The sequence below is a fragment of the Mauremys mutica genome, chromosome 6 (assembly GCF_020497125.1).
Source record: "Mauremys mutica isolate MM-2020 ecotype Southern chromosome 6, ASM2049712v1, whole genome shotgun sequence".
NCBI classification, from domain to species: Eukaryota; Metazoa; Chordata; order Testudines; family Geoemydidae; genus Mauremys; species Mauremys mutica.
In genome coordinates this window covers 114,243,514-114,531,871 of record NC_059077.1, presented here as the reverse complement: position 1 = coordinate 114,531,871, position 288,358 = coordinate 114,243,514, and the positions used below count along the sequence as shown (strand labels likewise).

The 288,358-nt window shown below is 44.7% G+C and overlaps 2 protein-coding genes and 2 long non-coding RNA genes across 5 annotated transcripts in view; all 4 read right to left on the bottom strand.

Moving 5' to 3' along the window:
• Window positions 1-18,172, bottom strand: part of LOC123372578 (thioredoxin-like) — a 22,800-nt gene extending 4,628 nt beyond the window's left edge. The window contains exons 1-3 of one of the 2 annotated variants that reach the window (XM_045020775.1): window positions 18,050-18,172; window positions 6,636-6,740; window positions 1,704-1,763 (exon numbers count right to left, since the gene is read on the bottom strand). In XM_045020775.1, coding sequence (XP_044876710.1) covers window positions 1,704-1,763; window positions 6,636-6,740; window positions 18,050-18,073 — 189 coding nt within the window. In that variant the 5' untranslated portion in view covers window positions 18,074-18,172. Of the gene's footprint in view, window positions 1-1,703; window positions 1,764-6,635; window positions 6,783-18,049 lie in introns of those variants that run through there. The other variant, XM_045020774.1, reaches the window with a different exon arrangement.
• Window positions 18,173-43,925: 25,753 nt separating this feature from the next.
• LOC123372580 lies at window positions 43,926-46,747 on the bottom strand. Its single transcript, XR_006580354.1, has 3 exons — window positions 46,186-46,747; window positions 45,862-45,939; window positions 43,926-44,335 (listed from the first exon to the last, which is right to left on the bottom strand). It is a non-coding gene; the product is annotated as an uncharacterized LOC123372580 (long non-coding RNA).
• A 2,840-nt stretch (window positions 46,748-49,587) lies between these two features.
• Window positions 49,588-232,010, bottom strand: SVEP1 (sushi, von Willebrand factor type A, EGF and pentraxin domain containing 1). Its single transcript, XM_045020777.1, has 50 exons — window positions 231,591-232,010; window positions 215,473-215,731; window positions 212,938-213,114; window positions 182,013-182,171; window positions 181,555-181,734; window positions 176,154-176,333; window positions 168,793-168,990; window positions 162,090-162,208; window positions 159,420-159,549; window positions 157,000-157,107; window positions 156,664-156,795; window positions 154,431-154,625; window positions 152,284-152,405; window positions 148,378-148,486; window positions 146,967-147,158; window positions 146,389-146,622; window positions 145,444-145,605; window positions 144,252-144,413; window positions 143,288-143,449; window positions 141,039-141,130; window positions 139,091-139,187; window positions 138,249-138,362; window positions 137,180-137,293; window positions 135,911-136,112; window positions 134,982-135,139; window positions 133,568-133,769; window positions 132,684-132,859; window positions 131,094-131,218; window positions 125,193-125,316; window positions 124,484-124,654; window positions 122,678-122,851; window positions 121,610-121,729; window positions 119,996-120,172; window positions 115,307-115,391; window positions 113,626-113,817; window positions 111,085-111,252; window positions 108,122-108,794; window positions 103,240-106,025; window positions 101,705-101,930; window positions 100,495-100,650; window positions 96,705-96,768; window positions 95,090-95,263; window positions 93,996-94,169; window positions 92,476-92,649; window positions 84,958-85,134; window positions 84,197-84,367; window positions 73,498-73,593; window positions 67,017-67,112; window positions 54,449-54,542; window positions 49,588-52,802 (listed from the first exon to the last, which is right to left on the bottom strand). Exons 2-50 carry the CDS (start codon window positions 215,558-215,560, stop codon window positions 52,772-52,774), a joined length of 10,392 nt encoding a protein of 3,463 aa, XP_044876712.1. The 5' UTR covers window positions 215,561-215,731; window positions 231,591-232,010; the 3' UTR covers window positions 49,588-52,771.
• Window positions 232,011-249,848: 17,838 nt separating this feature from the next.
• LOC123373357 lies at window positions 249,849-288,079 on the bottom strand. The gene is made up of 3 exons (XR_006580683.1): window positions 287,968-288,079; window positions 277,011-277,145; window positions 249,849-249,904 (listed from the first exon to the last, which is right to left on the bottom strand). It is a non-coding gene; the product is annotated as an uncharacterized LOC123373357 (long non-coding RNA).
• Window positions 288,080-288,358: the final 279 nt, after the last annotated feature.

The following is a 288,358-nucleotide window of genomic DNA, read 5'->3' as shown; positions in this document are numbered from 1 at the left end:
TGCTTTCAGGCAAATAGCTATAATAATAATAAAGAGAATGAGTCAAGAGAAATACAGGAAATTTACCTGTAAGATAAAAAAACTCAGAAAAGCTGCTTGCACAGTACCGTTGAGCTAGTATGTGACAAGATAACACACAGTACACAGAATTATTACTCATGAGAATGCCTTACAAAGCATTCAGCAAGGTGCCTTTGGTGCTTGTCATTCATGCTGAAGACAACTGAGTCAGCGAGAGCTTTTGCACTACTGTGCTGCTTGTACAACTCCTTCATTATTCATAGTTTTACCTTGCCGCTCGATATATACACAATAGCTTGAAGGGGCTGTTGAGATTTTTCTAGCTCTTTGATATGCTGATGTGAAAATGTCCATATTGCACAGCTGTAGACGAAGGCAGAAATTGCTTGCAAGGGTTCTCAAAGTGGGGGTCGGGACCCCTCAGGGGGTCACGAGGTTATTACATGGGGGTCGTGAGCTGTCAGCCTCCAACCCAAACCTCACTTTGCCTCCAGCATTTATAATGGTGTTAAATATATAAAAAAGTGATTTTAATTTATAAGTGGGGGAGTGGGTCACACTCAGAGGCTTGCTGTGTGAAACGGGTCACCAGTACAAATGTTTGAGAACCACTGTGCTACAGCATGGTAAATAAAATGTCAGCTCTTTAAAAAGCGGCAATGGAATGTCCAGCTAATCCTTTATGGCTACTTGGTGTCTCTGCTATTAGCTGGAGATCCTACACTATTTTTAGTAAAATGATATGGATTTTGTTTGCTTTGGCTGTTAGGGTGACCAGCGGTCCCGATTTTGTAGGGATAGTCCCGATATTTGGGGCTTTGTCTTATATAGGCATCAATTCCTCCCTTTGCCCACCTCCCCACCCGATTTTTCACACTTGCTATCTGGTCACCCGATTGGCTTTGCAGATCTGCAGCCGGTGCAAACCGGCATAGCGCCGTTAAATTCAGTGGAACTGTGCTGAACAACAGCAGCTGAGGATATGGCACTGCACACTCCAGAGCACATAAAGGGGGATGCTCTAAATTTAAGCACAACTGAGAATTAAAAATCCCAGGACAAAGATTGGTGAAAATTCAAAAAGCCGGCAGCTTGTTATCTCTTTACTATCTATATCCGTATTGGTGACTCACAGTATCTGTATCGGGGTCTTGGCCCTGATCTAAATGACACCTGTGTAAATCAGGAGCAATTGCATTGAAGTCAATGCCTGGTACGTCCTTCCAAATTCAGTACCTCTCTGTACGGCCACGTTTGACCAAGCTTTGTTTGGCGCTGGCTTTGCAAAACACAATCAGTCAGGTTTTTGATTTGGCAATGATCAACATTTGAAGAGTAGGCAGCCATTTCACACAGGTGTTCTGTTTTGGCCCATTTCTAATCTATATTAAATCACTAGCTACTAATGTCCTCTGTGGGAATGGGATTGTATTTTGATATCTGATTTTCTTGAAAAAAGGGACATGGAAGGTAAGACCTTGCAATCTCTTGCAGTCAGTGGGACTGACTTCTTAGGTGAGTAGGGGCTACTTATTGAATGCACAGATCAAGGTCTAACATTAAAGACAGTGACGTGTTTTGAGAGCTACTGATGATAAAAGCCAAGTATTTATTAATTATTATTATCCCCTGAACATGATTTCAACATCATGATTTCAACTAGCATGGTTTCAATAGCTTACCTCTGCCAGATCGATATCCACACTACAGAACATCACATTGTCATACCGAACAGCCAGGTCCTTTAGGAATAAATGGAATAAATATACTCGTTTGCTGAAGTACTATTAATAAGCATAGCAATATGTCAGCAATACATCTCCAGTACAGAAGCTACACTATTAAAAATAGCTGGAGTTGTGTATTAAATCACAGATCTAGTAATGGCCAGAGAAGGGCTGTGGGCTTCTCTCCAGAAATGGTGCGTTCTGATGGAATGAGCATTCCACTAAGATTACCCACTGGATGCCCCTAATTGGTTTTATTTTCTGCTTTGGGCTGGGAACTGAACTCTGCTTGCACTCCTAGATCCCTCCAGATGTGATGCCTCCGGGTCATTGCTGAAGCAAATTGGCAGGGCAGTGTTGGGAAGTTTCCTTAGCTGCTGCCGGTGCTGTACTTGTTACAGGGGTAGGGAAGTTCAGGAGTCCAGCGCTGGCTTCTCTCACAAGCACTAGATTCAAGTCAGCAGCCCACCGTTTACCCAGAAAATATTGGAAGAGATTGGAGGGGAGCCAGAACCAAACCTCCAGCCTTCGGGGATTTGCTCCCAGACCTAAATGTCACATTTGGCCACTAATTTTATACAAGCGGCCAGATCCAGACACCCCCAGATGTGCTGGTGTTCGGAAGCCACTGCCTGGCTCCCAGTAAGAGCCCATCTGTAGACGAGATGTACACTGTCCCAGAGATAGGATTGGGGCAAGTCCTGGCCCAGCAGCGCACAGCCAGCACTGTGCGTCGTGGAGGGCTGTGGACTTTTCTCCTGGCGCTGGAGCCACTCTTCAGCCACTAGTGCGTTATTAGGGTTGCAGTCGCTTCCACTGTGCCCCTCTCCCCCACTTCCATCTGTCGGACTGTCCAGTATGGCCAGGAAGTCACAGAGCCATTGGTCACATCCCCATCCCTTTCCTGGCTCAGCCCCCTCTCACTCTAAACCCAACCCCTGCACTGGGAACACAGGGATCCTCTGGGGAGCAATCCACTGCATCGATTTCTGGGCTCCTGCCTCTCACCTGTGCAGAGGAACCAGAACAGTGGCATGAAGTCCAGGCACAGTGGGATGAAGGACAGTGTTTGTGCTTTACATCTCCTGAGCACCGTCCAATCAATGGACTCACCCTCCTCTTCTGCCTTTTTAGACCTCTGACAGGAGTGAGAGGCTCTAGCTTCGCTCCATTGGCAGCAACAATGTGACACCAGCGTAAAGCTGGAGTAAGGCAATGCTGAATCATGCCCTCCATTTCCCAGGAAATACTAGAAGGTTCCAGGGAAATGGAGTCTCTTTAGGGGCTCTCTCATGTTATTAGCTACTCATTCTATGCTAATAGCTGGTGGGTCAAGCCTCTCATTAGAATCTGCCTCATTAACACAGTTGCTGAGCAACAAATGAGCATGGCTGCAACACAGCACCTATCCACAGGGAGCCAATTAGAACAACAGTTGTGTGTGTGTGTCTGTGGGGGGAGGAGGGGAATGCTTAATTCTCCATCATGTGACATTAGCCTGCTGTCTTCCTAGCAGGCATCACCAGATTCATCCTTCTTCAATCCTCCTTCCACGGGCAGTGATCCTGCCTGACAGGTCACAGAGAGCAGCTTTCAAGGCAGCGTCCTGATGTTTTTCACTGGAAAGACACTGAGTCATCGTAACAAGTCCCGACACTGATTTTAACCTAAGCCTACATCACTTGCTTGCTGGGTTGTTTATAATGCTGTGACGATGTCTCTTTTGCTTTCCCTTGTATGGAAATCAGGAGCAACATCATTTTCTGTGTGAAAGCGAAAGATGGCAAGAAAATCCCCAACGTTTCAAAATACATTCTGCAGCTCCCCATGTCAGTTCTAGAGAAGCTGGAAATCCCTGATCCTGCATGGGAAGGGGAGTCAGGGATCTTAATTAATACAAGGTCAGTGAGCTGTGTAAACTAGATTTACACTTCTTTGCATCACTGAAGTGGTGCAAAGCAGCCAGAGCACATGGGTGATTCTGATCCCACCTGTTTGCAACTCGTTTTGGGCCAGACTCTGATACACCAGGTCATGTTGAGTAGCCCCTCCCATCACAAGCAGGCCCAGTGAAGCCAATGGGACTATTTGTAGAGTGAGACTAAGGATCAGAATAGACCCACTGGCCAACCAGAATCCATCAGCATTTTAATTCCCAAGGGATGACATGAGATAAAGCATTCTCCAAAGAATTCCCTGTTGAAATCCCCAGAGAACATTGTTTTCATCATCCCTGCACTAGCAGCGCGGGTGAGTCCATTTTCTTCGGTATTCACTGAACAGTCAAATCCTGTCCTCAGGCTTGTGCATACTGAATAAGTGGAACCCAAAACAAATATCCTGGCCTTCTCTGGGCAGACCTCAGTGCTGGCTATCCTAGACAATTGCTGACAGTCCCAACAGCGAGTCTCTCAGCAGCAGCCCTGGCATGGACACTTAGCCGGAAAAAGGCATGTTTTGTTCCTGACCTCTGTGCAGTGGAGTACAGGAAATAGACCAGACAGGCAGCCTAATCAGTAACTAGTGCACAGTGGGATAGTAGTGGAAAGACTCTCATCACCCCCTTTTATCTACAGAACAAATACAGCTGGGGCAGTGGCAGTGAAAGCTTCTGTACTCTGACTCACCGATGGCCCTCAGCCCTGAGCCTGAGAGATCACTTCTGGGGTTGGAGGGCAGAGCACAGAAACAGAGAGGAGGGAGAAGCCCTATTAGATTATCCTGTCCATTTCCCTGGCAATGCAGGACTCAAGGCCCCTTTTCATGCACTGGCACAGTGATGTTTCCATGCTTCCCAGTTGCGATACTCCTGACACACAGCAGAAACGCCGCCGGATCCGCCGCCCCTGGTTGGAGGCTCCTTTGTCTGCCCGCTGAGCCCCAACTAATATCACAGCTGCATGCTCATCTGGGAGGGTTCCCACCTGCTCATTGGGAACTGGACTGAGACTCTCAGCTCCTTTCATGTAGGGCACCAGCAGATGGGAATAAATATCAGTGACTGATCCCTTGGCTGAGATTTGAACTGGTGACCGGAGAGTGAGCATTCCTCTGTTTGTTTTCATCTCTCACAGGCAGGCAAGGTGCAAAAGAGTGAAGGGTTTTCTTTTGGAAGAGTTTATGCTTCTCAGTCCTCAGTCTCAGAACTGTTTACATCATTTCTTTTTAAACATCACCACAGCTTGCAGCAAAACCACCAGTGGGGCCCGATTTTGATTCATTAAGATGTTTCCATGCCAGGGTGTCACTTTAAGAGCTTTGCTAAAAGCCTGTTGTCTCTAATGGATGGAAACATTCTCCATCTAACTGTGTTGCTGATTTCCGGTATTAGACATTTTCACTGTAGGTTATTATGAGCCCTTGGGTTCCTGGAGTCCTTAATGCACTTTCCAGTTGTTCTAAGTGATAAGAGTGCTGCACAGCTAAAACCAAGAGATCGATACAAGTGAGGGCCAAGTTCTTGCAATCAAATCTGTGTGAGAGGACCTCTGAACCAGTCTGTTGACTTCAGTGGGACTCTGCACAGGCACAGGAGTCTGCCTCTGCAGATCCTTTTGCAGAATCAGGGCATAGGATCAGAACAATTATATAGCACTGAAATGTAAATGTCACTAGAATAATATTACTAGCTAGGACTTCATTTTCTGGGTTCTTGGTAAGCTCTGGTTAATGAATCCTCACAGCACCTCAGAGAGACAGGTAAGTATGATTGTCTCTGTTTGCCAGAGAGAGGGGGGGTCCATGTCTCAGCTGGAAGTAGAACTCAGGAGTTCATAGATTTTAAGGCCAGAAGGCACCATAATGATTATCTAGTCTGACTTCCTGCATAACACATGCCATACATCAGGTCCACAACGTACACCTTGCATCAGGTCCACAACATTCTGTCTTCCAGGTCTGAGCCTCATTCTCTCTCTCTCTCTCTCTCTCTCTCTCTCATTCAGGGCTATGAGCTACAGCGTGCAGAAGGGTGTGTGAAAGGTGCCCAGCTCCTGAAGGCATTGTGTCTGCAGGAGGTGTAGTACCTCTCCTCGGGGGGGTGCACACAGCAGTGGCAGCTGCTGCTACACTCTTTTACCTTCTCACGCCATTCCAGCTCCACTGGTCCGGACAGCAGGTGAGAGGTTCTACCTTTGTCCCACAATTCCTTATGGGATTTCTAGCACTGCAGTAGGCCCTCCATTCCCCTAGTCCTTGCTTGCACCGTGCGAACACAAGGCCTGAGACTGTGCTTTGCTCCCATGCAGGGGCACAAGGGAAGTCAGGTTCATTATTCTGCACTCTTTCCCTGTGTGTCACCTATGCAGAACTAGGCACAATCTAGCCCTAAGTGTTCACAGGAAGAGAACTCCCCATGAATTCAGGTGGGAGACAGGTAACACTGGTTCAAATTCAGAAATGGAGGCGACCCGGGAAGAGGGTGAGGAGTGAGCATAGCAGCAGGTCTACCCACACTGCCCAAGTGTGACGGGGCATATTTTGAAGGAGCTCCAATCTTTTTACTTCCAGAAATCAAGGCTGTGCCTTTTCTCCCGGTAAAATTACTTGAAGGCTCAGAGCATGTGTATTATGTCCAAAGGACAATATAGGTGTCCCCTCCCATGGATGTAGATCATATATCCAGGATGCAATGGAGTGGCGAATGCCTTCCTTTCTAATTCAACACTGGCCCTTTCTGCAAAGAAAAGTAAAAGGGACACTCTATGGACTAGAGTTTCAGCTACACAGGTGTAAATCTTGAGTAACTCCATTGACCTCAATAGAGTTGTTCTGGATTTACATCATTGTAACAACGATCAGACTCTGACCTTGTGGGTTTTTTCCCATGAAATGTCAATTCCCGCACCCCATTCTGGGAGTGGCATGGGATGGCAATATTGTACTTACATGAATGACAGGATCGATTGCTTTGCAAGGTCCGCACCATTTTGCCGAAAAGTCAACAACGACGAGTTTGGAGCCTGCGGCCTTCAAAAAATCATCAAATTCACTCTGAAATGAACACATTTGCGTGAAAAGGAAGAATTGCTGCATAGGCAGTGGATAAAGTTTGAACAATCTGAAGATTGTTGGCAAATGCATGACAAACAAAATATTTGCTCTACTGGAATCTTCTAATGTTTAACGAGAGAACTACACTTCAGCCCTGATTAACTTTCATTTGTGTTAAATTAAACGGCACAAATATATAAATAAGGGAAGCGTCACAACAACACACTACATAATATGGTCATGGTGATCATCATAGAAACTCCTTTGTTTTCAGAGACCCCATGGTGCAATGATAGAAGCTATGCTAATATCGATTGCAAACCATTATAAAAATTGGATGTTAAAAAGTCCCACTCATAGCAATGGCATCACTGTTCCCATAGTAACTAGTACACTCCAAAGAGGAAAAAGCAGAGGGAGATTGCAAAAGAGGAAAAAGATGAATGAAATAAGGCACATACAGCATGAAAATAAAAAGACATGATGGTCTGGGGTATTGCCAAGCTTTCATTGCCACATGTCTGGGAAAATCTGTGTAACTCATTCACAGCTCTTCCCTGTACACATAATGTCACGGCAATAAAGGTTTTATAGGTTTCCATAACCTCAACCAAGGAAAGAACCATATTCTCTGCTAGGGCAGACTGGTGCAATTCCAAAGATTCCAACACAGGTGTGCCAATTTACATTGGCAGAGAACTTGACTCCAACTCAGTACTAATAACGACGCATTACATTTTGCATTTCCGAAGCACTATAGGAACATTAACTGATTCAGTCCCACAACACTCGCACAGTAAGATGAATCAAGCATTTTTATTCCCTGGAAATTTGGACAGAACATTTAAGTGCTTTGATGAAGGTCAAGCAACACATCAGTGGCAGAAATAGGATGAGAACTAGAAGAGCCTTGTCCCGTGCCTCAAGCTGTTGGACCTTACTGCCTCCCAATTACCAGTGGTCACAAAAAGATAATTTATTAAAGGGCTGGGTCAGACGCCCATTTAAGTTGATGTTATTTTGCCATGCAAACTACAAATGGACAAACAAAATGGTACTGAACAGCAATATGCAAGTAAAGGTTGTTTTGGGGAACTATCTGAATAAAAAACGGTTACTCACCTCTTGGAACCGTTGTTCTTTGAGATGTGTTGCTCATGTCCATTCCAATTAGGTGTGCGCGTGCCATGGGCACGGTCGTCAGAAAGTTTTTCCCCTAGCAGCACTCCCCATGGTTGGCTGTGGAGCCCCCTGGAGTGGCGCCTTCATGGCACTCCATATATGACCTTGCCGGCCCGGCGCCTCCTCAGTTCCTCCTCGCCGGTTACTCCGACAGGGGGGAAGGCAGGTGGGTTTGGAATGGATATGAGCAACACATCTCGAAGAACAACAGTTATGGGAGGTGAATAACCATTTTTTCTTCTTCGTGTGATTGTTCATATCAATTCCAATTAGGTGACTTCCAAGCCTTACCTAGGTGGTGGGGTCGGAGTTATGGAATTGCTGATTGGAGCACTGCTCGGCCGAAAGCTGCGTCGTCTCGGGCGTGCCAGACGATGGCGTAATGCGAGGTGAAGGTATGCACCGAGGACCAAGTTGCTGCCCTGCAGATTTCTTGGATCGGGACCTGGGCCAAGAACACTGCTGACGAGGCCTGGGCCCTCGTGGACTGTGCCGTCAGAGCCGGGGCTGGTACTTTGGCCAGCTCATAGCACATGTGGATGCATGAAGTGATCTAGGAGGATATTCTTTGAGATGAGACCGGGAGGCCTTTCATCCAGTCTGCCACCGCTATGAACAACTGGTTCGATTTTCTGAACGGCTCAGTGAGCTCAGTGTAGAAAGCTAGTGCTCACCGAACATCGAGGGAGTGCAGCCTCTGCTCCCAGTTACTGGCATGAGGCTCAGGGTAAAAGACGGGCAGGAAAATGTCCTGGCTGGTGTGGAAGTGTGACACCACCTTGGGGAGAAAGGTCTGGGTGCAGCTTGAGTTGCACCTTATCCTTGTGGAAAACCGTGTAAGCTGAGTCAGAGGTGAGGGCCTTTAGCTCAGACACCCTCCTTGCAGAAGTAATGGTGACCAGAAAAGCTACCTCAATGGGGACCCCATGAGCTTGGAGAGGACCAGGTTAAGGTCCCACTCAGGGACAGGCTGCCGGATCTGGGGATGTAGGCAGTCCAGACCTTTGAGGAAGTGACCAACCATAGGGTTGGTGAAGACGGATCAACCAGATGCTCCTGGGTGGAAGGCCAAGATAGCAACGAGGTGAACCCTCATGGAGGATGCCACCAGGCCTTGCTGTTTCAGGTGCAGGAGCTACTCCAAGGTGAGGGGTATAGGTGCCTGGAGGGAGCGTATACAATGCTGGTCACACCAGCACGAGAATCACTTCCACTTTGCCAGATACATGGCTCTAGTAGAGGGCTTCCAGCGGCCGAGAAGGACCTCCCTTACTTGTTCCGAGCACAGAACTTCCATGGGGTTCAGCCATGAAGCTTCCAAGCTATGAGGTGGAGGGACTGCAGGTCGGGGTGATGGAGGCGACCATGGTCCTGAGTGAGTAAGTCGGGGAAGAGGGGTAGCATGACCAGTGCATCCATTAACAGCTCCAGTAGTGTAGTGTACCAGTGCTGTCGAGGCCATGCTGGAGCTATCAGAATTACCTTTGCCCCCTCCCTGCAGACCTTGATCAGGACCTTGTGCATGAGAGGGAATAGGGAGAAGGCGTAGAGCAGGCGACCTCTCCAGGGTAGCAGGAATGCGTCTGTGAGCGAGCCAGGGCTGTGACCCTGGAAGGAGCAGAACGTTGGGCATTTCCTGTTGTGTCGGGTGGCAGCTAGGTCAACCTGGGGAAACCCCCACCTTTGGAAAACAAGATGTATGACATCTGGCCGGATGGACCACTCGTGATTATGGAAGGACCTGCTGAGGTGGTCCGCCAGCGTGTTCTGAACTCCTGGTAGATAGGATGCTTCCAGGTGAATGGAGAGGGCTGTGCAGAACTCCTACAGTCGGAGGGCTTCCCGACATAGGGGAGAGGAACGGGCTCCACCCTGCTTTTTGATGTAAAACATGGCGGTGGTGTTGTCCATTAGAACTGCTACGCACTGGCCTTGTCATTGGGCCTGGAAAGCCTGGCAGGCTAGGCACACTGCCCTCAGCTCCTTGATGTTGATATGTAGGGAGATCTCTTCCTACAACCACAAGCCAGTGTCTGGAGGTCCCCCAGATGCGTGCCCCATTCCAGAGCTGATGCATCCGTAACCAGAGACAAGGAAGGTTGAGGGTTATGTAGGGGACTTGTAGACGTGTGGACTTACCCCTGCGGCGCCTCCTGCTGGTCTGTTCCGGGAATTAGCTTGTTCCAGCTCTGGAGTGCCCTCTGCAGGCCAGTGATCCACCTATCCTCTGGCCCCTGTGTACCTCCCTGCACCCCAGTGCCTCTTTAACTGGGGTGCTGCCCCCTGGCAGTACCCCTCCGATCTGGGTCTCCCCTCCCTGGGGAACCCCCAATCCTCTATCCCCACCTTGCCTCAGTATATGGCTACTGCCAGTCATTGTCTAGCCCCTGTGCCCTGGGGCAGACTGCAGTATCAGCCTATTCATCACTGGCAAGGAGGGTTTGGACCTGCTGCCTTGGCCTACCCCTGGGCTGCCCTCTGCAACCCCCAGTACCTGTTGGCCCTGTGCTAGGCCGCAGCCTGGGGCTTTCCAGGTGGGAACTCCCCAGCTCCTCTGCCTTTCCCCAGCCCTGCTCCACTCAGGTTCCCTGTGTCTAGCTCCCTGCAGCCAGGCCCTTCTCCCTCTACAGGCAGAGAGAGACTGCTGAGCTTCAGGCTCACAGCCTCTTTATACAGGCCAGCTGTGGCCTGATTGGGGCATGGCCCAGCTGCAGCCACTTCCCAATCAGCCCAGCTTAGCAGCTCCCAGCCACAACCTTCCCCCAGGGCTGTTTTAAGCCCTTCAGGGCAGGAGCAGGGTAACCACCCTGCTACAGGACTCCTTCGCACACTGCTTGAGGGTTGAGCACCAGTGGAGGGATGTGAGGACTTGCCTTGGCACTGTGACCACTGAATTCAAGTTGTTGCGCCCCGGGCAGTAGGCCGAGACGAGCCATGCCTGCAAAGGTCTGAGCCGGAGTATGGCGTCCCGGGTCATGTAAGTGCAAGCAGCCATGTGGCCGAGGAGACTCAGGCACCCCTTGCTGTTGTGATTGGGAATTGCTGGAGGCTTTGAATTATGTCTGTGATGGCTCGGAATCGGGTCTCTCACGCCTGAACCGAGTCTAACACTGCCTCATTGAATTCTATTCCTTGGGTCAGTTCCAAGGCTGACTTCCCCATGTTGAGGAGGAGACCCAGTCGCTCGAACATGCACCTGACCAAACAGATTTGGGACTACACCTGCCCCCTGGTGCGGTCCCTGAGCAGCCAGTCGTTGAGGTAGAGTTATACTTGCACTTGCTGTCAGCGGAGGAAAGGAGCCACTACTGACATGCACTTGGTGAACACTTGGGGGGCTGTTGAGAGGCTGAATGGTAGGACAGTGAATTGGTAATGCTTGTGGTTGACCATGAAGTGTAGGAAGTGCCAGTGTACAGGATGAATCGATATAAGGAAGTACGCATCCTTCATGTTGAGGATGGCATACCAGCCTCCTGGATCCAGGGAGAGGATAATGGTGACCAAGGAGACCATGTGGAACTTCAACTTTACCATGAATTTGTTGAGTCTGCGCAGATCTAAAATGGGTCTGAGACCCCCCTTGGCCTTGGGGATTAGGAAGTATTGGGAGTAGAATCCCTTGCCCTTTAGCTCCTGAGGAACTTCCCTCCACTGCTCCCATGGCGAGCAGCGCCTGCAACTCCTGGATAAGGAGTTGCTCATGAGAGAGGTCCCTGAAGAGGGAAGGGGGGTGGGAAGATAGGTGCAGAACTCGAGAGAATATCCCACTTCCACCGTGTGGAGGACCCAGCGGTCTGAAGTTATTTGGGACCAAGCACGGTAGAAGTGGGACAGACAATTCAAAAAAGATGGGGAAGGATCCAGAATCAAAGCTGGTGCACCGCCCTTGAGTGCCCCTTCAGAAGGCCTGCTTGGAACCCAATGATGGTTTAGTCAGGCCCTGCCCCTGCCCAGAAGGGGGATTGGAAGGCTTCCTTCTGCCGTTCCTGCCCCTTCTCCTGTAGAAGTCCTGCCTTGGCTGAGGAGGGTAGGCGTGCTGCTGCTGTTGTTGGAGCTTGAAATGCTTACGTTGGGTTGCTGGGGTGTGCATACTCAATGTTTTCATAGTAGCCCTTGAGTCTTTTAGGCTATGTAGCCAAGAGTCAGTCTGCTTGGCGAACAGGCCTGCCCCATTAAAAGGCAGCTCCTGCATCATCTGTTGAACCTCGGGCGAAAGGCCCAAGGCCTGCAGCCATGAGCTACACCTCATGGCGATAGCAGAGGACAAGGTGCGCGCCGCCAAGTCTGCAGCGTCCAGTGAGGCCCGTAAAGAGGTCTGTGCCACCACCTTGCCCTCGTCCACTATCGCTCCAACTCCTCCCTGGAGTCTGTTGGAACCAGCTCCTTGAATCTGAGCATTGAGTTCCAGGAATTGAAGCTATACTGGCTCAGAATAGCTGCTGACTGGCACTCCTGAGTTGTAGCCTCTCCGTCGAGTACACCTTATGCCCAAACAAGTCCAGGCACTTGGCGTCCTTGGACTTAGGTGCTGGGGCTTGCTGCCCCTGCCTCTCCTTCTCATTCACTGCTGCAACCACCAATGAACAAGGCTGTGGGTGTGTGAAGAGGTATTCATACCCCTTTGATGGGATGAAGTATTTCCTCTCAACACCCTTGGCGGAGGGAGGGATGAGGCTAGGGTCTGCCAGATGGTCTTGGCATTGGCCTGTATGGTCTTAATGAGGGGCAGAGCCACCCTCGAAGGACCTTCCGGGGCCAAGATGTCGACCATTGGGTCCTCCGACTCCACCACCTCCTTGGCCTGCAGACTCATGTTGCATGCCACCCTGTGAAGGAGATCCTGGTGGGTGTGGCTGTCTATGGGGAGTCCAGAGACAGAAGTGCCCACAACAGCCTTGTCTGGAGAGGAGGGCGAGGAGGCTAATGGGGGAACAGGGTCCTCCTGTCCCTCCTGCTTGTCAGGGACCTCCTGTCCTGTCTCGTTGGCTGGACCAGGTGTACCAGGGTCCTGCTCAGGAACTGGAGTTGGAGTTGATTCTGGGGGGAGAGGTGGGTGGGCACGGGCACTGCACCACCTTGGCACCCCGAGGGGTGGTGTGACTGGCAGAAGCCTCTGGCACCTGTGGTTCAGAGGTGGCCAATCAGGAGTCTTTAGATTGAGTACCTGTGCTTGGTGGTACACCCATGGGGTCCAAAATGGCCACTGCACAGGCCCCAGCCCTGCCCCCATCTCAGAGTGTCCATGGTCTGACCGGTGCCGACCCCGCTCTGAGTATCTAGATCTCGCCTCTGAGTCCGAAGACTGGGATCGGTACAGCAAAGGCCAGGGCGGTGCTGAGCGGAGCTGATCCTGTGAGCAGTGCCGCACTGGGGAGCAGTGCCATGAGGCTGGAGAGTGGTGCCATGACTTGGAGCTGCATGGGTTCTCAGAGAGGCACCAGAACCGGTGCTGGGAGAGGGACCTGCCACGCGACGGGGATCGATGCGTGGATCGGCATCGTGAGTGGGAGTGCTGGCGCGACCTGGAGCCGTGCTGTGAGTACGACTAGTGCCACGATTGCGAGTGGTGCCGGGACTCCAAGCGGTGTCACGATTCTATCAGCAGTGCTGAGGGACAGAGCATTGCCCGTTTCCCTTGAGACAGTGACACGCGATGTGATACCGGAGGCTTGGCACGAAGGGTGGGTGACCTCGGCGCTGTCATGGTGATGAGGTCCCTCGTGGCTTCAAAGGTGTCTGGGGTGGATGGCAGTTCCACCTCCTCGATGACCTGGGCTGGGGAGTCCAATGGCACCGGACTCGATGGTCCCCTTTGCGGGGCCGAAGTCGACGGTGCCATCTCCGCAGATTTCGGTGCTGGGTGCTGCTCACGAGGACGTGCCCCATTGGCTGGCTCCAGAGGAGCGGGCCTCTGGGATGGAGAGTTGCTTCTCCCTTGCTTCCGGTGCTGCTTCTGCACTGGGGAGAGGGAGCAGTGCCAGGTCGATCCAGCCATTTTTGGCGCCGGGGAGCGACGGTGCCATGGGTCTCTGCCAGAATCCTTCCACCATTGTCGCCAGGTGCTACACACCAGTGAACTTGGCACCGGGTCTTGCCGTGCCAGCGGAGGCTGAGGTCTAAGTGCCACCTCCATAAGGAACTGCTTGAGGCGAAAATCTGGCTCCTTTTTGGTTCTGGGGCGAAATCCCTTACAAATCTTGCACTGATCGGCTTGGTGAGCCTCCCCCAGACACTTCAGACAAGCATCGTGGGGGTCGCCCGTTGGCATGGGCTTGCTGCAGGACTTGCAGAGCTTGAACCTTGGGACTTGGGCATAAAAGCCCTCCCAAGAAAAAGCGGTCGGGATGGAGCCCAACTGCTAACTACTAACTAATAAGTACAGAGAATGCAAACAAACAAAACTAGAGAAATGTGGTAAAACTTGCAGAACAAGATGCCACAGTTCCAATGACCATCACTGGCAGTAAGAAGGAACTGAGGAGGCGCCGGGTCAGCAGGGTCATATATTGAGTGCCATGAAGGCGCCACTCCAGGGGGCTCCACATCTGACCTAATGGGTGCTGCTAAGGGAAAAACTTTCCAAAGACTCTGCACATGGTGCGCGCACAACTAATTGGAATCAATGAGAGCAATCACTCGAAGAAGAATCTGTAATTCTTCTAGGGCTGAAAGAAATTGTGACCTCTATTGGAAGTCCATTTAGTTTTGTTTAGAAAAAACATGTGGTGTTAAGCTGTTTCTTTCCATTTCACCTCTTTGGAATGTACTAATAAACTTGCAAGCCATTGGTTAATCCTCTATGAGCTCACAAAGGACCCTATAGGCAACTACTGGCCTGATCCAGCTACCATTAAAATGAATGGGAGTCTTTCCAGTGCCTTAAATGGGAGTTGGCTCGAGTCATTAAGACACTGCTTCTTATTTAAGGGCTCGCTTCAGCTCCCACTGAAGTCCCATGAGGACTTCTACTCTCTCCATGAACCAGGTGCAGCCATACAGGTTAGATGTCGAATAAGCAACCTATCAGACTAGCTGTAGATATTGTATTTTATTATGGAGCTGTGTAAAGGTACATGATGTTTGGGCCAAATTATGCTTTCATTTACTCTGGAGTTACACAAGTATAACCCTATTGGCATTACTCTGGATTTACATCAGTGAAACAAAGCAGAATATGTTTCATGTTCCCAATTTGCTAGAAACAGAGATGAAACAACAGCCTAGCAATTCAAACACAAATTGATTAGGGGACATCGTTGGTGTGGAGATCAAACTGAGAAGGGATCAGACAAGAAATGGGTTTTGCAAGTGGTATCTTCCCATAATTCCAGCAATGCTCTCCCACCAGTCCAGAGATTTGCAGTATAATCACCCAACACTATGACCAGAAAATCAGGCTGACCTGTTGCCCTGAGGAGAAAGGTTTTGCCTGCTGAAAGCCATGGCTGAGTAGTGATTAGGGTGACCAGATGTCCTGATTTTATTGGGACAGTCCTGATTTTGGGGGCTTTTTCTTATATAGGCATCTATTACCCCCTCATCCCAATTTTTTACACTTGCTATCTGGTCACCCTAGTAGTAATATTTCTTTATTTGTTATGGGGTTTTTTTTAGCTCTAATGAAAGCTCTGTAGAATTTTGACCTTGAGACCACCACTAGACCCCTCACTTGTCCCTCAAGGATCAAGGCTCTCTACTCCTATTCAACATTTAGACACAGCCCCTAGATCGGGGTGGGCAAATTACAGCCCGCGGGCCGGATCTGCCCTGCAAGCCATTTTAAGCCAGCCAGTGAGCTCCCACTGGGGAGTGGGGTCTGGAGCTTGCCCTGCTCCGGTGCTCCAGCCAGGGCGCAGGGTCGGGGGCTGCACCACGCGGCTCCAAGAAGCCGCGGCATGGTCCTGCTCCAGTTCCTACGTGCTCCAATGGGAGCTGCAGGGGTGGTGCCTGTGGATGGGGCAGTGTGCAGACCTGCCTGGCTGCGCCTCCGCATAGGCGCCAGAGAAGGGACATGCCACTGCTTCCAGGAGCCGCTTGAGGTAAGCACTGCTCGAAGCCTGCACCCCTGAGCCTCTCCCCACACCCCAATCCCCTGCCCCAGCCCTGATCCCCCTCCCACCCTCCAAACCCCTTGATCCCAGTCTGGAGCACCCTTCTGCACCCCAAACCTCTCACCCCCAGCCCAACCTCAGAGCCCACACCCCCCAGCTGGAGCCTGCACCCCTTCCCACACCCCAACCCTCTGCCCAGCCCAGAGCCCCCTCCCACACCCTGAACTCCTCATTTCTGGCCCCACCTCAGAGTCCACACCCACAACCAGAGCCCTCACCCCCTCCTGCACCCCAACCCCAATTTTGTGAGCATCTATGGCCCGTCATACAATTTCTATTCCCAGATGTGGCTCTTGGGCCAAAAAGTTTGCCCAGCCCTGCCCTAGATGAACTGGTCAGATGACATAGACTCAAGTAGAAGCAGCAAAGAATCCTGTGGCACATTATAGACTAACAGACGTTTTGCAGCATGAGCTTTTGTGGGTGAATACTTGCATCCGAAGAAGTGGGTATTCACCCACGAAAGCTCATGCTGCAAAACGTCTGTTAGTCTATAAGGTGCCACAGGATTCTTTGCTGCTTCTACAGAACCAGACTAACACGGCTACCCCTCTGATAATAGACTCAAGTGCCAGCAATGTGCAGAGGACATATAGCTCTACTTATTCTTCACCATGTATGGTCACACCACTACCACCAAGATGGCCCAGTGCTTGGAGTAGATCAGCCCATGCATGAAGAACAGTGGGCTGAAGCAGAACACTGGTGGGCAGGGGAAAGCATTTTGAAGAGTTCACAGCTGCAATTCAGTCTCCTCTGGTTGAAGGCATACATTGAAAATTGGTCAAGTCAGTGTAGCTTTCCACTGCACTGGATTCCACGCTGATGCTAAGCTCTAACATAGTAGCATTCACTAGTAATGCCTTCTACTATCCCCGTTTGGCTAGGAGACTCCGTAACATCATGGCACATGATGAGCTGACCTCCATTATTCATGCCTTTGTCACCTTTCAGCAGGACTATAGCAATGCAATACACCTGGGCACGAAGCCTTCAGTAGCTTAGGAAATTCCGACTAGTTCAGAACTGCAGTGCTTCTCCTCAGCAACACAGTCTACCATGAGTACATCAAACCTGTCCTCTGCTTGCTACACCGGCTCCCCATAGGAGACAGAATCAAGTTCAAATTCTCAGTCCTTATCTTCAAGGCACTCAATGGCTGGGGCCCAGTGTATCTAAACAATTAACTAAAGCTCCAGGGTGAAGACCGTAGTCAACAACTCTGTTCTTCTGGCACAATGGAACTCACAACAATAAGAATAAAGTTCATCCATGCAGGAGTTTGAGCTTTCTTAGGGGCTGGTCCGAGATTGTGGAACAAACTCCCCCAGGAACTATGGGCCATCACAAACCTCACCACCTTCTGCTCCAAGTGCAAGGAGCACTTCTTCGACGTGCCCTCTCTAACATGAACACAGAGCAACATGTATATATATATAACCAGAAAACCAAAAAACCCTATGAAAACAAAACACTCTACTGCACATACAATTCTTCCCCTGGGGACAGGATGAGACAACAGACCACACACGTGAGAACTGTTAGTCACAGTCTGGGAAGCACTCAGTTACTACAGAGCATGGTATAAGAACCTATATAGAACAGAATAGAATAGAATAGAATAACCGTGCTTTCAGAGAACAGGCAGTACTTGTCCTTTATGCTACTTCAGCTATGTGCCTTGACCCAGAGGTGGAACCCTTCCTTCCAGGACTGAAGGGTTATTTCTACTCTTCTCCTCTCTTGAGATTATCCACCAAATGGTGGTTTGTGTGGGGTGGACACTTGTCCACTAGGAACTGAACTTAACCCACCCAAGGTAGTGCTATTCCAGGGAAAAATAAACGGGCAGGCCAACGGCTGGTGGAAACTGGCATAGCTTCATAGAAGCAAATGGCGCAACACTGATTCACATCAGCTGAGGATCCGGCCCAAATTGTTTTGAAAAGAAGTGCTGCTGGCTGTAGCTTTCCACAGCACTTTGCCTTCCTCTTTCAGCCCTTAGGTACTTGCCTGATTTTGTATCGTCTGCAGCATAACGCATGGAAGTGCCCGGGAACCACCACGGAAAACACGCTTCAGGTTCCTGCTAGCATCTTCTGCCCTCCCTGCCCCACACAAGGTTGTGCAGCTCTGGCCATGATGCTAGGGAGGCTTTGTGACATAGTGAAATGAGTCATCTTGCTTCATCAGGGAGTGTTGTTTGCCTTCTGCCATGTTGATTGTTGTGTTGGGAACAGCTTTCCTGTTCCCCAAGGCCCGTCCCTCTGTTTCCTTCAGATTCTCTTTAAAGCATTCTTCTGCCGGAAACTCTTCATTCTTTCCTTATTCTCCTCACTCTGCTTTCCTGTTGACCCACATTGTTGTCTTGTCTACACTAGAAGGCCTTTGGAGCGGAGAACATGTCTTTCTTATAGGGTTTGATTCTGATCTCACATGGGCTGGAGTGAAGCTAGAGTAACCCTACTGATCTCAAGGCGATCACACTGGTATAAAATTGGTCAGAGATCAGAACTGGAGTCATAGAGCTCCAATCCTGCAAGCTACTCCACACAGGCAGCTCCCTGGGCGCGTCTGGGTCTCTGGTAAAGTCAATGCTGGATTATATTGGCAAAAGATTGAGGGATAGATTTTGATCTCAGAACAGTTTTACTTTAGGGTAACTTCTTTGACTTCAGTGCAGCGACTCCTCCTTTACAACTGTGAGATCAGAATCAGGCCCTGAAAAAACGTAGAGGGAGATTTTATGTGTGTGTGCGTGCGCATTTGTGAGATTAAGAAATAATATGTAACAAATAGCATATGCAGAACATTTTCCATCGCTTTATAGTCTATGGAAATATTGTGTCACAGAAGGTTTCATCCAATTGTTTCAAAGAGAGATTCAAGATCTGTGATTATCAGAAGGCTTAAAGGCAGTTGAATCTGTTGGTGTCACTAGGCCTAAGTAAACCAAAGTTGTGACTTTGGGCCTGAAGTGAACCAAAGTTCTTACATGCTGTGAACTTTAACCAGCCTAAGATGCTAACAGACTGCAAGCAAAATATGTAACTATCAGCTGTCTCAGCTTGCAAATGTAGGAGTTTAAAACAGCAGAAGCGGCGGGGAGGAGGGGGAGAGGGGGGAGGAAAATCTGTATGCGTTTGTGCTGTGAAGGCCAGAGATAAACATGCGGATGAGAACTTTTCTAACATGCTGAAATGTAATGCCTAATGTAACTGCTGTTGGGAAGGGAGGGGTGAGGGGGAAAACCGAACAAAAGGCTTACACAAGCAAGGGGGGTATAAATGCTGGGACCCCGCCTGCGCGCGGGTGTGCAGGATTTGAGATTGCTATGTCTCCCTGGCACCTTATTTGGGCTCAAATAAACATGGTTTTTGCTTCTCCACCCCGGTGTGTCAATTAGTGCTACGCACACTGGGCAACGAACCCTGCTGTTGCTCCGCCTCAGGCTCTTTGAGCCGGCAACAAATCCTTTCACATACTGTTTTGCAGCAACTCAGTAAACGTACCCAGGAGCAAGTTCACACTAACTGCATTTTCCACAAAAAGTATTTTTGTCTTTGTGTTTTTATGAGAACCTTGGGAGTCAAATCCTGCAGCCCTTACGTAGGCAAACGGCCACTGAAGAGAAGGCAGCGTGGCTAATTAAGGAGTGAGTAAAAGCAGAGTAGAATCTGATAGCAGGATTTAGCCCAGTGAATGGAAACACTGTGATCTCTTACTTTCAGCACAGGTGAGATTTTTCATGACCAAAGGCTCCCAGATCCTCTTGTTCCAATAGCCAGGGGTGAAAGTAACTTAAAGGACTTACCGATACACGCCGGAGTCCTGAGCAGGGGGGCTGGGCCTCAACCGGAAGAGGTGGGGCCTTTACATCCCCAGACCCTTTCAATCAAGATTTAAAGGGCCCGGGGCACCAGCTGCAGTAGCGGCAGTTGGAGCCCTGGGACCTTTAAATCACCGCTGGAGCCCCCTGGTAGCAGTAGCTGCAATGGTGGCCAGGAGCCCTGGGGCTCGGGCGGTGATTTAAAGGGATTAGGACTCTGGCCACTGCTGGGAGCCCTGGGCCCTTTAAATCGCTGCCTGAGCCCTGGGGCTCCCAGGCGCCACCACTATCCCAGGGCTCTGGCAGCAGGGCTCTAGCAGAGATTTAAAGGGCCTGGGGCTCTGGCCACCACTACTGCAGCGGAGCCCCGGGCCCTTTAAATCGCTGGCCTGGGGAAGCTGCCCCTGCCGGTATGGTTGGCTGTGTACCAGTTCTTGCCGGCACGCCAGACCGGACTGGCTTACTTTCACCTCTGGTGAATGCGCAGATCTCTCTCTCCTTGTGTGTGCAGCACAAATATTTGGTAAGTACCAAGATAAAAAGAAAACATTAGACTCACATGGGGGTGGAGAGAAGGGGAGAGAGAGCGAGAACAAGCCTTGTGTGTGGCCTTTACTGAGCATACTATAATCATGGCTCAAACGTGGCATCCCTGGGCCTCTTCCAAAGGCCACGGAGTCAATGGAAAAACTTCTATTTACTTTACTGGAATTTGGATCAGGCTCTTGGGGTGCATAAAACTCCTATTGCCTTGCGTGCTAGTTACATGTGTGAGGCAAGACCAGGCCCTGAGCTTGTTTTTGATGCTACAGATGCCTTTTTCTAAGCATTTCAATAGAACCAGAAAGGGACCTGAGTCAGTGCCAGAGATCATTTCTAATCAGTAGTGATACAATCTTCTAAAAGATCAGCTATCTGGATAACAGCCTATGCACTGCTTGCTTCTAGGCGTCTCCTTTTCCCTGACTGGACAAACTTTATTTTCATTTAAATCTTTTCTCATGCTCCACCCAAACAATAGATAATTATCAATAGATGAAAAATGATGCTAGCTGATAAAAATGAGCCTGTCTTAGTCACAGGGACAGAACTGAACTGCAGAGATGTGGGCCAGATCTTGCCCTCACTCACATCAGTTTTACATGGTTGGAACTCCTCGGACCTCAATGGAGTCATTTCTGACTTACTGAGAGCAAAGTCAACTCCATGTACATAGATAATAAGAGAGAATGCCATGTGTTTGTTTTCAAAGCTAGAACGTCTTGGATTCTCAGGGCTATGATGAATGTAAAGAAAGTAGAGCGAGGGACTCTTACATAGAAAACTCCTGGGCTAATTCTTCTCTTCACGCATTCTCAACAAATTCAATGATAGCTACCCACAAACAGCCATGGGAAGAATTTGACCCTTAGAATTTACACTGGGCAATTCAGCTTGCTCCACAAAGGTTCCTCACCCCTGACTCACATCCACAATAAGCCAAATAACCACTTCTCTAACTTCAGCTAATCTAAAATGGAAAGACACAGTCTCTCTCTGCAGGAAGCTTTGATTAGTACCAGATGTATTCGGGATCTAGTCAACTTAATCACCAACTAATTAAACTGTCTCAGATGGATCAATGCAGAATTCCTGGAACTTTGATTTCTGCCAGCAGGGACAGCCCGGGCCTACCAGGGTTTTGGTAACAGTCTTTCTTGGTCACATTTATTAGTTCACACAGTGAAATATACTGGAGATAAGCCTAGTCAAAGATGTGGAAATGAGTTTTCTCAAAGCTTGGGGCTGTTCAGATCTGCAGGCTCAGTTCAGATTTAATCTAATTATACCTATGATCATGAATATAAGAATAATATATAAGAGCTGGGTCTATGCTGCCCCTCCACCTCAAAGTTTCCACAAATATTCACTTGAATTTAAAAATGAATTGGTTTCATGCCCCTTTTGTATTTAATTTATCTAAATATTGAGGCAACGGAGTTCTACTCGGACAAACAGAAGAGGCCAACAGGAGTGTCTGAGGAAGTGAAGGAGCTAGTCCCTAGATACAGATCTACTTACCCAGCTGTGATGGGCAGTGATAGGCCAGTTATTGCAACCGACAAGGGATGTGTCATGATCTATTTCCTGCCCAACAATATAGACTTCCTGTGAATGAGGTGCAAATCGATGGCTGTGTTGGAGAAAAGGTTTTAGACCTTGCAGGGCCGCTATCGGTCCCACATAGCATCAGAGAGACTGAAGAGTACTTGGACAGCCAGATTTGGGCAGCACCACCACAGATCCAGCCAGAGAAGGAACTGATTTCAAGGGAACAAAAGAGAATAGAAATCAGAGAAGGATTGGCAGTCTGTGACAGAGCAAAGAAAGAGAAGCAGGAGACATTCAAAACACCAAAAGCAGAGGACGTGGGACAGTCTGTGATCACCAGAGGAAGGGGGACCAGGAGAAATTCAATGCATGCAGAAGTACCTAGTTGCTTTCAGGGACTCAGTGCAGTACCTGCAGAGGAAGTCTTGGGAGATTCAACTGGAAGGAAGGAATAGTGATCTCCACAAGACATACCTGGGGATGGATGATCAGCCCAAACCTGAAAAATGTCAATCATGTCTAAAAGGAGGCAACAGACCAGCCAGAGAAAACAGAGAATCTTCATCAGGTACTTGCTATTAAGAAGAATGGACAAAACCATTCTGCAGTGGACAAAAGGATAGCAACATTGTGTTCTGTCCTCCAGGAGTGAAGACAACACACATCACTGAAAAAGACGGGATGGAATTCCAAAGACTGCAGGGAGAGGTCCATTGCTAGCAATAAATATTGGCACAAATGACACTGCCTCTGAAGAGACTGCACAGCTCATCCAATGTTTCAGGGATCTTGGAAAGGAGCTGAAGGAGAGGAAAGTTGGGGTGACCTTCTCAAAGATCTTTCCTGTCCTATGAGTCAGAGAAGATAGACAGAGAAGATACTGGAGGTAAACCAGAGAGTGATGTAGAGTGTTTTGGTGTCAGTGAATTCTGGGCCACCTTATATAGGGAAAGGAGGGTGTATGAATTCAACCCCATCCATCTCAGTTGTAGAGGAACCAATCTTCTGAGTGATAGACTTGCTAGAGAAGTCAGGAGGGCTTTAAACTTTTAAACTAGCATCTAAAGGAGACATTGCTAATAGGGCAAATGCATACATACGCCTAAACATAAAACTCAGACGGAAGGTAGCTTGAATATAAAGAATTAAGGCAAGGTATGTAAGGAGAAAAAATTCTTCAGTTGTCTTTATACCAATTCATGAAGCCTGGGAAGTAAACAAAAGGAATTAGAAATGCATTTATGAAAATAAATTTGATAAAACTGGTATTACTGAAAACCTTCTAGGATGATTCACATGATTGGAACGTTAAAATCACAGAATATGCCCTATTTAGGAAAGACAGAGTGTGCAGAAGGGGAGAGGGTAGCACTGTACATCTAAGGTACCATTACTTGTCTTAGAATTACTGACACTTCAGAAGGACAAGACCTGGAATGCTTACAGCTCAATGTGCTAACTGATAAATCACAAGATGGAGTACTGCTGGGACTCAGCTACAGCCCACCAAATCGGACAAAAGACCAGGATGAGCAGCTCCTTATGCATCTAGCTTTAATGGGTAAAAAGTGAAATTGCATTACCCTGGGCATTTCAATCTGGGGATGTATGCTGGAGATGTCATGCTGCCACTGGTGGAATTTCTAAAACGTAGAGGCGATAACTTCCTAACAGAAAAATTGCAATGAACTCAGGGTAATTCTATAACAAACTTCCTTCTGATGGACAAGGATGAATTGATCATTGACCTAAAATATGATGATTACCCAAGAGCAAGTGATCATAACCTGATTTCATTTGTTATGTGCAAACAGTTTATCAGCCTGACCAATAATACAAATATTTGGTACTTTAAACAGGCCAGTTTCCTCATGCTGAAAAGAAAGTCATGAACAAAACTGAGTGAGTGGAAAAATGTAGACATAAAAAGTTGATGCTAATTGGGAATTGTTCAAAATGCTTTATTAGTTTCTACCCCTCCCGCCCCCAATCTCGCAGTCACATAAGAAGGGATCTTTATTTTAAAAAGCCATCCTGGTTAAGAGGGGAAGTGAAAGTAGCAATTAAAAATAACATATAAGAAATGGAAACATGGGGACATTGATAAGAAGTGCAAACAACTGATAAGGGAAACTAAATACATTAATAAAAAAATCTATAGCTAATAGGCATAAGGACCATAAGAAAGAATTATTTAAATATGCCAGGGGCAAATTAATTCCTAACAGTGGTATGGGTCTGATTCTATTTAAGGATGGTAAAATTGCCAATTGTGATTTAGAAATGACAGAAGTATTCACTACATATTTCTGTTCTCTATTTAGAAAGAAGCTGGATGATGTATTCATATCTTAGAGAGATAAGGAAATATTTTCTATTCCAGCAGTAACATGGGAAGTTGTGAAACAGCAACTACAAAAGTTAATCAGGGATATAACAAGTCAGAAGACTGAGGTGGTATTACCTCTGTCTACAGCATCAGTGTGACGTTCCCTTCTGGTGTTATCTGGACCGGTGATCTGCTAGGTCACTCCAATCCTTGACTCTGGGAGCCAGCCTTACCCTGCTCTGCTGTGAGAACCCCCAGTCCTGGGCTGTTCACGCACAGCCTCTGGCATGTAAGCTGCTCCTTGGATTGTGCAATCGAATGACACTAGCCAATGTCTCCAGTCCCAGACACAACCCTAGGAACCTTCCTCTTGCAGTGTCCAGTTATGCCTGCTGGATGCTGCAAGCTTGTATGAGTTTGTCAATTTAACAAAGCAATTGATATGTACCAGGATTGTTATCCAAGGGGAATCTCTGACACGCTTCAAACCAAACGCACTGCTTCAGGTAGAATAAACAAACAGATGTATTAACTAAATTTTAAGTGATTATACGTCAAAGCATAGCATGTCAGATTTGGTCAAATGAAATAAAAGCAAAACACATTCTAAGCTGATCTTAACACTTTCAGTGCCCTTAGAAACTGAGATGCTTCTCACCACAGGCTGGCTGGTTGCCCTTCACCAGGCTCTCCCCTTTGATCAGCGATTCAGTCGCTTGGTGTGGTGGCTGTAGATGTAGGTGGAAGAGAGACAGAGCTTGGCAAATGTCTCTCCCTTTTATCATGTCCTTTCATCCCTCTTGGCTTTGCCCCACCCCCCACCTTCAGAGTCAGGTGAGCATTACCTCATCGCAGTTCCAAACTGACCACAGGAAGGGCCGTGACTCCCTGGAGAGTCCAACAGATTCTTTTGTTGCTGTCTAGGCCAGCATCCTTTGTTCCTGTGAGGCTGGGCTGGGTTTGTCCCATACATGCCCCGATGAGGTGTGAACCGCCTCTCAGCTCTTGGAGAGTTTTTGCCTGGGCTTATTTTAAGCTATGAAGACACATTTTCAGCCTCATAACTACATACATGAAATTATAACCTATAACCTTACTACAACATTACTGTAACAACAATGCTCAGTGCATCATGAGTCTTCCGAAGACACCCGACATGACAAACTTTGCAATGGATACCACACAATCATTTTACAAGGAGGAACATGAGGGTGCTGGGTGTTCCCCTGAGGTACAGAGCGTCACAATCAGTAAGTCCGTTACTGGAATGCTGAGTCCAATTTTGGTGTCCACACATCAAAAGCGATGTTCATAAAAGAGCTACAAGAATGACTTGAGGTCTGGAAAACATGACTGACTTATGTAGGATGATTTGAGGTTTGGAAAACATGAAAAAGTGGGAGACTTAAGAAACTCAATCCATTTAGTTTAACCAAGAGACAGTTAAGAGGAGACTAGATCTTGTTCTACAAGTACCTACTTGGGAAAGAGAATTTTAATCTAGATAGCAGAAAAAGACACAATGAAATCCAATGGTTGGAAACTGAAGCTAGACAAATTCAGATTAGAAATAAGGTGCAATTTTTTAACAACGAGGGTAGTTAACCATTGGAACGACTTACCTAGAGACATGCTAAATTCTCCTTCACTTGGAGTCTTTAAATGAAGACTGGATATCTTCTGAAAGATCTGCTGTAGCTCACATAGAAGTTACAGAAAATTAGTGTAGTGAAACCTATTATGACATTGCACTCTACATGCTTTATGAAAATATGCTTGGAATGTGAATATAATGTAACTGGAATATGCTTTATGCATAAAAAGCATATAATCTACTGAGTGTGTTCATCCTATTTGTATGTATGTATCATTCTTGTATCTAACACTAGAAATATGACGTCAAGTATCAGAGGGGTAACCGTGTTAGTCTGGATCTGTAAAAGCAGCAAAGAATCCTGTGGCACCTTATAGACTAACAGACGTTTGGGAGCATGAGCTTTTGTGGGTGAATACCCACTTCGTCGGATGCAAGACGAAGTGGGTATTCACCCACGAAAGCTCATGCTCCCAAATGTCTGTTAGTCTATAATGTGCCACAGGATTCTTTGCTGCTTTTATAGAAATATGACGTTAACTCTGAGGTCCTATTGTAATTATGTAAAGTGTGGGACACTAATGGTGGTTTAGAATCTTGATGGCACCCCCATTGACTAGGATAATTGGCTGTATATGGTTTATTTACCTGTAAGCCTTCTTGTGGACGTGGGGGCCAGCCTGTGGGTAATGAAAAATGAGGTCTTACAGTGACATGTGACCATATCACCTAACACTGGAATCCATCTTAAACCTGGTGCTTTTCCATTTAGAAGGAGAGGTGGGGACCCAGAGAGAGACAAAGGATTCCCACCTTGTTCCAAAGTCATGAAAGGGGGTGGAACAGAACAAAGAGGGCTGCCAGTCATGAGAAATCCCCTTTGTTACCATCTGAGCTGCAACTAACAAGAACTGTGCTGGGGAAAGGATTGGGCCCAGACTAGGAAGCCGTCTAGTCTGTGAAAGAAGCTTATTGGAACATCTCTGAGGGTGAGATTTACCTGTATTCAGTTTCTTACTGTATTAGGATTAGACTTGCGTGTTTTTGCTTTATTTTACTTGGTGACTGTAGTGAGGCGGCCTGGCTTCCAGGCACACCTGAGAGGGACAAGCCAGACCAGCTGCCTCAGTGGGCGGAGCCACCGCCGCCTGTCCCCGCCCCCCGGAAGTCAAGGGGCGGGACAGGAAGTATAAAAGCCTGGGCCCAGCGCTCAGTTGGAGCCCGGCCGCGGGAGAGGACAGACGCTGGTGCCCGCGCTCCTGCCGAACCAAGCCTGCCCCGAGCCCGGTACCCAGAGGAGGACTGGCCGAACCTGCCCCGAGCCCGGTACCCAGAGGAGGACTGGCCGAACCTGCCCCGAGCCTGGTACCCAGAGGAGGACTGGCTGAGCCTGCTCCGAGCCCGGTACCCAGAAGAGGACTGGCCGAACCTGCCCCAAGCTCGGTACCCCGAGGAGGAGTCGAGCCCACCTGTGCACCCGTCTCCTGAGGAGCCCATGCTGGTGGACCCCCCTGCTGAAGCCACGAGGACACAGGTACTGCTGGAGGGGGAGATTGGAAGTGGCCCGGGGATAGCCGACCCCAGTCTGGCTGCCACCGACCCTGAGCCTATGTCAGTGTGTTGTGGCCAGGATCCTCACTGACTGCAGCGGATCCACGCCGCTGCTAGGGCCCCGGGCTGGGACACAGTGGAGTGGGTGGGCCTATGTCCCCCCTGCCACCCCACTCATGGGTGGCAGTCTCCCCCACCTCACACCAGCACCCCGACCCAAAGGTCTGGACTTACCGGTTGTTTGCTCAGCCCTGCCTGAGGGTCTGAGCCCTGTACTTGTTGCTACCCCGCCCTGAGCTAGGGCCTGGGCTTTGTAAACTGAACTGCTGCTCAGCCCTGCCTGAGGGTCTGAGCCCTGTATCTTGTTGTTACCCCGCCCTGAGCTAGGGCCTGGGCTTTGTAAACTGAACTGCTGCTCAGCCCTGCCTGAGGGTCTGAGCCCTGTATCTTGTTGCTGCCCCGCCCTGAGCTAGGGCTTGGGCTTTGTAAACTGAACTGCTGCTCAGCCCTGCCTGAGGGTCTGAGCCCTGTATCTTGTTGTTACCTCGCCCTGAGCTAGGACTGTGTGACTGAACTGCTACTCAAGCCTCCTGTAGTGAGGCGGCCTGGCTCCCAGGCACCCGAAGGAAGAGCGACCCCTCACCTGATAAGGGGACCCGCACCCGGACCCTTACAGTGACTTACTTTGTTCTGTCTGTTATTACTTGAAACCACTTCAATCCTACTTTTTATATTTAATAAAATCACTTTTGTTTATTATTAAACCCAGAGTAAGTGATTAATACCTGGGGGAGCAAACAGCTGTGCATCTCTCTCTATCAATGCTATAGAGGGTGAACAATTTATGAGTTTACCCTGCATAAGCATTATACAGAGTAAAACGGATTTATTTGGGGTTTGGATCCCTTTGGGAGCTGGGTGTCTGGGTGCTGCAGATAGGAGTACTTGCTGAGTAGTTTTCAGTTAAAGCCTGCAGCTTTGGGAACGTGTTTCAGACCCTGGGTCTGTGCTGGAGCAGAGTAGCGTGTTCGACTCAACAAGACAGGGTTCTGGAGTCCCAAGCTGGCAGGGAAAACAGGCTCAGAGGTCGTTTCAGCACATCAGATGGCAGTCCCAAGGGGGGTCTCTGTGACCGAACCCGTCACACCTATGTCATGCAGCAGGTCAACTAGACGATTCTGGGCTGCAAACTTTTTAATCTATGGACCTACTCATGGAAAGGAAATGTTAAACTCGTACACGTGAGATAGTACATTTTACGTGGGCTGAGACGCACTGTATTATTATAGAGAGACACCTGGTGAACAAACCCTCTAAGCAGAGCCCTGGCACAGGGACAATTCAGTGAAGCAGGCCAGGAACTGATCATACCTTTCACAGCCAGGTCTGCACATGCTCATGCAATTGCTGCATCAGTGGGTGTGGTGACAGGAATTAAATTACAGAGCAGGAAATACAATTGATGTATATAGGATAAGACACCGCTTATTAAAAGAGATGGAGGGCGGGGTCCCTGAAGCCTCACCATTAGAACCCTGACCCAAAAGGGAAGAGATTTATCCCCCAAGTTGGTCGCCCCAGCAAGGCTGCTCCATTGATCTGCAGAAATGGAAGACTGGGACAGGATCCTAAGAAGTCATCATCAGGTCAGCATATGGAGAGTTAATCTGTGGGCACTTCCCACCTCTGTCAGTAGCCAGTCTCCTCAAGTCTGACCACCCTCAGGATTAAGTTGGGCTGGCATGGAATCCCCCCCAAAGGAGTGAATGGCTAACGTCTTGCTTGCTTCTGCATTCAAGAAGGAAACAATACGCCCTGTGGCAAGATGATGTCCCTTGCGTTTCTAAAGCAGAGAGTAAAATCATATGACAGTTGTACAAATACTCTTTTAATTACCTAACTGCTTTTATCATGACTTCAGCAATTACATTCATTACATTAAAAAGGTCTGCTGCATTGTACGCACTTGACTGAAATATTTATAACTGCACCCACGGATGGTGTAAAAGGCAAGGCTACATTTCGCAGAGGTGTCAAAGGGAACAAAAATACCCTGCTTGGAAACTGGGACTTTTCCAGCTGACAATAGCAAGCTCCTTGCTGCAAGGACTAGAGCAGATGAAGGCATTGTAATCAGGAGGAATCAGGTCTGTATTCTCAATTACAGTCGTCACCCACTGGCTACCTTGCGGCTGGCCCTGCCCTACCCTGAACACTCACTGCACAACTGCAGAATCTAGGCTTTAATTAAAAAGCCAAACTACAGTTCCAAACCTCATGAATGTGGTGAAAGGTGAACTGATGCAGTGACTTTCCCCCGAGTCTGCAAACGAAATAGCTGAGAGACCTGCCCTGCTGGTTGTAAGTCTAAAGCCTAATGAAGATGCTTTAAAAGGCAACTTTATTTCACCGCTGATCATGTTAGCAGGTGCGATGGGGAAGGGGATGGGAGTGAAGCCCACAGGAGGGAACTGAGAGTTTCTACAGGAATGGAAATATAGAGGGGAGAAAAGGAGGAAACTCACAAAGACAGAAAGGAGGAAGAAACAGAGAAAGCAGGATAATAAAGGAAGAAAAGCAAAGGGCAGTGATGGGCCTAAAGGGGAGAGGGCTTTCCCACTGGCTGACAGTGGGTGAGACAATGGCAAATGACAGCATAGGGCCTAAATGGATTTGGAGAAGCTGAGCACCTGCAGCTCCTGAGGACTTTGGGTAGAGTTGTGGTCCTCGGCATCACAAAATCAGACCCTTATAAGTTAAATTATTACACAAGTCTGTGCAAATCTCCCATTGGAGATCTGCTCTGGGCTGAGAGGAGTATGTAGATCTGAAAGTACATTTCAGCCCACAGTTCACAGTTGAGCAGAATTTAGCCCCTTCCACAGAATGAGTTTGACACCCCTGTCTGATACAATCTGTGTATTCCCAGCATAAAGCCCTCCTGAGGAGGCTGATGCACATGGCTACTGCAACATCCTCCCTAGGGAAGCTATAGGCTTATGCTGGCAGGCTGCAAGGACTAACATTGTTTTATGAATGGCAATAGAATGGTTAATTTTAAGTATAATTTGGCAGGGTGGGAAGGTGAATGGAATTTTGGACTTCAGTCAGTTCTGGGCACTAAGGAAGTAGGTGGCGTCATAAATTGTTCCAGATAAAGCTCCAAGTCTCAGGGGCAAGTAATTATTTTGACAGGAGAATAAAACCTCATTAGTCTGGAATTATCATCAGCATCGTGGTGAAGAGCGGGCGAGTTATTTCTGGGGTCAATTTCCATGAACGTTTTTCCACGACTGTGCTAAAATTGCATTGGATTGCATATGTCTCAACCCAACCCCCCGGCCTATTTTCCCAGGAAAAGCCGCCTGTGCTTTGTTCTGTAATAACAATGAGGCTGTGGTGATCCAGGAGCTCTGATCAGTCCTATCAGACTTAGCACATTTAGCACACAAGCTACCCAAGTGGAGAACGAGGCCCCTGGTTGAACCTATATCATGTGTTTCCTCTTCCTAGTTCCCTTTGGCAGATATTTAGACTTATGCACATTTTTATACTTAAGAAAAGTACTTGGTGCATATCTAATAGCACCTTTCATCCCTGGATCTCAAACTGCTTCGCGTTGCCTCCATTTAAACAGGCACAGAAAGGTGAAGCATCCTCTCTTATTATTACTCATCCTTTGTATGACTGGAGTGCCTGGGAGCCCCAGTTGTGGACTATGACCCCATGGTGCCAGGTGCGGTACAAACCCAGAACAAATCTGTCAGTGATATGGTTGAAACTAGAGTTGGGTGAATACTGCAAAAGCATTCTGTGAATTTCTGATTTTTTTTAAATGAATTTGTTTTGAGGCAGGCGCATGCCTCCTTTTATGGTCACTTCTGAACAATCCATTTTTATTGCCATGAAGGTTTGCAGAAATTGAACCTTGGAGTCCTATGAATGAGTAGCCAGAGGAAATCAAACTGGAAATGCATATTGTGCCAGAATTGCTTGCTCACTCATCCAGTCAGAGCGGATAAACAATGCCATGTGCTCTGTGTGATCCATCACAAGGAAACAACACAGCTTGCCTAGTGGATACTTGCAGATAATCAATCTGCAGGGCCATACCAAAATTCACAGAATAATGTTGACCAACAAATAAATCTCAGGAAACCCCAGTCTGCTCCTGGATATTCTGAGCGCAGCAAGAGAAGCTAAATTCATTGAAAAAAATGATTTGTTAGAAATTACTCACTCAGCTGCACCAGAAACTGTCATAGCAACAACTATATTCAAACATGATTGTTGCTGGTAGGTTTCTCCCTGGTCAGTTTATGTTTGGCCCAAACATTGAACTTTCTCTTTTCCTTGTATATTAAGAGAACAGGGCTGAGATTTTCAACTCACCTAGAGGATTCAGACTAACAATTCCCATGTAAATGATTGGGTTTTGGTATTGTGACAGACCCAGACCAGTGGGGTACAGGAGTCTGGTAGACGGCAAAGATACTGGTCACTGGAGGAGTAGTTTTCTGTTCCCTGAGTGACCAGAGCAGGGGCTGCACGAGAGTAATCAGGAACCTGCTAGAATCAATTCAGGCAGACAGGCTGATTAGAACACCTGCCGCCAATCAAGGCAGGCTAATCAGGGCACCTGGGTTTAAAAAGGAGCTCACTTCAGTTTGTGGTGTGCGTGTGAGGAGCTGGGAGCAAGAGGCGCAAGGAGCTGAGAGGGAGAGGGAGAGGGAGAGGGTGTGCTGCTGGAGGACTGAGGAGTACAAGCGTTATCAGACACCAGGAGGAAGGTCCTGTGGTGAGGATAAAGAAGGTGTTGGGAGGAGGCCGTGGGGAAGTAGCCCAGGGAGTTGTAGCTGTCATGCAGCTGTTACAGGAGGCACTATAGACAGCTGCAATCCACAGGGCCCTGGGCTGGAACCCGGAGTGGAGGGTGGGCCCGGGTTCCCCCCAAACCTCCCAACTCCTGATCAGACACAGCAGGAGTTGACCCAGACTGTGGGTTCCACCAGAGGGGAAGATCACTGAGGTGAGCAAATCTGCCAATAAGCGCAGGACCCACCAAGGTAGAGGAGGAACTTTGTCACAGTATCTAATGCTCCTAGCTGGCTTTGAAAATCTCAGCACATTTCTTTGTCTCTTCTGCAGGGGCAAATTTCTTCCCATTGTCACTGCTGCAGTCCTGGGGGCTTTGATTTCTTCCACGTGAGGACCAAAAAGTGCTTCACAGGCATTCACAAATCAAATCAGACAGCATCCTTGTCAGACAGGGATAGACAATCCCCACTTACCCTGAGGAACTGGGCACAGTGATTCACACACTGGTTGCCTTCCAGCTGGGTGAGTGTAGTTCTCTGTATCTGAAACTGAATGCGAACACACTACACAGGCTTTGGTGTCCTCCCTTCACCCCCACCAGGGTTTAGGTCTCTGTGAGCACATCAAGCTTGTGCCCCCACTTCTCCACTGGCTCCCAGTCAGCTTCCGCTACCAGTTTACAGCCTTAGTGTTAATCTTCAAAGCAATTCATGGATCTACATGAAAGACAGAGAGTCAATCTATGGACCACTGACAATGCTTCTCTGCAACAATGCAGGTCACAAAGCTGAAGATGAAACATGATTTTAGCTTGGAAATAAGTTATGGACTATTGCTTGGAAAAGAGCAAAGCGAAAAGGGTGAATGCAATGGGTCTGGCGCAGTGCGCTCATGGATGAATCGTCTCCATTGCTGAGAAAAGTAAGACGGAAGAGAACACAGCACTCTATCAGCCATTCCATAGCTATTCTGAGCAATCACATATTAGTGTTGCTACACCCACAGTCTGGAATATTCCTCCCATTCCCTGCCACTTGGGGTCCAGATCCCCATCTTACTCCTGATTCCTCTCTCTTCCTCCCCTTTTATCTTACTACCCACAATGCCCATGTTCCCATTTCCTGTGTTCCTCTCCACCTCTGCTCTCTCCTTATAGGAGGGCTCAGTAGCTGTAGATAGTCACATCAGTTCTCACCACCTCTCACTTTCTGCTGGTATTTCCCCCACCTCCAGCCTAACCTCTGGAGGTTTCCCAGCTCCCCAGCCTGGATTCCTGGCTAGAGGCAGGAGTCATAAAAAGCAATCAGAAGTGACTCTTTAAATACATTAGCAGCAAGAGAAAACCCAAGGAAAGCATAGGTCCTCTACCCAGCGGGAAAGGAGAGCTGGTATCTGATGACCTCAAGAAGGTGTGAGGTGTTTAATGCCTATTTTGCTTCAGTCTTCGCTAAAAAGGTTGATAATGATGACCAGATACTCACCACAATATTAACAAGGGGGAACACTAGCCAGGATAGCGAAAGAACAGGTTAAAGAATTTAGATAAATTAGATGTATTCAAGTTGGCAGGGCCTGATGAAATTCATCCTAGAGTATTTAAGGACCTAGCTGAAGCAATTTCAGACCCATTAGTGATTCTCTTTGGGAACTCATGGAGGAAAGGAGCAGGGGCGGCTCTAGGAATATCGCCGCCCCAAGCAGGGCGGCACGCCGTGGGGGGCGCTCTCGTGGTCGCCAGTCCCGCAGCTCTGGTGGACCTCCTGCAGACGTGCCTGCGGAGGGTCCGCTGGTCCCGTGGCTCCAGTGGAGCATCCGCAGGCATGCCTGCGGGAGGTCCACCCGAGCCACGGGACCAGCGGACCCTCCGCAGGCATGCCTGCGGCAGGTCCACCGGAGCCGCCGGATGACCAGACCCTCCGCAGGCATGCCTGCGGGAGGTCCACCGGAGCCGCCGGATGACCGGACCCTCCGCAGGCATGCCTGCGGGAGGTCCACCGGAGCTGCCTGCCGCCCTCCCGGCGGCATGTCGCCCCAAGCGCGCACTTTGCGCGCTGGGGTCTAGAGCCGGCCCTGGAAAGGAGAGGTCCCAGAAGACTGGAGAAGGGCAAATATAGTACCCATCTTTAAAATGGGGAACAAAGAGGACCCAGGGAAGTATAGACCAATCAGCTTAACTTTGATACCTGGAAAGATACTGGAACAAATGATCAAACAATCAATTTGTGAGCATCTAGAGGACAATAGTGTTATGAGCGAATTGCCAGCATGGAGTTGTCAAAAACAAATTATGCCAAACCAACCTAATTTCCTTCTTTGACAGGGTTACTGGCCTGGGGGATGGGGGGCGGGGGAGAAGAAGCAGTAGATGGGATATATCTGGATTTTAATAAGGCTTTTGACATAATTCCACATGACATTCTCATAACCAAATTAGGGACATGTGGTCTAGAGTAAATTACTATAAGGTGGGTGCAAACTGGTCGAAAGGTTGTACTCAAAGAGTATCCATCAATGGTTCACTGTCAAACAAGGAAGGGTGTAGCGACTGGGGTCCCACAGAGGTCAGTCTGCTAGTCAATATTTTCATTAATGACTTGGATAAAGCAGTGGAAAGTACGTTTATAAAATGTGTGGATGACACCGCGCTGGGAGGGGCGGCAAGCATTTTGGAGGCCGGGATTAGAATGCCCTTGACGAACTGGAGAATTGGTCTGAAACCAACGAGATGAAATTTTAAAAAGGGCAAGTGGTTCATTTAGGAAGGAAAAATCAAATGCATAACTATAAAATGGGGAATAACTGGCTAGGTGGTAATACTGCTGAAAAGGGTCTGGGGGCTATAGCAGGTCACAAATTGAATACAAGTCAACATTGTGACGTAGATGTGAAAAAAGCTAATATGATCCTGGGAGCATTAACATGAGAGACAGGAGGTAATTGTTCCACTCTACTCGGCACTGGTGAGACGTCAGCTGGAGAACTGTGTCCACAATTTAGGAAAGATGTAGACAAATTGGAGAGAGTCCAGATGAGAGCAACAAAAATGATAAAAGCCTTAGAAAACCTGACCTATGAGGAAAGGCTGAAAGAATTGGGCATGTTTAGTCTAGAGACAAGATGGCTGAGGGGGAACATGACAACATCTTCAAATATGTAAAAGGCATTATAAAGATGGAGACCAATTGTTTGCTATGTCCATCGGTGGTAGGACAAAATGTAACTGGGTTAGTTAGCAGCAAGGGAGATTTGTGTTGGTTATTAGGAAAAACTTTCCAACTATCTGGCTAGTGAAGCACTGGATAGGTTACCGAGGGAGGTTGTGGAATCCCCGTCATCGGAGGTTTTTAAGAACAGGTTAGACAACATCTGTTAGGGATGGTCTAGATGTCCCTGCCTCAGGGTAGGCGGCTGGACTAGATTTCCTTTTGATGTCCCTTCCAGCCCGACATTTCTATGAAACTGGACCATTATACAATCGCATTTGATTTCACAAACCTTTCTTGAGCCTTGTGCAACCAAAGTCTATATTTAAGGAGTAAGAAAGGGAAGGCAGCATGTTCTGGGAGTGATTAGCTATAGAATGCCTCAGGCCTGGTGCACGTTCTCTTTCGTCCTTCCCATTTTATTTAGGGGTCAGCTGTATGCGAAGGAGAGATCCACTTTTGGTGTGAGTCATTCAAAAGAAATAGTTTCCCTGAACTGTCAGGATGTCACTTGCGCTATTGCTATAGACAGCACTAAATTCATCCACTGGCATTTCAATGGGAACTCTTATGTCCAAGAAACACACAGAAGACTCATTAGATGACTAATGAGCAATTAAGAAACCATATTGATAGGGGGAAAAAACCTTTTTAAAATAAAGTTTCTTGCTTTTTCATGCAAATAAGTAAATAAATAAATGCCCCTCTCCCTCCAGAGCTGGTTCCAATTGTGCTCCCATTGAAACCACTTGCAAACTTCCCTCCCCTCATTGATTCCAACAGGAGGATTGGAGCCATCTGTCATCATCTTACTTGCCACCCCTGGTGATCAAGGCTCAGGCAACAATGGCGCATCAATAAAATAAAACTGCTGGTGAACAATATAGTGAAGCAGCCTGGGGAGATGGGGGAGTCTGGAGCCCTCTCTCTTCTCCCAGAGACCACCGCCGGGGGGAGCTGTCTGGGGACCTGCTTCTCTTGGTGGCCTTGGAGATGACCCCAGCGAATGGAACATGCTGGTCTCCCCCTGCTCACAAAGATGAACAGGGCTCATCAGAGTCTATGCTCATCCATGTAAAAAATTCCGCAGACCGGTGCTCATTTATCTCTGAACATTTCTCTCCTCTGCCAGTTTGTGAGCTGTTCCAGGAGCAGATGGGCTTCTATTAATATGGCCTTAACAGACAGCGTGGGAGCAGTTTGTTGCCTATTGATGTAAATTGCTCTTTATTTTCTCGGGCAAAACGAGTAAAAACAAAGAAAGGTCAGGTTTGAGAATGTCCTCTCCCCTCGCTGGCATTGTCCTAGGATGTAGGGAGGAAGAGGGAAAAAAACTGAAGTAGAATAAGGAGAAGGGAAAATATCGCATGGGACTTTTAAAGCGACATGTGAGAATGTGATGGTGACAAAGCTTCTCTAGAAAAAAGCTAGGAGACACACAATGGGGGAGCATTTTAAAGGCAGGCAAATCAGTGTCACTGCCTGGAGGGGAGGGAGAAGGCAGCACATGGAACCACAGTGAAAATGCTACTTGTACCCAGCAGCAAGAACCAGCAGAGGAGCATACACTGTCTCAACCCGCCCGCCCCGCCTATTTTCCCAGGAAAAAACGCCTGTGCTTTGTGCTGTAATAACAATTAGGCTGTGGTGAGCCACGCGCTCTGATCAGTGCTATCAAACTTAGCATGTTTAGGCTATAGGGAAATGATTGAGCATGGTTCTCGGAAGAGTCAAAAGTCACTAGACAGTCTGATGAGGAAGGACGTTGGTTGGCTAAAGCCCTGGGACCCAGGCAAGCTAGTTGTATCACCTGGCTCTGCCACAGATGCCCTGAGACTTCAGGCTTCAGGCTCATTTTGTTTCCTCGTCTGTAAAATGGGGATATTAATTGTGACGGGTTCGGTCACAGAGATCCCCTTGGGACTGTCACCTGATGTGCTGAGATTACCTTTGAGCATGTTTTCCATGCCAGCGTGGGACTCCAGAACTCTGCCTTGTTGAGCCAGACACGCTCTGCTGCTGCAACACAGACCCAGGTCTGGTCCACGCCCCTAAAGCTGCAGACTTAACTGAAAAGAGCTTAAGAAGTGCTTCTGTATCCAGTACCCAGACACCTAGGTCCCATTGGGATCCAAACCCCAAATGAATCCGTTTTACTCTGTATAAAGCTTATACGGGGTAAACTCATAAATTGTTCACCCTCTATAACACTGATAGAGAGACATGCACAGCTGTTTGCTCCCCCAGGTATTAATCACTTACCCTGAGTTAATGAATAAACAAAAGTGATTTTATTAAGTATAAAAAGTAGAATTTAAGTGGTTCCAAATAACAACAAACAAAAGAAAGTAAGTCATCAAGTAAAATAAAGCAAAAACACGCAAGTCTAATCCTAATACAGTAAGAAACTGATTACAGGTAAATCTCACCCTCAGAGATGTTCCAATAAGCTTCTTTCACAGACTAGACACCTTCCTAGTCTGGGCCCAATCCTTTCCCCTGGTACAGTCCTTGTTCCAGCTCAGATGGTAACAAAGGGGATTTCTCATGATTGCAGCCCCCTTTATTCTGTTCCACCCCCTTTTATAGCTTTGGCACAAGGCGGGAATCCTTTGTCTCCCTCTGGGTTCCCCCCCTTCCTTCTAAATGGAAAAGCCCCAGGTTAAAGATGGATTCCAGTTCAGGTGACATGATCACATGTCCTGTGAGACTTCATTACCCACTCGCTGGCACACAGGTACACAGGAAGTCTTACAAGTAAACAGAGCCATTTACAACCAATTGTCCTCTTTAATGGGAGCCATCAAGATACCAAACCACCATTAATGGCCCACACTTTGCATAATTACAATAGTACCTCAGAGTTATATTTCATATTCCTAGTTTCAGATACAAGAATGATACATTCATACAAATAGGATGACCACACTCAGTAGATTATAAGCTTTGTAATGATACCTTACAAGAGACCTTTTGCATAAAGCATATTCCAGTTACATCATATCCACACTTATACACATATTTTTATAAAAATATTGAGTGCAACATCACATTAATATTTCCCCATCCCCCAGGTTGTGCGGCTAAACTCAGGGATGCTGAGACCCTCTGAGGGAAGGCGTTCTTGGGGGTTGAGGAATTGCTGTGATCACTAGTTTCCCTTCCTCTTAATAGAATGGTGCGTCTGTGCTCACAATGTCACACTGACACCATACTGACGTGGGTAGGCAGTGAATTCTGGGAAGTGGGGGCAGCTATTCCGTAGGGTCTTGGCAGGAGACAGTGTGTCCGGAGGACATGCACATGGGGCAGCGCTCAGAGCACATGAAGCAATGCAGTCTGGGATGTCTACCTGAATGGCTCTACTACAAAGTTGTAGCACTGGCTGGGACACAGGACCAGCTCGATGCTGGTATGTGGATTACAGTCTAAATTCTGGTTTGTCCAGCTACGAGGCCAGCTGTCCCGGAATTCCCTTGTTTTATCACAGTATACGAACCCCACCGTTTTGCTGTGAAAAGCAAGAGGCTTTTCGCTCCTTCCTCACAATGGAAGTTTTGCAGGCAGGGTCCTGGGGGAGACAGGAATTGGGCAATGGGCTTTTGGGCCTGGATCCTGCTCCCACTGAAGTCAGAGGCAAAACTCCCACGGAGTTCAACAGGAGCAGGGCCTCTAAGGACCGTTTGGCACAGGACAGCAAGAAGGCAATTTGAAATCTCACCTCTTTGCTGCAGAGAGAGCTACGCTCGACCGGCTTGGCAGGCTCCTGTGTGCTTCGTCTGTCGCCGCAGGCATCCTGGGGGAGCTGGGTGTTTGAGACAGCTGCCATGGAGATTCAGGCTTCCCAGGTGCTGAGGAATTAAACAGAAGGTGATTGACTTAGACCTAGGGTTTGATGCAAGCGACTGTAACTCCAGCTGAGCATCTCAGAGGGGACTTGGTTAAAATAGCAACAACCAAATAAATAATAATAATAATAATAATCACTGTAAAATGAGAACAAGGATCCCAGCAGGGATCTTCCCTGGGCCAGCCCCCAAAGCCCTGCGTCCAGCTAACATGAGCCCCTGTAGCACCAAACCGCCTCAAAGCCAAGTACCCATCTCTGCACAAGCACAGTGCTGGTTCAGCCAGAGATGAGGCCACATGCAAAGCCATTCGACTGGGCCCCGGCTGCAAGGCCCCTGGGATTCAGCGGACGATCTTCTCTCCTTGCCCCAAGCGGTCCTCCATGCTAGATGGGGAAGGTCTGTCTAACAGCAGGCGGATGGGCCATAACAGGGAGTGTATGATGTGCCCCTGCCAGGGCGGTGATAAATGGGAAGATAGCTAGAGTCTCTTTGCGGGGCTCAGCCACCGTGGAGCAACCTGTCCTCCAAAGCACGTGGGAGAGGCACATGAGCAGGCCACTTCACAGTGGCCCTTCAGCCCGTGCTGGCGCCCTATGGATTTGGGGGAAACGTGCCGCTGCACGGTTGGTGTATTGGCTCCATCAGCCCTGCACCAGGACAAACGAGCTGCACCCACCGTGTGAGCTTGACTGTAACCTTGCACCAGAATCACGCTATTGACATCAGCGGGATTAGTCCGGATCTATAAACTGACTTCAGTGAGCTCACATTTGGGCCTGTGTTGGTTGGAAGCCAGTGGAGCAGCAGCCAGTTTAATGGCACAACTCATGCTGTGCACCTGGCAGTCTCCCCCCTGCTGTCACATGGGACTGCAGCATTATAGCTAGAGATGAGTGGAGAAAGACAGGTTTGGATTGGGATCCCGAGTAGGATTAGGTTTGGGGTCAGTGTTAGGGGCCAGACTCCAGGGCCCCGAAATCTCATAAATTTGTCTCCGGCGATTTCATCCCCAAATGGTGGGAATCCTGCAGGATCAGCTGTTCTCAGGAGATTTCCACCAGCCGTATATTAGAGAAAGCCTACGGTGCCCAGTGTAATTACCTAGCCACTATAGGTGTGTTGTGTGACTAGGGCTTGTGCCACAGGGGATGCAGAGCAGCACTGCCCCAGCGAAGGCTCCAAAAGTCATCATGCTACAGAGGCACTATTTCTCTCTGAACTCCCTGGTGCGTGGGATAGCAGAGTACTTGGCGCATGCTCTTTGGATGGCCAGCTCCATAGACTTGTGCAGAGAGAGTAGGGCGATGGTCTCATACTTTCCTTCCACTTGGGTGAGTGTGAGGACTATAGATGTGACTGGCATCCTTGGGGATGCACACGAAAACTCCTGGTGTCCTTCCCTGTTTGTGCACTGGTCACTTACAACCTGGTCCACATTTTAGTAGGACATTTGCTAAGTGGGGAAAACCAGGGGGCATCTAATGAAGCTTGAGGCCGGGGGAGGGAGAATGCGACCAGCTTCTTCTAACATGGGTGCCTAAAGTTAGGCCGCTCACTCCATATTTTGGACACCTAAATAAATGACAATGGTCAGAGGTGCTGAGCTTTAGGGAATCAGGTGTACAAATTTTGCCCCATGTCACCTGTATTTTGGATACTTAATGTGTGTTCTGTGGCTCAGGGGATTAGTAAGAGGAAAAAAGGGCCTTTCACCTCCAGTCACAGCTTTGACAGTGGCACAGTTTGGTTGTGAATGAATGTTGTTACCATCTGAGTCTTCATGTGGCTAGGTGGGAGGAAGTGGGTTTGGTCTGACAAGAACATCTTCTCTGAAGAGGAGGACACAAACAAGGCATCTGACATAGGGTCTGTGTTGTCTGGAATGACCTATCAAAACAAACCTAGAAAGACAGCTGAGTTTAAAGACTGGCTTCTCAAGCAGGTGTCTTCTCTAGCAGTGGTTACCAAGTTTCCTTGATTATGATACTTCCCCTCAGGTTGCAGTAACATCACAAAACCAGCACACAGTGTGGCCAACTCAGCGTGTCAAGGGAATGCTGAAGTGCGTAACATTTGGGCGTTGGCAGCGCTTTATGTTGTTCCAACCAGTTTTCCGAGCAGGTTATTGCGTGTTTTGATCTTAGTTGCTGTCTTTGTACGATGGTCTTGATAAGTGAGAGTTCTATCCAATGTGATGCCTAGATAGACCAGGTGTGAATCATGCTTTATTCACTGACCATTGCGAACTAAGTTCATGTAAGTGGAAGACACTTGATGAAATGGTCTTACTTCCGCTTGCTATCGGACATCACCGATGACAATAATCGGCCATAGCCGCCATATCTGCATTCAGAACACTCTCAAGTGTATCAAAGGAGTGTGACTGGGTGCCGAGGCATATGTCATCTGCATAAACAAACTTGTGAGACCCAGTATATGGTAGGTCATTCGAATATAAATTGAATAACTTTGGCGATAATAGTGATCCTTGCGGGAGGCCGTTCTTCTGGTGCCTTCAAACATTTGTTCTATCACCAATATGTACATGGAAATGTCAATTTCTCAAAAACAGAGCCATTGCACATACTAACCAACTTGGCATAGTTCTAGATAATTTCACCAAAAGGCCCGTGTGCCAAACCATATCGTATGCCGCGGTCGGGTCGAGGAAAACTGGACTAGTCTTCAAATTATATTGCAATCCATTTTCGATGGAAGTTGTAAGTGCAAGTACTTGATCAGAGGCAGCGAAAGCCAGCTTGCTGGTGCCAGCATGCCTTCCACAGATAGTGAAATTCTTTGTGAAATCAGACGCTCAAGCACCTTAAAGCAGATGCTTAGAAGTGAAATTGGTCTGTAGCTTGAAGGCAAGTGTGGGTCTTTCCCAGGTTTCAGCAGGCAATGACCTTTGCTTGTAGACAGATTCTAGGCAATCTGGATTCCTGCAGAACTCCGTTGAAAAACGGAATGAGCCATTCCCGAGCACGAGGACCCAGATGTTTCATGAATTCTGGTGAAATTCTATCATATCCGGGAGCTGTACCCATTTTTAAATCATTCAGCAGTTCATCCAATTCCAGATTAGTGAATGGCTCCATTTGACTATCGGTTGGATTACTGCTCAGGGAACGCTGCCACTCCCCATGTACCTGTTGTTTGACAACGGCAGCAGGAGCTTTGGCAATCTTCAACAGATGACGGGGCAATCTGATTTGGAGTAACTGCACATGGACGTTGAACCACACCTAGCTGACTAACTAAGGAAGCATTTGGGAGGAGAGGATTGAAAACGCCCACCTTTGGCTGCAGCCTTTGAAGCTTTGCCCTGAGGGGGGGACCCTTTGTCTGGCTGTTTACCTGTTCCCGGAGTGACTCACATCATCATGAGTATGCTTGCTCTATGGAATTGTGACCACAGGAAAACCCCTGGCTGGGGTTTGAAGGACTGTTCACTAGCCAGATCTCTGGTAAGCTTAGTCAGGTGTGTGTCGGTTCTTTCATTGTTTTCTCTGTAATGGTTTTACCGTAAGACTTGCTTAGAAAAGCCGTGTGTTAATCTAAAAGCACGGGCAGTCCCAACGGTGTGTAACCGCTGAAGAGAAAGCAAAGGGATGCTGGCCGGTTTAGGCAGTCTGTCTCGCTAGGGAATAATACAGTGTGGGCAGGGAACTGTTCAGCCTGGAAGAACCCCTGTCAGGAGGGAGCGAGATGTGGGTCTCCCCCCAAGAGAGGGGCGGAGCCAAGAGCCTAGGGTGGATGCCCTTGCTAGACCACGGAGGGGGAATACAGGTGCAGTTGCTCTGAACTGTGACAAATGGAGTTTTTTCCTTCCTGTCCAATTATAGGGAACCTTGTTTATGTTCTCTACGCCCTGGGGATATAATGGTTGTGCAAGTGCCAATAAAGGAAATCAATCAAACCCATCAGCCGGAATGGATAACCAAGCACAGGTGGGACTGAGGCCAACTCCCTTAGAGGATGTCTGAACAGCAAAGAAAACTCTGTGGTGGGCCCGGGCCAGCTGACTCGGGCTTGTGGGGCTTGGGTTGCGAGGTGTTTTCATTGCTGTGTAGACTTCTGGGCTGGCGCTGGAATCTGGGCTCTGAGACCTCCCACCCTGCAGGGTCCTGGAGCCCAGGCTAAGCAGCCAGCACCAGGCTGACAGAAGAATTACCTGGATTATCTACTCTGATGGCAGAGTCCCTGCTGTCAATTATCTACACTGAAGCGCTACAGCAACACTGCAGCAGTAGTGCTGCTGTAACATTTTAAGTGCAGGTAAGGCCCAAAACTTCAAGGAAATCACAAAGGTCTAAGCCAAAATGTCAGCTCTGAATGCCCACAGATTCTGGAACAGTTTGGACCCGGTTCTGGGTCTGAATGGACTCATCAGAACCGTCCTAATGACAGGCCCAAAGCAAAACACCTGCCTTTAAAAAGATGGCGCTGCCCCGAGTGACACCAACGGAGCTAGTCAAAATTCGGACTTTCCATTTTGTGGGAAATGTCGACGTTTCATAATTTGTTCTTGTGCCGATTCAGAATGAAAACAGATTTTCAACAGTTCCTATGAAATGGAACATCCAACAAAAAACGGTTACTCGCCTTCTCGTAACTTGTCCTTTGAGGTGTGTTGTTCACGCCCATTCCAATCAGGTGCGTAGCATGTACCTCGACTCCTGACAGGTCGTAATATGATGTAATCTAATAGTTGAAAAATAGTCCATTATTTTTAGGTTTATTTTAATTTTTAAAACCATTAAGGGCAGCTGCTACTTTGTCCTGTTTGAAATGTCTTAGCTCCCTTTTCAGATCAAACTCTCCTGTTCGTGGTGCACTGGCCTGTTTTACAGGTTTAGCAACGGCTGCTGGTAAGCCCGTTCCCCTCTGGGCCTCTGGAGGAAATCCTCTGATGCTACCCTCTGCAGCGAGAACAGCTCCCCTTCTCTGCTGCTTGGGCTGTGGATGTCCCACTTCACCTCCACTTCCTATAGGGACAAGCGAACCCAGCTGGCTTAGTGGCATCTCCTCCCCTGCAGAAGAAAAACCATCATCAGCACAGATGAAGCACAGGAAGGGTGCAGTGAATTCACCCTTAATTCATTTGAAATCCTGCTTTTCTGGCTCAGTGCTGAAAGGCCTCTTGGCCCAGCCTCCCTCGGGCATAGCACGGGCGCACGCCCACAATTATTGCACACGAATGGCAGGCACTGGTGCCTCTTTAGGAATCAGTCAGGCCTGCGTGTGACTGGTACTGCACGCACTTGCCCAAGGTGCTCTAGGAAGGCAGGGTTATACTAGCACGGCTCTGTTATCATGGCGGCTGTCATCCCGAGAGGCAGCAAGTGCAGAAAGATGCTGCCGTACAAGTACATTTCGAGGGCAGCCATCGCAGCAGAATTCAGACCTGTTCCCACTGCTCATTTAGGAAGCTGCTGAAAAACCCACCTGCCTGGGCAGACATTCTAACTACAGTCATGCTTTGCCTGCAGTGCATGTTTGTCTAGTTTCTTTACTGTGCTTTTCACTGGGGATCCCCTTGGGGCAAGGTTTGTGTACCGTGTTTGGTACTTTGCACAGCACTTTCCAGCTGCTCCTGTACCTACCATACCAGAAAAATGATCGCTAGAGCACTAATCACCATTGAAACTGACACTAAACTAGCATTTGAAACTCACTTGCATTCGTTCACCAGAGAAACCTAACTTACACTGTGCAGAGAAACTGCAGTTGCTGACAGGACGGTCTCAATGCAATATGCAAGCCTGGGGCTAGATTCTCAGCTAGGGTGAATCAGTGGAGCTGCACTAAAGTTGCTGGAGCTGTGCTGATTTACACGCACTGAGCATCTGGCCCACAGTATGTATTGATCAAGCACAGGCTCCATGCTTGGTGCCGTATGAGTCAGAAAAAAAAAGTCCTTCTTCTGTGCAATGTACATTCAGCAGAACCCTCATTGTGTAAAGATCCCAGGGGAACCTTTGTAAAATCTGGGGTTTGGGCAATTGGGGATCCCTCATTACAGAGCCACTCAGCAGAAATGAATCACCAGCAAACTGCAGTTCTGAGAACAGCTGGGGAGTCAAAGCTGAGCTCGGCAGGTCTCAGCCCTGTATACTGGAGTGCGTGCGTAACTATGGTTGCGTAAATACTCAGATTGAACTGCCTCTCCCATTCTAACCTCGCCCCTCACCCCCCTCCTTTTAACGGCTTGCAACCTTCTCGGATTCATTTCTGGGGCCAACTCTTTCCACTGGTGGTTTCAGCCCAAAGGTGAATTGATCCGGAAAGTCGGAGCCCAGTCAGTTCAGCCATTTTTGACCTACTTTAAAGAAAAGGGAAGAACATTTCCCCCCACCCTTTACAATCAGAAATGGTGGCAAACCCAAGATCAGCCGACGCCGCCGTACTGTAAAAGTAGAGGGTTAGCAGTAAAGCTAAGAGCAGCCGTGTCCTGGAGTAAGGGGGTTTGCAGACACCAGATGTGTGGCCACAAAGGTAGTGAGGCAGCATAAACTAACAGGTCAGCGTTTGGGAGACAGCACCAGCTCTACATCACCTTCGCTCCAGGTCCATCTCCCTGCGAGTCGAGTGCCGTGGTCAGATCAGCACGTGGTTGAAGAGCAGCTGGCTGAAACTGAACCCAGGACAGTGTGAGTTGATGCTGGCGGGGAGGAAGGAGCCGGTTGAAGACCTCCCCACTTGCATGGCATTGCCCTGCCCTAAGGGCGTAAAGCTGCCATCACAGCGAACAGCCACCACCACACAAAAGGCCCTTTCCCATCGACGGCTGTGCCTGACATGATCAGATCTGGCCACGCCCATCCCTGCCCCTCCAGGTGGGTTATGGTAACACTCTGCACTTCGGATTTGGACAGCTAACCTTCAACAAGCTCCCACTGGTCCCGACAGCCGCTCACTCATTCAGCTGCACAGATTGTGTCACCATGCGCTGCACTTTCACTGCTAGGTCGCTGTTAGATATAGGGGCAGATCTGAGTCTTCAGCTCTTATCTTCACAGCCTGCCCACGAATGGCCCAGGTTACCTGAGGGACGCCCCCGCCTGTGTCACTGTGACCTACCACAGTAGCTGTGTTCCACTTTCAGCGGGAGACTCAAGGGAAGAAAAGGCAGAGCTTCCTTGGCTACTGGTGCACAAACTGGGGAGCTGGTGTCTGGAGGGGACACAAAAGCCAGCTCCTTCTGAATGGGCGCGAAACCGACTGCTGTAAGCCAGCCACTCCTCAAACCCAGATATTTAGAAACCAGCCCCCCCCCATAAACCTCTCTATAGAAGCGGGGAGGAGAGAAGCAGCGCCGAAGAGATGACTAGAGATCGTCTCGCTCTCGTGTTCACTTTAATGAACAGGTCAGGTGCTCAGAAACCACATGGATGGGTGCAGAGTGAGAACCTAGACAGGAAGTGCCACTAACAGAGTAACATTCATCTCAGTTATTCTGCTCTGTAAAGCAGAGATTACAATGCGGAGGTCAGATAGGTGGCTACTGCCCACCAGTTCTTGCGGCTGCTGTGACACAGCACGGGAGGCAGTATGACCTCAGAAGGCCTGGGTTCTATTCTCAGCTTGGCTGCAGGTGACTTTGGGCAAGTCATTTCCCAGCTCCCTTGCCTCAGTTTGCCCACCTGTAAAACAAGGACACATGATACTGGTCTTTGTAAAGTGTTTTGAGATCCCCGGATGGAAAGTGCTATATAAGACCTGCTATGTTCTTGCAACCACGAGTTACAGACACTTCGACCTATGCAGCAGCCCTGTAAAATCCGAAGTAAAAATACAGGCAGTATGCAGGAGCTCACACAATCTGCATGATCCTTTCTGCACATAAGGTGATATAAAATTCCAGGGCTGCTGATTTAGCAGCTCATACCAGTGCTACATTCTCTAAACTCTAAATGGAAAAAACCCTATAGGAAACAGCACCGGATTAAGGCACAAATGCTGTAAAGCCAAACCTGAGGAATGAGCTGCTGGAGTCATGTGATTACATCCGCATCTCAGCTTTCATTTAAAAACAAGTAGGTGTTTATCCCTTGTGTTCGCATGAGGCAAATTAATCCATGGTTCTATCTAAGTCTGCAGACAAGCTGAAACTCTGGCCCTGGGAGGGGTGACCTGCATCCCAGGCACCTCTCGGAGTGCTAACTCCTCCTCTAGGGCCACCAGCAACACTACCTACCTCAGGACTCTGTCAGGAGGAGAGTGCTGCAAGCCCAGCCCCTGCACAGATACACCCCAGCTGCTGGGGTAAGTATGGGGGGTTCCCCTTGCTGCTACCCCTGCCATTCCAGGGGGGAGGGGAGCTTGCTGCTGCTCCCGGTAGAGTTGGAGGAGATGGCCCCATGCTGCTTCCTCTGCCATCCATCTGCCTGATGGGACATAACATTATACATGGATTATATGAAAAGCACTACGGGATCCTCCTTCAGGGGCCCTGCTCCTGTTACTTTCAATGGAAGCAGGATCAGGCCCTCCCCTGTAGTAGCCCTCCTCACCCCACACCGTAAGAACACAAATAAGCAGACACTAGAGTTCAAAAAGGGAACAGATTCAAAGAACAGTGCAGGGACTGGGAGGAGAGAATTGCAGTTGCTTTTGACACCCTGCTGTAAAAATTCAAAGGGCAGAAGGGTGAATCTAGGCAGGGCTGGGAACAGAAGGGTTAGTGCAGACGGCTCCTATTGCAGAAGAAAGGAGTAGCCAGATGGGAATGGCAATGTTGTGTGTGTGCGTAAAGGTATGAAAGGGTTAATCGTCATCAAGGACACAGTCCTCGAGGCGAAATGGTGACCTTTCACTTTCAGTGTAGAAATGGTCTCTCTCTGGAGGCTTTGGCCAATCCTCCCATTTAGTAAAAATACTTCACTCGTACACTCATCTGCAGAGCTCCAAACACTTCACCGAAGGAGGTTCAGCTCATTATCCTGGTTTCACAGAGGGGGTTGCAAAGAGGTGAAGGAACTTGCCCCAGTCACCCAGCCCTAGAATTCCAGGCTCTGCCTCCTTTAGATAAAAAAGCGAGAAAGCGAAAAAGATGCTGTGAAAGTGACCAGACGTGGGAAGTTTAACAGCAAGGGGTTGCCATAAAACCTGCCGCAAACAAGTGCGATTGGTCTAAACACCTGCGGAAAAGGCAAGAACTTGTGGGGAAAGGGTTTGTATTGGTGTGTCATGCCACAGGGCAGAGTTTGTGTCATAAGGCCATGCTGCTGGGTGGAGTTTGAGAAAAAACCAGCATAGGGCATAATCCCCTCCCCCCCCTAAAAAGCAGACTCCAGAGACAAGCAGGAAAAAACCCAACACAGGCCACAGCTTCATGAAAACAGCTGCCCAACGCCACCAAACAAGCCCACAGTCCCCATAATAAGTTGGCTTTCATCAAATCCAGTGCAATTCTCATGTGACCTGCAACCAGCCCTGTGGTTTGCAAAAAATCGTTTGGCTGACCTGTTCTATACTTTCCTTCCATGGAACAGTGGTAACATCGGTTGTAGGGAATATCTTCCAGTATAGCGTGTCTTCCACAATCTACTGGGATTTTCAAGAGAGTCTAAGGCCTGGTCTACACTGGGGGGAGGGGTGGTGTGTTGGGTCAATGTAAGATACGCAACTTCAGCTACGGGAATAGCGTAACTGAAGTCGACATATCTTATTTCAATTTACCTCCCGTCCTCAGAGCGCGGGATCGACGGCTGCGGCTCCCCCATCGACTCCGCTACCACCACTTGCTCTGGTGGAGTTCCAGAGTTGATGGGAAGCATGTTCGGGGATCAATATATCGTGTCTAGATGAGACACGATATATCAATCCGGCGGGTAGTCTGCACGTACCCTAAGGGAGTTTGGCTTCCAGCTCCCCTTCAGTAGGGACCTGGATATCTTTGAAAATCCCCTTAAGCGTCTCTGAAAACCTTACTCTCAGTGCACAATGCCAGGAGCCCAGCAGAGCAATCTGAGCCAAATCCAGCTCGGTCACTGGTAGCAAAGAGCAGATGTCGACTTGAATAGAGTTATACTTGTTTACACCAGGCCTGAGTTTGGCTCATTCACTTTTAATACATCTCCAACCAGAGGAGAGGATTTTAAAGGAGAGGATGACGTTTGGATGTCCTGGATTAGTCTTTCAGAATGATTATTAATGATTTAATCATTGCACTTGAGTGGAGATCCACTTCTCCTAACAACCTGAACTCCTACATCAGGCCACGGAGAGCTGGGAGGAGACACAGGAAGCTGTTGTTAGGCACTGATGAAAGAGCGCAAAGTTGTATTTACAGGTACTAAATAGGGTGCAACTTTATTTACAGTGTAAAGTGCATCACACAGAAGTCATTTAATACACACAACAAGCAGTGACATAAATGACAATACAGTATTTGCAAAAAGATTGTTCCTCTGAGACTATATTATTGTAAAGAGCAAAATATCATTAACTAGAACAGCCTTTGTGCCTTGCCAGCAGCTCTGCTAATGACATGGTTTTCCCGGACTGGTCTTTGAGTCCTGTCTAACCGTTCGTCCATGTGAACTCACAGTGCTAGAGGCAGGCCATGCGGCTCCTCTGAAGCAGTCTCCTACCAACACGAAGTGCCTCCATACACAACACTGTTCTACTCCAAAGAGAGCATCAGGGCAAGACAGAATCAGGGCATCACAAGGAGAGAAAGGGCACACACTATACAGATACAGTAGAAAAGATACGGTTTGGTTTGTGTAAAGAGACAAGAACTATATATATATATATAAAAATGTGTGTGTATATAAAAAGACAGCTCAGTCTTCTCCATCTACCCACTCCATTTCCTGTAGTTTCTGGGCGGGGCACTGCAAACAGGTTATATGGAACAAAAGGCCTCCAGTAACACTCTCTGTGGGACAGGTAAGACCCTTGGTTTTCAGTTTTATGTGATTTTTACTGAAAGATTCTTGGGTTTTAAAAAAGCAATTATTCCGTTTTTACTGATTGTCACCCAAATTTTGGACTCAAGATTGTGTTAAGCAAACCCAATACATGACATTAGGTAGATGTGTTTATGTTAATAATATGTCTGTCTAAGTGTAAATGTTAGGCTGCCTGTTAAAATAAGGTAACGTAGTGGAAGATACACTCGCGTGCAGATGTGTACTTATTAATGTACAGTTCATGAAATTAACCACAGCATTAAACTTCTTTTACTTTTCTCTATTTGTTGCTTGTTTTCTATCCTCCCATCCCTCAATATTTACCCACACAATTGTGAAATTAATTTGTTGCACTGATTTTTATCAGTTTTTAAAGGTTTGTAATAAACACTGCTAAATTCCCAGGACATTTTAAACAAAATAAAAACTGAAAAGGAAGAGTTTCCGTGACAGCACAGAGAAAGGCAAATGAAATGCGTATTGTTCCATGGTGGTGATTCATTCCCAAGGACAGTATTTATTGAGAGCATGAGTGCAACTGTGTGGTGCAAACCTCTCCCAGACCTAAGCTGCTGTATGATTATTTCTTTGGGGGAAACTATAGTTTAGCACAATGTTATCATATTCTGATATTTTAGCAGTTATGATTAAATCAAAATTGTAAAGAAAATCCACTGTAGTGGAGTTGGGTGCCCCAGTATAGTTGCCCGGCAATATTTGATAGGAAGAGAAGCTCCTTAACTCTTCTAATGGCTTTTGTTCAACTATAGAATGCTACAATCTGAATGGAAATCTCTATCAATTGGTTGCAGGTTGAAGGCTGGAATTTAATTTGCATTAGAACTGAGATAGGAGAAGAATCCATTTTACAAAATTCCCTCCTTTTCTTCTCCAATCCACTTTTTTTTTTAAATTGGCAGTTGCTACCATTACAGGATCCACTTGTCATTTTCCTCTGCCTCTATAGTTGGCACCACAATAATCAGGTGTTTTCCTTTCACTGGTGCCCACAGCAGTTGCACATACATAATTAACTCCTCTTTGTTTTTTACTACATTTCCCTGGACGCGTTCCTAAGGGATACCCTAACTATAAAAGGGAAGGGTGGGGAACCAGAGCGTGCACACAGAGTGGTTTACGAGTAAATAAAGCTCCATGCGATAAATTATTTCCTTCCTCTTCTTTCCTAATGTTGATACTAATTTTGCTTTATTACATGAGCATTTTGAACCTAGCGAGCGGAGTGTTTGTAGAAAGGCGTGTCAGATAAGGTTTCTAAGCCAAATGCTTGTACAGTAACTCCTTTCATACCTCAGATGGTCGCCCTCTAATGCTAATACCAAAAACACTCCACTCCCCATACATTCCTTTCACCCCCTGCTTTTACCTAGCAACAGGTAAGCATCAGTGTGGGGCATTTTTAACAAGAGCACTCAGGGGCCCGTTTCTTATGATGCTAATATGTTCAGCAATAGGGGTGTCAGAGAATGCGTGACAGACTTTACGTATGACTTGGAATAGCTCACTCCTATGTGGATTGTGCACTTTGTAGTTCTTAGTTGGCAAGGGGTGTGTGTGTGTGTGTGTATGTGTGAGAGAGAGACTATTTTTCTAGTTCACTGATGGTTCTGCACACTACAAATATCACCTGTCAATTTCACCTGTTTCCATGGATATGGCTACTGGAGTTGTCTGTCTACTTCATTCTGAGCTACACAACATTTTCCCACCTAGTCTAAACTAGGGTGACCAGATGTCCCGATTTTATAGGGACAGTCCCGATTTTTGGGTCTTTTTCTTATACAGGCTCCTATTACCCCCCATCCCCATCCCAATTTTTCACATTTGCTGTCTGGGCACCCTAGTCTAAACTTTTGACTATTTCACCAGTCAGTCTATGGTAAACTTAACACAAACACCCTCCCATTAAAACATTTTCAAGGAAAATTAATTCCTTATGGCAAAAATTATAGGGCTTGATTCTCCTCTTTCACCAGCCTGACACTGGTATAACTCCATTTCAGCAGAGTGCCAGCAGGTTGAGATTGACTTCAATCAAATTACTCCTAATTCTCATAGGTGTAAGTGAGATCAGGTTCAAAGTATCGTGGAATGTTTCACAGCTCAGTTTAGCCTACAGTAACTATTGTCTACAGTCTAACTGCTGAATTACAGTAAGGCTTTGGCAACTAGTACCCAGAATTGCAACATCCTGTTTACTCTTGGTTGGCAGTAAAATGTATTTGAATTAACCAGTTGTATTCAAGGAATGGCAAGGACCAAAATGTACACAAGCTATTTCCTCGCTGGACAGCAGAATTTGTACATTTGTGTGTGTGTAGCAGCATATATTTGTTATATTTTTGTATATGAAAAAACACATTTGGTTTCTTTAAAAATGGAAAAGTATAGGAAAAATATATCACAAAGCAAAAACATTTTCAAGGGGGAAAAAAGCACTGGATTTGATTTACAACGCATTAGGTTTCAAGCCCCAGTGGCTATGCTGAAGAAATATTTTCTTAGTATAAAACAGTTCCTCTGCTGTTAAAAGGGATAGAATCCAGCCTTCCTTTTCCTGCATTAACAAACAAACAAAACAACATTAGTGTTCTAGAATATACAGAATGAATCAGCAGAGTGAAGTATATCAAAATGAAAGCAGAAGTGATTAGAACCAGCAGGACCGTCCGTAGACATTGTGGTGCCCTACACAGTGCAGGGGGCTGGCCCCAGGCCTTTTGGGGCGGGGGCGAGGGGGCATCCCCAGGTGTCTGCGGGGGGTAGGGGCGGCTGTGTGCCCAAGGTCTGTGGGGGGCAGGGCAGGAACAGGGATGGCGGGGGGCGGGAAGTGGAGTGACCTGGCCCCAGCCTGCTCCGCTCTATTCCCCTGGCTCCCAGCCTTGGGACTTGGGGGGCAGGGGGGAACCGCACTCACCAGCGGCCTGAGCCCTGCTGCAGTCCCCCGGACTGTAGCTCAGGGGAAGGGGTGGAGTGGGGGCGGGGTGGGGGCTGAGCTGGCTGGGAGATCGGGCTGGCCGCTGGAGCAGCATGAAGCTGCGAAGGGCACCAGGAAATCTGGGGCAATTTGCGTTACGCAGCTGCGTAGTTTGCGTATGGGTAAGGACGGCCCTGAGAGCCAGGTGGCTCCAGGGAGCATATAAAGGATTGACACCTGGCACCATATTGGAAACAATGAAGGAAATCTAATCCTGGATCCTGATATAAACCTCCAGTCATTCAAATCTCCCCTTAAAAGTCATTTCTTCCAGCTAGCCAACCACTACTAGCCTTCTTTTCAGTGTTATCTACTTTGGCTTGTATGCATCACTGTATCCTTTTAAAATTTAAACCAAGGTCCTGATCCTGCGGTGAATGGAGCTCACTGCAAGGCTGAGGCCAAAGTCTGAAGCTAACAAGATATGAAACAAACAAAACAAATCTCATTATTCTTTTTTTTGCACCTCCTTTGTCCAGGGTCATCAGTTGTGTTATGTCTAATTAAGCATCAACCCTTTAAGCTATCTGCATGCAGAACCCCCACTGGAGATGATGGAAGTTCCCTGTACTGAGGTCTGGACCCTTAGACTGTAAGCTCACTGGGCCAGCGACCTGTGTTCTTCTGGGTATATAAAGTGCTGCACATATTTATAATCTTTGGTTAATAATAAAAACAGTTCAAACCGGTGACAGGAGAACCTCAAAAGGTTCGAAGTTCTGGTTCGGCTCAGAAAAACTCCAAAAGGTTTGGTTGCTAAATCAAAGCTTATCAAACCTCTTGGAATCTGCAAAAATCAAGCTGGGAATCTTATGAGAACTGGCTTTGTCACTGGAGTTCTGGCTTTCCTGCTTCATGTCCTAGATGGGAATGTCACAGGAACAACCTCTCTTGAGGTTCTGAAAGACAGAACAAGAAGATGGTTCCAGTCCCAGGAAGCTTACAGTCTAGATGAAATAGGCATTAGAGCCAGCCCCATAAAACAAGAGGAGAAAATCCAAACGGCAGCCTTTGCCAAATCCGGTGCAGTGAACAAACAATAGACTGTGAGTGGTGGTCTACAAATACCTTGCAGAGGTAGAGGGCATGCTGCTTACATGCCTCAACTGACCTGCACCAAAAGATTTTCCTGGTGGGCTCCGCTTTTTATTTAACTTGACCTTCCATGTAATTAGCTCATTAGAGTCAGACACAAACCTGATGTGAAAGACTTTGCCAGCACTTACCTCGTGCAGTCATGTCCAGTCCATGATGAGGGGCAATGGCACCGATCTGGTCGTATACATTTCCCACCATTTAAGCAGGGAGACTGGCACACAGCTGCATTCAAATACACACATGTATACATATTGTGAAAGTAGAATGAATTATATTGTAAAAATAAGAATGGATTAAAGAAATGTTGTATGTACCTTTAAGCAGAAATAAGAAATGCTGAAATACAGGTGCCAGGAAAAGAAACACTAGGCATAACCAATGGTGCTAATGGCGAAACATTAACAGAAGATCGGTAATAGTTAGTAAGGAAATAAGATATGCATGCCTAGCCCAGGTAAACTTATCTGATTCTGCTTCCTTTGTTATCTTGTTAAGTTCTCGCCCTTTTATTTGTATAAATAAGATAGTTTGTGTCTTGCATGGTGCTCACATTGTCTGGGTGTTATTAGCAGAGCGCTGTGCTAATAAAACAGAGTGGTCTGACAAACTGTGAGTCCTGAGTCTAACTTTGACAATATGTACTCCAGTAGGATTAGAATAGTTTTCATCTGGGAGATTAAGTTTTGAAAATCCATTTAGCTCTGTATGTATCATTCCGTTAGTCAGAGAATGAGCCCAGTAAACCCCACCCAGCTGTACTGAACCCAATAACCTACTCCAGCGCTCAGGAGACTAAATTCTTGTGTGCCACAGGCAGAGAACAGGAGGGACCAAGGTGTTCTCAAAACCATAACATTTAAAAAAAAAAACCCCAATCCTGAAAATGTGTTTGGATATGGCCATTTGCTCTGGAAAGAATAAGCTCAGAAGTGGGTCTTTGCTAATTTTGAATCAACCCTCTTTGCTATTTTTGCTAGGTGCTGTGATATGCGTAGCAGCATGAAACATTCAATGAAATATTTTATGTTGGCTTTAAAACACGCGTTACTACTGCTCAAGCCCAGGCAAGCAAAGTGGAATGCAAATATAAGCAGTAGGAGGAGTTAATGTAGCACATCAAAGAGATCAATAGGAAAGAAGGCCTCATTTTCAGAGATGAAACATGGATGTTTGCTCGGAATGGGAGACATAAACAATATCCAGAACTGCATGCAGAAAAGCAGAAACTCAACATGGTCAGAAGGGGGAAAATATACCAGATGAAAAGGAGAACGTGATGACAAAGGAGCCATTTAAAAACTAACTTCTGAGAAGGAGTAATTCTCGATAAAGAAACAGCTGAACATGGAAATAGAGGAGAAGCAGAGAATGACAACAGCTTCCTGAAAGAAATGTCACAGCCATGAGACGTGGGTAAGTGAACTCCACAGGGCTCTTCAAGTAGTGAAGAAACACCAGGCCTATTTGGCAGAGTAGTGTTGGGACAGCATGAAGCAGCTGCAGTTACTCTGCTATCAGCCAAATGGACATCAGGCAAACAGAGAGAAAAAGACAAAGCCCCAAGTCTTCCTGTCAACCCTGAGACCAAGTGCGATATGATTACTAGGATAGACTAGAAGACACATTTAATGAGCTTCATCTAATGGAAGATGTTATAGCACAGGACAGTTGAAAAATGTGAAGTCGCTTAAGCAGATGATACAGTCTTGGTGAGGAAAAGCAAAACATGGTGAGTAAGACAGCAGCTGTTGACAATACTTAGGCACTGGGAATGCACCACTGTCCAGAAACTGATTAAAAAATGGAGCCACAGAAGACAGAAAGGGGAGCGCTGGGCAGGAATCAGCAAAAGCAGCTGGTGTTACACGATCCCGATCCATTTAAAGGGAGGGATGGGGGTCAAAACAGCACCAAAATTATGTCAGGTGATTACAGAAACGGACCATTCTCTGCACATTAAATATAATGAATTACGTCACGCTGAAAACTACTTTAGATTCTTTAAAAAAAATCCATGTAACTGTATTTAATTCTCTCTTTATTCAGAGCACAGGTACGGTCAGGGCAGCAGTGGTACAAACCTCCCCACACCTGACCTCACGTCACCAATGTGCCTCAAAACTCCAAGCTTCACAGACTCACTGAAAAGTGAGAGGCAAGTTCCGTTTCTCCATCACTAATCTCATGTTGGCCTTTCTGCTGAAAATGCCAATGAGGATGCCAGCTCTGATGATGGATTTTGTGATGGGTAGAGCTGTCCACTAGAAATGACATATGGGTTGCGGAACAACCATTAGGTGATAACAATTCTGGGTTATTTCTAATCTGGCATGGTTTCAAATGGCTGAAGAGAAATGCTGTGTATCCGGTGTCCAATCTCCTGAGTCATCCAGATATAACAGCAATAATTCCTACAGTGCTTTGTAAAGTATCAGAGGGAACGTTACTGCATACTGCGGTACACAAATATCCCTTCAGAAAATATTACTTTTTTTTAATACTCTTAGATTTGTGTAAAAATTTTTACTTTCGCATCTTGATTTTCAGAAGAATGCTTAGGCCTGCGGCATATCACATGGCATCTCCCTCATATTTGCTGACCTGCTATATTTATTAATTAATGGCAAAACACTGACTCTGACTTACACCAGCGTAAATCAGAGTAATGCTACTGAAGTCAGTCCAATTAACTGGTGTAAAGAGCTATATGGGGGCAGAATCAGGCCCTATACTCTGCTAAACTGTGCCACACTTAAGATTCCATTTAAAACAGTTTATAAAGGGTTAATTCATGATTAATGCATCTTTTATTAAAGGGCCAGCTGAGTGTTATCAAGTCCAACTGGTTACTTATAACCACCTATAAGACCTTTAGCTGATGATATTATAAACATCTACAACACATTCTGCTCATATCTGCAATGTGTTCATGACAGCTCTCATTTATTAAGCTTGGATAAATCATTTGTAAATAGAACCTTAATATAAAGTGTGATCAACATGGCTATAGAAACAGGGCCTGATTCTCCTTTCACTTACACCACTGGGTAACTCCACTGAAGTCTATAATTCTATCTAATTTACACCAGTGGGAGGGGATCATCAGACCCGCAATTCTTTAAAGTATTTCAAAAGTAGCAGTGCAGCTCAGTGAGTCCAAGGAATAGATTCCGCCCCCCCCCCCCGATCTATTTGGAGGTTTAAAAATAGGGCCACTACTCTGTCCTTCGGACTATGTAAACTAGATACTATGGCTGGGATTCTGGCTAGCTCTGCATGGGCACAAGCGAGGAGGGAAGGTGCAGGTAATGGTTCCCTCCTCTCAGGGCCAGATTTAGCAAGTGCGGGGCCCGATTTGAACAGTTTCAACAGGGCCCCAGGAAGGGATGACTGAAAAAAAACAAAAAAGCACATACATAAAAAAACACGTGGGGCTTGTACTCACCGGGCGGCGCTCCTAGTCTTTGGAGGTGGGTCCTTCACTCACTCCGGGACTTGGATGGCACAGAAGGACCTGCCGCTGAAGTGCTGCCGAAGACCTGGAGCAAGTGAAAGACCCGCTGCCGAAGTGCTGCCGAAGACCCGGAGCGCCGCTGGGTGAGTAAAAATTAAAAAGGAGCCTCTAGCCAGGGAAGGGATTCTCGGACACTTGCCCCCCTGGCGGCCATGCCACTGGGCGCGGTGCCCTCTTAGGTGTGGGGCCAGATTTGGGAGAAGTGGTGGAATTGGCCTAAAGTCGGCCATAACCCTAACCCTAGCTCCAAGAGACCTACCCATAGGGACCCTAACCCTAGATCCAAGTGCCCTACCATTAGGAACCCTAACCCAAGGGCGGGAAGCCCTACCCATAGGAACCGTAATCCTAGCTCCAAGTGCCCTACCCATAGGAACCCTAACTATAAGGCGGGGTGCCCTACCCATAGGAACCCTAACCCTACCTCCAAGTACCCTAACCATAGGAACCCTGACCCTAGTCCCAAGTGCCCTACCCTTAGGAACCCTAACCCTAGGGCAGGAAGGCCTACCCATAGGAACCCAAACCGTAGCTGTAAGTGCCCTACCCATAGGAACGCTAACCCTAGCTCCAAGTGCCCTACCCATAGGAACCCTAACCTTAGGACGGGAATCCCTACCCATAGTAATCCTAACCATAGCTCCAAGTGCCCTACCCATAGGAACCCTAACCCTAGCTCCAAGTGCCCTACCCACAGGAACCCTAACCCTAGGGCGGGAAGACCTACCCATAGGAACCCTAACTCTACCTCCAAATGCTCTACCCTTAGGAACTCTAACCCTAAGGTGGGAAGCCCTACCCATAGGAACCCTAACCCTAGCTCCAGGGTTCCTATGAGTAGGGCACTTAACGCTAGCTCCAAGTGCCCTAGCCTTAGGAACCCTAACCCTAGGGTGGGAAGCCCTACCCATAGGAACCCTAACCCAAGCTCCAAGTGCCCTACAAGAGGTACCCTAACCCTAGGTTGGGAAGCCCTACCTATAGGAACCATAGGAACCCTACCCCTAGGGCGGAACGCCCAATCCATAGGAACGCTAACCCTAGCTACAAATGCCGTATACTTAGGAACCTTAACCGTAGGGCGGGAAGCCCTACCCATAGGAACACTAACTGAAGCTCCAAGTGCCCTACCCATAGGAACCCGAACCCTAGAGCGGGAAGCCCTACCCACAGGAACACTAACTCTAGATCCAAGTACCCTACCCATAAGAACCCTAACCCTAGGACGGGAAGCGCTACCCTTAGAAACCCTAACCCTAGCTCCAAATGCCCTACCCATAGGAACTCGAACCCTAGGGTGGGGCGCCCTACCCATAGGAACCCTAACCCTAGATCCAAGTGCCCTACCCTTAAGAACCCTACCCCTAGGGTGGTAAGCCCTACCCATAGGAACCCTAACCCTAGCTCAAAGTGCCTTACCAATAGAAACCCTAACCCTAGGTCGGGAAGCCCTACCTATAGGAGACCCTAATCCTAGCTCCAAGTGCCCTACCCATAGGAACCCTAACGCTAGGGAGGCGCCCCATCCATAGGAACCCTAACCCTAACTCCAAGTGCCCTACCCTTAGGAACCCTAACCATAGGGCGGGAAGCCCAACCATAGGAACTCTAACCCTAGCTCCAAGTGCCCTACCCATAGGAACTCTAACCCTAGCTCCAAGTGCCCTAACCATAGGAACCCTAACCCTAGGGCTGGAAGCCTAACCATAGGAACATTAACCCTAGCTCGAAGTGCCGTACCCATAGGAACCCTAACATTAGGGCGGGAAGTCCTACCCATAGAAACACTAATCCTAGCTCTAAATACCCTACCCATAGGAACCCTAACCTTAGGACGGTGCGCCCTACCTATAGGAACCATAACCCTAGCTCCAAGTGCCCATCCTTTTGAACCCTAACCCTAGGGTGGGAAGCCGTACACATAGGAAGCCTAACCCTAGCTCCAAGTGCCCTACCCATAGGAACCCTAACCCTAGCTCCAAGTGCCCTATCCAAAGGAACCGTAACCCTAGCTCCAATTGCCCTACCCATAGGAATCTTAACGCTAGAACGGGAAGCCGTACTCATAGGAACCCTAACCCTAGCTCCAAGTGCCCTACTCATAGGAAACCTAACCTTAGGGCAGGAAGCTCTACCCATAGGAACCCTAGCCCTAGCTCCAAATGCCCTAACCATAGGAACCCTAGCCCTAGCTCCAAGTGCCCTACTCATAGGAGCCCTAAACCTAGGGCGGGAAGCCCTACCCATAGGAACCCTAACCCTAGGGCGGGAAGCCCTACCCATAGGAATCTTAACCCTAGGGCGGGAAGCCCTAGCGATAGGAACCCTAACGCTAGATCGAAGTGCCCTACCCATAGGAACCCTAACGCTAGCTCCAAATGCCATACCCATAGGAACCCGAACGCTAGCTCCAAGTGCCCTACCCATAGGTACCCTAAACCTAGGGTGGGAAGCCCTACACATAGGAACCCTAACCGTAGCTCCAAGTGCCCAACCCATAGGAACCCTAACCCTAGCTCCAAGTGCCCTAGCATGGGAACCTTAACCCTAGCTCCAAGTGCTCTACCCATAGGAACCCTCACCCTGGATCCAAGTGCCCTACCGATAGAAACCCTAACCCTAGCTCCAGGTGCCCTATCCATAGGAACCCTAAAGCTATGGCGGGAAGCCCTACCCATAGGAAACCTAACCGTAGGGCAGGAAGCCCTAGCGATAGGAACTCTAACACTAGCTCGAAGTGCCCTACGCAGATGAACCCTAACCCTAGGGAGGGAAGCCCTACCCATAGTAACCCTAAACTTAGCTCCAAGTGCCCTACCCATAGGAACCCAAACCTTAGGGCAGGAAGCCCTAGCCATAGGAACCCTAACCCTAGCTCCAAGTGCCCTACGCAGATGAACCCTAACCCTAGGGAGGGAAGCCCTACCATAGGAACCGTAACCCTAGCTCCAAGTGCCCTACCGATAGGAAGCCAAACCTTAGGGCTGGAAGCCCTAACCATAGGAACCCTAGCCCAAGCTCCAGGTGCCCTACCCATAGGAACCCTAACCCTAGGGCAGGAAGCCCTAGCCATAGGAACCCTAACCCTAGCTCCAAGTGCCCAACGCAGAGGAACCCTAACCCTAGGGAGGGAAGCCCTACCATAGGAACCGTAACCCTAGCTCCAAGTGCCCTACCGATAGGAACCCTAACCCTAGGGCGGGAAGCCCTAGCCATAGGAACCCTAACCCTAGCTCCAAGTGCCCTACGCAGAGGAACCCTAACCCTAGGGCGGGAAGCCCTATTCATAGGAACCCTAACCCTAGCTCCAAGTGCCCTACCCATAGGAAGCCAAACCTTAGTGCGGGAAGCCCTACCCATAGGAATCCTAGCCCTAACTCCAAGTGCCCTACCCATAGGAACCCTAACCGTAGGGCAGAAAGCCCTACCAATAGGAACCCTAACCCTAGCTCCAAGTGCCCTATCCATAGGAACCCTAACTCTATGGCAGGAAGCCCTAGCCATAGGAACCCTAACCCTAGGGCAGGAAGCCCTACCGATAAAACCCTAACCTTAGCTCCAGATGCCCTATCCATATGAATCCTAACCCTAGGGAGGGAAATCCTACCCATAGGAACCCTAACCGTAGCTCCAACTGCCGTACCCATAGGAACCCGAACCCTAGGGCGGGAAGCCCTACCCATAGGAACTCTAACCCAAGGGAGGGAAGCCCTACCCATAGTAACCCTAACCCTAGCTCCAAGTGCCCTATCCATAGGAACCCTAACCCTATGGCAGGAAGCCCTACCGATAGGAACCCTAACCCTACCTCCAAGTGCCCTATGCATAGGAATCCTAACCCTAGGGCAGGAAGCACTACCCATAGGGACCCTAACCCTAGCTCCAAGTGCCCTCCCATAGGAACCCTAACCCTAGCTCCTAGTGCCCTACCCTTAGGAACCCTAACACTAGGGTGGGAAGGACTACTCATAGGAACTCTAACCCAAGCTCAAAGTGCCCTACCCATAGGAAACCTTACCCTAGTTCCAGGTGCCGTACCCATAGGGACCCTAACCCTAGCTCCAAGTGCCCTACCCATAGGAACCCTAACCCTAGGGCGGGAAGCACTACCCATAGGAACTCTAACCCAAGCTCCAAGTGCCCTACCCATAGGAAACCTTACCCTAGTTCCAGGTGCCGTACCCATAGGGACCCTAACCCTAGCTCCATGTGCCGTACCCATAGGAACCCTAACCCTAGCTCCAGGTGCCCTATCCAAGTGCCCTAGCCTTAGGAACCCTAACCCTAGGGTGGGAAGCCCTACCCATAGGAACCCTAACCCAAGCTCCAAGTGCCCTACCAAGAGGTACCCTAACCCTAGGTTGGGAAGCCCTACCTATAGGAACCATAGGAACCCTACCCCTAGGGCGGAACGCCCAATCCATAGGAACGCTAACCCTAGCTACAAATGCCGTATACTTAGGAACCTTAACCGTAGGGCGGGAAGCCCTACCCATAGGAACACTAACTGAAGCTCCAAGTGCCCTACCCATAGGAACCCGAACCCTAGAGCGGGAAGCCCTACCCACAGGAACACTAACTCTAGATCCAAGTACCCTACCCATAAGAACCCTAACCCTAGGACGGGAAGCGCTACCCTTAGAAACCCTAACCCTAGCTCCAAATGCCCTACCCATAGGAACTCGAACCCTAGGGTGGGGCGCCCTACCCATAGGAACCCTAACCCTAGATCCAAGTGCCCTACCCTTAAGAACCCTACCCCTAGGGTGGTAAGCCCTACCCATAGGAACCCTAACCCTAGCTCAAAGTGCCTTACCAATAGAAACCCTAACCCTAGGTCGGGAAGCCCTACCTATAGGAGACCCTAATCCTAGCTCCAAGTGCCCTACCCATAGGAACCCTAACGCTAGGGAGGCGCCCCATCCATAGGAACCCTAACCCTAACTCCAAGTGCCCTACCCTTAGGAACCCTAACCATAGGGTGGGAAGCCCAACCATAGGAACTCTAACCCTAGCTCCAAGTGCCCTAACCATAGGAACCCTAACCCTAGGGCTGGAAGCCTAACCATAGGAACATTAACCCTAGCTCGAAGTGCCGTACCCATAGGAACCCTAACATTAGGGCGGGAAGTCCTACCCATAGAAACACTAATCCTAGCTCTAAATACCCTACCCATAGGAACCCTAACCTTAGGACGGTGCGCCCTACCTATAGGAACCATAACCCTAGCTCCAAGTGCCCATCCTTTTGAACCCTAACCCTAGGGTGGGAAGCCGTACACATAGGAAGCCTAACCCTAGCTCCAAGTGCCCTACCCATAGGAACCCTAACCCTAGCTCCAAGTGCCCTATCCAAAGGAACCGTAACCCTAGCTCCAATTGCCCTACCCATAGGAATCTTAACGCTAGAACGGGAAGCCGTACTCATAGGAACCCTAACCCTAGCTCCAAGTGCCCTACTCATAGGAAACCTAACCTTAGGGCAGGAAGCTCTACCCATAGGAACCCTAGCCCTAGCTCCAAATGCCCTAACCATAGGAACCCTAGCCCTAGCTCCAAGTGCCCTACTCATAGGAGCCCTAAACCTAGGGCGGGAAGCCCTACCCATAGGAACCCTAACCCTAGGGCGGGAAGCCCTACCCATAGGAATCTTAACCCTAGGGCGGGAAGCCCTAGCGATAGGAACCCTAACGCTAGATCGAAGTGCCCTACCCATAGGAACCCTAACGCTAGCTCCAAATGCCATACCCATAGGAACCCGAACGCTAGCTCCAAGTGCCCTACCCATAGAAACCCTATCCCTAGGGCAGGAAGCACTACCCATAGGGACCCTAACCCTAGCTCCAAGTGCCCTACCCATAGAAACCCTATCCCTAGGGCGGGAAGCTGTACTCATAGGTACCCTAACCCTAGCTCCATGTGCTCTACCCTTAGGAACCGTAACCCTAGGGCGGGAAGCCCTACCCATAGGAACCCTAACCCTAGCTCCAAGTGCCCTACCTTTAGGAAACCTAACCCTAGGGTGGGAAGCCCTACACATAGGAACCTAACCATACCTCCAAGTGCCCTATGCATAGGAATCCTAACCCTAGGGCAGGAAGCACTACCCATAGGGACCCTAACCCTAGCTCCAAGTGCCCTCCCATAGGAACCCTAACCCTAGCTCCTAGTGCCCTACCCTTAGGAACCCTAACACTAGGGTGGGAAGGACTACTCATAGGAACTCTAACCCAAGCTCAAAGTGCCCTACCCATAGGAAACCTTACCCTAGTTCCAGGTGCCGTACCCATAGGGACCCTAACCCTAGCTCCAAGTGCCCTACCCATAGGAACCCTAACCCTAGGGCGGGAAGCACTACCCATAGGAACTCTAACCCAAGCTCCAAGTGCCCTACCCATAGGAAACCTTACCCTAGTTCCAGGTGCCGTACCCATAGGGACCCTAACCCTAGCTCCATGTGCCGTACCCATAGGAACCCTAACCCTAGCTCCAGGTGCCCTATCCATAGGAACCCTAACCCTAGGGTGGCAAGCACTACCCACAGGAACTGTAACCCAAGTTCCAAGTGCCGGACCAATAGGATCCCTAACCCTTGGGCGGCAAACCCTACCCATAGGAACCCTAACCCTAGCTCAAAGTGCCTTACCCTTAGGAACTCTAACCCTAGGGTGGGAAGCCCTACCCATAGGAACCCCAACCCTAGCTCCAAGTGCTCTACCCATAGGAACCCTAACCCTAGCTCGAAGTGCCCTACCCATAGGATCTCTAACCCTAGGGCACGGTACCCTATCCATAAGAATCTTAACCCTACCTCCAAATGCCCTACCCTTAGGAACCCTAACCCTAGCTCCAAGTGCCCTACCCATAGAAACCCTATCCCTAGGGCGGGAAGCTGTACTCATAGGTACCCTAACCCTAGCTCCATGTGCTCTACCCTTAGGAACCGTAACCCTAGGGCGGGAAGCCCTACCCATAGGAACCCTAACCCTAGCTCCAAGTGCCCTACCTTTAGGAAACCTAACCCTAGGGTGGGAAGCCCTACCCACAGGAACCTTGAGCCTTGCTCCAAGTGCCCTACCCATAGGAACCCTAACGCTAGGGTGGGGCGCCCCATTCATAAGAACCCTAGCCCTAGCTCCAAGTGCCCTACTGTTACGAACCCTAACATTAGGGCGGGAAGTCCTACCCATAGGAACCCTAACTCGAGCTCCAAATGCTCTACGCATAGGAATCCTAACCTTAGGGCGGTGCGCCCTACCTATACGAACCCTAATCCTAGCTCCAAGTGCCTTATCCTTAGGAACCCGAAGTCTAGGGCGGGGCGCCCTACCATAGGAACCTTAACTCTAGCTCCAAGTGCCCCATCCATAGGAACCCTAACCCTAGCTCTAAGTGCCCTACCCTTAGGAACCCTAACCCTAGGGCGGGAAGCTCTACCTATAGGAATCGTAACCCTAGCTCCAAGTGCCCTACCCTGAGGAAGCCTAACATTAGGGTAGGAAGCGCTACCCATAGGAACCCGAACCCTAGCTCCAAATGCCCTACCCATAGGAATCCTAACCTTAGGGCGGTGCGCCGTACCTATAGGAACCCTAATCCTAGCTGCAAGTGCCCTACCCTTAGGAACCCGAACTCGAGGGCGGGGCGCCCTACCCATAGGAACCCTAAGCCTAGCTCCAAGTGTCCTACCCATAGGAACCATAACACTAGCTCCTAGTGTCCTAACCATAGGAACCCTAACCCTACCTCCAAGTGCCCTACCCTTAGGAACCCTAACCGTAGGGCGGGAAGCCCTACCCATAGGAACCCGAACCCTAGCTCCAAGTGCCCTACCCATAGGAACCCTAACCCTAGCTCCAAGTGCCCTACCCTTAGGAACCCTAACCCTATCTCCAAGTGCCCTACCCATAGGAATCCTAACCCTAGGGCGGGGCACCCTACCCATAGGAATCCTAAGTTACACGTACAGGGCAGCCACAATGGCAGCATGTGCTGCTCCATGTATGACAGCGCAGTGTCAAGTGAGCAAGACCTGAGCTTCTGCAGTCTAGAAGCACTCCAGAAGGCAAAGCTGGGGATATGGCCTGGTCCCAATACCATCCAAGCACCTCAGTAGTGGTATGAGCTGAGGGGAGCTCATGCTACAGGATTTTAAAGAGTGCAGTTCTAGAGGCTTGTGAATACTGCTCCTCTTAGAAGGACTCTGACCTAAGCACCTAGCACACTGTTTGCATAATAATTCTGTCTGCCTCTCTCCTCTGCCTTCCGAAGACAGAATGCCCCTGGCAACTGCTGTGTGGGTGCTGTGCCTCTGTAGAGCACCGCTCACTGCTAACCATACTTTGTCCTACCTACAGAACATGTAGTTAACACGGCTTACACTAAGAGCTAGGGATGGATGCTCAAGTATTCCAAAGGAATAAATAAACAACGAGCAATAGGTATTGAAGGTCTGAGCTCTCTACTAATGTGCTGTACAGAAGGCACAAACTGCATCCCTTGAGTTTAGACTGTCTAACATACTAGGATGCCCATCTCTTTCCCCCCTGCCTCTTCTCCATGCTGTCAGCAGTCACCCACAAGTGACTACTGAAAACTAAGTAACATGAAGGTCTTTAAAGGACAGGTTCAAATTCTGCTCGTAATTATTGGGCTCGGTACAGTTTTCCTCACAAATTAACATTGGACAGTGGGATAAATCGAGTGACAAACACAAATGCAAAGGTTGGTGTTCATACAAATGTCTCAGAGAAAAGGGATGTGGAACACCTGCAGGCCCACTGAAGTCAGTGTGAACTGCGGATGCTCAGCAACTCTTACGCTCAGGCAATAATTCAGACGCATGCTTTCTGCTCAGTCCTTGGTCGGGTGATACGGTAATATTACTTTCCTTGGAAATGGGCAGTGGGAATCCTCTCTTCTATCTGCAGGTCCTTAGCAGAAAGCTCCCTTGATAATGGTCTCAAGGGAGCAGGCTGCTTTGCAGACTAATCAAGAACAAGATTATTCTGAAAATGGCCTGTAGCAGTGATCAAACCCTTCAGGAATATTAAGTTTTTTTTTTCTCTGAGCCAGTCAGTGGTTACCATAGACCTCTGTGCAATGCCTCTATATTGCCTTGCTTGGTGCTGACAACAACAAACGCTAGAAAAGGAAACATAGGTGAGTAAAAGTAGTTTTACCCGTATGACAGCGGGATCCAGTCCACCCAGCTGGGCAATCACATTGGTAGGGGGCCACACAGCGACCTCCGTTCAGACAAGGCAGGATGCATATTGCTAAGAAAAAATAAAGGGAGAGGAAGGACAAAGAAGAAAAACATTAGCACAAGGGAAGGAGAGAGGGAAGTTGAGAAGAGCCGAACAAAACCTTTGTTCCACCAAAAGTTCAGCTCATCAATTGTTTTGTATCCACTATCAGGAGTGTTGCGTGTGGTCTGTTTACAAGGAGAATAAAACTCATCCATTGGCAGCAAATCTGCATTTGGCCTAACAATGGGGAGTAAATAATGTCAGCTTCAAATACATCAGACCTATACTGGACCTTTCTTATCCCGTCCCTGCTACAGCTTGCATTTGTGCACTGGGCACGAGAGGCCGAACATAGAGTCAAAGAAATGTAGGTCACCCATCCAGTCCCCTGCGCTGAGGCAGGACTAAGTGTTATCTAGACCATCACTGACAGGTGTTTGTCTAACCCAGGGGTGGGCAAACTTTTTGGCTTGAGCGCCACATCTCAGTCTGGAAATTGTATGGAGTGCTGGCTGGAGCAGGGGATTGGGGTGCATGGGGGGGAAAGGGCTCTGGCTGGGGGTGCAGACTCTGGGGTGGGGCTGGGGATGAGGAGTTTGGGGTGCAGGAGGGTGATCCAGGCCGGGATCCGGGCCAATGGGAGCTGCAGAGCTGGCGCTTGGAGTGGGGGCAGTGTGCAGAGCCCCCTGGCTGTCCCTGCTTCCAGGAGCCGTGCGGAGACCCCGCTCCCTGGCTAGAGCACCGGAGCAGAGAAAACTCCCAACCTGGCTCCCCGGTGGGAATTTGAGGGCTGGATTAAAGGTCTGATTGGCTGGATGTGGCCCGTTGGTTGTAGGTTGCCCACCCCTTGTCTAACCTGTTCTTAAAAACCTCCAGTGATGGGGATTCCACAACCTCCATAGGCAATTTATTCCAGGGCTTAACTGCCATTACTGTTAGGAAGTTTTCCCTAATGCCTATGGTGACCAGATGTCCTGATTTTAAAGGGACAGTCCTGATTCTGAGGTCTTTTTCTCACATAGGCAACTATTACCCCCGACCTCCTGTCCTGATTTTTGACACTTGCTGTCTGGTCAGCCTAGTAATCTAAGCTAACCTAAGATAAATCTCCCTTGTTGTAATTTAAGTCCATTGTTTCTTGTTCTGTCCATAGTGGATAAGCTGAACAATTTATCACACTTCTCTTTATCTACCTTTTACATACTTGAAGACTGTTATGCACAAGGGGAAGTGGGGAGAAGATGAGAGTGAAGGAGGAAGAGAAAAGGAGAAGGAAAAAAACGGAAGTAACAGTGGATAGATGAGAACAACAGATAGAGAGTGCTTTATGGAAAAACCCTTTGGCGATCAAGAGACACCGTATCTGCACCTAGATACCATGGTGATAAGAAATAGATGATCTATCTATCATTATATCTATATACATATATCTACATCTATATGCAAGGGAAATTGTGGAAAACAATATGTACTTGTAACTACATACACATTAATAAAATATCCACAATATAAACTCCAAACCATAAAACAACAAAGTAACCTGACCCCATTTGGTTCAAGGGGAGTATGCTCTGACAGCTGTCTGTGTGGTTTAAATCTCAGTTTGCTTACTAATATCACAAGAGTAATATGAATGTTAGCAGAAGCAATTCAGGATGATGACTTTTAGGCAAAACCTGTTTAAAATGTTTGTTGCAGTTGTCCAAATAAGACACAGCAGTGAGATGTATTTTGAAGACAAATAGTCTGAATCCTTGGAGTGTGCATTAAAAACCGGACTGGATTCCCTGCACCACTACTGTAAGCAAGTCTGCTGTTGTTGTGCCAACTTTTTACTCACACCACCAAGCACTTACTCACATAAGTAATCCCATTACAATCCTCACGCGAGTGCTCACCAAGAGGGATAAAGACAATAATCAGGCCCCAAAATAAAGTCCTGCTTTGCAGACCCCTGGAGTAGGAGAGCTCTGCAAAATGACCCTAACAATGGGAATTTCTGTGTCTTAACTGGGTAAAGATTGGAACTCGGCAAACGCTGATCAGAGATTTTATGAAAAGAAAGATATAAGGCACCTTCTAAGAGGTTCACAGGCGATGCATGTTTATGGGCACTGGAGGGGAAAGCTGATGGCAGAAGGACACGAGGCAGCAAAAGATCTTGGATGGACAATGGGGATCAAAAGGACTAGTCAACCACAAAGAGATTAGCAGAAGATTGTAGAGAATGGACTATCATGCTTGCAAACCTCCACTAATGGAGATGCCACAAGAGAAGAAGAACTGGGTGAAACCCACTGGGCTTGGCTGCTTCTCAGTTGGTTCGGATGACAAACCCAGTGAAACTCTGTGGTGGGCACTTAATCATAACACATTAAAATTAATAGGTCAAATTCAGCTATTCTTCAGTTTCGGTGGCATTCTCAACTGGGTTTCATCCCTGAAGAGGGAGCCACATGCCCTATCTGGGGACTGAGAAGTCTGATCCCATGTCCTTTACTGCACAGCAGAGGCAAAGCACGAGAAGGAATGGGACTTCCATGCTGCCACTGGATTACTCTTTTGTTTATACCATTAAATTAGGGTCGCTCCACATTTCTCAGGGCAGCAGAGCTAGTCTCAGGAGGCAGAGCCAGTCATGGTATAAGCTTCCCCTCCTCCTCATGCCCCACTCCTTGAGTCAAATGCACCATGAAATATTCGGTGACTGAATCCTGTCAGAGTTTTGTAACCTCAGCTGAAGCCTGACCATGAGAGGTTGCTCAGCACTGGCATCTGCTGCTGAAGCGGAGGGGAGGTGCAGGTACTCAGCACCAATCAAGATTAGGTCTTTATGTATTACTTACTGACTCTCTTTATATGGGAAACAATGCCACAAAATGAAGTAAGCCCGTTTAAAACCCATTGTATGTGACGCTCCATTCAGTTACTGTTTTTGCATAAACAAGAGAGACGGCGCATGTACGTGTAGGAACTCTAATGTAACTCGTCAGCTGTCTGTTCCTTTGTGTATACAGGGAGACTGGCTGTGAATTGGGATGGCAGGTCAAAATGACCAGGAGCCTAACATTAGTCTTCCAAAGCTGAGGACTAGGCTAAGCATCATTGTTACCAGGGAGGTAAGGAAATCAGTCATCGATTTTGCAAGGTGCTGGGCACACTCACTTCACCCTGAACCTCTGGAGTAGGGGAAGTGTGTGTGTGTGTGTGTATGTGTGTGTGAAGGAAGGGACACAGAGATTGCAAAAGAGAGACTATGTTACATATGAAGGCACTATTCAGCTGGAGTTTGTAACACCGAATGCAAAACCATTTGTTTGCCAAATTTCTTCTCCTCACTTTCATGGAGCCAATTCGGTGTGGCACAGCACAGGCACAGACTTAGCAGCAGCAGGAAGTCAGTGGATTTAATAGACTGTTTTTAAACATGGTGTACAGGCCATGGCAAACAATATTAATTCTTTAATCAAATTCACCTTTGTTAACTGTAAAGGGATCTGCCATTCTTTTCCATGGGTCTCTACTTACCTGCAACACTCCTAAGTACAGTGGCAATCTAATAACTAGAGATGGTCCCAAGCAGCATGACTCAGATTGGGATTTCAAAACCCTGATGTCTGAGGGTGTTTTCCCTGGTTCAGGCTCATCTCTGAGTACTACCTATAGAAGGAAATATTTGCCGTTCTATCTATCCAGATATCTCTATATTCATGGGCTCCAGAACTGCAGTATTACCCACATTAATGTGTTTATCCTCACAACACCTCTGTGAGGTCGGGCCATGCTATTATCCCCATTTTACAGATGGGGCACTGAGGCACAGAGAGACTAAGGCCCAGATCCACAAAGGTATTAGACTTCTAACTTCTACTGATTTTAATGGACGTTAGGAGCCTAAATACCTTTGTGGATGTGGGCCTAAATGACTTTCCCAAGGTCACATAGGGCATGTGTGGCAGATCCAAGATTCGAACCCAGCCCCAGTCCAGCCCCCTACTCACAAAACGATCCTGTGTACCTAGAGGGGAAATCCAGCACCAGCTCCCATAGGCACAGGCATGACAGGCTGCAGAAAGTCAGGAGGGGATGTGGGTGGGGAAGGTGCCAGGGGGGTCATCACTGTATTATCTGACCACTAACATCTAGCTATGCAAACTTCTCGATACATTTTGTAAGTATATTAGTAAATAAAGATGTGCGCACAACCCATAGCATATATCTCAGTCTTTTACTGTTGTAACTCTAGCTCTTCCCACAACACACCCACTACTCCTGGGGTTTACTGCTCTCCCATACTGAGTCATGTTGAAATGAGCCTGTAAACCTCCTGGGGCAGTGGTCTGTCTGTTTTATGTGTCTGTATAGCACCATGCACCCTCTATGACCCTGTATAAATAATAATTATGGGCAAAGTCCTAAAATCCCTATGTAGCTTTTATTCAGTATTGTATTTGGGCAAAACTCTCATAGAGTGGCTAGGAATTATGCCTCATTGAGGGCTCAGTAACATAGGCACCAAATCCGTGGGTGCTCTGGGGCTGGAGCACCCACAGGGAAAAAATTGTGGGTGCTGAGCACCCACTGGCAGCCCCCTATCAGCCTCTCCCGCCTGCTGGCGGCCCTGCCCATCAGCGCCTCCCCCTCCCTCCCTGTGCCTCCTGCCTGCTGCGATCAGCTGTTTTGTGGCATGCACGAGGCTCTGGGGGAGGCGAAATGGGGTGGGGATGGGGGCTTGTGGGAATGGGTAGAGTGGGGGGAAGGGCCTGGGGCAGAGCCGGGGGTCGGACTGGAAAGTCAGCGTCTGTGCTGAGCAATGTGGCCTTGTAAGAGTCTCCATGGCCATTCGATATTTACTTAGTCTCTCTGCTGAGACTGCCAACAAACACGACAATTAATGGTGCGGTTCCCGGTTACATCTAATCACAAACAGGGATTTCAGCTATTTCCAACCAATACTAGAATCGAACCAGAGTTCAAGAGGTGAAAGCCTGTTCAGAAGCCCCAAGCTGTTTAGTTTGCAGCATGATGTGCAATTAAATTCCTAGGAACCGAAAAGTGTTTTTCTTAAAACAGGTCCAACTTTTAAGTCCAAAGCCAAACTTTCCCTCACAGGATGTGGACAAAACTGAGTGCGTTACAGATTTTTATCTACTTCACCTCTGCCAGGCACAGCATCTATGAATGACTGACTAAAGGAGACACTTGCCCAGCTTTCTGACAGAAGGGAATGTGTTACACTGCACTTGCTAGGTAAGGGAGAGATTGGGGAATAACAACATTTGTGAGAATGAAGGTATAGAAAACCCCACATGTTTGCTAGCCTCAGCAGTGTGGCCAGGATGTCCTGCTCAAGAGGAGTTGAGCAAAGAGAGGAGAGGTGATTGTCTTCTTTCTTTCAACCAGTGCTATCTTTCCATTGCCTACTGCAGATATAAATAAAGGAGGCAGATCTCCACTGCTTTGTGTAGCCATTTATACCTAGATAAAATCAGAGCAAACTGGGTTTTTGCTGCAACCAAATCAGAATGGCAGAATTTTAAACCTATTTTTCACAGGTGTATATGACTACACCAGCTGCAAGATACTGAAGAATTAGGTCCAAAATTTCCTCCAATGGCAAGATGAACTTTCATGACCTAGGGGCTGATCTGGACAGGTGCGGGGCCCTCACAACTTCAAAGGAGTCAGTTAGAGTTGTGGTTGCTTAGTAACAGTCAGTATATTAGGGCTTGTTTGCATGCAGACTTGCGCTGGTTTAATGTCAGGAGTGATTTTAAACCAATGTAGTTAAACTGGTGCAAAAGGTTATGTGGACATACTTATTTTGGTTTGGACCAGGCATATTTCCTTTTACTAGGAAGGTTTACATTAAACTGAAACAAGAGCTTCTGAAACCAAAACGAGAGACTGGGCACATAAGGCTTTCCATTGGTTCAACTAAACCAGTGCACATTTGTGTGTAGATTTGTCCCCCGGATCTACATTAGCACTAAGCTGTTTTCTGTTCAGAACACTTTTATTCCACACGACTGAACAAGATCATTTGGATATTAAGCACTATTTCACAGTGGTGAAGCACTGGAATGGGTTACCTAGGGAGGTGGTGGAATCTCCATCCTTAGAGGTTTTTAAGGCCCGGCTTGACAAAGCCCTGACTGGGATGATTTAGTTGGGGTTGGTCCTGCTTTGAGCAGGGGGTTGGACTATATGACCTCCTGAGGCCTCTTCCAACCCTAATCGCCTATGATTCTATGTCCTCTGTTGCAGTCCATATCTAATTTGCCAAACAGAATAGGTTATGGCCTTTGCCATTTTGAAACTTTAAGTCAATAATTATCCCAGCACATCCATTGTGACATCCTGTAAATCCACATCTCTTATCTACTACTACATTGTGAGATGATGTACATACGCTCTTCGCAGAGACGGCCCATCCAGCCCTCTGGACAGGAGCAGGCGTTTGGTCGTTCACAGACTCCGCCGTTCTGACACGGGAATCGACAAATGGCTGGAAAATAATAACACAATCCAGTCAAGACATCGGTCAGTTAATATTCAGAAACTGTTCTGCCCAGAGCTCTGCATCGTACCCAGTCCTTGTTATTAAGACAAATGAATTCAGCAAAACTCAAAGACAAGCTTTGCCTTGATTGCAAGGAGTATGTAGTGTGCTCGTGTGTGTATAATACTGCCCTCTAATGGATGACTTGCTCAAGTTATTAATGACTGCAATTTTAAATTATTATATTTATACTGAGGTGTTCAACGAACCAGCCTTGCAAAATTTTACTTGCTCAATTGTCTGGGTCAAATATGAGTTTTGAAAGGTGAACAAAATATTTTTTTCTACTGTCATTATCATGGTAAGAATGGGCAAGTCATTTTTTTGCCGAAGCTGGTAATTTTTTTGGACAATTTTGCAAGATGTCTCTCACCTGAATTTTCCTTCTTGTTTCATAAAACAAAAACCAAATAGCGCCCCATCCCCTCACTCCTGTAAAAAAAAAATTAAGTCCAAGACATGGGGAAAGATAAAATCAAGTTTCCTTTCCTCGGTCTTGGCATGAAAAAAAGGCAAAGCTGTCATTAAATGACCTTCTGTCATTAAAATAAGATAAAACAGAATAGCAGCATAAATGATTTATTGCATTAATACCACAAAAGACTGACGAGTACTTTGTGATCATCTGTGGTAACACTGTACCATGTATCTGTTTATTGACAAACACCGTGGTTTGCAAAACTGTGTGAATATAAGTCACTTAGACTGTAAATTCTTCGGGGCAGAGACTGTTTTTTTCACGTGTGTGAGCAGTGCCTACCATAGTGGAGCCCCAATCTGAGATCAAGACCTCTGGGTATTACTACAATACAAATACAGAATCACAAGACATTTTAATTAGTGGCAATTATAAATACACAATGAATTGTAAATGTCTCTCTTATTTAACAGTGATTAAGGCAAGTGAAAAGTAGGTTTAGGGTTGAGAGAGCCCCAGATCTGGTTCATTATTAGTCTAAATATGACGAACCATTAAAATACTTATGAGTTGGGTGTTTGAACCAATCCAAAACTACCACGGAAATAGCCAAGTTTAACTAGGTTTTGCTGCAACTTTTACAGTTTCAATGCGAAACCATAGTTTGGTGCTGGAACTAGGGGTGCTGCCGCACCTCCTGGCTTGAAGTGGTTTCCATCACATCCAGGGTTTACAGTTTGGTTCAATGGCTCTCAGCATCCCCACTACACAAATTGTTCCAGCTCCCCTGTTTGGATTCCCCTGAAACTGGGCCAAATGTTGTAAAGCTTTTGAGTCAAAGCCTGAACTGCCGGTTGTGTTTCTGAAGAAACCTGAATCAGAGTTTTGCCCAGTCTGAGATCTTGTAAAAAAAAGTTTCACACAGCTGTAGTTCTAAGAAAGTTAACAACAACCCAGTGATTCACCACTACGTGTATATTACTGTGAAATAATAGGCAACCTCATCTTTCTGAATACTAGTTAAGTCACAGTACTATTACGAGGAAGCTTAAACAAAAGCCATTTAAACGCGGAGGCAAAAATTGTTAAGGATTGTAACTTAAGTGTAAAGCTTTGAAACTGCCTGTGATCCACACTTCACCTTGTGATGTCCCAGGTGCATATCCTATGAGTAGGTAAATAAAATAGGCTGACATAAACAAGGCTGCCTTTATGCTACCAGGAGTCCCAAACTACCAGTAAGAGTTGGCTGTGAGATGTATCCCCGCTCTGCCACCGGAAAAGGAGATAAAGTTGATCTGTGAAATACAGAGCTTGTTTGGCATGCATTGCCCCAGGTAAGCGCTGCAATTCAGGGCCACAAGGAGAGGTTTGCTTTTCTTGTTCCTGTGGCCAGCCCTAGTTGTGAAATTGTATATGAAGAATAAGACAGTATTATTCCTATGTGCACCTGTTATATATAGCCCCAGGGAATGAGAGACCGTGTGCCTATGGCCGTGGAGATCATTGAACAGTAGAGCAGACATGAGAAGAGAAAGGCAGTCTTGAGCTTCAGAGATGGGCCTGGATGTTAGAAGACCTACAGCTTTATTCTCCTCTCACACTAGTGTAAATGAGGATTAACTCCACTGCAGTCAAAGGAGTTATACTGGTGTAAAGCTAATGTAAACAAGAGGAGAACTGGGTTTCTGGCTTCTTTTCTCAGCTCTGCCACAGACTGTCCATGTGACCTTGAGCAAGCCACTTACCCTCCGTATGCCTCAGATTTGACACCACGTAATGTTTTTGTTAGCTGGCTGGGAACAAGCTGTTTGGCAGTAGCACTGCACCCTGGGATGAGCCCAGTCCACAAGTCTTGTGCAGAGGGGGCCAAATTCACTGCACAGCTTTTTAAAAAGAAACACAACATTTCTCAATGCTACAACTACGTATACAGTCAGTGAAGCAGAATTAGTACAATTATCTGTAACAGTGTTATCTGGTGACTCCCAGTAATGTTGTGATCTGTGAAACGGGGATAATGCATTGCAAAACCTGAGTTTTAAAAAGTGCACTGAAATCCTCTGATACAGTAAGTATTACTACTATTGCTAGGGTGACAATTTTGTCACAGAGGTCACGGAATCTGTGACTTCCAGAGACCTCTGTGACTTGAGCCCGCAGCACATGGGAGCTGCAGGGTTCACCCATCACCTGTGGTAGCTGAGAACTGCGGGGCCGCAAGCTACTAGCCACCACAGGCAGGGGAGGGAGTACCCTGGGCGCCCCGGGTGCTCGGACCTGCCGCAGGCCGCTCCCAGCCGCCGTGGATGGCAGAGCGCCCACGACCTCACAGCTGCCACGGGCAGGTGGGCGGGGCACCTGGGAGCTTGGAGCCGACGCAGGCAGCTGGGGTGCCTGGGAGCTGCCGCGGGTGCCTGGGGCACCCCACAACTCCCAGCCTGGAATCTAGGGGTGGCGTGGGGATCCCTGCAGCTCCCCATTTTGTCATGCATATTTTTAGAAAAAGTCATGGATAGGTCACGGGCGTCTGTGAATTTTTCTTTGATGCCTGTGCCCTGTCCGTGAATTTTACTAAAAGTATGTGTAACAAAATCTTAGCTTTAACTATTGCTAATCAAAAGTGATATGTAAGTGCGAAATTTTATTAGGCTACAGAAAGTAAGAGATACTACAGTGACGAGCATGGTACAAGACCCAGAATAGAATGGAACAGACTACAACTATAGCTCTCAACTACCTTTTCGAAAGAAGTCCCTTGTTTTAGAGCCAAAGGAAGCTCTAAACCACACATTTTTGGTGTTCTCATTTTTTTTCCTTGCAAATTAGTTACATGGGAAATGCTGGAGAGAAAAAAGATACATATCACTGTTTTTTGCTCAGGAAATTCAGCCCATGTCCTTTAAAACAACGTGCAGTGCCCTGTGGTTCTTCTTTTGGCTCTCATGCTGGCTCTTTGTCCTACGTTTGGTGGTGGGCAGATCGTAAGCTCCATGCATACTGTTACTGGCTTCCCAACTGGGAGCTTGAATATGATCTCATTCACATCAGCTTATGCTAGTGTAACTCCACTGAGTTCCATGAGTTACTCCAGATTTACACCAATGCCACAGAGATCAGAATCAGGCATGTGGATCTTTAACTGGATACAGTTCAGACAAGCGCAGCTGTGCACTCCCAATTACTACACAGTCTGTATTTTTTAATTATAATATTCACATTAATTACTTTGTTTAGTCGGGTTAGACATTTCTTGCAGGCTTGGGACATTAATAACTAACCACTGGTGTCAAAAGCTACGTGACTCATTATGCTGCTCATTTCATGTTGCTTCTGATGTAGCTCACAAAGCCTTAGATACTGTGTAGCCTTTTGTTAGGAAAATATTCAGCCTTGTTTATAAAGCAGTTCTAAAAGATCACTTTCACATATATCAGGGAAACACAGGCCTTTTCTCTCATGAATATCTTTGGTCCTTTTTATTCTCGTTTTCGGGGAAGGAGGCGGGAAATTATTAGCATACTGCATTAATAGCTAGAGTTGCCAGGTCTGGGACAGCGCTTTGTTCGTTAGCACATTAACCCCTTCATCTCCAAGGCCACCTCAAGTCACTGGTATTTGGAGAAGGGAGGGAAGGAAAGCAGGGGATTGCTAAACAGCAAGCAACAGAGATCCATGTTCTTCTGGAGCAGGACTTCTAGGCTTTAATTTTTTAAAATGTCAGAATGTACATGTATCAGAGGGGTAGCCGTGTTAGTCTGGATCTGTAAAAGTAGCAAAGAGTCCTGTGAAACTGTCATAGGTTTCTCCCCCACTTGGAGCTTTTGGGTTCACAAGATGGGGACCTGCATGGACTCCTCTAAACTAAAATCCTAGTTTAGATCTACTATGCTGCCACCAGCTAGGTTTTTAAGTGTCTAGCACACTCCCTGTTCCCCTGAACTTTCCCTGGGGAACACAGATCCAACCACCTTGAATCTCAGAACATAGGGAAGCAGCCCACTTCCCCCCTCCCTCTCTCCTAGCCACTCTGGAGAGATACACACCGATTCAACTCTGTGAATCAACCTCAGGAGGAACTCACTCTTCCCCCCTCCCCTTCCCTTGAATCTCCACAAGAGAAGGAATTAACCAAGTCCAAAGAAAAGAAAAGAGTTTATTAAAAGAACAAAAAGAAAGTACACTATCTCTGTCATACCAGGATGGAACAATACACAGAGTCTAAATTATAAACCTGGAGAGAACTCCCCCTCCCCCTTTCTTTCTCAGTAAAAGCAAAGTACAGCAATAGAAATAAAGAGATTCCTTTAGCAAAACACACAATTGCCAATACAGAAATAAAAGTAAAAAAATACTAGTTCGCCTTTCTAATACTCACTAGACTGAATAGATGAAAAATACTGCAGAAACCTGGGAGGACTTGATTAAGATGTCTGGACTCCCTTAACTCCCAAGAGAGACTCTCTCAAAAACAAAGAACACAGAAAAAAAAACTTCCCTCCACAGAGATTTGAAATTATCTTGTCCCTGATTGGTCCTCTGGTCAGGTGGTCATCAGGTACTGCTTGTTAACCCAGTACAGGTAAAAGAGACCTTAACCCTTAACTACCCGTATTTTTCCGTGTATAAGACTATACTTTTTCCTAAAATCCTTAGCCTAAAAATTGAGGGTAGTCTTATACACGGAAGTAAGCCCCCTGTTCCCTGCCCTCTGACCCCCCCAACCCCTATCCACCCCCCCACCCCGGAACTCCCCTGCCCTCGCTCCAACACCCCCTCCCTGCCCCCTTACCGCGCTGCCTGCACGTGGCTGGTGGCGCTACTGTCCATCCGTGGCTGGAGCTGGGAGCGCGGGGCCGGGCAGTGTCCGGGGCCGGGCATCCGGGTAGGTGGGGTCGCGGCCGCCGCAGTGCCCGGACCGCACTACCAGAGCCGGGCAGCTGGGGACACGGGGAGCCGGGTGGCTGGGGAGCCAGGGAGCCAGGCGGCCGGGGACGCGGGGAGCCGGGTGGCTGGGGAGCCAGGGAGCCAGGCGGCCGGGGACGCGGGGAGCCGGGCGGCTGGGGAGCCGGGCGGCTCCCCAGCCGCCCGCTCCCCGGCTCCCCAGCCGCCCGGCGACGGGAGTGCGGTCCGGGCACTACGGCGGCTGTGGACACGGGGAGCCGGGCGGCTGGGAACTGGGGGAGCCGGGCGGCTGGGGAGCCAGGTGGCTCCCCGCCTCCCCAGCCGCCCGGCTCCCCGCCTCCCCGGCTCCGGTAGTGCGGTCCGGGCACTGCGGCGGCTGTGGACGCGGGGAGCCAGGCGGCTGTGGATGCGGGGAGCTGGGCGGCCGGGGAGCCGGGGACACGGGGAGCCGGGGACACGGGGGAGCCAGGGAGCCGGGGGAGCCGGGGACACGGGGAGCCGGGGGAGCCGGGGACACGGGGAGCCGGGCGGCTCCCCGGCTCCCCAGCCGCCCGGCTCCTCGCCTCCCCGGCTGCCCGGCTCCGGTAGTGCGGTCCGGGCACTGCGGCGACTGTGGACGCGGGGACCGGGGGAGCCGGGCGGCTGGGGACCGGGGGAGCCGGGCGGCAGGAGTTGAGCAGGGCCGCGGCAGGAGCCGGGCAGGGCCGCCGCCGGAGACCAGCCGGGCGCACGGCCCTCCTCCTTCCCTCTACCCCTACCTCCGCGTCCTCTTCCTGGGCCTGAGCAGCAAAGTCAGGGGGGGACAGCTGCAGTGCGGCTGGAGGGCAAAGAAAACAAAACAAAAAAAACTTGTGGCATGGTTGGAACGGCAAAGCAGGAGGGAAAAAACCCAATCAAACAAAAAAACCTGCAGCGCAGCCGGAGCAGCGGGGAGGAGGGACCTGCAGCGTGGCCGGAGGGGCTAAGCAGGGGAGAAAAAAAACCAAAAACCTGAATTTGGGGTTAGAAAAGTGGGGGCGTCTTATATATGGGGGCGTCTTATACACGGAAAAATACGGTAACTGTTTATGACAGGCACCTTATAGACTAACAGATGTATTGGAGCATGAGCTTTCGTGGGTGAATACCCACTTCGTCGGATGCATTCACCCACGAAAGCTCATGCTCCAATACGTCTGTTAGTCTATAAGGTGCCTCAGGACTCTTTGCTACTTTTACAGAATGTATATGGTTTACATTATATTAGAACCTTTAACATTTATAAAAATAAGGCAAAAAGAAAGTAGAATCATGAAACTAACAAACTGCGTGTCCGCCAGAATTGTTTAATAGCTGTTTTTGTTATTACATCCCTTTCCTCATCTTTTGGCTTTCAATGAGACCGAGTCCGTGTCTACACCACACAGCCATGGTGGTGGAGCTGTGCCACTGTAGAACAGTAGGGTAGATGCTTTGTACATCCATGGAAGGGGATTTTCCGTTGTTGTAGTTAGTTCACCTCTCCGAGAGGCTGTAGCTAGGTCAACAGAAGACCTAGCTGCATCTACAGTAGGGATTAGGTTGACCTAACTACATTGCACAGGGTGAAAATTTTCACATCCCTGAGTGATGACGTAGCTAGATTGATCGAATTTTACAGGGTAGACGAGGTCTCTGGCTCCTAAGGCCAATGATGCTTTTGAAAATGCACTGTAGACTTCTAAGGCGCTGAGGCCTTTTTGAACATTTTCCCCATAGTGCTTATGATTATGAATATAGTCCCAGCAACTTCAGTGAGACTAATTCTGTTAGTAAGTACCATGAGCCCCATCCGAAGCCTATTCAAGCCAATGCAAAGTGTCCTGCTGACTTGCAGGGGCCTCTGGATCAGGCTGCACATTAGTATGGTAGCAGAATGCAGAACCAGACCCTTGGGCTGTAAGCTCTTTTGTGGTAAGGACCTGCCTTATCAGACATCACTAAAGCCTTAACACTCTTCAGGGCTGTGTTTAAATAGCAAATGTTAAAGAAGAATGAAGAGTAATAACAACTTGCAGCGCGACACTATAATCAGGCTAGAACCTGAAACTTTTATGACAGATCAGCAGTCAGATGTTAACACCAAAAACTTACCCAAAACCTCTTTGCTAGTCGATGTCTAACTAATTCCAGAAACCGCACACAGAGATCACTTCTACAGCCTCACGTCCACAATGAGTGTTAAAGTGATAGTGGGAAAAATTCTCGAAAAAAGTGCCTCAGTGACTTAGGAGTCTGTCTTTTAATAGGACTTGGGCTCCTAAGTCACGTAAAGCACCTTGGAAAAGTCACCCATCATCTTCACTTTGCTGCTGGGCCCTCTACTCTAGCAACTGTGATGGTGCTCCATTGCTATCACAAGGCAGTACTGTGATATACATGGAAGCCCAGGAGTGGCTTGTTAAATCCGGGAAGTCACAAACCTTTTAGATTTGGACCTTGTCAAAGTGCTCTATCTAGGGTGACCACGGCAAACCATTACTGGAGAGCAGGGCAACATGACTTTTCAAAGGCCTTTACTCATAAGATTCACCATCACTGACAATGGTTTTTGTATTATATTAGTGACTAGAGGTCACAGCAGAAGTTGAGGCCCTATTGCGTTAGGCCCTGTACAGAATCTCTGCCCCAAAGTGCTTGCAGTCGAAACAGAAAAGGGTGGGGAGGAAGATTTTACAGATGAGGAATTGAGTTACTTAAGGTCTCATTGGAAGAGCTAGAACTGAACTCATGTCTCTGGTGTCCCAAACCAGTACATTAGCAACAAAACCGTTCTTCCCTCTGATGCAGGAGCACTTGTGTAACCCACACACCTCCTGGGTGTAGTGTTCTGTCCCATCTAGTGGCACTGAAACCACTTACAGAGAGAGATTAAAATGAGTCTGCTCTACTGCCTTAGCTAACAGCCAGTTGGCTTTTAGCTCATGCAGTAGAGGCTCATGCACTAAGCTCCAGAGGTTCAATCCCGCTCGCCAATGACCAGGGTCTGTCAGCGTTACAAGTGGGGGCTCATCCGGGATTACAATTGACAAGTCTCCAAAGCTCAGGACGCACTTCCTCAGCTAAAGGATGTATGTAACCCCCATAGCTCAGTGGTTTGAGCACTAGCCTACTAAACCCAGGGTTGTAAGTTCAATCTTTGAGGGGGCCATTTAGGGATCTGAGTCAAAAATCTGTCAGGGACAGTACTTGGTCCTGCTGTGAAGGCAGGGGACTTGGACTCAATGACCTTCAAGGTCCCTTCCAGTCCTATGATTCTATATCATACTGTAATAGTTTATGTATACTTAGTGCTAGACATAAATACATACCCACACAAGCACAGTGATTGCCAATGAAGTATCAACATTTGCTAATAGCTACAATGCAGTTATTGCCTATTCTAAATAAAGGGAAGAACCGTGCCATCTCACATACCACTTTGTAGTAATTGCTGGTAAAAGCTAGTTTTTTAATGGTGACATACTTCTTAATGTATGTATGTTTTTATTGTATACACATATATATCTAACACACACACACACACACACACGAATTCCCACTGATAGCTCTGTGACCCTGAATGGACTGTCCTGTTTTTATCTTCAAGATCACTTCTCCACCATTTAGGGACAAGTTTAAAAACAGAGAGGGAGCAAGAAACAGACACACACAGACTCTAGGTCTACATGCAAAATATGTGAGTTTGGGCACCCATGTATGTATGATTAATCACTACAACTGTTGTGCAAAAGGGTGCATAGGTGTTTAAATACTAACTTTCATATGTGCTACAGTTAGGGTAAATTTGCATGCAAATACAGCTATGCAAATACATGCCCGTTTGTCAATCAAATCTTGGGGATTTTAGAAAAATATCCATCTAGTCCTTACAGTTCTGTGCTTAAACTGGCCAACACAGATGTTGTGAGGCTTCCTCCATGCTCAGTGTGCATTATTTCAGCACAGCTGTATCAGTTTATTTCTGCACATCTTACTGCAGATAGTTGTTTTCAGCAACACGCAGAAGCTAAACAACGACAGAATAAGCACCAGTTGTATCAGCCACCTTCCTTTCCGGCAGTGCTCTGCCTTAACAGTGAAAAGCAAAATTTCTTTAAGTATACGAATGTAACAGGCTGGTAGTATTTGTTTAGCACGTGTTGTTCCACCTGGGAAAGGATTAAGTGTATTCTGGAGATTCACAGTGGTAGGAAACTTGTTCCCTCTGCCGATTATAACTGATGTGTGAATGACCCTCTGGAGAGAAGGGATCTAGGGCAGGGGGTCTCACAACACATTTTTTGGTGGTCTCAGGGTGCGGCTACCAACTCTTGCTGGTGGCCGCGCTGACAATTTTTCCTAAAATACGTAATTAATTTTAGGAAAAACAAATAAATACGCACATATACATGTCCAAATCATTGTAATTTATGTGTGTAGGATTTTTTCAGACTCGGTAATAAAAATAACGCACAGCGGTCTCTATTTTTTAGTGGACCTAAACAGAATAGAAACATAAATAAGGTGCTTTGCATGTTTTTGTCTTTTTGTTGTTGTTTCTTTTGCTTTTTTTGGTTGCTTTTTAGAAAAAAAACTTGCTAGCTAGTAAGTCTGCGGCTGTGAAAAGTGAGGTTTGTTAATATCACTTTTCACAGCAGACTTACTTCCTCAGTCCCGGCAAGTCCTGGGACAAATTCAGCCCTGGATGGGGAGGGAGGCAGTGGGGCCCAGAGATGATGGTGGGGGTGATGAGCCTGGGGCCAGAGCTTGGAACCAGAGCCTGCTACCGCGGGGATGGAATCTGAAGCCCCGCGGTCACCAAAGCCTGCTGCCCCAGCCATCGGGAAAGTGTGGAATTCACCAGCTGCCTACACCTCCAGCATTCGTATCTCTGGAGGGGCCACAGCTTCCCCCCTATCACAGCCCAAGAGGCTGTGGCCGCAAGAAAAGCCCCTGGTGGCTGCATTTGAGAAACGCTGATCTAGGGTATGAGATATGCAGTCCTTGAAAGAGGAACCCTAGAAGCAGCCAAGGTTAGGGAGAAGGTTTAAGCTAGTCTATTTATTTGTTTGTTTTATTTTAAAGCAGGAAGGGTGTGAGTTTGTGCTTTATGCGCTATGGGTTAAATTGTGGCTACATTGTGAAGTCATATGGGAATTTCTCCTTGTGTGTTTGTACAGCAGGTTAGGAAAAGCACCAGCACACAGTTAAAAAAATGACTCTTACCTTTGCAGGCAGGCGGTTTTGTCCAAGTTCCATTTTCTAAACACACACTTCTCAGGGACCCCTCCAGCATGTACCCGCTGTAGCATGAGTAGGTGATCATGTCTCCATACTGATAAAATGTACCACGGGCCAAGGCATTTTCAATGTGAGCAGGGGGCCCACAAGAAATCTCTAAAGAAAAATAAGAAGGAGCCACAATGGGCTGATGAGCTGCAGCATCTGGGAACTCGTTGACAATACAGTACATAATACCCCTGTCTGTTTAGGGTGCGAGCCTGCAGGATGCTGAGCACTGCTAAGAGGCGTGTGGGGAGGAAAGCTCTGCAGAGAGAGGCTTCTGCATGGTGCAGAGAAATGCACACAGTGTCCAGTAATGAAAAGAGACCTCTGCACTAGCACCAAACTTAGCACTGGGGAGAAGGGGGAAACTGGGCATGGTGGGGACACAGAAAGGGGGTGACCAGGAGATAGGGCTTCATTGTAGCAGACACAACGTTGTTCATAGCAAATCAAACAACGCATGTGTATAATGTGCCTGGCAGCCATTTTCAAGACATTCCCCCTACTCCCCTCCAACTGCCAGCCAGGAGCAATGGCTTACGTATTGGTGCTTAAAAGTTGCAAGTAGAAGAGAGTGACATTAGGCCTTCTTGTTAGGACTGCTCCCCAACAAAGAAATATGCCGGAGGGGTATAAGAACACGGGGCATTTCCCAGCCAGCTTCTCACAACATCTGCCGTGATTTCAGTCTGTGCACTTACTTTCACATTTAGCTCTTGCTGGTGTCCAAGTCTCGTCAGGGTTACAGGTCATTGCAGCTTGTCCTTTAAGTTGATAGCCCTCCCTGCACTTGATCGATACTTTCTGGCCGACATAAAATTCTGTCTCAGACAGGCGGGCATTCTCCGGGATTATGAAAGGCACAGGACAAGGATTTGCTGTTCAAGTGGGGTGGGGGGGAAAGAAAAAAATATTTGTAAAGCATGTCTGCAAACTCGCTCCCTCTTTTCATCATCAAATTGCCAAACCAGCAGAATGAATGAATGGATTGATTGCTCCCAAGTTTCGTCTTTAAACAGTTGTGAGGCTGGCGGTCACGAAATGAAGATAACAGGCCTGATTCTCATTTACACGAATGTTACCTTACACCATGTTCTGGAGATGAAAACCTGGCTCTGCTGAAACCAATGGCAAAAGAGACAGTTACCTGTTCCATAACTGCCGTTCTTCAAGAGGCGTTGCTCATGTCTATTCCATAGTAGGTGTGTGTGCTCGCCATGTGCACCGGTGCTGGAAGTTTTTCCCCTAGTGGTACCCATAGGGGATGAGTGCCCCCCACACCCCTGGAGTGGCGCCTGCCTGACGTGGTATAAGGGGAGCTGCGCGCTTCCCCGACCCTTGGTTCCTTCTTGCCAGACAACTCCGGCAGAGGGGAAGGAGGGTGGGATGTGGAATAGACATGAGCAACCCACCTTGAAGAACACCAGTTACGAAAAGGTAACTAACTTTTCTTCTTCGAGTGATTGCTCATGTGTATTTCCCAATAGGTGATTCCAAGCTATACCTTCTAGAGGTGGGTAGGAGTTCACAAGTTCTCGGGACGGAGTACCGCCCTACCGAACCCGGCATCATCCCTGGTTTGGGAGATTATCGCATAGTGCGAGGTAAACGTGTGAACCGAAGACCATGTGGTGGCCCTACAAATGTCCTGTAATGGGACGTGGGCCACAAAGGCAGCCGACGAGGCCTGTGCCCGAGTCGAGTGCACCCTCACAATGGGCGGCGGGGGGACACCTGCCAGCTCAAAACAGGAGCATGAAGTGATCCAGCTGGACAGCCACTGAGTGGAAATCGGCTTGCATCTTGCGCGCTCAGCCGAGGCAACAAACAGTTGCGAGGACTTTCTGAACGGCTTGGTCTGCTTGAGGTAGAAAGCCAGAGTCCGCCTCACATCGAGCGTGTGGAGACAGCGCTCCTCACTAGTCATGTGAGGCTTGAGGCAGAGGACTGGTAGAAAAATGTCTTGACCCATGTGGTATGCGGAGACCACCTTTGGGAGGAATGCGGGGTGTGGGCGGAGCTGGACCTTGTCCTTATGAAAGATCGGATATGGCAGCTCGGACGTCAGGGCCCTGAGCTCCGAGACCCGCCTGGCCGATGTGATAGCAACCAGGAAGGCCACCTTCTACGAGAGGTGAGACCAGGAACACGTGGCTAACGGTTCAAACGGGAGCCCCGTAAGATGAGCCAGCACCAGATTCAGGTCCCATTGTGGGACCAGGGGCTTAGAATATGGGTAAAGCCGGTCCAAACCCTTAAGGAATCGGCCGGTCATAGCATGGGAGAACACAGTGTGTCCTTGCACCAGGGGACAGAAGGCCGATATGGCCGCCAGGTGCACCCTGATGAGGGTGCCAGGCCCTGGGCCCTCAGGTGAAGGAGGTAATCAAGGATAAGCTGGATCGGGGTGGCCGTTGGGGACATACCTTGGTTCGCCGCCCACCTAGAAAACTGAGACCACATTGCCATGTAGGAGTGGCAAGTGGAGGGCCGTCTACTTTCGAGGAGGATGCGCTGAACCTGTTCTGAGCATGTCCTCTCCTTGCCACCTAGCCATTGAGCAGCCATTCTGTGAGGTGACGAGCTGCCATGTTGGGGTGGAGGAGGTGGTCCTGGTCCTGAGAGAGCACGTCTGGGCAGAGTGGCAATGGCCACGGCAGAGCCACCGCCAGGCCCGAGAGGGTCCCGTACCAGTGCTGCCTGGGCCACGCCGGGGCAATGAGGAGGACCCTGGCTTTGTCTGTCTTTATTTTATCCAGGACCCTGCTGATCAGAGGGAATGGGGGAAAGGCATACAGAAGCTGGCCTGACTAAGATAAAGGCATTGGAGATAGAGCCCTTCTCTAGGCCCCTCCTGGAGCAGAACTGGGGGCATCGTCGGTTCTCCCGGGTCGCCAATAGGTCCACCTGGGGAGTTCCCCACCTTTGGAAGAGCTGGTGGGCCACTTCTGGGTGTAAAGACCACTCGTGCTGAGAGGAAAAGTCTCTGCTCAAGCGATCCGCCTTCACGTTCCGGGCGCCTGGCAGATGAAAGGCTTTTAGGTGGATGCCGTGGGCTATACAGAAGTCCCACAGGTTGAGGGCTTCGTGGCAGAGGGCAGAGGATCAGGCCCCGCCTTGTCTGTTGATATAGAGCATTGAGGCCATGTTGTCCGTGAGGACCCTAACTACCTTGCCCTTCAGGTGCGAGCGGAAGGCCATACACGCCAGTCGCCCTGAGTTCCTTGACGTTTATGTGAAGGGTCAGGACTTGCAGAGACTACAGGCCTTGGGTCTGAAAATTCCCCACATGGGCCCCCCAGCTCAGGTCATGCATTAGACACCAGCTCCAATGACAGGGCCCTGTCCCTGAACGGGACGCCTTGGAGCATGTTGCTTGGGGCGGACCACCACCACAGGGAGGTGATCGCCGAGTTCGGCACGGTGAGGACCTTGTCCATTCTGTCTGTGGCCTGGGAGAACTGCGAGGCCAACCAGAGCTGGAGGGGCCTCATCCTGAGTCTGGTGTGGCGGACCACATACGTGCACATCGACATGTGACCTAGCAGCTGCAGGCAAGCCCTGGCTGTTGTCACCGGGAACCTTGCGATCGAGTCGATGAGCCCTGTCAGGGTCTCAAACCCGTCTGGGGGGAGAGAGGCCCTGGCCGACGTTGCGTCCAGGAGTGCCCCGATAAACTCTATGCGTTGGACCAGGACTAATGTGGAATTGGCGTTGTTTACCAACAGGCCCAGGGCATTGCAGGTGGACAGGAGGAGAGCCACATGGTCCCTCACCTGTGACCGAGAGGTGCCCTTGAGCAGCCATTCGTCCAGATAGGGGAATATCTGGACCCCCCCGCGCCTGAGGTAGGCTACTACCACCGACATGCACTTTGTGAAGACCCTGGGGGCAGTGGACAGGCCAAACGGGAGGACCATGAATTGGTAGTGATTCTGTCCCACCACAAAACGGAGGAAGCGCCTGTGCCCCTCGAATATGTGGATGTGGAAGTACACGTCCTGTAGATCGAGGGCTGTGTTCCTGTCCCTGGGATCCAGGGAGGGGATGATGGAGGCCAGGGAAACCATGCGGAACTTGAGTTTCACCATGTACTGGTTCAGGCCTCGCAGGTCCATGATGGGCCTGAGCCCCCCTTTGGCCTTTGGGATAAGGAAATACTGGGAGTAATACCCCTTGCCCAGGAACTCCTTGGGCACCGCCTCTATCACTCCCAGTTCCAGGAGCTGCCCGACCTCCTGCTCGAGCAGAGCCTCGTGCGATGGGTCCCTCAAGAGGGATGGGGGCAGGGGGTGGTTGGGCAGGGAAGAGGTAAACTGAAGGGTGTAACCCCGGGATATGGTGTTGAGGACCCAACGGTCCAAGGTGAGCCGTGACCATTCTGGGAGGAAAGCACATAACCGATTGGGAAAAGGAGCTTTATTGGGGGTGGGTCCCTGCTGAGAACTGGCGGGGTACCCCCAAGCATCCTGTCAAAAATGCTTTTTACCCGCCTGCTTGCCTTTAGAGGACCCAGGCTGGGAGGCAGGTCGAGACTGCCTCTGTGAGCGTTTTCTATAGTCCCATTGATTCTTCTGGGCGGCCTCATACTTCAGGAGGGCGGCCTGGGCAGGAGCCTGCTGTGGCTTGAACTTGGGTTTTGCCGGAGCAGGGACATAGAGGCCCAAGGTCTGGAGGGTCATTCGGGAGTCTTTCATGCCATGCAGTCTTATGTCTGTTTCCTCAGCAAACAGCGCCTTCCTGTTGAAAGGGAGATCCTGCATTGACAATTGTGCTTCGCTGGGTAGCCCAGAGAGCAGGAGCCATGACGCCCGTCTCATGGACACCGCCGAGGCCATGGACCATGCGACTGTGTCCGCTGCATCCAAAGTGGCCTGCAGGGATGCCCTTGCGGCCGCTGCCCCTTCCTCCACGAGCGCCTTAAACTCCTTTTTATATCGTGTTCCCGGAGGGAGTCCTTGAACTTGGGGAGGGATCCCCAGAGATTAAACTCGTAGCGACCCAGGAGAGCCTGATGGTTTGCTACTCTTAGCTGGAAGCTTGACGACGAATCAACTTTTCTCCCGAAAGTATCCAGCCTCTGAGAGTTTTTGTTCTTAGGGGTCAGGGCTGGCTGCCCCATCACTCCCTGTGGTTGACCGACTCGACCACCAAGGAGCTGGGCGCCGGGTGGGTATACAAATATTCCTGCCCCTTAGTGGGTACAAAGTACTTGCGTTCCGCCTTCTTAGAGATGGGAGCCAACGAGGCTGGTGTTTGCCACAGGGCATTTGAAAGTCTTGCCACCCCTTCATGGAGCAGCAAGGCCACCCTGCCTGGCGCCGAGGGGGACAGCACATTGAACAGGGAGTCTGAGGGCTCCTCCATCTCCTCTGCCTGGCGGTGGAGGCTCGCTGCCACCCTTTTTAAGAGGTCTTGGTGGGCCTGGTAGTCCTCCTGGAGGACAGAGGGGGGCGGGGCTGCAATCAGCTCCTCCGGACGGGCCGGTGCAGTGCTTTGGGTGCCACCCAGCACCGGAGGATCCACCACCTGGTTGGACTCCAGGCACGGTGCTGAGGACACGGATCCCACTGACTCCTTTCTTGGCGGTCTAGGGATGGAGGCCAACGATGCTTCCAACGCCCCGGCCACCGAGCGAGTCCCCACCGGGGGCTGTGCTGGAGGCCACGGTACCCACTGGTACCACTGGGCTGGCCACGATGCTCAGTGCCACTGCATTTGCTGAGGCACAGAGGGGCCGGCTGTTCAGGCTGGCTAGCCTGGCCTGTAGACGGGCGGCTGGGCTGGCGTACGACCCACTGCTGCCCCTGGCGGTGACGGAATCTGCATCGGCCATGGGACCGTGATCTCGAGGTGGAGGAACGGCACTGACGGTAGTAGCTGCTCCGCAAAGGGCCTTGATGGGCAGACCCGCGACAGCAAGACGCTGGCGATCGACGCCCGGGGCTACGGTGCCTTGGCGGAGACTTGGAGTGTGAGTCCAAGCGGGAACGGCATTGACGGTTGTGCCGTGACCGACAGCAGTACCTCCTTCAAGATGAGGACTGTTGGCGACGTACGCCACGGTCCCATCGATATTCGCTCCGTGAAGACGAGAGGTGCCGGGAGTCCCGGCCGGACGGCACCCATCCAGTCTGGCCGGCATTGGGGGTGATCCACATGGACTGAGCCCTGAATGGTCGCTGAGCGGTGTCGGGAATGTTCCCTCGACCAAGACCGGTATCAGGCTTGCCCCTGGAGCGTGGGGCCGACATCGGCAGAGCTCCGGGCACTGGCGTGGTCATGACGTCCCTGGCCGCCTGGAGGGCTTTGGGCATAGATGGCATCTGGACATCTGGAGCGGCCTGCTCCGAAGGGGCCGGGCTACTCCACTCAATGTGAGTCGGAGGCCTAGGGCCCGGTGGGGATTGTGGGCTGCCTTACATGGGCCTGGCCTCTGTCCCAGACTTCCCTCGGTGCTGTTGCAAAGAGGGAGTCATTCTGGTCCTCTTGGTGTGCCCCGTGGAAGGGGTGCAGTGCTGACTGGTCGATGGTACTGGAGGGTCTCCGTGTACTGATGCCGGGTACTGGTTCAGAGCGGTGTGCCGGGGTCGGGGCCAGTGCCGACTCCATCAGGATGGCCTGGAGCCTAATGTCCCTTTCTTTTTTGGTCCGGGGCTTGAACGACTTGCAGATCTTGCACCTTTCGCTGATGTGGGTTTTGCCCAAGGAGCGCAGACAGTCCGCGTGTGGGTCACTCCTGGGCATAGAATGCCTACAAGAGCTGCACGACTTAAATCTAACTAACTTAACTAACTAAACTAACTGAAATAGCTAAAGCAGCAAAGAATCCTGTGGCACCATGCATCCGACGAAGTGGGTATTCACCCACAAAAGCTTATGCTCCAATACGTCTGTTAGTCTATAAGGTGCCACAGGACTCTTTGCTGCTTTTACAGATCCAGACTAACACGGCTACCCTTCTGATACTTGAAATAGCTAACTGGCTACAGGTACTAATGAACGAACGAACAGTTCTGGGGACAAGCTGCAGCAAAGATGGAGCTGAGCAGTTCCGACGCACCTTCACTGGCGGCAAGAAGGAACTGAGGGTGGGGGGAGCGCGCAGCTCCCCTTATACTGTGCCAGGCAGGTGCCACTCCAGGGGTCATGGGGGGTGCTCCCCCCTACGGGTACTGCTAGGGGAAAAACTTCCAGCACCGGTGCACGTGATGAGCACACACACCTACTGTGGAGTACACATGAGCAGCCACTCAAAGAAGAACTCCCATCGATTTCAGTGGGCTCAGGATTTCACCCTGGCAGTAGAAGCGGGCATTGAAGAGGACGTCAATGTAATTTACATTGCTTTAAGATTCCCCTGCACTGCTAGAGCAATGTAAAGGGGTTTTAGTGTAAACGAGAAGCAGATCCTTTGGGTTCAGTTGGATTTACAGCAGCTTAGCGGCATCGGAACAGTGTAAAGAAGTGGCAGAGTGCCAGGAAATCTGTCCCTAAGGGTTCACACGGTGAAGAGTATTAACATTCAACAGAGTTTACAGGTCACCTATTGTTCCTGCGCACTGTAATTTTGGGCTAAACCCTCCCGGCCTTCCTCATGAGAGCATTTCCATTGATTTCAATAGGACGAGTTGCATGACAAATGTGACAAGGATTCAGTACAACAGCAGAGGGGATGCTTCTTCTATGAAGCTAGAGACACATTGGTCTCTTGTTTAAAAAAATGAGATGATCCAGCTAGTGCAACGCAAGACGGATCTAAGATCAGTTACAGACAAATAAGGTTATATGGGGGGCAGAGTGGCAGATTTAAATCCATTTAAAGCTCTTTCCCAAATCAAGTCACCTGCTGCTGAACAGTTTACTCTCTCAATTTCACAAACATTTGTAGGCGGATGTTATTTTTAATGTGCCTCAGTACTATTCAGTTCATTACCATGCACACAGGTGTCTCCCAAAACCGCAGAACAGCGGAAGATTAAATTTCGCTATGTAAGGAAAGTTTCACTTAAGTTACAGAACTTCACTAAGTGAGGAAAAACTGGGATAGGCAAATATATTTGATTTTGAATTTGACCAATTCTGCTCAGTCACACAGTATAAAGCTGGGTTAGCCCTACTGAAGCCAATTGATTTACTCTCAATTAACAATGGTTTAAACAAAGAGCAGAACTTGTCCTTTAATGCTTAGAAATCTTCCTTAGTGAGCAAACACTCACGTTGGCAGAGCGGTATCGGGTGACTCCAGCTTCCAGTTTCTGTGCACTCTGCTATGGGCTCCCCTTCCAAGCTGTATCCTCTTTCGCAGTAATATGCTGCTCTGCTGCCAACTGTATTATTTTCATAGAGTGCCTTCCCATTCGCCAAGGAAACCAGAGCTTCGCATCTGGTCTCTGCAAGGAAGTAAATTCATTAATTTAAACTATATTAGGCCCACACTTTATTCTCTGATTATAGGGATGCAGTGTTTATAATAGCAACCGGAGAACAATAAAACATAGTAAGTGTTAACAGAAAAATCAGTAGTGCCGGAAAGAAGATATAGTTGGGTTGGTGGCTGAACTCCTCCTAGCGATGGAGAAAGGGCAAATATCCAGGCATGTTTTTAACAAGATCACAGAGAGTTTAACAAGGTTGGCCATGAGGCTTTGGACACCGGTTAGTTGAAGGGGATTGAGCTTCAGTGGTTCCTTTCTTTCCACTTAGAGAGATCCCAGAGAGTAACGTTCTGCCTCTGCAGCAGCTGGTACTCGCCACTATCAGACCAGATACTGGACTAGAGGTATCACTGGTCTGATGGGGTGTGACAATTTCAAATTGCACAAAGCCAGAGGGAGAAGCAGTCAGATGATCTGGTCTGTGCTGCCATCACTACTCAAATGACAGGCAGCCCTATGTTTTGTCTTCCACTTGAGGAAAAGAGGAGCATGGAAAGGGGAAAGTTTATATTTAATGTTTAATGCACATTATAAAGTTTATAATATACTTTTGTTTAATCTATATCCATGTATGTTGATTTTGGCCAGTGTCATCTGAAGGGAAAAAACTGGATGTCCATACAGATTTGGGATCTTGTCAATTACTTGTTCTGCTCTTTTGTTGACAGCTCTGCCTCCTGGTTATAAACACAAACAATTCATGCTTATAATTTATTCTGGTTTGGGGCAGGAATAACAGGACATATTTAAGCACCCTTTGAGTTGAGTAATTTGCAGGAAGGGGTGTGTGTGTGTGTGTGCGCTAAATTTGTTGTGACAATTATTTTGAAGTTCTTACCATGAGGTGCCAACCTGGCTAAAACAATAAAAAATAAATAATAATTAAAAATGGCTCTTCACATGGATTTTCTGAGCCACTTGGAGAAAAGTCATTTGTTCTCATTGTCCATTGTCTTTGATAAATGGTGAGTGCCCTTAGCTCTCATTGATGTTTATAAAGCTATTATGGTACTTTGCAGATTCAGGCTCTAAAGGAATATCCTTTCTGTCTGATAAGCCTTCTGGTCTTAATAATAACTCTCCCCGCTAGGAACCATTTCCTGTAATACTTTTAGCTGATTGGGTGCCAGTTAATAGTAATATAAAAAGAACTACTGCACTTCACTGCTCCATGGAAGAACATTCCCAGAGAGAGGTTTGATCCTCTGGCTGTAGGATATACATATTGGTATGCCAGCAAGAACGATAAGGATTGCTTTTCCTAGATCAATATGTACTGGGGCATAAAACTTAACAGTTACCTTCACATGATGGGAGGGGTTTACTCCAGGTCCCATTGGCAAGACATGTGATATTCTGGGGCCCAACAAGATGGTATCCAAACTTGCACACATAGGTAACGTTACTTCTGTAAGCACTTCCTGAGGCCACGGACACTGCATTTTCTATAGAGGGATGTGGCTCGCAAGTTATCCCTAGAAGAGAAGTCTCTGAGTTTATCATCTTTACAGTATTTATACAAAGCCGTTTGTTTGTATTTCTTCTCTTTTGTACGCTGTATCATGCCCTACTTCACAAAACGAGTTAAAGGAGGATGAAGGGGAAGAAATGGAGGCTGGAAAAGCAAGATATAAAGAAATGTGACTCATTGTCTCAGAGGGACAGAATCACAGATAGAGGGGGCAGGATTAGAGCCAGGCTCTGACTCCTCATTTTGTACAGAGGTGAAGTGGAAAGGGGACCTAGAGATGAGCACACATTGCAGCAGCACAATGTGGAGGTAGAGGAGCAAAAAGTGAGAGAGGAAGGCTGGACAGAATTCCTTGCAAAAGGCTATAATGCCCCTAGAATCCATTTATGAAATGCACAAAGCAATTATATCTACTTTGTGCCACACCCGAAAATAAGTCACACCTCACTGGTCTGACAGCAAAACAATCAGACTGCAGTGATTTGAGTTGCTCACACCAAAACAACGCAGCTGGGTCAGCACTGGCACCCTTATGACAAATCACTGCAGTGTGATAATTCAAGACCCATATTCCATGAGACAAAAAAATCCAGACATTACAGGCCAAGCTTTCGCATCATTTCCCCCAGTGCAACCCCAAGTCATGCCATATCAATATGCAACTGGGTGGAGAATGTGCTGCAGCATCTTGCAGACCAAAGCCTCCATCAGAGTCAAAGAGGAAATGCAAACTCTAACTGCTCACGTAGGCTTCGTCTGCACTGGCACGTTTCCTGATATTTCCCACCAATGCACTACTGCTGGTGCAGATCCATTTGTGGTAGCACTGGGGGAGCGCTTGTGTAAACCACCAATGGCTTTTTACCCCTAGGTGGTTCACCGCTGCTCTAGAATGGCACTCATCTCGCTCTGAGCTGTACTTACGCACGCACGAAGGGGCTGAGGGACTCCACCGCCTGTTAACATGACAGATTCTTCGGCTGGGTCCCTGTAGTTCAAAGCCTCGATTACAGCTGTAGAGAACTTCATCCCCAAACAGGAACTCCTCCCCGTGAACAGATCCATTCTCTATCAATTCTGGTGGGCCACAGGAGATCCCTAAACCACAGAAAATATGTTGATGTAATCAGATGCCTTTACCAACTGCCTGTCTCAGTCACAACCCCTTCTCAATCTTCTCTTGGGAGTCCGGAAGAGCAGTTAGAATGGAGGAAACGTAATCTTCACATATGCAGTATGTATGCAAATATTCCCAGGTTAGTCCATTCACTAGCAAAGCCATCCTATAACAGCTAGCCCAGAATGCTGTCTGGGGCTTGCCAGGTACCCCTAAAACCAGATCTGATGTAGGCTGGCTTTAGCTGAAGGCATTAGAAAATATCTTTACAGCCACATTAATGATGTTAAACTTGCAAAGGAAAACAAAAAGCAAAATCATGATTCAGGGTAAGTGTCTCAGGGTTGGTTTACACTTAAAAGTTATGTCAGCATAGCTACATCAGTCAGGGATGTGAAAAAAAACACACCTTTGACTAATATAGATATGCCAATAAAACCCCCAGTGTTGACACAGCTATGCTGATGGCAGAGTTGATGTAGCGAACACTGTTGGGAGGTGGTGTTCCTCCACTACCAGACAAACTCCTTCTGTTGGTGCATGCTGTGTCTACATGTAGAAAAACATCCACAAATATTTATAATAAATGTAAACTGGTACTTCGTTATTGTTTAACAGTGTGATTAAAACTGCCATTAATCGCAACTAATTTTTTAATCTAGTTAATTTGTTTTCCGTTAATCGTTTTGAGTTAACTGCGACTAATTGATAGCCCCACAGCTATACTACAGTAGGTACAATAGCTATGCCGACACAGGTTCAGTAATGTAGACAGAACCTCTGTAAATGAAAGACATTAAGTACCTAATTTTCAGACTGCTGAGCACCCACAATTCCCACTGACTTCATGCGGCTCAGAGGTCAGCAACATGTTGCCCTAAATGGTAAAAATGTTTACATTTGGGGCGTACCTTTAAAACCAAAGAGTTTCTGGTTACGTTAACCCAAGCTTTATCCAAGTTTCCTTGGCCTTCCTATCTGTGATTGGATATCTTTTTCTTGGAGTTTTAGAAAGGGCCCTAGCCTGGTCGCATAGTTAAATAATAATTACCCAAAGCTTCACTCAGTTAAACAGCAGAGAGGAGGTGTCAAAATATAACAACCAGGTCCCATCACCCAAACAAACCCTTGAAGGTGTCTCAAGTTGGGAACCCAAAAATTAAGGCACCAAAAATCACCCTTTGAAAAGCTTTGTCCAGAAGTGCTGTTTTCTTGGAGGAAAAAAAAAAGTCTATGTTGCGGTTTAATAACAACATTATCTTCAGATGATAGCAATTTTGCAAGATGTGTCATAATATTCACATTAAAGTTTTAGGTACAGTTTAAGTAATAGACAAAGCAAACTGAACATTAATATTTATCTGCCATATAAAAATACTCCCAAGCCACACTAGACATACAACAAATTAATTTAGAACTCACTTCTGCACACTGGTGCTGCTCCACTCCATAGTTTATTTCCTTGGCAGATACGTTCTGCATCACCCTATTAGACAAAAGGAAAAGGATCATGAAATAGCATAAAATCGTTAGGATCATTTACTGCACTGCAGGAGAAGAGAATCAAAGCTGCCTCATTTTTCATGACCAATTGTGACTCCTTTATTCTGCTATCCCCCTGTACACGTTCCCTCCTATAGAAATCCATGTACCGAGGGAGAGCAGAATGTTGGAACCAAGATCCACCAGCTGAACCTCAGAGCAGAATTCTGTCCTAAAACTTGCATAACATCTGCAACAGATTTTCTGAGTTCGAAAAGGACAGATGGAGAGAAGGGTTGCTTTAAAATCTTGTGCCTTGCTGCGACCCCTTGAATGCTCTACACTTGTGCTAGTTTGTCGTTGTGCTCAATGGGAAAAAACCCATGACATTCTCAGTGCTGGAGAGAGGAAGTTAGAAGATCAGCTGATGTTGCATCAATAGCACCACCAACCACGAACTGGGTAAGAATGCAGGATTTAGGGTGGAATTAAATATAGTTCCCACAGAAAGAAGCAGGTGAAATCCAGTGAGAGGTGCATCCTGTGCACGTTCCGGGGTTCAAACCTTGGTAGATGAGAAGGGGCAGCATGCACTTAGATTCCCGGGTTTCTTACTGTCACATCTAATGATTACAAAATACTACTTAGTAAAGCACTTTTCATCTTCAAAGCACTTTACAAATGTTCACTAATTAACTCTCATAAGACCCCCTAGAGCCAGGTCAGAATCTCCATTGTATGGCTGGAGGAAACAGAGGCAGAGGATAAGTGTCTTTCTGAAATCTGCAGAGTGAGTCAATGTCAAAGCCAGGATCAGGATTTAGTGTCTGACCTCTCGCAGTCACGTGCTCAGAGCAGTGGATCGTGTCCTGCTCTGTAGAAACAAAACAGGAGAGTAAAATTGCCAAGTTGGTGGGCCTGAGTCTCTGCTCACATACACCTCATTTTACATCTGTGCTACTCTGTCGACTCCACTGGACTTTCTCCTGGTTTACATCAGTGAAGTTGTGATGAGAATCTGTCCCACAGTGTAGTCATTAAACCTGCTTCTCTCCCATTTTCACTCATGTTTGTGTAAATCAGGAGTAACTCCATTGAAGTTGATGGAACCACACTGGTGTAAAACCAGAGTATGTGAGGGGAAAATCAGACCCTGTGAGTTCAGTCAGTCACTAGGAACTTGGGACATACTTCTACCAGCGTAAATTGGGAGTGACTCCAGTGGAATTAATGGAATTAATCCAGATTTGCACTTGTAACTGAGAGCAGACTTTGGCCCACACAGCTCTGGTTAGGGTCTTTGATAAAAAAGCACTGACCGAGATTGTATCTGTAATTGTTTATAAGCATTCCAACGGTGTTTATTGCTGTAGCAGCATCCCACAAACACTGGCACAGTTAGCCAGCCAGCACCCCTGTGAAGCAGGGAAATGGTGTCCCCATTTTGCAGCTGAAGAAACTGAAGAACAGAGAGGTCAAATGACTTGCCCACGGCTACCCAGGAAGTCAGTGGGAGAGCTAAAGTGAGAATCTGTATCTCTTGATTCCCAATCCTGTGGTCTTTGCGCTCTAAACACAGGGTTGGGAATCTAAGACCATTCTGCATTCTCCTTGTCAGCAGAGTCTCACCTGTTTCCAAGAAGGTTCAGATGGGTCCTCACTCCAATACTCATTTTATAGTTCAGGAAAAATGGCCTAACTTACTCCTTTCAAAAGCAGCTGGGCAGAAGTGAGCTCTCAGTTAAATAATACTGTATTTCTATCCCATCCCACTCACATGTTCTAGGCGATGTCACTCATCTTCTTGCCTACGTATTGTAGTACACGCTAATAGTTACGAGCACTTCTTCAGGACATGGCAATTAAACTGTCTCTTTGGTCACAGGACATTAAGTCTAACTTCTAAGTTTGGGTTTCATTTCTTTCACTAGTTATGTCCATATGAAGCGCACCTATTACCAAGGGCAGGTGTTTACTTTAAAGTATGCTTGGACTTAGGGCATCATGCCGCGGCAGAGCATTTCAGAGGAGTGTAGGGGGCTTCTGTTTTAACAGCAGGGAGACAAGACTCCACTAGGGGGCGTAGGTGGAATAATTTCGAGGAGCAGTACTATTATTCATTTGGAAGAATTTTACAGTGGGTTTCTTTTGTCTCTGACAGAGAGGTAGCCTTTGTCCTAAAATCAGTCCAGCAGTTTGATCCAGCTACCACCATGAAATATGCCTTCAATATAAACACGTTATTGCAGGGTTCCTTTTTTTGGCTAGCTTCACAATATCTTGAACAGATACACAAGATTCAGAGGGGGTAGCCGTGTTAGTCTGTATCAGCAAAAAGAACGAGGCGTCCTTGTGGCACCTTAGAGACTAACAAATGTATTTGAGCATAAGCTTTCGTGGGCTAAAACTCACTTCATCGGATGCATGCAGTAGAAAATACAGTAGGAAGATATATATACACAGAGATCATGAAAAAATGAATGTTGCCATAGCAACTGTAACGAGAGTAATTAATTAAAGTGAGCTTGTCTATCTTCTCCAGATCAACGAGACTATTTGCATCCTTAAAGTAAAGCGTGTGCGTAAATATTTGCCTGGGGCAGGAGCAGAATGTTCAGCACCTTGTGGGATTGAGCCCTAGCAGGCTGACTTAAACACTGGATTATTTTCATTATTCTTATTTGCACTGCAGTAAAGCCTAGGACCAGGACCTCTCTGTGCTAGGCGCTGTACAAACACAGAGCGACGAAAAGGTCACTGCCTCACAAAGTTCACAATCTAAGTATTCTCTGTTTCAGAACTGTTCCCTGCCTCACCATCCCTGCTCCTCACAATACCATAACAACACCTCCCGGGCTCAGTGCAGGATCTGACAAGGTCAAAAGGCCACTTTTCATAACTCATGGAAAAATCAGAAAGATGTAAGTTTTCTAACTTGTGATAGGTTATGACTTGCTATTATTTACCCACTAAGTGTTACTTTGTTAAGACAGTCTTGGCTAATGATAAAAGCATAGGACAGAGCCAGAAGCACTGGACTCTGCTCCCTGCCCTGCCCCGAAGTAAATCTGAGCAAGCTGCTGCAACCTCTTTGTCTCAGTTTCCTTATCTGTAAAAGTGAGATACTATTTATCCACGTCCCAGGAATATCTGAGGCTGAGCTCACTAATGTTTGTGAAGTGCTTTGCGATAGTCAGGTGGAAGGTGCACTACGGGAGCTGTGGAGTCACGGCAGGCGCGCTGAACTGAGCTGGGGTGGAGGAATCTGGGAAATAAGTCTACGCTTACATTCAGTAGATCAGTAACTCTCTGTTCTGGTTTCTCTTTGCAACACTTTAATAGAATCCACTGATTAAAAAAAAGAGCTGCATTTGCTAAGGGCTAAAATCACCTTCTCTTCTTACAAATCCCTTCCCTTCCTCCACCCACTTCTTGCATATGAATTGCTGACCTGTGTTTTATATTTATCTGAATTGTAACCTGGTCAAGAAAGGGTAGTGGTCTTTTGAAGTGTTTTGTACAGCTCCATCTATATGTGCATCATTCTATAGGCAACAGCAACAGCAAGAAAAAGGCATAAACGTTCGGCAGAAATTAAGAAAATAATCAGTAAGGACCAGTCGTAATACACTCTACTAAACAAAGAGGATAAGCAAGAACAATAAAGATGATAATACAAGGGTGAATCTTAGTAGTATTGGTACATATACTGGGGATTCAGTTGACTTACTTGTAATTCATAGCCAGCATTGCACTGATAAAGAACCACATCCTTATAGCTGTAACTAGCACCAAGCACAGTTCCATGTTCTGGGGTTTCTGGTTTCCCACAAGACACAGGAACACAGATCTCATCAGAAAATGATGGCACCCAGCTGCCATTGTGCTAAAAAGTAAGAGAAATAACTATTAAAGGAGAAAATCAGAAAACATGTGGGAGAGAGCTCTACCAGTACAGAGGTGGGCAATAATTCTCATTTATTATTTGCACTAATGTAATGTTCAGAGGCCTGAACCTAGACTGGGGACCCATTGTGCAAGGCCTTGCACACTCGCATAGAGGCGCTTACAGAGAAAGGGCAAAAGGGGAAATTGCTCAAAGTCACAAAGCAGGTCAGTGACCGAACCAGGAATAGAACCCAGCTCTGTAGACTCCTAATCCAATGCTCTAACCCCTAGACAACAATGTTGCCTCTCCAGTGTACCAGTCAACAGCTTCAGCTATGCAGCTGAATACCCAAAGAACTGTTCAGCAAACAGAGGGGAGTAGTTTACATTTTTATGTTCAGTTTTTGTCTGTTGTGGGATGGAAAGCAAGAGCGAACGGACCCCTGTAAACTCATTTAACAGAAATACAAAAAATAGCACAAGCAGGGAGAGTTTATAAATTCTTCCAGTTTTAACTCTGGAAGGCCCTGATCTTACACACGCACATACCCATGCTGAACTTGAGGCATGTGAGCAGTCTCCCTGACTCTAATGGGACTACTCCCAAGCCCAAAGTTAAACAGATGGGTAGATACTTGCAGGATCGAGGCCTGAGGTATTATTGGCAACATAGCTGAAGAGGTTTGTTTTTTACAGATACAAGGCCTGAGGTTTTTAAAGGTGTCAAGGGATTAAGATGCATGATCCCCATTAATTTCAGTGGGAGCTGAAACAGAATTAAGAGTTAAAACAGAATAAAGTGAGTGAAAAAGAACGTTTAGTCACAGTACAGTATTATGGTTAAATAGTAAGAGGAGAGGACTGTTTCCCAAATCTGGAAGCCTGTGTCTTTTTCTTAAGGGAGGAGCAGGACCTGCTGTATATTTTACAGTGCATTACACCTGTATTGTGTACAATCAGGAAGCAAGGGCACATTCTACCCACAGATGAGTGCACGCCTCCAAGGACAGTGATCTGCACCTTTAAGAAAAGAAAAGGCCAACGCTCTTTACCTGGCATGTAGATGTGCTTGCTCCTGACAAAGTATAGCCTTCTGAGCATGATAAAGTGATGCTCTTATTCACAGTAAACTCATCACCAGAAATAATTACATTGGTTATATTTGTGGGCACGGGACATTTTCTGAGGCAACAGGAAATGCTCTTAGGAGACCAGTGTCCGTCTTCCTGACAAGTGCATATATCCATTTCTGTTTCCATCACGTAGCCCTCCAGACATCTGCAATGTATCAGAATCATTGGATGGCTATGGTACACACGCGTACAATGTTTTAATCCTCAAGGTACAAAACCTACCATGTGGCTCAATTGTCAATATTTGTTTCTCATGAGCAGCACCTCTAGACTTCTGTATCAGTTCGGGGCAAACTGCTGTGAGAGGGTTGAGGCATTTTTGTTGTGTGTTTATAAATCTGGTGGCAGGAGTTTGAACACTCTGGCAAGATCCTGAGTCCATCCCTGGCTGCGTCACCCTGCTCCAGCAGCACAAAGTAAACAGGGTGGATTCATCACCCTTATGATTCCTTGTGCCTAGGAGAATCACCATGTGATGTAAAGCCACAGTAGCAGCTCCTGCGGTTTGGGCAGAGAGGGTATGGCTGGGTGAAAGGGGTATGGTCACAGTGTTATGTTCTGGGGATTGCCGGCTGCTGGATCTGCCCCTGGGGGCCACTGGCAACCTGAGGGCTGCTCTTGCTTGCACCAGGGATTGGCCAAATCCCAGGCAGACCCCAAGACTGGGAGAAAGCAAAGGTAACTTAAAGACATATTTGCTTTACCCCACACAGTCCTGCACTGAGTGCAATTCAACTGGACTGGAGAATTTGGCCCTCCATGAGGTTTGTTTGTATGTACACATGCACACAAACATACGCACACCAGTTAAGTGTGCTTAAGTGAAAATCCATCCACCCAAACTCTTACAAGCAGGGAAGTCACCTATTCAGGTACCTTCATTTACATGCTGACCCTCCCTCATTTTAACCACTCATGGACAGAATCCTCACTTAATAATAATAGGAGATATACCAATCTCCTAGAGCTGGAAGGGACCTTGAAAGGTCATTGAGTCCAGCCCCCTGCCTTCACTAGCAGGACCAATTTTTGCCCTGATCCCTAAGTGGCCTCCTCAAGGATTGAACTCACAACCCTGGGTTTAGTGGGCCAATGCTCAAACCACTGAGCTATCCCTCCCCCCAGGTTCATGGAAACACAGACACACACATACCTGGAAACTGTGACACAAATTCTTTACCACAACCTCAATAATATTAATGTATACTGTGTACTCCCCATGGCTGAAATGCATGACATGCTGTGTGTTTGTGAATAAAGTATGAGGCTGGAGTGAGGTGTTACATGTCAGTGGGAGCCCCAACAATGTGTGTCAACCTTCCCGGGAGATCTGCTCCACAGCTTTTCTATGTATTTTATAGCCTCTCACGAATTGAACGTATTCATTTGCTTTAAAGGTCCTATGTTCATTCCTTTGACACTTCAGGGAGATGAATTTACAGCAGCCTTCTTACCTGTACTGGACTCTGCTTCCATAGGTGTGGGTCTCTCCGACAGCCACTGCATTAGGAATGGAAGGTGGGGGTCCACAGGACATCAGCTCGCAGCGTGGGTACGGCTCACTCCAAACGCCCGTATCTGTACAAGTCAGCTCTGGCTTCCCTTGTATGACAAAGCCAGTTATGCAGTTATATATTACAGTGTTCTCCTCCACAGAGCTGCTTCCACTTATAAAGGCATTGGGGATTGTTGGTGGGGAACCACATGAAATCTGCCTGCAGTGTGGAAAAGCAGAACTCCATTTGCCGGCTGCCTCACAGGTGACTTCAGAAGGCCCTAGCAGTTTAAAGCCCTCCAGGCACTGAAATTGTGCACTTTTCCCACAGTGGAAATCTTGCCCGATAACAACCCCATTCTGAATCAGTGGTGTGGGGCATTCACAGGGGAGGCAAGAGGGGAGGCTTCCCCCCCATGAGCCGTTGGACAAACACGGCCGCAGTGGATTTCCACGTAACTCATAACCGGGAAAGCACACATAGTGTGTGTATTCCCCATAACTGAAGCCTGAACTATTCAGGAAGCCATGAGAGATGTCTTCTGGGGGTCCGCAATTGACTGGCTCACAGTACGGAGCCTCTGTATCCCAGGTGCCATCAGCTTGACAGGTAAGTATGGATGCTCCATGCAATATGTAGCCTTCACTGCACCGATACTGAATTTCCTTCCCAACACCATATTCTGATCCAATAATTTCTCCATTGAGAAGAGGTAGTGGTACTGCACACCTGATGGATTTACAAACTGGAGTGATTCCACTCCAGCTTCCATTTGCAAGGCAGACTCTACTCCTGTCCCCATGCAGCTGGAAACCTTCATTACAGCTGTACTCCATGTGTTTTTGGAATGTGTATTCATCTCCAGTCACGTGGCCATTTTCTAAAACTGGTGGTTGGCCACAAGAAACGGGGATGCAAATAGGCTCATTCCCATCCCATTTTTGGTTATCCTGGCATGTCCTCTTCTCTGAGCCATTTAACTGGTACCCAGGATCACATTCATAATGGACCACACTCCTGTAAGTGTAGTTTTCTCCCTTTATATTTCCATTCATGAGTTTGTTAGGTGTGGTACACGATACCACCTCGCAGTATGGAGCAGCATTACTCCACTGTCGGTTAGGCAAACACAGCCTTGTGTCGGAACCAATTAGCTTATACCCTGGTTTACAGGCATATTGCACTACGCTACCAAGTGTATTCTCAGTAAAATGTAAAAAGCCATTCTCTAGGGGTGAGAGTAAGTCACACTCTATTGATATGCAGACAGGGGCACTGCCATTCCATGCCCCATCCTCTTGGCAAGCTAGTATGGGGTTTCCTAATAGCTCATAACCAGAGTAGCACGTGTACATAACTATGGTTCCATATAAAAAGTTTGTCAACTGTACTGCGTTAGTTTCCTTCAAAGGACTTTTTATATCTCTCCAGTTACTAGCAACTAATGTGTCAGAAAGGGGAGGGCTCTCAGTAAGATGCATTCTTTCTTGGTCAAAATGTCCTTCTTCACTTCTAACCTGCACATATTCCCCGAAGTCAATATGGGGAGGCAGGCCACAGTCTGTCGGTAGGCATGCCGGCGTAAAACTAGACCATCCCAACTCTTCACAAGTCTGCATGGCAAGACCAGCTAGCTGGAAACCTGGAAAGCAGCTATAGATGATCATAGCCCCATAGCTGTAATCTGCACCTTCCACAAAACCATTCTCAATGGGCCGAGGGGGATCACAGTTTATGGCTTTGCAAGACGGAACATCTGCGTCCCACTCTCCCGTCTCTAAGCAGCTCAGTACATTCAGCCCTTTGAGCTGGAATCCTCTGTCACACGAATATGTAACAGTCTGTCCATAATGAAAGTTTGTGTATGAATATTTGCCATTCTGAATCTCCTTAGGTTTTGGGCATTCCACAGGCTTGCAAGATGGCTTTCCACCGAGCCAATGACCATCTTCTCCACAGAGAATAGTCGTGTTCCCCAGTAATTCAAAGCCCGGTTTACACGTGTACAGTGCTGTGCTGAGGTAAGTAAGACCCTGCACATCTACAATGCCATTCTGAATTTCTTCAGGCTGAGGGCATTCTACTGGAATACATTCTGGCAATGGAAAGCTCCAGGAGCCATCAGCTTGGCATCCAATTGTAGGTTCTCCCTTCAGTAAAAACCCATCCATGCAGGTGTACGTCACGGTGCTACCAAAATGAAGAGATGATGCCACAGGGTCACCAAAGGGAATGTATGGAGGCCCATGGCACAGTACAACCTTGCAGACTGGAAAGGAATCATTCCACTGTTGTGATGGCAAACATTTCAGCACCGAGGAACCATGCAAGACATAGCCCTCTTTGCAGGAAAACTGGACAACACCTACTTGGTGAACCATCTCTTTCAAGACGAGCTGATTTTCAATCAGTGGTGGTTCTGGGCACTTTGTTGGCACACACTTTTGGCTTTGCTTTTTGCTCCACTTCCCAGATTTCTGGCATGTCCAAGAGGCATCTCCCATCAGCTCATAGCCCTCATCACAGAAAAACTCAACCTTGGATCCCACATCAAAGCTTTCTCCCTTTGCATATCCGTGCTGGATAGGAGGTGGTTTGCCACAACTGAGAGGAACACAAGAAGGTGGCAATTCACTATGCCACTGACGATTTGCTTGGCAGACTGATACTGAACTTCCAACTAGCTGGTAGCCAGCATTACATTGGTAGTACACTTTATTCTCAAAGAAGCGTCCAGTCGTGCTCTGTAAAATGGGTGAGACAAATGGTAAGTAGAAGGTAAAAACTCTTGACCCTGGCAGATGAATTTTGATTTTATTAGTCTTTCTGTATCTAATTGCTAACCAGACACAAGGATTGATTGCAAAGAAATAAATGTCTGCACTAGAAATATAGGGGGCAAATTCTGCCTTGACTTGCACCTGCTGAGGTCAATAGAGTTGCACTGAATGAAACATTAAAATTTTTTAAAGCTTAATGTTCAAAATTTAAAGCTAGAAAATGTTTTCCTGGACATACACTGCTACCCCGCTATAACACGACCGATGTAACACGGGCTCATGTATAGCGCGGTAGCAGCAGGGCTCCAGTGGCGCTTTAAAGGGTCCAGGGCTCCGGCTGCTGCAGGGAGCCCAGGGCCCTTTAAATCACCACTGGAGCCCTGTCACTGCTACCCCAGGGCTGCAGCAGCGGGGCTCCGGCAGCGCTTTAAAAGGTCCAGGGCTCCCCCGGGGCTGTGGCAGCGGGGCTCGGCTGTGGCTGGCGCTCCCCGCGGCCAGAACCCCGGGCTCTTTAAATCACCGCTGCTACCCCGATATAACGGCGCTTCACTTATAATGCGGTAGGGATTTTTGGCTCCCTACAACAGCGTTATATCGGGGTAGCGGTGTACATGCAAAAAAATCTGTACACGAAAAGGGAGAAGAGCAACAGAAGGCTGGAAGCAGCCAGAGGAGACCTGTGCAAATGACATGGCTCTTTAATTTAAAGCTTTATCCAGTGTAGAGAAGTGGTTCTCAAACCTTTTTTTCCGCAAACCGCTTGAAAATTGCTGAGGGTCTCGGCGGACCTCTTAATGATCTTTCCAAATGTTGTTTGTACCGTTAGCTAACTATTGTAAAGCACTTTGAATAAAATAATAACAATAATAAACAACACGGTTTGAGAACCTCTGCAGTATTGTACTTGCAATCTCAGGTGTTCTATCTCTACAGCAAAGAAAACGTTATAGGAACAATGCATACTTATCACGGTAGAAAAACAGTATTCATAATACATAATAAGAATTGAGCAAACTGAAATAAGAATGCACTAGTGAGGGAGTTTCCTTTTTTCAGGTGATTTAGCCACTCTCTACAACTGGCCTTCATAAGAGAAAGTAATTATAATAAGAAGAGTTTGTTCCCTTAAGGAAGCAGTTAAAATGGTTCTAGGTACATTACGCGCTCTCAGCGTCTCCTAGTGGAACTGTCATCAACCTAATTACATGGGGGCCACTGTGTTACAATCATAGTTCAGTGGTAAAAGGCAGTTTCATGTTTGGTTTCACTCTTGGAATCTTGATTTCGGAGATGCATCCTTCCCACTCTTTCTATGACTTGTTACTGCAGCCTCACCCCTCGAGAGAGGATGTTTGTTCCCCCTCCGGCCTCAATTCTAATTGAAGCTAGATCTTTAAAATAAAAAATAAATGTGATCTTGCCTCTCCCCCCATATCCCATGAAGTGTAACATGAAAACATTTCTTTGTACGTCAGAGTAGAACACGGGTCCAGCAATAAGAGAAAAGCTGCATTCATTACACCTTTTAGCTCTGATGAGGTTATTGACTTCTAGCTTTTATTTATTTCAATTTAATTTGACAGTTCGGTCAAATTCTACCCTCAGTGGGAGCTGTGTGCGCATCCAAAAGGAAGGATTCATCCCAGAGTTATCTTTTTATTTCAAATCAGTTGTTTCTGGTAGTAAGCACAATCAGAGCAAGGTTTGTGAGCTAGCTGTAGCACCTGGATAGATCTCTAGGGAGCAGTGGGAATTGGCCCACAGCCTGGAGAGGACAAATATGTCGCGAGACATTAGGAAAACCAATTGGTAGAGGTTTTTTTTGAACGTCATAGGAACTCTGCGTCTCCTACATCAAATTCTTGCTCATAACAGGAAATTCTGTTAATGGGCTTGTGTTTTTGAGAAGCCTAATTCTGATACAAGGCCATCCCCCTCATTCCTTTGCTTATCAGTTATGCTTGCATCCTACTTCAACTTTAGTGGGCTAGCCAGTGGGAATCTTTAAGACACTTCAACTTTGCCAGCGCAGCAAGCAGCTTGGAAAACCCTTATCATACCTCAATGACTCCGTTTTCAAGCTTGGGTGGTTCTCCACAAGACACCGGATGGCAGGTAGGGAGGTTACCGCTCCAGTCTCCTGTGGCCTCACATGTCCTTTTCTTTTCTCCTTTGATATAGAACCCTTTGTTGCAGCTGTAAGCCACCACTGCTCCAAAACTGTAGTTGGCTCCACTCGCATAGCCATTTCTAATACTCGGCGGTTCCCCACAGCGAACCGGGATGCACTGGATAGTCAAAGGAGAAGGAGTCCACTGGCCACCTCTGTTGCACTCAATCTTAGCAGACGTGTTCAGGACAAAACCTTCCATACACTTGAAGCTCACGGCTGAACCAGCAGGAAACTTTACTTTATTAACTGATTCCAGGATGGTGTAGGACACTGTGGGCGGCCTCTCACAAAAATCAGCGATGCAGTGGGGCATCTTCATGCCAGCAGGAGGCACCCACTTCCCTTGAGCATTGCAAAACAGCTTGGAATTGTCCTCCAAGCTGTAGCCATCTGAGCAGTAGTAATAAGCTATATCGCCAAACAACCGATGGGCGCTCTCTGGGGACGCATGTTCCACATGGGGAGGTTCATCACAGGAAACCGCCAGGCACTGCTGGTGACTCATGCTCCACTCACCACTGGCTAAGCATTCTACGGTGTCAGGGCCAATTAATGTGTAGCTGTGCATCAGGAAAAGACCAAAAACATACGGAGTTAGATTGATAACTGAAGGGTAAAGCCACCCCACATGCCCTGGAAAACTCTACAAGCAGAGCTTCCTAGAGCTGAGATGGGTCCACTTTAGACAACAGTCGCAACTCTAGTGTGAGTGTTTACTGCTTAGATACTACACCCAGGGCTGCTATAGGAAAACCTATTATCTGTGGAGAAATAGGTAGCCTGGCTAGCCGGACACACAGCAAGACTTTACCTTTTGGGAAAGCTTTTCCACCACAATCAGAACAACATTTACAATAACAATAAACCTTCCCCACCAAATGGAAACAAACCAAAAACTTCTACCAAAAGCAGAGCGTCTTATAACTAGAGAAGGAAGAAGAGTTGAAGACTCTATGAAATCCAGTGGGGTTCTTGCTATGCCAGTCTAATTGAACTATGAAGCACTCAGCTATTATGGAAATAGGTATCAGTACAAAACCCTAAGCTAGTTAGCTAAAAATATTGTTGTTGTTAATGGGTCTATGTTGTCATTTGGTAATGACTCCTCCATAAGAAACCACCAACATATATAAAAAGAAATACTTTCAAAATTCAGTATGACGTGTAATTTGTTTCTAATCCTTCACAAATACTGCAATTTTAACATGTAGTCAGTGGATAATATTATATTTAGCTAATCAGCCTTTGGGATTTGATCATAAGCAGCACTTCATGCTGCCAATTGTCTCACTTAAACTGCAGCTGTTTAAACACAAAATGTGTTGTCTGTGAGTTTATTTAAAGTCTTACATTTTCTGTGGTGTGTTCAAACAAAAAGGGGATGAACAACAACCCACTGTGAAAGTCTCTGATGCATCTTTGTAGCTGAGGGTTGGAAACTGACTGTTTAGATTTTGTTGGCCACATCTGTAAAAGTACTTTGACTTGTCTGCAGTATTTATTTTCAGACACTGTTGGCTGGGGTTCCAGGAAAAAAAAGCACATACAAGTGCCAGTTTTTAATATGACCCATCATTATATTCATTGCCATAGAGGTGACAGGGTTTTTTTTCCAAATACTTTTAAGCTGACCTGTTTAAAACACTTGTACCATAAATAACAAAGCATTTTGAGTCTTAGCACAATTAAGAAAAAGAAAACGAAGAATGTAATGTAATTATATCAGACATAATGTTGAAGATTTCAGCTTGGAAGGAGAATGATTATACATCTATTTTGTTCCTTTCATCAAGAAGGAGAACAAAATGGTCTATGAACTTAGACCCTGACTTTGCAAAGACTTAACGTGTGTGCTTAACTTTATGCACTGAGTAGCTCTAATGACTTCAACGGGACTACTCACAGTGTGTAAAATTAAGCACGTGCGAGAAAGTCTTTGCAGGACTTTGCAACCTCCTCTGGGATGAACTATGGCATATATTTTAAAATGCACAGAAGTTCTACATAGACAGAAAATGAAGGACACTGCATAGCTGAAACTGCAGAGAGATGTTCATGAAGGTGGAATGTAATTCACCCAAATTAGAATCTGGCCTTTACACCAGGATTAATATCCCTGCTCGCCAGTGGGAGGAAGGCTGTCCAGTGGTTAGGGCACAGCCAAGGATGTGGGAGACATAAGTACCATTCCCTGCTCCACCATGGACTTCCTGTGTGACTTTGGGCAAGTCACTTAGCATCTCTGAGCCTCAGTTCCCCATCTGTAAAATGGGGATAATAGCACCGCCCTGACTCCCAGGGGTGTTGTGAGGATAAACACATTCAAAGATTGTGAAGTGCTTTGAGATCTACTGATGAAATAGTCACTATTTATTTTATTATTACTCTGGTGAAAAGAGACATGGGATCCTTGATTTTACCATATGTCTCCTCTCAAATATGGCACTGCCAGCATCACACCATGCTGGGGCACTGTTCCAACAGGGACTAGGGAAAGGGGCTGTAATTGAATTACCAGTATTGCTGCCTTCAGCAACGGGATTTCCCTGTCGTGCTCCCATTCAAGTCCGTCTCCCATCTAACTCTAGCCGGCTTCTGAAACCTGACAAATGGACTGAGGAAATGGGCTCGTTTTGACACATACAAACTTTCCACTTCACAAAAACTGTCAATCACCTTTCAACCGAACCAATAATTAATTAATGAGCATTAATAAAACAGCCATGTTCTTAAGAGCATGCAACCTCAAAGAATAGCATTAGGACACAGCCTTACAACGAGTGAGCTGCTGTGTGGCTTGACAATTTTTACTCATTATGGGGTTTATTCTAATAGTGCTAATGTACATACCCTTCCTTACACGTATAAGTGACTGTGTTGCCAAAAGTAAAGTTATTCCCACTGATCACAGCATCTTTGATGGCAGGAGGGGATCCACAAGAGACAATTTTGCAGACTGGTGGTATGCTGTTCCAGTTAGCTGAAGCTTCACACACAAGTACTGGGGGACCCTGTAGGCTAATAGAATTAAAGGTTATTATTAATCTGTAACTTCAGTTTGTATGGGAGTGGGAACAGAAGCCGGGAGCTCCTTGCAAATACCTTCTAGCTGCAATCCTAGCCCCAGTGAAGTCATGGGGAAGTTTGCCATTAACTTAATTGGGGCCAGGATTTTACCCTCTGTTCACAAAATATACGGCTAACCTTGTCAGAACAAAAACAACGAGGCGTACTTGTGGCACCTTAGAGACTAACAAATTTATTGGGGCATAAGCTTTCCTGGGCTAAAACCCACTTCATCAGATGCATGGAATGGAAAATACAGTAGAAAGATATATATACATAGTAGGTGAAAAGATGGGAGTTGCCTTACCAATTCTAACGAGACAATTCAATTAAAGTGGGCTATCATCAACAGGAAGAAAAAATCACTTTCGTAGTGGTAATCAGGATGGCCCACTTCAAACAGTTGACAAGAAGGTGTGAGTAACAGTAGGGGAAAATTAGCATGGGAAATTAGTTCAGTTCTTGTAGTCTTTATTCAGGCCTAATTTGATGGTGTCCAGTTTGCAAATTAATTCCAGTTCTATGTATGTATATCTTCCTACTGTATTTTCCATTCCATGCATCTGATGAAGTGGGTTTTAGCCCACGAAAGCTTATGCCCAAATAAATTTGTTAGTCTCTAAGGTGCCACAAGGACTCCTCGTTGTTTTTGCTGATACAGAGTAACACGGCTACAACTCTGAAATTTGTCAGAACAGCAGGTGATCAGAACTACTAGAGGAGAAAATTTTCAAAAAGCCATTCATTCCCTGTAGGATGTTAAAGGTTTTTGCTGGCTGAGGAAAGGCCTAAGATATTAAACTTAGCTGATCTTTTGGTTTCTTTAACTATAGTAACACCAAGGGATAGGCACAAAATGGCACAGTGTTATTCAGGCACAGTATAATTCACCGGTAAAAGGCCATCTCCAGTGCTGAGCTGCGGCACATAAGGTGTGTGGCACTGCCAAACAGGTGGGCTCTGCACGAGCTTGGAATATGCCGGTGTGAAAAAGAGCATTTGGGGTGGACGACAGAAGGGACTGTATCTGTGCTTGTACAGATGCCACGACACCCGGCATAGGGGTGTGGTGTGGAGGGTCATTGCCTGAAGTGGTGACTACAAAAGGGAATGGTGGAGTTCATCTCCCAAACATCCAGGCAGGATGGCCACAAAAAGCTCAATTATTTAGGCTTTATGCAGGAATTAAAAAAATAAATCACCCATTCTATACAAAAGAGCCTTCAAAATACACTGATGGAACTGGTATTTGTGAAACAACACTATACATTAACTGTAATTTTCATGTAATAGATTTAATCTGTAAAAGAAGCCATGATCTATATGATATGTATTGTCTGGTTGGCCTAATTCTGCAGTTGTAGAGAAAGCTTCCATTTACGTTAGTAGGAATTATGCCCAAGTTAGGAGTGCAGGATTAAGCCCGTACTGTAGCTATAGGTCCCGATTCTACCCTGCTTTGTAGTTTAAGTAGTCATTTACATCAATTGAAAGTGAGCACAAAGTATGTGTAAAAACACTACTAAATCAGAACCCTCCCTTCACTTACACCAGTGTTATCATTTCACACCTGTTTGTGCTCATTTGGACAGATGTGAATAATTGCACAAGATGAACGGCAGAGGAGAATTAAGCCCAGAGTATGTAACTATGTCAGTATAGGTGTGTGTTTGCAACAGATATAGATAATATTAAGGATTTTTTAATTTGCACAGCAGGTAACACGATTGAAGCTATTTATTTTAATATAGTGGGGTTTATTCATTTTTAATTGTCTGCTAAAAGTCTGTTTACACCAGACTCAATCCACAAATGTAAAATGAAAACCCAAGCTTAAAATAAATCACTATTTTACTGATTTTATTCATTCATTAGAATGGCTAGAATGGTCACTTTAATTTACAGAAGACCATTTTTAGCTGGCATTTTAAGATCACTGCAAAATAGTAATAAAAATAATTTTGCATAAACATGAAAAGCTAATTAAGTGTACTGCAGCCTTTCAGGTGTAAAGAAGAACTTTTAAATATGGTTCTGATATTGGGTTAATTTCCATATGTTTGAAATGTGCTTTACATCTTGGTGATAAAGAGAATGAATTAAACATTAATAAGATGACTGATGCTAAATGAGCTTCCCACAAGTGTTGGTATTTTGTGTGAAACACAGAAAGTACCTCAAAGATGAAAAAAAATTCTTAAATCTATTGTGTTCCTCTGACACGCTCTACAGCAGACATGAATTAGCCATTCCAGCAAGTCTTTATGTTTCATCAGCATCTTCACAGCACTTAGAGTGCCTGTGACTCGACTCTACAGCTTTTACCTGTATCCACTGTTACACGTATATGATGCAGTAGAAAGATATGTCCTGCCACTCAGTGTGTATTTTCCATTGTTTATGTCCTGTGGGCTCGGACATGTTACTATTTCACAGGCAGGAGGAGCATGATTCCAAGCACCGCTAGCAAGGCATGATGTTTCCTTTTCACCCATCAGATTGTATCCTTTGTTACATCTGCATTAAAAGAAGAAAATCACTATAAAATACATACATCTTGTTTTTATTGGATTCTCCCCAAGCATCCCTTTCCTCCCTCCCACCCATATATATTACTAAGTGCACAGGATTAGCTAAGGAAATGCTCCCTCATCCCAGTAAAAATCGATGTGATTCCTAGGGATCAAATTTTCAAAAGCACCTAAGTGATTTATGAGCCCAAGTCCCATTTACAAAAGTGACTGAGACTCCAATGAGACTCAAGCTCTAAAGTGCTCAGTTCATTTTTCAAAATAGGACTTAGACTCCCAAGTTGCCTAGCCTCTTTTGAAAAATTGATCCTAGGTCTGTTAGGTCTTGTAGGCTTATGCCTGAATAGAATGCAAAGGACAAAAACAAAGAGGGACATTGTGGCTTCAGTCTTTAACTAGCCCCTATGTTGTGGATGTGTCCTCAAGTCCCTTCACCATCCTTCTGGCCAGTGGGTGGAAGGATGGAGTTATACTCCATGTCCCAGGAGACAGTATGGATGGGAACAGTATTTGAGCTAATGCTGAATATTTTATTCAGAATGTGTAGAAATGCCAAAGAGATTTCACTAAAAAAAGCTGTTTCTTGGAGAAAATAGGAAAAATTTACTTGGGACCAATTTGCCAAATTTTCACAAAAAATGTAGGTTTTGTACCCAGATTTGCAAAGCAAAAGGGACTATTCCCCAGGCTTGGTTAGTATTTATGTGTCTTTTACAGCGTGCACAGTGGACACCATTAAAAACACAACATTTCCTACTCTGAAGTGACTTCTGTGATATCCTGGCCATTCAAAGACCCTCTTAAAACTCTTCCTTGACATGATGCCTACAAAATACTTGGCAATCATTAGGCACCAGTGTGCTGAGACCACAGCCTACCATGCTGGCTAGTATTGTCTCACTGTTCCCTCTTGCTCTCCCATCTGTTTGTCTGTATCCACCTGTTGATTTTCCTCTTATACTTAGACAATAGGCACTTTGAGGCAGGGCCCTATTTTTGGTCTGTGTTTGTACTGCGCCTAGAGCAATGAGGGCTCACAGGTGCTACCTCAATACATATAAAAATAATAATACAGGATGATACTGGGGCACCTGGGTTTCTGGGGTGATGAATGAGGAGAAATTAACAGGCCCACTGTACAGTACTAGCATTATTTCAAGGGCTTTGTTAATACACAGCCCATTATGTGGAATAAGTAAAACATTATATACTAACTATAGAATGGTTGTTGTCCAGATACAGTACTCCGCAATATTCATTTTCTACTCTGCATATTAAAATAAATGCAACCTAGTATTGTATAATTTGTGAACTCCAGGAAAGGATTCATGGGTGAGTTTTGGGGTGGATTCTGTTCCATTACTTTCCCCCGCACTTTGTGCAGGTCAATTACTCTCTTATTAAATCCAGTTGTTTTTCTCATTTGCTTCCAGACTCTGACTACGGTACTGCTCCAAACACAATGACTCTCCTACCTGTACAGCACCTTCTTGCCATAAGTAAAATTTGAGCCCTCAATGGCACCGTTTTCTGGAATAACTGGACTACCACAGGATACAGCTTTAACGAGAGAACATCAAAAATAATTGTTTAGACAGCACAGGTCCAAGATGGACACAAGAAAATTCCATTTTCGGTGGAAATGCCTACTAGGGCTGACTCCCGTTGGCCTTACTCACACAAGTCCGTGCAATGAGGACAGAGCAGGGAGTTGCCTGAGTCAGGGAAGCAGGATTTGCTCTTCCAGGAGTAATTGATTTTGCTCTATTAGTTAATATTGGATATTGCTTTATTAGTTAATTATTGGAATCATCTTGGTTGCTTTCATGTCATGCTTTTCTCCTAATTCATGAACAAGAAGCTGGGAGGACCTTTGTCATCCTAGGAAAATATATCATCTAGGCAAACAGATGCTTCATTGCCTAAAATAGAACCTTGCTACGTGCTACTGTCCAGAGCGTCTGCTTTTGCACACTAGTGCTTTGTGAAAGCAGAGCCCTTTTACAAAACAACATTTCAGAAAAAGTAGCCAGCTGTCAGGGATTTGGAAGCATAGGAGGAATGGTACACGGATGCTTCACATAGCTCAAGAGATCCCTTGAATAAAGGTGAAGACCTGATGAGCTTCTTTGTGCTGGTTGGCCACTGCGCTACAGGACCTCCAGGAGTATAGTGTGGGGGTGGGGGGGAAATGCAAGGGAAAAAATGGTCAGAAAAGCAGGCATCTTGGGAGGAAAAACTGATTATTAAACAAACATTCCCAATTTACCTACCTTACTGCACAAAACAACAACAATGATGGTATATAACATCTGGCTTGATGTAAGTTATAACTTTCATATGGATCCTAGGGGGTACACTTTAAATCAGAGTTTCTCAAATAGGGGTCACCGCTTCTGTAGGGAAAGCCCCTGGCAGGCCGGGCTGGTGTGTTTACCTACCCTGTCCACAGGTCCGGCCGATCGCAGCTCCCACTGGCTGCGGATCGCTGCTCTGGGCCAATGGGAGCTGCTAGAAGCAGCGCAGGCTGAGGAACGTACTGGCCACCGCTTCCAGCAACTCCCATTGGCCCGGAGCAGCGATCCATGGCCAGTGGGAGCCGCGATCGGCCAGACCTGCAGACGGGCCAGGTAAACACACCGGCCTGGCCTGCCAGGGGCTTTCCCTACAGAAGCGGCAACCCGTTTGAGAAACCCTACTTTAAACAGAAGAGCTGTAGAGCAAAGGATCACCTCATTTCCCTCAACGGTTTGAAGACAGTTGTAGCCTCTGGAAATACTGGATTCTGTGTAAGCGTGTGGCTAGGGCCGGCTCCAGGCACCAGCCGAGCAAGCTCGCGCTTGGGGTGGCAGATTTTAAGGGGAGGCATTCCGTCCAATCCTAGGGTGGCTTGGCCGCCTCCCCCCTTTTTTTTTGTTTCGCCGCTCCGGCCGCCCTGTGTCCTGGTGTTTTTGTTTGTTTGTTTGTTTTTCTTTTGTTTCACCGATGACTTTCAGTGCACCACTGTAGGGGGCGGAGGCGCAGAGGAGGGAAGCGCCCTGCTGGGAGCAGGCTGCACGCTCCGTCTGCCCCAGCTGGTGCCAGGTCTGCACCAAGGCCGGCAGCCCACATCCTTCCCTCCCTGCCGACTGATGACTTTCAATTCACCTGCAGGCGGGAGCGGCGTGGAGCCCTCCTGGCAGGCAGCATGGCGGGGGGAAGCCCTGGACAGCCCCTTCTCTCTCTCCTCCCCACTCCCTCCCCCCTGCTAGCTGAGGTGCTCACAGATGCTATTTTCACCCAGAGATGGATTATTGAGAACACAAGGCAGTCTTGCCATCCATTTTGTGGACTTTCAAAAGGCATTCGATAGCATAGACAGAGAAACAATGTGGAAAATTGTGGCACAATATGGAATTTCAACAAAATTAATCAACGTTATGGAGGCATTCTACGCCAACTCAAAATGCTGCATTAAAATGGAAAATGGACTGAGTAAGCCATTCAGCGTCAAGACAGGTGTAAGGCAGGGGCGCGTCCTGTCTCCTTTTTTGTTTATGCTAGTCATCAACTATGGATTAAAATGGTGATACATATGGCCTAAAATGGAACAATTCCAGGCTATTTGATCTAGACTTTGCTGACGACATCACTCTTATCAATGAAGATGCCAACGAACTATAAAAATGCACAAACCAAGTAAAAAGTAATGGAGAAGATAGGTTTGAGATACAATGCAAAGAAATGTAAAGTCATGTTAATGGGGACTAGAAGGACAGAAATCAAAATTGAAGAGAAGGTGGACAAATTTACGTATCTTGGAAATACCATCAGTGAAGATGGCATCAATTCCGAGGAAATAAGAAGAATCAGGAAGGCAAACGCTGCATTTGGAAGACTCAAAAACATCTGGTGACTCAAAAACAGCTCCCTCAAGACAAAACGGAACATGTACAAAGCAATTGTTATCGCCATCACAACATATAGCAGTGAGATATGGCAACTTACCAAGAAAAATATGCAAAAGCTGGATACATTTAATCACAAATGTCTGGGAATAACATATAGAGATAGGAAGATGAATGAAGAAGTCAGAAAAATTACTGGACAAGGCACCCTCTCATAAATAATCTACAAAAGAAGACATCAGTGGCTGGGACACGTGCTGAGAATGGGAAAAGAACGCTTACCAAAAAATGCCCTTGTATGGAAGCCAGAAAATGCAAGAGGAAAGAGAGGAAGATGGCGAATAATATGGAAACAAACAGTTCTGAATTACATCAAGCACCTCAACATGAAATGGGAAGATTTGGAGAGAAGGGCAGTTGACAGACAAGGATGGCAAATGTGGGTAGCCCAATGTGCAGCAAAGCACAGGATGGACTAAGGTAAGGCACTTAACCATCCTGAAGCGACTTCATGCCCAGATCTGGATGTGTTAGTCGTAACATGCGGGTGTGTTAGTAGTACATGCAAACCCTGACCCTGAAACCTGGGTAGATGTATCTACTATGGAAGAGGTCCACTCTGCCATAAAGAAACTGGGAAGTGGGCATGCTGCTGGACCGGATGGCATAACACCACAGAGCCCATAAGTGTAGCATTATACCAATCTTTTGTCTGGGCTTTGACTAATGGGAAGATACCAGCAGAGTGGATGGAAAGAATCATCCCCCCACTGGGGCAAGGCCCGTGCACTGAGTGCTGTCACTACTGGCCAATAAACTCTGCTTTCTGTTCCCAGAAAAGTTTTTACACTTGTCCTTCTTGCCCAGTCCCAGCCTCTTCTTGTGAAATGCCGCTGCCCCAAGCAATTGGGTTTCACTGCTGGACGATCTACAATGGACGCTACACTTGCTCTTCATCTTTTATCTGAGATCCATCGCAAATACAATTGTCCTTTGACAGCAGCATATGTAGACCTAAAAGCAGCCTTCGATTCTGTTGATAGAGCTGCCCGGTGGAAGTCCCTAGGGGCATTCCTGACATCCTTCTGAAGTTAACTTAAGACCTACATAATGACTATAGGGCATGGATGTGATGGGAGACCCATAGGTCCGACAGGTTTCACACTAGATCTGGGATGAAGCAAGGCTGTGTCCTCACCCCAGGCCTATTCTGCCACGCAGCAGGTTGGCTCCTTGAAAATGTCTCCGCAAATACCAGTGTAATTGCCAGTTCAACTTCTTTTACCGACTTGGACTATGCAGATGATGTCATCATCTTCGACCAGGATGCAGATGACCTTAAAGATGCACTAGAGAGCTTCTAGCTCAGGGCAGCTGCCCTTGGACTAAGGATTTCTTGGGTAAAAACAAAAATTCAGAGTATCGGTGCAAAAGTTGTGATACAAGACATCTGTACTGCCAGACACACAGTGTAAGTAGTGGATGATTTCATCTATTGAGGCAGTAAAATTGTCACGGATTGATGGACATGCTAAGAAGAATCAGTTTAGTAGCCTCAGCCATGAAGGACCTGCATAGCGTCTGAAGCTATCAAACCTCCATACTTCTGATCCTCTTATATGGATCTGGAACATGGATATTGCTTAAAGAAGACATCTGGAAGATGGAGGCATTTCATATGCATTGCCAGTGGCAACTACTGAGCATAAGATGGTTTTAGTTTATCAGTAATGGGGATGTATCATTGAGAACTGGCCTTGAGAGGACTGAAGTCATCATCAATCACTGCCGGCTGGCACTTTTTGGACATATAGCCCACCGTGGAGATAAAGTGTCTGCTTGAGGTCAGCTGGGGACATTAGCCAGCCACAGACTAGTAGCAGCCACAGTCTTCTGCAATGATCCTGGCTGCACTGGATCAGTAATAACCCCAGGGAGCTTTCAGAAGCCTGGAATAAAACCATACCAATGTGGCCGTGAATATTCACTGCTATGGACCTTTGCTGTATAAGTGTATTGTTGTCGTTGTTAAGCAGAAAGTGACACATTGCTTCTGGGGAACACCACCCGCCTTCAGTTCACCAAAAGTTTGATGAACTGGAGGTGAATAATTGGAACTGTGACCTATAGATAAGCCTGATGAGAAGTGTTTTTTCTGGTGATCCATCCATCTCTACATACAAAGCCATCCCAATTCCTTCTTTTCCTTCACTATGCTGTAACACGAACTGTTGAATTTCCTTTTAGTAAACACACAGGAGCCCCCCAAGACAATACCTTCACAATATGGTATCAGGTGGCTCCATCCTCCAGACTGCAAACACGTGACTCTAGTCGCTCCTATCAACTGGAAACCCTCTTCGCAGGAGAAAGTAATTTCACTACCAACAGTGTAATTGTCACCATAAGAATGACCATGTTCTGGATTTCCCGGATTCTTGCATTTTACTGGTTCTGTGAAAGCAGACATACCATGAAGAGCGCGTACTAATAACAGGCACTGCAGCATCACTAAACAAGACTGCTTACAAACAAGATGAGTGACATTTGTCTGGGCATTTTGTGAAAATCAGACATAAAAGAATGGGGAAAAATATCTACCGTATATACTTGATCATAAGCCGGTTTATTTATAAGCCGACCTCCCCAAGATGGATAAGTAAAAATCGAAAATTTTTATGACCTGTTCATAAGCCGACCCTATAATTCAGGGGTCAGCAAACGTTGGCTCCCGGGCCATCAGGATAAGCCGCTGGTGGGCCAAGATGGTTTGTTTACCTCACACGGAGGCACGGAGGTAAACCTAAGTAAACAAAAGTGTCCCAGCGCGCCAGCTGCTTACCCTGATGGGCCGGGACAGCAACTGGTGGGGAAATTTTTTTGGTGGGGAGAGGCTGGGGGTCAGAGGAGTGACCCCACCCCTAGCCCGTGACCCCCCCACTCTCCCAATCCCATCCCTTCCCACCTTATCTGGGGAGGGCCAGGGGAGGATGTCTCTGGCCTGGCTGGAGCTGCTCCGGCAAGCCAGACCGCGCGGCGCGGCCGCAGCCTGCTCCTGCGGCGCGGCCACAGCCTGCTCTGGCGGGTGGGGCCGAGCGGCACGGCTGCAGCCTCCCAGTCCCGGAGCTGCAGCTGCTTTGGAGGCTGGGGGGAGAGCAGCATGGCCAGAGGTGGAGAGACTCTGGCCCCGCCTCTTCCCTTCTGGCTTTGCTGCCTCTGTTGGGGGGAGGGGCTGTGTCCCACCTCTCCCTCTCTATACCCGTTCATAAGCCGACCCCCTTCTCTGGTGCTTCCCTTTTTTACTAAAAATATTCGGCTTATGAACGTGTATAGTATATATTTTTTTAAGAATCTCCTCAGCTTTTCTCTGTTCCTGATGTAAGCTGGGTCCACTATAAGATTGGGCAACTGAATTAATTTCAGTGCAGTTGAGCCTTCTTGCATTAACCAGCTCCAAACTCATTTTTTCCCTCCACGGGAGACAGTGTGGTCCAGGCATACAGGGCACTGGACTGTGAGTCACGTGACATTTCCAAATCTACCACTGCACTGGCATTTGACCGTAGCAAGTTACTTAGATCAAAAATTTCAAACTTCAGTGCCTAACGTTAGGCACCTCGATCCATATTTAGGCACCTACATTTTATGTATTTCTTTGTGCATTTGAAAGTGCAGGTCTACTTTGAAGCATGATGCTATAAAAATGACAATGTGGGAATGCAAGTTTATTGTCTCGTGATTTCTAAAGTAAATGTGCTCAGGTTACAAGAAATGTTTGTTATTTTTTTTTTTTTACCCGCTATCCCTTTACCACAAAGAGGCACTTAATCTACAAAGCGAGAGTAGGCCTCCTTTCCCATCCCCAGGTAGTTGAAAATTTGATCTCATTACCTGCACATTTTTTGCCATCGCCTGTATGAGGAGGGATGCAAGTACATACGTAGGACCCATTTGTATTAAGGCAAGAAGCATGCTCATCGCAATATGATCCAACAGCACATTCATCGACATCTGCAAAAATAAATGTCCTGAGGGTAGTATTTGTAATGAACATCATTTTCAATTTACATCACTCAAAATGTCTGGCAGAATCATTTTAAAAACCCACCATTAACTGAATCACTTCTCTGATGCATTGTAACAGTGGAAATAAAACCAGAATAATACAATGGAATATTTATACAAACAGTTAATTTAGCATAAAATAAAAGATTGCCAACATGAGGGGAAACTGGAAACAGTCTGTTACTCCACACTCAGGGAATACTCCCACTGAGTCCAGGAAATGTCCTATTATGCCAATTATTTTGTTTCCAGGAAGGCAAATGAATAGGTGTTTTAGTTCATACTTAGAGAGGTGTGTACCCTAATGGTTTGGGCAAAAGGATAGGACTGAGGACTCTCGCACTCTAAAATCTACTCTAATCCTTCTTTGTGTCTCAGCTTTCTCATCTGTAAAATGGGAGACATGATTGCTTAGCTCACAAGGTAAGCACTTTGACCATAAAACAGAAACAGTCTTTTCTGTGCTGAATAGACTGTTACTACATTAGAAGCCTGCTAAGATGTTTGGGAGTTGTCTGATATCGGAAAGGTTAAAATGAGGTAGAAATCTATAATTACTATTATTAATTATGTGAATTATGGTGGGGGAGAGATAGCTCAGTGATTTGAGCATTGGCCTGCTAAACCCAAGCTTGTGAGCTCAATCCTTGAGGGGGCCATTTAGGGAACTGAAGTAAAAATCTGTATGGGGATTTATCCTGCTTTGAGCAGTGGGTTGGACTAGATGACCTCCTGAAATCAACACAATTCAAATGCAAACCACATGGGGCCCTATCTTGCAAGTCTTACTAATATCAAACTCCCAGTGGAGTCAAAGGGAGTTTTGGGAGAGGAAGAGGAGCAGGGGTTAGCCTGTAACATCAATAATACACACACATAAGTGACATATCTCACCAAGGCAAGATGGCGAGATGCCATTCCAGCTTCCATTGTCAGTGCAGAACATCCTTGAATCCCCCAACAAATAATAGCCATTATTGCACCGATAGGTAACCGTGCTACCCGCAAAGAAGTCCTCAGCAGAATAAAATCCATTTTCTAAAGGTGGAGGCACTCCACAGCTGATTCCTACACACCATAGACAAGAAGAGTAAAAACGTGTTAGCCGATCAGACACATTCCATGAACTACCTCTTGGCACCAGTGTATTTAGCACAAGACTGAACTCCTGAAGAAGTCAAATACATGCCTGGTGAGCTCCAGTGAAGTCAAAGAAGCTATATCGGGGATGATTTTGGCCCTTAAAGTTTAGCTTTTACAGCTAGGATTTTCTAGTAACAGGCTGTGAAGAAGAAATGCACAGCGAAGGCTGCAGTGAAAGAGCCTCTGAGGATTAATACACTTTCTCTGCATATGAAAACATGTGTAGGTGAATAGAATGTTCATAAAGGTGAAGGCCTGACAGCCCTAGAGACTGAACTCCTCTGTTTGTCCACAGAAAAGGGTCAGCACTGCCAGCAAAAAAGCAAGTTTCTCCACACATCCCTAGTCAATGTCTCAACTCAGGTGCACAAGGGACATGTCTGAAAGCGAGAGGGAATCTCCGGCTCTATGCCTGAGGGTGCCAACAAGGCTGCTAATCAGTTTCAGGTATGGGGATGTTTTTCAATTCAATTCCCTACTTTGCCATAGACTGTGTAACGTTGGACAAGTCACTTAGGACCAGAGTGCAATGGGAGCTAAGTGCCTATAAATACCTTTAAAAATCTGGTCCATAAGTCTCTCTGTGGCTCAGTTCCCCGCCTGTAAAATGGGTATAACAGCACTTCCCTACCTCACAGGGATATTGTGAGGATAAAAACACCACAGATTGCGAGATGCTTGATATCCTGATAACGGAGGCCATGTAACTACCACAGTTAGATAGAACTGCTGTCAATGTCATGAATGATAATACCAAAGGATGAATGTCAGGGGAAGAGGACACAAGTCTTTGACAGCAGTAAGGAAGGAAAGACTCCCAGTGGATCAAGCTAATAGTAATAACCCAGCCCTCATAGAGCCTGATTCAAAGCTCACTGAAGTCAGTGGAAAAATCCTTATGGACTCCTATAAGGCTTTGATTTGGGCCTATATTGCACTTTTCATCCACATATCTCTAAGTATTTTACAAAGAAAGAAAGTATAATTATCCCCATTTTACAGATGGGGAAATCAAGGTCACACAATAAGTCAATGACAGGGCTGGCAATCAAACCCACACTACTGAGTACCAGCCCAATGCCCTATCTACTGCAGGGCTGCCCAGAGGATTCAGGGGGCCGGGGAAAGCAATTTCGGGGGCACCTTCCATAAAAAAAAGGTTGCAAAAATATAGAATATTATATTCTTGTGAGGGCTCCCCTCCCCCCCCGGGCGGCCCTGATCTACTGCACCACACCACCTCCCCAAATACTATGAAATGAGATGTAGCAGGAGCAGAATTTTATCACATGGCTGCCTCAATCTCACCATTGCTGGAAAAAAAAAGTCAGATAAAATTGTTTTTTTAAGCTTTTTTCCAAATTTGCTTATGATCTAAGGGGCAAGACTTGGCAGCTGTGAGATGCTGGATAAATCATCAGGTCTGTGTTACATTCTCAGGAGTCCTTGTTTTAATTGCATCCAAACAGAAGCTAAAATTTCCTAAGCATGGCTTGTGACTGATATAGCAGCCTGCAGATGCAGATGCAGACTGCTATGCTAACACAATCTACTCACTTTCACAGCGGGGAAGAGGTCGAGTCCATTGTCCCAAATTTAGACAGTGCTGGACAGAGTTCCCCACTATTTGGAAGCCTGGATCACAGGAAAGGCTCACTTTTGACCCTGGCTTTAAATCAGTTGATGAGGCCCGCAGATGAGGTATGGATCCTTCTAAGGATTGGCAATCTGAAGACAAAACGCGCACACACAACAGAGTTAGCCTTGAATAAAAACAAATGAATTTGTTATTTAAATATCTGTGATGCTGCGCGCGTTTATCTAGGAATGATATTAATGGAAAGTGTTATACTATAAAATGTATATATTCTTTCCAGCTTCAAAGAGCTTAACTACATCAACATATTTGAACTAAAAGATATTTCCCAGCAAAAGGAGGAAACAAAAAGGTACCATAATATATTCAAACTATTGTGAGCGTGAATGAGTGTAAGAATCCTCCATTTGATCCAATATCATCAATCATCACTCTTTCAACATCTCAATACAGGAAGGCATAAATCTCTGTTTCAGATTCCAATGAACTTTTGTTATAAAACACTGGAATTTTAGGAATGAAGACTGAATGTTCCAACCATTAAATTATCAAAATAATTTATTCAAGGCTAGTAGGACAGGGGTCACAATATAGCACATTTAACCTTATAAAAAGTATTACTGTGTTATTACTCGGAACAAAAACACTTCTAGGAGATAAAGTTCTAACCAGCACAAAATATGCTCCTGTAATCTATCTTCACTCTTCCAACAACCCCAGGCAGGAAATCCGGCCAAGCCAATACATTTCCTTTTTGCAGTTCTTCTGGACAGGAAGTAGCCAGGGATTTTACCTAAGGTTCAAAACACATGGTTAGATAGAATTTGCTAACTAACAGACAGCTTTGAAAGAAAAGAACATCTCTCACATCTGCAGTACTGAACCTAGAATCTGATTCAAAGTCCATTGAGTCAGTCAGAGTCTTTCCATGACTTTAGTTGGCTTTTTGGGAAAGCTCATAGGTATTCTGCTCTTCTTATTTGTCTGGATCACCTATTGTCACCAGTGCAATGGTGGAACACTGTAGCAATTTACTATGGGGTGGATCTGACAGAAGAGTATTGTCCTACAGCTGATGTAGGAAACGTGTCAGTTTAAACACCTCTATGTATGTCTATTTGGCAGGACAGTGTATTTACCCCACAGGTTAAAAAGAAGATGAAGAAAGGAATCTGAGCAGATTCTCAAGTATTTGTAAAGGGAAACTTTTACCATTAGAAACAACAGAATATGAATTTTGATGAGTGATGGTCCTGAAATAGTTTTATTTCTTGATACCTAATTTTCAGGACAGAAAACACAACACGAAGCTTCAAAAAAAGACAATTCCTTGTTTCCAGGATTGTTTCTGAATTCCTTAAATAAACCAGGCTGTGACTTTGCAAAACATGACAGGTCAGATTTTACACAGGCCACAGTTAATGGGAATTAACTAGAAGCAGGATTGGGCTTATAAGTGAGCACTGGATGTGAAATTGGGATGCATGAGGACAGGATAAAGGAACTGCTACGTTGTTAGATTAATGGATGGCTAGATAGCCTGAGTTGGATGAAAATTTTTTGATGGTATAGTTTTCCATACAAAAATGCAGTTTAGTCAAAATGGCAACATTTTGTGGGAACATGTAGATTTTGACAAAATTTTCAATGGAAAAATGTCAAATCATTTTGACTTTCTCATTTAATTTTGACAAGACTAAAAACATTTAGATTTTTCTCCTTTTGAAATATTTTGTTTAGACTTTCAGATTCTATTAACATAGTGATCTTATTATATGTATTATTACATTTTATATTACATTATGTTCACTATATTTCATATTTTACAATATATTATGTTCTGACAGTATTAACACTTAACATTTTGAGAGTTCTGAATCAAAATTATGGGAAACTGAAGTATTTCTTTCTGATGTGGAATGAAAACTAATTTTGAAATGTCAGACTTTCCCATGGAAATATCAGATTTTCCAGTTCCAAGCATTTGTGCCTGAGGGCAGCAAAGTCATGTACCATAACTCAATCACACAATGAGACAATAACTAAATCATAACCAGAATGTATATCCAATAGATTAAACTTTATTAATGAGAATCAGGCATTGTTTCCCTGAGTAGGATGTAGCCATGACAGTATTTTGAGCCATTTACTATAGTTATGACCATCAGGAAATATGGAACAGAGATATATAGAAAGAATGCACAGATTGTACACCTCAGCATTCCCATCATCACTCAGCAACGGGAGCATGTGGTTCATGGCGTTAAGTTAAACAGCATAAAAAGGCTAATAGTGGTCTGCTTTTGATGGGAAGATTTATGGAACAGCAATGGAATGCAAAAGACCTTTACTCCTCACCATGTTAGAATTGCCACAACTGCAGTGGTGCATTGCAAACCTGAGCAAACTGCCTTTCTGCAGGAGGCGGCAAGGTGGCTCCATTTGATAGCGTGATATCAGATTTTGACTGAATGGATATATTGAAGACCTAGCGACTGCAACTGGGTGATACAAGGGGAAAATCACAACGCTTTCCTGTGCACAGTGAAATGGAGGTCATCTGATTTGTGTCGAAAACTCTTTATGCAAGTTTTGTTCTCTTCATTGATGGATTTCTGTTAATAACACACTAATACTATATGTTTATTTTCTCCCCGCAGTTCAGTAGCCAAGTAGAAACGTACGGCCCTGTGTCCAGGACCTGAGCCATGCATCCTTGTACAGTGTGGGAGAAGGATATATGTTGGTTTAATGGGGGTTTTCCTCAAGAGACATGGACACTCAAAAAAGTTAATACTTGCTGTTGTGGCCTGTACATGCCTGGTAAATGCTGGACAGAGGACTGATTTATTTTCTGTGTCCTTTCCTTTCCATAAAACTGTAAATACAGGGCGTTAGTCACCCAGCAGAAGTGATCTGGGGCAAAAGCCCAGGTTGCACAGTATGCAGTCCCTGAGCTTAAGTGTTCAGTAGAAAAAAATGTAGATAGGTTTGTGACCATGGGATGCCATGTTAGACATTCAGCAGTGACCCCAAATATGGTCCTAGTGTGCCGAGTGCATCATCTTGCAGGAGAGGCTAAGGTTCTGTTGGACACACAGAAAGATTTTTAACTCTTTTATTTTTTTTAAAAGCTCTTATGGGCTTTTAAAAAAAATACGTAAAACCTGGGATGATCAGACAGTTGAGTGAAGAAAGTGGAAAGTAAGGTCTTGGAATCAGCCTTCACCAATTTCACTGTGGTTCGCAGGAAAAGAAATTAAAATAGTTCCTGGAATAGAGTCTAAAAGCCCTTATGTAAGCTGTAATGCCATAACCTCCCTGCAAAGGCCCCATTCAGCATATTACAGCTCTCCCTAGCTGGCCTAAGACAGAAGCATTGCTCTCAGCCAAGAAGCTGCTGAAAGTGATAAATGCCCTACAGAAGACAAATGTGCAGTAAAAGAAGATTAAGGGCTTCCATCCCTCTACTAGGAAGGGCAGAAGTACCCCTCCGAAGGAAAATGGTTGTTTAATTAAGAAAACATGTTGATGACTGAACTAGTGCATTCCATGGCTGTGCTGAAGAGCAACCCTAGTAATTCCCTGGTGCAAAAAGGAATGTTTTCTATGGCCACATGCAAAGTTGGATTAAAAATTGCGAAGAATAAGGAAGAGCAGCCCAAGGAGGAAAGTGTTAGTGTGGTTTAACCCCCTCTCTCATTACACACAGTGATGGACAGGAAGGGGATTGGCCTGGTTAGGAGAACAGACATGCAAATCTGTGCGGAAGCTGTGGAATATTTCATGCTGGATGGAAAAAAAAAAGTCAGTGGCCTGCACAAAATGGGTGGTTAGTCTCTGTCCTGTTTCTGATGGATAAGTGTCCACATCACAAACACGTCACAGTTAGCATCTTGTTGGCAGCCTCAGTGAGGAGGGCAGGTATTTAATGATTATGGCAACCAAACTACTCTCACCTCCCTCCTCCCCGCTTGGCCTGATCTACACTGAAGTATAAAAGATTGTACAACTGGATGGAGCTGGTGCATGGACCAGGCACCAGCAGCCTGACCTATTTTTACTGAAGCATCTTCAAAAAACTCCTTCCTGAGCATGGGCTGCTGAAAAATGGTCCAGGCTAGGGCACCCAACTGTTTTTGAACCATTTGGAATTTTGGGGGGAGATCTCCCTAGTGCAGACGCGAAGTAAGAGGATATTAGATGGGGAAGGAGAAGGGACCTTCCCACTGACTGATGTACAAAGAACTTCATTTTCCACTGCTGTCAGGTCAGCATCTTTTATGAGTGTTAACCTCACTCACAAACCAAACCAAAACAAAAAAAACCCAACCCAGACTACAGCAAAAATGAAAGATCACTGGGTTTGATCTGAAGAAGATGAACATGTCGATGGACAGCTAAGAGTATACCTAAAAATGTCTTAAAGAATTTATTTAGCATCTCTTTTATTTGACTGACAACTGTGGCAGAGCACCGGCTTTGCCTCGGGGGGGAGAGGGCATGTCCTGTGCTTCTAGACGGTTAGGGTTTGCCTCAGAGGTTTGCTGTGACCCTCAATGTAGCCTCTCTCCCTTCCTAGAGGCAAGGGTTACAGCTTACTCAGTCACCTTTACCATTCGCCAGTCAAAGGGTTTGGTGTCAGAACCCTCTGTAGTCCCTGTCTCCCTTCTCAGGGAGTGATTCTGTAGAGGTGTAGAGGGGAGGTCAGGGGGAACCCAGGCCCGCCCTCTTCTCTGCGTTCCAACCCAGGGACCCTAATTGGCAGCAGCAACAGGTAGTTTTCCTATACTAACGGTGCTATAGCCCTTCCCTGGGGTACTTCCCCAAACGGCCCCTCCTAGCACCCTCCTTGGTACCTGACCACGCTTGTTCTCCCGGGTCTTTTACTGCCCACCTTCTTTCTCCCAGTCTTCCCACAACACCTTCTTACTCCCAGCTCCTACCAGCCGGACTCTCTGAAGGGGCTTCCTTTTAAACTAGTCCCAGCTGGTTCTAAATGGGCTTCAGGTGATCTGATTAGCCTGTTTCCCTTGATTGCGTCTAATCCGTTCTTAATTGGTTCCAGGTGTCTTATGGAGTCTGCCTGACTTAATTGCTTCTAGCACCTTCCTGACTGCTCTGGGGTAGCCCCTGCCCTGGTCACTCAGGAAACAGAAAACTATTCATCCACTGTCCAGTGTGTTTTCCTTCTACCAGACTCCTGCACCCAACCGGTCTGGGTCTGTCACACAGCGCGTTCTCTGTGCACCATTATTCCGTTCCGTTTCATGGAGGCTTGTAGGAAGAAAAGGCTTACCAAATAATCTCAGTGGGCTAAGGCTCTACCGTATAAAATAACTTTGAAATAAACACAGACAATGAAGATGATTTACTATTTCAAGCTCCAATAACAAAAGAGGTAAAAAGTTTATGGGAAATGTAGTTGGCTAGTTTTCCTGTTGTGGTCTCACATCTGTTTTTTAGCATTAAGACCATGGATTATGGGACATACCATAATTGAAGGGTAGGATTTTCAAAAGCACTTTTCATTGGCCTAACTCTGCTCCTGTTGAAGTCAGTGAGGGGGAGTTCTGCATTCCTGTCAATGGGACTGGAGTTAGGCCAGGGCTGAGAGGCTTTTGGAAATCCCACTTGAATGGCATAGCAGTGAAGACTTCAAGCACAGGAAATGAGCACTTCTTCAAACTCACATCCACATTATCGTGATGCACCAAAATCCCTCTGATTCAAGATGAGAATATAACCCCAGGCAACACACAAAGTGCAGAAAAGGTAAAGCAGACATGAACACACTATCAGAACAGGGGCAGTCAGACATTGCATGGAAAGATTAATTTTCTTATCTCTTGCACCTTTAAATTTTATTACTGCTTTTTAAAAAACAAAATGGAGAAAATTAAAAAAAGTAAAATCAGATGAAGAGTGGGTACTTGTTTTTTTCTGAGGGGAAAGACAGCCAGAGATCTGTTCCTGTGAGCCCCAGCTCATGCTGAACACTGATCCTTAGACTTTACCTTCCAACAGCAGGAGCTACATTTCTGAACCTCAGGGCTTAAAGTCAGGCACCTAAATCCATATTTTTGGTACCTAAATAAAAGTGGCCTGATTGTCAGAGGTACTGAGCATTCACAGCTTCCATTCTATCTACGTACCTTGGGGTTTTCCACTGAAGCTAATGGGAGTTTTGTCAATGACTTCAGTAGAAGCAAGATCAAGCTCTTAGTGCTTCCCATGTAAATGAGACCTGCAGAACAAGTTCTCTAGTAGATTTCATGGACTTTCCTCCCTTCTCTGCTAGAGAGGGCTCTACTATGGTTACAATATATTTTGTGTATGCTTTTTCCTTCCCTTTCGCTCTCCCCCATTGAGTTGGTTATTGAGGAATGGCTCTGCCAAAATCTTCAATTTTAATCTTACTCCATATATGTTGACATACAGCTATGCCCAATGAGATTCCCATTAATTTCAGTGGCAGTTCGATCATGCCCGTTAGGCAAAAATGCATTAAAAACTAGTTTAAGTTTTCATTCATTTGCTCAGATTCCAAACTATTAAGTAAATATTCACCTCCTGTGGGGATAGGACATGGTCCCAGATGTTGAGCTGGCTAAGAGAGCCCACAAAAGATTCTGCTGGATTGAATCCTTCTCCTCTCTGGTCTTGCTCTTGTCCAAGTATTAGCGCGCCGCCACCTAAACACAAAGTAAAATGAAGATGTTACTGCTCTGTACAGGGGTTGATGATGGTAAATACTTTATAGCAAAAACTGTCAAATACCCAGAGAATCCACAAAAACTGGTGACCTAGTAGCAGTGATCTTTAAAGATTAAATTAACCTCTACTGGAAACTGGGGAAACTTTTAAGCAGTTGTTTAAGAAAGGCCTTTTCTTCTTAGTGGTTACCCTTAAACTAGGTTTTACCGTGAATCATATTACAACACAATTAATAATGTAATTATGAATTATTAACTGGCATAGGATATGTCGCAGTAACAATTGGTTAACTGTTGCTTTAAATTATCCCTTCTCAATGTTTCAAAACTATACAAAGAGTTAAAATACCATGTAGAAAAAAGGAGCATTTGATTCCAAACAACTGAACCACATGTAAGACTTGATGGTAAACGCTGTAACGCCCCACACAAGTAAATTCTGTTTTATCTCATCTAATATTAGCACTAACATTGGAGACCAGTTTGTGGGTGGCATCACACAGGCATGTGAGTGAGGACAGAGGTGCCAGATGCCTTCCTGCCTTGTGCCCAGGTTTTGGAGAGAGCCAGAGTGTGGTTGGGAATGGAGGGAGGGAGCAGAGAACCTTGCAGGAGCTTCACCATTAAAAATAGAAACCATGCTATGTTTCTGAGAAGACTGTTCTCTGGAAGGTCTCTGGAAAGCATGCACCTTCCACTGCTCTTCGGCTCTCCCATGCAATAACATATTGCATGTTCTTTTAACGCTACAATGCAACAGTTGCTCCGAATGGAAAACACTCCAAATACTGTATGTCATGCAACCTGTTAAGTGTCTCTCATTTTCAAGCAGGTAGTTAAGGGCTTGATCATCCTCCAGTTGCAGTCATGGGGGATTCTGTCACTGATTTCAGCGGGGAAAGGGTTAAGTTCTAACAATAAAGAAATCCTAATTTCTTCCTCATATCAAAGGAAATAATGAAAGAAGTGGACATAAAACAGTTCTGTCATTCATATTCTAGCAAATGTAAAAACACGTCATATACTGTGAGGAAGAAGTATTACTGAAACTAAACTCCCAAAATAGGCCTGAAAATTATGAGAAAAAAACCTCTAAGTACAGGCTTCCAAACCAAAATCACTCCTGAGTTTAACACAGGCATCCAGTTGTGAGATCCATTCTCACTAAAACATTCTCTAGTCAATTTAGTCAATGCATTTCTTCTATGGGCAGGATTCTCCCATCTTTACACAGCCGGTATGAGACCTTACTCCATGAAGATTCCCATTGGTTGCAATTAGACACTACTCATGGGCTAAGGTACTACCCAGCCTGAAGAAGGATGAAAGAATTCAGTTCTACATAAATGCTGAACACAGAAATAAACAAAACCTTCCAAGCCTTGCAAGCCCTACAAAAACAAGAGAAAAGAAACAGAGCCAAACAAACATTAACAAGATATACCAGGGATTTTTGATCCTACAGATAGACCTCTGCCTCCATCAGACAACTTCCCGTCAATATACACATTCCAGGCTCCATTCATGCATGTCCAGGTGACTGCAATGTGATGCCAGTTGCCGTCATTCACAGAGGGACAATCTGTGATCCTCTCTTTCCCATTCACATAAAGAACCCAGCTGCATAAAAAGCAGATACCAAGGCACATTCAATAACATGCAGAGGTTTAATAAATATAACATTCTCTTTCAAGAAAATAAAGTTTTCTTCCTGCTTGCTACTCCCTACACAGGAAAAGTCATTTAATGAAGGAGGTTAAGTTTCCCCAGCTCACACAGGAAATCCCTGCTGCCGTATTTGTTCCCAAAGAGAAGCCTTGGGAGTCATCACGATCATACTCACAGACAGTGAAATAAGGGGCAATTTCCACATGTTTAGCTCTGTAAATACTATCAAAAAAAGGAGTTTCAGTCATGTTTTTCAGTAGATTCCTAAACTTCAGTTCTTCTTGGTGTCTCACAGCCCATGGCCAGAGGGTCACAGCAATCAATATGCCTGCTGATAAGCTCCTTTTTTATGTAAATATTACATTAAATACATCTTTTGTATTCTGTGTAAAAAAAGACAGGGAGAAATAGTCTGCCTTCTGAGCATTGCTACTTTGTTGCCACCACCAGTGCCCAAAAAAGTGGTTTCGGAATTAATCACAGGGAAAAAACAGTAAGAAAGGGCAACTCTGGCGACACAGTTTTGATTCAGATTCAGCTATGAACTTCCTCAAAGACATGTATCGTTGGAATTTGGCGTTTTAGTTCAGACTCCTCTCTATCAATTAAAACGCAGTTCTAATCTAGGCAGAAAGATAATAATCCTATTGATTGATTTACCCATTGTAATCTGTTAGCAGAAATGCATTGTCACTTCCATTCTCCACTGCATAAGAAATTGGAGTCCCATAATTAGTAGTGTCAGCTGATCTCATCCAGAATGCACAGGTGATGTCACCAAGTGATGGGAGAATATTGTCAAGCATGACATAGCTATAGATACCAGACACTTCAAAATCCAGGTTAAAACCAGAGGACTGTTCTGCAACAAACAAGAACAATTTTCAGATCTACATTCGTGCAAATGTATCAACAAATTAAATGAAGCTTAATCAAATGCAATAAAACTAACCACAACCAGGCTAAAAGTATTTGCTTTCAACTGGACTGAACTAGAAATATTTTATTTCTAGCCTACAATGTGTTCACATGGAGCCTTCAATACCTAGAAAAGACGCAGGGTTTAAGAAGCACAATAAAAAAAATTCTTGTAATTTTCTGGTAGATAATGAACATGAACCTTTCACAACATTTGGATGTGCCTTTCAGCCCTCTGTCATACAACTAACATGTCCATCTGGCCATCCTAAATCCATAAGTGACTGATTGGACCTGTGGATGGGACCAAACAGAGGCATGGTTCTTTATGGAATTAAAAAGCATATTGTGCAGTTATGGAATAGAATTTGTGTCTTTTATGTTCAAGGTATTGCAAGGTGCTTTACAAAGAAGTAAAATGCATGTTCTGTGCAAATGCAGCATGCATTATGCATTCAGTAGTAGTTCTCATAAAGCCCTGGACATTAGAAACTGTTCTACTGAGAGAGGGGATGATGCATAGATGACCAGCATGTCTCCTGCCCCTTCCTAAAAATTGCCAGTGGATCTTTAACTTCCATCTGAAGATCCACATATGAGTAAAAGGTATCACAGGTTAATGTCTTGTCTAAAACAGAAATGTTATAGAGCCAAGTTTGTCTCTGCTGTAACCTTGCTGAAGTCAAAGGAATCTCACCAGGTTGGAATTTGACCAGTTATCTTTAAGACTGTATAGTGGAAACCTTATATCCTTTGTTACCCCAATATCTGTGACTTTCTGATGCAAAGCATCATGAGTAGTATGTGCAGTACAAAGAGCTTAATAACTAGGAGACGTGAAAGAAGCTGAAATTGAACTTCACAGGCCTATAGTGCACGACAGAAAGGGTACTGTGCTTTTAAGCAAAGAAAAACATTATCAAAATATTGTTTGCTAGCATGCATGACCTTACTTTGTATTTACAGGCTACATTTGAAATTAATTTATTATTATTATTATTTGTACTGCTGTAGCTTGCAACGGCTTTGCTCAGGATTGAGACCCAACCCTGCTAGCCGCTGTATAGAGAAGCCATATGGTATTAACTCAGCTAGCATAATTCTTGCCCAGAAGCTTTGTTAAGCCACCTTTTGCTGACACTGTGGTCCTGTGTACCTGTTTCACACCTGCTGCCTGTAAAGCCAGGGGGACATTTACAAATGTACGAGTTCAAGGCATCCACACAGGTAGCTTGGTTTAAACAGGGATTGGATTCACACTCATTGATGTTCACTTCACAGTGCAGTCCTGTGTACCCCGTCACACATTGACACCTGAGGATGAAAACAAAAAACACTCTTCTATTGTGGCTGCTTTTAAAGCTCACACATCTGTAGACTAGAGGCATTCTTTGGTTCTGCTAGAGATCCAGTTACATTACAAAAAGCCAGAACATTACAGAGGCACTGAATATTATGGAACCTTGAAATTCACAACGGGTCCTTTTCTGTAAAATGGACCAGAGCAGAACACCCCATAAACATCAGAGAAGTTCTGATCTGGATCCAGAAACAAACTTTTTGGTCCAGGTTCATCTTGATGAAACATAAAAATAGAAGACAGGAAGGGCTGAGGTCCATCAATGCCCATATCTTCCCCCGGCCCAACAATCACAGGAAACTTGATCATGTGGGATACACAAATCGATGATCATTGTTCAATGCTATAACAGAAGGTTAAAAAATGCCACAGGTTCCCCACCCCACTTCCCCATGCCAATACAGCCTGGGGGGAAACTGATTCAGGAAAATAGTACCTTGTAAGTTTCCTCGCTCTGTAAGGGTGGCTGCCCTACAGCACTCTCACTTTCTACCCCTCCCCCGCCACATTCTCCTCACTATCTATCACACCTTTAACAAAAGCTAAAATAACACCATCGCATTTTTTTTTCTTTTTAAATGTCCACCTTTCTCCTACACTGGGGTGCATGTTGAGACCACCCGACAGAGTAGCCCTATAGCCTTTGCTAAAATCTTTCGGGAAACCCAGACACTGCAGCACATCTGGCTTTGCGTATTACAGGAAGCCCGTCAGCAGTTTTTCACCTGAAGTTGTTGATACCATCTTTGCATGTGGCCCCATTCTTACAGGGTCTGCTGAGACAATCATCAATGTTTTTTTCACACAAGACGCCAGTAAACCCAGGAAGGCACTTGCAGTGGAAACTCCTGATCCGGTCCTCACAAATGCCCTTGTTTTGACATGGGTTTGAAAGGCATTCATTCACCTCCGTTTCACAGCGAGTGCCTGGGAAGAGAGAGATCAAAGCAAAGCTTTACATTCAATTTAAAAAGATTTAAAATCTGTTAGGAACAATCAGGAACCAATTTCCTGACAAATCCAGAAGACAATTAAAATTATTCAGAATTCTTTGGGGAACGGCAAACAACAGATTAGCTGAGTGGCTGGCTTTTTTCCTCAGCATAAAATATATTGCATTGATTGGATGCAACTGTAGAGGAGATGCAGGAATCAGCTTCACAGTTATAGAAACAAAACCCTCATTACACATTTGTCAACATTTTAAAAAGCAAACTTTTTCTGGGAATGTTCAGAAATGAGTGCTACCAACTTTGTTAGTAAGTTGGGCTCTTCAAATAAGAAGTATGTCTCATCTGTCAGTTTGTAAGTGGTAAAGTAACGATGCTCAGGTGTCAATATGGGTTAAGGGCTGGATCTTTCATCACCAAAATTCCCATGAACCCATACATTCCCAGGATGTTGTGTGTGTGAAGGGTGCAGGATGGGCCCCTGAGCATATATTAAAAGCACACACACAATCAGAAGCTGAGACATCATTCTGAGTAAATGATGAGAGATACAGAGAAGAGAATGTATTGCTGAAATGGAAATGAGGTTGGAACCTTTTAATTTTTTAAGAAAACCATCCAGGAGTTTAGTTGTGCATCAAGTTCCAAGTTGTGAGATATGCAAAGTTGCAGAACTTCTAATAGAGATGGGGAGGTTTGGCCCATGGATATGCTGCTATATAATAATAAATAAATAAATAATAATAGTATTTAACACTTGTACATCAACTCAGAAGTATTTCGTCAAGATGAATATTGCTATTCTTTGCTCAAGCTCATACAAAGTTGGGAATAGAAACCAGATCTCCTGACTCCCAGTCATGTGTTTGAAGCCACCAGACCACGACCTTCTCACCTAAATATTTCACATGCCTATATCAATGCACACCTATAGCAAATCTATGAAGATAATTTTGAATTACACTGTACTTCTTAGTGAGCATGAGGTAAAATTTTTCTGGTTAAAATAAATAAAAACTAAATCAATCAAAAAATACAGCTTACCTGTAAATCCTTCTGCACATGTGCAGTGATAAGCATTGATGTCATCAACACAAAGTGCTCCATTCACACACGGGTTGGACCTGCATTCATTTATATCCTCCTCACACAGTAAACCTTCAAGCAATAACAGTTACAAGACATGATATATACACAGTATTTGAATACATACATGGTATGTAGCCTGTAGTGATCGGTTTTGAAAGCCACAATGGCAAAATATTTCTCATAAAAGGTTATTGAGAGCAGGAGATAAAATCTTTCAAGGATGCAATTCAATGTGAACAGTTGCCCATCCGTACACATAGTTATTGAGACTTTGGAGGCAGTGGAGCTCGACGTTTAAAAAGCATTCAGCAGCACATGTATAATTTTAATTCATATTGATTATAAAAAGTGTTTATAGGATAATGTGATATAGGGTAGGGACTGCTTAGGTGGAAAATCCTAGGTCTTTTTATAGCTGTGCATAGGAGTAGGAGGATACCTATTTGATAATCAGCAATTTAATGATAAAATAAATTAACACTCGATTCAGCAAGGTACAAAAGCAGGTGCCAGACTTCAAGCATGTGAAAAGTGCTGTTGAGAGACAGAAAGTGTCTGTGTGTGTGTGTGTCTGTGTGTGTGTCTGTGTGTGTGTGTGTGTGCGTTTTCATTAATGTTCCTGTTCGAAGAGAAAAGATGAAAAAGTATCAATTAGGCATCCATAGGATTACTCACATGCTTGCACAAGTCTCTTGCTGAATCAAGGCCTTACAATATTAGGTTTCATTAGCCTTTTTTCACAAAAGTGCCTCGTTAATATTTCTTCACTGTTATTCCCTTTTTTAGAACAGAAGTGTTACTACACACACACACACCTTGAATATTAATCCTTTTACTTCACAAAATATTCCACTACACCAAAGGTTTTCTCTGTCTAATAATAGGCCAGATTCACCCCTGTTATAATTCCATAGAAGTCACTGAAGAAATAAGCATAACCCTAATAGGTCCATTTTATCTATGCAATATGTAATTGACACCCTTACAAAGAGGAGTTATAAAGCAATTAAATCACTTCTGTCACCTGTATAGCCTGGTTGGCACTGGCAAATGAACACCCCAGTGCCATCTTTGCAAACTCCATTGTTGAGGCAAGGGGTTGACTTGCACTCATCAATCTCCTTTTCACACTTTAAGCCTAAATTGAAAAACAAAGCAGGATCACAACTGAGAACACAGAAAGAAAGTGTAATTAAATCACTCAGAAACACGGAGGGCATTACAGACCATTATCTTTGCTTTAAAACACAGCAATTTACCAGAGACCTGTGACAATTGCTATCACAAAGGTACAGTGCAGATCAGGCAGTAATAAAATACAAGCTGATCTGCTCCAGATCTTCAAACGTAGCACATTTCTACCCTTTAAAAAAAAAAATCATTGGGGACTATAACGTACCCAGTTGCTTTGGAGCAACAGCAGAGCTCACAATGGATACGTGCAAAGGTGGATCTAATGAGATTAATGGACTGAAGTGAGAGTTTCTCGGTCCTTGCTGATCACAGTTGTGGTCAAGGGGTGGGATTTTCAAATATATTCAGTCTTGGTCTGATGCTGCTCACATTAAAGTAAATGGGGATGTTACCATTAACGCCAATAGAAGACAGTATATAGGCCAACATGAGCCTTTTGAAAATCTCTCTTAGAGAACAAGCACTGAGATAAACCATACAACAAAAAAGGGAACAGTTCTTCATGTTTTTTTTAAATGTGAAGAATAATGAATAACCTGTGTCAGCAATAGTGACTTCCATTAATTATATTATCTGCTTTTTCTGCCGGGAGTGTCATGTTCTTTTATAATTTCTCCTCAGAACAGAACTTTCTAACTACCACAATGTCCCCCTTACGTACACACACTTTACCTGTGTATCCAGGTGGGCACATGCAAATGTACCCACTTCCAAGTTGTTTGCATGTGCCATTATTATGGCATGGTTCCAGGAAACACTCATGAAAAACCTGTCACAGATGGGAACAGTAATCAAAGAGGTGGAGATACAACCATGTGTATTACATAGACAAATATCTAATCCAAATCTAAACTGCAAACTATTTCACTGTATCTGGCAAACCGCTAACTCATGGTCACAACCTTTTAGCGCTCCATATGTCTGTGACACTAATTCTGTCTTTATTCATTGACTTCTTCATTACTCTTATGGTTTCACCTTCTTTATAGAGTACGTGTATCTTTTGTCTGTAACTGCGTAAAACAATCTCAACTCACAGTTTATAGAATAAAATCTAAGTGATGTGCTGAACTGTGAGACTATGAATTAGCAGCAATTTTTCCAGCAATCTTCTACAGCAAGTGCCTTCTCTGAGGTCAATTTCCCCCTTAATCATTCTTTGCTCCATGGAGGAAGCATCTAGACAGCTGAAGTTAATACTTGTAATGGGAGTTTTGGGGGCTCTATTTAACAGTTACTAGATGTTTGCAGCTCTTTCTCTACAGAACCTAATAATGACTGACATGTAACAGCATTTAAAAAAAAAAGTCTTTATGCCACAGTTCTCTAATATTTCTTTTTCACTCCGTTCCTCTCCACAGAGGTTGGTAATGTATCCTTGGCATTAGCCATCTGTAGTTACTGGGAAAGGTGAGTCAGGGACTGCTTTAGGCCTACAGGCTGTATTTTAGCCACCCCTAATCTAAAGAATAGAGAAATAAATAGCTGAAGCTAGTGGCATGAAAGGGACTTTTTCAGATGTTAGCATTCTAGTTATTGTTATTTATTTGTATTTTGGTAGCAGGCCTCCCTTCAGCAAATCACTGAAGCATGTGCTTAACTAAGTACATGAATGATCCTATTGACTTAAATGGGAAAACTCCCATGCTTGCTGTATTGGGGCCAAGTTTGTGGACTGCACGTATTATAAGCTAATAGTTCAGGTCTAATTTATCACTTACCAAATTTATTCATGTAATGTAGCTTCTCACAACCTGATTCTGAGACAGAGTGGTCTTTTCTGAGTTACAGTAATGGGGGCCTTTCATGCAAACCCACAGTCCTGGGAATAGTCTCCACTCATGTGAGTGGTCCCATGTATTTTGAGAGGACTAATCACAGGAGAAAGGATTTGCGGAATTGGGTCATACCCGACTTATCTGACCTCTCTTCTTAAATTTATATAAATCAAAACAAATAAATGAAAATAAATACTTCGGAACCAGAACCTGGAAGCCAGAAGTAATCTCCTGGAAGACCAAAATGAAAAAGAGACCAAATAAAAGAGACACTGATCACCAGCAGAGGAGCTACTGATCAGATGAGGGGCAGACCTGCCAACTGCAAGGAGTTGGGGGTTTTATGTTTTTTTTTTTAAATAAAAGTTTAGTGACATTTTTTATGTCTGGCTAATGTTATCATGCTTCTAAATCTAAAGACTGCCTTTGACTGGATCAAATCTCCTTCTCCCAAATACTACTGTTCTATTATTGTAGTAGAATTTTAAAATACAATATTTTAGTGAATCACTATTAAATTACCATTGAGTGGAAGAGATTATTAGAAAAATGTGAATACAGTTTTTTTATTTCTGCTGCGTAAGGCCGTTAATTAAGGACTTATATATATATATCTCTATATGGCTTATATATAAGCCAGTTATGGAGTTATAGGGCACAATGTTTGTTCACTTTAATCAAATAAAGGTAGCCCCCATGGTAATTATAGCTGCCTAGTTTGGAAAGTAAACTCAGTATCACAATTATATTCTGGAAGGCATTAGCCATTTAGTATTGGCATCAGATACTCTGGTTCTTCCATTAGAGCTAGCATCATTAAAAAAAAAAAATCTTGTCCTTGCCTGACTGCTGACTTTGTATTGCTTGCTGATATTTTCTGGAGAGACTGGTACCATTACACTCTCCTCGGCCGCTGTGAAAGTAGAGCCAAAACCTAAACAGGATTATTATGAAAGCAGCTGTTAATGCAGCTTGACAAGACCCTAATTGCATTGCACTGATGCATTTAAAAAATGCTCTGAGGGAAGTGGATTTGTGGGAACAAATACCAAAACTTACAGTAAAAACACATTCAATTCCAAAACATGAACATCTATAATAAATGAAGAAAGGGGAGGGGGGCTGTCATAAATAAACAGATCAGGGTTAAGGTCTCTTTTCCCTGGAAAGGGTTAACATGTAGTACCTGGTGACCACCTGACCAGAGGACCAATCAGAGATAATATTTTTTTTTCAAATCTCTGTGGAGGGAAGCCTTTGTCTGTGTGAGAACTGTTTTTGGATCTAACAGAGTACAGTCATGTCTCCAAGTTCTCCTGGAGTAGTTTCTACTAATTAATAGTGAGTATTAATTAGAAAGGCGAATTAGTCTTATGATTTGATTTCTATATTGGCAATTGTGTGTTTGCTAAAGGAAATGCTTTATTCCTGTTTGCTGATATTGCTTTTACTGAGAAAAGGGGGAGAGGGGATTCTCTCCAGAGATTGATAAGGTTATACCCTATGAGTGCCCAGCTTGGATTCATAGAGATTCTGTACTTTCTTTCTCTTAATAAATTCTTTTCTTTTCTTCCCTGTGTGTAGAGATTCAAGGCAATTCCAGTTTGTTGGTAGTTCCAACTAAGTGACAAGCTCTTAAGCTTGTGACATCCCAGTGGGCATTCTGGGGTCAACAAAGCAAAAACAGGTTAAAAACATTCCTTCCACTGGGAGGGGATGGGCAAGGACAATGCCAAGTATGTCCGCTCAAATGCATACAAAGTGTTCTTCAATGTCAAATATCTTGTTGTTACATACTTAGTAGTATATGTAATAGTGCATGTGTTTTGTTAATCTGTTTACTTTAAAGTTCTAGAAGGAAATCACCGCCAGTGTGGTTCCCCCACTGTCTGCGATTTGGGGGGCGTGTCATAAATAAACAGATCAGGGTTAAGGTCTCTTTTCCCTGGAAAGGGTTAACATGTAGTACCTGGTGACCACCTGACCAGAGGACCAATCAGAGATAATATTTTTTTTTCAAATCTCTGTGGAGGGAAGCCTTTGTCTGTGTGAGAACTGTTTTTGGATCTAACAGAGTACAGTCATGTCTCCAAGTTCTCCTGGAGTAGTTTCTACTAATTAATAGTGAGTATTAATTAGAAAGGCGAATTAGTCTTATGATTTGATTTCTATATTGGCAATTGTGTGTTTGCTAAAGGAAATGCTTTATTCCTGTTTGCTGATATTGCTTTTACTGAGAAAAGGGGGAGAGGGGATTCTCTCCAGAGATTGATAAGGTTATACCCTATGAGTGCCCAGCTTGGATTCATAGAGATTCTGTACTTTCTTTTTGTTCTCTTAATAAATTCTTTTCTTTTCTTTGGACTTGGTTAATTCCTTCCCTTGGGGAAATTCAGGGGAAGGGGAGGGGGAAGTGGGCTGCTTCCCTGTGTGTAGAGATTCAAGGCGTTTGAATCCAGGCAACTCTGTCTCCAGAGCAGGCTGGAGAGAGGGAAGAGGGGGGGGGAGGTTCCTCCTCTGTGAATTGATCTGTGCTCCCAAGGGGGGAAACAGGGGTGTCCCGGCCCACGGAATTGACCGGGTGGTGGCAGCCGAAGGGGAGACCTACCCTAGGATTTTGGGGTGGGGGGAAGACATGCGGGTCCTCACTTTGAAACCGCCCAGTTTCAAGTGAGGGTAGACTCCTGACAGGGGCACTGTGGTGAATTCACTCGTTAGACTTATTCCTCTCCAGTCCTGACTTAGAGCTTAGATGGTCACATAAATCACGTTAGTCTGTCTACCTCAAGGTAGTTTTTATAGGCCGAAGGCAAAACTCTCATTGTTTCCAATGGGGTTACACTCTAGGCTCTGTTAGGGAACCTTAATCCATATCATACAATCATACACAACTGTGTGTGACTGGCAGCTTCTGATAACTCAGAGATAACCCAGGAACGGAATAGCACAGGTGCTGCATTGGTAGAAATGTGTGACGAACATTGTGGAAGGAGAATGGTCTATTCTTCCTTTGAATGGAGCCAATTTTCACTAAGGGCCAGATCCTGCCCCCCCCTCAGTCACATTCTCTGGAGAAAATTAATCAACTTACTTGAACAGTCTGTGATGGATCTGGCGCCAATGATTGTAGTTGTCCCATAAAAAGGACAAGATAAGCAGTAGGACTTTCCTGGGTCTGGTTGATAGTAGTCCCGGGGGCAGGGGTAGCAAGGCATTAAACCAGAGCGAGAGAATTCCCCTGCTGGACAAGGTACTGCAAAGTGCAAAACAAACTCTAATGACTGCTGGCTCCTACTGTATGATCTTTTCCTCACCATCATAAGGCAGTTTTTGCCTCAGTCCTACAAGACTAGGCCAATAATCATGAGAATTTCGCAACCAAAATGTGTGCTTATGGCCCCAAATAAGCTCTTTATACAACCAGAGAAATGTTGCCATGTAATCTTTGTTCCTACGTAGACAGTTCTCAAATTCAACCAAACACCCCACACTGCAGTCCTTGCAAGGCACAAACATATTTTCAACAAGGTCAACACCTGGAGACAGATTCTCTTCCCTGTCCCACTCTCACTGTGGCCTGTTTTCCTCATGAGCCCTTGGGGTGCAACTGCCCCAGAGGAGCCTAGGCCAACACAGAACCCATTGACGGTAGTTTACTTTTGAAAGCAGACTCAGTAAAAACTGAGTAAGGACCTCAGGATTTTGACTCACAAAATGACTGGCTATTGCCCGCATGATTGTTACAAAACATCTAGTAGTGTTTTCTACAAATAAAAAAGAAAACATTTTATTATCACATAGCCATCTGAATATCTGACACGGGGCTTACACTAGAATTGTGTGTGCATACAGCACAACCCCATCTCTCAAATCTTTCAGAAAAACAGGTGTTTGATATGCAGCAAAAAATTATGTACACTGCTGCTGGGTGACATAACTGCACTGCAGTCAGCCAGGAGCTGCAGGTAACCTGAGGTCAGATAAATGGGGCGATCGTGGATGGTATTTAGCAACATTTTGTTTTCAGGAATTTCACTGGCCTAGTCTTCACAAACCTCCACATGCTGAGATATCCACAGCTCCTCTTTTCACTGTCGACATGTTTTCTGGACAGGCGATGCAGTTCTTAGATCCAAATACAGGTTGATATGTGCCAAGAGGACATGACTCACAGGTTTCAAGACCATTAGGTGAGTATGTTCCCTGCTTGCACTGAGCTAAAAGGCAAAATAATACATAAAGATTAGGCATAAGGCTAAGCAATATCTAACATAAAATATGTCTCCTGTCCCCTAAAAATAAAGGTAACACTTTATAATATATAGACAGGCAACCCTTGAAAGAAAGAGCTACCTGGACATTTGTAAACCAGAAGACAGTGCTCTGTGCAGTGTTAAGCAAAGTACAGACAGCACATAGCATCAATCCCCTCTCTAAATGCATTTTATTTATTCTGAGGTTGTTCATTTCACTATAGTTTCATGGACACATCTAAACCACAGGCTGTACAATGAAATGTGCAATGCATAGAATAAAGAAAATGCAATTCTGTGATGGCTGGTGGGCTGCAAATTACTGATAGTGTATTTCCAAGATATAAACTCGCTATAGTGTATTATATTCCAATCTACTGCAGATTGTTTATCGTTAGCAATTCATATTTTAACTAACAAAGCCAATTAAACAACAGCAATTAGAAAATACCAGTCGCTATTTCGTATACAAGCTGCAAAGTGAGAGCTCTCTTCTGGCTTCGAGGCAGAACGGTGCAAGGTGGGACACAGAAGTGACAGTGCCAAGAGGTATTATTCCTTGGGAGATGTAGAGGATGTTGGCAGGGAGACGTGTACTAAGATGTGGCACTATGTGTACACTTCCCTTTCAGTGTTGCAACATGCACTCTCTCAGCCTGTGATTATTAACTGGGGAAAAGAGGTCCCTGGCTCTCAACCTGTCGAGCTACACCACCTTTCAGGTGTCAAGCACTGCTGGTCCTAACAGCCTGCTCCACTGACACTTAAGAGGTACAAGCAATGGCATTCTAGATATCTTCTCAATACCTTGGTATTCTCCCCTCCCCACATGTACCCACACAGGGGCAGCCAGGATCTCGGCAAAAGCCATAAAGTAACACAACAATCCATTTAGTTTTCTATGGTGTTATTCTAGTTACATTTTGCAATGCTCGGTAGTTTCAAGCACTAGAAGTAACCTTTAAAAGCGATTTTCTGAATGCTGAGCTCGCACCTTTACATTCAGAGATACTCCTGGAGTGGAGGTATTCGGTATAGCTACCGGATGGGCAACTTTTGCATTCCAGCTGCCCTTCCTCATCTTGATAGGATCCAGTCCAGCAGCTTTCACAAGTGCGATGCTCCAGAGAATAGTAGGTACCCAAAGGGCAGTTAACTGGGATTTCAGAGAAGCAAAAAATAAAACACAGGTTAACCATGGAATACCTGACAATAAGCAGATGCTCTTCTTGGTATTTCAGGGCAACTCCATTTAGCCTAACTCGCTTTATCTCAATCTTGGCTTCGTGGATTCAGTCACATCTGTGCAACTTCACTGACATGACTGGGTTTGCATAGGGGGAACTGACTGGAACTTTGTAAACATTTGTATTCATGATGCCTAGGAAGGAATGGACTGTCTCTCCCTGCCTGAGGGGAGAGCGGGCGATTCCCTGACTCCATCTCCATCCTTAGAGGTTTTTAAGGCCTGGCTTGACAAAGCCCTGGCTGGGATGATTGAGTTAGGGTTGGTCCTGCTTTGAGCAGGGGGTTGGACTAGCTGACTTCCTGAGGTCTCTTCCAACCTTAATCTTCTATGATCTATGAATAGGATCCAGCTCACTCTCTCAGCTATGCTGGAATGGCAGAGCTCACCGTAGTACAGGCTGTGAGTAATCATTTTCATCAGCAGTGTGAATCAATGTGATCAAGTTCATATAGGGAGCAGAACTGTTAGGCAAGGCGTATATTTTACACTGCCATTTTTTGGAGCAGCGCACCCTTCAGAAAGCAGACTGCACAAAGCATTAGATAATAAATTGCTTTGGCAGGTCTCAGCTACTGCAACCCCGTGACGCCTGTGCCAATACCCCACTCCAAACAACTATCTCCCCCAAACTTTTTTTTTTTTTTTTAAATCACATATACAGGATATAAGGCCCAGGAGCTTTTGGCTTACCACACATTCGCCCTCTCAGAACGGAACCAGGTCTGCAGAACAGAAAGGCTTTCTCAGTTTCCAGTGAGTTGCTGTCAGCTACGACCAGTTCTGATGCAAACTGAAAAGAATACATGGGTTCCTTGTTGAGTGTCCTTTTCAGCCTGTTTGTGATAGTCTCTAGAGTTTTAAGAAGTCGCTGCTGGTTTTCTGATTCCACACTATCATTCCTTTCATTGGGCAACGGCACGCTAGCTGGAATATAAAAAGAAAACACATGCATACACAGTGTGTTACAGATTTTATTGCTATTCAGGCTGCAGGAGTGTATACGAGTGGACCAAAAAAGCAGCGATCATTGTTACTATGGTCAACGGGAACTGACCACACAAACCCACATTGTACCAAAATGTAAAGTATAGTCTATATAGTGCTGACCACACAAATATGCGACCCAAGAAGTGAGCTAGTGGCTATAAACTCAGTGAGAAGCCTGTAGGCTGCACTTCCTGCTGGCTTCATGAACTGCAGACAATGCAATATTTTGTTAAGAATAAATTATAAAAAGGAGGAGCAGGAAAGGGAAGTTTTTTCCTTACCAGTGATATTAAATATTAACTTAATTTTGTGATCTGTCATTGGAATGTTGAGTTTTTTGTGTCTCTTGACCCGGGACGGTGCTGTTTTCCCAGAGCCAGAGAGAGGCGTTTGTAGCTGTCCTTCCTGCACTATGTCAAGGAAGTCATCGTAGGAATAATCCAGACGGTTTGCTGCGCCCCAGCCTCCGGGTCCTGCAACAAGAAGCAAAAGTGGTCAGAAGGGAGTTCTGTCCCCATGCTCATTCAGGCCTTTGGTTCATTCCCAAGAGTGCCAACAAGTGCCACCGCATAGTGGTTTCTGAGATATGGGTATCTCTCCAGGAGGAACTAGACCCTGACACTCAGTTCATGTAGGAGACTGAACAGCTGTGAGATTAACACATGTGGTCACTGTTGAACTGGGTCTCACTCATATAAATCCTCTAGTGGCAAAAGGCTCCACCTCCAATCCCCTCAGGTATCCAGTCCATATTAAGCATATTGGGTCAAATTTATACCTGGTGTTACATCCCTAAAGTTATAAATTGTACCATATATTCGTTTGGCCTGGACTGTTTAAATAAGTGGTTCTGTATGTAACGTGTCTTTTTATAATGATTGGAATTGAAGAACTTTTGCCTGTGCCACTAGGCATCTCTTTTTAGAAAAAAACGGAAGTATAAATAATCTTTGCATATAACTGAGCATCGTTATTTAGATTATAAGTAACTAATGGCAAATTAACCCCAGAACCTTGGAATTACGTTCTGTGATTATTTTATAACTAATCTTTTAAACTATCGTCTCTGAAGAACCTGAGCCAAATTCTGATCTCAGCTACACAGATGTAAATTTGGAGAAATTCCAGAGACATCAGTGGAGATTTCATCATTGTTTCCTCCTAACTACCGTCAGTCACCAACCAAGGCCCCAATCCTGCAGTCTTAAGCACACAGTTATCCTTACTCACTGCTAGTATGTAAACTTGTGCACATATGTCAGGTTCAATTTAAATCAGTGACAAAAATGAAAGACTCCCTCGGTTACATTAACAATTCCCAGAGTCACCCAGTCTCCTTCTTCAATATTTTGGTTTCAAAATGTCTGATTTTTGAAAAGCCCTTTTCTTTCAAGACTAGCCAAACAGTTTCATAGTTTTATTGTTCTTGTATACTATGAGGCACTTCAGTCATCTTTTCCCCAACATGTGCAGTGTATGAAACAGACAGGCTAGTGTAATTTTTTCTCAGATCTACTGTTTAACTGTTTAGTGTCTCAAGTGCTCTGTAATTACTATCTTTAAATCTTCCACACAGCATGCTTAAATCTACCAGAGCTAAATGTACCCACCACATTATGGCTTAGCAGAGCTAAATGTATTTAAACCACATTAAACTTATATAGCTAGCAAGCCACACAATAATTAAATTACCAATTGCAAATCCATTTTCATAGTCATAATTATATTCTAGGCAATGTTTCTGTGGCAAATCCTCCAATCTGCAGTCAATGTCATCGACATCATTACAGAACGATGGGACCTGTAAATAGAAATAGACAAGCTATTAAGCAAACAAATAAATATATAATCTAATCTCAGGACAAAGCACCCAGTCTCGCCTGCTCTCTGATATTAGATTTCATCCTGCATAGCTATTACAATCAAACCGTTTAAAACTTGTGCATTTAAGATTTCCTCCCACTTTTGTGTAGTGTCAGAATTCTTGCAACGATATATGCACAGTAAGGAAAATCATTTGAGAGGAAGGATAGTTTTGTATTAAAGCACAAAATGGAATCTCAGTGTCCAAGTCCCAGCTCTAGCTCTGTGTGTCTTTGAATAATTCATTTAACTTCGCTGGGCCTCTATTTTACAAAATAGGGATAACAGTACTTCCCAATGCCACCATGGTGTAGGTGCTTAACTCATTAATGTCTGTAAAGCTTTATAAGATTCTCAGATGGAAGGTGCTATAAAAGTGCAGAATTATTTGCTTTTAGGCTGGGCGATTTATTGTTCAGAAGCTTCATTTCCCCACTGGAGTATGCTTTAAAGTACAATTCACTGTTTCACTTAAGTGGGTTTATAATATTATAGACAGAGATCTTACTGAAATCCTGCTGAACATAGTACGTTGCAGATGAAGAAAGCTTTCCTGTGAAACCAATGGAAATTTACAGTAATTTGATCCTATTGGGAGATTTTATTATTCCTAAACAAAACTGGAAGTCTATCCTCAATAAAACCTTACAATAAAAGACGGTGTTACAGTGAGAGTAGATTGTAACATGCTATACCATCACACTGTACAAAAGAAAACAGGCTATACAATTAAAGAGGAAAATATTTTCTGTGCTACAGTGAATTCACTATATCCATCTGGTATAATTTCATAGCAGGGTAATGGATGGGAGAAAAAGAATGGAGATGATGTGATGTATCTCCATAGTTGGCATGCAATTTGAAGCCTGAATATTTGGACTGAATGTGGGTTGAGCATGGAGGGGATGCAGAGGTAAAATCCACCTGCATTGTGAGGCCAGGTATGAAGCTTTTCCAGTTGCTTTAGCAGCCATAGCCTCTTCATGTGAGTTGCATGGATATTGTACAGGTCTAGGGCCAACAGAAAGACAGAAAAGAGCCAAAGGCATCATTGCATAGCTGTTCCACCTGCATTCCTCTTGTGCAACTCCTACCTGGTGCTTAAGCAGTGCAGAGAACTTCAAACAGAACTTCCATGGCTAAGGGAGAATTGAACCCTCAATGAAGGGAGTGGTGCTGAATGCAGGGGCAGCTGAGCTTTCTTTGATTTAACCCAGTCTGTTGCTGTTCAGGATATCCTTCCTGCAGGATGTGTTCTGGGGAGTGGCTTTTGTTAGCATTTACTTTCTCCCCCTCGCCTCTCTCTTGGAGCTTATCCCCGTGGCTTGTGTGTTTGGAAGCTGGTGATTTCTTTTTTTTTCCCCATTGGATCACTGCTGGGATTCCAAGAGTCTTTGGAAATGGATTGGACATATTTAAATGGACTTTTGGATTTGCTTTCTCCAGCTTATTGCACTCTAATATAAATGCTTGGGCAGATCTTCAAGTGTTTTCCACCAGTAAACTTAAGTTCTTATGTTCAGTATTCCATGCTTGTCATTTTAGCTCATGTTTTCACTCTGCACTTTGGGCTCACGCACAGTTGATAATATGCTATCAAAGAGGAGGAATGAAAGGAAAACCAGCCAGGATTTTCCACAGAAAGAAAATAAAGCTGAGCCAATAGGCGGGAAAGACACAGATGTCTTCAATCTCCCTGGTCACTTGATTAAAGACCTAAAAGTTGCAATATTACAATAAAAAAACTTCAAAAACAGACTCCAACGAGAGACTGCAGAATTGGAATTAATTTGCAAATTGGACACCATTAAATTAGGTTTGAATAAAGACTGGGAGTGGATGGGCCATTACACAAAGTAAAACTATTTCCCCATGTTTATTCCCCCCCACACACTGTTCCTCACACCTTCTTGTCAACTGCTGCAGATGGACCATTTTGATTACCACTACAAAAAGTTTTGTTCTCTCCTGCTGGTAATAGCTCAGCTTAACTGAACACTCTCCTTATAGTGTATATGGTAACACCCATTGTTTCATGTTCTCTGTGTGTAGACATATATCTTCCTATTGTATTTTCCATTGCATGCATTCGATGAAGTGGGCTGTAGCCCACAAAAGCTTATGCTGAAATAAATTTGTTAGTCTCTAAGGTGCCACAAGTACTCCTGTTCTTTTTTCAATCAGAGAACGACTCTGAAGTCTTGTGTCTGTCCTGCACCATTCAGAGAGTGGCATAAGGTGACTGCAGTGACTCAGAAGTCTTTGGGGTTTGTGATCCAAATAAAATTATATGACAATGAGGGCTGCTGGGCTGGGGGGTTGATGATGCTTCTGTGGGGAGAAGATGCTTTTGTTGGTAGTGCTTTTCTCTTCTCTTCTCCCCTCTGTGTTGTCCTCTACCCGCACAGCCCTCAGTTCTGGGGCAGCACTGCTTCAATAGGTAGGGAAGCTGATTCCAAAGCCCCTCGAGGTACTGCTGCTTCTGCTTGGGAGCCATGCAATGGACAAGTGTGGGGAAGAAAGGGGCTGAGGATCTGCTCTGGGATGATGGGCAGGAATGTATAGAGCATACCTGGGTCCTAGTGAGTTCGCTGCTTTCTCAGGTGGTACAGTGCAACTTACTTGCAACCCTCTCATAACCCACTTCAAGATTGTGTCCCACAGGTTGTGAACTACTGGCCTGAGCACAGATCAGGACCCAGCAGGGCACCAGGTCTGACAACAGTGTGCTCTGTGGCTTGAGCAGGTCACCCAGGCATTCAGCATACAAGTTCAAAGAAAGTTCAGCAGATAAATCTGTGGCCAGGTTTTCAAAGGTGTTGAGTACTGGGAGCTCTTATTGATTATAATATCAGTGATCAGGATGCCACAACTCGGAAGAGAAGGCTAATAATTTAGGTACCGACTTCTGGATTTAGGTACCTAAATTTAGGCCCGAGATTTGAATTTTTTGCCATCGTCCCCAAATGTCAAGAAAAGTGCTATATTGGGGGTGCAGGTGCAAAAGCATCAAAGGGCGCATCGACACAGCCCATGAAAGCGAAACTCCCAAACTGGGTCAACAGACATGGGTTAGCGGGGCTGGCGCCCTAAAAACAGCTGTGCAGACGGCCCTTTGAAGTTGTGGCTAAGGCTGGAGTTTGGCTCTCAAGACCTCCCCCCTCCCTACCCTTCAGCGCCGAAGTGGCAATTTTAAAGCGTTATCTACCCAGCTGTTTTCAGAGCCCCGCTGGCTTGCTCCTGCCTGCTGTGTAGACATCCTAAATGACTTAGGAGCCCATAACCCATTGGATTTGGGCTCCTCAGGGCTCGTCTATACAAACACTTAGTATGCAGCAATCTGGGGGTGTAAACAGGAGTAGATCAAAGCGCACAGTAGATCAAAGTGGAGCCTTTATAATGCAGCAGCAGGGTCCACACGGACACTTAGTGCGGGGTAGATATATACTCAGGGTTCAAATAGACAAGCCCTAAGTCACAAGGTACTTTTGAAAATCCTACCACAACTCCAAGACAAAGACTGTGGTTAACTCCTCAATTTCTGGATGCAAACAACGGTACAAGGGTTTGCACAGCAGTGAACTTTGCCTATAATGGAGACATTTTCTATTTTGAAATGGAACAGACTTCCCTTTCAAGTTTCTAAGGTATACAGTAAAAGAACAGGTAGGGAAAAAATGACAACATGTTGGTAAAAAAAGGTTTATGAAAAATGAAAGAGTATTACTAACCTACCATTTTACCAAGCGCACTCTGAAAAGCCTCAGCAAAGTTTTTTAGAAGGTTGCTGTCATCACATCGCGTTGCTCTGTACTGCATCTCAAAAGACTTGAACCCATGATTTGCAAAACGATTTACTGAAAAGAGTTGGGGAAAGACACTTTTATTGTTTGTGATTTTAGAGTAACAGTTTCAAAAGAATACTATGGACAGGATTATACTAAATATTCATATTATCTGAACTCAGTAGCTTTCTTTAAATATAGGTCACAACAGAGGAATATAAGGACAGAAGAAAAAGCTAGTAAACTTGACTGTTACAATAAAATATAACCAACTACTTTCATCAGATAGAGCACAATGTGGTAACAACTGAAATCCATGGATAGTAATTACATTTCCAGTACACACACTGTATTGAACAATTCAGTGTAGAAGTTCCTAGCTATTAAATATCCATTGTTGACGTAATTCAGCATTTTCTTAATGGAAAAGAATCTGTTAGTTTTATGGAATTTTTTTTTAAATCATCAAACCTTTTAGCATGTATTTTTGAATACACCTGAGAGGGAGAAATTAATGCTTATTACTAATATAGCTTGGCTCCAAATGCAAAATTCTGATTCAGATTTCAAGCAACCCAAAACTCTGGGGTATTCAGATAAAGGATTTTGGGTTGACCCATAATTAGAACATCCTGACTTGTGTTGATGTCCATGGGGGCTACTTGTGTGAGAAAGGGAGTGTACAATCCATCACAAACATCGGCTTCATTTGAAATATGTGGATCTATATTCAGATTTGGATTTCATATGACAACAGAGTTTGGGGCGGTCCAAGCTGGGGTTTTGATTGGACACGTCTCAAATTAGAAACTTCTAATAAATGCTGGTTGGATCACAATTGGTTAAGATCAAAGGACTATATTTTGTGAAGTTATTTTTAATGCATTTTAATTTGCACAATTGCACTGGAATTTTGGCTGGGTTGAGAGAGTCTGGCTTGCCAAAGATCAAAAACAGCTCACTAAAGCTTCGTTATCCATTCCTCCAGTTGTAATAACACTGGTAGTCTAGACCAGGGGTTCTCAAATTGTGGGTCGGGACCCCAAAGTGCGTCACAACCCCCTTTTAATGGGGTCGCCATGGCTGGTGTTAGACTTGTTAGGGACCAGGGCTGAAGCCCAAGCCTGGGGCCAAAGCCATAGGCACTGACTCCATGAATGCTCCGGGACTGGAGCACCCACAAGGAAAAAATGGTGGGTGCTTAGCACCCACTGGCAGCTCCGCGGGTCAGCACCTCCCCCTCCCTGCAGTGCCTCCTGGCCACCAGCGGGCCCCACCAATCAGCACCTCCCCTTCCCTCTCCATGCCTCCTGCCTGCTGTGAACAGCTGTTTAGCGGCGTGCAGGAAGCTGGGAGGGAGGGATGGAGGAGCAAGGATGTGGCGTGCTAGGTTGAGGGGGCGTAACTGGGTGGGAAGAGGTGGGGTGGGAGTGCAGTAGGGGAAGAAGAGGTGGGGTGGGGGTGGGGCCTTGGGGGAAGGGGTGGAGTAGGGGCCGGGCCTGGGGCAGAGCCAGGGGTTGAGCACCCCTCTGCACTTTGAAAAATCGGCGCTTGCGGCCGAAGCTGAAACCCAAGGGTTTCAGCCCTGGGCAGCGGAGCTCAGGTTACAGGCCCCCCCGCCTGGGGCTGAAGCCCTTGGGCTTGCCCCCACTTTCCCCCCAAGGCGGTGTGGCTTGGCGGGGGGGCTCAGGCTTTGGTGCCCCATCCTGGGGTCCTGTAGTAATTTTTGTTGTCAGAAGAGGGTCACGGTGCAATGAAGTTTGAGAACCGCTGGTCTAGACAAATTATTTCAACCTGTTGGGGTTTTTAACCAACATGCTGTGCAGATTTTGGTTCCATTGCTATCTTGTAAACCCCAAAGACTCAAATTTATTATTATATTTTATCCAGTTTATGAAACAATATATAGTAATCCTAAAACCCTTTTTGTCCAAGGCTCTTAACAGTTCAGGGGAAGGGACAATAGAAAATTTATCATGTAAAACAGTTATAATTTCTAGTTATTGAATCACGTTTCAAACTATAAATATTGTTGGAGACATTACAAGCTCAGTTTACAGCAGAAAAACAAAGGTTAATAATCAAAGTAAAACTCACAAGAGCAGTCAGGCCATTCAGTAGAATATGGTGGTTTCCAGATACCATCCTCATAGGCACAATAGTAGTTTTCAGTTGACGCTGCTGTAAAGTTATAACCATCCATGCAGCGTAATGTGCAGTTAACACCTGCTTCGTCTTCTAGGCATATAAAATCCCCATGCACTGGGGTAAAGGAAATTTCACAGGGAGAACCTGTGAAATAATATATTCAGTTCACATAAGGATAGCTTTTAGAGTAATAGAAACAAGTACACAGGAAACCCTGAGGGATAGGATTTTCAAAGCACTTGGTGTAATTCTGCTTCCCCTGAAATCAACAGGAGTATTCCTATTGACTTCAATGGAAGGAAAATTAGGCGAATGTTAAGCACTTTTGAAAATCCCATCGTGGGAGTTTAAAATCCAGAAATGCAAAGGTTGAAAAAAAATCAAGCACCAAAAGTGTGGAAATGGAAAACTGAAAGCCCTGTATGCTTTTGCTTAAAACTGGGGTCTCTCTTTAGAGTATGCTAAATTATTCATCTATTAACATAATACATAATATTAACTAGAGAACTTTTTACACAACCTTACACACAGTAAATTACAGTACATTACATACAGTATCTGATTCTGATGTCAATCAGCTTTACACTGGTGGAATTCTATTGACTTTAGTGGAGTTACTCCTGATTTATGCTAGTGTATAAGTGATCAAAATCAGACCTATACTCTTCAGATTTGGACAGATTTTTAAAGCCTCAGTAAAATATAATTAACAAACCAAGTGTGAAGAAAATGAGTTCATAGTAGTTTTAAAATTGTTAGTGTTTAACATTCAGTGGCCAAGAGTTTGAGATGATACTGAGTTTGAAATATTCAAGAGTTTGAAATAAAGCCAAATCAGAGAACAAGCGAAGTGAGCCTAATGTTCTAAACCCCAATATCTTTGAATCAATTAAAAAAATTGAATTAAGTTTCACTTTGAAGTCTCTCAATATTCATAATTTTGAAACAACCAAATTTGTATTATTCAAACTTGGCTTGTCCTGTAGATCTCACTGAGACTTAAAAATCATGCCAAATCTGAAGACTGTATATCAGGGATAGGCAACCTATGGCATGTGCGCTGAAGGCGGCACGCGAACTGATTTTCAGTGGCACTCACACTGCCGGGTCCTGGCCACCAGTCCAGGGGGCTCTGCATTTTAATTTAATTTTAAAAGAAGCTTCTTAAACATTTTAAAAACCTTATTTACTTTACATACCACAATACTTTAGTTTAGTTATATATTATAGACTTATAGAAAGAGACCTTCTAAAAACATTAAAATGTATTACTGGCACGCGAAACCTTAAATTAGAGTGAATAAATAAAGATTTGGCACACCACTTCTGAAAGGTTGCCGACCCCTGCTGCATATACTCCTGTAACTTACTGTTTCTAGGGATATACACAAAATTCCAGTGTATACAATATTAAATATTGTATTAATTAAATAATTTACCATGATGTAAAAGCGAGACCCAGTTTTAAGGCGTAAGCAGTAGGGGGCTGAGTTAAAGTTGAAATTTCAACCATAAATCTGCATTTGCTAACTTCTGAGTGATTGATTTTCCTAACTGATTGTTAGCCTGCTGGTTGGGGCTTTCTTTCTCTCCCCCCTCCTGCTTCCCCCCCCCCATATAATACATACCCCCATACTTATGCACAAATATACGTGTGTAAACTCAATTATAAGGCTAGAAAGTGTTCCATTTCTTGTTAGAATATTAGCAGTTTATTGAAAAAAAAATCTGTCCAAAGAAATCTTCCATTCTGATGAACAGAAAGTAGACCACATTTTGGGCTATGCTTCTTGTTGACAAATAAGTGGACAATTGCCTGAAGTTTTATAGGACTACTGAGTAAAACCTTTAGTGGCTTTTATACCTATTTTGAATGTATGGAGTACACTAGTCTGTTACTCCAAAGTTTTGCCATATAACTCAATTGATTTTATTGATGGACCTGATTTCACTGGAGTTACACTGGTGTAAAACAGTGAGACAAATGCAGAAGCACATTGGTGCTGTATACATATGCACATTTATAACAAGTATTATATTACACACACACTTGTTACTTATCAGTGAATTATTCATAGCACTGAACATTAAACTGGCTGATGGGGATTGATATGTACAACTGCATTTTTACTAGTACTAAATCATTTTGTGTCAATGGCCAGAAGACGATCAAATAACAAACCTTTGATGACAATGTGGATCTCACATGTCCTGTTATTTCCTGAGGGGTCTGTGGCAGTGTATTGAACTGTTGTCTCCCCTTTGAGGAAGAGATCTCCAGGTGAATGACTTTTAGTGATAGTCAGGGCAGCTCCTAGAGTAGTTTAAAAAAAAATCAATGACAAGGTTTTCCTGGGCTAGTATATTAATTTTCTCAGTAACAGATGTGCTCAACCACGGTAAGCAAAATGGTATGTTGCTAAAAAATGATCTCCTAATCCCAGGGGTGCATGTAGGAACTGTATGGACCTAACCACTCTTTGGCTGTTTCGTATATACCTGAGCTGCATTATCTCACCTGAGTTGTCAGAGAACTGAGGCTCCTCCCACGTTGCTCTGTACTCGTTCTCCAATATCTGAACTGGAGGTGGAGATCTGCATCTATCGATTACAGGGGATTCTACATCTAGAGAAGTTGAAGAGACAGCATTAAATTTGATCACAGAACAATAGACAAGTCGTGGGTCATAATCAGAGGTGATGTGAAGGGTGTTTGAAGTTCCACATCTGTAAAACTGTGTAAGTGGGTGTGTGTTTGAGAGTAAGCTGCTGTAATATATATGCCAAAAGAATGGAAGTGCAGGGTTAGGGCAGGAAAAGCATCAGAACATAAATTAGGGAGAGTGGCTTTATTTGGTTGTCTTTCGTGCACAGTCCCACTCTTGGGCCGCCTTGTTGAGCAATGTAAACTATCTTACGCCCACTAAATAGTGTATAATTTACTCCACTGTTTGTTGTGCCTCTGAGGTTGGTCCATTGTCAGAAAAATTGACCAATGGTCTCCAATTGACCAACAAGACTTTGGCTCAAGCTACATAAACAGCCACACAAGTTTCTTAAAGCTGTGGTTTTCAGCCTGTGGATCATAGACTGAATCACGTGGATCATGGTCCGCAGACCCCCTGTCTAAAATTTCCATATGGGTCCATACCTCCATTTAAAATTTTTTAGGGGTTCACCAATGAAAAAAGGTTGAAAACCCACTGTCCTAAAACAACTGAGCTATCCTTGATAGAACACAGATAGCCACCAATTCATAACACCTAATTCACTGAATGTATCTGAGCACTGGCTCTGACTGAGTTTAGTGATTAAAAATAACAGCAGACACCAAGGTATCAAGCCAAATGCACACCAGAATGAGCAGATGCCATTCCAACAGAATGCTGGGCGAAATTCAGGAAGTGACATAAATATAATTTAAATTAGACATCAGGTATGTGTCCCAGAGAATGGGTGTAAGTGGGAAAGCAGTGTAATTTATGCTGATTTGGCACAGAGCAAATATATGAAGCAAGTGTAACTCATATGTAGAAGCGGCAGGAGAGAGTGGGGTATCAGAAAAAGCAATGAACAGGAGGGTGTTATATAAACAGCCACCCTTTTACTGTAGCTTATATTGAAGTATCCCTATCACAATGAAGACTAAATTCAGTCCACGTCTAACCGGAACAATACCCACTAAAGTCAATGGGAAAGGAGTTACATACACTTCTGGAAGTCTGAATCTGGTCCCCAGAATAATAAACTGGTATAGGTAACACTTGCTCTGCATACAACTAAATGTCAAATTGGTACAAGCTGCACACATTTGCTAACCAACATGCACCGGATGTGTAACTTAAACTATCACCTACATTATCATGCTAAATATATCCCACCAAGTTTGAATTGCCTCTGTATACTACTACCAAAGGGAACAAGAAATACATGAGCCAGACGGCTTGTTAAATGCATAATTACAAATACAAGGGCCAGACTCTGCAGTCACAGGCTGTTGTGGATTTCAAGTGTAACTGTTTGAAATTGGTGGAAAACTGGTGTGAGAGAAGAATTAGGCTCAACAGAGAACAACATTGCAGGTGCCATCACAACATGCCTCACCTCATATTTATCCATCAAAACCATCTCATGTTATGTACTTATTCAACAATTTATTTAAAGTCATCAGCCAAGCCAAACTGCAGAAGGCAGAAAGTTGCCTTTCCCTTCATAAAGCTAAGCTAGTGTGTCCCGCCACTGATAAACTCCCAGCTAACTTGACAGAGAAATATACCTTCTCGCCGCTATGCAGCAGCATCACTAGAACTAAGTGGATACTGCAAAAAAGGATTCAAGAACATTTGTTCAAAGACAAAAATTGCACATTGGTGTCAACTGTATTTACCATCCATTTTATTTGCATTCTGTAAACTTTTCAAAGAGTGAATTTTTGTTCATAAGACAGTTCACTGAAAGAGAGAGCATGTCTCAAATACTTGGGCAAACAAATACTTGCATGATTTATCTCATTGGAAATATGTGGTCATCTTGAAAGCTCTTTGTGGTTTTGGGAGACATTCAGTCAGGAATTAAAAACAATGGTCTGTGAGTAAACACAACACGCATGCCACATAACTAACCCTAATGCCTGCTTATGTTTTGACAGATTGATGCACTTTATTTATGAAATGTGGGGAAGCCCCAAATTAAGAACAAATGCTTTAGCTGCAGCCAATCCAAATAGGCAATCCAGCATTTGACAGCAATTACTATATTATGCAAATAATGGCCTCCATTGAGCCAGGCACTTATGCATGTGAACTCAACAGGACTATTCACCTGCTTAAAATTAGGTGTGTGCTTAAATGCCATGGTGAATCAGAGCCTCCTTCTGCACAAATTAAACAGTTTTATCTTTGTCAGAATCCTTCCCAGGTACTTCTGAATAGCACTTACCAATAACCTTGACACTGAATGTGCAGCTTGCCTGATTGTCGGACTTGTCCACTGCCGTGTAAGTGATCACAACTTCTCCAATGGGGAAAAGAGAAGGTGGTACAAAAGCTGGAGTAACGTGAATTGAGACCTTTTAGAGGAACAGACGTTTGTTATTTAAATGCAAGCATGGTTCAGTAATCACATATTTGTATTTTACAAAATGTGCATGTAATATAATCCTTTGAAATTAAACCTCTGCGTGTTTTGGATGCATGTAGATTTGATTCTCATTTACACTAAGAATGCTTTATACCCTTTAGCTGTTTAGAAGAGCCATAAATTGTGCATACATTACACTTACACCCTCTTACAGGCTTCTTTATCTGGCCAAAGTAATGGAAGGGACCTTAATATAAATGAGAATCAGGCCCACACGAATGTAAGCAGCTCAACTGGGAATCAAAGTTTTCATTGGCCAGAGTTGTAACTCAGAGAACATTACTCTTTACAAATCAGTTTGGGGGAAACTTCTGCCATTGGATACACACATAGACCTTCCATTGTTGTAATCATTGGGCTACAAATTTAGCCCAATTGTGAGCTCAACTGTAAAAAGCTCATGAAAGTTCATAAGTTGTTACAATAACCCCTAATAACAAATGTTGATAGGAAAAGGTATGAAAGGGAGACAAAAAGACTGAATTAGTCCCAACAAAAAGGCCAGGGCCGGCTTTATGAACTGCGGGGCCCGATTCGAATACCCAGCGGGGTCCGGGGCTTTGGAGGCACTTCAGTGGCGGGGGCGTCCGCTCCAGGTCTTCCACAGCAGCGAAGGAATCCCTGCCACCGACATGCCACTGAAGACCCGGAGCGGACCACCCCTCCCACCACCGCCGAAGACCCGGAGCGGACTGGGTGAGTAAAAAAAAAAATTAAAAAATTAAAAAGGTGCTTTAGGCGCGGGGCCCAATTCCGGGGAATCTGGGGAATCGGCCTAAAGCTGTCCCTGAAAAAGGCCTACTGATAGAACTCAAGGACTATGCTAAGATCATGCCTGGTAAACAAGAAAAGCATGGAAACAGAAATCAGTGAACCAAAACTGGTGTGTCTGAAAGTAGGCTTAATTGGTGGACAAAATAATGAGGGGATGATCTATCCCTCCCACCATTCCCTTGTGGGGTCCTTAAAGAAAGAGACGTGGGGAGAAAAATTGGCTACTAGAGTGAGCTTCACCCTCATGGCAGCCACCTCCACCATCTCCATGAAGACCCCAGGCCTTTGTCATCCTGATCCTGACCAGACTGGGCCAGAGAGAGGGACCCAGATGACATTGCCACCTCCCCTGGCTCCAGCTGAATTCCACCTGGGATAAAACGGGATTAGACTTTAAGAACAGCTCCAGCCCAACCCAAATAACTTCTTCTCTTGTCCCCAAAAGGACAGTTATTACCGTCTTTGATATCATCTAAGACAGTGATTCTCAATCAGGGGTATGGGTATCCATGGGGTTACGCAGAGGTCCTCCAGCAGGTACATCAACTCATCTAGATATCGGCCTAGTCTTACAACAGGCTACATAAAAAGCACTAGTGAAGTCAGTACAAACTAAAATTTCATATACAGAATGACTTGTTTATATTGCTCTATAAGTACAATATTTATATTTCAATTGATTTATTTGATAATTATATGGTAAAAATGAGAAAGTCAGCAATTTTTCAGTAATAGTGGGCTGTGACGCTTTTGTATTTTTGTGTCTGTTTTTGTAAATAAGTACGGTAGTTTTCAAGTGCAGTGAAAATTGGGGGTATGCAAGACAAACCGGACTCCTGAAAGGAGTTCAGCAGTCTGGAAAGGTTGAGAGCCACTGAATAAGAGACTGTCAGACTAAGGGGTTTTTCCTTCTAAAAACTTTCTCCAGCAAAAGTGAACAAGGGATGTTGTTAAAATGAAAGCCTTACTTAATACTTTACATTTCAAACGTTTTAACTTTTTTTCTTCTTTTCTTTACCTTTAATAAAAAAGTCAAAAGGATTTTAATGGTGTGTTTGCCATGTTACTAAGCAGGCTGAAATCTCTGTTTACCAGTCTTGGGCCTTGTTTAACTCTGTTTGACATCGGACTGTGATTCGATTATGTTAGCACCTTTGGCCCAGACATTCCATCTACATTAATACACCACTGCCTACTTCAGTGGAAGTTGCTGGCCTGTATATGAAGCTTGATCATGGTAAAGAAATGGGATCGTATTTCTCGTATGGTGCTGTGGTGAGTTTTCACTTATCACAGTGGGCTCTTTTTAGCCTTTGAGTGTTATGAGTTGGTTTACTTCCTCGAGGAAGGACCAGATCTTATGGAAAGCAGAGTACTAAACTCCTTCATATTCGGAGAGCTCCTTTTTAAAGTCCCATTCTGTATTTAATAAACAAGGACCCATTCTTTCTTTTGACTGCATAAATTAACTGTACAGAACTGTATGCATATAAAACACCATACAGGGTATTCAGTAACCACATAAATCTAACAGAGAAAATGCTGAATTCTGAAGATACTAGTTTACAACAGATCTCTCTACTTCTTCGCACCAAGAAACAAGACATTCTAATGGCTTAGCGACATTTCAGAGCTCTAAAACAGCTACCTGAAAAGGGATTGTATCAAAATAAAATGTATACGTTTTAGTTCTACCTCATCTCCAGAGTTATCCTTTGCTATTGGAACCTGCCAGCTAATATTAGCAGAGTTATGATGTTCCAGAGTCCTTGCCTCAATATTGTCTGGACAGCTGATTTGAGGAGCTTCAAAATCTAATCGAGAGAGAGAGAAAAAAATCAATAATGGTTACTCAGCTGGCTTGCTGTGTGCACTGTTTATCAAGGTGACTAGTATCATCTCATTATTTCATTTTGCACCTGTTTGCTTTCTCCACCTCTTACCTATATTCTTACACTTAGATTGCAACCTCTTCAGGGTGGGCACTGTCTCTTCATTATATTTTTGTACAGGGCCCACCACAGTGGGTCCTTGGATTCTAGGAGTTATCATACTACAAATACTACTAACAGAATGAGGGTTTGTTTTAACACTACAGTTGCCTTTTCTTAAAACACCACATCTATTCATCCATGAGGAATGGCTACTTTATTCCCCTGTTTCTTGACAACAAGTTATGAACTCATATCAAAAGTTATTGAGCATTAATTACCCTAAAAATACACCGTTTTTAATGTCATGGCACAAACATTTGTTTTATGGGGATTCTGATGGGAAGGTGGGAGAATCAAAATGACACCTACAGTTTTGCTTATAATCGTTTGCAAAGTCTGTGTAATTCTTTGCATGTTTTTTGTTTATAAAGACTTCATTTTCTCAAACAAAAGCACATTCAGTCCTAGAAGACAAGCGTTCCCAAGAAGGACTATCGAAACCCAGCAGTTTGTTGTATTCACACAGCTTTGGGGAACTCAGATTAGCAGCTTCATCAGAACAAATCTTCAGCAGGTCTAAATTGCCATAACTCCATTGAAGGCAAATGAGTCACATTGCTTCACACCTGCTAAGGATCTGGCCCCAGGGGTCCGCAACCTTCGGCACGTGGCCCATCAGGGTAATCCGCTGGTGGGCTGCAAGACATTTTGTTTACGTTGACCATCCGCAGGCCCGCCCCCCCCCCCCACAGCTCCCAGTGGCCGCGGTTCGCCGTTCCCGGCCAATGGGAGCTGCAGGAAGCGGCGGCCAGCACGTCCCTGCGGCCCGCACCGCTTCCTGCAGCCCCCATTGGCTGGGAATGGCGAACCACGGCCACTGGGAACTGCAGGGGGCTGTGCCTGTGGATGGTAAACGTAAACAACATGTCTCGTGGCCCTGCTACTGGATTACCCTGATGGGCTGCCTGCCGAAGGTTGCTGACCCCTGATCTGGCCTATTGTCATCAAGAGTTCTTTCACGTGAACCCGAAAAATCAAGTGAAACTCCAGTAAATCCTGTTGAAACTTGACCATTTCATCACTAAATCAGTGACTCATCCCAGCTACTCCCCACTCAAAAATCTCCTATTCCCACCACAGGCCCCACCTTTTATTCCAATAGCTCTCAGGAGTTCCCTATTAGTGAGGAGCATTCTGGAGCGTCTCAGTCTAAGAATGAGGAAAACTACTTAAAACGGCAGCATTGAGACCAGAATATTCTCCATCCTGCTGCTGTGGAATGCAAGGGGTGGGTTTTCTGCATCATCATGGAAGACATTTCATATGGATGCAGAAGTGGGTGGAAAACTAGCTCAGGGACTGCCTCCACAATCTGAACCACCAAAAAAAAAGTGGATGAGGAAATCGGTCAGCAGGCCATCCCTGAAGACATGCGAAGGGAAGGAGCAGTGCAGGTGTAACACCGACAGATTCCTGTTATCAGCAGGTGGGATCAAACCTGGGATCTCTGGAGCTTAGTGCATGAGCCTCTACTGCATGAGCTAAAAGCCACATGGCCCTTAGCTAAGGCTGTAGAGCAGACTCATTAATCTCTCTCTAAGTGGTCTCGGTGCCACTGTATGGGACAGGGCACCAAACCCAGTAGGTGTGGGGGTTACACAGGGTCTCCTGTGAGCTAATGTTCCAGGATATGTTATAGAGAATGTGCGCGTGTGGATATGCATGTGTTTGTGAGTGAATGTGCATGCATGAGGGAGATGGTGGGATTGCTACTGGAGGGAAATAATTCAGACCAGAGTAAGTCTTCTCTGAGGTTTGCCAAACCTTGGCATGTTTCACAGTATGAATTAATATGCCCCATAATCCGGTCCCCTCTAAAGAGAAGGTAGCCAGAGAAAAGGGGAAAGAACTGGAGGCACATTGGGAATGGGCTCATGGAGATGAGAGTGAGAGGTGCATAGAAATAATTTGGTATTCCAACTATTTATTATAATAACTTTTCATCTGAAAAACTCGCGCATCTTTATAAAAATGGCTTCCAATCCCTGTTCCCACTGAAGTCAATGACTAAACTCCAATGAAGTCCTGTGTGACAAGGATGGAGTCTATTAACTAGTTAAGCTCACAACCTCCCTGAGAGATAGCTCACTTAACCTACCACCCTCTTGGCCAGAACTTGAAAAGTTGTTTAGTATTATTAACAGTACACAACAACATTATTTTAGGATAGGAGCATAGAAGAACATTATGCCTAACTGAAACTGCATGAGGCAACTTAAGCAGACAGAATGTAATTACCAAAGTAAAAATTTGATTAATGTAAAAGATTAACACCTCTCCTCTTACCACAAGCAGGGGCGGCTCTAGCTTTTTTGCCGCCCCAAGCACGGCTGGCAGGCTGCCTTCGGCGGCTTGCCTGCGGGAGGTCCCCGATCCCGCGGATTCGGTGGCTTGCCTGCAGGAGGGTCTGCCGGTCCCGTGGCTTTGGCATACCTGCCGCCGAATTGCCACCGAATCCGCGGGACCGGTGGACCTCCTGCAGGCAAGCCGCTGAAGGCGGCCTGACTGCCGCCCTCGCAGGGACTGGCAGGGCGCCCCCTGCAGCTTGCCGCCCCAGGCACGCGCTTGGAGCGCTGGTGCCTGGAGCCGCCGCTGACAACAAGTGCCATGGGAGCTTTTATGTCCACAGATGTGTGAGACCTCAGCTTTACATCTAATCAGAGCAAGAGAACAGTGCTTTTTAGCACCATGCAGGGGCATGGTCTAGAACTGACTCCAAGGGAAGTGCTCTGACAGAATGGCTGCTCTGACTAATTTCTGCTGCTAAACAAAGGTTCCACATGTGACAAATGGCCTCCTCCCGTTTCAGTGAGTTTCTGTTTCACTAGCACTGGGTACAATCTGTGCTGCGCGGCCAACAACAGTGAAGTCCCCATTTACTCTGACAAAACCCAAAGCACTTTGTTATCCTGGCATGGAGCCTCTCCAAACACTGCAGCGGGATTATTTCATTATGGGAGTGCTCTTTGATACATGGTCTCCAGTCTCACTAGGCAACGACAACAACGTTCACCTCTGAACCCTTTATGCCCAAGAGGCCTTAAACCAGCTAAAGAACTGACACCACTTTCTACTTTGCTAGAGATATAGACATTTCAAACTATAACTCCGGTAATTAAAATTCCATGGCGAAGACTGCATGAGCAATAAATACAAGCCACTTCGCCTTACTCTGAAGAAATTTTTCATGGCAAGCACGCTCTTTAAAACAACTTCCAATTGTGTTTCACACTCCCAGGACCATGGACTTTCAGCTGTAGCAAGTTCCAGTTAAAAGTGAAGTTCTGAAGAAAGGCTAATAATAGGCAGTGAGCAAACAGATTATTTTGGATAAGTGAAGTATTTTGGCTGCATGATACATATAAACAACAAAGAGAACTAAGCAGGGACGTGTTTTCTTTGTATAAAATTCAACAGATTGCAACTGCCCTCATCTTCACTAGAGACATTTAGCCTTCAGAGACTACCGATATCTCTTATTCTAGGGTTTTACACTGTTGCCCATCACAGTAGACCCTGGGTGCCTGGTCTCAATACACACGGCTTCATCTTGATCCAAACAGCCTTGTCACCTTGTGGTGTGATCCCATCAGATATTATAAGTAGGGCTGTCAAGCAATTAAAAAAATTAAGCACGCGATTTAATTGCATTGTTAAACAACAATAGAATACCATTTATTTACATATTTTTGGACGTTTTCTACATTTTCAAATATATTGATTTCAATTACAACACAGAATACAAGTATTTGCACTGAAAAAAACCAAAAGAAATAGTATTTTTCAGTTCACCTAATACAAGTACTGTAGTGCAATCTCGTTATCATGAAAGTTGAACTTACAAATGTAGAATTATGTACAAAAAAACCTGCATTCAAAAATAAAACAATGGAAAATTTTAGAGCCGGCAGGTCCACTCAGTCCTACTTCCTGGTCAGCCAATCGCTCAGACAAAAAAGTTTGTTTACATTTGCAGAGGATAATGCTGCCCACTTCTTGTTTACGTCACCTGAAAGTGAGAACAGGCGTTCTCATGGCACTGTTGTAGCCAGCATTGCAAGATATTTATGTGCCAGATGTGCTAAAGATTCATATATCCCTTCATGCTTCAGCCACCATGCCAGGGGACATGCATCCATGCTGATGACGGGTTCTGCTCTATAACAATCCAAAGCAGAGCAGACTGATGCACGTTCATTTTCATGATCTGAGTCAGATGCCACCAGCAGAAGGTTGATTTTATTTTTTGGTGGTTTGGGTTCTGTAGTTTCCGCATCGGAGTGTTCCTCTTTTAAGACTTCTAAAAGTATGCTCCACACCTCATCCCTGTCAGATTTTGGACGGCACTTCAGATTCTTAAACATTGAGTCAAGTGATGTAGCTATCTTTAGAAATCTCACATTGGTACCTTCTTTGCATTTTATGAAATCTGCAGTGAAAGTGTTCTTAAAATGAACAACATGTGCTGAGTCATCATGCGAGACTGGTATAACATGAAATATATGGCAGAATGTGGGTAAAACAGAGCAGAGGATGTACAGTTCTGCCCCAAGGAGTTCAGTCACAGATTTAATTAATGAATTCTTTTTTTAACGAGTGTCATCAGCATGGAAGCATGTCCTCTGGAATAGTGGCCGAAGCATGAAGGGGCATGCAAATGTTTAGCATATCTGGCACATAAATACCTTGCAATGCCAGCTACAAAAATGCCATGTGAACACCTGTTCTTACTTTCTGGTGACACTGTAAATAAGAAGAGGGCAGCATTATCTCCTGTAAATGTAAACAAACTTGTTTGTCTTAGTGATTGGCTGAACAAGAAGTAGGACTGAGTGGACTTGTAGGCTCTGAAATTTTACACAGTTTTGTTTTTGAGTGCAGTTATGTAACAACAACAACAACAACAAATACTACTTATGGCCTACTACTTATTTGTAAGTTGCTCCTTCACGACAAAGAGATTACACTACAGTACCTGTATGAGGTGAATTTAAAAATATTATTTATTTTGTTTATCATTTTTACAGTGCAAATATTTGTAATAAAAATATTCACTTTGATTTCAATTACAACACAGAATACAAAATATATGAAAATGTAGAAAAACATCAAAAATATTGAATAAATTTCAATTAGTATTCTATTGTTTAACAGTGTGATTAAAACTGCGATTAGTCATGATTAATTTTTTAAATCACGATTAATTTTTTTGAGTTAATCGTGTGAGGAAAATGCGATTAATTGACAGCCCTAGTTATAAGTTATGCCTAGTCCATATTTGCATGGAAGAACTTCCAGGAGCATGGAGGCTACTGCTGATTCAGCAGGTGGGACTCTACCCTCCAAGTCAATACTGAAATAATGCACTTGGGATCATTATGCTGCTGGAGGTGCTGTGTTTAGGATAAGTAGTAATATCAAAGTTCCTACTACTTATGGCCATTAAACAACAGAAATCCTGTGGCACTTTCTGTAGTGATGTGCTAAATAACTGTTATAATTCTGTTTTTTGTAATGTGCCTTTACATTTCTAAAAAGTCTACCTGCCTCTCTGCTGTTAGGCCCTCCATTCTGTTTCAGGTGCAGAATGTCACAGAGAAACATGCCCTATGCTTTCTCAACGAGACTTTACTTTTGTTCTTTCTTGGGGTTTTCCCTTAATCTAGAGTTAAAGGCATTCAAACTGAAAGTATATTTGTGTATGAAAAAAAAATCTAATATTTTCTGAAAGAGCTGGGTGTTCATGCCAGAGCCCTGGCCAAATTCATACTAATGTAATTACGTTTTTCCCATCTACACTTCCTGCGCAGCTTCAGTTAATTACAGCATTTTTTGCTGTGTGCCCTAAAGTTTTGAGTAGTAAGCTGTTAAAAAGCGCTAGTGCCTCACTCCGGAGGGTGCTCTGATATACTGGGATAAAACACCTTAATATATCTCGCATATTAGTATAAGTTTCCATAGCACTTAAGGAACCTTGAGATAAAAGGAACTATAACACATGATATTCCATTGACATTATTACTGTTATTATATTGTTTGGTTTCACTTCGGCCACCTCTAAAGCCAAGGTTTTTCTCATCTTCATTCTTCAATTTATAATTTAACTTTTTCTCCCAGGCCTTAAAGTCACACAGTACCACAAACCCCGACAAAACACTACACCTGGGAAAGGTCTCCAGAGGGCTGACTGGTGGTGAGGTGCATCATAAACGTACCTGAACAATCTTGCTGAACTAATAAATATTAAATTCTACTGTCAGGAAATAGTAGAAGCAGTACATTTTGAAGATCACTTTAATCAGACTTTGCCTCAGGTTCAAACACATCTTTATCTGTCTCGCTGCAATCCCCTTCCCCCTGAACCCACATCTACTTGCAGTGGAAATTATTGTTCAGGTCTGTACCTTTACATAGAGCCTTTTGGACATTTTCACTCCATCTCCCAGAAGGAGTGCATCTCAGTTCTTCTCTAACCCCAGACAAGGTGAATCCCCGGGGGCAGCTCAACTGGCACACTGTTCCAGATTTTGATGGTCCCTCTCCACAACTTGACGGATGTACTGTCACACTCTCAGGTTTCTGGAAGATGGGGCAATGCACCTCTACAGGAAGTAAACACACAAATGTCAGCAGACACAGAAAATATACACATCCAAAGTTACCAGCAATTAAGAACCCCATAATAGGATGTAGAAAATAATCTGAAACTTGTTCTAAAATTCACTGCAACTCAGCCCCACTGATGATCTCTACTAATAAGGTATTTTTCACTCAGCCTTTATGAAGGATAAAATGTTTCAGATAGCCTGGAAAATTCTGTTATATTTATTATCGTCCTTGTATTGAATGAGTTACATTGTGCTTTGAAGGCCAAACATTAATTTTACTACTGAGATTTCCCACTGTGACAAAAGTAGGTAAAACTCAGATTGTATTTTTATGGACATTTGAAATGGGTGCTGGAATTCAGGTGAGTTCTTATGGTTGCAGGAGTTCTCTTTCAGTAAATTACAACCATTGGCAATATTCTCATGAGACAAATCAGGTTTGGCTCCACCCCCTTGTATCAGGTCTGCTCTTTTTTCTTCAATTCACCATTTACCTTTCTCCCCCACCCCCCGCTGGAATCACACCACAGCTTTGTACAAGAATCTATTAATTTCACCTGTTCCTATTTTGTTGTCTCATGGTCACAATACAGATGTTGGAGTATCATTATAGCAGTTTGCTGCACACTAACTACAAAGAACCATTTCTACAATGCCATGAAATGAGAACTAAGAGGTACAACAATGTTACTAAAACAAAAAAGTCATTAAAATTTATTTATTTCAGGTTTCATACATGCCCAATCACCTTGTGTTTGTGAAATGGCTCGTAAGTGACCCTACATCCATTTTCAAATTATTACAGGCCGATATTTGATTTTGTTCAAACCTAAAATATGAACCGGAACTCAGGGACCTATACATGGCAACCAAAGAACAATTTGCTGGTTTCCATGTAAAAGTAAACTTCCAAGTTTAGCTAATGTTGACTATGGATTTGCAGGGACCAAAAATGTACCTTCATGTTATGAAATGTTTTGTGACTAGGGCAGGTCAAATATTTTCAAATTGTGAAGAAAAAATTTAATCAAAATTTGAAATTTCCAAAAATAAAATGGGGTGGGAGGAAGGAGGGAGGGAAATGACTACATTTTCACCAATACTTTATCCTGTTTTTCAACCAGCCATATTTATTATTTCAGGCAGTTAATGCAGTTTTTACTGGTGTCATGTAGAGCTGGGCAAATACGGTAACAGGTGGATACCAGATTTGTACAATAAATCTATTTTCAATAAATGTGCCTTGAAATATTAATATGCCTTCCAAAGCAAATGCCTCAGGAATATGCTAAGTATTAAATGGAATGAATGTATAGCACCAAGATTCATCACAGAGTTCAGCAACTTCTTATCTCCAAAGCTATCCAAAAAAGAAAATGGAAATATCTGGGACATGTGTTAAGACATGTATGAAGCAAGAGTTTGCCATGGCAGGCGTGTCATTAGGTAGTTGGTCAAACACGTCAAAGGAGCTGACTGAAAGAACCCCTCTGTTGAACACTACTCAGAGAGGGAAAACCTATGACATAGAGGATATGCAAAAAGCTTCCCAGGACAGATAAGGATGGTGGAGCCTTGTTCATTCCTTAGATGATGTTTGATGGTGTAGAAAGGATTCAGATTCAGAACAGTTAATATCTAGACAAATTTTTTTTTTTGTCAAGTCCTTTAAAAGCTGGCAGTTCTACAAAACTTATTTTAAAGACAGAATCTGAGTATTATAAACATTTCCTGCCCTTGAAACTCTTGCTTTTGAAAAATTAAGATTAAAGTTTAACCTATTAATAATACTTCATATCTTGTCATTTTGACAGTCTGCAGACGCCTTGAGTGTATACACATTCATTTTAGACAGAATAATTGTCTTAAAACGTAAAAACTATTTCTATTAGTAAAAATGGTGTTCATTTCTGGGCACCTCTTTATGGGACAGCTATTGACAAATTGGAGAGAGAGCAGCACCAAAATGGGAGAGCAGCACCAAAAATGATCAGGAAATCAAAATTAAAAGAGCTAAATTATGAGCTGTTTGGATAAGTGACAATGTAGGGGCAGGAACATAACGATGTAATGACAGGCACAAACACAAAGAGAAGAGGAACTATGTTGGGTGGTACAAAGGGATATATAACTAGGAGTGAAGAGAAGAAATTGAGAAAGGGAAAATTTAGGTTGAATACAAGGAAAAGTGTAATAGTCTTCTGGGGAAGTGATGATAGTCCCAGCACTTAGGACATATATTACCGAACCGGACAAAACACTAGACTGTATAAGGAGCAATCCTGTATTATTAGAGAAGGTAACAGATTTTTTAGACAAAGGAAACGCAGTGGATCTAATTTACCTCGATTTCAGTAAGGCGTTTGACACGGTTCCACATGGGGAATTATTAGTTAAATTGGAAAAGATGGGGATCAGTATGAAAATTAAAAGGTGGATAAGGAACTGGTTAAAGGGGAGACTACAACGGGTCGTACTGAAAGGTGAACTGTCAGGCTGGAGAGAGGTCACTAGTGGAGTTCCTCAGGGATCAGTTTTGGGGCCAATCTTATTTAACTTTTTTATTACTGACCTTGGCACAAAAAGCAGGAATGTGCTAATAAAGTTTGCGGATGACACAAAGCTGAGAGGTATTGCTAACACAGAGAAGGACCAGGATATCATACAGGAAGGTCTGGATGACCTTGTAAACTGGAGTAATAGTAATAGGATGAAATTTAATAGTGAAAAGTGCAAGATCATGCATTTAGGGATTAATAACAAGAATTTTAGTTACAATTGGGGACACATCAGTTGGAAGTAACAGAGGAGGAGAAGGACCTCGGAGTATTGGTTGATCACAGGATGACTATGAGCCGCCAATGTGATATGGCCGTTAAAAAAGCTAATGCAGTTTTAGGATGCATCAGGCGAGGTATTTCCAGCAAAGATAAGGAGGTGTTAGTACTGTTATACAAGGCACAGGTGAGACCTCATCTGGAGTACTGTGTGCAGTTCTGGTCTCCCATGTTTAAGAAGGATGAATTCAAACTGGAAGAAGTTCAGAGACGGGCTACTAGGATGATTCGAGGAATGGAAAACCTGTCTTATGAAAGGAGACTCAAAGAGCTTGGCTTGTTTAGCCTAACCAAAAGAAGGTTGAGGGGGGATATGATTGCTCTTTATAAATATATCAGAGGGATTAATATTAGGGAGAGAGAGGAATTATTTAAGCTTAGTACCAATGTGGACACAAGAACAAATGGATATAAACTGGACACTAGGAAGTTTAGACTTGAAATTAGACGAAGGTTTCTAACCATTGGAGGAGTGATGGTTAGAATGGAACAGCCTTCCAAGGGGAGTAGTGAAGGCAAAAGACATATCTGGCTTTAAGACTAAGCTTGATAAATTTATGGAGGGGATGGTATGATGGGATAACCTAATTTTGGCAATTAATTTGGCAATTGATCTTTGATTATCAGCAGGTAAGTATGCCCAGTGGTCTGTGATGGGATGTTAGATGGGATGGGATCTGAGTTACTACAGAGAATTCTTTCCTGGGTGCTGGCTGGTGAGTCTTGCCCACATGCTCAGGGTTTAACCGATCACCGTATTTGGGGTCGGGAAGGAATTTTCCTCCAGGGCAGATTGGCAGAGGACCTGGAGGTTTTTCGCCTTCCTCTGCAGCATGGGGCACGGGTCACTTGCTGGAGGATTCTCTGCATCTTGAGGTCTTCAAACCACAATTTGAGGACTTTGATAACTCAGACATAGGTTAGGGGTGTGTTACAGGAGTGGGTGGGTGAGATTCTGTGGCCTGCATTGTGCAGGAGGTCAGACTAGATGATCATATTGGTCCCTTCTGACCTTAAAGTCTATGAGCCTATGAGTAAAAGGTCAGGATGGCCTAACAGATCTTTTTCATCTCTGACTCCTACAATTCTACAGGTCCTCTGCTCTCAGTGGGCCAGAACCGTAGCTCGTATAAAAAGTCTTGGCTCCATTGACTTCAGCTGAGCTACAGTGATTTACACAGGTTTAGGATCTGACCCAATAAGTCTGGATTTAAAAGGGTGTACATAGGAGCAGAATTTGGTCCCATCAATCTATGATTCTGTAAATGAATACAAATATAAAATAATTTAACATTGGATGGGTCAGAATTTGATCTCAGTTACTAATGCCGATGGAAATACAGGGTGAAAATCCAGCATATGAGAAAGCAAAATCTGTCCCATGTCTGTAAAACAGTGCATCACATGAAGCTGACTGAAACCAAATGAGTATAGTACACAGTTAATAAACTAACAAGTGAATTTTGATCGAATTGACAAAATGAATACTGAACAGCAGGGCACTAATTGACCTCTCTCTCCTCTTCCTTTTATACATAAACCTTGAGGATGAAGACTGGCCAAAACACATTTAAAAAGTGGGCACACTAATTCTTTCAACACTAGATGGCATCAGTGCCCTTGGCATTAATGCCAATGAATTGTGTAATCCTGCAGTAATCATGGGCATTGTACAGAGCATTATAATATGAGGAGACTAACATTTCCTGATGTACACTAAATCTAAGATGTTGGCTATAAACCATTCTTCAGTGGCAGGGCCGGCTCCAGGGGTTTTGCTGCCCCAAGCAGCCAAAAAAAAAAAAAAAGACGCGATCGCGATTGCAATCTGCGGCAATTCAGCGGGAGGTCCTTCGCTCCGAGCGGGAGTGAGGGACCCTCCGCCGAATTGCTGCCGAATACCTGAACCTGGTGTCCTGTTCTGGAGTGGCCGCCCCAAGCACCTGCTTGCTAAGCTGGTGCCCGGAGCCAGCCCTGTTCTGTGGAATACAAGAGGGAAAGAGTTAAAAGAGTTTAGTGGTGGGGAAATATTAACTTTTTTTTTGCAAGTTAGAAAAAAAGAAAGAAAGTTTTCATGCCTATCAAATATTTTAATTTTAGACAACAGAATATAATGTAACATAATAATCCAAAACAATTTATTACAATAATATCTTCAATAAAAAGTTCCTTGAATTAAAAATACACGTAACACACACATACCCTTGTAGGAAAAAAACCTGCAGTATTTGGCAGGTAAAACTAATTGGGCCCTAACAACCCAGAACAACTGTTATAACATAGCATTAGTGAGGCCATTACTGCAATGCTCTGTCCAGTTCTGGAGACCATACTTCCAAAAAGGATGTTGAAAAATGTGAAAGGATTCAGAAAAGAGCTGTGAGTATGACATGACATGTGGAAAACATGTTTTCTAGCAAGAGACTCAGGAGCAAAATCTTTTTAATTTACCAAGAGAATGTTAACAGATGACCTGATCTCAGCCTACAAGCACCTATGCTGGGAAGTATTTCCAATAGTTAAGGCTACAATTTAGTCACAGGTATTTTTAGTAAAAGTCACAGACAGGTCACGGGCAATAAACTAAAATTCACGGCCCGTGACCTGTCCATGACTTATACTAAAAATACCTGTGATTAAATCTTGTGGGGGAGAAGGGGTGCTGGGGAGAGCAGGGGGGTGCTGGGCGAGAGGCACCAGGGCCGCCGGAGCAGTGGTTGGTGTGGCTGTCCCCGGAGCCAGCTGCTTTGGGTGGCCCCTGGGCCTGCCGCACCATCCCCTGAAGAAGTTGCAGAGGTCGTGGAATCCATGACTTCCGCGATCTCCGTGACAGACACGGAGCCCTACCGATAGTACATGCTTTTTTATCTAGCAGAAAAAAGCATAATGAGACCTAATGGTTGCAAGCTGCAGCTGGTCAAATTCAGACTAGAAGTGAGGGGCACATTTTTAACAGCGAGAGTAATAATTTAGAACATCAGTAAGGAGAAGAATTTTTTAAAATGTGCTATCAGGGCTCTGGTTAGCATTTTCATGATCCTGCAGTCATTCCACGAGTGGAATTTCACATCTGCTTTCCTTGCGGGGGGGATTTATACAAGTTATCGTCATGTGCAGCCATGGCAGGAGTGAGCCCAGATTTTTCAGCTAATGCTTTTTGCAATGGGACAATCAAAGGAAACTGGGTTTTTGGGACCAACAAGAACAAAGCCTTGCCATGGGTGACTCAGAAATCCAGCAAAAACTCTCATATAACCTGCTCGATTATGCAAAAGAGTCTAATAATATCAAACAGCATGAGACAGCCTTTGGATATATAATGGAACTGAATTATAATCATTAAAAATTAAGAAATGACAGAATAAAGTAAGTCCTCAAATAATAATCCTCCGATGGCATTTCAGGGGCCAGGCTTGCTCTTTTGAAGTTAAATAAAATGTTCCCATTGATCTGGGAGCAAGATCGGGCTCTTAATGTACTTAGTGTAAATAATCAAAAATTTATGAATTTATCTTCATGATGTTTTTAAAGCATGTATCTACACCGAGGGCTCAGTGTTCAACCTTGCCCTCACAGGGTCCCCAGTTTTGTCCGCGTAGGTTTTGAATTACAAATAATTATGGGCATAATGTAGGTCATTTGAACACGTAGGTACAAAATTTACCGATGACGTTAACTGCACCCACAATTTTCAGGAGCACCAAACAAGCCCAGCTTCTGAAAAGTCAGTCCCTATGTTCATAATTTCTGTATTTTCACTGGGTTTTAAAAATTATTATTATTAATATTTTCCAGTGAAGTCAGCACTCATGAAAAGTGCTGGACTGGTAATCCTGGAGTCTAAAGTCCTCTGCTTATTCACAGGTTCCCAGCACTGCTCCACCCATGTGCTTCAAATGTGACCGGCAAGTTTCTCCCGAAGGGGTAAAAGGCTGCTCAGCATCCTCAGCCCTTTCAACCCTTGGCCTCTGTGCTGGGAATTCCCACAAAGGAGGCAGCGGTAGCTTAAGCTTCCTCCATGCTGCCAACATGCCTCAATCTTTAGCTGGAGGGAGCATCTCTAGCTTTGAGAGGGTAACTGAGTCTCCCCAAAGATTCACCCTTGCCCTCTTCTGCATGAGAGCCATGTCTACCAGGAACTGGACTGTGGTCACTAATTCATTTCATACAGGTTATCAAACAGCCACAGGAGAGGAGCGACTTTTAGATATCGGGGCTGGATTTCAACCAGCAATCTAGAAGTCATTTTCTTATCCCATTACCAATCCCTCCTTAAGATATGGTTCTATGTGAACAGACACGCAATGACCAAAAACATACCCACACATGTTGGCTCCTTTCCATCCCACTGAGAGTTTCCTTGACAGGTGAGTTGGGAGTTTCCTTCCAGTTCATAGCCCACATCACAGGTCACAAAACACACTGTCTTGTATGAGGTATCACCTGACGAACAATTAATTCGTCCATTTTCAGGTGCGTGGAGTTTTGGACACGTTCGAACTGCAAATGGTAAAACAAGCATGTTACGTTTTCACCATAAACCAGAGGAACAACAGACAGTTTAAAGGTCACTTCTAAAACCCTTTGTCATTTAAATGGATACAGTGAAAATAACATTTTGGTAATCTGGGTTTAGGAGTGGAGCCAATATTTTCAAAAGTGACCAGTGATTTTGGGTGCTTATGTTAAGACACCTTACAGGGGCCTGATTTTCACAAGGTGGGTGCTTACCCCTTTCTGAAAACCAGGCCTCTTTAAGATGTCACACTGGGAAATCTGGGTCCATATCTAGTCAATGAAGTTGAAGGAGGTGAAACTAAGATTTGTTTAGTTAGCTCTGGGAGCAGTTGCTGAACGATGCTGAATGAGAAGACAGTGTTAGTTTGGCTGAGTGTGCAGTTTGGTTTTTTTAAATGTCTGAATTGCTAATACTACATCTTGACACCAATTTATTACATAACTAAAAGCAACGCCAGAAGAACATGGAATTAAATGTAAGCTTGTGTATCAGTCTTGTCTAACACATTAAGCAGTAGCACAACTGAACAGTAAAAAAAAAGAGTGGGGGAGCTCCAGTTCTACAATCTACTGTTGTTTTTTTAAGAGCTAGATCCTGCTTCCATGACTTCCATCAACTTGGATGGAGGAGGGTCAAGGCCTGAATGAGTCATGACTTCGGTGGCCTGGGTAACTTCTATATTGTGGTTAAGAATGTTGATTTTACCAAGTGACCCCTGCCAATGTAGGAGTCAAACTACTAGCTTTCTTTCCAAATAAGTTCAAAGTTAAGCAAACTTGGCAGCTTTCTTTCCTTTTTCCAGTAGTTTATTGCACATATTGATGAGAAAACATGTGTGTATAATTGTACATATTGACCCAACAGACTACAGGTCTTCCTAAAGATAGTAAGAGAACAAAGTTAATCAGTTATCAATCAAATGAAATCCAGTTGTACCAACTGCCAGGATTACAAGTATCAAGCAATTAAAAAAAATTAGTTTCTTTCAGAGAGAGTTTGATATCAACACATGAGGAAAAAAACTGCATGATTTGTAGCAACTATTGACCAGAAAATAAGGAGTGGAAACCCAGTTAGATGCGTAACATCTAGGCATTATGACTGCCTCATGTTCATTCAGGTCCAGAACAATGCCCCTCCTCCCCCCATCCCATGTGTATGTACAGGCTTTTCTAGAATGAAAGAGATCAGGAAACTTACTCTAGACTAGAGTCACTAGGCTCTTAATGAATTAAATAAAGTATTGCTCTTCAGACTAGTTTTCTATTATTCTTTACCTTAATTGCACTAAGTAAACATATTACAACTCTAATGCAAATCTGTCATGCAAAGAGAATAGGCTTCTAGGGTATTATGTTTTCTACTGTGGCCTTTAATGCCATAGCTGTGGTAGTGTGTGTAGTGGGCATTGCAAACTATCAGGTCCTAGAGGCACCAGGTGACCACGGCTACATACTTTCACAGGTGGTAGCATGTGCCTCCTTGCACCTGTTATCAGGTCCTGCTCACCTGCTGGCGTGGAAGGAATGCACGGCCATTGTTCTGTTCCTTTCAGGGTGACGTAGCTATGACTCGCCATCAGCAACACTACTAACCTTGTGTTCCAGTGTGGAAGGCCTGGAACTGTGGCTACCCCTCCCACCGGTGTCCTGGGCAGGAGGGAGGGAGCTCCCTTTGAAACTTCATCCCGGGGAGCAGCAAAGCACGGGGATTTGCCACTGTTGAACTTCTACCCCTCACCCCTCTAAAGGGGCACACTTGGGAAGTGGAGACCTCTGTTTCCATTCCAGTGAGTACGAGCACGAGCATACGAGATCTATTGGTCTCCTGGGCAATAGCCCACCTGCCATTTGGACTTACTGCTCATACATATGGCAAAACCTGAACAAAATACTGTCAGCCCCCACCCTCCCACCTGAACACTAAGCTTTTGAATTAAATGAGATCCAGACAAAACCCCAAACTAAAACCCAGCCAACAAGATCTGACAAAACTTAAATAAACTTTCCCCCATCTCTTGTCTCTCTCTCTCTCTCTCTCTCATACACACACAGAATGCTTAAAGGTCCAGAGCCCTGATCCCACATTTCTTGAGCATCCCAAACTTCCACTGAAGTCAGAGGGAGTACTGGGTGTGTAGGCCGTGCAGGATCTAGACTTCTCAAAGGCTAATGGATTACTCTTCACAACACCCCTGTGAAGTAGGGAAATATTATTAGCTCCATCGGCAGATGGGGAACTGAGGCACGGGCAAGTAACTTAGCCTCTGTAAGTTTACAGCAGGAATGTGTAGAAGAACCAGAAATAGAATCCAGATCTTCCAAACTGCAGCCTAGTGCCTAGTGCCAACCATCCTCTTGACCTGAGGACTATCAATCTGGCACTTTCCACAATCACCAAAAATTCCCATAAATGTACATTAAAATATATTCTGTTGGCCTTTAGAATTTTGTTATAGTACACTTTTCTGGATTAAATGGGTGTTTTGCAGTTGGACAGTATTTAGTTTAATTTTATATTAGCTGCTGCTAATTACAGAAGGTGTGCTGATGGGTCTAAGCTTCACTTATCACAGCCATGACACATTTCAGCTAAGTAGCGCAAAATGCCAAAACGTTGAATGTTTAATGTCAAAACCGAAAGCACTGTGAAGGGATTAAAATCCTTTGGTGTCCTTTCATAATTGATGTGACAAAATACTGTTGGGATTAATGAGACAGCCCATAAACTGTGCCTTTGATCTTGCTCCCTTCTACAGCATGGTTTCTTGTATGAATGGAGAAGAGCAGACACAGCATATGCTAAGGATGGATTAAAAGGAAAACTGTGAAACCTTGCAGAAAAAAGAAACCACCCCTCACCCAAAAAAACCAGAAGACAGAATAGCTTCTCCCCTAAAGTGTCTGTGTGTGGGGGACTCTAAACTATACATGCTTAAGATTGTTCCACTTCTCTGTGTGGAGACTATAATCCTGTAGATGATTAGAGTGAAAACTGATCAGTCCTTTCTTTATGCTCCAGTGCAGGGGCTCTCCAGCCTTTTCATTCTGAGGACTCCTTTGTACGAGAGATAGTTTCATGGAGACCTGCTCTCCCAATAGTCCAATCAGCCTACAGTTGGATTTTCAAACTATTTCACTCTGTAACCTGCCTTGTGGAATGACATTGCCAAATCCCACGGATCTTGCTTCACTGTCCCAAAGTACTAGCAACATTTTTTTAACATTGCAAGCTCTCACCCCTTCCAGGGTCACTGGAAGTTGCAGGAGGACAGTAAGTTCAGCAACATTCAGCATTAGACTATGCAGCAATTTGTTATGCAAATTCAGGTGGATTGCCATGTGAGCATGTCTCAAACAGTGACTGTTCTCTGGCTCTGTCCATTCCCCTGGTCTCCACCACACATCCTTTCCCTAAGTGTAACCTGACCTGCACACCAGCCAGTGCATGGCTACAAGCTTCCTTTCTCCAAACGGGCTGTGAAAGGCGGAAGAGCAGCCTCAGACTATAAGTGCCTGTAGGAGGTCAGAAAGGAATCCCACATCCTTTGTGGAATTGCACAACTGGTTAAGGTGTCCTGCATGTGCATTGGTGGAACTGGAAGGTGGATACTTTCCTCTGAAACATCATGTATTAGGCCACAGCCAGAGGCAAGATGGAATTGTGATCAGATCCACTGAGGCAGGGGTTGGCAACCTATGATTTTTGATGGCACGCGGGGCGGGCTGAGCCACTCAGCCCGCCTCCGCTCTGGGGTTCCCGCTGCTGGCTCCTTGCCAGTCGGGGTCCCACCGCCCATCCCACTCAGTGCCCACTGCTGGCCTGGGGGAAGGAACCCCAGGCTGGCAGCGGGCTGAGACCCCAGCTGGCAGGAGCCAGTGGCCAAAACCCCAGAGTGGCAGCGGGCTGAGCCGCTCAGTCGCTGCTCGGGGGTTCTGGCTGCTGGCCCCTTGCCAGCCGGGTTCCCCGCCGCAGCCCCACTCACCTTGTTCCAGCTGGAGTTCCAGCGCAGGCCCCCTGCCAGACAGGGTCCAGGCCTCCGGCCCTGCTCAGCCCTACCAGCCGCCAGCTCCACTCACCTCAGCTGCCGATCTGGGGTTTCAGCCGCTGACCTCCTGCCAGCCGGTTATCAACTGTTCACTCAGAAGCCTGTGTGCAGCTTAAAGTATCCAAATATGTGCCAGACATTGGAAAACTCAGCAAGGAAAAGCCAGGGCAAGAATCACACTAAACTAATAAGATCTGCATTTTAATTTAATTTTAAATAAAGGTTCTGAAACATTTTGAAAACCTTGTTTACTTTACATATAACAGTAGTTTGGTTATATAATATATAGACTTATAGAGAGACCTTCTAAAAAACATTAAAATGTATTACTGGCACACGAAGCCTTAAATTAGAGTGTATAAATGAAGACTCTGCACACCACTTCTGAAAGGTTGCCGACCCCTGCACTAATACAACGTTCAAATGTAGTTATGAGCACTCCAGGAGGCCCTCTTTGGATAAATACTTTTTTTCAGCCTCTCTCCCTATTCCCAGTCATGTCATTTTCAATCACTCCTTCTGATTACCTCCTTTCCAGTTAATATATCCTCACATTCAACCTCCAGGAAATAGACATTGTCCAATGGAACCACATTCAAACTCTTCCGAGATTATCCATGTGGCCTGGAACTTTCCTTTTTTTTTCATTCACATGATAAACCCAAGGATCATAAATCAGAAATTTGGAAGCAATATTCTTCGTTGAAGTTTATGCCACCGGGTTCCAGTGCCAACATGCATCTAATCCACCAGATGGATCCCTCATGGGTATTCTGAAACCCCCATCCTGCAAATCCTTATTTACTAACCAAAACTTTATTTACAACCCTAATTTTATTCTGGTAGTTCCACTGGTGTCACATGAGGAAATTTAGTAACAGACAGGATAGGTGTGTACAAGAGGACAATGTGGAATGTTTACCAGGATTTCAATCTCTAGCAGATGGTACCACTCTGCATTTCTTATTGAAGGTTTTCTTCCTCCATTTTAGTAAACCAGAAGATAAAATACTCATCATGGGGTTTTCCTTTTGAATATTCCTTCATTTGGGGTTTACTCTCAGCCAGCAAACCAACAAAACCAACAAACCTCAAACCATTAACAACAAAACAACTTGTGTAATAAGTTTTTTCCAAAGAAATGGCTTTCATACCTCTGCACGTGGTCTCTGAACCAGACCAGAGGCCATTTGGCTGACACAGCCGGATGCTGCTTCCCACTAGGTCAAATCCTGCTTTACATCGGATTCCACAGGCAGCGTTGAAGTAGTTGTTGCAGACGTTCTGGATAAAGTAACCATTTTCAGGGGGCTGCAGCTCAGGGCAGTGGACAACTAATTAATCATACAAAAACAGGGTTAGAGATTCCAGAAGCATTATTTTCATTTCATTTCCCACTCGGTTAGTTTACATCTTTAATTTGGCTGGTTTGATTTGTTAATTTATAGTATCTATGCTTTGGGGGCATGCATATGAAACACTATAATAAATCCCACAGATGCTTGACCATCTCATTTAAGCGAAACAGTCCAAGAAGGGCTAAGATTACACTGTCTATGCATCCTAATGTGCCTTTCCTCTCTATTCATGTTCTCTGATTGGAAAGACTTACGTTCACAGGCCTGTCCTGCAGTACGATACCCATCCTTGCAAACACAGTCCTCGACGGAGGTACTTCCAGGGGGAGAGGTGTGGTTGTCATCAGGACAAGAGATGCAAGTGCTGATTCCACCAGGTGAACCTTCAGGCTTATATGTTCCTGATGGGCAAGCTATCAAACAAAAAAAGAAGATTTTTAGAAGAAGAAGAAAAGGTGAGACTCCATCCTTTCTGAACGTTCACTGGACTACCAATTTTTGTAAGGATTTTTTAATGCACACTAGCTTTTTAGGGTATCTTGAGGTGTGGGGATGACCAAATTGCGTGTTTAATAGCTATGCTTTCGTTGCTCCCCTTCCTCCTCTATTTAACACCATTAATTCAAATTCAAAGCAGGACCCATGTATGTCTATAAAGTTATTAGTGCATATAGGGTCTGAACCAAAGCCCACTGAACTCCGCGGAGGTCTTTCCATTGACTTCAGTGGGTTTTGGATCAATGCCATAATTTACTTTCTACATAAGAAGCTTCACTCTGGTTTTACATTTGTGTAACTCCATTGACACTATGGAGCTATTCATGGATTATACTTGTATAAATGAGATCAGAATCAAGCCCAAGGTTTCCAAAACATGCCAAAATTAGGATCAGGCTCAATAAATAAAAATTCTCAGCATACTGAACTAACAGAATTCGGCATCTGACTTCACGATTTAGATGCTATGCTATATGTAGGTGTGAATCATCGCACAGAGAGCAATTAATCAAAACAATTACTCCCCAAAGCCTTTACAGTAATTTACACTCTACTCTAGAATTTTAACTCTGTGTGCACACAAATGTGCTGGAGGAATATTTAAGAGATGTTGTCAAGAGACAGAGAACAGACAGAAAAGTATGGGCTACCTGCAACAGAGGAGAGGTAGGATAGTCCAATTATTAGGGCACTAGTCTGGGATTTAGGAGACCAAGGTTTAATTCCTTAGTCCATCATAGACTACCTGTGTGACATTGGAAAAGTCACTTTGTCTTTCTCTTTCTCTCTCGGTCTCAATTCCCCAATCTGTAAAATGGGATAACAGCACTGCCCTACCTCACAAGGGTGTTATGAGGATGAATACACTAATGATTGTGAGGCACCCACACGCTATGGTAATTGGGGGCCATAAGTACCTTAGACTGCATTCTCTCTAAGATGCTGATGCCTAAGAAATTACTTCCTGAGCTATGAGACTCATGAAATGTTGCAACAAGCCTAAAGAAAGCTGAAGTTCAGACAGAGTCTATTAGTTTAAATCAGGGGTAGGCAACCTATGGCATGTGTGCCAAAGGCGGCACATGAGCTGATTTTCAGTGGCACTCACACTGCCCGGGTCCTGGCCACTGGTCTGGGGGGCTCTGCATTTTAATTTAATTTTAAATGAAGTTTCTTAAACATTTTAAAAACCTTATTTACTTTACATACAACAATAGTTTAGTTATATATTACAGACTTCTAGAAAGAGACCTTCTAAAATGCATTACTGGCACGCGAAACCTTAAATTAGAGTGAATAAATGAAGACTTGGCACACCACTTCTGAAAGGTTGCTGACCCCTGGTTTAAATGCTTACCACTTAGTATTCTGTTTAAACTTCTCTTACAGACTGTGGGCCAGATTCTCCATTGTCCTGCATTATGTGAAGTCATTACATCAGTGCAAAGTGGATGCAAAACATACCAGTCTGATTTAGTAGTGTTTTACAGCCCCTTTGTACTGATGTAAACCGCTGCATAAGGTACAGGACAATGGCGAATCCGGCTCTGTAGCTTCCAGAGAACTGGGTCCAGAAATATGTGTCCAATCTTAAATTCTTTAAAATGTCTTTTGTCTCCAGCACCAAATATTTCCTAGCTTTTTCAAGTATCAGAGGTCTAATTCCTGAAGGTCTCAGATTGTGCCTATATCTTTTTTATTGTGACAGAATTGGACCAATTCTATACTTTGAGTGAGTTTAAAAGTTAATACTTTGACATTTGTCTTATTAAGTGTGTTGCAAGCTGTCTGGCTGGGTCTACGTTGTAGAACGGCTCTTTAAAATTGCAAATGAAAGCTCCTAAATAAGAAAGGAAGTAATTAAAGATCAAAACATTTTAGAAGGTCAATTTGCGTCTTGCTAAGGGAAGACCAGAAGGCAAATTTACTCACAACTACAGCAGGAATTCTTTTTTAAGTGACTTTAAAAAAAAAACATTTGCAAAAATGCCATTTAATTACATCATATTTTTGCCATCAGCCGCTTCTAGTTCCCCTGTGACTTCATTAAAAGAAACACACTCTTTTATGAGACCATAAAAATGAGCAAGAAAGTGCCATCCACTCTATATTCAGGATCTTTATTGATATTGCATAGAAATAGTTTTAATAAACATTAAACTGGGTTTTCTCCTTAATGACAAACGATATCTACCCAGATTAAGCTTTTTAGAAAAATGAAATCTTTACCACTGAAAATGAACAACTGTGTAGTACAATTACCCACCACCGCTAAAGACACTTCAATGAAAGTGCCTTTACTGCAGTATTCATGGCATTGTCAACCTATTGTAATGGAAATGGCACTACTTTGTGCAATAACAGCAGCAACACAACGATTCCCTTAATAGGCTTCCTGGCAGGTGCAAGTGAATTGCCCAATATCCAGATGATTTTCGTACTTTGGAGTTTTAACAGACCCAAACTTTTAACAGTGAGAGAAGTTAACCATTGGAACAGATCACGGAGGGATGTGGTGGCTTCTCCATAAGTGAGATTCTCTAAATCAAGATTGGAGGACTTTCTAAAAGATATGTTCTAGTCTAGTTCCGCCACATCCTTGACTGGACTCCATGCAGGATTCACTTGGTGAGGTTCTCTGGCCTGTATTCTACAGGAGGTCAGACCTGATGCTCATAATGGTCCTTTCTGGCCTTGAATCTATAAATAACATTCCAATCTGAATGTCTTTAAAAGGATCCTCCTCTTACAATCTCTGGGCAACCCCCTTTTATACTTTGGGAGGGAGGAAGGGGGGTTGTTCCAGTGACTGTTTTAGTCTTCTCTAATGTCTTCAGAAGGCAGACATCTGCTCCTGAGCAGGGGATGGCTTGTTAGCTGGCTCTCCCATCCAGTTGTTTGAATTATATCTCTCTGGACAGTGACCTCCAAGTTGGTGACCTGTCCTTCCCCTTAATCTTAGAGTAGCACACCCTCAAATACTTCTCCTGGGCCCCTTACTGATTCTTTCCATCCCCATTAATCTGGAGATAAGATGTGAGAGCACCAGACCATTGGGAAACCTATTCTCCCATGATTCAGATGACGGTTTCCAGTCAAGCTAAGTACCGCTACTGTTGCTTCACCTCTGGGTTCAAATTGAATTGTGTTTTGTAGCTGGTCATTTCAGTTCAGTCCTTTGTGAAACTTCAAGTGCATCATCACGCAAACCAACACACAGTTCCTGCTCAGGTGAGTCACAAAAGGCGTAAAAGAAAAAAGCATGGTAGCCAAGTATTTTGGGGTGCCTTAGCAGAGCTGAGTGGAAGAGCTTGCCTAGTGTCTGCTGGGAGCAAGTCTTGTGCCAGAGCTACCAGCGTTAGGTTTTCAGAGCCTGTAAAAAAGGCATCTTAACAAAAACAGTTCATTTGCAAAAAAATTCTGACTTTTCCTTCTAAAGGAAATTTGAAGGTTCAACCATCTTGTGTGAAGAGCTAGTAACTTATATTTTAAAAAGAACCATTTCCTCAAAGCTAGGGTGAGTCAAAGCCATATGCAAATAATGTTATTTGTTTGTAAAAAACAGCCACGCACATGGCAAGTCTGGCTATTTTTAGCTGAGGTTTCAAAATAGAAATTGATTTTTGCCAGCACATTTGCAAGAGACTACTGACATTGTTAAGGGAGTTTCTTCCCATTGGAAAAGCTAATATCACCAAGTGTCCTTATGTCTTCGTTATAATTGAAACATCTGCTATGGTGACAGGGCCTATCCCACTCATCTCTTGTTCCAGATGCATTAGTCTCACTACTATCCACAACGTCAGGATACAAGCCTTGATCTTTACAAGTCTCACCTACGAAACCACACACTGATCACAAACTTCTCTTGGTCTTAAACAGCCACCAGTCTCTAGATGAAATAACTCCATCAGTAGAATCAATTTATAGAATCATAGAATAATCAAACTGCAACAGACTACACAGGAGCTTTTTTGGCAGCTGGGGATGGCCAGACTGTTGTGGAGTTATGCTCGACCCATGATGCTGGCTCCATCACCCACTCGTTAAATTTTCAAACAAGCACCTCCCTGCTTTCTCCCGTGCTGTCCCTCATGCTTGGGAGAAGCTCCATGTAAACATTCACAAAGCTTGTGGTCATTATAGTGCTTCAAAGCCCTCCTTAAAACTCCCCTCTGCCATGAGGCCTACAAAAAACCTGCCATGGAACCAGGGAAGTGTGTACTAGGGAAGTGTGTGGGAGGGTCCTCTCTTCCCTCTTCTTCCCATGACTGGGAGGAAGGAGATGCCTGTCAAGTGTCAGAAAAGCTTTAGATGTATTCAGGCAATCAGAGTTAGGAGTACTGAACAGTGTTCCTCTAGCTCTGCAACTATCTAAGGATTCTGTTAATTCTGCAGCTGTCACCAACAGCAACTAGCATAGGTGAAATGATTAATATCTGCCAATTTGTGTGTGTGTGTGTGTGTTTGTGTGCGTTTTGTGTGTTACTGCTGTTACATGGAACACTTAAGTGTATGCTCTATGCCTCCACTCCACTCCTCTCAGCCTCCATCATAGAGTTTGTTGCCGGCAGAGCTGAGGGAAAGGGTATATGATTGAAACACTTACTGTTATTTATATTATTGTAGCCCTAGGAGCCCCAGTCCTGGCCCAGGACCCCATCATGCTAGGTGCTGTGCAAACACAGAACAAAAAGACAGTCCCTGCCCCGGAGACCTTACAATCTAACCATAACAAAAGAGACAGCATGTGGATACAAACAGACGGAGGAGTACAAGGAAACAATGAGACAATATTGGTCAGCACGATACGCTGTGTGTGTACAGGTGCATACATAGGCGCCGACTCCAGCCCCAGAGCACCCACGGAAAAAAATTGGTGGGCGCTCAGCACCCACTAGCAGCTCCCCGCCCTGCCCCGCCCACCTCCGCTCCGCCTCCTCTGCGAGCACGCTGTTGCATCCTGCATCTCCCCCCAGCTGTTTCGTGGGGCAGAGATGGAGGGGGGTGGAGGGGGAACGTGGCACGCTGGGGGAAGAGGAGGGGCTGGGGTGGGGATTTGGGGAAAGGATTGAATAGGGGCTGGGGGGGGAGACTTTGGGGAAGGGGTTGGAATGGGGCGAGGCCAGGGCGGGGAAAGGGTGTGTGGGGGGGAGGGGGCACGAGCACCCACCGGTGCCGGAGAAAGTCGATGCCTATGTGTGCGTGCATGTATGTATGTATTTAAACCCATCCTTGGGAATAACCTATTATTACAATAGCCATAGCACCATTACTGGGGAAAGAGTTATGGAAAAACATCAGCCAGACTTGTCTCTGCATTCTCCCCCTCACATACTCTTTCCTTGGATAAACAACTCCCACAAAGAAAGTCCCATATGCCTCTTATGTTCGTGAATCCCCTACATCTTGCTGATGATATTCAAGTTCATAAATGGACTGCCTACTTTTATTCCACATCCATCTGTGGGTTTTTTTCCTAATAAAGAAATTTCTAGAAAGCAAATTTGACATACGATTGCTAGAAAGATGCATATAGCAGACACTACAACACTTAAGTAAGCAGAAGTATAGGCTAAAACACTGCCTGAACCTGAACTAGAGAGACAGAAACCTAGTAAGGTCTGCAAAAATCAAAGAGAAGACTTTAATATCAATTATTCTGCTCTGGCTGCATGCAGAGATCTGCTATAATTACTAACTTAATATTTTAAATCATCCATCTGGAACAATTTAACACGGTCAAGTGCAAATAGAAAACCACACAGATTTCATCGAATAAAAGGGTGCAGTATTGAGTCACTTTTTTACCTATGAAAAATAAAAAAAAGTGACAAATTAAAGCCAATTTGTAAAAGGCAACATTCCAGCAAATACTTCATGCACAGGATAGTATGGGGATTTTAATTCACAAGACTATAGGGGAAAATATATCTTCTCTATATATTAGCATCAAAGTTTTTCATTTGCATATATGAATAAAAATTGTGGATGAGTAGTTTTGCTTTAAAAATTCAAATCTACTAAACTCCTGAGAGAGACAGGGCCATATTCCTTCTCAGTAATACCAGTGTAATTCAGCAATTTCAGTGAGTTAGTCCCGATTTACTCCAGTGTAAGAGAGGAGAATCAGACTCAGTGATTAAAAGATTAATTTAATAGATTTAACACGGTTTAAAATGCATAATTTCTTCAGTTAACTAAATTACATTTCGTAAGTAATCCATATAACTAACTGAACTTTCCACATTTGATGCTAATAATGGATCAGATTAAAGGCTTATCTATTAGTGGGTTTGACAGCAATCTGCTTTGCACTATCCTATAGGAATTTACCATACTAATATACACTCATCTGTCAAGAATGAACCTGAGCCATTTAGACACTGAAATGAGACGGCTCTGCATACATGACATAGCTCCAACAACCTTTTAGTTCTCAGTTCCACTGGGGTGAGCTGAGAATCAGCAGGCAATGTAAAAACTCGCTTTTGCCCAAAGGGATGAAATCATTTTGATCATCGCGGGTCCAAATCTGCAACCTTAATGCATGCAGATTTGGACCCGCGATGATCAAAATGCAATTAATTCCACTACCTTGAGTTACTCCTGATTTACACCAATATAAATGAGAGCAGAGTCAGGCCTGTTGAGTACTACCGTTCTGTCACAAGTAGTAGCATAAAACCAATGGGACTAAGAATTACTAATATTAATTTGTGACAGAAAAGAAGCATAAGAATTGCACCATCCAGCCTTATGTGAGTAGTTAGTTTGCAGCCTCACCCCAAAATTCTCCTTGTGCCTTGGCAGCAGCAAATTAAAGGCAAAAACTTCTAGAACAATAAATTTCACTGTCATGCCATCTGGAGTGGTTCATGATCATGAGTGCCAACCTCAGGGCAGACTGTCAAAAAGCAAGGCAGACACCCCAAACAAGTGGTATGTTCTAGAATTAGATGTCACCAACCCAGTAAGAAATGTGAACTCCTGAAGCACTATAACAGTCTTACCAGGTGTTGAGATGAGTTCCTGTCTGCATCCTGTAAAACTTGCCCATACCGGTATTGCCCTGGCCTCTTCTTTTGTCATTCAGTGTTGAACGCATTCTAAAACAATATGCATTTCCTCACCTTTTGGGGGCGAAACCAGACTTTAAGGCACCTGCTCCCCTACTTGGTGTAAACTTTGCTTGTGCCAATCAGAAACGAACACAAACAGGTTTTGGGCCCCGTCCCCTAGGACACTTCTATGATGTCATAGTTGGTACTTTATAGGCCTGCCTGCCATGTGCAGGCAGGGAGAGGAGAAATAAAAATGAATCCTGTGTATCCTGTGTACACCCGTAACCGAGCCTGATCACCTCGAAGCCTCTCTCTCAGCTCACGTGTTTCAAACAGAGCTTCTACGTTTGCCGGTCGTTATGCGTTGGTTTGTATTTGTAAGTATCGGTTATTACTAAATGCTGCATCTTTGTTTATAAATATTGTTAGTAGATATTTTAGTCATTGTGTGTTTTAAGTTTCATTAACTCTATTAGCTAATCATACGCTGCTCCCTTACCTCTTGTAATTATCCCCAATAAAACTTTAAATTGATTAATTTTAGTCGTGTGTGTGTCTGCAGTTTGCATCGTGACCCATACTCTCCTTGCATCCCTTACCAATATAGTCTATTGCCACGTGCAGCCTGGTAAATAACAGGCCTGCATTTTCTTTCGCCCCTGCGTGTACATGGCAGTTTACACCAGGGAGTCACAGTTCAGTCCCCTTGGGCTCTTCAGTCTATCTTGTCACCCAGGCAAGCTGGACTTAGTGATAGTTGGTTGCCATACACCAAAGATCATAAAAGATTTGGGTTGTTCCCAGTCTCAAGAGACCAGTCACTTACCCCAGGTCAATTTGTACCTCAGATCTCACACCAAAGACAATACTTGTAGCCAAACCTATAGTAAAACTAACTAAACCGTTTGGTAAAAAGAAATGAGAGTTATTTAGAGGTTCAAGCAGGTAACATATACACACAAATGAGTGACAGTCTATGGTTTCACAAGGTGACAGGGTTGTAGCAATCTGTCAGCAACGAACGCCTTTTGGGGCTAACCCAGGTTGACCCTTCTGATCTCTGCTTCTGTTTCCTAGCTCCAGCTCTGTGAGAGTCAAAACAGCAAAAGAAAGAGAAAATTTGCGTGTCCCTATTTTATCCCTCTTCTTCCAGCATTCAAGCTCATGGGATACATGTGCTTTCTTGCACATAGCACCTTCATGGGTGTGAGAGGGCCATTAACCAAGTCTTTGTATCATAATGTTCCACAAAGGCCCATTTAATTTTGATAGTTGTTCTTGATGGGAAGCGGACCATTCCCTTCCTGACAGCGTTCACAGGTTCAGAGCAGGCATTTTTGCAGTTATAAAGCAAAACTTATTTATCACCTTATTGCATGGGATACAGGCATTCCAAGTAAGATTAATGCACGCAGCAACTTACAAGCATTCCACAGAGTCTAAACACCAAAACACATTCTTACAAGTCTAACATCGATGTTGAACAATACTAGCATACCAGGTGAGCTGGGCTGGATTCAAGCTATTAATTTGTTAGTGCTCAGCTGACAGTTACAGTTTTGGCAAGAGCTGGCACCTGGTCTGCCAGCATCACACTCATTATGCCTTCCACTGCTAGTAAAAGATGGCAAATATTGGCAGGCGTAGTCTTTTTAACTGCTCTGTTTTAAAGTCATTCACACTTTAAATGGTATTTGGACATTATGGTAGACTTGACTTCCCACTTTAAGGTGAGAGATTGTACTATGTGGAAGGCAAAACCTTCATGAGAAAGAGAATATTAATAAATTACAGTATATTATGATTTGCTAGCATTTCCATATTTACATTTGTATTGTACAGTCTGGCTTTAGAATTTTATAAGCCAAATTCAGGCCCTCAGTAAGCTTAACACAGACAAGAACAAAAGCAATACAAATACGGGGCCTTACGCATACCAGCAATGGTCCCGTACACTATATTTTGCCTGCCACACAAAATACACTTGTCGGGGATATGAATCATTTGACCAGATGCAGAGCACCCACGACAGTGGGCATGTGTGTTAAACCACATGTACCAAACTCCCTGACCCCAAGCCTTCCCCATGACTTCTGGTGAGGACATGGCTTTCAAGCGGCATAGCTTTTGTATTTCAGCTGTGTGCCCAGGGCGCAGCCTGAGTGCATGAAAATTCGAGGAAATCCCTAATGTGAAGGCCTATCCCACAGGTCCTTGATGAATGAATGAATGAATGAATAAATATATATATAAATAAATAATCTGTAAGCCACTGCAGCCTGGCTCCCTAAAGGTGTAATGGATTAGCAAAGTCAGTGAAACTGACAGGAGATTGGCTGTGCATGTGTGCCTGGCTTCTCACACTTTGTCCCTCCGCTCTCCCTGCCCTTCCATTAGTCCTCGTTTTTATATTTGCATTCATGGCTTCTGTTTTTTGTCTCCTAGAAGGCCGTTTGTAGGACTGGCATTATGTTTCATTAAGATCTGAAATATTATAATGCAAGAAAAAATATCACATTTTGTAACCTACCTTTCTGCACTATGGAAAATATACAGTACTGTAAAGAAATACCAGATAGGCGCATATTAGGATTACAAGAAATATGCAAGAAAGTGGATTTAGTTAAAGATTTGATATATAGGAGTTACAGAAAGATTGCAAAGGAAAACATCTAGCATGTCTATAAGTGCAAGAATCAAAAGAGGATTTATGTTAAGTTCCAGCATGTGGTGTAACTCTTCAATATTTCCCGTTATACCCAGCATGTGTTCTGCATTAATTTCAGACAGAAATGAATTTGCTCATTAGTCAGTCTTTTATCATTTTTTCTTGAAAGAACTCCTCATTCAGCATTATTATTAGTTACTTAAAAAGCCAGATGTATGTTAAAGTCTTATTTATTATATTTACACATTACTTCCCAATAAGAGGCATGGGCTAAACTGAAACAGAAGTTTAGATAATTCCATACATAGAAGCACCTATCAACCCTTCCATGATACACAGACACCATACCAACTATCAACCTCTAACAAGTGAACTGCAGCACTTTGAATAACCCCTCCACAGATCAAACTGGCTGTAATTTTTCTCAGTGCGGTTGAAATAGTAATAATCAACTTTCAACATATTTAAATTGTTCATTAAAATATGGGTCAAGATACCCTCCCCACCACTCCCATGGTAAAAAGGGGCTGGAGTGCGGCAGAATCCCCATCTGGTTCAGAGGCAGATAGGACAGCTATAGCCCACCAAGTCCTGGTGTCCGTGGAGCTCCTTGCTCTCCAGTGATTGTGGACCGGCAGAATGGGCCCAGAGAACATTATTGCTGGTATAAATTAGAGCAACCTTAGGGTTGCTCTAACCTATACTAGGGATTGAACTAGCTTTTGGCTGCCCCTGGATTGAGGAGGTGGCATTAAGTCATATTTGGGCTGAGTGTAATTTGACTAGCATGAGGATCTGGCCCATGTATTTAGTTACAGTTAGTATTATTAAAAAGAAATAATCTTGCTGAAAAGTGACATCATTATTAATATTAACAATACAGGGAATCCAGCCAAACCCATTTATATTCTGTATTACTACTAATTTAAAAATCAGAAGAGTGTTAATGTTTAAAAATGCAATGCATGACTTAAAAGTATAAATACTTTAAAAATAAAAATACTTTGTGGCGAAGTAGAACCTCTAATCAGGATGTAAAAGGGTTTTACAAACATTAAGACTCACAATCCCCCCTGGGTGAGGAAAATAAATATTATTATAGCCATGTTATAGGTAGGTATACTGAGGCACAGAGATGGTAAGTGACTGCCCACTACACAGTCAGAAATGGAAAACAGAAATCCTGATTCCTGTTGTCGCTCCTAGTCAGCATAATATTAAACAAAAAATTTATCATTCAAAATGATCCTATATGTCACTTTATTGTTGTGAAGAACAGTCCTAAATACAAGTTGATACCAGCAAATATGTACATTTTACTTTGCACAATATTCCACTTGAATACTTTAGTTGCTCACAAAAACAAAGGTGTATTCCAGCTATTTTTTTTGGAAATATACAGTAGGGAGTGGCAAAGAAAGTATCAGAGATTGTTAGAAATATCCATATTTTGATATAATACAGTATTTGTACACTTATGTTCAGTAATACAAGGATGTAGCTACCACTTTGGCACACATTTAAAATAAAAATGAGTAAAGTGTGGCACTGAAGAAAAATTAGCCCTTATTTAAGGCCTAAACTAATAAATGGGGGCAAAATCCGGACCACAATGAAAATATTGACAAAACTCCCATTGACTTCAGTGGAGCCAGAATGTCGCCTCTGGACTTCATGGAGGTCTAACGTGGGGATTAATATAAAGCACATCAGATCAGATTCTCAGCTGGTGGATACTGGGAGAGCCTCATTGTCTTTTATGCAGCAAAATCAATTTACACTAGCTGAGGATCAGGAATATGCCTTTTTCCCTATTTATACAGTAGTTTGATTTCAATAGCTTCTCTTTGTGTCCTAATTTCATGGTTTCCCACACATTCTTATGCCATGGAAATTGTGCATAGCAAATTCTGAGCTTACCAAATGGTCACACTAGGAAATTACATTATTTTGGTGTGTAAAGTCATTGTTTTAGGTAAGTTTGGCTGTTCTGCCATGTAAAAAGCCTTTTCAAAAACAGACATTTGTGTTCAAATCCTTGCTTACTGTTCGATCTTTACTCAACAGCGGTGAACTGAAGCAATGCTGCATTTGCTTCAGATGTGTAGCTGTTTGAGACGGTTTTTTTGGACATGAGTCTTTACATAATTACACACTTAAGTTTCTTAGTAAATCTTGCATCATCCATGGTATGACAGCACTTGGCACTAAGCACTGTAAATAATCCTGTTTTAAGTGCACTAGATATGTGGGCTGCTTCCTGGAATTTAAATATATAAACATGCAAAAGGAACATCTCTACGTCCCCTATGTGCACTCAGTTCCTACTTTACTATTCCTGTAGTAAAATAAAACATTTGCTCTGTTATCCTGTCTGTTGTTTTATATTTTTGTACCTTAAACAGATTCAATAAATACAAAGCTTCCCACGTATTAACACTTACAAAAGGATAAATTGAGACAAGAAACCCAGTTCTTTTCAGGACTGGGCTAACAGCTGTACAGTGCATCAACCAACTCTACTTTTCTTTTTTCTTTAAGGAAAGGGCCGTGGGTTGGGAGTGGACAGGTAGGAAGGAGAGAGGGGCAGCTGTAAAGGAGATGCAGATCAGAAACAGAGCAAACTCACAGAGTACCACTCATCACCAGCAACATGTGGCTTTTCCAGCTGTTCATCAAGAAATCTATCAATAAGTACGCTAACAAGGCAGCCTGAAAAATAACTACAAACCTACCACTGGACAAATTCATCCCTGGAGTAACTCCACTGACTTTCAGTGAGTTAAACCAGAGATAAATTTGGCCAAAAATTCCTAATTGGGGATCAAGCTTTACCTCTGGATGGATGACAAACATCTCCCATTAACTTGCATGATCTTAGTGAAAGCCACATGAATACATATGAAGGCAGAATGTGGCCCTTTATTACATGCAACCAACCCCCTCTTCCCTCCCTCTCCCCCCCCCAAAAAAAAACTTCTAACAAACCTGTGCTGACGCTCAGGAAGGGGCAATGAAACACTGGCTCCATAAGCAACCCCGATCAGCTGTTAGTGGGATGCAGCAGAGAATCTGTCCCATAGTCTATAACCCTCTCTGCGAACAGCATGGTCACCACCATATAACTCAGACCCCCTGCAAAGGCACCCCATCCACCTGCTCAGCAGAACCCGGATAATCTTTGGTGTTAATTTTTAAATGTTGGGGACAAAAGTTTTACTTCAAGAGGGCAAGGCAAGGTATCATCTCCTGTGGGGTTTCCTACAATGCTACTGTTCTAGGATTAGATTTGGTTTCCAAAGTGTCCATCTGCCCCCATGCTGCCCCTTCCTTATTCTAGAATGCATTCTGAGAAACTTCTTTCAAGCCTTGAAATTTAGGGTTCAAAGCATGTACTACAAACTCTCCCGTTAACCCAAATGAGGAAATTGGCATTGATGGCCACTTCACCAATGGCACAGAAGATCCACAATAGCTTAAGGGATTCCTGATTTGGGGGTTTCCTGCTCCTTCCTTGGGCAAACGTTCCACTGATGTCAATGAGAATTTTGCATGAATAATGAATTGCAGCCCACCATTATTCCATTCCTTTGGGATATTTCTCCTTTCTGCATTCTCTGTAAATCCCATGGACGATAACAGAAGTTATGCACCAAAAAAAGGAAAAAAACCCAGACCCTCTTAGTTTGCAGAGCAGAGAAGCTCCAGCTGCTGAATCACCATTTGGGAATGTAACAACTTAAACTATTAGCAGAACAGTTAAGTCATTTCTGCCAGACCCTCAACAAACTACCACTCCAAATTAGCACCAAACTTGGCCTCCCCGCAATGTCCATTATTTTTGTTTTATCACTTAGATATACTTTTCAACAATAATGTTTATAACCCTATGAAGCAATATCTCCAAGCACTAGAGACCTAGCACATGACTATGCAGATTGAGAACATATGCCATTATTTCCATGTTTATTTACTAAGGGCTTGGCTACACTTACAAATTTGCAGCGCTGCAGCAGGGTGTGAAAACACACCCTCTCCAGCGCTGCAAATTGCGGCGCTGCAAAGCGCCAGTGTGGTCAAAGCCCCAGCGCTGGGAGCCACGCTCCCAGCGCTGTCCGTTATTCCCCACAGGGAGGTGGAGTACGGACAGCGCTGGGAGAGCTTTCTCCCAGCGCTGGCGCTTTGACTACACTTAGCGCTTCAAAGCGCTGCCGCGACAGCGCTTTGAAGTGTAAGTGTAGCCAAAGCCTAAGAAGCCGAGGACAGGAGTCAAGACAGTTTTTGGTTAACTCCAGAGCGCTGAGGCACATGCAGCAGGGTTAGGCCAGTAATTATAAAATAGAAGTGGTGCCTTTGCCAATTGTTTTGCACAATACTGTGAAAGTGTTCTGTTTCAAGTTTTTCTCTGCGTTTAGTTCAATAAACTTCTGTAATCCTGATTTTATAGCCTCCTCTAGATTTTCTGAATCTTTGCCATCCCCTGTTGATTATGGTGACTATATAACATGCTCGCCCTTGTCTGCTAGCTATGAAAAAATTCTGTGGAACCTAGTAGCGCTGGGAGTTCTTTTTAAATTATCTGAATAATGCAGCTGCAAAAGAAATTGAGGATTTTGTTTCATAAAGGGGTCTGGAGGGAGCAGTGAGACCCACCACCCTCTGAAGTATCAGTGGGTTTGTTAGAAAATATCTGTGAGAGGCCACCACCTTCTTAGCACAACGATTGACTGGGATTTGAACTCACTTTGCCTAGCCTTGTGACATTCTACTAGCCTACATTACCTTCACCACAACAAGGCTTAATTAATTCAGACAAGTTTTAGACAGAACAATGAGGGCTTGATACTCGGCCTGGCCAATCTATGCAGAAAGTGTGCGCGCGCACACACATGCACACACACGCACACACACACACGCACACCATGACCTTAGCACTCCCACAGCCCCAAGGACAATATTGACCTCATGGGGTTGATTCACTAGTTAGAGATCATCAGGATATAGCAACACTCCAGTAACCCAGCCTCCCTAGCCACACCTTTGAGACTCCTCCCTATGCTAGTTCTAGTCTAAACCATGTTAAAATTCCCCCATAAGGTCGGAATTCTCACCTGGGTCATTAAAGGATTTAAGACTCTGAAGCGCTGCCAGAGCCTAGGCACTAAAGATATCCCAATGCAATTTGTAATGTCCCGATTATTAAAACCCCCAACACAGATTTTAAAACGGAAATGAATAGACTGATGCCTCAAAAAGCCAAGCAGAGGACAGTGAAGATTTTACAAGACTTTTTGATGCTCGCTATCTCCTGCTGTACATGGTGAAACGATACGCTGTCTCCCTTAACCCCAAACCTACCCTTTGGCTTCAAGGGTTTTTTTGCCTATTTAAAGACTCCAGGATCAGCCACTCAGCAGGTCCGCTTTTCAAATGAGAGCTGTACATTTCTGGAGGCAGAAGGCTCATCACAGTTCTGTCTGCATCTGCCTGTCTGAATGACTGCCTCTTTATGTGGTCTTTCCCACAAATGAACCCATCGATGTCTACAGAGATAATAAGGGTATGTCTACATCGCACACTCCTTAGAGCGGTGTGGAGAGTACACACATCACATGTCCCCCTAGTTTGGGTATAAATACCAGTGTAGGCACTGCTTAGGAGAATAAAGACACGCCTGAACCCTGTGGGTATGTCCCCTACATGGCTCTCTACATGCCCAAGCAGTGTCTTCCCTGTCTACTCTTCTTTTGTTAGTGGTGTAGCTTCCTGCTGTTGGAGCCTGGTCCCTTTCCACTGACACATGTAGCTACACCACACAGGGTGGACACAGTCTGCCTTTCACTGCAGCGTGTCGCTATACATACACACTGGTGCAAGTGGTGTGCAGTGTAGACCTACGCTAAAGAGTGAGAACATTCTTGCATGGCCCGTAGTATACACTCTCTGAGCATCAGTCATGATTAAATGTTAATTTAATGCCTTTACCAGTGCTTATAGTTATTCAGTCTTTGATTCTGAGCCAAAATGTCTGTTACTAAGAAACGCTTTCTTCCAATTAGTTAGGTTCATGAGGTAATTAATTAATGCTGTCCCAAAATTCCTTGTGTGCTGGAAGTGTGCCACTGTTATTTCTGAGCAGGGTCCAAATATTTCTGCACTAAGTTTCTGCAGTACTCTGGACCATATATTAGTAAAGGATGCAAGCAAAAGTTTGCTAAACTGCCTCAGAGACCTACAGGCAGATGAAGTGCCGTGTGTTGTGTCTCATTATATGACAGTAGACTGTAGAAGTTCTGTAAAAATAGTAAGAATAAATCAATCTACAATATCATTAATCTGGAAACTTAAGAATTTATAGACTGTTTTGTTCAAGTAGAACATTAGCAGATAATACCTTTAATACTTCTGTATCCTTTGTCCTAATGCACAAAAGGTTATTGGCAAGATTACAGCTTTAAACCACTACTTGTGTTGGGGGAATGGGTAGTGAGAGATGAAGTGCACCAATGAAGGACTCCACAACTCAGAACATTGCAGGAACAAACAACAGTACCTGATACATTTTCTAAAGGGTGTAAGGAGTACTCCCACCCCACAAGCTGGTGTGCAGAGGACAGGGATGTTAATTTCTTTCCTACTGGGGCATAAGGACTTCCCCTCCAGGGGCGGCTCCAGGCCACAGCACGCCAAGCACGTGCTTGGGGCGGCAAGCCACGGGGGGCGCTCTGCCAGCGCTGCGAGGGCGGCAGGCAGGCTGCCCTCGGCGGCTTGCCTGCGGAGGGTCCACTGGTCCCGCGGCTTCGGCAGACCTCCCGCAGGCAAGCCGCGGAAGGCAGCCTGCTTGCTGTGCTTGGGGTGGCAAAATTCCTAGAGCCGCCCCTGTTCCCCTCGAGGAGTCTGGAACCCCTTTAGCTCTTAAGTTCCTGTTAAGAGGTAGGTAAGATAATCCAGGCCCACGCACTCCACTGGGCACCAGCTCAGGGTCCTTAACCCGGGGAGACAGAATCAATCCTCCACCATTCCCATGTGAGCTTAGCCTGAGCAGGCGACTGCAAAATTTGACCCCCAAAGTGTTGTGAAAGTGAAAGGCTTGACCTCTGAAGGTGAAGAATTGGAGTATTTACATTTCAGTAGGTGCTATTATTATTTCCTTTGTTATGCCGGTCAGACCAGAGGATTATAATGGTCCCTTCTGGCATTAAAACTATGAAAGACAGCTGGAAGTACAGAAAAAGCCATTCATCTAATTTTCTCCAAGGACCCAGTTAAAATTCCACAGTGTGGAATCACGGAGGTGATGGTTTTCCCCAGTTTCTGTCATAATGAACCATACCTCTCAACTGCCCCTCATTCTAGTACAATAAGGTATGTCACTCATTCTAGTCCTCATATTGCCCATGTTCCACAAAAATCTGGTGTCCTCTCACTTTCATTCTTGAAAATTATTTACACCAGAAATACAGGTGCACAGTAAAAGAATTAATCTCACAGCATTTTAAGTGTCTGGCATGAAGAACTTTCGTGTGTCCCTTGTTTTGACTCTGGGCCTGGGTGGGTTGAGAGGTCTGGTTATTACAATGGATTTTAACAAAGAGAAGGTTCCAGAGTTACACCGGTTTGATGGGATAGAGTGAGGGGCAGTGGCTGGGAGAAGGAAACGTAGTAAGTGATCAGTTATGTTTTCCAGAAAGGATGTGGACAAATTGGAGAGTCCAGCGGAGGGCAACAAAAATGATTAGGGGGCTGGGGCACATGACTTATGAGGAGAGGCTGAGGGAACTAGGCTTGTTTATTCTGCAGAAGAGAAGGGTGAGGGAGGATTTGATAACAGCCTTCAACTACCTGAAGGTGGGTTCCAAAGAGGATGGAGCTCGGCTGTTCTCAGTGGTGGCAAATGACAGAACAAGGAGCAATGGTCTCAAGTTGTAGTGGGGGAGGTCTTGGTTGGATATTAGGAAACACTATTTCACTAGGAGGGTGGTGAAGCACTGGAATGGGTTACCTAGGGAGGTGGTGGAATCTCCTTCCTTAGAGGTTTTTAAGGCCTGGCTTGACAAAGCCCTGGCTGGGATGATTTAGTTGAGGTTGGTCCTGTTTTGAGCAGGGGGTTGGGATTAGGTGACCTCCTGAGGTCTCTTCCAACCTTAATCTTCTATGATTCTATGAAGCTTGGCACTTCTACTCAGAAATTAAAAACAGAAGTCTTTACGATATGATGGCAGTCCTATTAATTTAAACTACCCACATGCTGTGTGTGTAGGTGTTTCTATGTTCCACCCACAACTGTGATTTTTCCTGCTTTTATTTTTTTGTTAGTGCTACTGAACATTTCTTTTTATATAGCATTTTGAGGCATCAATACACCTAAATCATGGTAATGATTCAAATAAAGTAAAAAAAAAAAAAGTGCTCTGCTGTTATTGTCCACACAGACATGAACTGAGAGGAAGTCTGGAGTATTGCCCTGAAAATACAGATGGAAATGCAATCCCTCAACCACAAGGGAAGAGGGCTTTCTCTGGATTGGTGGGGACACAAGATAGTAGCTCCTTTAAGAGCCTCCCCCTACTGGGAATTGAGAAGGGATTAACCAGTAGGAGGGAATGGGAGGTTTCACCTGATCTGGTAGGCAGGCCAATGGGGCTCAGGGTAAGCCATTGGCCCCTGTGCACCTGAGAGAGGTTATATTAACCCCCTCCAACCTGAGACCCCTCGGGCCTGTCTTTTTTTCCACGCGTTCAGGGCAATGTTATGCTGCTTGCTACTTTGTACTGACCTAATCCCTCCAACAATCACCTATGCAAAAAATCAGTTTGAAATGGGAGACATCTGCAAAAGTAACAGCCCGAATAACGAAGGAAAATCCTTGTTCTTTATCTTCTCACATTGTTGTTGCAGAAGCAAACTGCACACTAAATTAAGATGGAAATTTTGCATGGATGTTTATCGTGGCATTTATAAGGGAACACCCTTTGCTTGAACTTTATGGGCCTTATAACAAATTTTTTTTAGTTATTCTCAGTAGGTTTCTTTTGAGTTTATGGAAAAATATGAGAATTGCCTGGTGATGAAAAAAATGAGGCAAACCCTTAGCTGCTGTAAGTAGGTGCAGCTCCATTTAAATCAATGGAGCTGCACCCATTTACACTAGCTCAGGATATGACCCAGTACCTCCAATCTCCAAGCATGTTAACCAAACACTCTCTCCTTGTGGGTAAAGATTTTGCCTTTTGTTTTAAATGTGACAAGTTCAAATTGTAATAAGGTTCTATACAGTTCAACAAAAAATATCTATGTAGTCTTAACTTTTCCTATTAATAGTAACATGTAGTCATTTATTTTTTACCATTTTTACAGAGCAAAACTTGGAGCAAAAACATTTCACATTTAATAAAAGTCGTGGGGGGAGGAGGGGAGAAGGGGAATACTGAACAGTTGTGTTTTAAACATTAAAGGCAGCAAGTGTTGCTGTGTACAGTTAAGAGAAAGAAGGGGAATGAGCCACTCATTTCAAAGGGCCTGATCCAAAGCCCATTAAAGTTAACAGAAAGATTCCCGCTGACTTCTAATCAGGCCTAATATCTCTATCACAACAAGGCTATGGGCAAAAACATGGCTCATTTGTTCTGCTAAAAATAAAGGTGGGGCACAGAATGGGGACCACAGCAGATGGACATAATATCCAATTTCTCTCTTTACATTCATGCAGGCCAAGTACTAAGCTGTGTTTAAACTATCACGTTGCCAGTTTATGGCGTTAAATTCATTATCTGGTTCCAGCGATTGTTATTTTAGTGTGTCTAAAGAACTGAGTCTGGATACAAATTCTGTTTTGAAGATGATGAGATCCGCATGTCCTTCTCTTCTGCATGGAGTCTGTGTGGCCAGCCCCACCTCTGAGTTGTGGTAATCACATCACTAATAAAAAAAACCCAACAACCTCCCATTCCTTTTAAAGTCTGTATTCATATAAAGCGTTAGTTTTGCTATAATCTTCTTTTCACAACGTTTATGCGGCAAAGTCAGATCACATGGGATTTGTTTTGGCATAAGCAATGTTTCCCAGAAATCTGTCAAACCCTCCCTTTAACCACATACACAGTGCCATATTAACCTCTTTTGTATTATTGTGTAAATATAAGGAGGGAGGAATCAAGAGAAAATAAGCTTTCATCAAGAACTCCCCATCTTCATGAAAGAAGTGACACATATGTGGCTCATAATTCACTTCAGTGCCAGGAACCATTTATAATGTATGCAAAATTATTACTGTAATGGAGTACAAGATACCACTCATCTGACTTCATAATCTGAATCAGAGCCATTCCTACCATATCAAAGCACACAATAATGAAAAACATAACTAAGGCTCCCACACTGTTGCTTTAAACTAATATTTACTAGTAAATGATCTCCTGAAATCAAGGATTTACTGGCATATATTTGTTATTGCCAAAACAAAGGAATATTTCTAATATTTGCTACATTACAGTAAACCTGGTGTCATTCCACACCAGTTCAATGTGGCCTTTCCTTTGCTTCCTAATTTGACAAATAGTGTGAAGCATTATTAAATGAGTTTCCAAAGGCAAATCAGGAAAAGTTGGGTTTATATGGGCAAGTGTTTCTTTAAAATAAAAATACCTCTATATCTTTTAGCACACGTCTAAAAAAACCCCAAACAAATATTGTATAACTTTTATCTATATCCTTTTCAAACCAAAATGGCTATCACCTGATTATTTTCAAACGTAACAGTAAAGATTATAAATATTTTTCTAATTCTCTTTTAAATTCTTAAAATTATGATTTTTAAATGGAAATTACCTTTCTATTATCTAAGCCGAATCCACGCATACCCTTGTCTGCATCATTTGTCAATTTTCCACACACGCCTCCCCATCAATTTATCATTGTCTCTGTGCTTAATCTTCAATATCCTCATGATATCACATCTCCATTTACATTCTTTCTGCACTTTTAATTCATAATGCCGTGTTCAAACCATTGTCTGGAAACAGTCAGACAGTATAAAGAACCAAAAAATGATGACAATGAACACTTGCACTGATTAAAAGCAGGCACGGATCCCTAGCTGGTTAGCTGGGGAAATCCTACATCCCTCTCTCTTGTTTAGGTCAGTATACTTCTCTCCTCTCTTTCTGTTACAGTTGGTCATTTTAATACAGTATATTCATGTATAAGCCACAGTGCACTATCATAAAATATATAAACCAAAAAGCTAAAGAAAATAATCCATAGCATGATAAAATTCCACTACAGAGGAGCATTCTTAAATAAGTAAATGCACCCAGAATTTATCACCAAGGATGCTGGGAAGTTAAATGTGCTGTTTTAAAATACTATGTGATCCACAGAAGGAAGGTGTTAAATAAGTGCAAAGTACTATTAGCAGTAGTAGCACAGGTTTCACAACTGGCCAAAGCATCCTCCACCCAATCTATACTAGAACTAAATTTTAGACCCAATTTTCTGACACAGGAGTCTTAATAGAACGTCAAAATCCTGTAACTGGTCACTCAGACTGGCATTTAAATGCATGAAAGGACATATCATAGCCAATTTGAGCAGCCAAGTGTAGAATTTGGATGTCAAAGCACAGAATTTGAAGTAGAATTTTTTCAGCTTTTTTTTATTTATTAAATGGATTTACTGCATTTTTGTTACCAAGAATTATAGCACATGATAACACACCACCATTTGTAGCACCCATGCATTTAATATTTTTCCTAAAACAGATGTTCCTCTTTCCATCTACCAATTCTTGGCCTCAGCAGAAATTCTTTTTTACCAAAGTCCAAATTAGGGATGACCAAACCATTTGGACAAAAGAGGAATCAAGTCTCACCTTTGCCCAACCAGCAAAATGAGCCAGAAATTTCACTGAGACGAAGGCAAAGTATCTTACAATCCATTTCTCCATTCTCCTCTTCTTGCACCCCTTTCCTCACCCACCTTTTACTGGTGGGATCTCAGCCAGCTGCTGATGCTTCTCCAGTGTGGTTTTCATGGTAGTCACAAGGCAAAATGCACGGCACACTTTGGAAGCCTCAAATCCCATGCACTCTGTGACTTCCCAAGCATACTGTGCACTGGACAGTGGCTGGCTCAGCCCCACCACTTGCTACCACTACAAGTAGGAAAGTTACAGAACCTCTTCCTGAAAACTACAGCGGGCAGAGAAAGGGCCACCCAGATTCCAAAGAGGAGCAGAATCCTCCCTACAGCAAAAGATGCCAGAGTAGCTGTCCTAGCATTCTTTGGATAGCCTATTGGAATCTTGACTGGTATCAAGGTTCTTCCTGTCCTACTGAGGAAACAATTGCTAATAAGACATACAAAAATCACTAGGAGCTCCCCCCCCCCAAAAGTTCTTTTTTATCCCCCCCCCACCAACACACACCAAGTTTTCCTTTGCATTTCAAATTTAGAACAACCTTGAAAAATCTCATAACAAAACTCAGTTGAGATCACCACATTTGGGTCCAAACCTTGAAAAACCAAGAGTTTTGCCCACTGACAACGTTATAAGTCTGCTCAAGCTCACTCATGCTGAGCCCAGATGTGCTCAAAAAAACTCTCTCAAATCTTTCAACAGACTTGGTCTGGATTTCAAGCTTGTAATGAAGCCAAAATTTCATGTGGTGTCGGGTTTCATTGCAAAGGCTTTGCACAGCTCTAATTAACATACTATTTGCTTGCAAAACTGATCTGTCGTATATTCGGATTATAATTGCTTTGTTGCATCCCTGTTAGAAATACGTTAGAAGCTTAGACAGCTTCTCGAACTATTCATCCAGATGGTACTATTTAAATTCCACACTGCTGTCATTATTCACATTCCATTCTCATGCAGCAAAAAAAACAAAAAAAAAGTCTACATATAACATATGCACTTAAATTAGCATTGTTATAAATCTTCTATTTACTAATTCATTCTTTGCCAACCACACATCTTCTGCATGAACGGCGTATGAAAAATGAAGTCCATATTTTTCAGTTAAAGAAACCATAGAAGGTACTTGTCTTATTGATGGAAGACGACTGTCATGTCATAGACAACAGGACAATGTTTAGAGGCATGATTAGATTTAACTGGTAAAGTAGCCAACTAGGGCACCACATTTTAGGTGGCATCATGTCTTTGAGAAGAGATCCAACCCATGAAGAGCTCAGTTGCCAAAGAACTCTGCTTCTGAGACCCTAACTTTAAAGAACATCACTGCAGGTGAAGGGAGGCTGTGAAGAAGATGCATTCCCTGACCTGACAAGAAAGCGAGGCTGAAGCAGATAAAGAGGTTATATTTTAGCATTCTGTGTGGCTTGGAATAGAATGAACTTAAAAATGATAGGATGGCAGCCACATTTTAGGTCTATGTCTGTGCAATGGCAGGGTGTAAAGGCAATTTTATTTTTTTTTTGCTGAGCGGCAGCTGCTGTGTTTTTATCTGAGAGTCTACATAAGTTTGAAATGTGATAGGTGCACCCAAGGGAAGAGGAAGAAAACATAAGATATCTGCTTTGTTCATCTGGGGATGTTTGTGGGGTGGAAACCAAAATATTCTTCACTAGGGTTGCACAACACCGAGGGCCAGCCATGATATTAGCAGTTTCCTATGTATGCGCATCTCCAGGTAGAATTTAGCACTCTGATATTTCTCTGAGTGTCTCTTTCTCCCATCATTCTGTCTCATATTTTACTTTCCATGGACTTCCTTTGTCACAGCTGTCATGGAAATCTCTGAATGTGTGTGATTCCTGTGTGGGCCATGACTCACTTAACTTTGTTTGTTTGCATAAAGCACAGAACACTCCGTCTGCTCCTCTTTATATGGCAAATCATTCACAATACTGGAGGAGGTTTAGGGCCAATTTCTGCTGCCTGATGTTGAGCATGTGGCTCTCATTTTATTTTATGGAGACTTTCTAGAGGATATTTTTGGGTAATTAGGGAAGTAAAGTACGGCTTTCATTGACTTTACACAATTATTTTGTTGCCTCAGCTATAATGCTATAAACCACGTGTCTAACCACTGGCATAAATAGAATAATCTTAATTAAAAAAGCACATTGTGACCAAAAGCACTCCTGTATTCACACCCTACACACTATTGTAATAATCTCTGTACAAAATATGTCGTGCGAGGTATCATTTGAAAACTAATAACTCACTGGTCAATTATATCATGGTGAAATGTAGGTAGCAACATTATACGTAAAGTTATGAAATCCCCCTATGATGCTGTTAGCACATGTTCAAAACCACTCAGCCCTGCCTAGGCAAAGGTTGTTAAACTGGTCTATCCTATCCAGAGAAATGTGGGTTTACCTCAATTGACAGGTAAGTAGTAAACAGGTCCTCAAGACAGCAAGGGGAGTAAATGAGAGGAGACAAAGCAAATTTGCATTTCAGCAAACACAGGTGGGAAGAAAGAGCATAGAGACTCCATCACCACCAGACTCCATGTCACCTCCTTTACAGTTTGAATAATCTTTGCTTTGAAGGGGTAATCTTCAGAAGAATCCACTTTCAAGGTTCACCGGACAATAAAAGAAAGGAGGCAGATAACCCCAAGTTCTCTCTCTTGCTCTTTCACTTAAGATGACAAATGCACCAGCAGCCTCTGGGAAAGATCCTGACCAAGGAAAAGGTCAGTCACCATCTTGCTGGAAGACTGCAGATGAGAAAGGCCATCTTGAACAAAAGCCCTGAACTAAAACTTGGTAGATTAAGTTTTAGACTTTTAAATGCATGCTTTCACTTTTATTTACTTGTAACCATTTCTAACTTTCTTTCTTATACTTGAACTCACTTAAAATCCCATCTTCTTTTGTTAATAAACTTGTTTTATTTTCTAATATAAACCAATCCAATGCTGTGTTTAGACTGAACTATTCGGTGACTCCAGTTAAAGTAGCAAGCTGTTGAATATTGACTCTTTATGGAGCAATAAACCTTTAATATCTGAACTTTCCAAGAGAAGGCTGAACAGCGCAGAACACACATTATTGGGATAATCTGGGACTGGGAGTGTGTTAGGATCCTGCTGCAAGTAGTAGCCAAGGCTGGTGGACTGATGTATTGCTGACAGGCTGCTGGGGTCAGAGCTGCTAAACCAGGGCTGCAGCTATACAGATACTGAGCATGTGGCCTGCAGGCTGTTTGTGAGCAGCCCAAGCTGTGAACTACAACAGCAAACCTTTGAGAGGCACTCACAGTTGCTGGGCAGGTAGTGACACAGCCCGTCACTGGTCTGGATTGCACCCCGGAATGTGACGTGTATATACATTAGAGGAGGAGAACAATTTCCTATCTTGATGAAAACCCTATGCGCAAGTCATATCCTGTGAACTGAAGATGATCTACAATGGTATCACAAGCTTAAAAAATTGAAAACTAAAGGCAGCAGAATTAATCACAGTCCATCATCAAGTCCCACCAAAGCAAACTTGCCAGCAGCATTCCCATGAATAGGAGCTAGCATACAGTCTGGAAATTCCTCGTGCTTTACAAAACCATACTTATGCTCACCAGGGGAAAGTTCAATAAAAAACGCTGCAATCTACTTCAGAAAACAAGATTTCAAAATACATTTTTCTTTTAAGGAATACACGTGACCTTTTGTCTCTCTCTCTTTCCTAAGAGGCAATACAACACTTCAGCAGATTAAGTTATATTTGCAAGAATAGGCCAATTCTATCCAAAAATACAAGTGTGCAACTTTCATTAACTTTGCCAGATGACGCACAGGAGATGGCAGAAATTGGCACTTAACTGGCATTGCATATAATACAGGATATCTCATGAAACTTTGATTTAACAGATGATTGCTGATGTGCTATTGAAATAACACTTTGTTCTGCAGTTGCCAAATGCACACTTAAAGACGTTGTGGATTTATGCTCAAGTATCAGAGAGGTAGCCGTGTTAGTCTGGTTCTGTAAAAGCAGCAAAGAATCCTGTGGTACCTTATAGATTAACAGACGTTTTGCAGCATGAGCTTTCGTGGGTGAATGCCCACTTTCGTGGGTGAATGCCCACCAGACTAACACGGCTACCTCTCTGATACTTGACAACATGCAAGGCACTGCATTTAGCCGTATGGAGTGGAAATCCATCAACCTCATGAAGAAACTTGCACAAATACAGACGGATATCATCTTCCTTTCCAAATGCAAACGGATGGACATCATACCTAATGGACTAAAGGTAAAAAATCCACTGCTATCTACATACTACACAGACCACAGTGAGAGATTATGCCATACTCTATCAAAGAAACTGAGGAACCACCTGATCAGCATCCTATATAGCAAACAGGAAAACATCAAAAAAGAGCTCTCCAACCTGGAGACTCTCATCTATAACCAAACTTCCATACAAACGGACTTCACTAAAATAAGACAGGAGATCTACATTACTCACTTCACCTCTCTACAAAGGAAAAAGGACTGTAAGCTGTCTAAACTCCTACCTGCCACATGGGGCCACAACCGTGGTACCCCTAACCCACCCAGCAATATCGTCAATCTATCCAACCACACACTCAGCTCAGAAGAACAGTCTGTCCTATCTCGGGGACTCTCTTTCTGCCCTGCCACCCCCACCAACATGATACAGTTCTGCGGCGATCTGGAAGCCTACTTTCGCCGTCTCCGACTCAAAGAATACTTTCAGGACAACACTGAACAGTGCACTGATACACAGTTACCCTCCCACCAACAGCACAAGAAGAAAACTCCACATGGACTCCTCCTGAGGGTCGAAATGACAGTCTGGACCTATACATTGATTGCTTCTGCCGACGTGCACAGGCAGAAATTGTAGAAAAACAACATCGCTTGCCTCACAACCTAAGTCGTGCAGAACGCAATGCCATCCACAGCCTCAGAAACCATCCTGACATTATAATCAAAGAGGCTGATAAAGGAGGTGCTGTTGTCATCATGAACAGGTCTGACTACCAAAAGGAGGCCGCCAGACTACTCTCCAATACCAAATTTTACAGGCTACTTCCCTCAGATCCCACTGAGGAATACACTAAGAAACTGCACCATCTACTCAGGACACTCCCTACACTAACACCAGAACAAATCAACATACCCTTAGAGCCCCGACCAGGGTTATTCTATCTACTACCCAAGATCCACAAACCCGGAAATCCTGGACGCCCCATCATCTCGGGCATTGGAACTCTCACTGAAGGACTGTCTGGATATGTGGACTCTCTGCTCAGACCCTACGCCACCAGCACTCCCAGCTATCTCCGTGACACTACTGATTTCCTGAGGAAACTACAATGCATTGGTGACCTTCCAGAAAACACCATCCTAGTCACCATGGATGTAGAGGCTCTCTACACAAACATCCCACACACTGATGGAATACAAGCTGTCAGGAACAGTATCCCTGATGATGCCACAGCACAACTGGTTGCTGAGCTCTGTGCCTTTAACCTCACACACAACTATTTCAAATTTGATGACAATATATATCTCCAGATCAGTGGCACCGCTATGGGCACCCGCATGGCCCCACAATATGCCAATATTTTTATGGCCGACCTGGAACAACGCTTCCTCAGCTCCCGTCCACTCACACCCCTTCTCTACCTATGCTACATTGATGACATCTTCATCATCTGGACCCATGGGAAGGAGACTCTGGAAAAATTCCACCACGATTTCAACTGCTTCCACCCCTCCATCAACCTCAGCCTGAACCAATCTACACGGTAGGTCCACTTCCTAGACACCACGGTGCTAATAAGTGATGGTCACATTAACACCACCCTATACCGAAAACCTACCGACCGCTATGCCTACCTTCATGCCTCCAGCTTCCATCCCGGACACACCACAAGATCCATTGTCTACAGCCAAGCACTGAGGTACAACCGTATCTGCTCTAACCCCGCAGACAGAGACCAACACCTAGAAAATCTCCACCAAGCATTCTCAAAACTACAGTACCCGCACGAGGAAATAAGGAAACAGATCAACAGAGCCAGACGTGTACCCAGAAGCCTACTACTGCAAGACAAACCCAAGAAAGAAACCAACAGGACTCCACTGGCCATCACATACAGTCCCCAGCTAAAGCCCCTCCAACGCATCATCAGGGATCTACAACCCATCCTGGACAATGATCCCACACTTTCACAGGCCTTGGGTGGCAGGCCACTACCCGCCCACAGACAACCTGCCAACCTGAAGCATATTCTCACCAGTAACTGCACACCGCACCATAGTAACTCTAGCTCAGGAACCAATCCATGCAACAAACCTCGATGCCAACTCTGCCCACATATCTACACCAGCAACACCATCACAGGGCCTAACCAGATCAGCCACACCATCACTGGTTCATTCACCTGCACATCCACCAATGTAATATATGCCATCATATGCCAGCAATGCCCTTCTGCTATGTACATCGGCCAAACTGGACAGTCTCTAAGGAAAAGGATAAATGGACACAAATCAGACATTAGGAATGGCAATATACAAAAACCTGTAGGAGAACACTTCAACCTCCCTGGCCACACAATAGCAGATCTTAAGGTGGCCACCCTCCAGCAAAAAAACTTTAGGACCAGACTTCTAAGAGAAACTGCTGAGCTTCAGTTCATTTGCAAATTTGACACCATCAGTTTAGGATTAAGCAAAGACTGTGAATGGCTTGCCAATTACAGAACCAGTTTCTCCTCCCTTGGTTTTCACACCTCAACTGCTAGAACAGGGCCTCATCCTCCCTGATTGATCTAACCTCGTTATCTCTAGCTTGCTTCTTGCTTGCTTATATTTACCTGCCCCTGGAAATTTCCACTCTTGCATCCGACGAAGTGGGCATTCACCCACGAAAGCTCATGCTGCAAAACGTCTGTTAGTCTATAAGGTGCCACAGGATTCTTTGGTGGATTTATGCTGTTTTTATTCAGGGGCACGTTCATGCTAGAGCAGACCCTTTTCAACGGAAGAGGCAAAGTGCAGGATCTGGTGATAGTTCTGTAATGACTGGCCAACCAGAAAATTAATTTGACTTCTGCAGTACTTAATAAAAAAACAATATTTACCTATACAAACTACTGAGAGGTATAAGTGTTGAATACGTTTGCCATATTTTGCCATAGGAATGCTCTTTCTTGAGAAGCTGAGCCAGAAGAAATCAGATATAAAAACCCACCTTTTTAAATTGAGTTAGGATTGAGAATATATGTCACTTAAAATAACTGGTAGAATGAAATATTCTTGAAAGCAAAGAAATTTGAAGTTAAAGTGTGATATGCTCAGGTTCCTGCAGCTCCTGTTGGCCGGGAACGGCGAACCATGGCCACTGGGAGCTGCAGGGGGCCGTGCCTGCAGATGGTCAACGTAAACACGTCTCGCAACCCGCCAGCAGATTACCCTGATGGGCTGCGTGCCGAAGGTTTCCGACCCCTGCGCTATACCTTACTCATTCTTCTCACAGAGATCTGAGAAGATACCCTCCACGCTTAGGTCCCAGATCTATCGGTGTCCTTCCCACTCTACCCTTTGAGCAAACAGAGGCCTGACAACAGTTACAAATGATACCGAACAGCCACATAACCTTAATTTTAAAAACAAACATTATGAAACATCATGAAAGGCCATAATGTTGTTGTAATTCATATACTCAGCAGAGCAGGCTTACATTTCATGAGGCAGATGGTGAAAATTTGATTACACATGTGAGAGCTTGGAGACAGAATTAAGAATGATACAAATCAGTATTAACTTTATCTTACATTTGTTTTTCTGGTGATATTTCATTATAACTATTTCTCTTAACTAGCTTATAAATGAAATAGAAAAAAGTTAAGAAGTGTTTTGATTATTGTAAAAGCAGCAAAGAGTCCTGTGGCACCTTATAGACTAACAGACGTATTGGAGCATGAGCTTGCATCCGACAAAGTGGGTATTCACCCACGAAAGCTCATGCTCCAATACATCTGTTAGTCTATAAGGTGCCACAGGACTCTTTGCTGCTTTTACAGATCCAGACTAACATGGCTACCCCTCTGATACTTGATTATTGTGACATTTCTCTCCCATAAAAGTTAATGCAATTGGACACAACTTGTATATCCCTTTTACAAGCATATTTTCCCTTCACTTATTGTAATCATTCCATTATGTTAAAAAAGCATTCCTTAGATGATCTTTTGATTGCAAGAAAACTTTAAATTGAATTTGGTTTTGTTTGTAAAAAGGGATTTCTTAATGACAAAATGGCTGATATCCATCCAACCATATTTTTATAATAGCTCTTATCACTGGAGCATCCAGTGCTTCCCAGAATTGAAAGCTAATTTCACAAAAGACCAGTGCAATCATTTTCCTCCTTATTTCCCTTCAAGCAGTTCAGGCTATATATGTAAAAAATGAGTAATAAATGAATGTCTACTGTGAAGATGAATATTGCATCTGACTATTTCATCTTTGTTCATGGACAATGCTATATGGAATCCAGGAATTCCAAAATACTGCCTTCATGTTTCTCCTATAGGATACAGTAAATGTCTCTATTTCAATCAGAGGATTCTCTTTCTATCAGCACTACTAAGGGGCCGTTCACAAAAACAGTCACACAAAAGTCTTATTGAAATGTGATATGTTTCTGCTTAGCAACTGGAACTTTTTTCTCTGGCAAGTGAAAGCCAATTTGGGAGAATCCAAGAGTATTCAGTCTATCATGAGTTTAATGTAAGAACCTCTTGCATTAAGATTAATGTACAAGGGCCTGATCCAAAACCTACAAATCAATGGGAGTTTTTCCATTGACTTTGGATCAGACTCATAGTCATAGATCTGCATGCAGAACAGCATATGACTTCGTGTCACCTGGATTAGATTTACATTTAGGATATGTAGATAAATTGGGGACTCTGAAAAATGGAGACTGACCTGTGCATTCATGCTGTAGTCCTTTACCGTAGTACCCTTTTTCACATATACATTCAAACTGCCCTGTGTGAGTGCCACATTTGCAGCTCGCCATGATGTCACAGCAGTTCTCATTTGCCTCGCAGAGATATGAACAATGGGATATATCTTCTTGAATGTAACTGCCAGAGGGCAGATCTGTAATACAAATCAATTACAAAGGCCACAAAAGTTAATAATTTGGGAAATGTCGCTGAAAACTTTATAGTTCCAATATTCATTTGTGGTGATGACTATGTGAAGCAAAACTTCAGTTCTTTGCAATGTATGTCTCAAATCCTGAAGTTCTTAACTCGGGAAAAATGCTCACTGAAGTCTATGAAGCAAAAATCCTGAAGTCTTTACTCAGTTTCTTTTTAGTTCTTACTAAGGCAAAATTATCATTGGCCTCAATGCAAGAATTAAAAGGAAAACAAGGGCCCAAATTAGGTTCCACCAAAATCACAGGAATGAATTTGACTTTGATGACCCTATGAGATCAGTCTGTCACTGAATATGTAACTGTTAAAAACAGGTAGATTCTCCGCCTCCACAAAATAAGATCTAATTAAACATCCTTTAAAACAGAAAAAAACATCATGCACCAAAAGAATTTGGTGGTAGATATGTACCATATAGGATGACCAGATGTCTCGATTTTATAGGGACAGTCCCAATTTTTGGGTCTTTTTCTTATATAGGCTCCTATTACCCCCCACGCCTGTCCCGATTTTTCACATTTGCTGTCTGGTCACCCTAGTACCATATTCATGTTAAATCAGAAGGTTTACTTAAATCAAAACTACATAAATACTCATGGATAGATTCTTAGTTGATGTGCAGTTGCATAGCTCCATTCAAGCGAGTGTAGATACACTTATTTACACCAGGTGAAGATCCAGCCGTATATTCTTTACAGCTACTCTCATCCTCTTTTTTTTTCTGTTCAGTGACAATTCTTCATAAAGGTAAACATCAGAAACCAGTTCCATTTTATAGAATTTTTATACCTAAAGAAATGTCATATTTACATTTCTGAGAGGTATTTTTATGAATTTTTGAAATAGTCTAAATATGTGTTATGTGCCCACAGTATATAAAGGCTTTTATTAATACTGAGACAAATCTTGAAGCCCTTCCTAGGGCCTGTCTGCATCTGTAGGTGCCTAAATACCTTTGAAAACTGGCCCAAAGTTCTTATTTAGGCAAAATCTCCATTGGGCCAAACCCTGACATTCTTACCCAGTTCTTACTCAGGTAAAATGAAGCCTTGAAACTGGTCCAACGGGCAATGTACATGCACACCAAAGAGAAGAATTTGGCCCAATCTGTTGATTTTGAAAGATCTACTATTTACCTTAATTCCTGAAATCTGTTGGTTTCTGTTGAATGTAATACAAATGAATGCAAGAAAAATCCCGAAGAAACGAGACTACAACATCTATCTGAAACATTTCACAAGGCCTGTTACAGTAACTCCTCGCTTTAAGCGAAACGATGTTAAGCAAATCCAATTTCCCCATAAGAATTCATGTACGGGGGGTGGGGGGTTAGGTTCCAGGGCAATTTTTTTCACCAGACAAAAAAACTATGTATTATATAGACATACACACAGTATATGTTTTAAACAACCAATTTAATACTGTTTACAGCTATGATGATTGGGAAGCTTGGTTGAGATGGTGAAGTTAGAGGGTGGAAGAGGGAGGGATATTTCCCAGGGAATGTCTTGCTGCTAAATGATGAACTAGCACTTGGCTGAGCTCTCAAGGGTTAACACATTGTTGTTAATGTAGCCTCTCATCAAGGCAGGACGAACAGCAGGGAGGGGAGACAGCATAGCAGACAGAGACAGACACACAACTTGTGTGTGGGAGAGAGAGAGAGATGCACACTGCCCCTTTAAGTAAGCTGACCCACCCTTAAGTGCATTGTCTTTTTAAGTGGATCAGGAAGTTGAGACAGCAGCTGCTGCCCCAAGTGCTCTCTGTCTCTCTTCCTCCACGTTCCCTCCCTGCTTTATATGGAGAAGGGGTAAGTGGACTGCAGGAGCAGGGGGGAAGGGGACACCCTGACATTAGCCTCCCACTTCTCCTTCTGCACAGCAAGCAGGAGTCTCTGGGAGCAGCTCCAAGGCAGAGGGCAGGAGCAGCACATGGCAGTAGGGGGGAGGGACAGCTGCAATTGATAGCCTGCTAAGTGGCTGCAGCACAGGGAACTTAGGGGAGTGGGGAGCTGATAGGGGGGCTGCCAGTCCACCCTAGTTACTACCCCCCACCAGCTAGCTGCAACGGGCTGCTCTTCCTGCAAGCAGTGGACAAAGCAGGCGGCTGCCAAACGACATTAGAAGGGAGCATTGCAAACTTTAAACGAGCATGTTCCCTAATTGATCGGCAATGTAACAACGAAACAACGTTAACCAGGACGACTTTAAGTGAGGAGTTATTGTATTTCCAGCCAGTCCTATGCTCTCTATAGCATCTGAAATGATACTTCCAGGGTTACTAAATGCAATACCTTCATGAAGAGCTCTGCGAGCTAAAGCCTCAAACTCTGCAAAGCTGTGAAGCAGGTAACAGTGTTCCTCCTTTGGATGGGAAGCCATGTCATTTAGTTCTCGGATGTTGCCCTGCCATATTCCAAATGTGAAGATCTCTACTCCAAATTCTACACGCAAGGATGCTGCGATGGGTCTAGGATCACCTCCATTGGAATATCCATCAGTAATGAGAAATATCACCTTTGTGGCATTTTCACGGGAGTGTTGCAGTATTTGCTGAAATAGAGTATAAAACAATACGTCTCAGGCAAAGGGTTAGCAGTGGCTGACCTGCTTGTAGTACTTTCTTCCATGGTGCATCTCCTTTTATTTGGCTTGTTTTCTGACTTAATCCAGTTTTGCTGGACCACCCAAGTACTAACACAAGAAGATCAACAATCTTTAATCAGAGACTGGTTATCAAGCAAAATATTGACTCATTTTTATATGCTCAGACTCCTGGCATGATACAGATATTGTGAATTTGTGACACTGGGCCAATGAGCCACTTTTCACAGCAATAAATAAAATCATCTGCTCTGGCAGAGGGCAAAAAGAAAAAGAAAATTCAAACACACAGTTCTTATGGTGGTGAGAAGACCTTCATTAGTGTTTCATCAACTCTGACTAGGTAACAAGTAGGGTGGATAGTACACTGTAGATGCAACTTAAGACCGATTGGGCCAGATTCTCAAATGGTGTAAACTAGGAAAGTGGCAACGGAGTTATGGTGACTTACAGCAGCTGAGGATCTGGCCCTTGTCCTTTGCAGTTTATCATAGTGGGCCACACATTTCACAACTGAAATCATTGTCCACTGTGACCCCTTTAACACAGTGGTGGGCAACGGCCTGTCAGGATAATCTGCTGGTGGGCCGCGAGACAGTTTGTTTAAATTGACCGTTCACAGGCACGGCCGCCCGCAGTTCCCAATGGCCACAGTTCGCCATTCCCAGCCAATGAGAGCCAATTCCCAGCCAATGCGGGAAGCGGCGGCCAGCCCACAATTCCGATCTCGTGTGCATGGAGCGCACATGCATCAAGAGCAGAATCTGTGCGGCCAACCACTCAGAGAAAAATTTAAGGTCGCAAGTCTATAGCTTAGAGGCAGCAATCTCTGCTGCCATTCAGGATTCCTAGCCACAAACTGCAACTCTTTGGACTGAGACCAGGATAATGCATTCACATGTTTGGTGTACTACAATGTAGGTAACATCTGCTATTTTGGCAGGAGTAACATGAAGGACAGAGCTGAGTCCTGTCCTCTCCTCTGGGAAATGCTACTATGAAGCAGAACCTGTTGCAAAAGGCCTTATTTTCCTCACCCACATTAAAATGAAGGAACACCATTCCTGTATTGACTAAGGGCTGGATAGTGCAGTCCTTTCTCAAGGAAGACTCTAACTGGAGTTAGTGACAATTCTGACTCAGTTAGCACTGTGGGACTGAGTCCTAAACACTGGAGCGTGCTAAACATACTCACTCGGTCTTACACTAAACATTCTGAATCTTTCAACTACAATATTGAGATATGTTCTCTGTCCATATGTATGCCATCCAGTTGCTTAAGCACTTTGCAAAACATCTGTCAATTAATTTTCAGAATATATTTTGCAAAACATTTTGAAGAGTAGATGTATAGTATATGCATAATCTTGCAAATTAGTGCTTTAAATCTATCCATTTGCAATCAGCTTGATTGGAATCTGTATAAAAATTTGCCAGGCAAAATATCTACAAACAAAAAGCAAAGAACACATGCACCATAATGTTTCTGGATGAGATATCGTCTTATCTGAACCACCAGCTTTCCTTCTCGGGATATGACTGCAATGGGTTACTGTACCACCCCTAAAACACTTTTCATAGAATCACAGAAGATTAGGGTTGGAAGAGACTTCAGGAGGTGATCCAGTCCAACCCCCTGCTCAAAGCAGGACCAACACCAACTAAATCATCCCAGCCAGGGCTTTGTCAAGCTGGGCCATAAAAACCTCTAAGGATGGAGATTCCAACCACCAGCCCCCTAGGTAACCCATTCCAATCACTTCCTTCAATCTGCTGGAAATGCTCTTACTAATGCAGCCCAATATGCCGTTAGCCTTCTTGGCAACAAGGACACACTGTTGACTCATATCCAGCTTCTCATCCACTGTAACCCCCAGGTCCTTTTCTGCAGAACTGCCACTTAGCCACTTGGTCCCCAGCCTGTAGTGGTGCATGGGATTCTTCCGTCCTAAGTGCAGGACTCTGGACTTGTCCTTGTTGAACCTCATCAGATTTCTTTTAGCCCAATCCTCCAATTTGTCTAGGTCACTCTGAACCCTAGCCCTACCCTCCAGCATATCTACCTCTCCTGCCAGTTTAGTGTCATCCGTGAACTTGCTGAGGGTGCAAACCATCCCATCATCCAGATCATTAATGAAGATGTTGAACAAAACCGGCCCCAGGACAGACCCCTGGGGCACTCCACTTGTTACTGGCTGCCAACTAGACATCGAGCCATTGATCACTACCCATTGAGCCGGACAATCTAGCCAGATTTCTATCTACCTTATAGTCCATTCATCCAATCCATACTTTTTTAACTTGCTGGCAAGAATACTGAGGAAGACCGTATCAAAAGCTTTGCTAAAATCAAGGTATATCTCATCCACTGCTTTCCCCATATCCACAGAACCAATTGTCTCATCATAGAAGGCAATCAGGTTGGTCAGGCATGATTTGCCTTTGGGGAATCCATGTTGACTGTTCCTGATCACTTTCCTCTCCTCCAAGCGCTTCAAAATGGATTCCTTGAGGACCTGCTCAATGATTTTTCCAGGGTCTGAGGTGAGGCTGACCACTCTGTGGTTCCCCGGATTCTCCTTCTTCCCTTTTTTAAAGATGGGCACTATATTTGCCTTTTCCAATTGTTCGGGACCCCAGCCCGATCACCACAAGTTTTCAAAGATAATGGCCAATGGCTCTGCAATCACATCAGCCAACTCCCTAAGCACCCTCGGATGCATTAGATCTGGACCCCCATGGACTTGTGCATGTCCAGCTTTTCTAAATAGTCCTTAACCTGTCCGTTCACCACTGAGGGCTGCTCACCTCCTCCCCATACTGTGTTGCCCAGTGCAACAGTCTGGGAGCTGACCTTGTCTGTGAAGACCGAGGCAAAAAAAGCATTGAGTACTTCAGCTTTTTCCACAGAATCTGTCACTAGGTTGCCTCCCCGATTCAGTAAGGGTCTCACACTTTCCCTGACCGTCTTCTTGTTGCTAACATACCTGTAGAAACTCTTCTTGTTACCTTCACATCCCTTGCTAGCTGCAACTCCTTTACTGGAATGGTTCAGGGAAACTGTACTTGGAAGTGTCCAAGGGGGCAATCCTCAAAATTATAATTTTTTTTAAGTGTGTAAAAATAAAAACTTAACTTCTACAATTACCACTAAAGCTACTGTTTTAAATGTCACTGCATCACCCACTCAATGATTGTGAACCTGCTAGTTCACCTGCTAGCGATACTGCTGTCAACACACCGATGTCAAAGCTAACAAGTAGTAGTAATATCCTGTGTAAGATATGACATTAGTGAGAGTTTTGCCTGAGCCAAGACTGCAGGATCAGGCCTTATATCAGTTACACATATCTCACAGACTGATTGAGGGTGCAGATCTACTGGTCATTACCTCTTACAGGGCCTAATCCAAAACTCATTAAAATCAGGAGAAAGCCTCTGATTGACTGCGGTGGGGTTTGGATCAGGTCCATGTTGACTTGTGTTTTGTGACGCATTATGGCATGATTATGCCTTCTTTTGGAACTCATAAATCCCAGATCACAAATTAATTACCATGGTAGAAGCACATCATATTTTATATATATAAGATTAAAAAAAATTAGATTTTCTTTGTGACACTAAAATGCTAAAGGCATGTTTATTTAATGCATATACATGCCTTTAGCATTTTAATGTCACAAAGAAAATCTAAAATCTTTTTTTTATCTTGAAGGAAAGTGGGCATCATGGCCACCTGCTGTCACAGCACATTTAATGGAAACCTAGGAAACACTCAGTTACACAAGATCATACCCCAAAATCTCCCTTTAAAATTATTATACCCTGATCTAGCACTTATTGAAAAACAGTTGATCAAGAACCAATCTCCAAAAATGATTTTCTGGATAGAGAGCATTTAATTAAAAGGAAAGTGACACCAATTGTATGCCAGCTTAACAAACAGCTGCTTCAGACCAGAGCTCAAGAAGTTACCTGGTGTGCATTCAAAACATGCAGGCAACAGTGGAACCTGCCAAAGAGACAATCAGCCAGCTAAATGTTGCTCCTAGAAAAAAAACATTAACAGCTTGGCCCTTAAGCTGTAATGTTAGATATAGAATCCCTGTTGTATAAGGAAGAGGACTAAAAGAACAAATCGGAGAGCTATTAAGCGTTTGAGCAAAGAAAGTAGACATAAGTCTATTTTTAAATTATATGCATATGGTAGACACTCCAATTGGTTGCTTTGCCTCTTTTTATGAAGATGGCATTAAATACGGGCTACTTGAAGGAATGCTTGATATTCCAGTACACATTCCAGTACATTCTACAACTGTTGGATGTTTTTGGTAAATTTTACCCTAATCTATGGTCACTGACGGAGCTGAGGCCAAATGGATTACATTTTTTCCCACAAACATTTGTCACACATTTTTCATCTGTTTTATTTAATGAAAATCTGTATCACCTTCCTCTCCCTGCAGCCCTGCCAGAAAAGTCTTGTAAAAGCCACTTTTGTTCTAAACATTTCAACCTTAATTTACATAAGCAGAATGACTCAAACCCTGCCCCTCACCCTATAAACATTTATGTACAAGTAACTTTATTCGTATCACTAGTCCCCCTTAACTCAATGGGGTTACCCACACGCGTAAAGTTAAGCACAAGTATTTTTCAGGATCAGGTCTTGAGTTTTTATGGACTGAGCATAAGAACCCATGAGTTATACTGGAGATTTGGATAGGACCTATTTCTCAGAGGCACTGAAAACACACAGCTGCCTGGACTTCATACTCAGAATTTCTGAAAATTAGGCCCTGAATGACCTGTTTAATTGAAAATGTGGTCCATATCATAATCACAGTAAAGTAATTTTAATAAGAGACCAACCGAAAATACAATTAAATGGTCACAATGATGGTTAATTATTGCAGAGGGTCCGTAGTAAGCTTTTCTCTTTACTCTACTTTCAGGTTTTAAGCACTGATTGGATGCGTTAGACTGTTTCAACACACAATCCTTTTACTCCTACGACAAAATTCAACATTCTTTTCACATTAGCAAAAAGTTATTACCATCTGCATTGTATTCAGTCTCAGTTCAGCATGTACAAGTATCTGGCAGACTAGCCATCTCCCCTGTGCCAGGAATAGCCCTCAGAATTATAAAAATGTAGTCTTGTGTAACCAAGTTAGTACACAAAATCCAGCTCTAGAAATTCAGCAGTTAGGACAGATCATTCTTATAAGAATTCCAGGGCTAGTTGCCTTTCTCTGTTTTTAATATTGATTTAGGGTTTGTGAAAGGTATGGGATTGGCAGTATCTGAGACTGAAGACTTCGTATCCACTGAACAGGTACAGCACGGGAACTGCGGTTATTATTTGCTTTGCCTCTGAAGTGAGAGAGTTGCTCAGTGTCTGTGCCTGTTCTATATTTGGCCTTTGGAAAGGCTGCCAACTAAAATGTCATTTGTGATAAAGACACCTGTCCATGAGGAACTGAACTGAGATGGACTAATTCAGCTCAGATAATCATCAGATAACATCTCTCAGGCCCTGGCATTCCGGGATGGAGTCATGCCAGCAGAGTGTTGTCCTTAAAAAGTTTCAGCGTTATCTTAGATGCCAAAATAATGTTACCCCAGCATTTACAGTATTCCCTGGGTATTCCTTATGCCAACATTTACAGGACTCCTTAAAGAGAATGTAGGGAATACCTAGGAAATACTGAGCGACAACTAGTAATTGTGAAGCGTTTTAGAGAGTGATCACTATAACTCCTTTGCATTTCATTACCAACCCACAGAGCCGTTTGTCCTTTCTGTATCGACAGATTGTTTATGTTTATCTAGTTTGTAACCTGGGAGCAACAGGAAGATGCACAAGCCCTTGGTCTAATTCAGAGTAGTCTCAAAATCTCCATCATGTCAATTGAGACATTAATGTCATTAATGCCTTGTGTGTGTCTGTGGGGTGGGGGGAGCCTAACCTTTCTGTGACTCAGCTACGCATCCTCGAATTAGGAATAATACTTCTGAACCTCACAAGATGGTCAGGAGGCTCAAATGACGTTTGTTAAAGTGCTCTGAGGCTGTTGGATGGAAGAGGAAATAAAAGTTCAAAGTATTATCACCTGATTTTAACCCCTCTTTTTTGGTTCACTTGTCACTGTTGTTTTGGCTGTTACACTGAGATGCATCCTCTACTCTTTTAGGGTTTTCCCATTCAAAAGAGGAGCTAACATTGACAGCTGGTGGTTCTGACCTTTGGTTGAAAATGTTCTTTAAGACCTCAGACAGACTGCTGCTCTTCACACATGTGGATAGGAGTGGTGGGAATAAATGAAATCAGGCAAGTCTGTTTTATTTTGGTTTTCTCAAGATTTTTTCCCTGCATTATCCAGGGAGAGATTTACTGTAATGAATACCATTCCTTTCCAATATGCAATTGCAGACACACTGCTTCTTTTCCGCATTTCCACAATGAGAGCTGCATGCACAAAATTAAGGACGTTACATTGCTCTAAATGCCCACAGATTAGAACATCAGTGCCATAAGAAATGGGCTCTTGCTATTACATAGAAGCCAAGCACAACTATTATTTTCAGAGCGGGATAGGCTAATCCTGTTGCAGTGTTCTATTATAATGATGTTATTTCAGTTAAACCAAATCACTTATGTAGATTTAATCAATTGATCTGATACCTGTTGTTACAGTAATTCTGAATGACTGAATTTTCAGAAGTATGTGCTTACCCATTGTGCAGGCAAAATGGGTCTCTATACATGCATTGTCTTTCATCATTCTGCTTTCTTCCATGTCATCTCATCTCCACCTCTTCTTAAAACACACTTCTGAACTGTTTTCAGCTTGTAATCATATTTGGGGCTGGAAAGAAATATCGCCCCAGGTAAGATTGGCAGAGACCCTGGAGGGTTTTCGCCTTCCCCTGTAGCATGGGGTACAGGTCGCTTGCTGTGTTGAACTAGAGTAAATGGTGGATTCTCTGTAACATGTAGTCTTGAGATCAAGATTTGAAGACTTCAGTAACCCAGCCAGAGGTTATGGGTCTATTACAAGAGTGAGTGGGGGGGTTCTGCGGCCTGCAATGTGCAGGAGGTCAGACTACATGAACATGACAGTCCCGGGATGGATCAAACTAGAAAGGGCCTCAGTACTACACATGAAAAGTGAACCTCAGGCAACTAGATGGCTAATTTCCAATACCTCAACAAGATGTCTAGTGTATTAAAAGCTTTGGCAATATTCCAGAAACCCAAACACACATTTTAGGTGTGATATTTATTGTAATCATCTCTCATTTGAAAATGCTGGAAGATCAGATAGCACTCCTTATCCTGGCAGTGCAAAACAGGTGGAAAATCAGCTTAGCCAGGAAAGCCTGAGCCCGAACATTATTTTTAGCCCTGAAGCATGAGCCCCAGTCAATTGATCAGGGCGCTGAGACCCGCTGCCATGTGGGTTTTTTTCCTGTGCACACGTACCCATAGACCCTCAACTCGGTTTGCCTGGTCTACGAGCGTATCTGCACTGCAGCCAGGGGATGTGACTGCAGCATGCATAGGAATATCTGAGATAACTTAATTTAGCTAGTTTAGGTACCAATAGTAGTGATACCACAACAATACAGCCTTCAGTGTAGGCTGTTCCAGCCCACCTGGGGTACTGGTCACTTACTCTGGCAGCTAGCCTGCACTGAAAACTGGGCTGCTACAGCTTCAATGCTCCTGGTATCTGAGCTAGCGAGATTAAAGTTAGCTTAGATGTCTCTACATGTGTTATAATCACAACCCAGACTGCAGCGTAGACATAGCTGGCATGTCTACATTAGAGCTAAAAGATGTAAATTCCAGCTCGAGGAGACATACCCATTCTAGCTCTGATTGAGCTAGTGTTCTAAAAATAGAAGTGTAGCCGCAGTGGCGTGAATGGCGGGAGAGGCTAGCTGCCCCAAGTACAATCCCATCCGGGACCATCGGTACATATTCAGGACAGTTAGCAGCTTATGCCACCACGGCTACACTGCTATTTTTATGGAGTAGCTCAATCAGACCATCTTCCAGCTCCAGTGCAGACATGCCCTAGGAGAGGACCAGGCAATGTGTGCCAAGCACCTATCAACTTCAAGCTTTGCATGTGCTGAAAGGAAAGCTTCTGAGCATCTGGCTGGCCCTGCAATGTATGTGAAGTGTGTGGGAGGGCAGCTGCTGAATTTGCATATTTGTTGTATTATGCAAATTTTGTCATTTTAAGTTATTCACAAACCAAAAGGAACTTTAAAAAAAAACAGATGATGCTAAATACTTGATTTTATTTCTTCTGAATAAAATGCGTATGATAGATATATAATATCAGGGCGTTAACACACTGATTCCTAATGAACGGGTCCACATTACACAGTCTAGCCGCACAAAGGATACTGAATAGCTCACTTGTTGCCAGTCTCAGCAGGAAGGTTAAGGAACTGAATTGACATGAAGCCTGAATTACCCTTTCACTCCTAGAGTTGGCCCGTCCGTGGCAGTATTTAGGATAATTAATGAACAGTGTGGAGAGGTGTGAGCGGCCGCTGACCACGCTGTACTTATTTTGTGAATAGATACCGCAAAGAACTTCAGTATCCAGGGCTCTCAATCACAGCACTAAATGGACTCCAAGTGTGGCTGTATTCTGAAAAGTGACTCTGTAATAGTGGCATTATGGGCGCATTGTAGGGTTTCTTGCTTATTGTCTCTCAAGGATTCCATATAAAATTTGCTCCGTTTTAAAAGGTACATATTTGTTTACTTGTAAACTGCCAGCCCTGCAATCTCAACCTGGGATCTTAGAGTTAAGCTGGGTTCTCTCCAACTTTTTCTATCACAACCATCATAAGACATTCTACTAGCCAAGTAAGGCCCATGGTGAGACCTGTGTAGCCTTCAGAGAGTTTGGACAGTTGTAACCGATGCCCAGGTTTTAGTGAACATCCTGTTGATGATGCCCAAGATGGAAAAGAATCCGCTGCTCACTCTATATTAGCTATGTCAATTCTGCAGGAATAAAAATGAGATTACTCATCTGTTGTCAATAAAGTCCACAAATATGACTCTAAATGCACACAGGGAGTAGATCTGAGGAATAAGAGTGCGCCATTTTTTACGCAGTCAATTTTCAGAGCAGAACTGCATTTTAACAATACAATACAACAAATATCTGAAACTAAACTGGAAAAGAATTATCTTTAAAATGTGCTGAAATTGAAATCTGATCATCGATAGCCCGATGGATAATAATTCTGCACTCTGCAAGTTTATGCTTTTGACATCAAGAAGAAACAAAAGCAACATAACTTATTTAAACAAACACTAAATAAGCATTAAAATTGTTTACTCTAATAAATGTGCTTACATTCTTTTGTAAGCCACTGTTTGTCATGTTTGTTAATTGGGTAACAAAAGAACACTGAATTTGATGTACTGGCTTGTTATACACTATCAAGATCAGATTAGAAGATAAAAGCCAGATTTTTTTTTTTAAAAGACCAGATGCATTTAGAAATAGATAGGGCGTGTTGTCTAATTCTGCAGCTTTTGGGCCAGATCTTCAACTGGTGTAAATCTGCATATCTCCGTTGAAGTCAAGGGAGCTATGCTGATTGACCACAGCTGAGGATCTGACCCTTTTTAGTTTAATAATTAGTAGCATCAAATACTTCTAAATAACTCCCTTAACTATTGCTGTACAATGCGCCTTGTAATAGTTTGACCTGCCTTTTAAAGTCTACCTTTCCATTAACTCTTACTTTAACTCAGCAACAGTGCACAGCTATATTTCTTTCTTCCATTTTAGACAGTAATTAATTGCTTTCATGTGAAGAGAAAAAAAAACACCTGTGGCTATCACTATTTTTAGTGAATGATTTCTCAAGAGGCTACTGCCAATTAGTCTTTCAATTAATCCATAACTTCAGTGTTTTATCCGTAATGATTAATAGCTCACACTATTTTCTATAAATAAAACTTTGCAGCATAACTTCAAAATAAACAAAAATGATCACAAATTGTTCACTGCTTAAGACTGAGAAAAAGGATAACGGGCTTAGTCAATAGGTCAATTAAGTGCCACACTGGTAATTAGTACAATGGGTCAATGATAGGATATTGTTAGCCTTTTTCCAGAGGGTATGGCTGGAGAGTCTTGCCTGCATGCTCGGGGTTCAGCTGACCACCATATTTGGGGTCGGGAAGGAATTTTCCTCCAGGGTAGATTGGCAGTGGCCCTGGAGGTTTTTCGCCTTCCTCTGAAGCATGGGGCAGGGGTCGCTTGCTTAAGGAGTAGGTGGATCGGCTTATGTGGCCTGCATCTTGCAGGAGGTCAGACTAGATGATCATAATGGTCCCTTCTGATCTTGAATTCTATGATTCTATGATTCTATGAAGCACTCTTTCCTTGTGCATCAGCGCTTCCTTCACCGCACGTGGTTAGCTTCCATTAACGTTTCTATGTATGCACAACGAGAAGAGAATACACCTCTGACACTTTCACATGGTTAACATGCTAACCTGTCAGGAGCTGTTTAATTTTTCATGAGTGATGTACACAAGTATTCGGATTCTAATATCTAAACTGTATCTTTAGATTTATTCATCTAAATTTGGGTTATTGAGAGTCAGGAAGGTTGTGTTGTCTAGAAAATGTTTTAAGATTTAGAAACTATATTTTCGTAAAATAGATTATCAGAGTATGGAATATGGTTACATCAACACAACTTGAAACATGTCTCAATAAAAAAAATGAACTAAATACTATCAAAGATGATTGTCAAAAGCTAAGTTCGAAAAATCCTCTCATCTGAGGAAAGGTTTCCCTGGCAAATAGGGCAGCCTAAATCATCTTTTTCTTCAGATTTTAGACTATCATTTAAAACACAAAAGAAGTTTCTAGCCTATACAGTTTCAAAGAACCCCTTCTGAAAGTGAAGTGAATGTAAGATTATGGTGTTATCTTCCTGAATCTGCAGTCACTGTCAGCTTCAGTACCTCCCTCTCCGGATGCCCAAAGTGTTATCAAGTGAAATAAACAAGACTTTGGTTATTTCAATCACAGGGTAGATTCACCTCAGTTTCACATGGTGACTGCTCGACAAAGTAGCATCAAGATGCTCTTGGGCCCTTTCCTTTTCAGCATCTAGAGCAGGGGTGGGCAAACTATGGCCCGGGGGCCAGATCCGGCCCTTCAGACATTTTAATCCGGCCCTCGAGCTCCCGCTGGGGAATGGGGTCCGGGGCTTGCCCCGCTCCACATGTGCTGTGGCTCCGGACGACTCCTGGAAGCAGGGGCATGTCCCCACTCCAGCTTCTATGCGTAGAGGTAGCCAGGGGGGCTCCGCCTGCTGCCCCTGCCCCAAGTGTCACCCCCGCAGCGCCCATTGGCTGGGAATTGCAGCCAATGGGAGCTGCAGGGGCAGCGCCTGTGCATGGGGCAGCATGCAGAACCGCCTGGCGGCGCCTTCGCGTAGGAACCAGAGGGGGGACATGTCGCTGCTTCCGTGAGATGCTTGAAGTAAGTGACACCTGGGGACTGCAACCCTGACCCCCTCCTGTGCCCCAACCCCCAGCCCTGATCCCCCCCCCCTCTGAACCCCTTGGTCCCAGCCTGGAGCTCCCACCCTCCCCATATACCCCACCCCAGAGCCCCCCTCCTGCACCCTGAACTCCTCATTTCTGGCCCCACTCCAGAGCCCGCACCCACAGCCGGAGCCCTCACCCCCTCCCACACCCCAACCCCCAGTTTCGTGAGCATTCATGGCCCACCATACAATTGCCATACCCAGATGTGGCCCTCGGGCCAAAAAATTTGCCCACCCCTGATCTAGAGGGTATGGATCTTCAAATGTACCAAATCCCTGCTAGATAAGTGCTGATATGAAATAGACTCAGACTCATAGACTTTAAGGCCAGAAGGAACCATCATGATCATGTAGTCTGATCTCCTGCACAACGCAGGCCACTGAACTTCACTCACCCACTCTTGTAACAGACCCAGAATCTCCAGCTGAGTTACTGACATCCTCAAATCACGATTTAAAGCTTTCAAGTTACAGAGAACCCACCATTTAAACACTAGTTTAAACCTGGAAGTGACCCGGGCCCCATGCTGCAGAGGAAGGTGAAAACCCTCCAGGGTCTCTTTCAATCTGACCCGGGGGGGAAATTCCTTCCTGACCCCAAATACGGCATTCAGTTAGACCCTGAGCATGTGGGCAAGACCCACCAGCCAGAGACCTGGGAAATATGGAACAGGATCCATGAACAGCACTTTAGTGGAAAGCTCAGCCACTGAGGATGATGATAGGGGCTGAACTTCTCACCAGGGCTTTGTCCCAGGACCTCACTGGTGGCTCATGCTAATACACATCTTTCATATTTCCATATGTCTAGAAGGTTGAGTCCTCCATCTGCTAGGTTTCTTACATCATGGTAAACATGCAGGAGGATAGCACTGCAGAGAGACAACAACCCTGCAGTAACCATCTTCCAAAGATCCCTCCATAAAGAGTGGAAGAGAACCCTTTCACTTTTTGTATGAGGAAGAATCAGCACCTGTGGATGCAGCATTACACACTATACAGTATATTAAAAGATGCAGCACTCCTTACAGGGGATTCTAAAGCAATGCTTCAGTTACTGTACTTGTTGGGGCAGACAAGTGAAGTTAGTGACAATTATGTCATGCCATGGTTCATTTATCTTCTAATCTGAAGTATTTACACATAATACCCCACATGACTTGTAACTATTACTGGGAGCCTGGAATGGTTTACCTGGGACTCATTAATTATTTCAAAGGCTCTTGGTTTTATTCGTTTAATATACTCTGCAACTTGGAAAAGAAGATGAGGATTCTGGATTTCATTTTTATTAAACTTATTGGGAACGGAAGAAATGGGGCCAACAAGTGGGAAAAAAAAAGACAAAAAAAAATCATAGCTATAAGAAAAAGCAGTTAAAAATAGAGAACAGGAGCACAATAGTTCAGAGGAAGAAAAAAAAGCCTGATTGTTACACTGATGTGTATTTTGCTAAGTTCACTTCAGTGCAGTATTCTAAACATAGTAAAGTCGTCTTTTTCAAGTTCTTAGAAAGGAGCATGTTCCCAACGTTGTAATTTGTCTTACAGAGAGAAGACGTACAATACAGGACCTCAGCGCAGTGCCTCCTTTTTCAACTGAGAGAGGGCGAGCTACTAATTCAGTGAACAAGTAGTAATGTCATTCCTTCTCAGCACACAGCCAGAACACAAAGTGATACTTCCCAAGTTGTTAATCAAACCCCAATAAAGAAACCATAGGTGACAGCAATACTATTGGGCCCATGGGATACATTATTTAGCTGTGCTTGTACAACTAAATCATCTACGTCTAACCTTGCTTGTTTTTAAAAGTAGATTTAGTCAGGATTACACATCAAGGAAAACTTACTACATGATTTCTATGGAGTTATAACATACTTAAATTTTGTTTATAACACAATTACTTCAAGATTAATTCTTTAAACTTTTTAGAAAATTCTCACGATATTGAGCCTATAACAGCTTAATTTCACAACCACAGAATTACCGTACGGATTTGTCTTTTTAAAGTGTGATTTCCATATACAACACTAAGGCACACTAGAAGGTGAACATCATATTCTGTTATCAAATATGGGAAGCAGGAGGAGGGAATAATTTAACCTGTCAGTCCTGAGCCCCACACTGGGTCAAATCCTTATTCATTTCCTATTAAAGCAAAACTCCTACTGAAATCACTAAGAATTCTGTATAACTACAGAATGCATATGATGTTTTTAGAGAATCTGTCAAAAACTCAGGTGCAGAAAATAGAGCAGCTATTAAGTCTTACCTGTTCTTCAATAATTAAAATATTTACCTACATACAGTATATAAATATGTTTTGCTTTGTGTATGTAGACAGATATAGGTATAGGATAAATTCTTCAGAGCATCCAAGTCCCATTTTCAAAAGTCACTTAGACAACTTAGGCACGTAGCATACTTCTACACTGCAAAACAAACAAAAACACACTGTGGGTGTATGGGTGAGTGTGCGTTTGTGCATACAGGTGGGTGTCCGGTAGGCGTGAGCCTGGTGGCTGTGTGCACGGGTGTGCGCCCAGTAGGTGGGTGCCCGGCGAGGTAGTAGGGTCTCAGATCTCGGGAACCAGCCCAAGAGGGAATGTCCACACAGCTATTTTTCACTCTGTAGAGTGAGTCAGTTGACTAGGACTCTGAGACTCCCTGCTCGGGGATTTTTTGTTCCCAGTATAGATGTATCCTTAGGGTATGTCTACACTAGCCACCAGATCGGCGGGTAGTGATCGATCTACTGGGGATCGATTTATCGCGTCTAGTGTAGACGCAATAAAACTGATCCCCGATCACTCTGCCGTCGACTCCGGAACTCCACCACGCGTGAGAGGTGGAAGCGGCGTTGACGAGGGAGCGGCAGTGGTCAACTCGCTGCTGTCTTCACGGCCAGGTAAATCGACCTAAAATACGCCAACTTCAGCTACGCTATTCGCTATTTGCGTAGCTGAAGTTGCGAATCTTAGGTCAACTCCCCACCCCAGTGTAGACCTAGCCTTAGATGCCTAAGTCACGTCTTAAATGGGACTTAGAAGCCTAAGGTGCTCAGTTAGGTGCTTTTGAAAATTTTACTCATGCTGTGTACTTAAACATAACAGAAAATCAGATAGATGTATGTGTACATGTTAATATACATACGTAGATATATGTAATTATGGATATTATTTACACAATATATTGTATTATTTATTTTGCAGTATCGTCTATGACCCCCTTACAAAAATGAATGCATTTGCTTAAAATCAATGAGTTTATACACACAGAGACATTCATACTTGTGCAAACCACATAGTAATTAGTCCTAAATGAGTGCAGAATTACTGTCATTGTGGGTATATCACTCGTGTGTGCACACAGATGGGAAATCCTAGCCCTACTGAAGTCCATGAGAGTTTTGCCATTCACTTCTGGTGTGCCCAGAAGATATGTGCCCAAATGGGTGGATATAGGTGTGTCTAGTGGGAGTGCACACAGGTAGGTGTGCGCCTGCTGGCTGTGCGCCCAGGGGGTGGGTGCGCACCCAGGTGAGTGGGTGCCCAGTGGCTATGCGCCCAGGGGGTGCCTGGTATGGGGGTGCCCAGTGGCTGTGCACCCATGGGGTGGGTGCCTGGTAGATGTGTGCCCAGTGCCTGTGCGCCCAGGCGGTGGTGCCTGGTAGGGGGTGCCCAGTGGCTGTGCGCACAGGGGATGGGTGCCCGGTAGGCGGGTGCCCAGTGGCTGGGCACCCAGGGAGTGGGTGCCCAGTAGCTGTGTGCCCAGTAGGCGGGTGCTCGGTGGCTGTGTGCCCAGTGAGTGGGTCCCCAGTGGCTGTGCGCCCAGGGGGTGGGAGCCCGGTAGGTGGGTGCCCAGTAGGTGGGTGCCATGGGGCTGTGCGCCCAGGGGGTGGGAGCCCGGTTGGTGGGAGCCCGGTAGGTGGGTGCCCGGTGGCTGTGCGCCCAGGGGGTGGGAGCCCGGTAGGTGGGTGCCCGGTGGCTGTGCGCCCAGGGGGTGGGAGCCCGGTAGGTGGGTGCCATGGGGCTGTGCGCCCAGGGGGTGGGAGCCCGGTAGGTGGGTGCCCAGTGGCTGTGCGCCCAGGGGGTGGGAGCCCGGTTGGTGGGTGCCATGGGGCTGTGCGCCCAAGGGGTAGGCGCCCAGGGGTGCGTGCCCGGCGCCGCGCGCCCCGCCCCGCCCCTTACCGCCGCCTGCTGGAAGGCGCCCTTGGTGTAGGTGCCGCCGCCGCGGTAGGCGATGGCCGGGATCTCGCGGCTGAGCAGCGCGCACTTGTGCTGGCGCGCCCGGCGCTGGGAGATGTAGTCCACGCGCGGCACCACGTTGCCGCGGGAGGAGAAGGTGACGATGGCCACGCGCGTGGCGGCCGGCACCACGGGGAAGTCGGAGAGCAGCTTCCTGACGAAGCGCAGCTCGCTGAGGAAGTTGGCGGGCCCCACGCTCGAGGACTCGTCCACCAGGAAGACCAGCTCCAGCCGCCCGCTGCGCTCCCGCAGCCGCCGCACCTGGCGCTTGAAGGCGCGGCCCAGCCGCTCCACCTTGGCGGCCGTGGTGTCCGGCGGCGGCGGCGGCGGCGGCTGCAGGGCCACCCGCGAGGCGGCCAGGGCCAGGGCGGTGAAGTTGAGCGGCGGCGGCGGCGGAGCAGCGCCCGCCCAGCCCAGCGCCAGGCCCCCCCAGCAGCAGAGAGCCAGCAGGGGCCACATGGCCCGGGCCCCCGGCCCGGCCCGGGCGCAGCCGTTCGCCCCTGCGCCGGCGGAGACTCCGCGCTCAGCTCCGGCCGCCGCGCCCTGGCCGGGGATCAGCTCCCCGCGCCCTGCCCCATTCACAGCAGGACGCGCGGCAGCCCCCGTCGCTGGCCCTGGCGGCTGCAAAGCCACGGGTCCCCCGGCGGGGCTCGCTCGCTGGCCGCCTCCTGCGGGGTGGAAGGGAAGGGGGCAGGCGAGCTCGGCGGCTCTTCTCCGGTCTCTCCCCTCGCCGGGGCTCCAGGCGCTGCTGTCTGGATTCCAGGGCACCAGAGCCCCCAGCGCGCTCAGCCCGTCCGCATTCCCCAAGCAAACACAGCGGCACCGAGAGCCCTGATTGATCCCGTATGTCTGGCGTGCAGCGGCGCAGGCAGGCGCTGGGGGATGAATCCGGAGACCAGGAGTGCCACGCTCATTGGAAACACGGTGTGGAGAAATGACGCCCAGCTCGGGGGGAGAGGAGGGAACAAGTTTCAGGCCCCCTTAACGCCTTCCCCTTTACAGGCATCAGCAGTACTGTGGTCACCCGTTCAGAAAATGTTTTGTTGTGAAAGATGGATGGTTGGCCACTGGATTTGAACCTCTACCGCCTAAATCCAGTTCCTGGCACTGCTACAGCTACTCTGTGAACTTGAGCAAGTCATTTAAACCTGCCTGTGACTCAGTTTCCCCACCAATACTGTGGGAATAAATACCCCATTAATGACACTAGGGCTTATGGGACCACATACATACCTAGACGGCCACACCTTCAGAACATCATCTTAACCTAGTTGAAGTGAAAAAGATTCCCATGGGGTAAGTAGGAAGTCAATAATAGATTGTAGGGATTCTGCAGCTTTTCTAGTCTGTTGACCAGTTTGTTAGAGAGAGAGAGAGACACTCCCTCTACTGCCCCTGCCAAACCCAATACCCCTGCTGTACAGATTTCATTCTTGGGACCACCTCTAGGCACAGATTAGTTTTAAAACCACTGCCAGAGTATTGTCCTTTCCTACATCCAACGAGCTTCCATAGATTGTTGGAATCTTGTGTTGGTTCACATGGTTCATTTATTTAGTCTCCTTTTCACTTTCCATTAGGTGCAATTAAATATGAGCATGCACCTGGTGCATTTACTCAACGCCCTCATTTAAATTTAGTCATTATCAACTGCAGTATTCTAGTGGCAATATTGTCCTTTCACTGGTGGCTCTTCTGATGGGAAATTGATGCCACTGGTGCTCTCTTGAGATTGGGTCAGGACAAATTCTTTTGCAAATGGGAAGGCAGACTGCACTGACAGAGGCTATCACTGGATTAGAAAAACTTTTTGGAATGAAAGTGCCCCATACATGCAAGTATCTGTTACTCTTCCATTCATACAGTGTTTTTCAACCTCAAATGCTTCACAAACTCGCAGTTTGTACATACAACCACTTCAGCATTGAAATACAACCACCTCTGTAACAGCTACCAGACAGACATTTGCCATACACCATGCTATATACCAAAAGTGTTGGCTTCCAGCAGCGTTCCTTGACTTGCTTTAGCAGGCAGACGTCCGCACCTCGTCAAAGCCCACAATGGACACTAAAGACTTGTCTATACAGTGTGGTTAATCTGCAGCTTTTTGAGTTAATCCACTTTTAAAAGATTTATCTACACACAACAACACTCATCATAGTGCACGGACTCTGCATTTATCACAAACTATAGCATTCTCTTTCACAGTGAACTAACTTTGCTGCAAAGCGAGTTAGTCTATTCTATCATTTGTGTGTACAAAATGCTGCTGAACTACTTTGGCAGTCTTCCAGCAGCTCCCCGCCCCCCAACTGCTTTCCAGGAGACTGTTACTGACCTGTCTGTTTACCTGTGTGCCCTCCCCTACTCAGAGGTCAAGTTGACTAAATATCCCCCTCCCCCATTTATAAGCAGGCACACAGCCAGATTTTGTCCATTCACTCCTGGATTCCAGTTTGTTACAATAGCTGTATTAATACCCCAGAAGTCCTACAAAGTGCCTCAAACAGCCACTTGGAGTCATGCTGAGAACCTGGATCTTATCACCGTCTGGAGGGAAGCATTAGTGCAGGAAGCTCTTGGCGTGAGCCCCTGGAATACAGACCTTTTGTGGACATTGCTAGACAGATGTCTGGTCAGGGCTGTAACTGGGATGCTGAACAGCGCTGGATAAAGAGCAAACAGCTCAGGAGCATCTACATTAAAGTAAGGCACATCAGGGAAAAAATATCCCTCAGGGGACACCTAATTGATGCATCTTTCAAGGAGCTGGACAGGATTTTACACAACTACATGACCACCCAACCCAGGCACTTGTGGCTGCCTTCCCCACCCAAGGATGAGCAGCAAGATCCATCAAGGGATGAGTACAAAGAGGGCAGTGAAGACAGCGCCCCAGAAGGCCAGGATCTCTTTGAGAGTAGAAGGCAAGTCTGATTCCTGCCCTGCAGCAACCAGCCACAATTCGCAGACTAGGACTGAGGAGGCTGATCTTATAGGTAGCGGTTCTCAAACTTTAGCAACCTGAGGACCCCCGTTTTGACTTAATTTTTTTCATGGACCTCCAAGCCCCCCGCTCAGCCCCAGGCCCCACTGAGAGGGAGGAGGAGTTGATCAGCAGAGCCCGTGGACCTGCTGGAGTACCCTTGCAGACCCCAGTTTGAGGAACGCTACTATAGAGGAAACCTCAACATATAAGGTTTTTAAATTTTTATTATTCTGCTTTGATAGCTTCTGTTCTGGGTGCCCCACAGCCATTGGAGGCAGATTGAACTAGAAGCCTTTTTGAGGTCCCTGCCTCCAGCCATCAGCCCATGCTGTCTGTTCCCACTTCACCCCTTGCTGTACATCTTTCCAAGATGGCAGGACTTCAGCAGGACAGTTGGCCTCCATCTCATGCTAACACTTGGACTACTGACAGTTTTCAGGCCCTGAACAGGGAAGGCAAATGCCCATGTACCTATTTTCCTTTCATCTTCCCTCAGCTGCCAAGCCTGTAGTGGTGCATGGGATTCTTCTGTCCTAAGTGCAGGATTCTGCACTTGTCCTTGTTGAATCTCATCAGATTTTTTTTGGCCCAATTCTTCAATTTGTCTAGGTCACTCTGGACCTTATCCCTACCCTCCAGCATATCTACCTCTCCCCCCACCAGCTTAGTATCATCTGCGAACTTGCTGAGGATGCAATCCATCCCATCATCCAGATCATTAATAAAGATGTTGAATAAAACCGATCCCAGGACCAACCCCTGGGGCACTCCACTTGTTACCAGCTGCCAACTAGACATTGAGCCGTTGTCCCTACCCATTGAGCCCGATGATCTAGCCAGCTTTCTATCCATCTTATAGTCCGTTCATCCAATCCATACTTTTTTAATTTGCTGGCAAGAATACTGAGGGAGACCATATCAAAAGCTTTGCTAAAGTCAAGATATATCACATCCACTGCTTTCCCATATCCACAGAGCCAGTTAGCTCATCGTAGAAGGCAATCGGGTTGGTCAGGCATGACTTGCCTTTTGCAAATCCATGTTGACTGTTCCTGATCACCTTCCACTTTGTTGCTGCCTAGGCCAGTGTCCTATGTTCCTGTGAGGCTGGTCTGGGCTTGTCCCATACATGCCCTGATGAGGTGTGAACTGCCCCTCTGCTTCTGGAGAGTTTTTGCCTGGGCTTGCTTTAAGCCTTGAAGACACATTTTCACCATCAGAACTACATACATGAAATTACAACCTATAACATTACTATAACCACAATGCTCAGTGCATCATGAGCCTTCCAAAGACACCCAACATGACAAACTTTGCACTGGATACCACACAATCATATTATAAGGATGAACATGGGGGAGTAGAGTGTTTCCCTGAGGTACAGAACATCACATTAGCATTCTGACTTCACACGTAAAGCCACAGAGAGTACAGCGCTCCTATAAATGCCCTGTAACATGCATTCTTGCCGATGGTAACACTGTGCTTCAGGCAATCATTACAGACCTCTGTCTGTCTTTCTCTGCAATTTAAATATGTCTGCAGGGGAGATAAAGCAAAATCGAATGCTGAGAATTTGTTCAATTTTTGTTTGAAGATCATGAGGAATAGCTGCCTCACTGGCATAGCTGGTAACTCCCTTCTACTCCAGCAATACTGGGGGGACCATCTTGGTGAAGAACTTCACACTTTTCAGAGTGGTAGCCCAGTTAGTCTGTATCAGCAAAAACAACGAGGAGTCCTTGTGGCACCTTAGAGATTAACACATTTATTTGGGCATAAGCTTTCATGGGCTATAACCCACTTCATCAGATGCATGAAGTGGAAAATACAGGAGCACGTATAAATACATGAAAGGATGGGAGTTGCCTTACCAAGTGTAAGGTCAGTCTAACAAGACAATTCACTTAACAGCAGGATACCAAGGGAGGAAAGATAACTTTTGAAGTGGTAATGAGAGTGAGTAACAGTAGGGGGAAATTAGTATTGGGGAAAATAGGTGTATCACAGTGTATCTCGCTCGTTTTCCATTTGCCTTTCTGAATAAGGCTGTTCTTTGTCTCCTAGTCACCAATCTCAGGCCTTGTCTACACTACAGGACTATTTCGAATCTACTTAATTCGAATTTGTGGATTCGACCTTATGAAGTCGAATTTGTGTATCCATACTAAATACACTCATTCGAACTTCTGAGTCCACATTCACGGGGCTGGCGTCGACTTTCGAAGCGGTGCACTGTAGGAAGCTATCCCACAGTTCCCGCAGTCCCCGCTGCCCATTTGAATTCTGGGATTTCCCCCCAATGCATGCTGGGTGAAAAAATGTGTCGAGGGTGGTTTTGGGTAACTGTCGTCATTGAACCGTCAATCACGCCCTCACTCCCTCCCTCCCTGAAAGCGCCTGCGGGCAATCTGTTCGTGCACTTTTCTGGTCAGTGACAGCGTGGACGCCACAGCACTGCAAGCATGGAGCCCGCTGCGATCCTCGCCGTTTTCTCCTCCTCGCACTTTATCGTCCACCTCTTCCACATTCAGCTGCTGAGAAATTGGGCTACTTTTCAATGGTTCTGCAAGCACTGGGGGACCATAGGGGCCTTTTTACCAACATGAACGTCGTATGGCCGGGCAAGGTTCCTGATGCGTGTGTTCTCAGGAACTGTGGGCTGCTCAGACGCCTGCTGGAAGGTAGTTTCTTCCCGTACCACGAAATAACTGTTGTGGATGTGCATTTGCCTATAGTGATCCTCGGTGACCCAGCCTGCCCGCTAATGCACTTGCTCATGAAGCCCTATACAGGCGCCTGGGACAGCGACAAGGAACTCTTTAAATACCAGCGAGCAGCGAGCAGCATGACCTGTGACTGTTCAGTTTCTTTACAGAGAAGCTGAACCTGCCCCTGTTTCTTTACCCAGTTACTGTTGACTCTCCTCTTCGGTTAAATACCCCGTTCTCCCCGTTTCCTCCACTTCCAAGACACGTGTAAAAATAAAATACATGTCACACTGTTACTGAGGAGAGGTTTCTTTATTCATGACTTTTCGTTAAAGGGTCGAAACTGGAACGCAGACTGCGGTGGGTAGGGTGTGCGCTGATGTAAAGACCGCCTCTAAACTCAAGGAATGACAGGCTCCTGCTCCTACAGCGGTCCGCATTGCCGGACTGCTTGTTTCAACGGAGCCTGCCATCCCTCCTTTTTGGGATTCTGTGTGCGGGGGGCTATGTGGCCTTGTGGCGGAGGAGGACGGATACAGATTCCTCTGCTGCGTGACTCAGCGGTCCACAACAAGGACCGCTATACAAGATCTGTACCCGCCCTCCCCCACTAAAAAGTCACATCCCCACCGCCCACACAGAACCTGGAAACCACCTCCCATACCGACCACGGTGCCTGCTGACTGCACTGTGTGTGTTACCCGCTGCTGATCCGGCCCCCGTGTCTGTACCCTGCGAAAGGTGCCTGTCCTATGCAATTAGCAACGCACTTCCCCATGCACCCCATTCAAACACAGTCTTCAGTGAGGAAACATGACAGAAACAGTACTTAACAGCAAATTATTTTTATTACTTAAGTACACAGTTATGGGATGGGACTGGGATCGGGACTTGTTTGAGTCCGGAAGGGAAGGACTTATGCAAACGTAGGGTATGAGAGCTTTTGGTTACTTGAGCACTCTGCTGGGGTGCAGTGACAGTATTCACGGCCCAGGGCGGGCATCCTCCTGGTTATTTAGGGTGAGGGGGGTATGTGACTTTGTGGCGGGGGAGGGCGGTTGCAGAGATACTGCCGGGGGCTCTGTCCTGCAGCGGTCCTGCAGAACATACACAAGTCGCCGGAGCGTGTCCGTTTGCTCCCTCAGTAGTACAAGCATTGCTTGACTCGCCTGCTTGTGTTCCTCACGCCACCTCTCCTCCCATTCGCTGTGTGAGCGCTGGTACAGAGAGACTTTCTCCCTCCACTGCCTCTGCTGGTCCGCCTCGGCTAGGTAGCAGCCCACACATTCATCGAAAATCGTGTCCCTTGTCTTTTTCTTTCGCCGCCTAATCTTCGCCAGCCTCTGCGAGGGGGATGCTGTGGAAGGTCTGGAGACAGTGGAAGCTGTGAGATGGGAAACAGTTAGTTAATTCCTTGCAATGATACTTTTTTGCGAACAATTAACTGAGTCTAGGCTGTCTCTGTGAATTTTTTGTTGAGACCCCTGTGCCTGCTGTTGCACAAATCATTTGCGCGGTGGATTCTGGGTAAATGTCGCCAGTCATTCCTTCCTCCGGGAAAGCAAGGGCAGACAATCATTTCGATCACGTTTTCCATGAAATGCCCTGGCACACGCCATAGCGTGGCAACAATGGACCCTATTTTGCCTTTTGTGTATGTCACCGTATGTGTACTGTATGCCGCTGACAGAGGCAGACCAGCAGCGCTACACAGCAGCATGCTTATGCTTTTGCATGACAGCAGCGATGGTTACCAGGCATACTGCACCGTCTACCATACCATGAACTGGTAAGAAGACGGTAATAAGATGGTCATGGTTACCTGTCCTTTTGCACTGCGCCATTTGGTGCTGTCATAAGTGCCCCTGGTCGATCAGCCAGGGGCGCAAAAGCAAAATTTGGGAATGACTCCGAGTCAATCCCTCCTTTTTGGGTATCTAAAAATAGAATCAGTCCTGCCTAGATTATGGGCAAGTGTACTAGAGAACCACTGTATCATACAACCAGAGACCACAGCTGCTCTCTGTCCAATCCTGCATAAATTTTGAGCAGAACGCTATTCACAGGGTGTGCTCCTGAAACAACCCCAGCTGTTCATTCCGTTCTTCCCCCAGCCTTCCTGGGTTCCAATACCATTGTCCCCCCACTTGTGTGATGAAGTAATATAGAATGCATGAATAAGACACAGGTAGTCGTTTGTGAGAAATGAGTGGAAGGAAGCCTCCAGCTGCAATGATAGTCCAGAGATGACATTAAGGGGTGTGGAGGAGGGAGCCACTCATCCCTCTGCTAGTCCAGGGGCAATTGAATCTTTTCTTTACAATGAAGGGTGGGGGCTGATGGATCTCAGCCCCCTGTTGCAATGATGAGGACGGTTACCAGCCATACTGCACCATCTACCATGAAAAATTAGCAACAGGCGGCCTTGACCGACCGGTCCCAAGCAAGTTGGTACGGTTGTCATGGTTACCAGCCCTTTTGCACTGCCCCATGTGCCAATAGGCTGATGATGAGGATGGATTTCCATCGTTTTGTACCATCAGCCATCCATAGCGTGGGGGGAGCAAGGATGTTGGTGTTGAGTGCTGCACCATCGCGTCTATCTGCAGCATTCAGTACAGATACGGTGACATGTAAAAGAGTCAACAGAGGATTGTTTTCCCTTTAACTTCTGGGGGTCGGGGGGGTGCGTAAATTGCCGAGCTATGCCCCGACCCACCGCGGACACTGTGTTTGACCCTAGAAGCATTTGGAGATCAGCCAAGAATGCAAATGCTTTTCGGAGACAGCAGGAACTGTGGGATACCTTGCGTCCTCGTTCCCCCCTCCCTCCATGAGCGTCCATTTGATTCTTTGGCTTTCCGTTACGCTCGTCACGCAGCTGCGTGCTGAGTCTGTGCTATGCCGTCTGTCCGTTTATTTATTAAAAATACTTTGGACCAGGCGTAACGTAACATTTCTTCCCCTACTTAGATGCAGGAGTCTCCGAGCGAGATCACCGTGAGGACGGGCACTGAAGGAGATAGAGAGCGCATGCTGCGTGAAATCTAGCACGAACCACGGACCTATGCAGCCGTGCTCTGGGAGGCAGTGCTCCCTGAATACCGCATGAAAGCCTCGCGCGGAAAAGTGTGCTATCACGGAGCACCCAATAAGGCAGCTCTCCCCAGGAACCTCCTGCTGATGCTTATCGATTAACGGCAGGAGAGCTTCGTGGCGTTCTCCCAGGAGGATTTCTGTTCTATCACCATATATACAGAGACCTCCTTTTCACACACTTCAGATTCCTGTTATATTAAGAATAAAAGTTAACATGGTTAAAGCACTTACCGACTGCTCCTACCCCTGATTCAGGATCCGGGTTCCTGGCCGGGGAGGGTTGTTGGGGGATCTCCGTGACGGTGATGAAGAGATCCTGGCTGTCGGGGAAACCAGCATTGTAAGCGCTATCGCCTGCCTCGTCCTCCACAAACCCTTCCTCATCTTCCCCGTCCGTGAACATCGTCGAGGAACTGTCCGTCGACACTGTCCCATCATCAGAGTCCATGGTCACTGGTGGGGCAGTGGTGGCAGGCTCCGTAGCGTCCGTTGGCCGCTTTGATTTTTTGGTAGCCTTGTCTGGGGTCCTTGATTTTCACGCGGCGCTGCGTTGCATGACGGCTATATCCTCTGTCTGTATCATGGCTTTGGAGACCTTCTCGTAGGTCTTTGCATTCCGTTCGTTGGAGCGCAGCTCCGAAAGCACAGACTCCTCGCCCCACACACCGATCAGATCGAAGAGTTCCCGGTCAGTCTATGCCGGGTCCCTCTTTCTATTCAGAGATTACATGAACTCCTCTGCTGGAGAGCTCTGCATTGCTGCCGGTGCTGCAGAGCTCGCCCCGATGTGCAACCAGAACGTCAGATTCAAACCGCCCAGACAGGAAAATGAATTCAAATTTTCGCGGGTCATTTCCTGTGTGGCTGGGCAGAGAATCCAAGCTCGGGCTGCTGTCCAGAGCGTCAACAGAGTGGTGCAGTGTGGGATAGTTCCCGGAGCTACTAAGTTCGATTTCCATCCACACCTAGCCTAATTCGAACTAGCCATGTCGAATTTAGCGTTACTCCACCTGCCGGGGTGGAGTACCAAATTCGAACTAAAGAGCCCTCTAGTTCGAATTAAATGGCTTCCTGGTGTGGACGGTTGAGCGGTTAGTTCGAATTAACGCTGCTAAATTCGAATTAAAGTCCTAGTGTAGACCAGGCCTCAGTGTATCGTCATCCAGAATTAGGACAGTCGAAAGGGGATGTAAAAGGAATTACTACCTAGATTTCCCCCAATTAACTCTGTTAACCCCTCCAACACCATATAAGTATCTCTGAGGCACAGCAAAACTTCAAAGCCAGACTGGGAATGTAATTCCCAAACCTATCTCCACCCCCAACCTCCCAGGCACAACGGCAAAGCCACACAGCAGATACTGCACAGACAAAAATCCCAACGCACACATCACTTATCTCAAAGCTTTCCCAAGACTGGGAAGAATCTCAGTGAGGTAAAGCCAAAAATGCATGTCCAAAAAAAAAAAATCTATCAGCCTCCCAAGAACATGAATAACAGCTTGTTATTTTTTATATACCCCTATAGGACCTGCACTGGCCAGACCCTCAATGGCAGGGTCCTTATCAATGGCCAAGTGGCTGGCAAACCCAAGGAAGAGAAAACACAAGATTTGTGATTAAATGTTTGGGGTCAGAGACCCCAAACCCCTTCCAAAATATGGAGAGGTGGCGCCCATCTCTGAGGACAGAGGGAAATCTGAGGCGCTGTCTGTGGAGATCATTGCAGTGGCAAAGGACAGTGCAGCAGTTGCCAGGGAAGCATCACCATGGCCAAAGACGGTATGGACAAAGACAGGGAGATGCAGAGGCAACTCCTGGAGGCAACACAAAACCCAAGCGCCCTGTAGCAGCCCATGTTACTATTAGAGCAGCAGCTGGTCATACTATGCAGCCCCTGGACAATACACAGTACTGGGAACGACTCCTCCTCCTCCCTGCTGTACTCCCGGCTGCCATTCCCCTCCCAGAGCCCAGCTCAGGGCACTGACAACAGTGATACCTGGGACCACAGCTCTTTTGAGCCCTCTATTGCTCCTGGTATCTTTGAAGTCTCAGCACTAAGCACCAGAATGCCCATGAACCGAAAGAGGCAGAGCAGAGACAAGACATACCTCACCTGCCTTTAAGCCCCCCTGGCCCCTTGCATGGTGTCCTGCACTGTCACTCTTTGCTGGTTTGTTTCACTGCTGGCTTAACGGAAGAGTTCTGTGTGGTTAGAGAGTAGATTATTTTAAATATGTTGTTTCATAACTAAAAGCCATTTTCATTTCAGTTGAAGGGTTTTTCTGCTTTTTACATCATAGATTGTTTAAGAATAAAAGCCCTTAAAAATTGTCAACTCCTTCTGACCCTTTTAAACAGAAAATATTTACATTTGCTCTAATTCGGAAGGTTTTACAAACACATGTAGGCAAAGACAAGATGCAGTAGGGATGGCCACAACGTTGCACTTCCACCACGGACTAAAGAACACTGAACAGCACAAAAAACTTCCCCATCTCCTCTCCATGGGTTAACAGCTGCATGTAGAGCTGCCCAATTTCAGACCTGAGACTCAGAATAGGCATCCCTGACAACCTTGCCCAGCTGTTTGCATTTTGTATTGACACCTTGTGGGCTGCTCAAACTGCTGAACAAGTCTCCGCACCTCAGTCTTCCACCCATCGCTAAAACGCTCTCTCTATCAAATATTGTACTGAACACAACATGCTGCTATAACCTTTGGGGTGTCTTTTTCTGCTGCTTCCAACCTATTCCACAAACAGTCCATCTCCCTTTCAACCAGCCACATGCACACTCCACTGTCATTTTGTAGCTTTGGAAGCAGTAGTTAGACAGTTTCTTCTGTTCAAAAGGACTGTGAATGGCTTCATTACTCAGGGAAGCAGAGGTTAAGCCAGGTCCCTCAGGATAACTGGAGCAATGTCCACACCATTAATATCCAGTGTTCCTGGGGGCAAACAGTCCTTTCTCCATTAATTCAAACAGAGCTCAGTTCCAAACGATCCTAGCGTCATGGACCCTTCCAGACCACCAGCATTTATGTCCATAACCTTCCATGGTGGTCTACAAACTGTTGGAGCACCATGGAGAAACATCCCTTTCTGTGTATGAATTCTGAACCCTGGTGTTGGGGAGGGAGGAACTGAACAGTAAGCACATGTTGCCCCAGTACAGTAGGGGAATCCCATGCATGCAAAGCCATCAATCACCTCCTCAGAATTACCAAACTTTAAAACCCGGTGCAATGGTATCTTTTCCACGGCATCCCATGTCTGCATGCCAATGGCTCAATGGTCAGTCGATCTCATGCCAAATCTGCACTGGTTTCCCAAGCCCAGAAGTGGCACCGCATGCTGTGAAGCTGCTCCAGGAACCAACCATCTACTATCAGTTGCTTGGAGTTCTCCTCTTCCTCCCTCTCTGTATTCTGGTTCCCCCATTGCTAGAGGAGCGGCTGTTGCTGCCAAGCCATCTACGCAATGGTGGAGCAGGCAAAGTCCCAAACCGAAACCACCCAGCTCTCAGAGCTCAAACATAGCCCAAGCAGCCCCTGCATGTTTGAGGTTGCCAGTATAGTGGCACAGAACATTGCTGGGTTCATGGTGTCCAACAGCAATTCAAAATGGCCCTAGCCCACCCAAAAAAGATATACTGGATGGAAACAGATAATCGTGATTTTGTAAAAAATGTGATCTAGCCTGGCTTCCACTATGTGTCTCCATGACGTTCAGCCAGAAAAATCCCAGAACTCATACTGCTCAGCAGTGAAGCAAAGGAGCATGGGATACCCTCTGAGAACGCCACACCCTCAGTTCACATCAAGTGATGCTCGTCAGCAAAGGGCACACCAACCCCTGGGCATGCTATTACTGCAGCTTGCATAATGCGCATTATTGGACATGTAGAAAAAAGCTATGGGTTAACCCTTCAACTCGCACCAGGGCTAAGGCCCTGATTCAACAAAGCACATTTATGCGCCATACTCAAAGTACTGTACTTAACTCTCTTAAGTGCTTTGCTGAATAGGGATGGACATAAACCACATGCTTAAAAGTGCTTTGCTGAAATCGGGTTTTATTGCTGAAATTCTCACCAGAGGCCAAAGCCTGAATGGCAAAGGAGAGCACGTTTCGTTCTGACTCTGTGGTAGATAGTCTGGAGATAGTCCTTCCAGATCAGGCTTGAAGCACACTGGTAGAGCACTGCACCTGTTCTCTGTGGATGGAGAGGGCTCCACTTCCAGGGCTGTAACTTTCAAATTTGTTTTTAAATAGATGCTAAAATTTTAGCATCTGACGTAAGTGACAAAAATACCAAAAATGTTAGATGCATTTGGAGAAGCATGAAATTCATGTAAAAACGTATTGTCTCCCTCATGTAACAGGACTGTTGCATGTATTTGTTTTGGAAACAAAGCAAAGTGGAACCCACTGGTCAGTGTGTGTTACAAATCCTCATCTGTGCTGATCCACAGAAGACAGGAGTTGTTATGGGGCCCCGACTAAGGAGGTTTGACTCTTTAGCTTGTGTTTTTAGCTCTGCAGGTCCCCTGTTCAATTCTCAGTGGCTATGTCTCCACTGCACACCACTGGCAGCAGGCTGTAGGGTATGTGCAGCTACATGCACAGTGAAAAGCAGGCTGCATCCACATGTAGTTACATGCCTCAGTGAAAGGCTCTGGCAGAGCCTCCGCCAGAGCCTTTCCCCGCTGCCAGAATCTTTCACTGTGGTGAGGAAAAGTTCCAGTAGCAGGGAGCTGCCAGAACCTTTCCCCACTGCCTCAGTCTTTCCTTGTGGCAGGGAAAGAAAGACTTCGGCTGCTGGCAGACAGCAGTACACGACTCACTAAAAGTAGGAGCCATTGCTTGGGTATGTAGGGTGCAATATAGGGTCCAAACCCTACGTGTCCAGGTGTAGCTCAACTCGCCTAAGCAGTACCTCACCAGCTACACTCATAGTTATACCCATGCTAGGGAGCCATGCAGTGTATATAATCTACACACTGCTGTAGGGAGTGTGCAGTTTAGACGTACCCAATGTGTTGGCCAAGAGGATGGCAGCTAGCAAAGCAACACTGACAAGAGGAGGATAGGGAGGTATCAGGCAAATAGAAATACTTTCAGAGTTACTTTTGACAAACTTTTCTTCAAATGAAATTGTAGTTGCTCCTACAATTTCACCTGAAGTTGATCGAGCCAAATGGATACATCAGGAGTAGCAGAATTTATTGCAGTAATGCCTCCTTCATATTTATACATTGGGCAGTAGGTAGTGATATGCTCGACGGTCTGTCATGGGGAACCGTGGTGGCACACCGGGGAATCCTTGAGTTTCCATTGTGTATTAGATATCTGTATGTACCATGGTTGGTTTGAATTCGGTTCAGAGTTGACCATGATGACCATGGAAGGTCAAACCCAGGAACCTTCTGCCTGGGATCTGGCACAAAGTGCTTATTTTTTAAATCTGGTTTAGCCCAATCTGCTTTCCAAACCTCCTTCTGGAGTGGAAGATGCAGCCTTCACTGTTAAGTGAGAATTCACAACAAATGCCATCAACTCGATGACCAAACATCACTCAGCGATCTCCTGGTCATCAGAGTAGCAACTCAACAAATCAGGTGATGTGACTGCAGCACACACATGTACTCGAGCTTGCTAAAAATAACACGGAAGCTGTAAAAGCATGGGCTGGCTGCTCAAGTTCAAGCCTACTTGGGATCCTGGGGACATATTCAAGCAATTGGCCCATGCCAAGCTAGCTCAGGTATGCTTGCACATGCTGCAATCAGACCTCCCAATTGCAGTGTAGACATAACCACAGTTACATGCTATAGGTCTGGTCCTCCCATTCTCTTGTCTGTAGGTAGCCTGATATACCAGGTACAATATAAACTCCTATGTAGCCTGTGAAAGAGAGACAACTCCTCAGATAGCTGTCAGAAGTTGGGAAGACCTAGGACAGGAACATAAACTGCGTTTGATTCCATGTCCGTTTGTCAGCAGTGTTGCACACATTTAAAATCAAGCTAAAAGTTTGTTTTGTTTAATAGGAAAGTTGGAAAATTATTCTAAGGAAACTAGTACCTCTCAAGGCAGGAGACTTGTCAATTTGACCCCTTTATTTTGTGTGTCTTCTCTCCCCCTCCATTTCTGTCTGAATTTACACTTGTTTGAAAGATGTGCAGTTACCACTTGTACAGCCTGAAGTGTCTCCTTTTCATGCACAATTAACTATAGCTAAATAACGTTAAGATTTCAACAAAAACAAGTGTCAGGAAATTCAAACCTGAGAGTGAACATATGGCCCAGCTCTGCAGGGCATACTCACAAAATTCCCATTCTTATCAAATGGGAGTTTTGCCAGAGTAAGGACTTCATGTGAACCTTTTTTTTTTTTTTAAAAAAAGGAGCTGTATTCATTCAGGACCAAGTCTCCATTTGGTGGAAATGGGTGAAGCCAATGAAGTCATGTCAATTTACACTATCTGAGGATCTGGTCTTTGATTATGAATCCAAAGTTTGTACTTATATTCCTCTAGCTATACCACTGAAAGAATAACCTCTCTTTATACACACACAAAAACACCTTGCATGTGTTACTACCACTCATATGGTGATTTCCCCTCTCTATGGCCTTGTTTAAACCTATTAGTATCATTGGCATTTGAAGAATGTCATTATTCTCTTTATCTTTCCTCATGATCCTGATTTTTCAGGATTCATGAACCTATTTTCATCCCTTCTCATTAGAATGCAGGTAAACAGGGGTATTACAGCCAGGAAAGCAAACAAACAATTTTGATATTAACCAGTACGTCTTCAGAAGATAACATAACTGCTGCAAAGCTAAACAGCTATTAATGTCAAAGAACATCTCACATCTAAAACCTCATGCATTCCTTTGAAAATTTAGGATAATTGTGAAACAAACAGTAACCTATGTAAAAGTTAAGGAAAAAATAATCCAGAATAAATATGGTGTATAACTTGACTGTATTCAGTATATCAAATGCTTTCCTCATGCACATGGAAGTAAATCAAGAGTCTTTGCATTGAATGCAGTGGAGTTACATAAATATTAAATTAGTTTGGAAAATCAGGTCTACAGGGTCCCCTGTTTTTGAAGCATTTACACTATTGTTTCACAAAGCACTGCTACCTAAATATATCATGATACTCACCCAAGCCAGTCACTGTTCGAGGCACCGTGAACAAAACCGCTTTTGAAGAACTACATTTTCATTTTGGGTCCAGCCCTGTTCTCATTGAAATCCATCAGAGTTTAGCCACTGATTTCCATGGGAGTAGGAACAGACCCTATAAAGCAGATTTAGTTTGAGTATTTACACAAGTGCTATGACACCGAGGTGTTATGTCACATAGCATATGCCTGAATTATGTAATTTATCTAGAACCTATTGTACTTAAGAATATTATCGGGGTTATACAACTCCATCTGTACATAACAAGATATAATACCATCTATGAAGAATTCTGGAGACAAAGCTCATTGATTTCAGTGGGTGTCTTTCCACCGACTTCAAATGGGCTTTCGATCAGGCCCACATAAACTATAAGAATGAAGTTTAAGCGTGTGCCTGAACTAGCAGACCCACAAGATTGAGACAGAGCCTCAAGCAATGTAGAGTGGTTGTATGCTATTTACTATAACAAATGATTTATAAAATCTACTCAAATTTTGGGAGTGGGAAGAAATTGGAGTTATTATGATGATTGGTATTAGCAGTGATAGCATTGCAGTAAAGTTTAGGTGTCCCAGTCATGGACCAGACCCCATTGTACTGAACACAGAACAGAGAAACCATTCTCCTGTGTCTTTGTCCCCCACCCTTTCATCATCCTTCCCACACATTTGCAGTTTGACTTTTTTTCCTTTCAGCTACACACATTTATAATTCACACATTACATATAAATACAACTCTGCCATTTTTTGGACACTCATGTTGAACCCTGACATCCGTATTGAATAATTAGAATGTGCATGCACCTATTTTAGAAGCTTGTTGCAGACTCCCAGATATCAGAGGGACAGAAAATCTACTAGTAATTTCAAAACAGAAAAAACCCAAACAATGTTTAATTTATACCAAGCAACTTTGAATTTAACTTGGAGGTATTTTGGTAGGATGGCATCACCGTACATTAAACAGAAGATACATCAAAGTAGTAACATACAGTGTTAAGTGCTGTTGCTTTAAAGCCTGATTGAAAGTCAATACAAACAAATATATTGTGAAAGAATAACAGGTTGAAATAATTCATCTTCATGAGTGAGAACAAATGTTTATTTCATCTTGATTTAAACTATGCCTCACAATCCGACCTGTTTATAAACTAAAGGTTTTGTATATTTTTCTAAGTTTTGTTTCATCTCTTTGAAAAATTACTTAACAAGGAATATTTTTTCTTCTGTGCTGCTGCTATTGCTGTTGCTACGTTGTTTGTTTTGTGTACGTGCATGTGCCAGGACGTGAGTCTTTGTCCACCACACTTTCTGGTTGAGATGTTTGCATGGCGAATCACATAATGGCATTGCCCTGGTGGATTTCAGAAGCAATTATTTATCTTTGCAGCCAGCCTGGTTCCAAATGTAATCGAGCACCCCTCATGGCCAGGGGAGCTTCTGCAGTGCCCAGCCCCTGTCTGCCCTTCTTCAGGCTCCTTCAACAGATTCCACACAGTCTCTCTTCCAATCACAGCTCTTCTTGGGGTCTGGGTTTTTTATTAAATTAACAAAGTTCTGAAAGTACTCACAAAAACAATCTTCCATCCAGGCTTCAGCTGAGCTGAGTTGAGCTGAGCAGAGCGGAGCAGAGCACAGCCCCTCCCTCCCTGAGGGGCCATCCCTTCTTCCCAGACTCACTGCAGCTTCACTCTGCAGTCCCTTTCTGGATCGGTCTTCATAGAATAGAACAATAGAATATCAGGGTTGGAAGGGACCTCAGGAGGTCATCTAGTCCAACCCCCTGCTCAAAGCAGGACCAATCCCCAATTAAATCATCCCAGCCAGGGCTTCGTCAAGCCTGACCTTAAAAACCTCTAAGGAAGGCGATTCCACCACCTCCCTAAGTAACCCATTCCAGTGCTTCACCACCCTCCTAAGGGGTGAACTCCCTCTGACTATTTATAGCCCAGGAGCAGCTCCACCCCCATAACTGGCTGAACTTGGAGCATGTGATCCAGGTGTGGCTCTTCCTGAAATGAAGGAACATGCTTAAGTCCCTTTGACTTCAGTTGGAAGTAATAATGTATGAGCCTAAAGTTAATCATGTTCTTAAATATTTTGCTGATTTGGAGCCTGGCAGTATAAGCTCTTTGCCATTAGTCTCTAGCATATCCTCATCTTTCAGCAGTAACGTGTCCTCTTACCTCTCTGCACTGGGCCAGATGGGGAGCTCAGGAATCAGCTGCTTCTGGGGAAATCTCTGTTTACAAGGCATGAAGGAAATAAACAAATACCAAGGAAGTTAAAAATATGTATATCAAACCAGGCACAATTCACACTCCTAGACCCGTTTCTGCAAGTCTTTCCTTTCCCAGACTGACCTTCCCCTAGTAACTTGATTGGTTCCCTGGAAAATGTTATTAGCCTGCCCTGCACTTGGTGGGATAGTCACCTGTCATATTTCTATGGGTAAATCCTATTCCCGCACCTTGGAGAATTTACCACAACTTCTCTGATCAGGAACTCACTGGGCTTCCTGCCTCTAATGCTGTAGATAATTAGATCCATAACATTAAATTATTGAAACAAACGTATAGGAATAGAAAATACTACACATGTGCAATGTAGCAAAGATGGTGTAGCTTCAGGACCTTTCAACTTATGAGTGCTTAATTTCTTAACATTAACATTACATTCACATACCTTTTTTGTGTTTAAATGTACCTGGTCTTTAAAGAAAAAGAAAAAAAGGAAAGAAAGAAAAATTTTTTTTTGCTCTGAGTCAGCTTTAAAAGCACAGTTTACCAATTAGGTGGCCTTGAAACAGAATGAGAGGCGTTCTACTGCACTGTAGTTTTTCTTAAACTTTCTATATATACTTTTATAAATACAAACACCATATATCCTTTTTTCCATGTTGCTTCTTCCATGAGGACTAGAACCATGTACATCTCAAAATGACAGCTTCAGGATTTTGTTAATTAATTTTTGAGTTAGAGAGATACAAAAAGCTGGGAAGAATTTATATATAATGTGTGTTCACACCCCTTTCTCCCCCCACTTTTCTCTCTTAAGGAAAGCCTCCCTATTCAGGAGGGGCACTAAAGCATATGCTTAAATTTAAGCAGATGATGAAGTGCTTTCCGGAATCAGGGCCTAATTCAGTGACAGCTGAGCATATTTATCATGAACTTTCAGAAAAAGTCACCCCAAGAATGGAAAATTTCATCCCCTAAGCAACATTCTCTGCAGCTGAAAAATGGAGGTTATAAAGGAAACTGCGTTTCAACCTTAATAAAAGCATTCAGTAATACACTGTAATACAGTAATGTGCCCTTGAACAGTTTTGATTTGATGGTTAATTTTGTGTAATTTTTTTAAAGTAATGAAAACAAGAAGTTTTTATCAGCTGCAGTCTGTACAAAGTACAGAGCAGCAGCCATTGAAAATAAAAAGATTAGCTCAAAATAAACACCTGACTGTAGTGCAAGCTTTATTATTTCTTTCCTCATGTTTCCTTTATTTTTCTTTCATTCTATGCTTTTTGTCCTCCCTGGTCACCAGTGGGAAAACTGAAGGCAAGAGAGCTTAAGCAGAATGTGTAGTAACTTACAAAGTTAGGTCAGAGAACAGCACACGTAGAAGGTTAAAAATGGGAGGAGGGGGGGATTTCCACAAAAGAAGGAGTGGGAAAATAATGAATAAAAGACACCTGATGAAATCTTAGGAAAACAGATGAGGAACAATGGAAACAGTAACCTGCTGGGCTTGGGGTTTAGCATCTTACTACAGAAAATAAGAGTAGCAAGGTAGCTTTTCAGTTTTAAGTGCTACCTTCTGCCAACCTTATCGGTGTTGAATAGTACCATTTCTGTGAGCTTTTCTACTGAAATCAGTGGGACCAATCACAAATAAGGGTGGCAGAATAAGAACCCGAATATCTATAAAAACAAGTATTGGATCATTCGAAAAATAGGTTTACACATTTGTTCTCTTGCAGATTCATCTGCAGGTCTCACTGGATAGAGTCCTCTCCACAGCACATGGCAGGAGTAAAGAGCCTGTGCACCATGGAATGGAATCCTTTCTCCACTGCCTCAATAGACCCATGACCACTACACCCACCTACCTTCCAGGTAGGAGAATGGCACTGTCACCAGTTCATTGGCTAGACTCTTGAGAAGTGATTGTGAGGCAATCAGCGTGGAACTACGCAGTGTCATTTTTCAGGGTGGTGCCACATTTGAAAAGAGTCTAAAAAAGGTTAAGATGTACAGTGCGAATGGCACTTGTGAAACAAGAAGTAATACTACATGTAAGTCACAGGCAGTTAGGAGAAAGGAGTGGAATTTCCCAAGTGTGGAGGCAATAAATGCAATAGAAAAGGCTTCCTTGTAAGCTTAGCCAGACTAGACTAATTACCAATAAAATACATGACTTCAGTTATCTGAACGAATGAATGGAATGCATGTAATTTATCGGGATAAATGGGATTCTGATGTGCATCACATAAATCTACATTTGGATAAAGGGGGCTTTGGAAAGAAGGGGTTATGTACAGACAATGTGATCTAATGGATAGAGCACTGACCTTTCCCAGACAGTAAGATGCTATATGATCTTGTCAAATCACTTCACTTCACTGTGCCCCTGTTTCTCCTTCAGCCCTGTGTCTGTTTTGTCTATGTGGACTGTAAGCTTTCAGGGACAGGGATGGTCTCTTATTATATATTTTTACAGTATTTAGTACAAGGGTCCTAAATCTTTAGGTGCTACTTTCATACATATAATAATCCTAATACACATAAGAATCCTAAAAAAGCGAGAAAGAGTCCTGTGGCACCTTATAGACTAACAGACGTATTGGAGCATAAGCTCCATATGTCTGACGAAGTGGGTATTCACCCATGAAAGCTCATGCTCCAATACATCTGTTAGTCTATACGGTGCCACAGGACTCTTTGTCACTTTTTACAGATCCAGACTAACACGGCGACCCGTCTGATACATAAGAATCCTAAATACTCATGAGGCCTGATGGAAAGAATCACTGAGTTCAGTGGGCTATGGATTAAGCTCCACTTAGCATTTTGTCTACATAAAGTTGATCACTTTCACCACCTACCATTAGAAAGTTTAGAAAAATTCAAGTTGTACATACTACAATAGACAATTCTATGTGGGACAATCACATCAGTAAAGGAAATGGAGGCCAGCTAAGGCTCTGGCCAAGTTTGAGTATATATGGATACAGACACAACATATACATATATCGTTCATTATATATACGAAGAGGCACATACATCCTGTGAATATGCACACACACGCCATATACAGAGCAGTATGTGTTTCTGGAAAGTTTTATGGGTTTGATCTTCTCACATGATTGTCCCATCTGATGGTCTATTACTGTGTATGCAATATACATTTTTCTAAACTTTTTAGCTGTGTTATTAGTTTTATTTATGAAAAATGCTGTATGGACCTTAATCCATAGCCCACTGAAGTCAGTAGGTGTCTTTCCACTGACTCAAATGGCTTTTGGATCAGGCCCTATGTGAAAAGGAATGTTAAGGATCAATTGAAGGCAGTGGAACTCCATCAGCTCACACCAGCTGAAAATCTGGTGCCTTGTGTATATAATGTAAAAGTGCTATAGTAAAGAACAAAATTGTCAGACACATAGATGAACATAATATGTTGGGGAAGAGTTAACATGGTTTTTGTAAAGGAAAATCATGCCTCGCCAATCTACTAGAATTCTTTGAGGGGGTCAACAAGTATGTGGATAAGGGGGATCCAGTGGCTATAGTGTACTAAGATTTTCAGAAAGCCTTTGTGATAAATGAAAGGGGAGGGTAGCTCCCTTTTATGAACACCCAGCCAGCCAGTAGCTATAAAATCCCTCTTAGTAGCTGTTCTCTAATTGTTCTACCTGTAAAGGGTTAAAAAGTCTCACTGCTATGCATAGGTAAAAGGAAGTGAGCTAATGGGAAAGCTAGAACTTTTAAAAATTGAAAAAAGACTCCCCTTTTGTCTGTCTTTTGTTGTCCTCCCAGGGAGAGGTGGACAGAGCAGCAGCTATGCTGTAAGAAGCTTGAGCCAGGTATAACAAATTATCAGTATCATACCTAGAAACTACTCATTTAAAACCCCAGAGATGTAAATAGATCAGGAAATGTCTAGGAAGGTGTGATTAGGTTTATCCCTTTTATTTCTTTTCAGCTTGTGGATTCCTCTGTGCTAACCCCAGGTGCTTTTGTTTTGCTTGTAACCTTTAAGCTGGGGCTCAAGAAAGCTATTCTTGGTGCTTAATCCTTGTAGTTGCTCTTTTAAAATGTAGCAATAGCCTGAGTTCCCAGATGTATTTTCTTTTTTTATTAATAAAATTTACCTTTTTTAAGAATAGAATTGGATTTTTTGTGTCTTAAGAGGTTTGTGCACATGTTGTTTAATTAGCTGGTGGCAACAGCTGATTTTCTTTCTTTTTTCTTTTCTTTCTCAGCTCTTCCGGGGTGTGTGTGTGTGTGTGTGTGTGTGTGTGTGTATAAGGGCTTGAGTGTATCCCACAGGAATTCCCAAGTGCACTTTCCTGGGCTCTCAAAGGGGTTCTGCACTTGGGTGGTGGCAGCATCTACCAATCCAAGGTCAGAGAAAAGCTGTAACCTTGGGAGTTAATACAAGCCTGGAGTGGCCCCCACCTTCTGCACTCGAAGTTCCAGAGTGGGGAATCAGCCCTGACAGCCATTGACAAGGTCCCTCATCAAAGGATCTTAAGCAAAATAAGCAGTCATGGGATAAGACGGAAGCTCCTCTCATCTCATCAACCATCTTTAACTGGTTAAAAGATAGGAAACAAAGGGTAGGAACAAATGATCTGTTTTCAGAATGGAGAGAGGTAAATAGGGGTGCCCCCAGTGGTCTGTACTGGGATCAGTCCTATTCAACATATTCATAAATGATCTGGAAAAAGGGGGTAAAATTTGCAGTGAGGTGGCAAAATTTGCAGATGATACAAAACTACTCAAGATAGTTAAGTTCCAGGAAGACTGCAAAGAGCTACAAAAGGATCTCTCAAAACTGGGTGACTGGACAACAAAATGGCAGATGAACATCAATGTTGATAAATGCAAAGTAATGCACATTGGAAAACATAATCCCGACTATACATCTAAAATGATGGGGTCTAAATGAGCTGTCACCACTCAAGAAAGAGATCTTGGAGTCATTGTGGATAGTTCTCTGAAAACATCCACTCAATGTGAAGTGACAGTCAAAAAAGCAAAGAGAATGTTGGGAATCATTAAGAAAGGGATAGATAATACGACAAAAAATATCATATTGCCTCTATATAAATCCATGATACGCCCACACCTTGAATACTGCGTACAGATGTGGTCGCCCCAACTCAAAAAAGATCTATTGGAATTGGAAAAGGTTCAGAAAAGGGCAACCAAAATGATTAGGGGTATGGAACGGCTTCTGTATGAGGAGAGATTAATAAAACTGGGACTTTTTAGCTTAGAAAAGAGATGACTAAGGGGGGATATGATTGAGGTCCATAAAATCATGAATGCTGAGGAGAAAGTAAATAAGGAAGTGTATTTATTCCTTCTCATAACAGAAGAACTAGGAGTCACCAAATGAAATTAATAGGCAGCAGGCTTAAAACAAACAAAAGGAAGTATTTCTTCACACAACGCACAGTCAACCTGTGGAGCTCTTTGCCAGAGGATGTTGTGAAGGCCAAGACTGTAACAGGGTTCAAAAAAGAACTATATAAATTCATGGAGTTTAGGTCCATCAATGGCTATTAGTCAGGATGGGTAGGAATGGAATCCCTAGCCTCTGTTTGCCAGAAGCTGGGAATGCGTGGCAGGGAATTTGATGATTATCTGTTCCATTCATTCCCTCTGGGGCACCTGGCATTGACCACTTTGGAAGACAGGATACTGGGCTAGATGGACCTTTGGTCTGACCCAGTATGGCCATTCTTATGTTCTTATGAAAACAAGTTACAGTGAGAAGGATAACCAATCAAAAGAAACCACCCAAATTTAAAAAAATATAATGTGTTGTTAAAAAAAATACATCTTGCATGAAAGAAGCCATATGGAGAACTTCAAAACACAACTAATTCTGTATGATATCTTGTGTGTGTAGAGCCCATTAATCCATTTGGTATTTAGTACATTATTAGGGCCTATTGCAATCAAGTAAATAATCCACACATCCCTTTCCCCCATACAAGCTAAATGCATTCAAATCCAACAGAAGAAATATGCACTGGGAGGTCTAAAGCCATCAGGCCAGGTTATATTTCAGCATGTTTTATGCACTAATATTTTAGCACTGGATGGAACTTTTTGACAAAGTGTAATTTCATCAAAATATGTAAACTGAAAATTTTTGTGGAACTGTAACTGTTTGGACAAAGTTTTGTGCTGTGTAGGCCTCTCTGGTCACTTCTGATTTAGGAGAGACCTCTGAATCAAAACCTTGAGCTTTTTTATCTGAAAACAGACATTCCATCACAATTCCATTTTGTTAAAATGCTTGAAAGGTTTTGTTTTCATTCCGCATTGGAACGAAAACAAATACTGAAACCTCAAAAGTTGTTGCAAAATAGAACCGTCATCTTCCAGCCTGCTCTATTAATTTTGCTTTCCAAATATATTATTTACACAATGCCAGGCACAAAAGAGTCTCCCTACACCAACTGGAGTCTGTCTGCTTCTGCAATATAAATGTTGAGGTACGTTTAGGAAAAATTACTATATTAGAAGTATGTTTTTTAGATTGCAAAGTCAAGCATTCAAAAGTTGGGAAATGCCTAGTTATGGTTATTCATGCAACTTTAATTCTGCCTCTTGTGAGTTCATCCTGTACACTGAATAAGGCAGGGTGCCTCAGGAAAAAAAAAAAAGAGTATGTGACCGTGTAATTAGAGACTCTGTCCTAATGCATGCATACAAGAGGGGCGAATTAAGGTAAATTGAGCAAATGACACGTGTTCCACATAAAACAAGCAGTTGCTGGAGCTGCAAATTCTTTAATGGAACAGCTACTATCGTTAAACTTTCCAAACATGTTTGTAGATGGAAGTTTACTTGTTTGATGAGTAAATCAGCATCAAGAGGATTACTGGTCTCTTGGCTTCATGCTGTTCTTCTCGGACGTTGTTTATACATTGCTTGACAGTGTACAAGGCTTCATTCAAATGAAGGTTTGGCTTTACGTGGGCGTCCAGGGGACTTTTAAGTAAGTTGAAGCTAAGAGTGAAGTACAGTGTTTCATTTAGAGCCAAGCGCAGGCCCCATTGAAGTCCATAGGCACTTTGCTATTTACTTCAAAGGCATCAGGCTCTGGGCTGTAGTAGGTAGGGAGCAGAAATTTCTCATGATTTTATTGTTTATTTCTTTTGATTGCTGTATATTAAAAATGTGCCTATCCGGTTCAACATGCCCCAACAGGTTCTTAAAATAAAGGCCATGAAAAGAAAACCCAAAGAGGAGAAGAGATAAAGTCAGGGTGGAATGCGGTCTCATTCATCACCGTTCCATTAACCCATTAATCTTGTAAGGCTAGCAGCTGGTATTGCCTCGTAGCACGAATGTAGGGCCGGCATCTCAGCAGGCATAAAATTTGACACAGCTGCATTGGAGACAAGGGGAGCTATCAACAGCTCCCAGTGACTTCAAAAGACCTGTGCCAACACACACTGGCTGAGACTCTGGCCCATACTTCACATCTGACTCACTACATGCTAAACTGGATCGCACACAAAACTAGGATTTTCATAGTGGTACCGTTGCAAGTTATTTGCGGCAGAAATACTGAAGCTTGAAGCCAAGGTTACAGAAAAGTTGTTTATGTTAAAAGAAATGAAAACCACATTATTTCAAGCTTCCTGCATGATTATTTTCCTTGACTTCCTCATTTTCATTTTGGTCTCACACTGTGGCTCACCCACGGATGGGTTCAAAGGTAAAATAGTGCCTGTGGAAGTTGACACAGCTCTTGCAGTGCTTGTTTCTTTTATTTTGGTGTCACTGTGGTGTCTCAGAGGGTCTTCTTTTTCCTGCCTAATTTGGAGAATGTCCCAAGAGTCCACCAACTCCAAGGAAGCAACCCAGAACATTTCATGGATCTGTTTATTATTCTGGGATGTGCATTTAGCCTCAGTTGCAGAGTGATCTTCCCCTATCTCTAGCAATCAGAGGTAGCCTTCCTCTGAGATGGATTAATTGATGAGTAGGACTCTCTCTCACAAGAATCTTAGCCAGAACACAGGACAAGGTGAAGGATTCATAGTCAAATTTAGAAGTCCATCCGTTATTTATTAGCAGCACCAACGCTGAATTTCAGAAGCTGAAGAACTTACAACCTTATATAGCACCACTAGCATCATAGTATAAAAGGGTGCAGCTATCTTTTAACAGATTGCCAAAACTCATGAACTGGACTTCAAATGGGATTGGTTGGATCAGGGGTGGCCAACCTGTGGCTCTGGAGCCACATGCAGCTCTTCAGGAGACAACATGCAACTCCTGCGAGGAGCCAACTCTGGGGAAAAAATGGTGGGTGCTCAGCACCCACCAGCAGCCCTATCAGCCCCCCCAACCCAGTGACTCCTGCCTGCTGCGATTGGCTGTTTCGCAGCATTCAGGAGGCTCTGGGGGGGAAGGGTGGAGGAGTGAGGATATGGTGTGCAGCCCCGCTCCCTCTCAGCGCCTCCTGCCTGCTGCAATCAGCTGTTTTGCGGCTTTGAGGAGGCTCTAGGGGGGAGAAGAGAGGATACGGTGTACAGCCTCCCCCCTCCCTCCCCCAGTGCCTCCTCCTCCCTCCCTGTGCCTCCCGTCCGCCGCAATCAGTTGTTTTGCGATGTGCAGGAGGCTCGGGAGGTTGGGGGGTGGGAAGAGGAGCGAGGACACAGCTCACTCAGGGGAGGGTGTGGGAAGAGGCGGGGCAGAGATGCAGGTGGGGACTTGGGGAAAGGGGTCAGGGCCTGGGACAGAGCCAGGTGTCCAGCACCCCTGGGCCAGCACCAGTGTCTCCTTCAATAAAGCACACGGTGACTAGCTGGTGTGGAAATTGTTATTCAGAATTTTTCTTACACCATCTAACAACGGGATTCATGTGCAAACAGAAAAGAAAATACGCAGATGAAAATCGAAGCTTCCAACAGAAGTGGGAGAATAAGTACTTCTTCACTGAACATAAATGGTTAGGCCATGTGTCTTCTTTGCCAGACGTGTATCTCTCAGTTCAAATCTCCAAACTTGCAGTGTCATTTCACTTCTAGCCATGCACATGTGGATCAAGAATTCTCACAAGGTTCTGAACTCTGCACTTTACAACTGAAAACTTTGAAAAAACAAACAGATGTAGAAGTCCAGTTCTTCACCAGATTTTCCAACCGATCACAGACTGTAACATTAGCCTGCTATTATGTGGCCTGGCACAAAGCCTATGTGAAAAAGCCCTATTCTGAAGGAGAGCCTATAAAAACGTGCCTCGCTGATGTGATTTCAGTCCTGTCACCAGAGAATGAGAATCTACAGAAGAAAATTTCTGGCCTGAAGCTTTCACACCACACAACAGAACCCAGAATCTCCGACCTGAACAGTGACATCGAATCACAACTGCACTCGCAACTTCAGCAGTGTGAATATTTGAGCATCGCTTTGGATGAGTCGTGCCATGCACAGGATAAACCTTATTATCGGTATTTGTCCGCACTGTGTCTGACGCCTGTGTTGTAAGGGAAGAACTCCTCTATATCGTGTCACTAAAGGATGGAACTCGTAGATGAGATCTAAAGGAGACACTGGTGTTGGTAGCTGCGAAAAGCCACTTGTCTTTACAGAAGCTCACTGCCTTTTCAACGGATGGGGCTTCGTCCATGTGGGGATCTGCGAATGGATTAGTAGGGCTTTGTAAGTCTGATGAGAGCTTTATAAGTCTGATGATGTCCCGAATTTTGGACATTTCACTGTATTATTCATCAGGAGCAACTGGTATCTAAAAATCTCAAATTTGATCACATCATGGAACCTGTCTTGCACCTTGTGAATTTCATTCGCTCATATGCACTCAGTTACAGACAATTTCAAAATCTAATTGAAGAACTGGATAAAGGTGACTTCCCTGCCGATTTGCCATTTCACTGCCCAGTTCGATGGCTCTTGAGAGGTAAAGTTATTTCCCATTTTTTCAAGCTCCTGGAACCAGTAACATTTTTTATGGAGGAGAAACATAGAATACACCCTGAGCTTACAGATCCTGGATGGGTTCTAGACTTAGCATTTCTTGCAGACATGCTGCTGCATTTGGATAAACTAAACGTGGACTTACAAGGAAAATTCCAGTTGCTGTCTGATCTAGTGCAAAGCGTATTTGCATTCATGAACAAACTGCAGTTGTTTCACAGACAAATGCTTGAGGGAGCACTGACACACTTTCCCTCAATGTCACAACTTCAAGCCAGATCAAAAGACGATGCAGCAGAACCCCTAAAACGGAGCACAACTAGATATGCGAGCGTGATTAAAGCTCTTAAGGACAGTTTTGAGGAAAGATTCCAAGATTTGCAGCAGAAAAGACCTCAAATCAGATTTCTGATTAACCCTTTTAGTGCTGAAGCCGATTGTCTGAAGCCGCTTTTAGTCACTGATGAAGCAACATCACAGATGGAAATAATAGAACTTTTGGAAGATGGCAGATTTAAATCTGTTCAGAAGACAGAGGGGACCCTTACTTTCTGGAAATCTGTACAAAAGGATAAATTCCCGAACATCAAAGGTGCAGCCCTAAAATTAATCTCAATGTTTGCCTCAACCTGTCTTTGTGAGTCTGTTTTCTCAACACTCGAATGTGAAATCCAAGCACCGATCCATTTTGACAGACAGACACTTAAAAGAACTGCTGTGTGTGAGCACAACTGAACACAAACCAAACTTCAAGGGAATTGTTGAAAGCAAAGATTGCCAGAAGTCCCACTAAGTAAAAGATTAAGTTGTTATTGTCATTAACTATACATTATAAATGTATAATAAATATACATTATCAACTTATATAATGATTACATGGGCATGTATATATATAATTATTACATATTACTGTGGCTCTTTGGCAGAGTACATTGGTAAATTCTGGCTCCTTCTCAGGCTCAGGTTGGCCACCCCTGGGTTGGAACATATATTACTGACAATGTTCTTGAATGGTTGGTGAAAGAAATGAGCTTTTTTTTTTTTTTAAATGGAGATATCCTATCTCCTGGAACTGAAAGGGACCTTGAAAGGTCATTGAGTCCAGCCCTCTGCCTTCACTAAGCAGGACCAAGTACTGATTTTTGCCCCAGATCCCTAAGTGGCCCCCTCAAGGATTGAACTCTCAACCTTAGGTATAGGAGGCCAATGCACAAACCACTGAGCTATCCCTCCCTCAGCACATCACCTACAAAAGGTATAAAGCTGAACAACTCAGCCTGATTCCCATCTCAGTGTTGTGCAACATAAGTAGCTCCACTGAAGTCAGTCCCTGATGTGACAAACGAAGAAGACGCATAAATGAGAAGAGTCAGGCCCCATTATATGTAATGGAGTGTGGTGGTTGAAGAGTTTTGAGTGACAGAGTGGTCACGGGTAGCTTACAAACAAGAAGTTCCTCACATAAAAATAAAACTTTTAGGCCACCGCACAGTTATATATTTTATTTATGGCAATTTTTTTGAGAAAAAAGGTTACTACATAACTTTTTTAAAAGTGTCTTGTTGTGAATCACAAGAGCCTGAAATCCCAGTGTTTCAGTGACTTCAAGCAGTTCAGGGCTTTGACGAGGGTTTTTTTTTGGTGGCGATAGATTAGCAGGCAGAATGCAGGTGAGGAGCTTAAAGCTGCAAAAATAAAAACCAAACCCAGCTGATTCTAGGGTGTCGGAAATAAAGCAATTTATTCTCTGATAATCCACATGTCTGTAGAGTACCATTGTTTACAGCTTTGGTATTATGTTGCTGTTATGTCTACTTGTTTCGGAGGGAGGTTCATATCTTTATCACTACATCCAAAAGCATCATGTTGATGGTTTAAATCTTTCTCTGGCCCTCAGATAATGCAGGGTTTTGGAGCACTTGGCAGAGCAGAGCTCCAATTTTTGTCTCAGAGGAAGAAATCGTTGCTGCAGCAGGAGACAATCTGTGATAAGCTTTATCCAGCTGGTCACCATGGGAGTCATGTGCTTTGTGCAGCCCAGCAGGGTGCACTTACATGACAGAGTCAGCAAGAACAAGAGGCAAGCGATGTCAGGGGTCTGAACTTCTGTGTTTCCCAGATGTCCCAAGAGAAGCAGGGAAGAGAGAAATCTCTCTCTCAAAAAGGTTTGTTTAAACATTTGGAGTTGCTGAACTGGAACCTCTGAGTTATGGGCAGGCTCAGAGAGCGCACTGGGGAGATGAACAGCCCAAGAACAATTTACCGAGAGCAGAAGAGATTGGGAGACATCAGATATAAAGGCTTCAGAGAAAGAAACAGGAACAAACACACACCACCCTCAGCCATCTTCCCAAAAAAACTAAAGAGGGGAAAAAACAGAACAAAAGCAAAACTAAAAACCAGTCTCTGTGTATGAGCAAAGTACTGAGCCTGAGTGAAACTACTGCATACAAGTTCCTGGTAATTATTTGAAATACTTGTCAGCCTTGCAGTGACAGTTCTAGCTCTATTCCCCGCCCCCATTTTAATAGCTCTGTGTACCAGTCTTATTGATTTCAAAACTACATAACCTCTCCTTCAAATCCTTTAAGTGAGTTCCCAGTCAAACATATTTACCCTAACTGAAAAGTGAATACAAGTTCCTCCTCCAAGAAATAATTCTTAATATAGGCCCTGATCCAGCAAAGCCTTTAAGCATATGCTTAATTTCTAGCACTTAGGTAGACCCATTGAAGTCAGCTGGACAACTTGTGGGCTTAAAGTTAAGCACGTGCTTTAATGCCTACCTGAATCAGAGCCATAATATTTGACTTAGATGCTGAAAGTTAGATTTCATAAGAACGGCCATACTGGGTCAGACCAAAGGTCTATCTAGCCCAGTATCCTGTCTTCTGACAGTGGTCAATGCCAGGTGCCCTAGAAGGAATGAACTGAGCATGTAATCATCAAATGATCCATCCTCTGCCGCTCAGTCCCAGTTTCTGGTAAACGGAAGCTAGGTACACCATCCCTGTACATCCTGGCTAATAGCCATTGAAATAGCCATATTCTCTCTAGGTCTTCAAAGTGCTTAATGTCAGGCAATCTGAAGAGTTATTTTCTCCCTAAGTTATAGCCAGTTATGCAGGCTGGCCATGCTTTGTCTGTAAATGCAGCCTCAAATCCTTAGCGGTGCTGAGATTTGGAAAGACAGTATAAAGTTATATTTTTAAATTTGTGTCTAGATTTTTCATTTTTGGATATTAATGGGCAAGCCAGAGCCATTGAATACGACTTGGTGGAACCAGTTCATAGGTGACAAGTAAGGATATGCAAGTGACATGTTGGTAAGAGGGTGTGAATCTAGTGAAGACCAGTTGAGTTTAAGTTAATGTAACTTGCACGCTGACATGGCTGGAAGAAGCAACACTATCTTCTGACTGCCTTAGAGCCATTTAAAATCAACTCTGATGGTGGCATTATATGTTGTTCATTCCCACAGTTTACTACCTCCTTTAACTTATCCGTCAAACCTTTAATTTTCATTCCTGCCTTTTAGCCCATGTTCACTCATTGCTGTTCTGTTCCCCAAGGGAAAATCTAAGTTACATTCTTCCTCAACCCAAGGCGTGAGGGTGGGAGTGAGGTAATCAATCACATCCTTCCGATGCAGTGACAGGTCACATTTCAGCTGTTTGTGACACAGCTGCATTAGATTAATTATCCCATTTTCTATTATTTCAAGGAGTTAATGCGAGGACATTGTTCTACTCAGAGAGGGCACAGTATGAATCTGATATTATGGAGGATAAGCCAGCTTTCAAAAGCAGATTTCATTGCCATCTCTGCCCTCCCTCCCATACACACACGCGCCTACACCGGTCCTGTACCCATACTTCACAACTACGTTGTGTTTCCCACATCTTTTTTTTCATATGGTGACAGCAGCAGCTTTGAAGATCAGGCCTCCTGTATTTAGGTGCTCAACAGCTGGCACTCAGATTTGAAAAGTATAGCGTTAAACACTGTATTTTATTGGTATTAATTATATAGCGCACAATGACACCTATAGCCTTGCAACACAGGTGAAAGTAGCCAAACAACTGGATCTTAGAAAAACAAAACTTTTATAGCCTACTTGTTTGTACTTGTCCCAAGAACACTCAGCTCATAGAAAGCATTTGGATCCCAACTTAGCTTCTCCATTGTATCCAGTTTTACAGCTGGTCTTAACTGAAGCATGAAGAGGTCAAGTCACTTGCTCCAGGTCTCAATGAATCAGGGGTTTAGCTGGGTTGGCCAGCCAGGATCTTCATCCCTTCTGCTTCTTTTGCATTAGTCACTAGACCACACATCCTCTTACACAAATTACTTTCAGCTTTTGAAAATCCCACCCTAAGTGTTGGCTTAACTCTGCTCCTGTTGAGGTCACAGGCAGTTTTAGGCCAATGGAGAGAACTTTTGGAAACCACACACTTAATGTATATCCATATTTAACACGGTATCAAATGTTTTGAGGGATGATATTTAAAGAAAAAAATTAGAAACTGGACTGAGGTATTTCATGAGAGTCAGATGTTTGATGGAGTAATGTTATAGGATCAGGCCCTTAGAATGTAGCTAGAAAGGCAGAAGCAGTATCAGTGGGGTGGTTTTGTCTGTTTTGTTTCATTTTACCTTCGTCAGATCAAAGTTCTCCATTTATCGTAACTAAGCGGGTGGACTCAGGGCCTAAGTTAGGGGAGACTGTAAAAAAATGTGTCAAGGGGGAGAAACATTGCTATGCCACACTGACCCAGTATTATAGTGACAAAATGAATCCAAAAAACAAATGCACTTCACAAACAACCCAAAGGCTGATATTTGTTTTTCTAGATTGTCTAGAATGACTAGGAATGTACAGATCTGCAAGACTCAATGTTTGTTCACCTATACCCAGTCTGGCATGCATGTAAACATATATTTAACTTTGCTCACTTGGTAAGCTTCATAGACTTCAATAGGACTTATTACGTACGCAAAGTCAACCATGCCCCTTACATGTTTGCAGGACTGGGAGTCAAGCAGAAAAGTGGACTAGATTCACTAATCAGGTCTGAAGGATTTGCCCTGCTAAAAGAATGGGAGCAGTGCAGCACTTTGCAAGTGAGGACGCAATATAAAAGCGTGCAGAAAGAAAACAGTGAGGGGCTGGGCTAGTCAAAAGTCGAATGTTGGGTATTCAGAAGAACTGAAGAGGTCTCTTTCTCTGGGAGACTGGAGAGAGCAGAGTGGTCCAAGTGAGACAGCCAAGGCACACAGCTGGGTTTCCGCAGCGGGGTGGGGAGAAAGGAGAAGATTTCAGAAATGATGCCCACAGAGAAGCGTGGATGTGGGGGCAGAAGGAAAATGCGGTGTGGCATATCGAGGACTGTACTGGAATTGCAAGCTATCGCTTTAGGAGTGGGTGAGGTTCTTTGAGATGGTTGTCCCTATGGGTTCTCCACTTTAGGTGACTGTTTAGAAGTGTCCCTCTGTGGAAGGAGGGGTTCTGAGTTAATTCTGGATAGAAGAGAGGACCATATGTCCTAGTCTTGCATCAGATGCTGAGACCTGACCAGTGATGTAGTGTTGAATGAATGTATGCAGTGATGTCCAAGTAGCCGTGTTGCACATGTCAGTAATAGGCACGTTGTGTAAGAAGGCAAACAATGTGGCTACAGATCTTGTGGAGTGTGTTCAGATCCGTGAGGGGAGTTGCAGGCAATGCTGTTGGTAACAGAGCTGGGTGCAAACTAAAATCCATCTGGAAAGTCTCTGTTTAGAGATGGGTTTGCCTTTAGACTGTTCCATGGTGGAGAGGAACAATTTAGGAGTTTTCCTGAACAATTTGGCCCATTTGAGATAAAAGGCTAGCGCCCTTCTGACGTCTAGTGTGTGGAAAATTGTTTGTCTGTCCTTGTGAGGTTTACGGAAGAACATGGGAAGATGGATAGGCTGGTTGATGTGGAAGGAAGAAAGGACCTTAGGCAAAAATTTGGGGTGAGGTCTGAGAGTGACCTTATTTTTGAGCAAAACTGTATAGGGTGGTCCAGCCATAAGAGCACCAATTTCTCCCATAAATCTCGCAGATGTGATAGCAACTAGGAAGGCCACTTTCATGGAAAGATGTAGAAGGGAACATGTGGCCAGAGGTTCAAACGGTGCAGTTGTGAGAGATCAAAGCACTAAAGTCAGGTCCCACGGTGGCATTGGGACTCTGGGTAAAGATTGTGCACTACCTGGAGGAACCTTTGGTAATTGGATGAGCAAAGACCAAAACGCCGTCCACTTTGTCATGGAATGTTGTAATGGCTGCCAGATGCACCCACAGTAAACTCATTGAAAGGCCGGATTTAAGGTAGAGCATGTAGTCCAGGAACACTGCTATAGTTGAGGTAGTGGTGTTGATTTGTTTGTTTAGGCACCACACATGGAATCTTTTCCATTTATGTAGGTACCTAGCCCATGTAGTGGGCCTCATGCTGTTTAGCAGGATGTCTTTAACGTCAGAGCAAGTTATCTCCTCACTCTGGAACCATCGAGGAGCCAGGATGTGAGGTGGGATGACTCCAGCTTTGGATGCAGAGTCTGGCCTGTGTCTTGAGTGAGGAGATTTGGAAAAAGTGGGAGGAGATGTGGGGGGCATGAATCATAGAATCATAGAATCATAGAATTCAAGATCAGAAGGGACCATTATGATCATCTAGTCTGACCTCCTGCAAGATGCAGGCCACATTAGCCGATCTACCCACTCTTTTAGCAAGCGACCCCTGCCCCATGCTTCGGAGGAAGGCGAAAAACCTCCAGGGACACTGCCAATCTGCCCTGGAGGAAAATTCCTTCCCGACCCCAAATATGGCGGTCAGCTGAACCCCGAGCATGCGGGCAAGACTCTCCAGCCATACCCTCTGAAAGAGGTTAAGAATATCATATTATTGACCCAATTTGACCCAATTAAGTACCAGTTTGGCACTCAATTGACCTATTGACTAAGCCCGTTATCCTATTATACCATCTCCTCCATAAACTTATCTAGCTTAATCTTAAAGTCATGGAGGTCCTTCGCCCCTACTGTTTCCCTCGGTAGGCTGTTCCAGTATTGCACTCCCCTGATGGTTAGAAACCTTCGTCTAATTTCAAGCCTAAATTTCCTGACTGACAATTTATATCCGTTTGTCCTCGTGTCTACATTAGCACTGAGCTGAAATAATTCCTCTCCTTCCCTGGTATTTATCCCTCTGATATATTTAAAGAGTGCAATCATATCTCCCCTTATCCTTCTTTTGGTTAAGGAAAACAAACCGAGCTCCTCAAGTCTCCTGTCATACGACAGGCCTTCCATTCCTCGGATCATTCTAGTGGCCCTTCTTTGTACCCGTTCCAGTTTTAACTCATCCTTCTTAAACATGGGAGACCAAAACTGCACACAATACTCCAAATGAGGTCTCACCAACGCCTTATATAACGGGACTAGCACTTCCTTATCCCTACTAGAAATACCCCGCCTAATGCAACCCAAGACCGCATTAGCTTTTTTAACGGCCACATCACATTGCCTACTCATAGTCATCCTACGATCAACCAGGACTCCCAGGTCCTTCTCTCCTCCGTTACTTCCAACTGGTGCGTCCCTAGCTTATAACTAAAATTCTTGTTAGTCATCCCTAAATGCATAACCTTACACTTCTCACTATTGAATTTCATCCTGTTACTAATACTCCAGTTTACAAGGTCATCCAAATCTCCCTGGAGGATATCCCGATCCTTCTCCGAATTGGCAATACCTCCCAACTTGGTGTCGTCCGCAAACTTTATCAGCCCACTCCTACTCTTGGTTCCCAGGTCAGCAATAAATAGATTGAATAAAATAGGACCCAAAACCGAACCTTGAGGAACTCCACTGGTAACCCCCCTCCAACCCGACAGTTCCCCTTTCAGTACTACCCTCTGCAGTCTCCCCTTTAACCAACTCCTTATCCACCTCTGGATTTTCATTTCGATCCCCATCTTTTCCAATTTAACCAATAATTCCTCATGCGGTACCGTATCAAACGCCTTACTGAAATCCAGATATATTAGATCCACCGCATTTCCCTTGTCTAAAAAATCTGTTACTTTCTCAAAGAAGGAGATCAGATTGGTTTGACATGATGGCATCTGTTTCAGGAATGGGTGCCTGGTTTGTCTGGGCCATGCTGGTGCTATCGGGATGACTTTAGCTTGATCGATTCTGATCTTGTGCAGGACCCTGGACAGCAATGGGGTGAGAGAGAATGCTTAAAGGAGGGGTGCATCACCTCTGGATCCCGATCCCAGACCTGCTCTGGAGCAAAAGGTCTATAGCAGGGAACCCGCATCGGTGGAATATGATCTGGATCATGCAGGTATTGAGTTCCCACTAGTGATAGTTAGAGAACCTCCAGCTTAGGGCATCAGTCATGACATTCCAAGACCCCAGTACACATGTGGCTGATATGGTGATGTATACAGCATGTCCATAGTTTTATGGCCTCCATGCATAGGGAGTGTGACCTTGCTCCTCCCTGTTTGCTTATATGGAACATTTAGGCTACATTGTTTGTTATGATCTGTATGTTTTTGTCTTTGATCAGAGGCATGAAATGTGCACAGGCATTGCGAACTGCGCATAGTTCCAGTACTTTGATTTGGAGGGTTGATTTGGAAGGATATCATCTTCCCTGTACTTTGAGGTTGCCTAGGTGGGCCACCCACCCCAGTAAAGAGGTGTCCATTGTGGTTATCAATTTGGGAGGAGGTTGAAGGAAGGGGACACCTACACAGACATTGTGTGGGTGAGTCCACAATTGTAGTGAGTCCTTGACCTTCATTGACATGCTTAGAAGTTTGTTGAAGTTGTGCTTGTGTGGTGTGAACACCAACTTGAGCCAACCCTGCAAGCAGCGCATGTGCAGCCTGGCATGTTTCACCATGTATGTGGTCACCGCCATGTGACCTAGTAGCTGGAGACATGTCCTGGCAGATATCCTGGGGCTGTGCACTGAGGTATTGATGAGGTTCATTAGAACGGTAAATCTCCGAGGAGGTAATGATGCTGTTGCTTCTAGAGAATCTAGGTGCACGCCGATGAAGTCTCGTTTCTGGACTGATGTTAATGGGGACTTTTGGAGGTGTACTTGTATACCTAGACTGGTGAAAAGCAATGTAGTCTGTTGCATGACTGCGATGGCTTCTTCCCAATGTGAGCCTTGATTAGACAGTTGTCTAAGTAGGGGTGTAACATGAACCCATGCTTGCAAAGGTGGGCTGCTGCCACAGCAAGAACTTTAGAAAATACGTGTGGGGGATGTGGAAAGGCCAAAAGGTAGTATTGTATATTGGAAATGATCCTGTCTCCTGTGCATTGGGCGTATGATAATGTGAAAATATGCATCTTGCAGGTCAAGGGCTGCAAACCAATCCCCCTGTTCCAGTGCTGGAATGATTGTGGCTAACGTAACCATCCTGAAACATTGCGTTTTGAAGAATTTGTTTAACTTCCTGAGATCGAGGATGGGTCTCCATGTTAGGATATAGATATTCAGGCCTGTCTGCAAAGGCCTATACTTTAAGAATTTAGGTGTATTCTTATCACGTAGCTAGCTATGGAGGTATAAAAGAAAGAATCAAAATCACTGTCTGCCGGTGTAAGGGCCTTCTCTTACTGTGACAGTCTGAGGCCTGGTTCTTAGGCTAAGGCCTTTGGCTAAGCAGCAGAGGCAGCCATAAGCTGGGAAGTGAATGGTCACATCCTTACATTCCAAACTAGTCAAACTGAAATAAGGTGCTATTGGGCTGTTAGGAATACAATTCTATCCTGATATTCCTGTCACCTCCAGAGAAAGGGAAGAGCCTAGAAGATGTAAAAGGAAACTTAGTTTGATAGCATTCTGTCTGGCAAGAACTCACTTATCAATAGCTGGGATGTAAAATCCTCATTTCTGTATTGTTCCGTCACTGTAGTCTCCACTTCCCAATTGTTTGTCTGTATAATGTCTGCCTGGTTCTGTGATTGTTTCTGTCTCCTGTATAATTAATTTTGTTGGGTGTAAACCAATTAAGGTGGTGGGATATAATTGGTTAAATAATTATGTTACAATGTGTTAGGATTGGTTAGTTACATTTCAGTAAAATGAGTGGTTAAGGTATAGCTAAGCAGAACTCAAGTTTTACTATATAGTCTGCAGTCAATCAGGAAGTAAGCGGGGAATGGGAACAGGGAACGGGGGTGGGGGAATTGGAATCATGTTTTGCTAAGGGGGGGGAAGGGAACAGGGACACAGGCAAGTCTCTGTGGTGTCAGAGCTGGGAAGAGGGACACTGAAGAAGGAAATTGGAATCATGCTTGCTGGAAGTTCACCCCAATAAACATCAAATTGTTTGCACCTTCAGACTTCGGGTATTGTTGCTCTCTGTTCATGTGAGAAGGACCAGGGAAGTAAGAGGGTGAAGGAATAATCCCCCTAAAACTCCAGCCTCCAGATTTCTTCTGCGTTAAAAAAATAATGGGAATAGAAACCCTTCCCTCTGTGATGTACCAAAACTGGCTCTACTGCTCCCAGTTGTAGGAGATGCTCCACTTCCTGTCTCAGTAGAGGCATCTGAGAAGGGTCCCTGAAGAGGGATGGAGAGGGAAGGTGGGTAGATGGGACGGAGAGGAACTGGATGGCGTAGCCACTCCTGATAATTTCCAGAACCCATCTGACAGAAGTGATAGTTCGCCAGGTTGGATAGAATGGCATCAGGTGGTTGGTAAAGGAATGATTGGTGGGATGTAATGTTTGCAGCAATAGATGGGGGAGGTCTGACAAGCCCTCAACCAACCTTCAGTTCTGCTATTTGGATGTTGATTGTTGAGAGATGGTGCATTGGGAGGAGTTTGGGCCGTGTCTGGGCTCTGTCTACGTCTCTAGATAGCCTACTGTCTTGGTTGCTGCATGTGTGGGATTTGTCTGGATCGCTGTAATGTATAATACCTGCCTTGTTTGCATTTTGTTGCAGGCGTATAAATGCCAAGTGATCTGAGAGTGGCTTTCGAGTCTTTCAATGAGTGGAGTGACTCAATCTTGCTGGAGAAGTTTTGGACCCTTGAACGTAAGGTCCTCTACCATGGCTTGGACTTCCTTGGGGAATCCTGACAGGTGAAGCCAAGAGGCCCGGTGCATTACTATGGCGTTAGCGATGGTCCTTGCCACTGTGTCAGCAGAGTCCAAAGATGCCTGGAGGGCGGTCCTAGCCAAGAGATGAACCTCAGAAATGAGCGACGTCCTCTGGTATGCAGTCAAAGTCAGAAAATTTGGAATAGTTTACGTAGTCATATTTTGCCATAAGGGCTTCATAGTTGGCGGTTCGGAAGTGAAGTGTTGCTGATATGTAGGCATTGTGGCCGAGTAAGTCTACTCATTTCCACTCCTTATCAGAAGGGGTGGTTTTGGAGGAATGTTGTTTGTCCTTTTTGTTAACTGCATTAACTACCAATGAATTTGGCTAAGGGTGTGTGAAAAGAAAGTCCATCTCTTTTGGAGGGATGTAGTATTTTTTGTCTGCTCTCTTAGATGTGGGTGGGATGGTAGCGGGGGTCAGCCATGTGTTCTTGGCAGGTTCAATGAGTGCTGAATTAATTAATTAAACTGTAACAACTGTAGCAAACCTGTAAAAAAGAAGAAAGCAACCTGTAACAAACTCCATTGCCTTCTCTGTCCCCATATCTACTCTAGTGACACCATCATAGGACCCAGCCACACCATCAGGGGCTCATTCACCTGCACATCTACTAATGTGATATATGCCATCATGTGCCAGCAATGCCCTTCTGCCATGTATATTGGCCAAACTGGACAGTCTCTACGTAAAAGGAAAAATGGACACAAATCAGACATCAGGAGTGGTAACATACAAAAGCCAGTAGGAGAACACTTCAATCTCCCTAGACATTGAATAAGAGATTTAAAAGTAGCCATCCTTCAACAAAAAACTTCAAAAAACAGACTTCAAAGAGAAACTGCAGAGCTACAATTCATTTGCCAACTTAACACCATCAATTTGGGCTTGAATAGGGACTGGGAGTGGCTGGCTCACTACAAAAGCACTACAAAATACCCTCTCTTGGTATTGACGCCTCCTCATCAATTATTGGGAGTGGACCACATCCACCCTGACTGAATTGGCCCTGTCTCCACTTGTAGGGTAACTCCCTTCTCTTCATGTGCCAATATATATTCATGCCTGTATCTGTAATTTTCACTCCATGAGTCTGAAGAAGTGAGTTTTTTACCCACGAAAGCTTATGCCCAAATAAATCTGTTAGTCTTTAAGGTACCATCGGACTCCATGTTGTTTTTGTGGATACAGACTAACACGTCTACCCCTCTGATACTTGAGGGAAAACAACATCACTTAAGGGGATGAAATAAAGGATGTTTTTTAAGGGGGAGAAAAAGAAGAAAAAGTAAAAGGGCTCACTCAGCTAACCTACCTACTCTAAACTACATGACTAATCTAGCTAACCTAATTCTGAGGTAAACAGGTGAGCACTCTGCTGGAGCTCCGACTCGAACTAAGGGCGGTAGAGAGGGAACTGGGGGGCGGGGTGGCTGCACAGGGCTAGTCAACTGCCGACACAGGCGTGAGACGGGGAGAGGGCAAGCACGGCCTGACCAGGTACTGCTGTCAAAATTCTCTGACTAGCAGCTCAGGGCGCATGGTCACCTAAAGTGGAGCATCCACAGGAACACTCCTCGAAGAACAGGTTGCTCCATAAGGGAGGGAGGCACAAGTCACCCCACTTTGCTTTGAGCCTGCTCTTTCCAGCCTGACTCTGGTAATTGCATGCTTTGCCACAGAGCCCCCCCGGCCTGCAAAAAGGATCAGAAGCTGTACCCCCTTCCTAACACTCTTAAAGTGACAGCTTGCAATTCCAACAGAGTCCTCAGTACTCCATAAGGAATGTTGCTCTAAAAGATAAAAGCACTAATGATACAAAGCCAGTAAGAGCTCTGCAGTCAGAGGGGAATAAAGAGGACTGGGAAATACAGAGATGCACATTTCTAAAGCAGAACCAATGCCACACTTGGTGCTGGAGGGAACCAGAGAGACATCCTCTGCAACTCTGGATGCTAGGAAGCTGCTTGGGGAAATGGCTAGTACCATCATCTGGGCAGAGACCCTGATTAAGTTTTCAGGGGCAGGGAGAGGAGGGTGAGCAGCAACATCATAGTCTGAGAATTGCATGCCCAACACAATTGGGCAGCTCCCCTCGTCCCTGAAAATCATTTCTTTACTATAAATAGGCCTCTCCAAGGTTGTGTGTGTGTGGGGATGGCAGATTCTTTAGAGAGCATGAGCGTCCCATGGCCCCTTCCCCACCCATCATCCCAGCCATGATCTCACATCCCCTCCGACAGTCTTAGCACGGAGTGAATTTGTACATTTGTGGTTAACATTGAAATCAAAGCCTGTCTCTGATCTCATGGGTGAGTGAACACTTACTAAGCTTTAAAAATCAAATTATTTCCCTTTCCAAATCCCACTGTCTCCTGTTTCTCTTCATTTTAGCTGCCACTCCCTTGCATCTGTCTAGCCCAGTCTCCCCCAACTCTTGCCCATCCTCTGCTCCTCTTTGCCCTCCCCCTTCCAAACAACTTTATCGAGGATGCTCTTGACTCCTACCCAGCAGCAATTTAAGGGCTTGTTTTCCACTAAAAAAAAAAAAAATCTAGGGTGCGTCTTCACTGCAGAGCTAGCCTGGGCTAGCCTAGCCTGCATAGAGCATCTCCACTGCAAAGCCCTCCCTGTGCCAGACCCGGGTCCACAGTGATGCTCCACTCGCCCACATGTTAGGACAGGGCTCTGGTGGGCTATCCCATGGTTCTTAGCAGTGTATTAAACTGGGCTGCTCTCTGAATTCATTTGCAGGGTGCTCTTGTGCTCTCTCCCTCCCCCTTCTCCTAGCATGGAGCTGCCATCTGTGGCAGTGACATGAGAACAAGACTTTTTGTAAATATCTCCCCAGTGGAGTTACTCATTATTGGATATATCTATGCTGCAAAACCAACCAACCAAGGGAAAAAAACCCAGTGGCAGCAAATGTCAGAGCCCCTGTGAACTGACTGAGGCTCATGCTACGGAGCTGAAAATAGTAGTGTAGATATTCCAGCTGCTGGGGTTGGGGGCAGGGCAGGCTTTGAAACCCAGTGAGGAAAGAGGGTCTCAGAGCCTGAGCTTTCCCCCCACCCCACTGAGACCAAGGCTCTGAGACTGACTGTGGCTTTTGGGGGGCAGGGGAGCAGCATAGATATGCCCATTAATGCAGACAGTTCTGAAGATCATAGGAAACAACATTTGGCAGCAAGAACTTTTAATGAGAATGTCATGAAAGAATTCAGTCTGCTAGCCACAGAGTAATTTGTAGTGCACCCAGCTGATTTCTGCCTCTCCGTTTCTTTCCTGACCACTAAACATGAAGGTGTCATTATGGGTTTTATTGTTGTCGCACCACAGTTTTACCAGAAGGCTGGTGTCAGCTTCTGGCCAACTGGCAGCATAGAAAGATTTCTTGGGCAGCATCTTTGTTCAAATGGTGTGGAAGTGCAGCAAAAAGAGCAGAAGGGAGGAGGTAGGCTAGAAAGTACAGCCCAGCGAGAAATATGGGATAAGTTTGAAGGACTAACAGCACTTTGGCTTGATAAGCCTGAAGGAAACCCAAGCTCAAGCCTATACCCTCAACCCTGCCAGCTAGCCCAGGCTTAGAGTACCCTTAACCCAGGGTTGGAGGGTTTTTGTGTGTGATCAGGGAGGTTGGGACAATCCTTCTGCAGTAATGCCAACCCCTAGTCTGTTCCTGCTGGCAGTTATGGACTCCTCTACCTTATATGGCTGCAGCATCACCTAGAGAATGCTATCCAATTATTTGTGTGGTCCCTATCACTGTGCTATCCAAGTGCTTAAGACATTAATGAATTCATCCTCACAACATTCCTGTGGGGCAGGGAACTATTCTTCCCTTTTCTGACAGGGGAGGAAGCTGGAGCAGACTAAGGGCACACAGGAAGTGTGACACAGCTAGGAATCAGTCCCAGACCTCACAAGACCCAATCCAGTGTTGGCACTACAAGACCATCTTTCCATCTCTACTAAAGTTGCTCCTCTCCTCGCATACACTGCTTCTTCAGACATCCAGACTCTGAGCCTGTAAAATCAGCAGTACAGGCGAGGTCAGCACTCAATGCTCTCTGGAGCACAATTTGAGAATTGCTGCTACAAAAGAAACCAAACAAAAGGCACTGCTCGGAGGGGACTCATATTACTGGCTCTGTGGTGAAGATATTTTGGGGTCTTTTAATGTTCTGACTCCACAGGAGGGTGGAAAAGTGACCAGATGTACAGAAAGAATCTGTAGAAAGATTAGAAGGATGTTACCGCTGGTAGCTTTGCCCTAGTTTGGGAAGCAGTGAGGCTCCATGGTTGCTGAAGCAACTCTGCCTCAGCGCAGAGGGGGCTGTGTCTTATCTTTTTATGGATCAACTATTGCTGGGATATCTAGAGGTTTAGAGCTTGGGAACAGGGAGACCTGGATTAAATTTCCTGCTTCACACTGATTTTCTGTGTGTCCATTTTGTGCCTGAGTTTCCCCGTCTTTAAAATAGGGATTTAGCACTCCCCTACCTCACAGGAATGTTGTGAGGATAAATGTGTTAAAAATGGTGAGGCATTCAAATATTTATATAGCCCCAGTTACCACAGTAACTAAGATAGTAGATGGATTACCTGTATGTGCATGTGTGTACCATGACCAATGCCTCTGGAAACTGATCTGGCTTTCTGGGAAGTTCTACATCTCTTTTCTGCAGATATAGGGCCCTATACTCCACAGCCTTGCACGCTGAACAGTGTGAGTACAAAATGGCTGTAAAAGGCCAAGATTGCCAACCTTTTACCTCCCACTTTGCACGGAGTGGAGTGGAGACTCAGACCCAGATATTTCCTTCATTTTATTTTCAAAGCTTTGGCATCCACAGAAAATCAAGTAGATTAACAACAATTGCTACTGCAAATATGGTAATACATGCCATCAGGTAGATGATCCAGCAGTTTGAACTCTGAAATGCAGGGCTTGTCCCAAACACTAGCGAGATGTTTGAAGAGCTAAAGGTTGTGCTGATAGGGGGACTGAAAAAACTCTCTTAACAGGAATTCTGAATGAGTAAAGACTCAAAGGTCATTTATTGATTCAAGAGACCAATATCTCCTATGAAGCATTACAGTCCATTTCCTCCCCCTAAGGATATCTGAATTGGACAGATCATGTTTAGGCACAATAAAAACTGCTGCAACTGACCAATGCGAATGAGAACACGGATTCTTGCTACCCTCCAGTGGTGCTTTGGTATAACTGCAGGAGTTTCCTTTGGAAAATGAGCACATGAACAACAAACTGTTGGCACTCATAAGAAAGCCCAAAATAAGCACAAGCACACTCTTATAAGCACTGTCCAACTATGGTCATCCTCTTAAAATACATATTATTGCAAGCCAGAAGCACATTTCACTGTGAGGTTCCCCCACCCCAGTCTTCATGCAGTTACCCCTCTATATCCAGTGAAGAACTATTCATTTTAAGTACACTGCATTCTGGGATTGGTCAAAAGTAAGGGGGCAAACCTTGGTTATGCTCTGTAGGTGTCCAACACTCAATGTGCAGTGGAAATGCTGCTATCTGCTGCATCAAGACCAAGCAGCAGAGAACTTCCACTAGGTAGACTCAACACCCTGTGTGTGCCACAGCTCCCCCACAGATAATGGATGCAAGTGGGTCAGGGTCATGAAAATGGGCTGGCTAGTGGGTATCTGTGCAGCATAACTCCCCTGTAATTATTATATATCACTTGTACTGAAGTAGTGCCCAGAGGTCCCAGTCAGTGACAGGGCCCCACTTTGGTTGGCACTGTAGACTGTGCCCCAAAGAGTTTTCAAGCTTATCTCAAACAAGATGCAGCAGGAGACAGTGTGACAACAGGAGAAGAGGAGATGGTAATCGACCAAGCTGTCACATAGGAAAGCAACGTGCATAACTAGATGGCTCTGAGGCATTTCAAAGGTTTATTTTAAAATAAAGATACATGAACCAATGTCACTTACTTCTGACTGCTCCTCCGTCTGGCCCTCATTAGGTGGTTGACCACTTGCATCAGAAGCGACGTTTGATGGAGTGGCTTTATAGAGGAGTTTTGGTGGGGTGGCATCCCCAGAAAGTGGAAGTATGTGTGGAAACAGCTGTGGAAAAAGCAGACAAGTGTGTATTCAAGGTTAGCAGCACTGATTGAGCTGAGAATTCAGGGCATGATGCAGTAAGCGACATAGGTAGATAAGTAGGGAAGGGCATAGTTGTCAGGAGCCTTGAAGGGAAGGACACGAGGCCGAATCTGACTGTGTCCACCTCACAGATGCCCTGGCTTTCCCTATCCTCCCCACAGCACAGCCCTTGACTATACACCATGTATTATCAAAACGTACAAAGGAAGCAAGCTGAAAACTAGAGAAGTCAGAGGTGGTTATGGTAAGCTTAGCAGGCAAGAGCTATTCAAACAGCAACATAGACTGAGATATTCAGACTAAGAAATGTCAACAACCAAATCCCGTTAAAATGAATGGGGGCTGAGCAACCAAATCCCGTATGAGGCTTTGAAAAATCTCAGCTGCAAGTGACAACCTTTATCTGTCAGCTTGCGCCACTCAGGTGACAGGTAAACAGTTATTTGTGTTTATCTGCTCTAGCCATTTTGTTTCTAAAAGGTAGTTAGAGAGGGAAGATATCAACATGTATTGTATCCCAACTAACACTAATCCCCCACGGCTTGTTTAAGTGCTGTGCTGGTCTGTTGTGTAAGAGCTAATGGATTTTTAAAATCCACGTTAGTAAGAGAAAGAGAAACTCTCATTTATATGCAACACAATTATCTATTGTTGAAACACCTAGGGCTTATCTTATAAAAAGTAGTGCAGCTTTAACTATAGCCATATAGTGAGGCAGCAAAAAGTCCCCTATTGTGGAGAGAGAAGATGGGTGAGGTAATATTATTTATTTAGAGAGACCAGCCTTGTCTCTCTAATATCCTGGAACCAACACGATTACAACAACCCTATTGTGGATGCAGTCACACCAGTCTCAGAGTGCTCGTAGCTTAGTCCACGTAATGAACACCAGTATAACTGTGTCTACAGTAGGACTTTTACCACTATAACTTTGTCAGGAAAAACAACACACAAAAATAAGCCAAACCAAACCCACACCTCCTAACTAAGGCTTTGTCTACACTGCACTTTCACTGTTAAAACTTTTGTCGATGTGGGGTGTGGAAACCTCCCCCCCCCCCCGCAACAACAAACAAACATTTGAATGACGAAAAGAGCCGATGTGGACAGCGCTCCATTGGCAGGAGCTGCTCTCCCGTCGATGAAGCTACTGCCCCTCGTTGGTTTTATTTTGTTGCTGGAGAGCTCTCTCCCGGCAACAAAGAGTGACTACACTGCGCACCTGACAATGGAGCGGCTACAGCAGCACAGCTGCACCATTGTAAGGTGAGATGTGTAGACACAGCCTAATATAGTTATGCCAGGAAAACTTAAGTGTAGACCAGCCCTTAGGCCTTGTGTTCACTAGGAGAGGAAAGAAAAAAAGGTGTGTCTTTAACTCCGGTTAGCTAACTTAAGGTAAAATCCCTAGCGAAGACAAGGTAATTTTCATATGTGTTAACATGGTTCCCTATAGTCTTTACCTCAAACTGCATTGTCTTCACTAGAGTTTCTGCCTTGAGTTAGTTAACTCGAGTTAAGAGCACACTTCTTCTTAGTGAAGACCCAGCCCCTGAGATTTAAGAATGAAGGGCCAGATTTTCACTTCATTTACACTGGTGTATATCCAGGATACCTACATTGACTTAAGCGGACCTATTCTGGATTTACACTGGTGTAACAGAGGTCACCGAGAAGTATAAGCTCAAGACCCAGAAGCTGTCGACACTCCACATAAGCATGCTAGTAGACTTGAAAAACCAAACCCCAAGAACCCTACATTGAATAGCTAATGCAGTCCCATATTAAGAAACCCCTCCTTCCTCCTTAAAGAACTACCGGCCTTAGCCCATGCGATATGGAATGCTGCAAGTCATGAGTCCAAGAACAGAAAAAAGGTTTAGTCTGTATGCCCATTCCCATGTGTGGTTTTAAGAGAGAAGATAAACACATTTCCCTGCAATATGCAAAAATAATCTGGACTGGGCTTTTCAAAGGAAAATAGGCTCCCAACTCCCATAGGCTTCTTTGGAAATTCCATCCTTTGCTGCAAGGTAGAGGCTTGATCCAGCAAAGCACTTAAGCATGTGCTTAACTGATTCCTATGGGCCTATTCACAAGCAGGCGCTTAACTTTAAGCATCAGTGTTTTGGTGGATTGGGACCTCAGTAAATAATTTTTAGCCTGGTGTAAGCTTTGTACCACTTAGTGAATCCATTGTTGCAATGAACTTGTTTGACTGGGGGGTGTTCTCTATGTTAATCTCTCTCAGGCTGCATACCTCACTCTGGTAAGGTAAGAGTTTTATTTATTATGTCATATCTTGTTTTGTTCACACTATAAATATTGTTGAGTGACAAATGTCAATTTTCTTCATTCTTTACTGAAAGGCTGCCTGGTAACTTGGGGTGCAGCTAGAGAGACTTTACAAGCTATCATTACTATGGCAATTCAAAGTGCTAATGTAGCGGCAACGGGTAGTGTACATCAAAGCATGAGTCACTTGTTGCTACCAATAGGTGTGCTCTGAAGGGGAGTGGGTGATGGGAAGGAGTAGCAGTGTTACTATAATCACGTTACAACTTGTTGCAATGTACAATGAATTAGCATTTGCACAGAGTGTATTAATTCATAAAATGATGACGATGACTTTAGGCCATATTCACAGTATGGTTGTAACAATGACTGAAAACAGTTACAAGCCAGTTTTAGCACCGTATGCAGCCGAGCACTGAAGTGCGTGCGCCCCAATCCTGTATTCCTTGTGCATCCATAATTGCCACTGATGGCAGTGGGAGTTTAGAGTGGGCAAGGAATGTACGTCTTACAATGGTGGTAAGAAACTGTGCTGTAGATTTGCTAAGGGGTAGCCTGTAACATGGTTTCCGGAGGAGTGATGGTTCAGTAAAAAAGAAAATACTAGTCTATCTATACTGGATAAGAGTTTCCAACTTAGGTGCCTAAATAAATGACCTGACTTTCAAAAGCATTAAGCAGCTCTCACCGAAGTCATTGGTTGCTGCTCAGTGCGTCAGAAAATCAGGTCACTTTTCAAGCACCTAAATCAGAAGTTTGGAGCCTAACTTGTGGCACCCAGTTTGAACATTTAAAAAAAAAAATTAAGAAACAAGTCGCTTTCAAAGTGAACAGTGCTATAGGATTTTTATCCTGATCCTCCTTGCTCTTTAGAGGGTCATTCTAAAGCCCACTGAAGTTGATGGGAACATTTCCATTTACTTGGATAGGCTTTATATCAAGCCCTAATTTTGTGCTACCTAAAATATTTGAGAGATTTCATTTCACCTTTGCATGAACTTTGTGGTTTCAAACAAAGCAAAGACAGTAATTTATTGTAGCTATACTCCAGGAAGATAAGATGCTACAGTGAAAGGAATGATTATAGGCTATATGACCGAGCAGGAAGAGAGTTCAGAATCCCAAACGCCCACTTTCAAAGTCTGAAAGGGTCAAATTTGGCAGCATATCCTCGATGCAGCATTATCAATCCTCTCCCCACAATGTTGTTTTACAGCCAGAGCTGTAGACAGCAGCATTTGAAGTTTGCTAGCATTGCTTCCACCCCTCTCAGCACCTCTCATCGTCTGCTCCCCATCATCCAGATCAAAAGAGCCCACCCAATGAGGCCATCTGAGCTGTGGGTGGCCTGCTGACCTGTCAATCCCTCCCATGTGTGGGCACTGCTCCTCAGTAACTAGATGGGAGTAAGAGCACAGGAGGGGCTGACGTCTCTAAGTGTGTCAAGTTGCAATATATTACAAATGCCGGGTGTGAAAAGAGTAATTTTTTCCCCTTCTATTTTCTGACAGAACCCCCTCTCCAATGGCTATCCATGTCTCCTCTCCAGTTGTGTGTGTTCTTGTGTAACTCTAGAAACCTGTAGCTTCTTCCTTAACTATTTCTTTTTTGAAGTTTTAGTCCTGAGCCTCATTTTGCTACAAGACACAGACTCATCTGTGAGCAAGATCTCAGCTAAATATATTGAGGATTATTAAGTAGCTAGGTAGAGCTGGTCAGAAAAAACCTGGATGGAACTATTTACGGGCAGAAAAGGGACAGTTCCATTGAAATTGACATGCTTCTCGAAATTGGTCAGTTTCTCAGAAATTCAGTTTTGGAGAAAGAAAAAAACAAAACAGTCCTGACAATGACAAAGCCTCCTGTGTTGACATTTTCAGAATGAAAAATGTTTCAATTTTTCATTTGGAAGTGATGTTTCATTTTGAATGGTTTTTATTTTGTAATATAGTATAATAGAATAAAAAAAGTTAAAAATCAAAACAATTTGAGTTTTCCATCTGGGAGAATTCTAAAATTTTCAGGTTTTGTTCCAATTTGCAATGAAGTCAAAATTTTAAAATCCCCAACTCCCTTTGCAAAGTGGAATTTCCATCCTCTGCCCAACTCTGCTACTAGGCCCATTTTATCATATTCTGTGGAAATGCTTTTGTGGTATGAACATGTCTTTCTAGACGACATGCTTTAGTCAGACAAGTTATTGAGGTCAATACAGGGGTAACTGGTGAAGTTTTGTGGCCTGCGTTATACAGGTGGTCAGATAAGATGATCCTAAATGGGCTCCTCGGGCCTTAAAAATCTAGAGAATATCTTTTGAGCAGTGAATAAAGTATATCAAACCAACTAATCTCTTCAACTCAAAGCTCTATTTTCCTGGAATAACACGAGACACTGGGATACTGGAGGGCTTAGATAAAACAATTATAGTTTCTTATTATTCAAAATTCTGTTGTCTTCTACATCTGGGATACTGGCCTTGCTTAAGAAAAAATATTCCTTCAGTAAAGTTTCATATGCAACCAGAAGATGTCAGTGTTGACACAAACAACAGTGCTGGAGTTTTTAAAAACAGAGCAGATGACACAATAAAGACGACATTTAGCCTTACCTTAGAGGCTAATACATTGGATGACATCACATGTGACTGTTACATGACTTAGCAAGAAAAAGTTTGCTGAAGAATTAAAATAGTTGAGTGTTTGCTGGGGAAAACACTGGAGGATTCCTGCATCTGTTTTTCACTCTATGGATAAGATCAAAATTTTTCCAAATAATCAGTTCAGTATTAGAGCAAACATCCATTCAAATGACTGTATGAAAATATTTACGACAAGCCAAAAGACAGACTGGATAATAATGAGATATGATGCTTTTCACTTCTAGGTCCCTGGCTCTGATCTGGCCTAAATTTTATGACTGAAAGTTGTTAGCATTTGACAGCTGATTTGTGGCCTTCCTGCATTAGTGATCTCAGTTCTCTTGCTAGTGGACTGATGTCCCCAGCACATAGACCAGCTCAAGAACTGGCATCTTCATGGACAGTGTCAGCAATGATGCCAAGGTGTTAATGGAGAATGAACTGTTCTCTTACCCCTAGAGGTCAGGGTACAGGCACGCTGATGGGGCAGGTTGGGACACTTGCACAGACTGTAAAAAGCGACAAAGAGTCCTATCGCACCTTATAGCAGACCTTAACAGACGTATTGAAGCATAAGCTTTCGTGCATGCATCTGACGAAGTGGGTATTCACCCACAAAAGCTCATGCTCCAATACGTCTGTTAGTCTATTAGGTGCCACAGGACTCTTTGTCGCTTTTACAGATCCAGGCTAACACGGCTACCGTTCTGACACTTGCACAGACTGTACTCTGTTTTTCAAAGCTGTCAATTCAGCAAATCTCACAAGTGCAAGCAGATTTGGTAGTGATCAGAACAAGTTAGGCAGCCAAGGCTTGGTCCTGCTCCTATTCCAGTGTATGGCCAATTTCCCATGACCTTGTATGGGGTAGGATCAACCCCCAGAAAGCTTTTCATACTCAATTCAATAAGCACTTATTGTTTGGAAAGCAAGCATCCAAGTGGGAGCCATAGTGAAGTCATTAGAAAGGAAGGCTTCAGGAATTCTCTAGGACTCCAAGTGTGTGGAATTCCTTGCTTGTATCTTTATTAATGAGAAACTTCCTGCGGGTCTGGCCGAGGCAGGAAGCACAGTATGTAGTTTATGTTCCTTGGTGCATTTCTTTAGGGCCAAGCCCTGCCTTTAGGTATGTACTTGCAATTCACAGACAAGTTATAGTCAAAATCATATAGATCTGAGGACAGAATTTGGCTCTTATGTATATAAGCACATCCACCTGAGCAGGTACTTATATGGCCTCTACCACTGGACTATTTGTGTGTCTACACGTAAGGTGTCCACATGCCAAGGCATATGAAATATCCATTGGATCAGCTTCGGTTGCTTCCTATATTTTTATATAAATAATGTAAATAAAATATAGACATTGTTCAAAATTGTGGCATTCAATACTTCAAATATACTCAGCTAAAGGCTTATGAAAAACATGCTGTTTTCAAGTCTGCTTTTGATGGTTAGCATCTGATTGACCAGATCCGTATCTTGTAAATATTGCTTGTGGTCCCACAATGTACTTGTGGCCAACGTAATTGCCGTGGGATGTGTGTTGACAGTGGGATCATGGAGCTGTTCTCCCAGCTAGGGAAAGTGGGATGCCCACTGCTCCACGTTTGTGATTTTCTAGAAAAACAAAAACGATCATTGTTTTATTGGTGATATCTAAGAGCAGAGATGAACCTGAACCAAAACCCCAGACCCAAACATCCTCAGTCTTCAGGGAAGCTCAGACAGGGACCTAAAGTTGGTAGCTATCATCATTGCAGTAGGCCAAACCATACACCCAGCTGCAAACACCCTCAAACATTCAGTGTATACCAATCCACATTATGCTTGGGCCCATCTCTGCTGAAATTGCTTCATCTGGTAATAAGAAAGTTTTACTGTCCTACCCAACTAAATATGGTTAAGAGTGCAGTACATTAAAGGGTCTTAGGTGTTTGTATTACAGCAATGCTTAAATAAAGCCAGACTTTCAAAATAAGATATGTAGAATGGTGTCGCTTTAACAGTGTTGTGAGGTGGGTATTGAATGGGTCAGGAGGAAATTACTTACAGAATATGCATCAGGCGCCTATGAAGCTCTTTGCACATGGTCACACAGTAGGGTCTAATTTCAAGAGCTAAAATTTCCCCTAAAAATGCAGAGGGGTATAACTCATTGCCATTTCCTCTATCCAGGTGCTTCAGCAACGTGCTACATTCTGGCACGATGCATTTGCACATTAAGTTGTGGTCTGAGCAATGAAAATAAGCTTATGGCTTATTCACTCTTCTCAGATGCACTTCACCCCCCCCCCGGGTTTAAATAGTTTGATGCCAGTCTGAAGGGATCAGATGATCCAGTGCACACAGGCCCCAGTCCTGTTCCCTTAAAATCCATGGCAAGACTCCCGTTGACTTCAAAAGAGAAGGACTGGGCTCTGATGCAGCAGAGATGTCCTCATGGTGCAAGTCAGATTCCCGTACGTTTGGGTAGATTCCCTTACATTCAGTAAGGCATCCTTTGACCTAACTACTAGAGCTTCCTGACTTTTTAAAATAATAAAAAAAAAGTTGAAAATGGTCTTTTTAAAAAATGAAACATTTCACGCACAAAAAATTGACTTTCAAAGAGGATGGTGTATGTGTGACTGTCAAAAAAAATTACACAAATTTCCATAAAAAAATGTTACAAACATCAAAATAGTTATCAACTTTGCGTTTACCAAAATCCTAGGTTTCAGTAAATGAAACTTTTTGATAATTATTTCAATCATGGTTTGGCAGGTCTTATATAAAGAACTTGATTTCATAAGTGGAAAATGGGCCCATTGCAAGCCATGCAACATGAGAACAGCTTTGAAATTTCTCTCTCATATATATAAAAGGCTTGTGATTAGCTCTGCTAGTTAACCCTGTTGTGAAAGAGAGTGAAAAGTAGTCTCACAAGCCAGGGCAGGAAATTGTCAGAAGATATATGTTAGATTTGGGGCTGGCTGACTTTTAATATGCACCACCGAAAAATGCAGATCTCTGAGCTGTTTTAGGATTAACAGTGGTACCACCAACTGTCTGTAGCTGGAATGTATGGATTTTTGGATGGATCGCATGATGGGTTGGGTTCATTCACAGCCATGATGAACATCACAATTTGAGCAACAAGTGAGGGCAATAGGAGCATGGAAAAAAATACAACAGGCCAAACTCTGCCTTCATCTTAAGGGGACTTGCAGGTGTAAAAATGAAAGCAGGTTTCCAGATGAAGAGTGTTAAGTAGATCCTGGGGCTAGAAGTGCATGGCGGTAGCTTAAGAGTAAAAACCCTTAAAAGAACATTCTAGTTTACATTTATTGAAAAAAACCCATTATGTAACTAAGAAATTCATTTTTTACAAGACATTCACACATTGGAAACTATGTTTGGGTGGGTTAATTGAACTGCCAACCTTAATGCTGCTCCTTCAGCAATGCCAGAGAAAGTAGTAATAATACCTAGCTCTCATACAGTACTTTTCATGAGCCAATCGCAAAGCACTTTACAAAGGAGGTATCATTTCCCCCACTTTGCAGATGGAGAAACTGCGGCACAGAGCAGCAGAGTGACTTGCCCAGAGTCACCCAGTGGCATAGCTGGGAATAGAACCCAGATCACCTGAGTCCTGTGCTATAACCACTAGGCCACACTGTCAAAACTACCTTATCTAAAAAGCAGCAGTTTCATCTTTTCATTAATCACACACCCAAGAGTTTTCTTTTACTTACAGAAAGAAATTCATCCCTGCGCAGAGGACCAGCACAAGATTTATGCATTATGAAGTCCTCAAAATAGTGCTTAATGGAACTCACAAAGGCCTTTTGATAGCACTGTGCAGAGATGAATTTCACTACAAGTACTATACCACTTCCAAAGCTGACTCAAGTCTATGGAAATCTTTCCATTGACTGCATTCTGTTAGCACACTAATTTGCATTACACTGTACATCCAAATAGGCTGGTCACAGGAAAGACATATAGGAGAATTTTCAAATGTGACTCTGGCTTATTACATTGCAGACACTTGAGGAGATAAATGTAAAAAAGGAAAATTGGATTATATTAAGAAAAAAAGACCTACAGCAAGGACACAAATTAATTTCCATCCGGTCATTATGACTCACAAGACAGCGTGCCGGCAACATTGCACAAAAAAGGTCCATTGAAGTAGTAGTAATCATTTCCATTGCTAATGGTTACTCTGGCTCAACAGCGTTTACAGGTTTTGTTAAGTTGCCGTAAAACAAACACTGCAGGGAAATAAACATGGCTATTTTACCAATATAAGCAGACCCTTCTCTGTTTAGAAAACAAAATGGATTTTTTCCCCTATCCTTGCACATGAGATGTCAGGATGTCCAGTGAAGAGAGTCAGATTTAGACAGACTTTCAAATCAATTTGCAAAAAATTCTTGCTGTGGTACATGCAAACCTATTATTCCAGCAGCACCTAATTGCGCCCTGGAACACTGAATGGCAGTGACACTCGGGTTTGGCTTAGCTGCCTCTAGCAGCCAGGTGCCACCCTTCCATGACGGAGGGGTGGCTGGGTCAAACTTGGGTCCCAGTGTGCTAGGCACTGGGAAAGACAGTCCTTTTCCCTTAGTCCTTTAGTTAGAAAACAAGACTTACAGAAAACAATTTTTTTTAAATGGATCAGAACCTCAGGTGGTATAAATCAATATACTACCACCAAAATTAATTATACCAGCTGAGGATCAGCCCCTTTATTTTACTCTGAGATGCAGTAAAGTCTAGTGGTTAGAGTTGGGGACCAGGGGCACAAAGAGAATTGGGTGCCTAAGCACCTAATTATTTTTTTACAATCCAATACTCAGAAGTGCACCACTGCTAGTGATACTGTACCTCACCAAGGAAGGTTCTCTCCTGCCCTTGGGAAGAACATATTTTTCCATCAGAATGCAGATGGATTTTTGTGTAGTTTCAAACCAGAGCATTTATAATAATTCAGTGAGTCAATTAAAACAGGACACATTCTGACAGAGATTGTCCCAGACAAAAAAATGATTTTTGATGAAGTTTTACAATGGTAATGATTAACTGTATGATTACAGTAATTTAGCTGTACAGCAAAAACCTTAGACTCTACATGTAATTTATAAGCTTGTTGACAACTGTAGCGGGTCAGGCACCACAGCACCCCTTTGTGGCAGGGGTAGGATGGGGTGCTGATGTCTCACCACTCTCGAGTCACTATGTCTGCCTCTCTGCAGGCGGTCAGTGACGGCCTCTTGGCCTTCCTCTTCACTGTCACTCCTGTTGGGTGCAGTAGCGTGGCCTAGCAGTCAGAGTCTATATAACCTCCCTTACGGGCGGGATAGCACAGCCTAGCGGCCAGAGTCCATATACACCCCCCTATGAACAGGGTAGCACGGCCTAGCGGCCAGAGTCCATATACACCCCCCTATGAATGGGGTAGCACGGCCTAGCGGCCAGAGCCCATATATGCCCCCCCATATGAGCAGGGTCGCAAAGCCTAGTGGCCAGAGTCCATATAAACCCCCTTATGAGCAGAATAGCATAGCCTAGCAGCCAGACTCTGTATACACCCCTCCATGAGCAGGGTCGCACGGCCTAGTGGCCAGAGTCCATATAAACCCTCTTACGAGCAGGGTAACACGACCTAGCAGCCAAGATCCCTCACGGTTCGGGGGTGAGGGACTCAGGCCTGTCCTCTCCACTGAGCCCCGACCCAGGGCCCTGTTAGTGGCAAGCTCTCCTTGCCCCTCGCTCGGCGGGGATCCATTCACAACACGATGAGCGTCACCACAGTTCTAATGCTGTTTGTCTCTAAAGTTCTCCCGGGTCACTTCCTACCGTGAATACCAGTTCATCTGGGGCAGGGGGTCCTCTGGTCTGTTTCTCCCCTGTGGCGTCATCTGTCGGGGTCCCAGGTAGTGTCTCAGCTTGGCTGACTCCTAGCGCGTAGGCTCTCCCTCTTCAGGAGCTGGCAGCGTGCATCCTTCTCCAGTGGTCAGCCCAGACTGAGCTGATCTGCAGGCTTTTATACCTGTTCTCCAGTTGGAGCATGCCCAGCAGAGCTTCCGGGGCAGGGCTTCCTCTGCTAGGAAGGAAGGGTTAACCCCTGCTGTACCAGAGCGGGGCTGCTCTGCCCCGTCACAACAACACAAACAATATGATTAAAAACACTATTTTAAAACACCTTCCAGAATGATCAATAACTCAGGGCTTGTAACAGCCCTTCCCA

Bases quoted from the DNA above. Each gene is read 5' to 3' on its own strand.
- SVEP1 (XM_045020777.1), bottom strand. From the start codon at position 215,560: ATGGCTTCCCATCCAAAGGAGGAACACTGTTACCTGCTTCACAGCTTT. The intron at 145,606-146,388 runs GTAAGCCAAAAG...CTGAAATCCCAG, and splicing joins TCTGAGAGGGCGAATGTGTG to TTAACTGCCCTTTGGGTACC. The intron at 135,140-135,910 runs GTGAAAAACTGC...TTTCATCCTCAG, and splicing joins GATGGTATCAACAACTTCAG to GTGTCAATGTGTGACGGGGT.